The sequence below is a fragment of the Phascolarctos cinereus genome, unplaced genomic scaffold (genome assembly GCF_003287225.1).
Source record: "Phascolarctos cinereus isolate Bilbo 61053 unplaced genomic scaffold, phaCin_HiC Scaffold_726;HRSCAF=1367, whole genome shotgun sequence".
Classification (NCBI taxonomy): domain Eukaryota; kingdom Metazoa; phylum Chordata; class Mammalia; order Diprotodontia; family Phascolarctidae; genus Phascolarctos; species Phascolarctos cinereus.
This window is the reverse complement of record NW_027556098.1, coordinates 237,066,779-237,355,136: the sequence shown is the minus strand read 5'-3', so window position 1 is coordinate 237,355,136 and position 288,358 is coordinate 237,066,779. Positions and strand designations below refer to the sequence as shown.

Sequence of the window (288,358 nt, the reverse complement as noted above, 5' to 3'; positions counted from 1 at the left end):
GCCTTACTTTCTGGCTAACTTAACAATTAGATTTAAAATGTCTAGTTTTGAGTTTCTTGAAGATATAATAGAGCACCCAACTTCCCTTGATGGATTCAAGTCACTGTTACCTATATCTCATTAAACTAAAAGGCCTATAGAATGACATTGATGATTCACTGGCAATAATTTTTAAATTTTCCTTTTTTAAAAAATAATATACTTTCATGGTTCACAGTGGATAGAGGAACAACTTCGAAACATTGAAGAAGTGGGTTCATTTCCTGTCTCTCACATAACCTGGCTATTTGACAATGGGCAAGTCACTTAATCTTTCAGTACTTTAGAAAACTCTAAGAAAGCAACTTGCAGAAAAGGTGTGGACCTGCATTGATAGAGGTGTTTCCTTGCCTGGTATCTCCCTATGGCAATGAAATTGCAATTTCAGTCTCTATCTTATTATAAAACAAACATGAACATTTCCATATACAAAGAAGATTGGGGGAGGCGGGGAGAGGATTCTGTGAAATAGTAAATCTCTATTACACATAGCTTGGTATTTTTAAAGTACGTGTTATGTTTACCATGATAGAACCAACACTGTCAACTTATCAGTGTTCCTTTCTAAAATTCCTTCTGCTCTTTTCTGTGTATTTTTAAAATGTTTCATCAACTCTCTTTTTCTTCTTCTTTTGCTTTGTTATCTCCCACCCTACAACTCTCTTCCCCAAAATAAGTTTTCTGTAGTAATAAATAAGTGTGGTTTAACAAAACAAATTCATACATTAGATGCATGTGAAAATGCAAGTCTCATTTTGCATCTAAAGTCTGTTTTCTATCAGATCATAAGGTTGTTTGTAAATACTCTTCATCAAAAGTATTCAGGAGTTGTGATTGGTCATTGATCAGAAGTCTTAAATCTTTCAAAGTTGTTTCCTTTTAAAATGTGTAGTAACTGCATAAATTGTTCCCCTTATTCTGCTCACTACATCAATTTATGTCAATCTTCCTTTTTGCCTTTTGTTTTTTTTTAACAGCACAGTAATATTCATCAATTATAATTTTTCAGCTATTCCTCAACTGTTAGGTACCCATTTGGCACATTCTTTGATCTTTTTGGCCTGCTATAACCTAGACCAAATTTTCTGATGATTATTGTTTGGTACTACAGTTTGTAATCTGGTACTATTAGGCTACTCTTCATTCTCATTTTTTTCCCATTTTCCCATTGTGATTCTTCATCTTTTGTTTCTCTTATAGATGAATTTTGTTATTATTTTGTCTTGATCTATAAAGTATCCCCTTGATAATTTTGCTGATGTGAAACAATCTATAAATTAATTGACATAGTATTGTCATGTTATTATACACATTAGAACCTTTCAATAATGAGAGATTAATAGCTCTCTAATTATTTGAGTCTTACTCTTTTTGTAGAAGGTTTCATAATTGTATTCTCACAATTTTTTTGTGCCTTGGTAAGTGGATTTTCAGATATTTTATATCCATTTTGAGTGGAATTTATTTTTTTATTCTCTTCTGGGTTTTGTTATTTATATTGTGCTTCTTTAACAAAATTATTAATTATTTTAATTAATTTTTAGTTTTATGTCTAGAGTTTAAAATAATCCTGTCAACTGCAAAACATGATAATTTTATTTCTTTGCCTATGTATAATCTTTCAGTATATTTTTCTTCTGTTATTATGAAAGCTAACATTTATAGAACTGTAGCATGTGATAGTCATGATAAGGGATATCTTTGCTTTATTTCCATATTAGTCAAAGGAATTCTAGCATTACTCTAGTAAAGATAATGTTAGCTCCAATTAAGGAAAGACCCATTTATTCTTCTACTTTTTAGTGTTTTCGCTAAGCTTTTAGTGTTTTCATTCTATAAGTGGGTATTTTACTTTGTCTAACCATTTTTCTGTATCTATTAATAGAATTATGTGATTTTTATTTGTTTCTAGCATATATGATCTATTGTGTTTATTATTTTCCTAATATTAAACCAACCTTGTATTCCTCATATAAATCTGACATCATGGTGTAAAATCTTTTAAATATGATGCTATGACCTCTTTGTTAGCATTTCATTCATTATTTTTATGCTTCTATTCTCTAGAGACCTTGGTGTATAGTTTTCTTTCTTTGTCTTATATCTCCCTGTTATAGTTATCAGGATCATACTTATGTTATAGAAAAAGTCTATGATGTCTGCTTTCCAATTTTGTAAAGTATTTGTGTAATGGAATTAATTGTTCTTTAAATGTTTGATAGATTTTATGTATAAATCCATCTGATATTGAAGTTTCTTTCCCCCCCTGTCTTTTGGAGTTCCCTTTTTGTGTGTGTAAGATTGGGTTATTATATTCTCTCTTTATCGAATAATTATTTTGGTGTTTTATAATTTTTATAAATATATGTATATATAATTATACATAATACATTATTTATCATAGCACATGTTAAATATAAATATGTATTTGAGGTATATTTATTTCTATATTTATTTTATAATACATTTTATATAATATATAGTAAATATATATTTATATGGGGGTCATTTAATTTGACCCCATTTCTTCTTTTTTTATTTGTGAATCATTTTTTCCCTTTTTGATTTGGGCAATTGTTGCTGTTTTTTCAAATTGGCTAATTGTTTTTAATTTATGTTTAAAAACCAGCTCCTAGTTTCAATTCAGCTGGAAGTTTTCCAGAAAATTGGAAAGGATTCTGGTAAAAATTAGTTACAGATCAAAATGTCCTACCATATACTAAAATTATTTTCAAATGGATATGTGACCTAAATATAAAAGGTTATGTAATGTTACATCAAATTAGAGAATCAATTAAAAAAAAATTATGGAACTATGACCAGCAAGAGGGAAAAAAAAAACACTTATGAACAAGCAAGTGATATAGAGCCTTATAGAAAATAATAAAAAAATTATGTAAAAATAAAAGTCTTTATACAAAATAAACCAATGTAGTCCAAGTTAGAAGGAAAATGGAAAAGTGGTGAAAATTTTTTCTTTACAACAAATTTCTTTGATAAAGGTCTCATGTGCAAGATAGCTAAGGAAATAATTCAAACTAACAAAAACAAAAGCCATTCCCCAATTGAGACATCATCAAAGAGTGTTTTACTACTCTCTACTATTTCTACCTTTCAAAGGCAGAAATTATACTATCTACAATTATATCAAAAATGCTCCAAATGATTAATAATTAGAGAATTTCAAATTAAAGTGACTTTGAGGTCCTACCTCACACTTATTAGATTGTCAAAGATGATTAAAAAAAGGAAAATGATAATTATTGGAGGATCTATGGTAAAAAAAAAGAAAGAAAAAAAGAAAAAAGGTATATTAATGCATTGTTGGTGGACCTACACATTAGTTCAGTCATTCTGGAAAGTTACTGGAAACCATGCCCCCAAAGTCATTAAACTCTTTTGTCCAAGGTATACCACTACTAAGCCTAATGCTCATTAAATTAAAGTAGAAAAAAGACTCATATGTACAAAAAAAAAAGATTCATATGTATGATAATACACAGTTGTTTTTTGTTTACTTTTTTTTGAGGTAGCAAAGAACTGGAACTAAAGAAGTATTTATTTGGGAATGGTTGAATGACATATGGTATGTAAATGTAATGGAATGTTATTGTGTCCCAAGAAAAAGCTTCAAGGGGAAAAAAAAGCTTAAATTTCAAAGAAACCTGAAAGACATATAAATTTAGGTAGAATGAAGTGCATAGAAATAAGGAAAAAAAATTTAACTGAAACATTGTAAAGAAAAATAACTCTGTAAGACTTAAGAACTCTGATCAATGAAATGATCAACCAGTCCTCTAGAGGGTTGTTGATGAAGGAGGCTACCTACCTCCTAATAGAGAAATGATGGACTCAAGATGCAAAATAATTTTTGGATGTGGTCAATGTAGAAATTTGTATTGCCTGACTACGAATATTTGTTACTAGAATATTGTTTTTCTTTTTCAATTTGGGGACAAGAAGAATGCAGCCAAAGATAGAGATCACCCATACTCCCACCCCTTAAAAAAAAAGAGAACAGAAAGGCTGGAAGGAAACGTAGAATCACAGAAAAGAATAACATCATAGAAGTGCTTGTTTTATTTAGTTTTGTTAAGTTCAGAATAAAAATAGATTTTTAAAAGCACAACAAAAAACCAAATTCCTAATTAGGATTTGACTTCTTCTGATATGGCCTTGCCAGGGCGTAATAAAGTATTCAAAATTATACTGGTCTTTTGCTTCCTGCAAGACCACACCAACCTGGCCATTCAGCTGGTCCTATGTCCTGTGGAGGCTTCTGTGCTTCCAAGGCAGGTACTGGTAGGGTTTCTCTCTGTGAAATGACAGTTCCTCCTGCAGGATGATTCCATCTTTTGTTCTAGCTTTGACAGGAGAGGTCCTAAATCCTGTATACTTCAGGATTCATTTATTCAGAGGTCCTGATTGTTTCAGGACCTTGTGGTCAATCCTTGCTCAGAGCATGCACAGGATTCAGGACTTGTTTACTAGAGTTTTGGCTGGCTTCCCCTGCTAGTAGGACACCTAGTCTCTATATGCCTGTAAGCTTCTGACCATCATTTTGTTCACGTCAGGAGTAAATTGAGGAGCTTACTGATATATATCTTTGGTTATTGCTCCATGTCCTCTGTTCTAGACCTTTGCAGGGACATTTGTAGGAAAGCTGGACTCTTCTAGGATCTTTCACACTGCCATCCTAACTGAAAGACCACTGTAAATTATTATTATTTTTCTTTATTTTTGGTGAGGTGATTGGGGATAAGTGACTTGCCCAATGTCACCCAGCTAGTAAGTGTTAAGTGTCTGAGGCTGGATTTGAACTCAAGTCCTCCTGACTCCAAGGCCAGAGTTCTATTCACTACACCACCTAACTGCCCCATTGTAAATTATTTTGAAAGACTTTTATGAATGAGTGAGGTTTCACAATCCTAGAAAAGGGTAAGTGATTAAATTTTCCAAAAAGGGAAGAGAATAGAAGCTACAAACTATATACGAGGGGGCTTGACTTTAACACGACAAAATTCTAGAACATAGTATTAAGGAAATAGTTGATAAATACCTAGAAAATAGTTATAAGCACAGAACATCATTATGGTTTCATCAAGAAGATTTTTGCTAAATTAATCTCTTTTGATATGGTCACTAGTCAAGTAGATAAGGAAAATAGTATAGATAAAATTTACCACTTTTTTAGCTATTTTTTAGCATAATCGCTTTAAGCTATTCTGTTATACAAGTTGGAGATGCCTAGTTGAATGGCTGATATTAAGTAATAGTTTTTTAATAATTTGATGTCGACTTTGGAGGAAATCTTTAGTGTTTTGACACAGGGGCCTTTGCTTGGACCTATACTGCAAGAAAAGGGTGAGTGTGTGTGTGCCATGCATCCAGGGGAGCCTGGCACTCTGACACTGCTTCCACCTAAGTATCAGGGGTGGGAGCTCAGGCTAAGGTGCTGGCTTTCTCTCCACTGGTCTACAGTAGAATAGTCCTCTCTTTCCCCTGCCTCAGTTCCTCCTTTCCTTCCAACGAGGCCTTCCTCAGCTCTGATCTACTCTCTTTGAGGCCTCCCCTCACCTTTTTCATTGCCTCTGATCAGCTGATCCACCTTTTCCCAGAATAGCCCAGGATAGTGCCCTTCCCACCTTCCAGGACAGTCTGGGACCATCCAGGGTATAACTCCTCTACTTCTTTCTTTTATTTTATGATGCTTGCTGGGATTCTTAGTGTGCCACAGGGGAAGGATCTCAGACTCAAGAGACAGAAGGCACCTTTGAGAACACCTGTCCAATATCTTTTTTTTTTATTATAAGAGGCTTCTAACAGGTAAAATGACTTGCCATTTAACCAGTGGACAGGTGTGGTGGGTAGATTATCACTGTGAAAATGTTCTCATTCCAAGGAGAATGATACCAGTGAGAAACTTTTCCTAGATTCTTTTTGTTCTCATGGGATTATAGCTTTGGAGCAGTAACAGATTATCCAGGCCAACACGCCATCCTCTTTGGCAGAAAAGGGGTTCACCTTCTCCTTGGTTTTGGAGGGTTAAGCCAGAAGCAGTGGACAGAAACTAAAATGAGAATTTTGAGATTGATGTATGAAAGGCTTTTTAAAAATTAGAGTTATTCAAAAGTAGTCATTGCTATCTGGATAGGTAGTGCATTCCCCATGATTGATGCCTTTGAAGCAGGTTGGACTAAAGAGTCTTTTATGGTCCCTTCCAACTGCTAGTCTGTGACAGTGACCATGCTGGTATAGCATCTTATTTCCTTTAAAGAATAGAGCTAATGAAGGTTGTATTAGATCATAAATCCTGTGCCTTATTAGATGTTTTAATGAGTTTCTGTGGTTAATCATTTAATGATAAACTTCTCCAAACTTCAGTCTGGGATGGCACATGAATATTTCATTACTGAACCCTCCAGCATAGTTGATAACTTCCAACCTCTTCCGTTTTTGGAAGTGTGGATACTTGTCCTTTTTCTGGTATCATTTTGGAAATGTGGGCATTTGTTCTTTTCCAGTATCATTTCCTCACCAACCACTCAAGGCCTTTACAAAAATAATTTGTTGGAACCTTCCATTTGGTGTTCCATTGTGGTTTTTACGGCACCATTTGGTATCAAAGTAGAATTTTAATGGAAACATTCCTGTGTAACAAGTTAAAATTAGATAGAAAACTCATCACCATCAATGATTAATCTTTGTTTCCAAAACAATCCAAAGGAAATACTAATAGATATTGACTAGATCATTTTCAAATTGTGTCCTCACTTTCTACATTGTTTTTCTTTCAGCTATTTTTTAGGTTCTTTTTTGACACTTACTCCACTCTGGGGCACGGACTTACACATCATATAGTGACAGTAGAAGATTGTCAGATCAACATAACAGATTAAGATCACCCTGAAACAGTTTATTTGAGTAACAAGCATTTTCTTCTCTTAGTTTCTGGTTAAAACTGCCAGATATAAGTTTACAAATGATCATAGTAAGTGTAATTTTCAAAATTCATTGTTCTTCATCCTAGGGTGGCCTTCTTTAAGAATAAGCTCTTTGAATATCTCTCACTCAAACAGCTATGACTAAGAAGCTCCAGAGGCTTTGAATGGGGAATCCTTTAGGTTCTTTCTTGGACCAATGATTCATTCACTAAAAGGTTCACATATCCCTTTAGAAATTCTAAATTTAAATTATCTTGCCAACTGCAATCATAGATTTGGAACTGAAGAGACTTTAGGGATCATATGGTTCAGTACCCTCATTTTGCAGAAAAGGAAGCTGTGACCAAGAGATTTAAGTGATATATCCTATGTCACATAGGTAATAACGGCAGCGCTGCTGTAATCCTAACCCATGGGGGTCCTTTGATTCCAAAACCCAAACTCATCACACTCTACTATGATATTTGATATACAGAGTTTAGTGTATTGTAAGAATAACAAAAACATCAAGGTTAAGATTGGTTTTATTGACTTTCTAAAATTAAACTTCTGCAAGCCCTGAAAAGCTTAATTTTATTTCCATTTTCTCACCTATATCTGGTATGTCCTATATGCTTCTTATATAGTGAAAGGCAGAAGTAAAAAAAAAAAATGTAGGATAGAAGGACTAAGGCAAAGCAAAAAGAGCAATCCTGCACTCCTTGTTAAGTTTTCTTAATGTTTTATAGGAAATATAATTAGAAAAATTGCTAGAATTAGAACAAAAGATTGTTGGACTCAAATTTGATAGCTATTTTGGTATTGTTTTAGTTCACTTCACAACCTTCCACAAAATGCAGAGATATTGCTTTTTCTCTCCCATTTGATTAAAGTGGAAATGAAGGCATAGGAACCCGTTTGTTTGAGATGGACAACAAGCTAGATGATAGCTTTATGGAGAGAGAGAAGTGATGCAAACACTGTTGTGCAAGGTGGCAAGGTACCTTAATTCTGCACTAATCCCAGAGGAAATCCAGCAGTCAGGCCATTAAAATCAAGATATATTTTATTCATTTCATTAATTATTTTTAAATTCCATTTTTTAAATTAATATACATTTTTTAAAATTTTGGGTTCCAAATTCTGTCCTTTTCTTTAGCCCTTCCCTCATCCATTGAGAAGGCAAGCAATATGACAGTGATTATACGTGTGAAGTCACACCAAACATATTTCCACATTAGCCATATTGCAAAAGAAAACACATACATACACACATATACACACAAGACAAGAAAAATAAAGGAAATGAAAAAAAGTATGTTTCAATGATTATTCAGTGCATTTAAAGATTTATAGCTTTTGAAGTCTCTTGGGATTCTTGATTCAGAGAGAATGACAGACATTCACCATGTTACCATTGATACTTTCTGATATCCTGAGCTATGTATTTTAATTCATTTTTAAGACTTTACTCTGACAATTGCAACATATACTATGATATATATTATATAATTTGATTTTTAAAAAATAAAAGAAGAAATTCTGCTAAATATATGTTTGCCAATATTAAAGGAGAGGAAAGGAAATAATGACATTCAAATTGGAGTCTTACAAGAATCTACTGCCAGTATTTCTCATCTTAAATATTTCAGATCTCCACAACTGCCTTATTAAAGTTGTTGATGCTGCTTTTATGTAGTAAAAAGTGAGTGACTCTTTCCTACATGATCAGTAAACCATACTTTTCTCTTTAATAAACTGTTGTGTGCAATTGTGCTTTTTCATTGAGACTAGATTAATATTTTAATGACCATTCATTCATTCCACAAACTTTTACAAAGCGCCTTAACAAATCACTATGCTTGCTGTGGAGGAAGATTTAAAAGATGAAGAAGAAAACATGACTGATTCCCTGTCCTTAGTAAGCTTACACTCTAGTAAATTCAATTTGTACTTCTTTATAACTGTCAGTCACATACGATATGTAGCATACATAAATTAATGAGATCATAAAGAAATTTAAATATTAGGGAAAGAAATTCAATAAATGTTTGTTGAAAGAGTGAGAACGTCAGTTTAATATTTTCGATAGCCATTTTGAGTATAGTGAATAATGCCATATTTTGAATTATCTCTATAAAAGATATAAAAATGAAATTAGCAATGACAGCTCCAGACCTATTTTTTTGAATATCTATTTGTCATGTGGAAAAGAGAAAGAAATGAATGGAATGGATATAAATGGAAAAATAAAACCCACAAATTATCCAAAACTCTAATTTTAGTATTGTATAAAACTTTATTTTTCATATCTTTCCCTATAATTGTTAATAAGAAAGCAAAACTAATTTGAGTTTAATCTTTAATCTCTTGAAATCTTTCTAATGAAATGTTAATGAGCACTGAAATGCCCAAAGTAAACAAAAGAAGAAATAAAAGCACCCCAGGCTTAGGTAATCTATGTAAGAGATTATTCTTATAGCTTTATCCCTCAATAACTCTGCATTATAATAGGAGAAGAAGAAGGTACAACACTTCTATGAATAAATCTCAGGTAATGATACCCGTGAGTAACTGGAGGAGCAGAGATCTGCAGAATAAATGACACCTGAGTTTATCTGAAAATCCTGCTGTTTTCACAGTGGATATAGTACTGGAAAATACAAAGCAGTGGGAAAGGGAATATTTTATACCAGGAACAGATTTTGGAGCCATATTATGGACACTCACATGCCACCCAGGGGAATTTGTGTTCTTATCTTAGAGGCAATAAAAAGATTTTTGTTTGTGTGTTTTTTATAAGGGAAGAGAACCCGAAAGAGATACCTAGGAGATTTTGTTGTTCAGTTCTGTCCTACTCTTCTTGACCCCATTTGGAGTCTTTTTGGCAAAGATACTGGAATGGTTTGTCATTTCCTTCTCCAGCTTATTTTACAGATGAAGCACTGAGGCAAGCAGGGATAAGTGACTTACTCAAGGTCACACACATAGTAATTCTCTGATGTTGGGTTTGAAATCAGGAAGATGAGTCTTCCTGACTCCAGGCCCAGGACTCTATCTACTGTGCCATCCATCTGCCTCCACTTGGGAAATACCCACTCTTCTAGGATAAGAAGTAGATAATAGATAATTCTACCAAGTAGAGAAGAGACATCCGGGAAAAAATAGGTACCTCTTCAACAAGTGAAGAGTATCAAAAACTGCAGAAAGGTGGAGGAAAATAATGAAGAAAAAGTCCATCAAATGGGTAACATTCAAAAGAATTATTTCTGCAGAGTAAATTAATAGATTAACTGAAGAGGATGATGAGGTTCAGCAGTTGGGTCATTGGAAAGAATTCAAGAGACAAATTTTCTCCTAATCAAGAGGACTTTATTAATGCAAAAAGCCAGCCAGCTAGCCCTGGGGGCTAGCAGTTTGCAGGAATACAAAGGTTTGTTTTTATACACAATTTTGGGGCACTTAGCCAAGAGTGGAATATGCTCCTGCATGATTAGTTAATTGCAGGGAAAAAGGTGTCAAGAAGGGAAAGCAGATGTACTGAGTACAATTCAAGAATGTGATCACAAAACAAGGAACTTAGCTTCCAACGTTTGTTCCAGTAAGAGGGGCTAATCAAATACACAGAGTATGGGCTAAGGAAGCAAAGTTTTTGTTATCTGACAGAGCTTCCTGTTACTGGGCAGATTTAGACAAGGTTCTCATATTTACATTGTGAGGTGGAAAGTTAGCCTCAAAGGTTCCCATTGTTGCTGGGCTAAAGTCAACCTCATTAATTATCAAATTGCAAGAGGTTGAGAACTGAGTTGAGTAGTGAGGAAATATAAGCAGTATACTATCTATTGACTAACCAGGGGCTTTATGGATGCTTGGGTGCAGTTTTTTGACAAAGTCCAAGTTTTACAAAACAAATCTTTTTATTAAGGGGATTTGTTCCGTGAAGTTTGGATTCAGTCAAATGGCTGCACTTGAGGTCCTAGAGGGCCACATGTGGCCTTGGAGCCAGGATCCCCACTCCTGGACTAAACTTTACTTTCCTTGAGTAAGATTAGCACTGAACAATTCTAATAGCCTAGTTAACAACTTTCCATTTGAAGTTAAAAGAAACCAAAGACACTCCAGAACCAGGGGATGGAAAGCTCCTTTAACTATCCTAAACTTTCCAAGCAAATACTAAGAATCTTTGCACAATTCCAAAAGAAGAAGAGTTCAAAATTAGAATTTGACCTGATCTTAATGAGCTCATCTCTTTTTTCTTGTCATATACCTCATTTGAAGTTATCTTTTACGATGCTTCTTATGTAATTTTTTTGTTATTAACATGCTGGTTACTTTTACACATTATGTTTTTCTATTGCTGTTTGGGTGATTTTGCATTTTTATTCTTGAGAAATTAGGTTATTTTATGATCCAAAGCTATGTGGCAACATTGGTTCTACCTTGGGCACTCTTCTGCTTTGAATAAAGTCATCCAGTAATGGTGGAAGGAAAAAAGAATGATAGTGTTATTTAGAGACTCCCTTTAAGGGCATGCAAAAGTAGTCAGAGAATCATCTTGAACTCCAAAAACTAGTAACAAGGGGAAGGGAAGGAATGGAAGGAAGAAGGGGACAAACATTTAGAATGTGCCTTCTATGCACCAGGCACAGTGCCAACAGAGTTTAAATGACTTGCCCTGGGTCACACAGTGTCTGAGCATTAATTTGAACACAAGTTTTCCTCTCTCTAGGCACAGTTTTCTATCTACTGTGCCATTTAGCCACCTATTAGCAAATTATAAAGGCTTCATATTTCCTCCAATGATTTATAGCAAACTACTCCCACTGGCCCATATGACTAATGATTGACTGTTTTCTAAGTACCTGTGTGAAATGATTCATATTGAAAAACCCAGTAGAGACACACTTCTCTTTATCTTAAATGTTGCCTCTGCATGTTATGGATTGTAACAATATCTGGAATAAATATTTTACTAAGTAAATTATAATAATGTTGGGTTTTTTGCCACAGCAGCACAAACTGGAGAAAACCAATAATGCAATGTATGAGAGCAATTGTCTGAAAAAGAGATCCAGACAGGCTAGATTGATGGGCCAAATGTAATAAGAAATTTGCTAGGTAAAAATGGTAAGCCCTATACTTTGGTTTAAACCAAAACTGACTAAAAAAGTACAGACTGGAAGGGATAGGGCACACAACAGTTCACTTTAATTTTTTTTGGTGAATTTTAAGTAAAGGGATTTTTTCACCTTTAATAATAATTTTTTTTCCAATTAGATGTAAAGACACTTTTCAACATCCATTTTTGTAAAATTTTGAGTTTCAAATTTTTCTTCCTTCCTTCCTTTCTTTTCCCCTCCTCGAGACAGCAAGTAATCTGGTATAGGTTAAATATGTACAATCAGGTTAAATATATTTACACATTAGTCATGTTGTGAAAGAAGAACCAGAACAAAAGGAAAAAACCACAAGAAAGAAAAAACAAAACCAATGAAAAAGTAACAATAGTATGTTCGATCTGCATTCAGACTCCATAGTTCTTTCTCTGATGTGAATGGCATTTTCCATCATGAGTCTTTTGGAATTGTCTTGGATCATTGTATTGCTGAGAAGAGCTAAGTCTATCAAAGTTAGTCATTGCACAGTGTTGTTATTGCTGTGTACATTGTTCTCCTGGTTCCGCTAATTTTACTCAGCATCAGTTCATGTAAGTCTTTAAAGGTGTTTCTCAGATCTGCTTGCTCATTCATCATTTCTTATACAGCAACATTATTCCATTACGTTCATATACCACAACTTGTTCAGCCATTCCCCAATTAATGGGCATCCCCTTGATTTAAATTCTTTGCTACCACAAAAAGAGCTGTTATAAATATTTTTGTACATGTGAGTCCTTTTCCCTTTTTTATGATCTCTTGAGGATACCTAGTAATAGTATTGCTGGATCAAAATGTATGCACAATTTTATACACCTTTGGGCATAGTTCCAAATTACTCTCCAGAATGCTTGGATCAGTTTACAACTCCACCAACAGTGCATTAGTGTGTCAATTTTTTCATACCCCCTCCAGCATTTGTCATTTTCCTTTTCTATCATGCTAGCCAATCTGATAAGTGTGAGATGGTACCTCAGAATTGTTTGAATTTGCATTTCTGTAATCAATAGTGATTTGGAGAATTTTTTATATGACTATAGATAGCTTTAATTTCTTCATCTGAAAGTTGCCTTTACATATCCTTTGACCATATATCAACTGGGGAGTGACTCATATTCTTAAAAATTTGACTCTGTTCTCTATTTATTTTAGAAATGAGGCTTTTAGCAGAAATGCTGGCTGTAAAAATTGTTTCCCAGCTTTCTGCTTTCCTTCCAATCTTGGTTGCATTGACTTTCCTTGTTCAAAAAAATTTTTAATTTAATGTAATCAAAAATATCCATTTTGTGTTTCATAATATTCTGTATTTGCTTTGTCATAAATTCATACCTTCTCCATAGATTTTATAGGCACCTAAATTAATTTATTAATTGCTCTCCTAATTTGCTTATGGTATCATCCCTTATATCTAAATCATTTTTGACCTTATCTTGGTATAGGGTATAAGATATTGGTCTATGCCTAGTTTCTGTCATACTATTTTCCAATTTTCCCAGTAGTTTTTGTCAAATAGTGAGTTCTTATACCAAAAACTGAAGTCTTTGGGTTTATCAAACAATAGGTTGCTATGATTTACTGCGTTTTGTCTACCTAACCTATTCTACTGATCTACCACTCTATTTCTTAGCCAGTAGCAAATAGTTTTGCTGATTGCTGCTTTGTAATATAGTTTTAGATCCGGTATGGCTAGTTCACCTTCCTTTGCTACTTTTTTTTCCATTAATTGCCTTGATATTCTGAACCTTTTGTTTTTCCAGATGAATTTTGTTATTAATTTTTCTAGTTCTATAAAATAATGTTTTTGGTTGTTTGATTGGTATGGCACTGAATAAATAAATAAATTTAGGTAGAATTGTCATTTTGATTATATTAGCTTGGCCTACCCATGAGCAATTGATACTTTTCCAATTGTTTAGATCTGACTTTATTTGTGTGAAAAATGTCTTCTAATTACCTTCATACAGTTCCTGAGTTTGCTTCAGCAGATAGATTTCCAATATTTTATATTGTCTACAGGTATTTTAAATGGAATTTCTCTTTCTATCTCTTGCTGCTGGGCTTTGTTGCTAATATATAGAAATGCTTATGATTTATGTGGCTTTTTTTTACATCCTACAACTTTGGTATAGTCGTTAATTGTTTCAAGTAGTTTTTTAGTTGATTCTCTAGGATTCTCTAAGTATATAAGTAAAGGATTTTAATAAGTTAGCTACTAATCAACAGTGTACTATAACAATTGAAAATTCTATCTGATGCAGGTGGCACTGAGATAGGCATAGAATCAATTACTAACAATAACAACAACTAGGATTCATATACTGCTTTAAGATTTGCAAAGTTCTTTACAAATATCTCATTTTATCTTGACACCAACCATGGTGGGAAGGGGAGGTGGGGTGAGGAGATTCTATTATTATCCATTTTACAAATGAGGAAACTTAAGCTGACCTTAAATAACATGACCGTGATTATGCAGCTTATTGAATTTAAACTCAGAATTTTTATAAGAAAACCCAAGAGAGATACTTAGAAGATTTTGTTGACTCCAACTCTAATGTTCTTTATCACTATACCTATTGGCCTCAAAAAAGAAGAAGGACTATTACTTATGGTATTGATCAAAATGCTTTTTGCATGTTGTGTTTACTTTCGCACATCACTTTTTAGGAAAGACATTAACAATTTGATACATATCCAGAAGAAGGCAATTAGGATGGTGAAAGAACTAAGAACATGGTATACAATCATTGGATGAAGGATGTAGGAATGTTTAACTTGAAGAGAAGACTTATCTCAGACCAAACACTTGACACTTACTAGCTGTGTGACCCTAGGCAAAGTGACTTAACCTCAATTGCCTAAAAACAACAACAACAAAAAAAGGATCTCTGTTAGGGGCAGCTAGGTGGCACAGTGGGTAAAGCTCCAGCCTTGGAGTCAGGAGAGCCTGAGTTCAAATTCAGCTTCAGATACTTGATACTTGCTAGCTGTGTGACCCTGGGCAAGACACTTAAACCTGATTGCCTCAGTTCCTCATCTATAAAATGATCTGAAGAAAGAAATCTTTGCCAAGAAAACCTCAAATGGGGCCAAAAAGAGTACGGCATGACTGAAATGACTCAACAACAAAATGTGTGTATGTATACACACACATATTATATATACATATAGTATGTGTGTATGTGTATATATTATTTATGCATGTATATATTATATGTGTATATGTATATATACATACACTATATATACATACACCAATATATATTATCTATCTATCTATATATACATACACTAATTTCCTTACATACATACTATATGTGTATGTATGTGTATACACACATGCACTAATTCCCTTCCCACCAGACTTCAGTCCCACAATGAACATACATAGCAAATACCAAATAAGCCTGTTTATTGAAATGGATGACAAATAAACCCATTTATTCAAATAGATAGGAAACAGAAATCAAAGAAATTATACATGTAATGATATATACCAGAAAATATACAGAGATTAAATGAACACTCTCAGTGGGAGCAAGATGAGAGAGAGAGAGGGTGGGGGAGGGGGAGGGAAAGACAGACAGACAGACAGACAGAGACAGGGACAAAGAGACAGAGAGACACCCAGATTTTTCCCAAGGGGAAATTCCCTGAAGTAGCAAGCTGAGATATGACAGAGACTGCAGCTCCTCAACACATTGGCTTTTTCCCAGAGGCTTTTCCTCTTCATATATATAAAGAGAACCTGGAAAGGTCTATCTTATCTCTCAAAGTTATAAGCCAAAAGAAAACTGGATCCCTCTTTTCTCCAGATTTCACAAACTTCACTCATTCTTTATACAAACAAAGGCTAAGTAATCAATCTCTACCAAGTAGGAGAGTCCCATGCAACTGGCCCTTTGAGCCAGGGGCTAAATATAGTTATTTGCATGTTCTCTGTTCCATTTGATTGTGAGCTTCTTGAGGGTGTGCACTGTCTTTTGCCTTTCTTTGTATCCTCCATCCCTCCCATCCTTAGCACAGTGCCTGGTACAAAGCAGGTGTTTAATAAGGTTTATGTGACTAAATGACTCTAGTAGGCTGTTCAATTTTTTTCCAGTTCTTTAGGGGAAGACTGGAAGACAACTTGTGAGGGATGTCATTGGAATAGTTCTTACTCTGGTAAAAGTTGGATGAGATGAACTTTAAGGTCACTTCTAACTCTAAAATTACACAAGTCTTTGTCAGTAACAGTAGAGATGTATCAAGAGGCAGGAGTAGGATCACAATCAGAAATTTATAAGGAAGCTTGAGGTTGGAGGCTAGTGGGAGGTACTCAGCCTTCAAGAATCGAGAACTGCATAATAAAAAAGAAGTTATGCTAAACAGAGATAGCTAATTTATGGGACTCAAGATCCACATGAGAGTTTTAAGCCTTGTTGTGTGCTAGCTGGCTCTGCTCCCTAATTTGAGCTAAATCAAATCAGCTGGATAGCTCCTTTTGCCAACTTGGCCTTTATTGACCTTAACATTGAATGAAGAAAAACCTTTATTGTTGAAGTTGTTTATGAAAATATAAGGAAATGGGAAGGGAAGGGAAAACACTCTATTAACTGTCTACTACGTACAAGGCATGGTGATCATCTCACTTGATCCTCACAAAAATCACATCAGGTAGGTTTTAATAGTATCCCCATCTTACAGTTGAGGAAATTGAAATAGGTTCAGTAACATTCTAACTAACAAGTGAGTGAGGCCAGATTTGAATTTAGGTTTTCCTGACTTCTTCCGCAGCATTCTACCCACATAGGGTAGAAAATGAAGTTTACAGTACAATGCAGTAACATTTTCAGAGCTATAATTATTTTATTTTTTTTGGCAATTGGGGTTAAGTGACTTGCCCATGGTCACACAGCTAGTAAGGGTCAAGTGTTTGGTCTGAGGCCAGTTTCAATTTCAGGTCCTCTTGACTTCAGGGCCAGTGCTCTATCCACTGCACCACCTAGCTGCCCCTATTCTAATTCATTTTACAAGTGAATCAAAATGTGCAGATGATTGAAGAGAATCTTATGCTATTGTAGCATCAGCCACAAAACAGGCAATAGAATCAGTAAAAGAGTCTCAAGACAAATAGCAAAAGTTCTGTATTATCTGAAAATAGATGCTTAGATATTTATAATTGCTCTAGGTATTTTCGGCATTGTTTTATTTCCAAAATGTTTGGCAAAATAGTAATAGACAAGTACTTTAGTTTTAGGGATCATCTAAGGGAATGACTTTTTTCTTTTGCATTTTTGTTTTCTGATTTAGCCAAGATCCTATAGAATTTAGGTATGACATCAAGAGAATAGCAGTATAGATTGTACCTAATCATTTATAATAGAATATTGAGAAGGTGGGAAAATATTTAAATACTCAAAAATCTCTATGGCAACATGATTAATGAACAAAGTAAACCTGGGATATTAAAGGACTAAGATAAAATGACTTTATAGGTAGCACCAAGAAATATTACAATAGGAATTCCTATTAAAATTCAACGATGGAGCAGCACATTTTTGCCAAAATAACAGATCTGATTGAAGGAACGTGAAGGTAGGAATATATGTTTCTTGTAATATCATACGGTAGGATTCTGGCTTTTAATCCATTCTGCTATCTGCTTTTAAATTTATGAGTGAGTTCATCCTATTTATATTCACAGTTATGATTACTGTTTATTTCCATCCATCCTGCTTTCCACCCCCACCTTTTATCTGTTACTCTCTCACCTTTCACCCTGTCCCTTCTCTAAAAGGTTTTAATTCTGATCACTACTTCCCCCATCTTCCGTCCCTTCTGTGACCCACCAGCTTTCTCATCCCCTTCTCCTTCTACTTCCCTATATGGTAATATAAATTTATATACCTGAGTGTGTGTGTTATTCCCTCATTTATATAATCCTGATGAGAATAAAGTTTGAAGGCTGTATACCACCCATCTCATCTTCCCCTTCACTGTAAATGCTCTTCCTTGTGTGAGCCTTTTATGTGATCTGTTATCCCATTCTACCTCTTCTTTCCCCCTTTTCCCAGTGCATCACTTTTTTCTCACCCTTTAATTTTTTGTGTATCATGCCATCATAGTCTACTCACACCTGTGTATTCTGCATATGTACACTCCTTCTAAGTGTCCTAATAAAGAAAAAGCTCTTATGAATTATAAATAGCATCTTCCTATATAGGAATGAAAACAGTTTGACCTTTTTGAGTCCCTGATGATTTATATTTTCTATTTACTTTTTTATACTTCTCCTAAGTCTTGTGTTTGATGATCCAATTTTCTGTTTACCTCTGGTCTTTTTATCAGGAATGCTTGAAAGTCCTCAATTTCATTAAATATCCATTTCCCCCCTGAAGATTATAATCAGTTCTGTTGAGTAGGTGATTCTTTGCTCTAATCCAAATTCCTTTGCCCTCAGAAATATCACATTCCAATCCCTCTAATCCCTTAATGTAGAGGCTGCTAAATCTTGTATTATCTTGACTGTGGCTCCATGCTAATTGAATTGTTTATTTCTGGTTGCTTGCAAAATTTTTTCTTGATCTGGGAGCTCTGGGATTTGAGTATAATATTCCTAGAGGTTTTTATTTTAAGATCTCTTTCAGGAGGTAATTGGTAGATTCTTTCAATTTATATTTTACCCTGTGGTTCAAGAATATCAACACAGTTTTGCTTGATAATTTCTTGAAAGTTGGTATCTAGGTGCCTTCTTTAATCATGGCTTTTGAGTAGCCCAATAATTCTTAATTTATCTCTCCTCACTCTATTTTCCAGGTTAGTTATATTTCCAATAAGTTATTTCACATTTTATTCTATTTTTTCATTCTTTTTATTTTATTATTCCTTGATGTCTCATAGAGTCATTAGTTACCACATGCCTAATTTGAATTTTTAAGGAATTATTTTTTAGCTTTTATACCTCCTTTTCCATTTGGCAAATTCTGCTATTTAAGGAATTCTAATCTTCAGTGGATTTTTGTGCCTCTTGTAACAACTGGCCTATTCTTAAATCATTTAATATTTTATTTTTTTCTCAATTACATGTAAAAACAATTTTAATGTTTTTTTTTTTTTTGAGTTCCAAATCCTCTCCCTTTTTTTTCTTCCCCACCCCCACTCACTGAGAAGACAAGCAATTTGACATAGGTTATACATGTGTAGTCATGCAAAACATATTTCCATGAAAGTCATTCCATGAAAGAAAATAAACAGAAAATCCAACACAAAAAGCAATAAAAAAGAAAGAAAAAGTATCTTTGATCTGCATTCAGGCTCTACAAGTTCTTTTTCTGGAGATAGACAGCACCTTTCATCAAGTCCTAAAAAATTGCCTTGCATCATTGTATTGCTGAGAATAGCTAAGTTATTCATAGTACGTCATCATACAATATTCCTATTAACTCTGTACAGTGTTCTCCTAATTCTGCTTATTTCACTATGCATCAGTTCATTTAAGTCTTTCCATGTTTTTTTTCTGAGAGCATGCTGCTCATCATTTCTTAAAGCACAACAGTATTCAATTACAACCATATACAACTTCTTCAGCCATTTCCCAACTGATGTCCATCCCCTCAGTTTCCAATTCTTTGTGACCACTAAAAGAGCTGCTACAAACATTTTTTATACACATATATCCTTTTCCTTTTTGTTTTATTTTTTTTTATCTCTTTAGGATACAGACCTAGTAGTGGTATTGCTTAGTCAAAGGATATGCATTGTTTTATAGCCCTTTGGACACAGTTCCAAATTGCTCTCCAGAAAGGTTGAGTCTGTATACAATTTGATCAATAGTACATTAGTGTTTTAATTTTCTTACATCCCCTCCAATATTTGTTATTTTCCTTTCCTGTCATATTAGTCAATCTGACAGGTGTGAAGTAGTAGCTCAGAATTGTTTTAAGTTTCATTTCTCTCATCAATAGTGATTTAGAACATTTTCCCTCCCTTAGGACTATCGATAGCTTTGATTACTTTGTCTGAAAACTGCCTGTTTATATTCTTTGACCATTTATCAGTTGAGGAACAGCTCTTATTTCTATAGATTTGACTCCATTTTCTATGTTTAAGAAATGAAGCCTTTGTCAGAGAAACTCACTAATTTTTTGCACAATAGTGACTGCCAGTTATGAATTTTGCTGTATACTATTTTCCTCACTTATTTTACTCTACCTCTCCTTTCACGCTGTCCATCCTCTACAGCGTTTTGCTTCTGAATTTTACCTTCCCAAAACTGCCCTCCCTTCTATCAGCACCCCCTGCCTTCTCTTGTGCCTTTCCCTTCCAACTTCCCTATATGGTAAGATAGATTTCTACACCCAATTGAGAATGTGTATTATTCCCTCTGAGACAATTCTGATGAAAGTAATCCCCTCTCATGTGATCCCCTCTCTGATTCCCCCATTTCCCCCTCCACTGTAGAACCTCTTACAGCCCTCTTTTATAATTTATTGCATTCTTCCTCTCTTTCCTAGTGAATTCTTCTATTTCATCCTTAATTTTTTTTTAGATAATCATACCACTACATTCAACTCACACTTATTTTTTTCTATGTGTAGTCCTTTTAACTGCCCAAAAAATGAGAAAATTTTAGGAGGTATATATATCATTTTCCCATGTAGGAATAGAAACAGTTTAACCTTATCAAATCCCTTATTATTTCTCTTTGCTATTTACATTTTTATGATTGTTTTGTATCTTGTGTTTGAAAGTTAAATTTTCTATTCAGCTCTGGTCTTTTCATTAGGAATGCTTTAACATCCTCTATTTCACTGAATATCCATTTATTTTCCCCTGAAGGATTATACTCAGTTTTGCTAGGTAGGTGATTCTTGGGTGTAATTCTAGCTCCTTTGACCTCTAGAATATTATATTCGAAGCCCTCTAATCCTTTAATGTATAAGCTGCTAAATCTTGTGTTATCTCGACTGTGGCTCCACCACATTTTAATTGTTTCTTCTTGGCTGCTTATAGTATTTTCTACTTGACCTGGGAGCTCTGGAATTTGGTTATGATATTCTTGGGAGTTTCCATTTTGGGGCCTCATTCAGGAGGTGATCAGTGGATTCTTTCAATTTCTATTTTACCCTCTAGTTCTAGAATATCAGGGAAGTTTTCCTTCATAATTTCTTGAAAAATGATGTCTAGGCTCTTCTTTTGATCATGAGTTTCAGGTAGTCCAGTAATTCCTAAATTATGTCTCATGCATATATTTTCCAGGTCAGTTGTTTTTTCCAAAGAGATATTTCACAGTTTCTTCTATTTTTTCATTCTTTTGATTTTGTTTGATGGTTTCTTGATGTCTTATAAAGTCATTAGCTTCCATTTGCCCAATTCTATTTTTTAAGGAATTATTTTCTTCAGTGAGCTTTTGTACTTCCTTTTCCATTTGGCCAATTATGCTTTTTAAGGAGTTCTCTTCAGTGAATTTTTGTACATCTTTTTCCATTTGGCCAATTCTGCTTTTCAAGGCATTCTTGTCTTTATTGGATTTTTGTGCATTTTTTGCCATTTGGCCTCTTTTGTTATTTAAGGTGTTAATTTTCTTTAGTAGTTTTTGTGCCTTCTTTACCAAGCTGTTGACTCTTTTATCATAATTTTCTTGCATCACTTTCATTTATCTTCCCAATTATTCCTCTACCTCTCTTACTTGATTTTCAAAATCTTTTTTGAGGTCTTCCATGGCCTGAGACCAATTATTTTTCTTTGAGGCTTTGGATGCAGGAGATTTGACTTTGTTATCTTCTTCTGAGTGGTCCAGCAATTACCGCTACTGCCACTGATTCAGTTGTCCCAAAGCCTTGTCTGTCCTGGTATGATCTGTGTTCAACTGTGATCTTTTTTCATGCTGGCGCAACAGATCTTTCCTGCCGACCTAATATGCTGTGTTGGGCTGGAAAATTGTTTCACTCCATCTTTTCATGGATTTTGCCACTCTAAAGTTTGTTTAGAGGCATTATTTAAAGGTATTTGGAGAGATTGGGAGGAGAGCTCAGGCATGTTCCTGCCTTTATTCCACCATCTTGGTATTAGCTCCCTTATTTTTTTTTCTTTTGCTTTTTTATTAAATATTAATTTATTTTTACTTTTCAACATTCACTTCCAAAAGCTTTTGAGTTTCAAAATTTCTCCCCTTCCCTCCAGACCCCCCTCTCCAAGATGGTGTGGAATGTGATAGAAATTGTACATATGCATTCCTATTAAATATATTTTCACATTAGTCATGTTGTAAAGAAGAATTAGAACCAATAGGAAGAACCCCAAGAAAGAGGAAACAAAACAAAACAGAAGAAAAGAGCAAATAGTATGCTTCAATTTGCATTCAAACTCCATAGTTCTTTCTCTGGATGTGGATAGCATTTTTTATCATGAGACTTTTGGAGATGTCTTAGATCCTTACATTGCTGAGAAGAGCTAAGTCTATCAAAGTTAGTCATCACACAATGTGGCCGTTACTGTGTACTGTGTACAACATTCTCCTGATTCTGCTCATTTCACTCAGCATCAGTCCTTACAAGTCTTTCCAGGCTTTTCTGAAGTCTGCTTGCTCATCATTTCTTATAGCACAATAGTATTCTATTACATTCATATATCACAACTTGTTCAGCCATTCCCCCAATTGATGGGCATCCCCTCAATTTCCAATTCTTTGCCACCACAGAAAGAGTTGCTATAAATATTTTGTTGTGCATGTAGGTCCTTTTCCTATTTTTATAATCTTTTTGGGATACAGCCCTAGAAGTGCTATTGCTGGGTTAAAGGGTATGCACATTTATATAGCCCTTTAGGCATAGTTCCAAATTGCTCTCCAAAATGGTTGGATAGTTCACAACTCCACCAACAATGTATTAATGTTCCAATTTCCCCATATCTTCTTCAACATTTATCATTTTCCTGTTTTGTCATGTTAGCCAACCTGATAGGTGTGATGTGGTACCTCAAAGTTGTTTTGATTTTCATTTCTCTGATCAATAGTGATTTAGAGCATTTTTTTGTATGACTAGAGATAGCTTTAATTTCTTCATCTGAAAATTGCCTGTTCATATTCTCTGACCATTTATCGACTGGGGAATGACTTATATTCTTATAAATTTGACTTAGTTCTCTACATATTTCAGAAATGAAGCCCTTATCAGAGACACTAGTTGTAAAAATTATTTCCCAATTTTCTACTTCCCTCTTAATCTTGGTTGAACTGGCTTTGTTTGTGCAAAAACTTTTCAATTTAATGTAATCAAAATTATCCATCTTGCATTTCATAATGTACTCTCTCTCATTTGATCACAAATTCTTTTGTTCTCCATAAATCTGACAGGTGAACTATTCCTTGTTCTCCCAACTTGCTTATAGTATCAGCCTCTATATCTAAAACATGTACCCATTTTGACTTTATTTTGGTATGGTTTTTTAAGGTGTTTTTTTCTGAATATTTTTTGTGCATCCTTTACCAAGCTGTTGACTCTTTCTTGCATCTATTTAATGTCTTTTTGCCATTTTCCTTTGTCTCTATCATTTGATTTTTAAAATCCTTTCTAAGCAACTAATTCACATTTTTCTTTGAGGCTTTGAATGCACCTATTTTGATCTCTTTGACTTCTTCTGGGTTTGCATTTTAATCTTCCCTGTCACTATAGTAACTTTTTATGGTCAGATTATTTTTGTTGTTGTTTGCTCATTTCATTTTCTAGGCTATTTCTTGACTTTTAATTTCATGTTAAAGTTGAGCGCTGCTCCCAGAATGGAAGCGGCATTGTCCTAACCTTTAGGTTTTTCATGCTGCTATTTTCAGAGCTAGTTCTAGGGGTTTGTAAGTTTAAGTTCTTCCAAGGTGGTATGGTCTAAGGAGAGGTATGGTCAATGGTCTCCTGGCCTGTGCTTTGGTCTTTGAGTGGCCACGAACAGTCTTTTCTGCCCTGGAACTGTGACCAGAATCCCTGTTCCTTCTAGCCCTCATCCTCACCCTGAAATGATGACCCATAATCAAGCATGGGCAATGCAATAGTCCTGCACCCAGTGCCAGCAAAGATTCTCATGTGATTTCCTTCTGACCCATTTTGTGACCATCTTACCATCTATGGGCTGAGAATTCTAAAAGATACCACCCTGCTGTTTTAGTCCTCCCTGCCCCCAGGTCCTGTTGTTGGTTTGCTGGAGTTCACCCTATTCTTTCACAACCAGCACTGGATTGTGCTCTATTCTCACCAAAGTGAGAGAGACCTTTCTTGCTAATCTTCTAAGTTGTATTGGGATAGAAATTTGTTTCTATCCTTTTGTTGGTTCTGCTGTTCCAGAATTCATTTTGAGATATTATTTTAAAGTTGTTTGGAGGGAAATTTAGAAAAGCTCAGGAGAGTCCCTGCCTTTTTCATCATCTTGTTTCTGCCCATCAAAGGTAGGGATATATAAAAGGAGATATTCACCTGAGACCATTCACCAAGAGATTCCTTTTCTTCCCTCTTCTTCCTTCTTCCATCTCACATAAAGAGCTGGCCTTTCATATTGTCAAAGCAAACTCTCCTATATTCTTAAATAATTTCATTCCATCCTGTCTTTTCCAGAGTATTGCCTCTACTATCATACTCACTCTCTTACTTATCTTCAGTCTCTATCTATTGGTTCTTTCCTACTTTCTATAAACATGCTCATTTCTCTCCCATTCACAGAAAATCATCACCTGATCCATACATCTCCACTAAATTTCATTCTATATCTCTACCTTTTCCTGGCTGAACTGCTTGACAAGGATGCATTTAATTAGTGTCTCTACCTCCTATGCTCTTACTCTCTTAATTCTCTAATCTGTATTCCAGCATCATTCAACTGAAATTGCACTCTCCAGAGTTACTAGTAATATAACTTGCCAGATCTCATGGATTTTTCTTAAACCTAATATTTCTTGACCTCTCTGAAATTTTTGATGTTGTCAATCACTGTATGACTTATATTCTCTTATCTCTAGTTTTTGGTGACACCGATCTCCTGGTTCTCCTACTACCTTATTGAGTCATTTCTTTCTCTGTCATCTTTGCTAGATCTTCATCCAAATCATGTCTGCCAACTCTGGATATCTTGGACCTGCTTCTTCTCTTTTCTTTATATACTTATTCACTTGGTAATATTATCAGCTCCCATGGATTCAATTATCATATCTCTCCTGATAATTCTCATATCTACTTATCCTATTCTAATCTTTAATCTAAACTTAAGATGCACATCTCCAACTGCCTATTGGACATACTGAATGTCCTGACATGTCTCTGCCCTGAAACATCTTACATTAAATATGACAATTCCAGAACTGATTATCTTCCCCTTAGCAATCCCTTCCTTCTTCTTAAATTCTACATTACTTTTGAGAGTACCACCATCCCCCCAGACACCAATATTGATATCATTTTGGACTCTTCACTTTCACTCACATATTCAATCAATTGCCAAGTCTGGTTGATTTGACCTTTGTAATATCTGTCATAAATTCTAGTCTCTCTCCTTCTGCACTGTCACCATCCTGATGCAGGCCCTTGTCACCACAAACATGGACTATTAAAATAGCCTTCTTTTTTGTTTCTCTGCCTCAAGTCTCTTCCCACTCCAGTTCATCTTTCACTCAGCTATCAAACTTTACTACCAACATCCACTTTCCTAAAGATTATTAAATCTGACATACTATTCAATAAACTACTGTATGTCACTATTACCTCTGGGATAAAATATTAAAGTCTCTATTTGACTTCTGAAGCCATTTATAACCTGGTCCCTTCCTAAATTTCCACCTTACTCCCCTGCCCGTAACATGTAAGCTGTGATCCAGTGACACTCGGTTCCTTACTGTTCCTGACTCAAGATACTCCTTCAGGGCATTTTCACTGGCTGTCCCCCATACCTGCAAATCTCTCCCTCCTCATCTCTCAAGTCTCAGCTAAATTTCAACCTTCAGTGAGAAGCCATTCCCAGTCTTTCTTGAAGATAATATGAGAGATATAGCACTACCATTAAGAAGGACTGGGAAAGGCTTCTTGCTAAAGATAGATAAATATAGATATAAGTATATGAACACACACACACACATATATAGATATATAGATATATATAGATATGTATATATAATCCATATGTGTGTGTATGCACACATACACACATACACACAAATATATGCTTATCTACATATCTATTATATCTTATTTGTACATAGTTGTTTCCATGTTCTCTCCCCCACTGACTATGAGTTCCCTGAGGTGGTTGTTGTTGTTGAGTCATTTCAGTTGTGTCTGACTCTCTATGAGGTTTCCTGTGGTTTGACATTTCTTGAAAGTAGGATCTCTTCTTCTCCTCCTCCTCCTCCTCCTCCTCCTCCTCCTCCTCCTCCTTTTTCTCCTCTCCCTTCCTCCCTTTTCTCCTCCAGTGCTTGGCACAGTGTCTGGCCAAAAATAATAATTATTACTTAATAGATGTTTGTTGACTTGACAACATCTTTACTTGTTGATTTGACCTGAGGAAAAAATGGATATTTGAGAACATTTAGATAAGAATAAAAAGGGAGAAAAAACATAACTGATTGGCCTAAGGAATTATACTACTGAGTACTCAGGTAAATGAAATGGATAATGAGTTTTAGATATATATTACAGAATTAGTGTGCAGACAAAAGTGAAGAGCCAGGGAGACCTAGCTTGTGGAGTGCTGATTTTGAGAAGATGGTAAAATGGTACTATGCCTAGGGCTAGATTATTAATCATCCTGGCCCACAATCTTCAAACAGTATGCACTAGCAGAGCAAACTGCAAAAGATTCAAAAAAGGAAAGAGAACAGAACCTGAAAGCTTGATTTTGCTTCCTGATATAACTCTAGAATAAAGAGATAATTGCTTAAGCATCTAGAACAAAAAGGAATAATTACAAAGAAACAATATAGAGAAATCAAGAACAGATCATTGAAAATCTTAGGTTTGTGGAGTCACTTAGCTCAACTCATGTGCACTTGTGTCCTATCCAGAGTTCAAGTTTTGTTTGGTTTGTTGTTCTGGAGAAAACATTGACTGACCTTGTCTATTTAGAAAAAGAAAATAAGACTAACAAATTCTCATGAAATTTCAATTTTATTCAAATTAACTGAATGGAACATTTGCTTTCTTTCAGAGAATTTGCTAATGGAAATGAATTCACCAGGGAATACAATAACTACACTAAGTTTATTTCCTTACACTAACTTTATTTCCTTTTTGGACAGGGTTACTCAATCAGTTAATAAGAAGACTGCTATTGATGCAGTTTGTCTATATTTTAGTAAAGGTTTTCTTGAAGTATCTTATACTAAACAGATGGAAAAGGTAGAGATATGTGAACTAGACAATAATATAATATATGGATTCAGTATTGTTTGCATGGCCTGATTCCAAGAGTAGCAGTTAATGATTGAAAGCCAACTTGGCTGGTAGACTCTGCTTAAGTATCCTAGGGATCTGTACTTCTCCCTATGTTGTCTAATATTTTTTATGAATGACTTGAAGAAAGGGATTGATGGCATGGCCATCAAACTTTTAGATGAGACAACGATTGGAGGAAAGAGACACATTTAGGCTTGCTGTCAGGAAAAATTTACTAACAATTAGAAAAACATTGCAAAAGTTGAGTGGTCTGCCTTGAGAGTGATGTATTTGCTTTGCTGTGAAGATTAAACAGGGGAAATGAATTGTATACTTCTGAGTTCCTCCATATTTCTAATCAGAAGAGACTCTCCTGGGTAACAGGATAACTTAGGATGTGGGTATTAATGACAATAGCAAAGCTGCATGGCCTTAAAATCAGGAAGATATGAATTCAAATCCTGCCCCTAATAAATACTGGCTATGTGATCTTGGGAAATTTGTTACCTCTCACTGCTCTAGGCAACCCTTTAAGATTTTGAATTACAGAATCACAGTACTGATTTGCATTCGCAGAATGAGCTTCCTCACCCAGAAATAACCTACACCAGTAAAATCACAGGTCTAGTCCCTATCTTATTCCTCTCTTGACATAAAGTGTCTACACATACACATTCATGCACATGCACATATCCACAAACACACACACCACCACCACCACCACCACCACCACCACCACTGACACCACCACCATAAAGATGACCCTATAATTTAACTGTACAAGAATATGAGGGATTTATGTGTATCCCTATAATGAAATACTTCAGATGTGTGGTGGCTTAGGATTCTTTGCCAACTTAAATCTTAGTCACTTGTTAGAGGTGCTCATTATGTTTAAAAGCAATAGAATCTAAATAACTTCAGCAAACTAATCAATGTTAGCCATTGTTCTCTAGTGAATGAAACAAGGCACAGTTTCATGCTCTTACTCTTCACTAGTCACAGGATACATTTCTAACATGTTGCCTTTGTGACTAAGTGGAGAAAATCAAGGCACATCTTTCAGACTAAAATTATTCCCTGTTGAACTCATTTCCATTAGCGAATTCTCTGAAAGAAAGCAAATGCTCTATTCAGCTAATTTGAATAAAACTGAAATTCCTTGAGAATTTATTAGTCTCCTTTGCTTTTTCTACATAGACAAGGTCAATGTTTTCTCCAGAATAACAAAGCCAACAAACCTTGAACTCTTGATAGAGCATAAGTCCATGTGAGTGGAGCTAAGTGACTCCACAAACCAAAGATTTTCAATGTACTATTTTAGTTTCCCTAATTTGAAGCCTGAAATAAATTGCACATTCATCAACAATAATCCTTGTGTCAAACCCAAGTAAAAATTTTGACCTAAGGAGTTGTAGAGACGCTTATTAACATATGACACAAGAAGGCATTTATTTTAGAACTTATTGATGAGGGATGCAAGGACAGAAAAGGAAGTTTCCACTGGAAGGCAACAATATATTTTCAGCACCATAATTATTGTGATTTACACTGCTGTGAAGCTTTTTAATCCAGGGGAAACTCATCAGTAGAATATGACTCAATTTGGTCTGAAAGTCCTTGAAAATGGGAGAGATATTTGCAGATGGTTGATCATCTGCTCTTCATAATTACAGTATATGTTCACACACTAATAAACCTAAAAATATATGGAGACAAATACATTGATACCAATATAGCCAATCTTCTGAATAAGCAATAACTAATGAACATCTGGCAACTGCTGCAAAACTCGTAATTGAGTAGTTTTCAATTAAGTCAATAAAGCAATTACTCTTTGTTTGTAACAGATATAACCCAAGTCAACCTGTATTGTTAAAAATCACTATGTGCATTAGAACCTGTTTTTCTGCCTTAGTTGCCTCATCTGTAAAATGGGAATGATAATAGTGCCTACCTCTCAGGGTTATTGTGAAGTTGAGATAATATTTGCAGAGCACTTTGCAAACCTTAAAGCTTTCTATAAATGCTAGCAGCTGTTACTGTTATTATTATTAATAAATACTGTAGTTTAAACAACAAATGAAATATCATTCAATCAGGGAATCTTAACCTAGATTCTATGGATAATTTTAAGGGGCCCATGAAGTTTTAGTTTTTAAATATTTTTGATAACTGTATTTCAATATAGTTTGTAGTCCTTTATTTTACTCATTTAAAAACATTATTCTGAAAAGTGTTCTTTGCTTCACCAGACTTCCAAAGGGTTCACAAAAAAGGTTAAGAACCCCTGCCTTACACAGAATATCTTTAGCATACCCAGACCTAGAGAAAATTCTGAAGTAGGTACACCAGGCAATGTCTTGATGTTCATTTAAGGAAATCCATAGGGGAAAAAAAAAGAATACTGCCCATTTTAGGGCTGTGTCCTGATTTTTCTTTGGCTGTATCACAGAATCATAGAATGCTATAGTTGGAAGGAAACTCCAAGATAAATCACCCTTCCACCTGCTCTCTCCCACACATTTTGCAGATAAAGAAAACAAGGTCAAGAGAGAACTGATTTGCCCAAGATGACAGAACTAATTAATGATGGTACTGCAACTGTATTTGTAGGTTATTTTTCTATCTGATAAAAAAAGGTCTAACTCAGACTGTATGACGTTTTCTACCTCAATATTCAAAACGCCTTATTTAGTTACTGTAATTACAAAAATATTTCCTGTCAAAGTGAAGCTTCCCCAAAAATCTGAAACCCAGGTTTCAGGAAACTGGAATAGAAAACTGTAGCTGTTCATGTTCATCCAGTGCACTCACTGGGATAACTGCATATCAATTGTCATGACTCTCATTCATAGATATAAATCTGAAGGTTTTAGTAGATACTTTAGCATCTTTGCATCTTGTGGAAGTAAGAGGGATGGCTACATATACTGATTTCTATGCACAACCAAATGCATTTCATTACAATATCACTAAAAGCATGAAATGACTTTATTTTCTCTTTTTTCTTCCTTCCTTCCTTTTTTCCTCCCTCCTTCCCATCCTCTTTCTTCTTCCTTTCTTCCTCACTTCCTCTTTCTTTCTTGGGAAGACATGTAAATCAGAGCATATCTTATCAAACCTCATAGGCTAAATGATATCATCATTAAAATCTACCACAGACATTTCCTGAGTACCTACTAGATTCAATGATCGGAGGTTGCTATTTTCTAGGAATATAAAACTGACAACCATTAAAATTATATTCACTGCTTATAGTTATGAATAGCCCTTAAGTTAGGATTTAAAATTTATTTAAAATCATTTTTATTATGATTATTTTTAGTTATTAATAGCCCTTAAGCTAGGATTTAAAGTTAATTTAAAATATTTTTTAAAATTTATTTTAAAATAATATTGACCATATAACGGTATAGTGTATTGTTGTAAAAACTGAAGACTCATTAAACAAAGGAAATACTTCATCTAACTGATTTCTTTATTTAGCTAAGTCTAGGATATTCTTAGCAATTGAAGCCATGGGGTTTTCATAATGACTATCTTCAAAGACTCTGTCTGGTCTTTTAAAACTGGACAGTCAAGGATCTTGTTAGGAATAGGGACACAGGAACAGACTGATGAATAAGACTTAATTATAAGCAATAACTGGAAAAGCACTTTCCAAATTGTGTCTCCTCTCTCCCCCTCTTCCTTTTCCCTCTCCTTCTCTCCCCTCCCCCTTCTCTCTTTTTCTTCTTTCTACCTATGTATACTTCATTATGGTATATAGGTAAGTGTACTGCACTTAGACACAGGTGAATCAGTTGCTAATTCCTTCGTTTTTACTGCCTTTCTTTACAACTTTTGGTCAGTCACTTAACCTCTTGAAGACTCAGCTTACTCATCTCTATGGTCTACTAGACTAGCTCCGTGAAGGAAAGGCATCATATCTCTTCTAAGCTTTGTATCATCCCTTTGCACAGTGCCTAGCTGAGTGTAGTACTAGAAGTGAACCTTTGAAAAAATGAATTCGTCATACTTTGGATGCTGATTCCTTAATACTAAATTTGTTCTTGTTATATTCCCTGATTCCTACCCAGATAACATGTTAGAGGGAAAATCATTGACATATGGGAAAGCACTTGTAGAGTTTGTTGTTATTTTATTTTCTTTGCTGATTGGTTGTTGTCCTTTGTTCTTGAAGAGGACCAAAATGGCATCACTATGTTAGAGTGAATTTGCAGTGTATACAACTGTGGCTGATCAGACCAATATGAGCTCAGAATGCTCTACCACAAGTTGGGCATAAACAGTCCATGTGAACATTTGGGGTGGAGTCTCTAAATTTGTGCATCTCGTGTTTCTTTTGAGCTACTTCAATTCTGCTTTGTTCATAGAGCACAGAACCTTCTCTGATGAGGGCACACCATGCTGGGTGGTCCTGTGCCAGGTTTTCCTATATTGCGCAATCAATTCCAAAGTTCTTAAGAGAGATCTTGAGAGTGTCCTTTTATAACATTTTCTTACCACCATGTGAGTGCTTGCTCTGTGTGAGTTCTCCATGATATAGTCTTTTAGGCAAGCTTACATTTGGTACTCAAATGTGGCCAGCCCATCAGTGTTGTACTCTCTTTAGTAGAATTTGAATACTTGACATTTTAGTTGGAGAAAGGACCTCAGTGTCTGGTAGCTTATCCTGACAGGTGATCTTCATTATCTTCCTAAGACAATTCAAATGGAAGGGATTCTGGTTCTTGGCACTGTGCTTGTATATTGCCCATTTTTCACAGGCATACAACAATGAGATAAGCACAACAGTTCTGTAGACCCTCAGCTTGGAAGTCAGTCTAATACCTCTTCTCTCACACACTTTCCTTCAGAGACTGAGATAGCTCTGGCAATGTGTCAACCTAATTATCAGTATATACATCCCTGGAAAGTATACTGCCAAGATAAGTGAATTTATCAGTAGTATTCAAAACTTCTCCATTTGCTGTAACCAATGGTTCTATGCATGGATGGTGTGGTGCTGGCTGATGAGCACCTGTGTTTACTTGGTGTTAATTGTTAGGACAAAATTAGCACAAGCAACAGAGAACAGATCCATACTTTGTTGCATCTCAGCTTTGGAGGTTGCATTGAGTGCACAATCATCTACAAACAAAAAAATCATGCACCAACACTCCCTCCACTTTGGTCTTAGTTTGTACCCTTCACAAGCTGAAGAATTTATCATCAGTATAGCAGCCAACCTTGTTGATGTATTTGTCCTCATTGATGGCATTTGACAACATGACTAAAAACATCATTCTAAAAAGCATGGGAGCAAGCACACAGGCTTGTTTCACTCCACTGATGACTGGGAAAGCACAAGGGCATTGTTCATTATCCAGAACCCAGGCAACCACATCCTCATGAAACTGATATACAATACTGATGAACTTCTCTAGGTAACCAAATTTTGACATAATTTTCCATAAGCCCTTACAACTGACAGTATCTATGGCCTTGATCTGATCTACAAATGTTGTGTACAGACCTCTGTTGTGCTCCTGGCATTTCTCCTGAAGTTGTTGGGCTGCAAAGACCATATAGACAATTCCTTGGTCCTTTCTGAAGCCATGCTGGCTCTCAGGGAGATGGCCATCTTCCTGGTGAAGGAGCAGCCTATTAAAAAGTACTCTAGCAAAATTCTTGCCAGAAATGACTAAGAGGGAGACCTCCTGCAATTGTCACAAGACAATCTATTTCTTTTTACCTTTATAGACACATACAATGGGGTCATCCTTGAACTCCTGGGGGATAACCTTCTCTTGCCATGTAACCTGGAAAATTTTAGTCAGTTTTTGTATGAGCAATGGACTCCCCCACCCCTTGTAAATCTCAACTGGAATAGAATCAGCATCAGGTGCTTTGCCACACTAAAAGAGCCTAATGGCATTCAAAACCTCTTCTTCATTTGGAACTTCAGCTAGCGAGGGATTGACTTCAACCTGAGGTTTACAGTCAGTGGCTTAAACATTGTTTGATGATGTTCTGTTGAAAACACTATGGAAGTGTTCAGCCCATCTCTCCAGTATCATGTCCTTATCACTAATCAATGTGGCTCCTTCCTCATTGAGCGGTTGAGATTCATCATATGTCTTTGACCCATAAATAGCCTTTAGGCATTGTTAGTTACTAACTAACAATGTTAGTTACATTGTTAGTTATGGAGTGTTTCTATCACCTTAAAATTGTATTTCTTCTACCTTCTTATGGAGCCAAGAATCCTGCATCTCTCTAAGCTGCACTTGTACTTTACTTTTGATTTTTTCTTAGAGATGGATAAACTACCCTGCTGATAAACCTTGTGGAATTCTCATTATTCATTTAGCAGCTTCTGAATTTCCTCATCATTTTCATTAAAACAGTTTTGCTGTTCGTGAGAGTTCTGACCCAGAAGGGCAAATGCAGTGCTATACACAAAATCTCTGAAAGCTGTCCACTCATTTTCTGCTCAACTGTTGCCAAGTGTGTGTTAGCTCAACTTTCCCTCCAAGTTAGCAGCAAGTTATTACCTCTCAGAGAAGTGCTCCAATCTGTTGACACTAATTCTTCTGGTAGTCATTTTGCCTTGGGGTTGCTACTTTTTTTTAATGCAAAAATTTAGTATGGAGAGGATAAGTCCATGATCAGTCCAGCATTCTGTGCCACACATTGACTTTGTCACTCATCACTCTTATAGCTTGTCTGTCTCTTCCATTTACAATCAATTACATAGTCTATTAAATGGTAATGTTTGCTATGAGGATGCATTCATGAAGTTTTATTGTGTTGAGATAAATGGAAAACAGTGGTGGGGATGAGAAGGTCATGAGATGCACAACTCTTTAGTTGTAAGTGACCACTGCTGTTACTGTTTCCAACTCCATTCCTCCCAAGGACATCCTGCCATGTCTGGTACTCTAGCATTAAAGTCATCCAGAATTATAGGCTTGCCCTCTTTTGGCCTGTTGATGATAAGAGTCTCCAGGTCTTCATAAAATTTTTCTTTGACCTCATCAGGGTTCATCATGGTGGCTGCATAGGCACTGATGTTGGTGACATGGTGTTTTCCTCCAAGTCATAACCACATTTTCATGAGTATCATTCATTGCTTTTGGTAGGCATACAAGCTTGTTTTCTAGATTAGTTTTGATTGCAAAACCTATACCAGCTTTCACAGCATTCCCCTTCACTGCAGCCACCCCAGAAATCCATGTATCCAGCTCCAGCTTTTGTAAGCTGGCCTTCATTTGCCAGCCTTGTTTCATTCAGGGCTTCTATTTGGATGTGACAGCTACTGAGTTCTCTCACACCAAGAGCAGTTCATCTTTCAGGTGTACTGGATTTTGTGTTGTCTATAAGTTTGCACACATTCCATGTACCAATGGTTAGGGGAATCATCTTTGCAGAAATTTTTATACTTGTGTGTGTGTATGTTTTGACTACAGGATAGGATCCCTACATGCTGTGTTAATCAAGCCAGTGTTGGGTAAGTAGACTATTTTTAGGGCACCTTTTCTAGCCCCTTTTTCACACCAGGAGCATTGATCAATGTGATCCTTAAAAGGCTGCTCAGACACCCAAGAGGCTGCCAAATCCCACTGCTGTTTCCAGTGAGAAGACGACTTTATGGCCTGGGCCACCTCTGTGCAAGGTTATGATTATAACTCCCAGTGTATCCACACCTGCTGCTTCGTCACTTCCCTGTCACCACAGAACTTTGAGACAGGTAAAAATGGTAAAATGGTATGGGTGATGTATTCTGATTCATGCTTAAGTTAAATTTAAGTGAGACAGGGTTGCATGAAGTCATTGACCTCACTTTGTCTTCCAGAGTCATCACAGTCCAGTGGCAGGACAGTAAAGACAACTGGTGATGGCTTCTTGATGTCTTCAATGTCTGACCGAGCTCTAAGCAATCCACTGAACCTGCTTCAGCTGCTTTCATGGCCATTGGAACAAATTGTTCTCATCCACCCATTTTACCAGGGGAAGCATTCACATGCTTGGGGCAGACACACCTCAACTAACTGATGGGTTTGAGACCCCTTGGTTATTCTCAACCTGGTTTAGCCCATCTGCCAAAATGGTTTACCAGGGTGTGTTCACTGCACATGCTTCTTATAGCTTCTTGGAACCATAGGAGAGGTAGATCAGATGGACACAAAAGGTAGAAAGCAGCCTTGAAAAAGGCTCTGCAGCCCTGACACCAGAAGTACTAGTCTTCCCTGAACACACCCTACACCCCGTTTTAATTCTTGGTCAAAGAAACTGGAGAAAACTTAAAATAATTAAAATGATTGGGGTGAATCAACAAGGACTTGATCTAAAGTACACACTGGAGTCCTTAAATCACTGTATATAAATACTTGCAGATTCTTTTAAAATGTTTGTAGGGGGTGAACTAAGTGAGAATGTCATTTTATGTATCTAACAGACAATGATTCTCTGAGTCTAAGTAGCAAAAGAAATTGTTTTAAGATTCAAACCTTTCCCCCATATTTATTACTATTATGGAGGATGTCCAGCAGCATCCAAATGGAAGAGAGATAATGAGGTCTTCTAGAAGTTCTAGGTTGTGGATAATTTTGTTCTGTGTATGTATGTGAGTGGATGTGTTTATGTTTGTGTGTACATGACCAGAACTTACCTGAGTATTATTGTGCATGAGAAAATAGACAATGAACTAGAACCAGATCTGAATGGAGGACAGTGGCAGAGATCACACTTGGAAAATTGGCTACTTCTTTCAATGGCATCAGGTTTGTCCTTGAAACAAAGGTTTATTTTTTAATACCAATATTCTTATGGTGAAGCTGTATGGTTGCAAAATTAGGAAGTGCCATCATCTCTGAAAAATTGAAGTTGCGATTCAGCCAAAAAACTTTGCAGAAGTAGTACAAAAAGAATTATCAAAGGAATGTATAACTGGAAAAGGAAGTGGGCTTGTCAAATAGCAAGAATTGGGCAGTCCATACAATCTACTGGCAGCCCTGAAATACCAAGGCCCAAAGCTCATGGAATGGATCCTTTGTGGAGAATTTACAGGACATGGAGGGATAGGCTTTGCCATTGTGGGGAATACATGTTGTCAAAATCACAGATCCAAAAAACTTTAAAAGTACTTCCTGGGTTGACTTTTTTTTTTTAATAAAGAACTGGGAAATAATTATTTTCTATATCAGGGAGACAAAGTAGGTTCTTTCCCCCTTTCAACCCCACATTGACTGATAAATATAACTTCTCTCTCGTATAGTTTAGCAGGAAAAGGATAACTGTTAGTCTGAGACCAAGCACTTTTAGTTGGAGTCTCTGATAGTCTTCTGAGACTCTGTTAGAGACCATTGCAATTGCTGTCTAACTGAAATCAAGAGGTCTGCGACCAAAGCCAAAACAAGTGATTCTTCCATTAAAGAACATTCTTTTCCTCCCCCAAACCTCTCTCTGTATCTTCCATGGCTGGAATGAATTCATCTTTCAATAGTGTCATATCTCCTGTTTCACAGTTGTTGCTGATTATGAGCTTGTCAATCGGCGCAACATAACTCTGCAACAGAAAGCAGAATGCTGGAGCAAGCCATTAGCTTGGCATCGTGGGTTAGTTTGAGCATCCCAGAACAGCTCTGCTGCAGTCACACCAACTTCAGGGCAAAACAAATGATGCATCTCTAAGAATTTTACTTGGAAAAGGCAATTTACTAGATGTAGCCTGAACAAAAAAAAAAATGCATCCTTTATATGTGAACCATTTTAAAGATTAACATTTATTACTTTGAATGTTGACTGCCTCATTCTGAATTTGTTCATGTCAGAGTCTCTGGACTCTACCCACATATCAAATGTCTTATTGTATAACCACCAGTTCATGGTGGTTAACTATAATGCTGAGAAAGCAAGCACAGTAATGCCTGTCATTTTATTTTCTTTGTGTATTAGTGACAGATACCCATTTTCATGCTTGGCTCCAAGACACTTACAAGACAAGCTTGTAAGTTTTAGGAAACTCAAAGTGTGGCTATTGTGAGTCAAGGCAGGGAATTGATCTACAATGTATAATGGAATCCTTCACATTCCAAAATGATGACATATACAGGTAGGGACCATATGGTGGTATACAGCTGTCCCTAAAATTCATTATTTAGTTAGTGGCTATAATCTTTTTCTGAAAAACCAATGGCTAGTCATCACTCTGTCTTTTCAAAACAGGACTATCGCAAAATTGTGTGAAAAAGAAAATACAGGCTATCTCTCATATGTCCCAGTCTCCTTTCTTTGACTGTGTCTGTACTTCCATTGGTGTAAGGAACTACTTGTCAAGAAACTGTCTCTTATCTAAGCAGAGTTGGATCTGCTCTGTGACTTGTAGATTTTTTGCATTTTAATTTTTGTGTATCCATGTCATCTCTCCTATTATACTGCAAAGTTGCTGAAGGCAGGGACTTTTATTTGTTGTTGTATCTCACACAGCACACAGCACAGTGCTTTGCCAAGAGTCTTCATTTAGGTAACATTTTTAGAACTAGAATTTGAATCACGCAGAGAGTTTTTACATTTGGTCATTTTACAGATAAGTAAATCAAAGCCAAGTGACTTTAGATGAGATCACAGAGCAGGCAATAAAATCCAAGGGTTTTTTTTTTCTATGTCTTATTCCTGTTATAGAATTAACTGATAACTGAATTACTAGATGAGAATGGCTGTCCTAGTAATATTTGCACATTAATGTCAAATTCATAAAAACCACCAAATATTTCAAGAATTAAAGGAACAAAGCTATAGTGGTTGGATTACAGAGAACAGACAGCATGGATTCCTGCCTAGAATTTCCTCAACTCATGCTACCTAGGCAGATACTTGTTCCCAAGGCTCCTTTGTCACTTCTGCTCCCCCTCTGAACAGTTATGGTCCTTGAACTGTATTAAAATTATAAGATTTAGATCTGGAAGAGACCATGGATAATTTCTTACTATTCACATAATGTGGGCATAGCTTTAACTATTATCTGAGTCCTAGCAGGATGGGGAAGACCTAATCATAACCAATAATCTTTTTGCCACAAGAGAAGCCTGTCCTAAGCAGCTATTGTGGCTGCTTGGGTGACCTGTCCCTGTTTGCCTCAAAAGACGCATGATGCTTGTGCTCAGGAAAGCTGCCTGGGTTCTGATTGCTGCCCACCAAACGGCTGTTTCTCCTGCTGTTCTCAGCATTCCACAACAGGATTGTTTGATTGCAAAGCCCACACCTGAGATATGTCACACTGTAGAGAGAAGTGATTTCCCAGAGAAACCCATCTGACCTTTGCTCAGTGAGGCATTGTTAACTATCCCTGCGCAACTAGTGTGGATCTTTCTGCATGACAACTGATCTTCTCCTCACAGTGTCCCCGATGTCCTCCTATCACCTCAGTTTGTCACCACAGAAGAAAAACTGTGCAAAAATGGTAACTAGTGGCCCTAATCTGGATTAACCAGATAGTGTTTATCTAGCCCACATTAATATAGTACAAGCTTAAAAAGGGTCTATAGATTAAGAGTGACATTGTTGGAAAAACATTTTTATAAAGAAAAAGCAAAATTGGATTTGCTACTGGAATTCCTTACTTTAGCATATATCCAAGTCCACTGATATATTTGCAGTATGATTTTTAGTTCACGTAATCATGTCTATATTAACCATTAAGCGGAAACAGGTGCACAGTGTCGCAGGGCAAGGCAAGGCAAGCCAATAAGCATTTATTAAGTGCTTACTGTGTTTCAGGCATGTGCTAAGTACTAGGCATATAAATACAAGCAATAAGAAAAGACAGTCCCTGACACTCCTCCCCCACCCCTACCCGAGGAGTTTACATTCTAATGGAAGAAGACAACATGTAAAAGATAGCTGTCTGGGAGGGAGGAGGGGAAATACTAAGGTAAAGTCCATAGAATCAGAAGCAGAGCTGGGAGAGGAATGAAGTTTGGCTGACCTGGGTTAGTCTCCAAAATGAATGTTCCAAAAGGAACTCACCAATGGGAGACGGAGGCTAGCATTGTAAAGGAATATTCCAGGTTGAGAATGCCCCAGGCACTAAGCAAAGTTTCTGGTGAAATAAGGCATCTGGTTCATCATAGCAAAATTCATAGAGCCAGAAACATAACCTGGAAGGGAATGAAGGTATGCTTTTTTCTCCAAACATTTATTTTAAATCCCTATTGCATAAACCTTCTGCAATTTTCCCTCTCTCCAGTCTCTCTCTCCTCTAATCCAGAGTAAACACTACAAGCTAATTAATACCTATAAACTCAATTTTAATAATAATCCAAGGACCTGCATTCAAATCTTTCTCTTTAAGGCTCTTTTTATATGGAACAATTGATGATGAAAAGGGGAGAGGGAAGCACTTTTGTGTAAAAGAAGAGATTTAAATTGTCAAATTATGTAAAATATTACCCCCATTATGGATGAACAATTGATATCTAATACAAGCAGAAAAAAAAAAACTTGTTTTAATATATACTGCAAGTATGTGTGTGTGTGTGTGTGTGTGTGTGTGTGTGTGTGTGTGTTTATGAAGATACATAGCTTTCAGAGTGGATTTTGGGGATTCCCTAAAGGGGATTGTTTTAAGAGAAAACAATGTGTGGTATAAATTTCATGACTCAGATTTTTTGTTAACACTATGGAATGATGCCTCATTCCTGTGGGAATAGTTTAATGTTACAAAGAGGCAGAGAACAATCTTCGATTTATTAAAAACTACAGAAATGTCAGCATGAAGAAATATACTTTTAAGGGCACCAAAAGAGACAGACTGCCTTGCTGGAGACCTAAGAGGAGGTATGATGGGCACCTCCTCTAATTCGCATATACATACTTTATGACCTAAAAAAGTTCAGCTAAGTAAGTAAGAAATCATATAAACATGGGGAGACTGAGGTATGGTTTTTAAAAAGGACTGTTGGCTTGATAGGAGGAATTTGGGAGTTGTGGCTTTTTAAGCAAAAGATAAGTCACTGAGAGTCAGAAAACCGTCACTGAACAAAATAAGAGAGCAAGAGGCAAGATGAAAAATAGCAGTAGAGGAAAACCTTAGAAAACATGAAGACATAAGAGGGACACTGACAAACTTTTAACTTAGAACTATGGCAGTCAGAGGTACTCACCTCAGGTGAGTGATTCCTGATTGGCCCAAGTGGGAATGGATAGCACTGACCCTTCATCTAAATGTGGAGAAGGGTAGAGCTTCTAGTAATGGCTTATTGCTCTCTTTTGCCACCTCTGCCTTGAGAAGGAAAAAGAGGAATTTTGTAACTTTTCTGGTATTCTGATGAGCTGACTTCAACAGCAGACCTTACCTATGTTGTTGTGAGCTTCATTTTGATTAAACAGGACAGCTTTCATGAGTGGACAACTTCTTGGCCTTGTCCATACAGTTTAGAGATAGGCAGTATGGTGACTTTGACCATTGTGTGGCTTAAAGAGAACTGCTATTCATGTTAGGAGCTAATACATTCTAAATGTAATTTTAAGTAAAATTGTTTATTCAAAAACTATAAAAGCTATGCTGTGGTTGGGAGGAGAATAGAGAATATTCAGCTTAAGATGGATGAGGATGAACACTTGAGCAGCAAGGATGGAAGCATTTTTACATTGTATAGATATTCCTGAATAGTTCGGTAACATTGAAGCCTAATGTTATGTTACAGTAAGCACATGAGTTTTCTTTTCAACAACTCAACATGTTTTCAATAAGAAACTACAATAATGGAACAAGATAGAAGAGTAAAAGGAGCTTTTTAGCTGACTTCTCCCTATGTTTCCCTCTAAATAACTTTAAAACAATGCTTCAAATTGAATTTTGGAGTAGTATAATAGCCAACAGAAAAATCAGGATGAGCCATTTTTCCAGCCCAAGAAAACTTAAGAGATTAGAAAGAGAAGTCTGTGACATGGTATTGGGGCTGACCCAAAGCACATGCAGAAGCAACACCAGTGGTGGACCTTGGAGATAGCTGTGACAGGGGAGCAGTAGTTTTAGGAGCTCTCAGCCCAGAGATGGTGAAAAGTTTGTAAAGCTGATCAAAAAGAAATTACATGGGTTCCTTGTGCTAGCATTGGGTGCAGGATCAGATTCTATTTGCCAAGTCAATTTCCTATATCCAGTTACAGGTTCACTTCCAGGGAGGAGAGGAGCACTGTTGTGGCTGCAAAGAACCTTCCTGGGTAATGACTAGAGCACAGACTAGGAAAGCAGTGACCATCTCTCTCTCTGGATCATACCACTTTTGAAACACTAAAAACATACCACCTCCCAGAACTAGCTATGAAAACAACAGCAAAAAAAAAAAAACCCTTGAGTTTAAGACAGTCCCATCCCACCCTACCCTATCCCTGGCACATGAGCAGAGACCAACTTTAATATAAAATTAAAAGTGAAGAAATGAGCTGAAAAAAATGAGCAAACAACAACAAAAAGAAAACCTAACCATAAAAATCTGCTGTGGTGACACAAACCCAGAAGGTAAAGACATGAAAACAGATATGAGGAAAGCCTCAAAGGGAAAAAAAAATGTGAATCTGACACAAGTCCAACAAGAATTCCTAGAAAACGTAAAGAAAAAGCAAAAAAAAAAAAATCAAATCAAAGTGGTATGTTTCATTGATTCTGGAGCTAATAGGGAGCCATTAGAGTTTACTGAATGTCAGGGGTGGTGATGACAGGGTCAGAGTCATGGGAAAGAAAGGTCAGTTTCACAGGTGAATTCAAGATATATTGGAATGGAAAAAGACTAGAGGCACAGAGACTAACCAGAAGCCTACTAAAGTAGCCCAGTTTTGAAGTTATAAGGGCCTATTCCAAAGTGGTCAGTATCAGAGAGTAGAAGGAGACATATACAAAGGAGTTATCATAGTATGATGGACAGGATTTGCTAACTAATTGGATAGAGGGTGTATCCATATCAGAGGCCTATAAGTAAGTGCTCACTCTTTACCTTGGTTATTGAGTTCATTGGTAGAAGAGTATGACCTGGTTTATATTTGTATTGTGGTGATTTTGTTTATTTATATATTTACTTTATTAGTAGTATTTATGGTATTGTTTATTTTACCTTATTAAGTACATAGTTATGTTTAAGACCCAATTTTAAATGGCTGATTGTATAGATAGAAAACATATTGCATGGAGGTTTGAGAGCTAGACCATATTTCCTTTCCTTGGGTAACTCTCTAGGGTTCTTATAGAGAGTTAGAATGTAATACTATGGTTGTGATCTATAAATGGGAATATAGACTTGCTAGTGTAAGAGCAGGTTGGAGCATAAAGGCAAACCCAGAGAAAATTTGAGTGTTTCATAAATCTAGGTGAGTTGTGAGACCCAAATTCTACAAAATAAGTCTATATCTATAGTACATATATGGTGTTATATTTTGAAGACCTTGGAATAGTGTCACTACACTGTACTAATTATGTGACCTTGAGGAAGTACTAAATTTCTTTGTACCTCATTTGTTCATCAATAAAAGGAGAGAGAGAGAGAGAGAGAGAGAGAGACAGCAAGGTACATTTGAAAGAGTTCTGTACTTAGTTAAATGGGATCTGAATTTGAATGACAGCTCAGCTACTTATTGCCTTTGTAACCTTGGATAAACCCTTTAAATTTTCAGGATTTCATTTCTCCCTTTTGTAAAAGAAAGGGGACTGGACTGGATGACCCTTAATACCCCTCCAAACTGCAAAGCTACAATCCTATTATCTTATGCCTTGATGGTATCTTAGGTCCCTTCCAATTCTAAATCACATGGTCATGTAACTCACATTCTCAGTGTTTCTTCACTGACTAAAGGGTAAAATCTAAACTTTTTTTTTATCATCAAAACAGCCATGGGAGTTGGAATCTATTATTACATCCTCTTTACAGTTAAGGAAACTGAGACACAGAGCAGGTAAGTGATTTGCCCATGGTCACAGTTAGGAAATTTCTGAGGGTGAATTTCAATTCATATCTTCTCATTCAAATAAAAGACAAAAATGGTAGGGACTTAAGAGAAGTAAAAGAGATTAAGATGAGGTGGTATGGATACACAAAAGAACCATGCAAGAAAAATCTCAACATAACCAATAACCACAATTATGTGATTACTGGTCTACAGCCAGATATCCTGGAAAATGAAGTCAAGTGGGCCTTAGGAAGCATTGCTAACAACAAGGCTAGTGGTGGTGATGGAATCACAGTTGAGCTAATTAAAATCCTAAAATATGATGCTGTTAAAGTGCTGCACTCAATATACCAACTAATTTGGAAAACTCAACAGTGGCTAGTAGATTGGAAAAGATAAGTTTATATCCTCCTGAAGAAGGACAATGCCAAAGAATGTTCAAATTACCAAATAACTGTTCTCATTTCAGTAAGGTTATGCTTAATGCTTCATCAAGATTATGCTTATGATTCTGTAAGCTAGGCTTCAGCAATATGTGAACTGAGAATTAACAGAAGAGCAGGCTAGCTTTCAAAGAGGCAGAGGAACTAGAGACCAAATTGCCTAGCTTCACTGCATAATAGAGAAAGCAAGGGAGTTGCAGGGGGAAAAAAAACTACATCTACTTCATTAACTATACTAAAGCCTTTGACTGTGTGGATCACAAGAAAATATGGCAAGTGCTCAAAGAGAAGGAAGTATCAGATTACCTTTCTTGTCTTATAAGGAACCGGTATGTGGGCTAAGAAGCAATAATTAGAACTGAACATGGAACAACTGATTGGTTTAAGATTGGAAAAGGAGCATGACAAGGTTTTATATTATTACCTTATTTATTTAATTTACATGCAGAGTATATCATGTGAAACGTGAGGCTGGATGAATCAAAAGTCTGAATTAAGGTTGCCAGGAAAAAATATTAACAATCTCAGACACATAGATATGTGGTTGTGTGTGTAGTTTGTCCTTCATTCTAGTTGAGGACCATGATATCAGGAATTGACTTACAATTGAATTGGTTTTAAGTGAGGGAGGGCTGTGCAAAGTCACCAGCCTCACTTTCTCCTCAGGAGCCATCTGGTTCCAGTGGACAGAGATAGATCAGGACAACTGGAGATGGCCCAGTTATGCAGATGATACCACTGTGATGCCAGGAAGTGAAGAATTAAAAAGCCTCTTGATGAGGATGAAAGAGGAAAATGTAAAATCTGGCTTGAAAAAAATTAAAAAAAACCCAAAAAACAAAGATCTTAGCAATTGGTCCCATCACTTCATGGTAAATGGAATGAGAAGAAACGGAAGCAGTGTCAGATTTTGTATTCTTGGGCCCAAAGATCACTGCAGATGGCTTCTGCAGTCATGAAATTAAAAGATACTTGCCCCTTGGAAGGATCACTGTGGCAAATCTGGACACCATACTAAAAAGCAGAAACTTTTTCTTGCAAACAAAGATCTGTACAGTCAAAGCTATGGTTTTTCCAGTAGCAATGTATGGCTTTGAGAGTTGGACTATAAGGACAGCTGAGCACTGCAAAATGGACACTTTCAAATTGCAGTGTTAGATAAGACTTTTAAGAGTCCCTTGGACAACAAGGAGGTCAAATCAGTCAATACTTAAAGAAATTAATTCAAAGTATTCACTGGAAAGTCAAATTCTGAAGCTGAAGCTTAAGTACTTTGGCTACATAATGAGAAGATGAGACTTACTGGAAAAACTGCTGATGCTGGGAAAAACTGAAGGCAAAAGTAAAAGGGGAGGGCAGACTATGAGATAGATGGATAGTGACATGGAAGCAATGAACCTGAGTTTGAAGAGACTTCAGTGTATAGTAGAGGACAGAAGAATCTGGCATGCTATAGATCATGGGGTCATGAAAAGTCAGACATGATGGAATGACTGAACAACAATCCCACTCAAATCCAGTGTTCTATCCACTTTGCCACGTAGCCAAGTTTTCTTTGCTATCCAATCTGTCAAACTCAGAATGTAGTTTGGGGACCACATGATTTCTTAGGTTGCAATTTATTTACCACTGGTAGGTAGATACCGTTGCTTGTAGAATCAGTTCTACCTCTGGTAAATTCTGGTAATGAATAACATTTAGAAGGCATACCTTTAAGTCAAAAGACCCCTACTTCATCAGAAAAGCTGCATAAAAAAGTTCTCATTTTTGGAAGTAACATTCCCTTGCTTTACTCTTATTATAGAAAGATGTCATTAAAGATGTAGCTTTTAAACACTCCTATAATTTCATTCTTTTATTTCAGGCAAATGATGAGGCAGCAGCTTTTCTGTCATAAGACAAGAACTGAAGTATCAGTGACATTTTTATAGTAAGGTAATTCTATCTGACTTAATAGTATTTAATGTGCATTACTCTCTTTGGCAAGTTTAGTTTCAGAAGTCATAGTTTGTATTGTAGAAAGAAAGAGAAACAAGAGAACTATTTACATGATGACCACAATAAAACACCACTGAAAGATATTAGCCCTCTGATTAAGGCAGTGAACCATGATGGTGAATCAAGGACTGATGGTGAATCATACCTATCTCCTCTCCACAGGAAAAAGGTGAACCTAAAAAGGGAATGAAGGATGTATTGTCAGACATTGCCAATATATTGGTTTATTTTGCATAAACTTTTTTTTTATTACAAGAACCAGTTGAATGAATAAATGAACGAAAAAGCATTTAAGTGCTTACTATGTGCAAAGCACTGTGGTAAGATTAGGGATCCAAACAGAAAATTGGAAATAGTTCTGGCTGTCACATTGTGTCAGAGTATTCACAATGTAATGAGAGAGACAACATACAGGATATTTCAACTGTAATGAGATGGAAAAGTTCCATGGTCCTTAGGATAAAGCAGCAAAGCAAATTTATCCTTTTTAATATATTTTCCTTTTAAAAAATCCATTTTTTATATTAAATACTTGAAAGTGTTGAAGGCTTTGGTGGCAAGAACTTTCTTTTTCTGGTTTTCAGCAGTGGCTGCAGAGGAGTCAGTGACGGCAACACATGCTTGTTGATGGCAATTGGTCATTAGTGGGAGAAGATAGCTGAGGTGGTGGGCACAGTTTGACTCACCTGTCACATACTGCTTCCTTTCTTACCCTCAGAGTATCTTGCTGCTTCAATTAGGCTTGCTTGTCTGCACCATGATCTGTTTTATGTATGTATATGTATGTCTTCTGGTGGGGGGGTGGAGGGAATATCATTAGGAAGTAACAAGGATGTAAAAAAAAAGAACACCAAAAAGGCATTTACAAAAATAAAACAAGAAGGGACATTTTCAAAAAGGGCTTACTAGATCATAATCCTAAAAGATTAGAAATAGTTATTTTCATTTTTTTCCTTCTTTTTCTCCCCCTCCTCATCTCTATGTTTCAAAATCCCACATTTTGTTTATATAAATTGGCAGAATCTGTGAGTTTAAAGGGCCTTAATAGTCTCCTTGTTCAACCACTCACTACGCTTTACAACATCTCCACTAAGTAATCACCAATTTCTACTTCAATACCAACAAGAAAAGAGAATTCACAACTTCACAAAGCAGCTCACTCCACTTTTGGACAGATCTCATTCTTGGAACATTTTTTTCCTTACAACAAGCCTAAATATTTCTCCCTGCAACATCTACCACTTGTCTTGAGCTCTGTCCACTAGAACCAAGTGGAAAAAGTCTAATCCCTTTTCACCATATTAGCCTTTCAAACACTTGAATACCTCTATGAAGTTTTCCCTAAACCTTCTCTGAAGGTAAATGACCTCAATTCCTTTGGCTAATTCTTTTTTTCAATTTTTTTTAAATTTTTAACATATGTTTTTAAAACTTTGGGTTACAAATTTTCTCCCTTCCTTCCTCTCCACCCACCCTCATTGCAAAGGCAAGCATCTCTATACAGGTTACAGATGTGTAGTCATACAAAACACTTCCATAGTAATCCTTTTGTGAAAAACTAAGTATATTTCCCTTCATCTTATCCTACCCCCCTATTCTCTCTTTTGACCCAGTCCCTCCTCAGAAGTGTTTGTTTTTGATTATCCCTTCCCCCTATCTGCCCTCCCTTCTATCAACTCCCTGCTCTCTTGTCCCCTTCCACCCTTACTTTCCTGTATAGTAAGATAGATTTCCATACCCCACTGTGTATGTTATTCCCTCCTCCAGGCAAATCCAATGAGAATAAGATTCATTCATTCCCTCTCACCATCCCCCATTTCCCCTCCACTGTAAAAGCCTTTTCTTGTGTGTTTCATGTGAGATAATTTACCCCATTCTATTTCTCCCTTTCTCCTTCTCCCAGTATAATCCTCTCTCACCCCTTAATTTTATTTTCCAGATATCATCCCTTCATCTTCAGCTCACCCTTTGCCCTCTATGTATACATACATATATATATTTTTTTCCCTCCCACTACCCCAATACTGACAAAGGACTCATGACTTACAAATATCATCTTTGCATGCAGGAATATAAACAGTTCAGCCTTAATAAGTCTCTTATGATTTCTCTTTCTTGTTTACCTCTTCCATGTTTCACTTGAGTCTTGTATTTGAAAGTAAAATTTTGTATTCAGCTCTGATCTTTTCCTCAGGAATGCTTGAAAGTCCCTTATTTTATTGAATGCCCATTTTTTACCCTGAAGGATTATACTCAGTTTTGCTGGGTAGGTGATTCTTGGTTGTAGTCCTATCTTCTTTGGCCTCTGAAATATTATATTCCATGTCCTGTGATCCCTTAATGTAGAAGCTGCTAAATCTTGTGTTATGGCTAATTCTTTTATGGCATTGTCTTCAACTATCTCATCATTCTACTCTCTTCTGGATGCTTGACGACATCTTTCCCAAATTGTGTTTCCCAGAATTAGACACAGTGCAGATGTGACCTAAACAAAACAGAATGTGGTAGAATTATTATTCCTTTATTCTAGATGCCATGCCTAAAATAATATTAAGTTTAGGGCTTCCAGACATTAATATTAACTCATTTTGATCTTGAAGTCCCATAGTACCATTAGATCTTTTTTTATAGGAACTGTTACCTAGCCAAAGCCCTCCCTCTTTGCATACTATATTGAATTTTTTTAACAACATGTACATATATAACTATTACATTTTTCAATTAATCCCATTGCTATGACTTCTTGAGATATATTTGAATGTGTTTTCTGTTAACAAGTATGTTACTACACTTCATATCATGCAGAGTACCAAGGACAGATCTCTGGTATACTTCATGGAGACCACTGTCCAAATTGACATCAACCTATTTAAGAATTATATTTTTAGGTATGATGATTCAATTAGTACCAAAGTCACCTAAATATATTATCTTCTTACCAATAACTCTACTTCTCAGTCACAAGGCTAGAATGAGTAGCTTTGACAAATACTTCAATGAAATTTTTTTTGTCATGTCCATAGTACTCCTCTAATCTACCAGTCCATTTTCCTGTATGTGTGTGTGGGGGGGGCAGGGAATGGAAAAGATGACATTATACTGACATGGTTTTTTTTTTATGAAGCTATGTTGGCTTGTAATGATTATCTTTTTCTCTTTACTAAGTGTTCACAAACCCTCCCTTTAATAATGCATCCTAGAAAGTTTCTTGGAATAGAAATATGATTTGATCCTTCCCTCTTTTTAAAAAATTTTGATGATATTTGCAATTCTCCCATCAGATCATTAGAACTAATTGCTCACTAATCACATCTGTCAGTTCTTTTAATACCCTATAAAGTACTTTGGACTGGGAAGAAGAAGAAGAAGAGCAGGAGGATGAGGCTGAGGATGATGAGGAAAACGAGGAGGAGGAACAAAGAAAATACACAAGAATTATCAAAAATCATAGCAGCCTGAAGTCATTTTGTACAGGAGCAAATAGCTGTACATACTTCAAAAGCTCCTAAGGACAACATTATATTGCAGAAACAGAATGGATGTTCTTAATGACCATGCTAAATCATACAGAAAATATGAAACTTTTTTCTGTATGTCCTGTTTAAGAAGACAAGGCAGAATGTGATGCATTTAAGAAAGATTTGCACTGAAACAAGTATAATAACACAAGTACTATGGTTATTAGTATATTATTATTATTTAGAAAACTCAATTATGCAACTAATTTTCCTGATTTCAAATGAAGGATTACTTTGGTGTTTTGAAGCAGACGTGATCTTATCAAACAAGAAATCAATAAACACTGAATAAACATCCATTATGTGCCACTACTGCTAGGTACAAGGAATGCAAAGAGTACAATGGAATGGTCTATGCCCCCAAAGAGCTTCTATTCTATACGATCAGTGTACATTCTTTTTGCTAGTATAGATGGCAAGTCCTTGAAGCCTTCTTATGCTGCAGATTTTCTGTATTTTTTCATAAATCCTACTTAGAGAATATACCTAACATGCTGAAGGCCCTTTTCTGTGTTTTTTTTAAGCTAAACATTTTTCAGTTGGGTTCATTGTACCTTAATGACTTGTATATTTTATATGACTACCTGTTTTATGGCTTTTCCTTTGTTAATGTTTTTGCCTTGGAATATAATCTCCTAGAGTTAAGTGGTTCTTTTCAAAATTGTTTCTAACATAGTTTCATATTCTACAAGGAAATTCGTACCTTATTTTTAATAATGTATGTTTCCAGTTAAAGCTACAAATGTGTGTAATGTTAGAGGCTGGTATAGAACAGAGTGTTTGGAAAGGTGCTTAGGATGAGGGATCTTCCTTGTAAATGTGCTGGGAACTAGACTTTATATCTGCTTTAATGTGTTAATTATTGCAGAAAGTAACAATCCATTTAATTTGAGGCAAAGTCAAAGATCATAAATTTATATTTTATCCATTGGGAATTCATAATTGGAGTATATATGCGGATGTTCTGCATTACTTGGTCATGATCCTACCTAGATAGGCATATTTTTCTAATATTTTCTAAACAGCATTTGCACTGCAGGGAAAACTGCATTTCAATTTTTTATATAGTTTTCAACCATCATTGACCCACAAGAACTCTCATAATACAGAGAGATTCTGTCCATTCTGACTAGTATTATTCTCTTAGACTCTCAATCATGCCAATTGATCATAGCATAGAATCTTATTGGAAATAAGGAAGAACTGAGAGTCAAAATGACATCTACTAAAATTTATGACATTCTGTGACAATTTGTGATGACATTTGCAATTCTCCCATCTCTAACAAATAGGTATGCTCATACTTTTCACAAGGAAATGCAATCAAGGTACTTTAAATCAGTGCATCAATCCATGGAAATGGAAGAACTAACTACTTTATAGAAATGTAGACATCTGCCTAGAAGGCACTCATTCCTTTCCGTAGTATCAAGGCCCCAAACAATGGCTTCATCTTTTAAGGTTAATTCAGCAAACTGACCAAACTTACCTGAATAACTCTGTATGTTTAAGGGGAAAAAAATATTTTTTTCTTGGTCTAGACATCCTGGCTGTGTGAACCACACACTTAGCCTTCAGGTAACTAACATTCTAGACTCTAAGTTACAAAGAAGGTGCTGACCTGCCTTGGTACAGAAAGTTTCCTCATCTGAAAGTTCTTTGTATCAATGAACCCACACGTTTAATCTTTGTCCTTGTCCCTGTTCCAGGCCTGTGTTTTCAATTCTCATTGGAGAGTCTCCTACCAATGCAGATGTATAAGTCTTCTCCAACTTTAAGTCTTAGAGAGTTGCCTAGAAAACTGTAGGAGGTTAAATCACTTATCTAGGATCACAGAGCCAGGATTCAGAGGTAAGAACTTAAACTCAGGTCTTCTTGACTCTGAAGCCAGTTCTCTATTCACTATTCCATGCTGCCTCTTCATCTTTTATCTATTAAAAAAAAACCCAAAAAACAAAAATCAACTCTTCTTGATAAATACTACAGATGCAAAAGAGGTGTTAATTAGTACATGTTTAGCACCCCTAAATGTTACTATGAAAAATTGAGAACTTATACCTCTTCCAGGAAATTCACTAGCAATACAATTGTATATATTGGCTGTATTGCAGAGAAGATATGTTTTAATTGTATAGATTAAATTACTTCCTATGACAGTGTTGTCTTTTAGCTGTATTAGCCTCTAACAATTGGTATTCAACCTTTCACAGCTCTAGAGCTGCTTTGTCACTCACCAGTATTGTAGAGAAGCATAAATAATCATTGTGTGACATCTTGACATGAGTTTTGCATTCTGACATTGACAGAATATGTGAGGACATTTCATCAGCAGCCAACTCCTTCCTTGCAGAATGCAAGGTAATGATCCTGTCCACTGGTTGTTAGAACTGGGTTTGGACTTCTCATTTTCTCATCTATCTTTTTTTCATTTAGCTTTTCTGAGTGCTACATTCTCATTCTCTGGTTCATCATAAAGGGAACTTCTTCCTGAAAGGTATTTCTGTCCACATACACAGAAAGGTAATTCATTATTTATTTGATACTTTTATAGAAGATTTTTCAATCCTTTATATCTTTCATCTCCCTCAAAATAAAACAAAAACAAACAAGAAATTTAAAAGCTGAAAGACATCTGCTTTAGGCTAGATCTTAAACACAAAGTTAATACCCAAACAATTGCTATTAAAAGTCCTTTTGGCCCACTTGGATTTGTAACAAAGGCAGACATTCTCTCCTCTTAGTCTACTCTGACATTTCAATTGAGTTGTGCTGAGAGAACAGGATTTATAATTACTAGATGAAGAGTTACATGAGGAGAGGTTGGAAAAGGACAGGGAGACTTGGGAATTATTTCACTGTTTTAATTGTTTCTGGAGCCACATGCAGCATGTGTCTGGGGATAAAAACAGAGAGCTATAAATTTCCTATATAGTCATCATATTATATTTTACTTTCTTTTTTTTCATCTGGATGAATTTTTGAAAATATTTACTGTCTACTCACTGAAATTTGAATTGAAATGAATAAAAACTAGGTTATTGGTGCAGGTAATTGGAAGAAGGAAATATTTAAGGAATATATCTGTAGCTTAAATATCTTTCATCACATTAATAAACAAAAACAAAACAAAACAACTTAATTTTCAAATCCTGAGAGTCACATTATAGGGAGGGAACTTTGGAATCTCAAGCAATGAATATAATACATGTTTTTATTGTACTTCTACAGGGGCAAAGTTAGTGGCAGTTTTCCATGGATAGAGAATTGGGGATGGATTAATTTCTAAAATGCATATAAAATAACAGCTTACAATCCAGTTCACATTTTAGGTAGGTTTTTAAGGAATAGATCATCTCATTCAATATCACAAGGCAAGATCATCTCATTCAAATGCCCAGAATTATCAACTCACCAAATGCAACCTTTTCCTTCTCTGTCATCTCTGCCACAGGTACTTAGGTTTATGTCCACTACTGACACATATGAAATAGAAAGGCACCAATGTACACTTCTGATTTTACTACATCCAGAGTTCTGAACTTTAAAAAATATACATTTTTGTAAGTTACTATGCAGAAGTGCCTCAGAAAAGAGTGATTAAGAAGGCAGCATTTTTGTATGCACGAAACAGTTACAACATTACTAAGGAAAGTCCTTAAAACATTTATGCATTTTACAATTCAATGGCCATAGTTTTCCTTACTTAAGTTCATTTATTTATGTTCCTGTGGGTTGTTGGAATGGTTTAAACTTCCCCCATTATCTATGGCATCACTAAAAAAAAGCTTTCCCCTGAAAGAGAATGGGTAGAAGTGGTAGGAATATAATTATCAAATAGCTGTGTCTACTTACATGCAATGCTCTCGTGGGCACCAATACATTAATATTCTAGCCAATCTGTGATCTCATTGATGTGCGCATTCATTTAAGTGGTGCAAATTGCAAGCCATCCGTGCCTGCCTGTCTTGTACAGTTCTTCACGTCTTCTCATCAATCAACCATAAAAGGTCTATCTTAAATGATGGGATCACATAGGTCTGACCATGTCATTTTGTTCAAGAAGCTTCAATGTCTTTCTAGGAAAAAATACAAACTTCCCTGCTGGACTTGTAAAGCCTTTTACAATCTGTTTCTAACGTACATTTCCAGAATGATTTTTATATTACTTTCCTTCACACACAATTGTCAGCACACAAGACATACTGTGTTCCAACTTTGTACCTTTGCACAAGCCATCTTCAATCTCTAGAGGGCTCCCCCTCCTCTATTCTGCCTCTTGGAACCTTGAGTGTTTTTTTATTTTTTTTAATTTTAATTTGTTTTTATTTTTAGGCAGTTGGGGTTAAGTGACTTGCCCAGGGTCACACAGCTAGTAAGTGTTTGGTTTGAGGCTGGATTTGAACTCAGGTCCTCCTGACTTCAGGACTGGTACTGTATCCACTGCACCACCTAGCTGCCCCAAACTTGAGCTTTTTTCAAGACTCAAGTGACACATCCAAAAATGTTCTTTCTTGATATCTTCAGTTGTTTGCATTCCTACACTAGAAAAAATTACTTGGTGCTTAATTTGTATATATTTCATATTTACTTATCTGTGTACATCTTGTTTACTCCTAGTAGAATATAATTCCCTTTAAAGTTAGAGGGCAATTTCATTTTTCTCTTTGGATTTTTTTTTTAAGTGAGGCAATTGGGGTTAAGTGACTTGCCCAGAGTCACACAGCTAAGAAGTATTTATTATGTGTCTGAGGCTGGATTTGAACTCCTGTCCTCTTGACTCCAGGGCTGATGCTCTATCCACTGTGCCACATGGCTGCCCCTTCTCTTTGTACTTTTAACACACAGCTCAGCGCTTGGCACATGTTATAATTAACTATAATTAATACACAGTGGTTAAATTGCTTTAGTTTTCTTCATAAACCCCATATGCTAATGGAGCACAGCTTCACCTGCCATTGTCATACCTTGATCTTGCTATGTGATAACTGGCCCATGTTTTTATTATATCTTTTTAATGAAATTCTTTATGTTTCTTTTGCTATTTAATTCCATACTTGTAATGTGTTACAGACTGCTTATACCCACTACGGGCAGCTAGGTGGTATAGTGGGTAGAGTCCTGAGCCCAAAACTCATCTTCCTAAGAATCTGGCCTCAGACCCTTATGTTGTGTGACTCTGGGCAAGTCACTTAACCCTGTTTCCCTGAGTTTTCTCATATGTTAAATGAGCTGGAAAATGAAATGGTAAACCACTCCAGAATCTTTGCCAAGAAAATCCCAAATGGGGTCAACAAAGAATAAAACAGCACTGTACAATATGCTCATCATGTACCTTTCCACTAGCCTTTACATAGTTTTTACCTCCTTCAATCTTTTGGAGTCTAAAGTTTTTCATGAGTTGCAGTCATGGAAATATCACTGGGATAATATTGATGTTAATAAGTTAGATTATTATTTCAAGGAGATGCTTAAGTTATTAAATAACTTGCAATTTCCTAAGGGCAATACAGCCTTATCTTCTGTTAAATTTTGAGCCCAGCTCATTGTCCAAGTGTCTGTCCAAGATATATATGCTAACATGCAATAAAAGTATGGTCAATATTCAATCTTCCTATATTTTTTTTTCTGTGTGGATAGTTAGGCACATCCCTTTGAGTTACTATGTATCTCATTTCAGAGTTTCTGCAATGTTCTAGAACTTATTTAATTAGTACAACATCATCTGTAAACAGAAACATTGGGAGAACATGACCATCTATGAGTGTTCTTAAACTGAGGTACATGAACTTAAAATTTGTTTTGATAACTATATTTCATAACTATATTTATAACTATGCCCTTTGTAATCTTATGAATTTTACTGTATGCATTTAAAAACATTATTCTGAGATAAGGTCCCTAAGCTTTAGCAGACCAAATGGGTCTATGATACAAAAATGTTAAGAATCTCCAATCTCTAGAGAATTACTTTTTCACTGTGTGCTGGATCTCTTCAATGTTGACAGTTAACACCTTTGAATAAAAGGCACTATGTAAAAGAAGAGAAAAAGTAATGTGAAATATATACCCAAAATGTGGAAGTTAAAAGTCAAAAACTTTGGGGAACTTGTCAATTAGATTATCATAGTGTCCATTTGGACATTCATGTTGTCTCTGAGGTAAGGAAAGGAATGTTGATATGAAATTAGTGTTCATTTAATCTGATGAAGAATTCCATATGCTATTTTATGTCAAATTTATATTTAATATGTATTTAATACTAGAGGCCTTTACATCAGATGCAAATTATGAAATACTAGAACTTTTTAATGTTTTTAGAAGAAAAGTCTGCATCTTTAACTGGGAGAGAGAAATCTCGAGACACTTTGTTCAAATCAATTCAGCTTAGCATTTATTAAGTGACTTTCATGTGACAGGCACCATACTATGCTCTGGAGATAAAAAACAAAGATTAAAAATAATTCCTGCCCTCAAAGAGTTTTCCATTATACTCTTGTTCATTAAGGAATCCCTGACAACAAACATGACAAAACATTATTCAATATAAAAGTGACTTTCCTTTAACTAGAAGTTTAATTCTTGCTATGTATTTATGCATTTTTAAAGGAATTATCGTGCTTGGCTCTAAATCATAAAAAAGCTTTGAGGGTTTAAAATAAACAGATTATGGGTGGTGACATTTTTGCTTTTCCCTGAATCCTCTGGAAGAGCCCACAGTTTGGAGGTAAGATTAAAGATGGGATGGGATGAATTATCTGTTCTAGTAAGTCAATTTTTCTTTTTCTAAATCTGAGCAATCACATCCCAAACTGATTTTTTTTTCCCTACAGAGGAAATAACCAGTGTTCTTTTATGGGAGAGTAAAAATGGAAAACCATGCTGTTTCCCCACATTACATGTAGGAAGTTCAGAGAGTGGCCTCCTCCCAAGTGGTAAGGGACAGCCAGTGACATAGCCCAAAGAAAATGCCCCATTTTAAAAGCAATAATTAGTCCCCCATGCCTTTCTCTTCCTAACACCAAATTGCCATCTGTGTTAGAAATGGGAAGGGGGATGATGGGTATCATATAATAGAGGAGATAAAGCACATTTTCCTGTCTGGATAATGTATTAGGGCTCATACCAAATATGTGTGCTATAAGTCACTATGGCCATCCAGTGAATGGTGAAATAAGCATACAATAGAGTTTACACCATAAAATATTGAAATACTACAGTAACTGTCATTTTAAATTTTCCAATATGGTAATTTTTTAGAAGTGTGCTTCCAAAGATCAAAGACCTTTGCTTTAAAATCCACTCTGTTGGGAAATTTAAATGACCATGTGGTTGTATGAGTCTGTCAGCCTTATTTAGTATGATGCATAAATTCATAGTTCTTCAGTTTTGAAGATGCTGGTATTAATGATATTGCTATCTGTAAGCTTAGCAAAAAAGCACACAGCACCAGAAATCCTCTCCTGAATTTTGTAGGTACCCATTATTTATGGCTTGCTTTTTCACATTCTGGGCTAATCCAGGCCATGAATCAAGCTCCCCTTTCTACCCCCATCTCCCATTGTTGCACTCTAGGTAGTTTTCCAGAATTACACAGCTCTCTCTGCTGTACTGCTGCTTTGACCCTTTTTTGCTTTCAGTGCTCTACTTCAGCTCATCTGAGAGCAGCTGCTTTAGTATCCAACTGTCTGTCATTCATTTTCTACCTGTCCTGGACCATGGAGCTGAAACTGCTAAAAGCATGACTTCAATCCTGGGAAGCCAGTTGTCCTTCAGGATGTCTCTATTGTGGATGCTGACACTTTTCTATTACCTGGTCTCTTTGGTCTAACAGTACAACCCTTCAAAAAGTTGGATGAGATGTCCAAAGCAGGTCAAAGGTTCATCCATATATTAAGTATGATGTAGCCACACTCCGATAACTTCATCTGGAGCTTAATGCTATGTTGATTCTATCTTTATTTCTTATTCTTTTTCCTTTGTTCTGTGCTATTGTTCTGCATTAATTTAGTGATAGTTTTCCATTATGTTACAGCTCTGGAAAATTTTGGTGAAGACTGGTTGGAGAAGGGGTTGGGGAGGTGAGAACCCCATAAGGCAGCTTCTATAAGACCTCTGCAGCCTTTTGACTTATTTTGACTTATAGCATCAGGCTAATTCTTTAAAATGGTTTGTGATCTCTGTTGGCAAATGTAACTCCAGAGCACAGCCATTAGCTTATATACAAGCACAGTAAAAGCACAGTGCTATTATATAATCTTAGCAACAAAAACAATGGTAGGAAAGCTTTGATAGTCCAGCCATCTATCTCTTATCAAAAAGCTTACACGAACAACATATTTTATCTTATAATCCAAGTAATGAAAAGTTCCCTTTCATCTTCTCGCACCTGTCATGCTAATGTTTCAGTATATATAGATTGAATGGAAATTACAGATGAGGAGGGATAAGGAGTACCCTGAATACATACCAAACAGGTTTAATTGTAGGGTACCTTTTGGATAGGTCACTCAGTCAAATGGATGTCTTTTATATTTACATTGCTATGATACTATATTTTCCAAATAGATGCTCTATTTGTCGGCACTTCTCTTTCTAGAAGCAGGAAAAATAAAAATAAAGATTGGTACCTTCCTCAAATCCTTTTCCTCTGTATTATACCCCTCTACTTTATTATGCTAACTGAGCTGTGCCTTTACCTAGCTGTTCTTAAAGGGAATGAATCAACAGCTAGAACATTAGATTCTCACAAAGCAAAGCAAGTGTTGATAGGCGAAGTTGGAAACCTTTCCTAGAGACCCAGCACCGTTCTCCTAACGCCCCTCTTGTCGCATGCACCTTGGGGTTCTTATAGCCCTGTCTCTTGTTTTCCTATCTCCGAAGCTGGTTGTTCCCTACTTAAAGGGACCTCGGCTGTTAATGATGGAGCAACACAACTAGGCATCATTTTTGAGTTAGATCCACAGTTATTATAACCAAAGAGTGCAATACTCTTCCTTCAGACTAGCAGTACTTGCTTGCTGGGGTGGTTTCTAGCTGATGGGGCAAAGAAGGAGAGTTGGCTGGTTTTGTCAAGTATATTTTGAGACGCTGCTGATGCTAGGGGCTTGCCTTTTCTTGTGCTGCGAGACACTGCAGGCTCAACTCAGGAACGGAGGTGCAATTCAGGCTGTTGGAACACTGAGGGAAGGCTGGGACAGGCGGGGCTAGCTGAGCTCTGCAGCTGATCACACGCACCAACACCACACTCCCACAGACCCTCTGCTCCTTCCTCTCTCTCTCTCTCTCTCTCTCACTCACACACACACACACAACACACACACACACACACACACACACACACACTCAGGTGGAACAGGGTAAGGGGAAGATTGAAGAAGAGAGGTAAATCTTCTTACTATGAAGAGGAAACAGTGGAGCAGTGTTCCCCTTTGACCTCAAAGTCTGATCGCCAGCTCCCAGCTTTAACCTCCTTGCTAAGGAATCACCGCGATTTGCCAGTAAAAGGGGGTGGGGAGGGGTGGTGGAGAGAAGAGACGCGGTGAAACCAGGAGATCATCCCTGAAGTCCCGCTGTGCCCAGCGCACCAGGATTCCTTTTGGGGGGAGGGGGCTTTTTAGTACGCACTGGAGCAGGCTGGCTATGGGGGAGCTGCATTGGCACCCGACGTGGTAAACCAGGAAAAGTGGGGGCGAGGATGAAAACAACCTGGGAGTAAGAGAGGCTCTTGAGAAGGGAAGCCACTGCTGCTGCTGCTGCCTTCTCCTTCCCCCTCCTAAACACCCCCACCCCCCCACTGGCGCTCCTTCTCCCAGATCTGGGCGCTTGGTACTGCCAGTCCCGTCGTCTCTTCGCAGGGGGGGCGGCCCATGTGCCACTCTTGGGTCCAGCTGAAGAGCCCTGGCTGTCGCTAGTGAGAGCCTGGTCGGACTTCGAATTGGGGGTAGTCTCGGATTTGCCAACGAGGGGGGTACTGCTCTGCTCTCTCTGTCTTCTGAGACCGGAGGAAGGGGGGCGATTTGCGGGGTGTCGCACCATAACCGGTCAGACATGCCTTTGTATCCAATTTTGGCGGAAGGATAGGAACTGAGAGTGGAGGGGACCAGTGAGACTGACACCCGCAGCAGGGAAGAGGGTGGCTTTGGGGGGGGGGGAGGGTCCAGGGAGGCAGTTCAGCCTTTAGCTGCTCAGCTAATTTGCAGGTGGAGTGGGAGTAGTTTTTTTTCTTAATGTTTTGTTTTTATTGCAACTTGCGGGTGCAACTGAAGGGAGGGAGAAGTGAAGAAAAGAGGTAGAAGGTAAGGGGAAATGAAGAGGAAAGAAGGGAGAAAAGAGCTTTAATTGCACAAAGGTAAAACTGGGCTCTCTGTCCTTGCCTGCATCTCTCTTGCCGTTAAGTGTGGGAGAGCATTCTCCCCCCCCCTTTAGGACTCAAATCAGAAAGAAGGAATTTGTCCCAGGGGAGGTGCCAAGGCGTCGTACCTGAAGAGGAAAGGAAGAAGGGGGCTAAGACACTTTAAGATACCTGCTTGGGTGTCCTCCCTCCTCCCTTTCCTCTCCATTTCCCTCTCCTTTCATTTCCTACCCCCCCCCCGCTGGTATTGGTTTGCAGCGCTTCGCTCCTGCGCCTCCTTCCTTTTTGAATCTGGCCCGCTCCCCCGTATTATGTCTGCGCTCCGCAGGAAATTTGGGGACGATTACCAGGTAGTGACCACTTCGTCCAGCAGCGCGGGCTTGCAGAGCCAGGGCCCCAGCAGCAGCAGCAGCAGCAGCAGCAGCTGGTCCCCAGGAAAAAGCGGCAGCGGTTCGTGGACAAGAACGGGAGGTGCAATGTGCAACACGGCAACCTGGGCAGTGAGACTAGCCGCTACCTCTCCGACCTCTTCACCACCCTGGTGGACCTCAAGTGGCGCTGGAACCTGTTCATCTTCATCCTCACCTACACCGTGGCGTGGCTCTTCATGGCGTCCATGTGGTGGGTGATCGCCTACACCCGGGGAGACCTGAACAAAGCCCACGTCGGCAACTACACGCCCTGCGTGGCCAATGTCTACAACTTCCCCTCTGCTTTCCTCTTCTTCATCGAGACCGAAGCCACCATCGGCTACGGCTACCGCTACATCACCGACAAGTGCCCCGAGGGGATCATCCTCTTCCTCTTCCAGTCGATCTTGGGTTCCATAGTAGACGCCTTCCTGATCGGCTGTATGTTCATTAAGATGTCCCAGCCCAAGAAGCGGGCGGAGACCCTTATGTTCAGTGAGCACTCGGTGATCTCCATGAGGGACGGGAAGCTGACGCTCATGTTCAGAGTGGGCAACCTGCGAAACAGCCACATGGTCTCCGCTCAAATCCGCTGCAAGCTGCTCAAAGTAAGTCAGACATCCTCCCACTCCCTTGCTGAATCCTCACCCTCACCCTTATCCCCTGAAAAAGTCAGCCAGGCGGAGCTTAGATTTCCCCAACAAATCTTTCTTCGGGTTCGCAATCCCAACAGGTAAACTCACTTTCTGTCCTAGGAAAGCAAGTGAGGGCGCTCAATTCATTCCTCACTTTGCTGCCTCTCACACCTTTAGTTAAATTCATCATGTAGGGTGGATGTAGCCCTTTCTGGAATAGTAACAGTTATCAGGCGCGTCTTTTGAGTCACTTTTTCAAACCCAGAGGGAATTGTGTGCTCGGTTTTGGTTTTGATTTTTCCTTTCACCCTTTTCTTGTCTGCTGCCTTCACAACACTTTAGATTTGTTTTCTACACATTGTCCCACTAAATTTAACTTGTTAAAATGAATAGCGTTTATTTTTTAAAAACTAGTGTTAATATCACTTTCATTTGGGGCTAGCGTTTTCCCTTAAAAAAAGAACACTTTTTTATGTTGTTTTCTTGGGGGGAAAAAAAGCAAAAAACTCTCCTCCTGCCTCCCCCCCCAAAAAAAATCCAAAACCCTTGGATCTTTTACATTCAATTAACCCAGCCCAGCTCAGAAGATAGCATCAGCTTTGTGATAAATAAAAGTCACACCTGGGCCCGAGTTACCTTCCCCCCGCCCCCAACCCATGTTAAGTTTTAGAAGTTCTTGCAAAGTAAAATTGAAAGACTTTTGAAACCTTGACTATCCACTTCCCATAGGTGCTTCTGTTAAGTAGGGTTTAAATTGACTGTTTCTATGAAGCCATTGTCAATTACAGTTTGTAACTGAAGCTTTTCCTCATCGATTAAAGAAGGCTTCCTAACATCAGCAGCTTAAATCACTAAAATAAATTACATACGGAGTGATTATGACCATTCCCATCTTGTCTTTAGAGGGCACTAGAACAAACAAGAGACACAGCTGTCCTTTCATGGCAGAATCACCCAATTAGGGTCTGGAATACTAGAATTCAAAATCGATTTAGCCTGTGTGAGTGATTTTAAATTCATTGTTTCCAAAAGGATTTAGCTTTAGGTAGTTTTGAGATAGGATGAACTTGAAAAAAAAAACCAGATGAGCCTAAGTAAAATATTTAACAAAAAGATGGTCATCTGAAACCAGTTTCAGAACTAAGTGTAATATTGGGAAGTGTATTAATCACTTAAAAGCCTCTGAAGATTAAATACCCACCCTTACCTAGGGATGTATTGTTTTCCCTAAGCCTCTCTACAGTCATTAGGAAAAGCTCACTCAGAGAATCTTGGGGAAAAAAAAAGATTTTCAGAGTCACTTTAATTGTGATGTATGGAAGTTATATCACATATGTCAGTCAGTAAAATGTGCTACAGTTCAGTCTGTGCTCTAGGTCTTGTCCACATTTTTAATTGATTTGAAATTTTGTTTTATTAATTATTGCTTGAAGAAGTAAGCCATTTCCTGTGGCTTTTTGATCTTTTTTTTTTTGTTATAGAAATGCCTTCTTTGTAATGATATATTTTAAGTTGGTTTGATCTATGTATGTGGATAACTTATATTTAAAAATTTATATTAATGCATATATTTATCTCCAAACACACTCAAAAAAGGATTATAATAGTCCCTTGAGTGGCTGTCTCTTCCAATTCCTTTCCTTTACATAGAACCTGAAAAGATAATCCACAGGCAGAGGTTGGAACTCTTTTTTAAAGAATTCCAGAGAAGAGTCTAACACTTCCCACTGGATTAAAATGAATAATGTCTAACATATTTCTCTTTTAGGCATTAATTTTGTTTTATGTGCCCCCTAAGCCTCCCCTTTAGTAGTTGAAGCACAGTTCTGGCTTATTTGGGCCTCACTGAAATGAAAAATTGCTATTAAACATTTATGGACATTCCCTAGTTTTATCAAAATAATTTCATTTTAACATTTTGTGAAAACAGATTTCTATATTGAGAAAATGACTTTAGGAGAGGGATTTGGAACATCACTATAGATTTTTTTTTTTCTGCCATATATAAGTTTTTTGAAAGTAAGCTATAAACTGAAATGTGTAGAGGGTCAGTTTATTGCTTATTTCTGCTTCCTCACATAGAAATATGTTCTTTTTGAAGTACATCTGGGACCTTAGGTAATGCTGCTTAGATCACCTAGGTTTACATTCCATTAGTGGTGCCTTGCTAGAGAACCTAACATTTAAGAATTTTGAGCAACTTAAGCAGTTTGGAGAAAGGTGCTATATAAATACAAGGTCATATGAGTCAGTGGTTAAAATCTCATTTGCAAAATTCTTTTAAATCTTTTGGATTGCTGAGATGCTGGGGAATGAGGGAGATAAAACAGTTATGCAGAAGAAGAAGAAAAAATTACATAGGTAATGAGTCCTTTAGCAGAATTATGGGAAGAATGTCAATTGAAATGGTGACCTCAATGGTAGCATTTCACCCAGCCAATTATAGTAGTTCATTTGAGGTCAGTGTTTACTGTAACTGTCCTAATTTAAACACAATCTGAAAAATCTTAAATTAGTCTTAGATTTTATTAAAATGGGTAACATTTTCCCCTCAGAACCTAAAGTGGACTTGTGCTTTAATAGGTAGTTGTCAGTTATTGGGCTAATTTTCTCAAAGCTGTACTGGGAAAGTGATCTATATGAACAAACTGCATTTTAAAAATGTACCACATTAAATATTTACTTATAGTTTAGGTCAATATTTGTTTCCATGAAGATTCAAGCAGTGAATTATATAGTTTTACGTTTAATCCAAAGTTATTCGAAAGTTTATCCCTAACTTTGAATCTCTATCTTTGGAAATGTGTATTAGTTTTTACTTATAATTTGAAGAGAAAAAAATGCATCTTTTAAAGAGATGAAATCAACATAGTTATTGTGTGATAATTATATGTCCTTGATATTACCCAAACCAAAGTCCACTTTCTTCTTTGTAATCTTGTTCTCTGCTAAATTTCTAGTTCAATTTCGAGGACTGATCCTGTTGTTATGGAGGGTTTTAGAATTTAGAGAAGAAAAGCCCCAAATAGACAAAGATTTTTATCCTTTTCAGCAGGAAGTTTTTCCTGCTTCTGATACCTTTGCCTTCCCTAGGTCTTCATGGAAGCTAATTTCAAGTGTCCTTCCCTTTTTATTTGGTCTTTGTTTCCATTTTCACTTGTCCCAAAGACATTTTCATTTATCCCAAAAGTGAAAATGTATTCTCTACCGCCTTCAAATGTAGACCTTTCATTTAATTACCTGGAGCAGTCTGCCTTACTATATCTGAAAGCTTATGCTAAGAAAAGAAAAGATTTAGTCTGGTAATCCATAGTATTTTTCTGCACTTAATTGTACAGATGATGAAAAATGAAAATAATTTTTTTTTATTTCCATCCCTCTGCCATTGCCTCAGAATAACATGGTTGGTGTTTACTTCTAGCAAAGGGCAAAGTGGAAACTATGCCAACTGAATTTAACCAGTCACTGGAAGTTTTGAAAAGGGGTTATTTGTATGAAGGGACTAGAGCAAGAAAAATGCACCTATTTGGTGAAAAGTATTTAGACTAGTAGTATTTTTGTGTTGAAATTAAAGAACCTCATATGATCCTGTAGGCAAGTCTCTTAAGTGCAAGGCAACACCTTGGGCTATCAGGTCTAGTAGTTGTTGCATTATTAATGATTATCAGAAGAAGAATTTCAATGCCCTTCTTTGGTAACTTGTTTCAGTGTTTAGCAAATATACTTCTTGAAAGTCATTCATTGGATCATAAATACAGAGCTGGAATGGACTTTGGAGGTCATCTAGTTCATCTCCTGATGTTACAGATGAGAAAACTGAAAACCGTAGAGGTTAAGTGATTTGCAGAGAGCCACACAGATAGTCAGTGGCAGAGCCAAAATTCAAGCCCAGATCCTCTGACTCTACAGCCAGAGTTCTTTTTTATGGTACCAAATATAGAAATCTAAAACAGTATCAAGTCAAACAATTTCAATTTAATTAGATCAGCAGATGATTTTCTGGCACTTCTGTATCATATATCTTCTTTTATAATTCTATCATGCTAGTCTTTCAAATAATGGCTAACTCATTCAGTTTATGGTTCACAGTCCATTCCTGGATTATTATCTTAATACCCTATCCTTCATAAAAGGGCTTTTTTTTTTGGTCCTTACACAAATTCATGCTGTATTTGATAGACCATTTTCTTCAGATAATCACAAATGGAGTCTTTCTCTCTTTCTTTTAATATTCTGAGAGAATTTAACTCTACTTTAGATTGGTTGACCATATTTCAGCATCTTCATTCAAATTGTCATTAAAATATTAATATCATTTAAGTATCAAGGACCCTGAGAGAGGGAGTTACCTGATCTTGAATCCTCCAAATAAATTACATCATCTATTAAGATAGGTTGGTTCTTATTTGATCAGGATTACTTTTCATTACTCCCACATGTGTGCATGAAAAAGTCAAGATTCTATTTTTAAATTGGAAGTATTGTTTTTTTTTAACAGCAATTTTTTCAAAAGTAGGCATTAGCAAAGACTGGACCTTATACTGCTAGCATAAAGTTTGAGGTGAAAGAATGGAAATAAAGATCCCTAGTTTCACAACAAGAGCTGAGAGTGAAAGAGGAAGGAAGGAAAGAAAAGAGAAAGGCATAGGTTGAGCAGCAAGAGTGGAGGTGTATTTAGTCAGCAAGGTGATGTCGTAAGAAAGAAAGAAAACTTATCCTTCCTTATATATTATTAAAAAGATACTCATACAATCTAAGTTGTTTTTTCTGAAATTTCATGTGACCTTTGGAGAATCATAATACATGGTACATGTTTTCAAGTATATGGAGGTAAGACTATTAAATGCAGATTATTTGCTGAGATTAATATATTAAATCTTCATATTTGACTTGGGACCTGTAGTATTTTCTTCAGTGCAACATACATGTATGACATTCTTAGCATAATTAGATAAAAGACATACAGAGCCACATAACCCCTTGCATATATATGTCCCAAAGAATTAAATAATATACTTCAATTTTTTGTTTGTTTTCTTCTTGCTTCCACCTTAGTGCCATATCTGCTTTCAACCTTGTTGGGACACCATGTTTTGATTCTTATCCTGGACCTTGCCCCCTACTATGTTTTGTTTTCTATTCCTAACTCTGTTGCTTATACTTAAAATTCCAGCCCAAAGTAGCTCCTTTTCTCTCCTTACCTGAGCTTCTTTCTGTACCTTTTAAATATGTAAGGATGGGAAAGTATAATGACAAATGGAAGAGTAGGAGGTCCTCTGCCCTTCATTCTAGCTTATTGTTCTCCACTATCCCTAGGCAACCGATTCTGACAAAGCTATTGCAATGAGGAAGAATGTCCACAAAGAATAAAATAGCATGAGGTGAAGAGCTCTACTGTTCTTGACATTTTTTATGGAGGGGGAAGAACAGTCTTAACTAGATTAAAGCTACAGTATAGCAGTATAGATGAGCGATGGGGAAATGGGGTGTGGGGAGAGGATACAGCAAATTCCTAATTTACCTTAGATTACACCAAATGTTTACTTAAATTGACAAATTACATTTTAATAGCAGGTCTTTATGAATAGGAATAATGTATTTCAGATTATGTTTATTGGCAAAAGCTGAATTAACCTGACCCCCTATGTGAACAGACTATGATTGAGTATGGTTTTGCAGATCAAATATGGACTGATTCATTGTCACGTGGTCCCCAAAAGGAAGGTAGAAACAGGCAAGAGTGAGACATATCTCCCTTTAATTTTGTTGTCTCCCCCTTAGCACTTATTTGCCATCTCTGTGTTTTAGTTTCTCAAATGAAGAGTTAAACAAGGCTAACTTTAGAGTTGCCTTCAACATTCTCTCTATCTTTGATGCCCTTTTTTGCCCCTGATGGAGGCAAAGGTATGATGGCATGAATTCATGTATATATTGTTTTGTTGCCTCTTTGAAATTTCAATGTTTCGATAATTTACAGTTGTGTTCATTGCAATTTATTATTTGATTATATAAAAAGTGATGCTAAATTAATACTAGGACATGGGCCCACACATACAATAAAATGTGGATATACGTGTAAATAGGTGGCAATGCTTTCTTTGTTGGAAAATTTAAGAAATCGTAAACTAAAGATCATTTTTAAGGACTTAATGGTATATAATACCTTAAAGAATTCAATTCACTTCATCCCCTGGTGATTTGGGCAGTTGTTCCTGATGGATACAATCTAACTACCGCCATAATCAATTCTGATTTGTGAAAATAAAGTAATGAATTTAATTTTAAAAAGTTTGTATTTTCCCCTCCTATTCTTACAGTCTGTCTGCAGACATATTACTGGAAATTAACACTTGTAAACAAAATTCATTGTGGTATGTTGACGGGAGCAAGGTATAGTGGAAACAGCATTGAAGACATTTGTTGTGGTCTCAAACATAAGAATATCTAGTTAGGGGACATCACCTCTCTGGTCTTAGATTTTTAATTTATGTGAGGAGAAGACTGATTCTGATTAATTCTGATGTCTCTTCTAGACTTAACATTTCATGATTTATAATCTTATGTGAGCCAGTTACTCTATTGATTTTTAATTAATTTAATATTTTATAAAGTCTTAAAACTTGTGAAGTCACAAATGTATAGCATAAAAACCTCTCTTTCAATATCATGCTGAGTCATCATGACTTTAACTGATCAACCGAGTGAAAAATATAAAATTGGTTATATAAGATTGCAAATACTATGTTTTCTAACATTTCAACCAGTTATTTTAGTACTTTTATCACTATAGTCTTGGAGTATACAAAAATAAACATTATGGTTTCATTTTTAAAAAATCTTTTTCTTTTTCAATTGGGGAGTCAATAAAGCTACCAAAAATAAGATCATATAGCCTAGCAACAAGTCAATGGCATCTTTATGATAAAGTATAAAATAGCTCACATAAGAAAGTGGCTTTCACATTTATTCTAATTATCAGTTGATTTGGAATAGTTTTGCTTATAATAAAGTAAATGAAAGTATTCTTTGAAACTTGGCAACTGTTCGATCATTAGGAAAATTAGTGTGTGGTTGAATATTAAAACAAATAATTTCATAGTGGTAGAAATTATTTTCATGCTGATGCAAAAATTCTTTCATAAAATTATAAAAATAAAAGCACCTGATTCACCTTCACTTTACCCTTTTTTATTTGTAAAAATATTTTTATTCAATTGTTAGAAATTGGGTGAGATAAAAATGAAGTTGATAACTTGCTGGCTCAAATCAGTCTCTTTAAATGGGGGTGATATGGAAGTAGAATTAGGGTCATCTGGAATGAGTTTTATTGACATTAAAACCAATGTATATGTTTCTCACCAGATTTTACAGTGTTATGCAGGTGTGTGTATCATAAACACAGATGTGTGTTCCTTGACTTAAATTCATGATAAGTAGCACTGCATTTATTTGGCAGTTTCAGTTCATGCAACATAAGCTGAAACTAAGGGGTGAGTCTGAGCAACAGAACAGATTATTAAAAGCCCCTGTGGCAAAGCTATATACTTTACTCCTTCATTCAGAGCTTTGTTGGTCCTTCCTACCATTCTTAATGAGCTTGATTATCTTTGTATACTATTCTTAATAAGCTTAACTTCCTCTCCTGAAGTAACAAAGTAACAAGTAAGGAGAGGGTAATCTTATAACAAGCAGATTTGACAGCCTGATAACAAGACGGGAAATAGCCAAACTAAAAATAAGGTATGACTGCATAGGAAAATAATAGATGTTTAAAATGATGACTGATGAAGAAAAGGTTAAATGAGCAGGGCATTGGACTAAGTGCTTAAGATACAAGATTTTTTAAAATGACATAATCCTCACCCTTAAAGAATTTTTACTCTAATAGGAAAAATAAGGCATGCACATGAGTAAGAAACAAGGTAGAATGTGCTGAGCACTAAGGCGAAGTTTAGACACAAAAAATGAAGACAACAAAACCAATAACCAGACCACATGAAGGATTACTTTCATTTGGGGGCAATTGGAGAAGGCTTCCTGGAGGAGTTGCTACATGTGATGGGCCTTGCAAGAAAGGAGGGATTTTAGCAAGTGAGATGCGAACTGAGTTCATGCTGGGCATGCAACATGATGTACTCAAAAGCATGAAGGCAGGAGAAGTTAGAGCAAAATTGGAGAAATTTACTTTGACTGGAATATAGAATGAATGATGTAGACTCAAGCATAGGTTTCCAAAGTGGGCAAAACCCTTGGGGGCTGCTGGGGGAAGGGGGCAGTTGTAGCCTCTGTTGACACACATTCTTCCCCCCTCAAAAAAAACACAAACCATTAAAAGGTTAAAAAAAATTTAGATTTCCAGGGGGTGTTGAGTAATTTTTTTTTAAGGGAGTGGTAGGTCAAATAAATTTTGGAACCTCTGAGAGGGAAAGCCTGCTGATTCTGGAGTCGCAGGCCCTGGGTTCAAATCCTGTCATTGACATTTTGTAACCTTAACTTGTGTCATTTAACCTCCCTTGGTCTTAGTTTTCTCATCTATAAAATCAGGGGATTGTACCTGATGGTTTCTTCTTATGAACGTATAGGGTAATGTAAGATGAGGTAGAAAAGGTAGGTTGGAGGAGATTGATAGGTAAAAAAGGTGGTTTGTGGAGCTGAAGAGTTCATCTTTCATCATATAGGTAATGGAAAAACTGTTTAAGGTTTTTGAACAGATAAATAGGATTAAAGGAAATCCTCTTCCTTGTCATTTGTTTTAAAAAGATAGAGAATGACTTGATAAAAAACAACAACAACAAAACAAACAAACTAGTTAGAGGATCATAAACTTAAAGGTATGAGGAATTTGGTGTTCACCAAGCCCAACTCTTTCATTTGAATTGTTCCTTTTTTTGCAACATTTCATTTACCAATAATGCCAGATAAATGTAGTATTATCATTTTTTCCTTTTTTTTTTTAGCGTTTTGGTGAGGCAATTGGAGTTAAGTGACTTGCCCAGGGTCACACAGCTAGTAAGTGTCAAGTGTCGGAGGCCGGATTTGAACTCAGGTCCTCCTGACTCTAAGGCCAGAGCTCTATCCACTTGCTACCTAGCTGCCCCTAAATAAAGTATTATTGCAAATTTTTTTTAAAGGTTGTACATCATGGACAAGGTTTTCCACAAAGACATGGATGGAAGATTGGGAATATTCTGAGGGACGAGATAAGAGAATAAGGCTTTTCCAAGGAAAAGGGTCTTTTTGGAGCCCTATAATTTTCTATGTAATCAACCCTAGTTTCCCTAATTTAGTGTTTCTACTTATATAATAATAACCAGAGCTTGCATTTACATGGTGATTTCCTTTTCACAATATCCTTGTGAGTTAGAGGCAATGTGAGTACTATTATCTGCATTTTATCAGATGAAGAAACTGAGGCTTATAGAAATAAGGTGACTTGCCATATAATCAAACAATTAAAGCAAAAAGCTGAGAACTAACTAAGCTTTTAAGTGCTAAAGCTGAAAACTGAACCTGTGTCTTCTGGACTCTTCTTCACCCCAAATTCACTCCGTTACAGAATTGGCTTCCCTCTGTCAGACAGTATAATAAATGAAGAGTTACCTCTCCATGTCTTCAGTTGGTGGGTGTTCAGGGAATAATAGTTAATTATAACATTAGTTTGAGCAAAAATAAAATTAGAGAAATAAGTCTTCTGGGAGGAGGAGAGAGGGCTGGACATTCCAAAATAGCAAATATTTTTTGATCCTCCATGGCACCTACCTTTATCAAAGACAGTGCAGAAGTGAACGTGGGTGTCTACAATGAACTTGCATGTTACCACTAGTAATAGTAACAATGCCTTGTGTTTGTATAGCACCTGGTTTTTTTTAAGTAGGTCAGAATATTTTACAGAAAAATATTTTTGCTAATGCTAATTTTATGAAAATTGAGACATAAAGAATCGGGGAATTTCAAAAGTCATGAAATGAACAGGTTTATTTAAAAAAATGGAAGGATACTAATACTTTCATTTATACTTTTTGGACAAGCAGGTTTGTTATGGCTTTTCATACTCAATAATTTACTCTGGGTTGCTTCAGTTTAGTTCTTGACAGTCACAGATTAATTAGGTAAATCTAATTCATTTCTTTAGGACCTTTCTTTACAACTGTGTTATCTATTACCAATGCTGGCAACAGTCACACTATATTGGAGCACTGAACTTCTTTTGTGGCCCATGTTAATCCTGATGCTCTCTGCCACTGCCGGCCTCTACCAGTTTGAAGCCCTGCTATGTTTCTAGGATGAGTTTTTCTCATTTAGTCACATTTCTTAAATTGTCAAATTTGCTTTGATCATGTATGATGGAGAGGGAGTCATTTGGACATCTAGGAAGATGAATTACACCTTTAGATTCTTAACTCAAGAAAAAATATATTCTTACTACCATCCTGTCTACTACATTGTCTATGTGCCCCATTCTCTTCCTTCTACTTCCCCCCCACCAAAAAAAAAAAAAGCAAAAAGGCCTCAGAGTTAGTCGGGCCTCAAAAACTTCTAAACTTAAAATAAATTAGTGATTACCACATCATTCCTACCTCCTGGCCATCATCCCTTCTCAGTAAGTAAGCAAAAATTTCTGCCTTTTGTCAAGCTCTCTTCTTTTCCCCCTAATAATGGAAGTAAAAAATGAAATGAAAAGAGAATGGAAAGGAAGAGACAGTATCTTACACTTTGAATCTAATGACAGTTTTACGTTTACATTGATTTTTATTGGACTTGCCATTTCAAGTCTGGACATGGGATTTAACTAATTGTCATTATAAACAGTTCCTTTCACTGGAACTTATTTTATTTTGTAATGATTGTTGTGTAGAAATCTATTGTTACAGTAATATTTCATTTAACTCATTTCAGTAATATAGCACTATCAAAATCACGTTTTGGTTAAGTAGATTTCAGTTGAGTAAAGATCTTCACAACTGAATTTCCTTTCTTATCACATTTAAATAGTAAATTTAAATGCTCTGAAACAAGTTTGTAATTACTCTGAAAGCCCCTAACAAAATGCACCTGTGATTTTTTTAATATTGTATGAACCACAAAGTAAATAAAACAACTCAAAAGAAAAAGAAATAAATCTTCCCTCATTTCTTCATTACTATGTATCATTTTCATCACTTTGTTAACAATTTTCAAGTATGTTAGAACCTCCATTATGTTAATTTGGTTTCCAGCTATTTCTCCGATATTCTTTTGTGATTTTAAACTTGTGATTTATCTAATTTTACTGAATTATTGTCATAATGTAATAACTTTTCTGCTTTAAAATATTGCATGGGAGTTATATATCTAATTGTAACCCCCCAACCCAACTTTCTGACATTGCAGTGAGATGCTATGCATTTCTTTATGTTTTACATTGGTCCATGTTGGATTTTGTACTAACAACCATTTTGGGGACATACTTTTTTTTTTCATCCCAAAGTTCATGAGTCAGGGAGCTGTAATAACATTAAGTTTAATTTCATGAGAGGCAGCCATGATGTGGTGGATAGACTTGTAATCAAGAAAATGAGGGTTCCAGTCCCACTACTAATACATCCTTGCAATGTGAGCTTGGGCAAGTGACTTCTTATCCTCTTATTGCTCTAAGCAACTCTCTAAGGCTTAAAGTTTCAGAGAAGATGCCAACCTGCTTAGGTAAAGGGCCCTGTTCATTCAACCTGGAGCTCCCTATGATTTATGAAATCACTGGCTAGACTCTATCCCTATTCTATCACGTCATAAATATTGCATGTGTTTTCTACATGAACAATATGGAGCTTCTGCCTATTTACTATAATATATCCATGTAATGATTTGTTTGGATTTTGTTGCAGATGATTGATAGGGCAGAATGTTGGCAGTGATGTGAATTGCTGTTGGGCTGTCTTGAACATTGCAGTACTAGTGGTGATTTCTTCTCTTTTTCTGTGTGCTTGTCTAGTCTCGACAGACACCTGAGGGTGAGTTCCTCCCCCTTGACCAACTTGAACTGGATGTAGGTTTTAGTACAGGGGCAGATCAACTTTTTCTTGTTTCCCCCCTCACAATTTGCCACGTGATCGATGCCAAAAGCCCCTTCTATGACTTATCCCAACGAAGCATGCAAGCTGAACAGTTTGAGATTGTCGTCATCCTAGAGGGCATTGTGGAAACAACTGGTGAGTAAAAAAATAGCTATATGATAAAATATCACTGTATCCATATCAATGTTTTATTTCTTCCAATTTTTTTTTATGTACTTGACATCACTTGTCAAAAATTGGACCAAAAAACCGACTGGGTCTCAAATGGTTAGTGTAAATGAAAGTGATGATTTATTGCTTGTTTCCATTTAAATGAAACTTCCCTTGAATACTGTTTGGGAAATTAGAATGACTCAATGAAAATGGGGTGTGTGTGTGTGTGTGTGTGTGTGTGTGTGTGTGTGTGTGTGTGTTTGTGTGTTTTCAGAATATTCATATAAAATAGCTTAAAATTGATACAGTTCTTTACAAAGTGTTTCATTGTTCATTTTGAAATGTAAACCTGGAATATCCTGCAAATAAGTCTGTTCTGTATAACTCTATTCCTTTGACATAGAAAATACAAATTAATGGGTACCTGAGCTCCATATGAAAGTGCCTTTGTCCTTTATACTTGATTGTCCCTGAAAAGATATCGAATATATGAATGTACATGACCTTAATGGAAAGTTGATTTTTTTTAAACAATAGTACACATTAACAGTACATACAGATATTGCCCAAGTGTCTTCTAAAGCAATGTACTTATTCCTTGTTTAAGGTATTTTAGTGAAGACTGTGAGTAGGCACAAGGGTGAGGTATGTAAACTGAAAATATGTTTGCCAGTAACCCACACATTACATGGCTGTGGTTGAAGTGTCATGGGGGTAGAGACTGGCTTAATTTGGAGTTAGGTGGTTAAGTGAAAAAAGTTCTAGGCAATGATCCTCAATAGACTGGGTGCCATCGCATAAACAGAGATATATTAGCTACATTCACTTGATTCTTTTTCTTATGGATGAACTGTACCAGCACTGGGAAGGAGTATTGAATCTTTAAGGCATTAGGAATGTTCAGTTTAATACACACCACTGTTTTTCTTAAAGGAAACTGTTTCTTCTACCTTTTCTTATTAGACATGGTAATCTCCAAGTTTATCCACTGAACCAAAATTGATCATTTCTTCAAAACTCTATTCTGCTTAAATGGAAAGAAAGATGTCGTTTTCTGAAAGAATTGCTTCTCTTATTTATCTCTTACAAACACTAAATAGTACTGGTCATTTGATGTGAGGAGCACTGTTCAGACAGCTCTAAATTCTCACTGTCTGGATGACTTGCCACTTGCCCTCTGGCCAGTCACTTACCCTGTCCATTCCATGGAATATAGAGAGATGATGATATTGACCCCAGAGGTAGCACTCTATGGATTGTGTAAAAGTCTTAAGGAGTGATTACTTGTGAGTTTAACAGTATTAAGGAAACATAAAGAGTTGCAGGAAACCAAACAAATGTTTATTTGTGTAAAGGTTTAAGATCTTTGATAATGTATTATTTCCCATTAGATATCCATCTGGGTTGTCAGTGATTCAGGAAAGAAATAAAAACCAGGTTCAAAATAATTCATAAGTAAAGACTTCTCTATAGCATCTATAATTAGATTCTACTCTTTGGGCTGTTTGAACTCTGTAAAAGTTTTAATTAGGACTTCCTACTTGGGTTTTGTTCCTTGAAATGATGCAGTTGACAAATTAGATAACTTACTTTTTACTAGAACTAGATTGTTTTGGAGGAGGCAGTAGGAATATGCCTGGATCTATGATTTTATCGGTTTAGAGAACTCTCAGTGTGCCAACTCCCTCCACTCATGTAGATGAGCAATTTCTCTGTAACTTGTCCTTTTTGAGAATTGCGTGGGTGGAACCAAGAGGTTAAATGATTTGTCTCTGGTTACGCAGATGATAAGTGTCAGAGGTATAACAAACTCCGTTTTCCTGATTCCAAGGCTAGCCATTGATCTATCGTCCCATTCTTGATCAAATACTTTTTAGATGTGTTTTATTCATTAAAACTTTTTGAGATAGATATAAAGTTGCTTTTAGTTTATTTGTTCAACTTATATGTTATCACAGCTTAGGGACCAGATGTGAGATAAATTTTTTGCTGTTCTCTTGTGGTTATGGTTTCAAATCTCCAAAGAATGACAATTGAGAGTTGAATTCTAGGTACTGGATGTTACCAGCACACCTGTTAATAGTTTATCAAGTGTTTATTATTAATGAGTGTACTGATTTGAAATGTGAGTTAAATGTGGGATTGACAGTTTAAGAAACATTGATTAGTAATTCTGATGCTTGAATGTATATGGCCAAATTAGGGAATGATACTATACACAATATTTATATTCTGCCTATTTTTTCATTAACTGATTAATTTTCATCTCCCACATTAGAATACCTAAGGTGAGTACTTTATTGTTTTGCATGAAGCCATCAGGGAGGTTGTGATAATGAGAATCTTTTAAAATGTCAGATTAGCACTCTCTCTCCTTCTAAACTTAAATGCCAAAAAAAAGAATTTGAAAAGCCTCAATTTCTTATTTAGGGATGTGTGAGTGTGTGTGTGTGTGTGTGTGTGTGTGTGTGTGTGTGTGTGTGTATGCATGCGTGCTGTTAGTGAGAGATTTAAGCTTACTTTCTTGTTATCCTAATTGAAGATTGTTTCTTGACCTAATATAACAAGACAGACATTCAGGAATATTGTTCATCGTATATGTCATTTATTGCAAGAAGTACATCTGACTTTTTGTTTGACTACATACTCTAAAAATGAACATATATGCTATTCAAATTCTGTAAACTTGTGGATTATACCAGAGTTTAAGTATTCTAAAAAAATAGAGTGCACAAAAATTTCTAAATTCTGTTTCAGTCACTCTGTTTAGGTGAAATTTCTTGAAAGAAACTCAGTATTTTAAAGATAAATTTTAAGAATGTATCTTCATTCTTGCATTTTATAATAGTTTTAGAAACTATGCATTAATTAGAATGAGGAGAACTTTCATTGCTTTTTTTTAAGCTGTTAATGTACTGTTCATTCTGAAATCATCCTTGAGTGTTGGTCCCTTCTATGTGGTTAAATATGAGGTTCTGCTTACTTAACTTTAGTTATATATTCTTCTAGATAGTTCAATATCTTTATATTTTTCATTCCTAAGATTGAGATAATATTTACATTTTATTTTACTGGGTGAACTAGAAACTTTATAATTTGATTAAAAACCAGAGGTGTTTTATTTTCCCCTTGCTACTGGACAGCTTCCAATATCTTCCCCTGGGTATTCATATAACTCACACTTGCATATGGCATTCCACTGGGTGACTATTACCTTGGGTTCTAGGGGTCCCCAGTGTGTGGCTATTCCTATTACTGTAGTTCATAAGCCCCTACCAGTATACTTCCCATTCATAGTCAGCCTGTAGGTATAATTATCACATAGCAAAGATATTCACCCAAGATGGTGTAGTTAGAACACTAGGTACAAAAACATTCATCACTTAAGTTTGAGGCATATTTTGATGTAAATGTACACACATCTATGGGAAAAGGGGATTGAAACTTTGATTATAGTGGTAGTAAGGCAAACTTTTAGAATACGTATTTGGCAGAGTCAGTTTACAACTCCTGGTACATCAGGGCCAGAATTTCTTTTCTCTCGACATCCACACACAGTTCCCTTGGTTACAGCATCTCAGTTAGGCTCCCCAGATCTTACTCTTATGCGTAGTCCTACTGTCCTTTCTCCTTAGAGAAATCATGCCCCTTGAAGATGTTTCCAACTTGGGTTTCTGTATGCATGGTGTGTCTCTGCTCTTAGCTAGATAAATCTTTCCCATAGGTCCAGTAGCTGTGATGACATAGTGATGGGGCAGAGGGTGGAGCAATCCCTGTCTTTGGTGCCTTCTTGTAATAGGGATATATGTGCTTAAAAACTTTGTTCAACTCCTGGGAGTCCCAAGCTCCTTAGGGCTTAGCCATTTTAAAACCCTCACAGATAGAGCAAATTTGATGACTCACTCAGTTGTGTTGCTTCCTCTAATTCCATAATAGAAAAGTATTCACAGATCATACTAAGGTCAAGACATAAACTTATCTTTCATAGTTATATAAGACTTCATTAATATTTTATGATTATGGCCTAGGCCTTCTATATCTAACTGAAGTGTGTTTGGGGGGGGGATCATCTCTATATTTCCTAATGAGTAGTCTGATGATCTGAGAATTAGCAACACTCAAGACAGAGTAATGAAATTACCCTGTTCAGAAGAACTGGAATTTTTTTTTTTGCTTCTGTTCAATTAAAGAAAAAAAAATTAAACCCTGCCAGTATAAAGTAAACCTAGATTGAGCTAAGATTTCTCAAATAATTTCCATTTGTACTTCCTGCCAGACTATAGACTATTTATATGTAGGTATCCAAGAAACTGACAAATGTGATTATGATTAGCAATTGAAAGGAAACAAGCACTATTCATGTACTCTTGCTTACTTTACTAGTGAAAGAAAATTAGCAAGAAATGAACTGCAAGCTAGTTTGGTTACTTGAGAACCACACATCATTTAGATATGATAACACTGTCTGAATAATTTATTTTTCTCCAATGGTCATCATTATCTAGAGTTAATTTAACAACCTTTTGTAATTTTATAATTTGATTATGCTTACTGTAGCTCAACTCAGGTTTCAGCAAGTTATAGCATCACCTGAGAACTCAGATCTTTATATTTGCTCAGCCAATGTCCTTAAATAAGCCATTGGCTTGACTCTACATGGGCATATCTATCATCTATAATTGTACTTCCTCAAGTTGCTGTGACCTTTCAGAATAATGATCATTGGAATGGTTATCACTCTAACGCCTTTGATAGCAAGTCCAATGGATGGACTAATTTTTTTTATATATTGAAAATCTCAAAATTAACTCTTAACAAGTTACAAAGCTCTATTTATTTGACTTATGTTTCTTTCTAATTTTATAACACATCTTTTTTTATTCTTCTTTAGAGATAGCTTGACAGGTACTGTGGCTTAGAGAGCCAGGCTCAGAAGACCTCTTTCACATACTGGATATGTCATCCTACACAAATAATCTAACTTTTCAAGTGCTTGAGGCACTGGCTAAGACTATGAGTAGCACCAAAGTTGTTGAAATAATTGGTAGAGGGAGCTCCTTACCAAGAGATCTTTATAACAATAAAATCCCAGGTCCAATCTCTATCCCTGTCCCTAGAGATAGTTCAACACAAATTAGATGATGCCCATAGCGGCCAATTTAGTAATATTTGATTTCTACCTCTTCTTTCATTCTTTCTGGCATTTCCTTATGTATCCTTAAAAAGTTCATTTATTTTCCTTTCAATCCGGCTTCTTAGATCTGACGTATTATCACATTAGCTACTCTTACTCTTTTGTTGAGGCTCTTTGGACATTTTTTTTTAATTTCCCAATGACTTTATTTTAACTAATTTATTTTTAGTTTTCAACGTTCACTTTCATAATATTTTGAGTTCCAAATTTTCTCTCTGACTTTTTTTTTAAGTAAGAAAGACTTGAGCAACATTCTCTTAGGTGTTGGCTTCCTTTTCATTCTTCACATTTTATGTATTTAGGAATGATGAAACTGTTCGATTCTGATTATTAGATAATTTACAATTAACCATCTTTCAACATGGCTTTAAAATTTCATCATTAATACATTGTTTTGTGGTTGTAGAATATACATTTATTTTACTACAATTCAGATATTTAACATATTCAGCAGATATTCAATGGGCACCTCTTATCAGTAATGTACTATTCTGTATACCAAGATAAATCCCTGCCCTCAAGGAGTAAATAATTTACTAAAAAAAGAAATAATATTATTTGCTACTTGTCCAAGCTGATTAGACTCCTCTCTGTGGAGAGCTCTAACAATTCCTTGTAATAAATGAGTTCTATAAAATAATTTTCTTACCTTTTAGGTTCATAAAATTTTCATTATTCTCAAACATTTTTTTTTGCCATGGCTTTTACCCTCTAGTTCCCTATTGACTCACAGCTACCTATTATTCCATCATACTGGCTAACCCTAAGTACTTCATGCATATTTTGTCAGGTTTCTGTGAATGTTTGTTATTTGTTGTAGTTAGAGAAGAGAATAATAAAGGAGATTCTTTTCTCAAGGTGTTTCAGATCTAATTTAGAATGGTAGAAAAAAGTTAATAATAGGTTGCGAGGGAGACGGTTGATAAAGGAGACATAAAGAACCAAAAGGCAATGAGGTAAAGTGACCATGAAGGTTATGTTGGGGTGGGAAGGAAAATTATTGACATAGCTAATATAATCACATTAAAGGACAGTTCAAATACATCGTCAGACACTTAATAGCTGTATGTCCCTTGGCAAGTCACTTTAATCTCCTTCTGCTTTAGTTTCTTCAACTGTAAAATGGGGTTAATAATAACACCTATGGCAAAGGGTTGTTGTAAGAATTAAATGAGATAATATTTGTAAAAGCACAGTGCCTGGTATGTAGTAGGCACTATACAAATAATTATTCTCTCCCTCCCTGTCTTTACCTGATTGCCTTTAAAAATCTGACAGTTGTAAACATTCCTTTATTTAGTTGTCTTAAGACTTTATGCTTGATTATTATTCTTACAGCAAAATTGTGATGCTTATAAAACCAACTCAATGCCTGTTGGCTTTAAAATAACTGGAAAACTCTTAAAGGTATAGACTAAAGAGCAGAAAAATAAAAGAAAATTAGTGCAACCTTTGTGTGGAAGAAAGGCAAACAGTAAAGGACACAGGTCACTAGAATGTTCTGGTTTTAAAAAGCTCACCAACTCATAATGTGACCTTGACAGGGATCAGGAGGCAGTGAAGTTTACATTAACCCACCAATGACAGTGTGTATCCACAAAACGCATTGAAGAACTTGAAGAAAAGGTTTGTGCAAATGCAGGCTCTCCTAATCTAAGAAGCGAAATGCAAATGATCATGGGTAGAAAACCAGTATAAATCAGGAGTATGAATTAAGAAGTACTGTCATTCATCACCATAACCAAGAACAGGATGTGATAGTTATTGTGGAACATTTTGTAAAGGTGTAATATAAATACCAAACAAGGATGCTGGTGTTGCTAACTGATGGATAGACTACAGATCATTTAAATTTCTGCACATGCATTAGACTTCAGCTAGGACACTGTGTTCAATTATTTACTTTTTAATAGGAGATGATAGTATGCTCATGATAAAATTTTTAAAAAGGACAATTAAAAATTTTCAGGCTGAAATTACTGCTTGATGTTGTTAGTGATTGAGACAAACCATTTGAGTCTATTCTCTTCCAAAAAGAAAAATTTTAAAAAAAGAATTATTCTTAGAGCAATGGCCAGATTGATAGAGATTAAATAGAATGCTGTGAGGTTAGCATTAGGCAACATTAATTAGGGAAAATTTGAAAGTAGACGCAGTGAATTTATGCTGACAGACCCAGGCTTTAAATCTGGATCTGATACTACTTCACTCTGACTCTAGTTATCACTGAATTTCCTTTATGTTCCAATTTCTTTGTCTGGAAAACAAAACTAAAAACCATGATTCCACTTCAAAAGACTGTTGTAAGAGCTAACAAGCAACTTTTCCAAATAAAAAGTGCTAAATTAATAAGTACAAATTTTGTGATATTATTCTGAAAACTTTTCAAGCCAGATTTCATGAACTTAGAAATAATATTGAATCTTACTTTAAAACCCACAAGAGAATGGCAACAGGGAAAAAAAAATAAAATAGGACACTATAACTTGAATTGTTTATCTCCAAGTATAAATTCATTGGGTAAATACAAATTGGAAAATGGTGATTCTCTTCATAAAATGAAATACTGAAATTTTCATAATTCACTTGTTCTAAGGAATTGTGTCCAAATATAGAAATCGTTTTTTATTTCAGTACCAAATATTAGCAGTTTTGCAAAATAACATTTGAAGTTTTTTTCTCTCTAGCCAACCTCCCCTACTCCCAAGAGTCCTGTAACCCCCAGATTAAGAGTATTAGATCATGAAGGTGAATGATCAGATCTGCGTGATCAAAAGATGTTATATCTTTTGGACATATCTTGGTCTTCAATGTGCATATAATTCTTGCTTATTCTTAAAACACACAGGCACACAGTTAAATTAACAAAGCAAATTTGTGAAAGAAGTATAGGTACTGCAATTTTTATCAGAACCTCAGGTTATCATTGTTGTTTTTGCTGTTGTCATTATTTGAAAAAGCTGTTAAAATCCTTCGAGTTTACTTTCTAAGTTCTCCAAGGGTAATTCAGTTACTACACTTCCATGGGGAACCCTTTGGGCACAGGTCCTGAAACAATTATTTACCATTCACTTGAGTCACAGTGTTTTTCCAAACTTTTAAAAAATATCTTACCAAAACTTCCTTTCATATAGGTTTTAGGAAACTATTTTTACTTGGACATTTTGCAATAGTACTTTTAAGTAAATATATGCCTACTGTATGCTTAATGTATTTATATCTTTCCAGGTGTGTGCGCATTGTCTTTTCTTATTCGTAAAATTACCTTTTGAATTGTCCCACCCAACCTGCTCATGCCCCATACAACCCAAAACATTCACAATATGTTTTGAATAAAAAAAGTTACATTTAATTTATTTTTATTTCCTTTTCCCCCCCAGTAAATTCAAACTCTTATCTAACAAAATACAGGCTTTCTTTTTAATTTTAATTATAACATTTGTATCGCTTATACTGAGTGTATTGGGCATTTGGACAGGACTGCTACCTATGGTGTGAAGGCTTGCTGAGCCCTTTTCAGGGCTGCTCATCTATCTACCTTTGGTGTCCACCTTCATCCAGCTCTCACCCGTGGCTCCAAGCCACACCTGGTACAACCATGTCAGCAGGTGGGGCTAAACCAGATTGAAGGTAACTGACAGGCCTCATACCTGTTTGTGAGCTAGGAGGATGTCTACCCCAAGCATGTGAAGACTTCCCCCAGTGGAATGAACAGATGAGAAAAATTTGTACCAGTGCCCATGAAACAGTTGCTGTAGAGTGCTTAGAGCTTGGCTAGATATCACAGATGCCAACATCATCCACTTCATCCTAGCCTGTTTTCTCGAGTTTTGCCTTGCCACCAGACTTCAATGACTCTGGGAGAGAGGCTGCAGCTCTGCCTCACTTAAATCGAGTTCATGCCTTCGGTCAAGGTATCACCCTATGATGTCATTGGTCCTCTTCAAAATGAAAGACAACAAAAAGAAGTGGATGGAGCACTGAACTTGATGTCAGTAGAAAACTGGGTTTGAATCCTATCTCTAGCTCTGTCACCACGCACGTGTAAGACACTTAAGATCTCTGTGCACCACAATACCCAATCTACAATATAAAAAAATAAGTCATTTATTTTATGGGGTTGTTGTAACAAAAAGATGAGACAAAGTATGGATATTACTTGGTTAACCTTAAAGTGCCACATAAAAGTCACGAGTGCAGATTCATAGAAATCTCTTTTACAATATTTCAAGTCTTACTGGCTATAAAACTGAGAAAAAATGTCCTCTGTCTGAATTTTGCTATTTTACCTGACTACCATATTTTTCCCTTCGTTTATTTTTTTCAAATCCTAACTTTATTTTATGTACTACTAAAAAGCTATTTTGAACAACCATATGAATGTAGCCTAACTCTAAAATGAGAATTGAAGCCTTATGTAGCCAATTATTGTGACATCTTGTTGGACCTAATAACGTCACTATATCTTTTTGATCTGAGTTGTTGGCTGGCTCATGTGTTGGCTATATAAAAAAAAAATCATGTTGAACAAATTTAATAAAATTATTTGCAGCCTAGAAGAAGCACATTTATGTAATACCTTAAATTTACATAGTACATTGATCATAGAGACAATGAATGTGGGAGTATGAAGGAATACATCTCATTACTAATGGGTAAAAAAGACAACTCAGAATTTTTCTAGTGTAGCATTATCATCTTTGTACTGAAGAAAGCATATCTTTATTTTTCTGTCAATACAAATGTATTTTTGAGTAACGTCTTTGGAAACATCCAACTTGTTGCAAAAATTTAGGGTCAGACTAATAGTGAGAATGGCTTTGGAATTCATGCAGTTTCACTAAGCTTATCTCACTTAAGAGAAAAAAAATTAAACTACTCAAGAACATAAGTTTCTTATCATAGTGCATTGATTTCCTATTTAGGATATTGAGAACAGTCTAGGATTTTTACCTTTTTGAACACATTCAGTATGCTTATGTGCTTAGATTACTGCTTGCTTTAAGTGTTTGTTATTAGCTGAAGAAATAATGGAATGTAATTTTGGGATTTTTTTTTGGGAATGTACTGTATTAACCTTAATAATAATAAGTAAATAAACTATGTTGAATATGTGCATTCTCATGATTCTCTAAACATTCCCTGCACCCTCTACTTGTTCTGTCTGGATTTTAAGGCAGTCAGTTTGGCTACTCCTTTCTATCCAACATTATTTCTTTGTATTCCCCAATACAACCCCTTTGTTTAGGTTAGGCCTACATATATCCTTCTCATGCTAACAAAAAAAATTATCTAAAGTGTCACTTCCTCTGAAAACTTTTTTGGTGACACCAAAGAAAATTGATGTCTTTTTCTTCTAAATCCTTTTGTAGTCATTATCTGTGGTTCAATATTTAGCACTTTATTATATGTCATATAATGCTGATATTCATATAACATAAGTTCCTATCCCTATTTATTTATCTGTTTTTAAACAGTAACATATTTTCTACAATGTATGGTATGCTTAATCCCCCTAAGATTAGGCAAACTCTTTTTAGGGAGTGTTTTATAATTTCAGTTTTTATGGCTGTGTCTATATTTCTAGGTACAGAGTAAATCCTTACTAGGTCTCTGCTGTATAGGTCAGTAAAGTCTGACTATTTTCTTGGACCTTATGTTCTATAGTTGAAAAGGAAAGGTGTACAGTAACAAATATGCTCTTTAGTTAAATGTGTACTGACCTTAAGTAACCATCTTTGGTATGTTTATAAAATGTAGTGCTTGAATATACAAGTAGAAGAATATTCATTCTTGAGCTTGGACATTCATACATCATATAACATTATACTAAAAACTTTTGAATGGGTAATCCATATCGGGTAGGAATTAGACTATTGTGCCCTCAAGTTTTTAAAATCTACATCTAAATTCTTACTGGCTAACTTTTCACTGGACAATTTTTATTCATTCATTCACTTGTTTATTTGTTTGTTTATGTGTTTATTTACGCTATCATGTGAACAGGGTAGGTACCAGGTCCTTTGGAGATATAAAGACATGATCCCTGCTGTCATGAAGATTACAGTTAGTAAGGGCAGCTAGCTGGCACAGTGGATAGAGCACCAGCCCTGGAGTCAGGAGGACCTGAGTTAAGATCTGGCCTCAGACATTTGATACTTACTAGCTGTGTGAACCTGGGCAAGTCACTTAACCCGGATTGCCTCACCAAAAAAAATAAAAAAAACAACAAAAACACGCACAAAGAGTACAGTTAGTAGGGGAGATGGAGCACATTCAAAAAAGATATGAGGCACAACATGGGAAGGGAATAATAGCATCAGAAAGTGTTATGCTAATTCATAGTAGGAAAATATCACTTTTGGCTAGGAGGATCAAGGACAGATTTGTGTAATATATACATACATACATATATATGTACATATGTGTGTGTGTGTGTGTGTGTGTGTGTGTGTATCACTTGAGCTGGGCCTAGGGAAATTGTATAGGTAGAGAGTAGGGATGAGGATTGATTATTAGATAGTATTAGGCTGACCAGATTGAGCATTAAGTTAGTCAGAAACGATAATGTAAGGATAATGGAAGCATAAATAAATAAGAAGCAAGATAAATAGGAAACCATGAGATGTCTTTAAAAAATAGTAATAGTCCAGTCTGGCTACAGTGAATAAGGCTTTATGAAAGTGAGTAGTGGGGATGACAGATTAGAGCCAACTATAGAAGCTCTTGAAGGTCAACAAAGAGTCTGAACTTTATTCAGTAGATAATGGTGAGCCATTGAAAACTTTAGAGCTGTGAAATGATTTTTTGTGTTGTGAAAATTTATTCTTGCTGTTTTATAATAGGAAGGTGAGGGAAGTAAGTGACTGCGAAAAAAGCATAGAGATAAGAAACCACAAAGCATGTTGAGAAAACAGAAGTATCCCAGTGTGGCTATCGTGTTTTTTTCTTTTAATTATTTTTGATTTATGGAGTGAAAAAAACATTTCCATAACTTAGTAAGCTATTATGTTTTTAAGATCTTTTCTGGTAGGAAGCTAAAAAGTCCTGGTTTTACATTCATTAATTGGGTTACCTTGGGCCCATCATTTCCTTTCTCTTAGGTATAATTTTTCTCATTTGTAAAATGAGGCCACTGAACTCATTTACTTTCAACTGTAATATTTCTATGACTCTGAATCATCCGTGGGAAATTCCCATATGTATACATCTACAGGTATTCAAAAAGATGAAGTGCAAAGGGTCTTAAAGGTAATTTATTCTGACTCAATCATTTTATAGATGAGGAAACTAAGGTGCAGAAAGGTAAGGGAAAAGTTTCAAGAATGAGCTGGTAGACTGTATTCCTGTCAGCCACCTGTGAACTCTGAGCTAAATTCAGAAAGGCTTGTCATCTAAAGGTTGGCCATTGCAATGGTCCTGACTGTCTTTTTTCATAGCAGCTAATGTAGATAGTTTTCTAAATCTACTTCAACTTTCTAAGGTCAGTCATTTCCTTCATTTCTGTCTGAGAAAGTGTTTTACAATAATCATGTCTTTATTTTCATTAACTTCTGGTTTCCTTTGTAATTCCTGTATTTTATTTTATGCCTTTCAAAACATGATGTATATTATCTATATCTATTTATTTAGATACAAGTAATAGCAAACCAAAAGCAAACTAACCACCCACAAAATACAAAAACTAGAGTTAGAAGACTCTTTGAGGTTCTTTTCTGAAGGCTAATCTGTTAACTGACTTAAAAAGTGAGACTTTGTGCCTTCCTGACATATGACATTTGGTAAAAAATAAAAAAAAAAAGTTGGACATATGTGGTCTAAATGTGGATCCATGCTAGGAAAACAGGATTGGGAGCCATTCCTGGCATAGGGAACAACCAGTGATGAGATGCAGATAGAATTCTGAGATAGAGTTTCACATATGAGGAATGGTGAGAAGGCCAGGGGATCATAGAGCACCTAGAGAGAAGTAAAATTGAAAAATGACAAAGTACAATTTAAAAAGAGACTAGAAAGATAGGAACATGTTAGCTTATAAAGGGACTTAAAAGCCAAATCGTGCTATTGAAATAGTTAAGGTGATTAGGATATGAGGACTTGTACCAGGGTGGTGGCTGTGATAGAGCAGAGAAGGCAAATATAGGAGATGTAAAGGCAAAATCAGCAGAATGTGGCAAGAGATTGGATGGGGGGAGGTGAGAAAGAGGAGTATAGAATTACACCTAGGTAATGAAATTGGGTGACTGGAAGGATGGTGGTGCCCAATAATAGGGATGTTTGGAAAAATGGAATGTTTAAGGATAAAGGTAATGAGTTTAGTTTTAGTCATGTTGAGTTTAAGATGTTGATGATGGGCAAGCCAGTTCAATCTACCAGTTAGGTAGTTGGAGATGTAAAACTGGTGATGAAAAGAGATATTATGGCCAGATAAATAGGTCTAAGAATCAAACCAAATTCCTGTATAGCTCTATCAAAATAAAAATAAACACTTAATTTTTCAATCTTTAATTGCTAATGGGAGGTGTTTAAGTTTCTTAAATTTCTTATGTTTTTTAAGTTTGTATGTTCTTCTGTAGGCATGATTCAAAATTTTTCCTGTTACTGAAAGTTGCCCCCTTGTTTTGAACTGTAGACAGCTTGCAGAATGCTGTTTTGGGGTGCCAACTGATCTGTGCTTTTAAAAATAGTTATTTTCCAACTTTCCCTTTGCCTTCTTAAAAAAAAAGGACAATATTGTCTGTTTTGGTTGAATCTCCTTGGTATATAAACTTTTTCTTTTTTGCATGCAAGCAATTCCTTTCTTTCTTCCTTTTTTTTTATTTTTGAATTCTGAAGGTTGACAGTGCTTTTTGGTGAGTTAAACTTGAGATTTCTTTCTGTTGGTATTTTCTGACCTTTTATTTATCTGTACTTTGTTGCTTATTTCCATTATTTTTTAGAAAAATTTCCTGCGTGTTTTTTTATAGAATGGTATTCAGGTTTTCTTTTTCATGATGAAATTTTAGAACATCAAAAACCTTATCTTCAAATTCAGTATTCCTTTGTTTAATAGAGATTGTATGGGTTCTTCTAATCTTGTTTCCTGATTTTTAAAAAAAATTTCCTTTTTACCTCTGCCATTTTTAGTTACAATTCTCTCATTTTTTTTCCTCAGAGAACCTACAGTTTTGGGGAGTGGCTGATTTTATTCTAAATTTTCTACCCTGTTAATCTTAAGAGCTTTAATTTCCCCCCCTTATGGCTTTGATGTTTTCACTTAAACCTTTTATTTGATATTTTGAGCCATTCTGGAAATTTGTGGAATAGCAACATCGTTTCCTGGGGCCTTGAAAACTTTGTTATAATATCTTCACTTCCTTAGGAGATTTTGACTCAGTTTCCTTTGCTTCCAGTTACTCATTCAGAAACTTCCTAGCCTTGTGACCTTGGGTAAGTCACTTAATCTCTGTTTGCCTCTGGAGAAGGAAATTGCAAATCCCTCCAGTATCTTTGCCAAGAAAACCCCATGGGCAGAGGTCCACGGAGTCATGAAGAGTTGGACACAACTGAACCAACTGAACAACAACAACAACAATAACTTATTCAGTGAGATGGTTATCTTTATCAATCACTTGTTCTTTTTCATTTATATTTTAGCTGTCTTTATTACACATTCTGCAGGTCTTTCAAGGGTTTTATTGTTGTAAATAGTTATCTCATCATCTGCCCATTTCCTTCTATGGGTTTAGTGCTTTTGTGCCCCACTCCCAGCCTCTTCATACCTTTTCTATTTTCTCAGATTACCAATGTTGGACAAGATATGTGGCCTTCAAAGAGTAATGGTAACTCATTAGGCTGTTGCTCTAGGAAGACTGAGGACACTGTCCCTCATCCTGTTCTACACATTTTCTACCCTTACTCTTCTGGATTCTTCTAGCTTCTCTCTGACTCACTTTCTTTAGTTCTCTTGCTGAACCTGGAAGGCTTGTGGTAAATTTTAATTACAGAACCTTTGCAATTGAATCTCTTCACTTTTCTCTCATGGCTTCTTCTACAGTATATCTGCAAGTATAGTATTAAGTAGTCGTACTAGTGCCACTAGCCTCTACTGCCTCTTTAATTTGTTCTACTCCTCTACAACTCTATATTCCTCTACATATGTTCTGTTTGCTTTCTCTTGAACATGAGGGCTAATCTGATTCAGGGGTCTCCACCTAGTCAGGGAATGTGATCCTACTTGGAATATTGATGAGAGGTTGACTCTAAATATGAGTGATTCAAACTGTATCTGCCATGAACAAAGAGCTATCGTGGGCTAAAGCATCTATGGAACAGGTATGGGTGTGGTAAGGGAGTGGGGGTGTGAGGAAGAGCAGAAGTAACAATAGACTGGCTAGTTGCTCTTCATTTTTTTGGTAAGATTAGTGTGTGTGTATGTATGTGTGTGTAGGGGATGGTTCTTTCAGTTTCCCTCTTCTGCCTTTACAGATGTATTTAGGATTACTTTTTTGTTTGGGATGGTGAGGGGAGAGTTGTTTTCTAGGTTACTTCTTGCTCTGCCATGTTCCCAGAATTTCCTACTTTCTTTATTAAAGACTAATTTGAAAGTGCTTTTAAGTGGCATAGCCATTTTAGTATCTGTTCACCAATTCAACACTATGTCAGCTGATATTAATTCACAAATTTATTTAATTAATATCACTGTAACAGTATAAACAAGAAGGTATGATTAATAACCAATTAAAAACTTGTATGATTGAAAGAACATTCAACATACTGTCATGAAGTCTTTTTAACTTTAAAGCTGTGCTCAGAAACCTCTAGTTTAAGTTGTCTTTAATTTGTTTTTATCTGCAAATATAAAGTTCTTTGAGAAGGTAGAAACTTTCTTGTAAAAGTGACAAGTTGTTAAGAGATTATATTACTCATAGGACATTATAGGTTACTATCAACTTCAATTAAATGCATATAGCCAAAGGAGAGCTAGACTATTTCATTACTCTAAAGACTACAATAGAAATCTACCTCCTTCTAATTGAGAAAAAAATAGTTTTCACCAATTATATTGTTTGTATTGATGGTTTTAATGTTCTCAGCCTTGGTATGTTTCTTCTTTTCCTTTGCCCTTGTAACAGATGTTGTTGGAGGTGAAACCAGAGCAGATTTAGTTCAGGAGTAGGTTAGGAAAGGGCATAGGACCCTGGAAAGCTCATTGGACCTAGAATCAGAATATCTGGGTGCATATCTTATCTATTTTACTATCTTTATGTTCTTGGCCAACTCACTTAACCTTTCTTTGTTTTTCAGTTGTAAAATGAGGTTACTGAACTATATGGCCTCCAAGGTCCCTTCCAGCTCTAAACACAGCTTCCTATAATGCTAGTATCAGAAGAATGAATATTTAAACTGAGTTACACATAACTAGCAGTTGCAACAACTTAGACTGCCAGAACAACTTACTGGTCTTCAAGTTATTTTATAATAGCATTTATAATGAGTTACGAATAGTCTTGTTTGATTGATTGACTTAGAATGTCCTTTACCTCTATTTTAGTCTTCCATGGTACTTGCTTCCAAGTAAGTCTTATATATAGTCACTTCAGTAAATCTCTAGATAATTCAGCCCCCTACTCAGATCCTCTAGTCTGAGTCTAAATAGTATTTATATACAGTTTATGCATAGTACAAAGAGTTCAAGACTAGAATCATAAGTCCTGTGTTTGAATGCCTTCTTTGACTGTTACTGTTTGTGTGACCTTGGCAAAGTTATTTCCCCTCTTTTAAATTCATTGTCCTAATATAAAAAATGAAAGGATCAAATTATATGATCCCTAAGGTACCTTCAAGTTCTAATGGTCTACGACTCTACTCTTTTTATTGTATTTTCAACTTTTCTTTTAGACACATATACACACGTGTATGTGTATATATATGTATATCTCCTGAATATTTTTACATGTGTATGTGTGTGTATATGTGTGTACATACGTATACGCACATTGTTGTTGAGTCATTTCAGTTGTGTCCAACTCTACCTGACCCCATTTGGGGTTTTCTTTGCAAAGATACTGGAGTGATTTGCCATTTGCTTCTCCAACTCATTTTACAGATGGGGAAACTGAGGCAAACAAGGTTAAATGACTTGCTCAGGGTCACATGGCTAGTAAATGTCTGAGGCCAGATTTGAATTCAGGAAGATGAGTCTTCATGATTCCAAGCCCAGTTCTCTATCCACTTTGCCATCTAGCTGCCCATGTAAACATATATCTATACATACATATGTAAAAGTATTCATTACATGTAAATACATTACATCTTTCCAGTTAGATTCTAGGCTCTCAGAAGGCAGGTATCATATTTTCTGTTTTTTGAATAGTGTTGTCTGTTAGTGCCTAATATAGTGGCCTTTATGTGGTAGGCATTTGATAATTATAGCTTATTGGTAATCATTAGCCATAAATAGTGAAGTCTCGGTGGAAATATCTAATTAGCTTGTAATCAGCTGACAAGTATTTTTAGATAATGCCTACATATAGCACACCAGATAATCCTATGAATAAAAACTTCATTGACTACAATGAAGACAAGAATTTAATCTTTTTTTCCCCAAGATTCACACATGATTTTAATTAAAAATATATAAGAACATGGAAAGAAAAGAACAAGGGAATAATGGAGACAAATGTCAAAGAAGTAAACTTCAGGCAAAGGTGAACTCTTCTTTCATTGTCCTTTTTCCTGGTTTGTCCTGTTATTTTGAAAATTGGGCCATTTGTTTATCTTCATGCTTTTAAGTATCCTTCCTATAGTGTGGGATGCATTCCTCTGGATTAGAGACTTGGAATCAACTGAAGCTTACAACATGTTTAGTAATCAGTTAGTTGCTCCATTTTAAGCTTCAGTTTTCATTGTTCTACTCTTTCTAGTTTGGCAACCATCCTTAATAAAAGAAGATGCAAACAAAATGAGAATTAAATAGTTCCCACTCATTTCTCTCATTTGTTAACATGATGCCATCTTGCTCAAACAGTGACTTTATTATATACTGATAATAGACGTAAAATTTAGATAAGCATTGATCTTCTTAGGTTTCCTTACATTTTGTATTTCTTAGATTGAGACCACTTCGTATTTTGAGTTTCCTTCTCGTCCTTTGATTCTATAAAACCTTTGCAACAACTGCATATTGGTAACTAACATGCATGGCACAAATTATTATCTAAACGCTGCTGGTATCTATATGTTAAACTTTGGATATGTCACTTTGTTGGACCTCAGTTTGCTTGCTACATGAACTCTACGATATTCATATTCACATATAACTTTAAAATTTACTTGTAGTTTTAACATTCTAAAGATCATTTGATGATATTTAGTTCCTTTTCTTTCTTGAATTTACTTCAGTTATTATTGATGCAGATGAACAACAATGTAGGCCCCTTCTTTATACTTTTACCATTGGATTTTGAGACCATTAGCCTCAAAGCTCCTGCCAAATAGTGAGTGACAGAATTTTTAAACTTTATTTTTTGTTACTGTCAGAATGAAGATTGTGAATAGTCTTAAAGGAAAGAGCTTTTTCTTAGTATCTTCAAGTTTGCCTGTTATCACAACACACACAAAAAATGTTATTTACTTACTGTGCTAGATTGTTAATTCAAGCCCTACAGGAGACTATTCCTGCTTCCCTTGTGAAGTATGATTTAGTGAAGCAAGTCTATTTGGGAGAAAAATGGGAAACTAGAAAATGTGTTGAAAGCAATTCGGCATCTATCTTTTATCTTTCTTTTGTAGAACTAAAGGATGTATTATTGAAGATGCCCAGATATATTTCTTGGCATAAGTGTATTTTGAACACAGTGTGACAACTGTAACTTACATGGTGAATTACCACAATAAGTGGAATTAATTAAAAATCACCACTCTTTTTTTTCCCTTTGTAAAAAGTAGTCGTGTAATTTGAAGAAGAGAATCGATGGAGCTGAGTAACTTCAAAGAAATTAACACAAAATGCCTGAAATAATTTGATATTCACTTAATTGTCTATATAACTACTTTAATTATCTATTTGGAATATGTAAACAAAGCCAGAGGATATGACAACAAATATGCCAACTTTTGGCCTTGTTCCTAACCATCATCTTGGGGATAGATGAAATAATCTATTTAAGACATATCCATAGTTCTTTAAGAAGGAACATATCCATGGTTTAATGTATTTCCTCCATTAAAAAAAAAATAGAATTTTGAAAGCATTAACTGGGGAACCAGTGAAATAATAAAGGCAGGGTTTTTTTTTTTTTTTTTTGCATCTGGCTTGAATTTCATGCTCATATACATCTTTTTTTTTATTGTTATAGGCTCCCAGGACAGTTTGGATTCTGTGAAAAATATATTGTTTCCGAATTAGAGTGAACATTTGTGAGATTCTCTGCTCTCCCTATTTCTCACTTCCCTTCTCTGTGGGTAATGGATAATTTTCTGTGCCACTAAAATTTGGATTGATTTTTAGAAGGAAAAAGAAAAAAGAAAACAGAAAACAGACCTCGATTGGCTCTTTGGAAATATAAAAACAGTCTAGATACAGGACTGTGTTTTGGCACAAGTATCCAAAGACTGAGGAACAAAAAACCTAAATCTCTCAGGTTCTCTTTACACAAAATGTGTAGTTGGAACTTTCATAATACCTAGCATTACATTTTAGTTGATAATTAATTTATGAAATAGAGCAGGCGTGCCTGGTTCTTTGGGTACTTGCCAGGAAAGATCACAATGATAATGGGAAGTGAAACAATAATCACATTTTAATAAGGAAGAGAGGGTATTGGGGCAAACAACATAGAGATAAGTGGTAAAAGGGGTATGGAGACAGATGGTGTGAGGAGAGAAGATGGGATGGGGTCGGGGTGAGTCACTTACTTAACTGGAGACTGGAGTTGGGAACATGGACCCTTAGGAGATAGAAGAGTGCCTGGGGTGCACGAGTTGGAGGTCTCATTTTTTAGGGATTTTTGAGGGGAACAGACCAGCTCTTGTCTATGTGCCACCTTGGGGTTAATTCATTAAAGGATGCAAATCATTTCAGAGTTGTCAGCAACACTTTAAAGTTAGCATGTCCACATCATCACAAAATTATCAATACCTTTTGGTGATCTGCTGGTCTTACTGCTGGTATCTGAAACTTGTCTGAGATTTACATACCATAGGACCAAAAGGCCCTGACAACAAATCCTAGATGACTTTGCCAGTTTCAGTATATATTACTAGGATGTGATTTTTTTGGTAAATATGATGCAATTTGTAAGTTATGTTTTTTAATCTTTGTGATGATTTGTACATGACTTCTAGGTTCCCCCTTGAAATCTTACTTCCTACTACTGCTGCTTCATACTGGATAGTCATAACTTTATTTATTATATACTGATTAGAATGGTGAGGAGGATAGTCAGGGCAACCAGAACAAGATGCAATTTTAACACAAAATTTCTTATAGAGTTTATTCCAAGTCAGCATCACAAGCATCTCATTAGTTGGTCATTTTTGCTTTCTTTACATTGATTCACCAACTGCCTATCAAAATAAAACGTGCCTTTAGAGATGCCAAAGTCAATTGGGCAAAATATTTATCAGGGCAATGATTGTTTCCAAATCGCTTGTAAAAATACTAAGGATTTTACACTGAAGAGAAATAGGGCACAAAAAATGAATTTAGTTTTTGAAATAGTGATTTTTTTAAACCAGTATAGGATGACAGATATTTAGAATGTTTGTTGGACTAAATGTATGCAATTCAAAGTAGACATCTGGTAATTCTCCACTAATTTGGGACTTTGTGCTCAGCCAGCTAAGAAAATTAATAAGAAATGGTAAAAAAAAAAAACAAAATAAAACAATGTAAACTTTTTAAAAAGTATTCTATGTTTACTGTAAAGATTACCTAATTTGTTCCCCTGTGGTAAGCATTTTAATGGATTGTAGAATTCAGTCTGTATGTATATTATAGTACTTGCTTGTTCTTTTAGTGTTTATTAACATGAAATATGCTTTTGTTTTGAAATATTTTGAATTTGCTATTTCCATAGGCAAAATACATTGGGTAACTTTCCACTTGACATTGTGAAATACAGTTCTAGTCTAATTGAATGAGGGTTTGTTGTTGTTATTGTTGCACTTTAAAAATATCTGTATCAATTATTGAACATATGAGAATAAGATTGGACTTGAATAAAAACAACAACAACAACAACGACCACCTTAAAAGCTCACCCTATGCCATAGGCTCCATTGATATTTCAGTCATCTTATTAAATGATCAGTTCTGTTCTTCCCTCAGCATAAGAAAACCAAAAGCTATATATGCTTGTCTAGGTAAAGAGACAGAAGGAAAATGTCGAGGCACATGGGTAAATTGTAGAACAAGAATAATAATAGCACCTGCTTCACAGATCTTTGTTGTGAGGATCAAATGCTTAGCACTTGCCTGGCACATTGTAAGCATTTAATACTTGCTTACTATCCTGAGGGGGAAGGGGGAGTGCACAATACCTGCCTGCAAGTGTTTTCAAAAGGGCAGTTGATTAGAGTTGTTCTGCTTATTCTCAGAGAACAGAACCAGAACAGTGGATAAAAGTTACAGAGAAATAAGTTTAGCTTAATGTAAGAGAAAAAAAATTGGTAATAATTAGGGCTTTCAAAAAGTGGAATAAAATGCCTTGAGAGGTCATAAAGTTCTGGAGTCATATGTCTAGAGCTGGAAGGGACATTAGAGGCAGTACCAAAGCTTCCCTCAAAATGGATATGGAATTTCCTTAGGTCTACCTGGGTTTTACTCTCATCTGGTATATAATGTTATGCATCCTTCGAGGATACAGTAAGATAATGAAGTAGTAGAAATTCTACAAAATAAAGCCCTGGGGGAAGAGAGAATATTGCTTTCCTCTCAAGGGACAATGTCTCACATTGAGGGTGACAATAATTGGCCTACTAGGAAGCTAAGCTGTTGAATTAGAGCATTGAGAAGTGATGGAAAAGCCAATATAAAAGGAAACAGTGGGAGATGTGTTTGCCTAGTCTCTAAAAGGATTGTTTAAAAAAAATCCTACCCAAATTATCTATCTCTAATAATAATGTTGATTTCCCTATACAATATGTAACACATAGAAAATCTGAAATGCATAGTTTAGTGAAATTAATAGGTGCTATCTCAGTCTGTTCTATGACTTTTAGAAATTATTCTGCTCTATTCAGAAAATACCTAGTAAGTGCCTCTTCTATGCAGTAAACTGGGCTAGGTGCTTGGACTACAAAGGTGAAAGGGCATTTTCTGCCTTAAAGTAAATTATAATGTGATAGGAGAAATGAGCTATTTACATATAACTGCAGGGATAGTGAAAATATGCAAACAAGGTTCAAATCATGGTTTGAGAGATTAAAAAAGGGAGAGAAACAGTTTGACCTGGGACTATAAGGAAAAGCATCATGGAGGCCTTGGTAGTAGAGACAGGCATTAAGGAAAAGAAGCATTTTTGTAGACAGAGGAGTTCATTTCAGGTCAGGTGAACAATGTGTACAACAAATAGAAACTGGGGAACTGTAGTTTAGTAGTGGCAACAAGGTAAACCTTGAAATAAGGTTGAACCAGTAGGTTGGAGAAACATGGCAAAAAGCCATGAATGACAGGCTAAGGAATTTATATTTTCTTTAGTAGTCATTTATTGTACAGTACCTTGTTTATTAAATTCTGGGATTTGAGAGCAAGCTGAAAATGTTTTTACGGTGTAAAAGGAGGAGTTTCTATTATATGACTAAGATGATCCAAGGTGTTCATTTAGCTCATTTTGTAATGGTTTACCTTTATCCTTACATTGAGCTTTGGAAAATTTTGAAGTACCATAATTGTAATATTAGAGAATAATAGCTACCTCACAGAGTAGATGTAATAATCAAATGTGATGTATATAAAGTGTTTCACAAGCCTTAAAGTGATATTTCAGTGTCAGCTATTATATAAATTAATATTGAATCATATAATTATAAGGTAGTGTAAGTATAATTATCATTATTACTTGAGTTATATGATAACTGTGAGGGAGTGAAAATATCATTATTATTTTCACTTGGATCAGACAAGAACTATAAGATAGTTTACATATTATTATTCCCATTGTATATCTAAGGAAAGTGAAATTCAGAGACATAAGTGACTTGTCCAAGATCACACAGTTAAGTGGCAGAGAAAGCACTGCAACTCAGGTCTTACCTAAGCCAACTGCACTATTATTTCTCCTATTACTGTATTGCCTCTTGAATGCATTGTACCATTGACATACTTGTGCTTTGGCAGCAGATCTGTTACTACTTGTAATATCAGTTAACTCCTAATGTGTTTTGCAACAGCGTATTGTAACTTAAATTGAGCATATTTGATGTTTCTTAACTATAAATAGAAGTGGAAAGCAATGTGGTATGAGGTAATGAAAAGCTAGCTGAAGGGGCAAGATCTTATTACCAATCTTTATTACCTTTTCCTTAACAGATAAAAATTCATGATCCCCTTAAACAATTTGCCTTAGAATAAAATAAAATAAAAACAAAATGGATAACAAGGCCTTCCTGGCATGAAGTGAAAACAGAAGCTGATGAAGAGCTCATGGATTTTGGGCCTTTGTTAATTATTCCTTCTGGTGACTCAGAATATTCAAAAAAATTCAATTATAGTCTCTTTTAGGAAAGTGATTTTGCCCTTAGGGGGAGAGAGAGAGAGAGAGAGAGAGAGAGAGAGAGAGAGAGAGAGAGAGAGAGAGACACACACACACACACACACAGAGACTATTTCTGGAGCAGTGATAAGAAATTATTATGGATTTTTTTACTGTATCATTGCTGTTTTACTGTAACAGGTTTAGAGAAGTTAATTTATTCTTATGTTGTCTTTTCAAAAGAAATAATTAGAAGCCTCTCTTCCTCCTGATTATCTTGAAGGATCTTGCTTTGCTTCAGTTTTTATCAGGGCTTGAATAATATCCTAAGACAGTTGTACAATATGATCTTTCCACAATGACCATTGGTTCTCTTCGGTGAGAATCTAATTGGAGGAATTATTTTTGTTAAAGGAAAACTCATAAACCAAGGATATATTGGATGACTGCATGGAAATGTATGATTAAAATGTTCTCCAGAAGGAGAATAAAGAGAGTAGGCAATGAATATTCTTGGGGTAATTATTGTCAAGCTGAAAATGCAGATTGTGAAAATATCTTCTCTATTCAAAAATTTAACTCTGTTTTTAATTGCATTTAATTTTTGCAGTTTAAAGTTCTTAGAAATTGGTATAGGTAGCCGGGCCTGTAATTTCATAGGGAGAACCTGCTGAAGAACTTCCCATCAAAACAGGTCACCACCTTCTCTGCATGTTGGGGTTTTGTAAGTTGCCTTAAGCACTGAGAGGCTAATTTATTTGTCTAGGGTAAGCTCTACTTAAAGAAAGCTAAACTTTGTACTTATTTTTGTTGTTGTTGCTTATCCATTTTAGTTGTTCATTTATTTTTTTATTTGATTAGGCTTATGATTTTTTTTTTGATGTGGGGAACTTCTGGTGTGAAAATTTCCTCTTTTAATGCAGGTCAGCAACTCATCTGCAATTTATAATTTTGGAGAATTGCTTGGGACACTGACAGTTTATTTAGCTTATGGTCATCATAAACTAGCATGTGTCAGAGGCAGAACTTAAGCCTAGGTCTTCCAGACATAAGGCTAGCCTCCCTTTCACTACAATACCACTTATCACCCAAAATGCAGATACTTTTACACCCCTGCCACCATAAAGTTCAGCTGGACCACATGGAAAGAGAGACCCTTTTCAGTACCCACAATCAGCAAATCCACCCCTCCTTCAACATGCCTGAAATCACACTCTGAAATCCCAAAAGGATGACTATCTCCTGTGTCAAAAATGAAATCCAAAAGGTGACTAAATTCTTTTAAATAGTGAATAATGTGTTAGAGTTGCTCAGTACATTCTAATGATTGTGATATTTTTGTGTTTTTTTTTCATAAATTGTACACATGGAGGTTTTGAATATCATAAAGTCTGCTTTTACATTTTATGTATTCCTATTTTTTCCCTAGAAATCTGGTTTTCCTCAAATAAGACTTTTCCTTTCCCCCAACATAGTTTGAAGTCAGATGGAGGGGGTTAACTTACAGATTAATTATATGTTAACCCTTTCAGTCACTGAAAACTATTCTCAACAAAAACAAAACATTATATAAATAGAAACAAAAACTTTAATTTATTTATACCTTCCTCCCCCACCTCCACCATCCTAGGTAATTTTGCTAGGCATTTTTGGTAGTTGCTTTAACTCCTCTCTTAGAAATCCCTAGGGTCAGTTGTTTGTTTTCTCTCTGCATTTTCACATTACTGAAAATCATGCAGAATTACTAGTGTTAATTTTCATTTATAGAACTTTAGTGAGCTACTCCTGGTAATGAAGGAGGGAAAATATCCTTAGAGAAAGTGTTGATTCTTCCTGAGATCTCCTCGTTCCAACGTAGAGACTGCTGCTTTTTGGATAGCAATTATAAAGCCCCAATGTTGAGCCCTGGATGAGACCCTTCCAAATTCAGCATCTGTCTCTTTGGCAGAGGTATTCAGTGGTTGATTGGATAGGAAAGTACCCTTGGGTTTTGTGTAGTTCTCCTGTTGCAGATGGTAGGCCTTTCTCTCTTTAGCACCATCACCCTTTAAAATCCCCTGTTTCTGTTTCCCCTTGAAAAATGTATCACTAGTCAACAGCAATGTCTCTGTAAGATCCATGTACAAAGCAATTTAATGGTGATGACACATGGTATGCTTCCACACCCATATATTGTGCATTTGCATGATTTATCTTTCCTGACTTTGTATTTGCTTTGCCAGTGTTATAACAATATCATTCATAAAAAGAGACCAGTTGGTCATATTTTCTTATGTTTTTGTTCTTGCTATTGACAGGTGGATTTTGACCACCAAAATTTTAATTTTCTATAGAATCCTTTAGCCTGAAAGGATCATAAGAGGGCATCTGGGCTGTTGCTTTGTTTTTGGATAACACTGATTTCAGACTAAGTCCCAAACATAGATATTTCTTGAAAAGGCAGCAGGTAGTCTTAAGAAAGGAGCTTTGAATTTGGAGTCGGAAGATAATCCCAGTCTAAACTCCAGCTTTGTTATTTAACTGTCTGTGTTAGAGGCAGCTAGATGGCTCAACAGATAGAACACTGGACCTGGAGTTAGTTAGGAAGACCTGAGTTCAAGTGAGGCCTCAGACACTTATTAGCTATGTGACCCTGGGCAAGTCACTTAACCTTTGCCTTAATCCACTGGAGAGGAAATGACAAACCACTCTGGTATCTTTGCCGAGAAAACCCTGTACTGGGTCATGAAGAGTTGGATATGATTGAACAGCTGAACAACAAAAACAAAACAAAAAAAATCTGTGTGATCTTGGGGAAGTTAAAAAAAACAAACAAACCTATAAGTGCCTTAGTTTCCTTTTCTGTCAGATGGATGAGTTGAATTAGATGACTGACCTTTAAATTCCCTACAGCACTGAACCTATGGTCCTAGAATTCCTAACTCTATTCTTTCTCTGGATTAATGCTGAATCAAAATTATTTTATACTTACTTTTTTTTAGGCTTGTAGTATTCTTTGTTCTTTATCTTTAATGGAATAGATCCATTAGTATTCCCTAAGTCTCTTTAAGTAGATGCAACATTCCTTTTAATGGAAATAATGAACTGAGGCACTATCTTTCTTATATTCTTAGTGGTGGTGTCACTACATAAGTAATAGCTTTAAATTTTTATTTTTTCCCTGACATAACGCAGTGAAATTTTATGATACGTATAGGCTCAAATCTGCTTTGGAAAGTATATTTGATAATGTCAAGAAGATTTGCTACAGAAATCCCTGAGGCACATAATATACTTTTGCATGACTGAAACATTTAACAAGGTTAAAATTTTATGCAGAGATTTGGATGCTTTTCTATAACTATCTAAAGGATCACAGAATCTCAGAATTGAAGAGAATCTGAGTCTGACCTTTATGTGAACAAGAGTTCCTTCTACTATATACCCAGCAAATCAAACAGATTAGGAAATTCTGTCTTATTTTCATTGGCTTCTTATAACCTTTTGGAGTGTTTTTGAATACTGAATCCGTTACCCAGCATCTTAGCTGTACCTCTCAGCTTCATATCATCTATAAGTAAGTATTCTGTTTATGTCCTAATTCAAATAACAGATAAACATTGAATGGTATAGGACCACAAGGAGAGGTGGTTGGGCATACTGTACTAAAGTCAGCCTCCTCATTGATAGCAATTCTGTATCCTGTCATTAAGTTGTCTTTAATTTTACGTATTTGTGCTAACTTCTTGCCCACATGTCTCTGTCTCATCCACAAGAATCACATGAAAGACATTGCTAAATGCTTCATTAACATCCAAACATAGTGCCTCTAATGTACTAGTCGAGTAAACCTTTCAAAAAAGGAAACAGGGTTAGTTTAGCATCATGTGATTTTAAGGCATCATTAGCTTTTAGTGATCATCGTGCCGTAAGAAAAAAAAAATCCTTAGTCATTCATTTTCAAATTTTGCTGAGCATTGACATCAAGCTTTCTGGAATAGAGTCTGAAAAGTCCACCTGCTTTTTTTTTTTTTTTAATGGGAACATTTTCCCATTGTCAATCTTGCAGGATCTTCTCTCATTCTCTATTATAGAAATAACTGACAAAAGCTTAAAAATATTATCTCTTGTTTTTACTACTTTAATATTAGCTCGTTTGAGGCCTAGGACATTCAAATCACTGACTGAGGGCAGGTAGCCCTCTTCTTAATATATATTTTATTTCAATTCCTTGTTGGCCAATTTTGTTCTCTTTTTGTAATCCAACACCATTCACCTTAAAGGGAAAAATACATTTTTTAAAAGTAGTTCGGCCTCTCATCACCCATCTACTTCCCCATAAAACCTTGCCAGAGGTTTTATGCCTAATTTGATACTCCTAATGACCCCAGCATGGTTAAAAAAGCTTCTCTTTCCTTTCCTCATTAATTTTCAGTTTCAGGTTTCTTAGACCTTTAGTAGTTCTGATACAAAAATGCCATTCTTTTGTCTGAATTCAACCTCTCTTCAGTCCGCAAGTGTATTTTTTAGATCTTACAATGGTCATCTACTCCCTGTATTTCTTGTATGTACCTAGCTATTTGCATGTTCTATATCCAGTTAAAGTGCATACCTCTTGAGGGCAGGAATAATTTTCGCATCTCTTTGTCTTCCCAGTGCTTGGCATAGTGCCTTTAGCACATGGAATTTAATAAATGTGTTGTTTGTTTTTTTGACTGACTGACTAGATATCTGGTGCTTCCACATTGCTGTCTTTAGGGAGATCTCCCCCTTTTTCTTCTTCATCGTAGAATTTTTGTTCTTTTGTGCTTATAATTTAATAATCTAAATCATCCATTACTCTCTGGATGCAACTTTTTCACTATGAGATCCTGTTGGTCTTTTATTCCCCTTGAATTCTTTAACAATAACTCTTCTAAATACTAGGATTTGTTGCAGACTATGCCCTCGTTTCTTTTGTATCATGAATTCCAAGATGACATGGATAGTACCTCTTAAGGTTCCAATCATTTCTGCTTTAGTAACCAATTCTTTTTTTATTGATCAGGATCCATTCCAAAATAACATTTTCTCTCATTGTTTCTCCTACATTTTGAAAAAAATATCTCATTGATAATTTCAGTCTTCAAAATCTTTAAAGAAGAATGTATAGGGTCATTCAACCTCTCCTTTATCTCGCATTCTGGTCTCTGTATTTCTAAATGCACCTAGATCACCTGATCTCAATTCCTGAGGTATGAAAATTTAATTTTCATCTTCCATATATTATTCCTTGTCTCTGATTGATCTAGTCATGGTGATTGGTATCAGGAAAGTCCTAGAGTACTTACCCCAAAATACTTTTAAATCTGTTAAACTTTTCTATTCCATAGTTCTTCATAAAATTTATACAATATGCTTCCCTCATTGACTTCAAGAAATGCTTTGCTTTTCTTAGAAAAAATACAATTAATTTTTCAAAAAAAAGATAAGTTGTTACTTCATTCATAATACATCAAATAGTTAAAGCATTTGAATTTGTCATTTTGAAAAAAGAAGAATTATAGTGAGCATCTTGGAAAATTTCAAAAGACTTTTAAAATAAAGCTACTAAAGCAATTTGTAAGTAGCATTTTGCTGCTTGAATACTCTCCTGGTATTAATTTTTTTTAGAAAATAAATTTTATAATATGTAACTTAAATCACAGCAAAGTAATCCTATGTAAATATTTTTAGAAATTGCATGAATAGTAACTTTTTGGAAGTTAGTAATAAAAACTAGTTTTAATAATTTAGAACAGTTATAAAAGTTTCTTTGGGAAAAATACATCTTTTTTAAAAAATTGTATGTAAAGAATACATACTTCATTGAGAAAATGAAATCCCGCTTCTTTTAATAGCAGGACCAGAAGTAATCTGGTATTTTCTTATGGCATAAGCCATTTTAGAGTTGAGCTTCACAGTTTAATAAGGAATGAATTAGAAATAATAATTTTCTAGAGAAGACAAGTGTGTACTTGTCAGAAATCACACATATTAGTTGATATAACAATTATTCCTGGTATTCATTTATCAATGTGATTAAGGCTATACTTTCTGTGCACTTCTTTGTATAATTTATTTCTAGTGTGTAGGAAAGTTTAGATACTTAAAACAAAGGAAATATGAAAGAAACTTACTAATATGTCATTTCATATTCTACTTTGCTCTCTAACATCTTTTATAAAACTGATGTATACCAACTGTTTCATTCAGTTCTTAGAAAATCTTATTTCTAGCAATTAAAAAGATTCAGTTTCTCCCTTTATAGTTTCTCCCCTAGACTTGTTGGATATTGAACCCCCACGTTTAGACAAGTTAACATGCATTGATCGTTTAAGAACTTGGTGATTTTTAGCATCTCTGATTCCCTTTTAGTTGTTCTACTTCTGTCTCTGGAGAAGTAGAAGGGGACCACACTGGACTAAAGACCACTTTGTATTTTCTTCAATTTATGGGTTGTCATAGCCAAAGAATCTCATCACCTACTGGCCAGCTCACTGGTGTGAGATTGTCCATACTTTCCTAGGCTCAATCTGAAAAGCAGACACAGTTTTTTCTGTGCCCCATATTCAAAATCTTTCAAGCATGATAGCTAGCACTTATATTTCACTGACTCTGGCTTTTAGAGCTAAAGGGTTTATTCATACCACGATGGGGACAAAGTAGGAATTTGTAGAGGAAAAACATTAACATCCTCAATATTAGTGGATCCAGGAGAAAGAATGACTTTGTAGCTAAATGAAAGGACAAGTCACTTCACTCCCTGGAGAGACAAATAAAGGAATTATAAGTTGATATTATGTTTCCAAAGACGATAAGGAATTTAATATTGTGCAGTATTTGGGTATTATGTCATAAAGTGATAATGAGAAAAAGACCAACCCAAAGATAGTAGCAGTTTACACAGCGACATTCACTGTAGTAGATGAATAGAGAAATTCTCCAAAAAACTTGATAGGATCTTTCAAATTAAATTAACATCACATTAATACTTGATATCAGTTAAAATGGTATAGGAGAAAATGATAAAAATAATATTGGAAAGTATTGTTTAGGATTAAGAAGCAAGAGACCAAAGTGTTAGACAGTAGATAGAAGCCTGTTATTCATAATAAATACTTTTGTGAAAAATCTAGTCTCATATTCAAAATGAAATTTACTTTATTTTGATTGATTATTAGATTCATAGGATCTTAGATTTAAGGCTGTTATTGACATCAGAGACAATCTAGTCCAACTTCCTCCTTTTATAAATGAGAAAACTAAGGTTCTTAAAGGCTAAATGACTTGCTCATGGTCAAAGAAGTTGACTTGTAAGCATCAGAACGGGGATGTAAGCCTAACTCTTCTGACTCTGGACCCAGTGCTCTTCAGTGATTTGTGACTGGTACCAGAAGAATTTCTTAAGCTGCTGTCTGTATAGTGAGACTATTGATGTTTTGGAGCAAAGATCAAAATCAGTACTGAGTTAGAAGGTTAGTGGTGAAAAGAAGCTGTTGTGTACGTTTAAAACAGTTCAGACTAATCCTATTTAAATAAAGTATTGATGTGAAAAGTAGGAAATGGAAAAAAAAAGACTGGATAATTGTAAAGCAGTAGTTGAAACATGGAGGCCAGACTAGCCTGGGAATCACATCAGTTTGCAAACACTTTTCTTTCTACTTGGGAAAGAGATCATGAAAGCTACAGACAACAATAGTTTAGAATATGAACTCATTTGCAAAATCTGTTGAAAGATTATGAGTAATATAAACTTATACAACAGGAAAAATACAGTAGAAAGATACATTTTAAAAAAATTAGAATAAGACTCAGTTAATATAGGTCATTCCAATAGCATTTAAAGAAGAACCTGGAAGGAAACATTATAATAAACAGGTACAAAAAATGTAAAATTTTTGTCAATATTTCTTCAGCATCCTATTTTCTATATTGATACTAGTGTAGTCAAGGCAGTGAGGTGGCACATTGAATAGAGTGCTGGGCCTGAGTTCAGAAAGAGTCATCTTTGTGAGTTAGACACTTACTTAACTGTATGACCCTGGGCAAATCACTTAATCCTATTTGCCTCAGTTTCCTCAACTGTAAAATGAGCTGGAGAAGGAAATAGCAAACCACTTCAGTATCTTTGCTGAGAAAACCCCAAATTGGGTCACAAAGTTGGATGTGACTGAAATGACTGAACAACAGCTAGTGTAGTCATCACATATGTATTCTAAAATCACAGTCTCTGATATACCAAAGGAGGAAGGGGAAATGTCAACAAAGAAAGCAGACACAAAACAGCAGTTCCAGAGGAGATCTGTGGATGATGTAATACAATGTTGATGGTGCTGCAAGATTTGTTGTTAAGGTAGCTGAAAAAAGAGAAGATAGTAAAAAAAATTTAGAAAAAAAATATAAGCAAAATTTACTAATAAAGAAAAGGTATTGGAGAGGACGTGCCAGTAACTACTTAGATTTACTTAAAAATAAAAAAAAAGTAAGAGAACAATATAATGCATAAATGGATTACATTTGTGAAATTGTAATACTTTCAATGGACTCAAGCTTCACCCTAAATATCTATGTTTATTTATAGCTATATCTATAGATATACATGCATGCACATTTTTATGTCTATATATTTATGTATTGCATATAGTGTTGATGAAAATATGAGTAAGAATCTTAGCACTTTAACAGTAAAATTGTAACCACTTTACTAAGTACTGAAAAATTAAAAAAAATTAGAAGTTACTCAGGAGGTTTTCAGAAATTATATAATATAGCAGACCATATCTTTACAATCTCATAGTTGATTAAAAGGTGTAGAGAATAAAGTATATCACTGTGTTTATTGCTTATTTGGGTTTTATAAAAATGCATAATTCAGTAGGACAAAACACAGCTTTTAAAGTTGTCCTCCATTTATGCATTTCTTATGCATATGCAAGAATCATATAAGATTGCATGTAGATGCAACAACAAAGATAACTGACTTTGATCCTCTGAGTATGACTATCAGTCAAGGGATAAAACAGGATGGGCCTATTTGGCAGATGTTTTCCACTGTCATGGGGGATGTCCAGTACAGTATCCAAATCATAGAATTCCCTAAATATGGTGAAGTGTTGCAGATGTTCTTATTAGTGGATGACATTGTGCTGATTGTATCAATCCCTGGACGATTGCCAAGTCTCCTAAATGAGATTAACAAATATTCACAAGAGTTTGGCTTAACAAGTGAATGTAGGAGCCTGCTGTCTAGACTATAATTACAGCTGGATGAACAGCACATTGACATGCTCCATAAGTGTATATATTTTGGACAGACGGAGCAGATGGGTAGTGAACTGGGCCCAAAATGAACATTTATGAAATTGTGTAATACTTTCAAGGGACTCAAGCTTTGCCCTAAATTATTTCTTTTAAATATCAATCCTCTTCTTGTGATGCTCTATTATATTGGCAAATAATGGTAGACCGTAATCTTGGAGTGGGAGGGAACAAATTATAGGCTACTCCAAAGGAAATGTAGAGACTTCTAATAGTAGTGTGATGTGGTTAGCATTTCTGGGCTAATAGCCAGGAAGACCTATGTTCACACCCTGCTTCTGTTACTTATTGGCTACATAATAAATGGGCAAATTAGTTAAATTTTCTGAGCTTCAGTTTTCTTGTTAATATCAGCTTAAAACCCCATGGTGGACTCAAAGAAAATAATTTGTGTAAAGCATTTTGTGATTTCTAACGCGCTTTGTAAATGTTACTGGTGATGGTTGTCATTTAGGCTCCAACATTTTATCAATGATAAACCCATGATATCTTTTCAACTACAGTGAGACAAGTAATGACAAAAGTTAGCTGGTTAGTTGTATAGTGAGACTGAGAGCTAATAGATGCATAGCCTGAAAAATAAATACATTGCTACCCATATAATGATAAGAAACCTAGAGGAATGTCCCAAGCATGTTTATTAGATATCTTGTGGAGGATTTAGTTGAGGACATGATAAAGTGTTGCCTGGGGTAAGAAATGTAAAAATGGATAGGTTGTGAATCAGTATCATTAGAGGAAAAAGCCACATCAATGAGATCACAGTCTATGAAAACACAAGTATATAGATTGGGAATGTTTTTCGGTCTAGGTCCATTTAATAAATTCAAATTGAATCTAGTTATTGCGTCAAAATATTTTAATTTGAAGGGTATGAAAGATCATTCAGAATATCCTTTTTGCAGAATTGTAAAACACAGAAATGTGTGCATGAGTATCTTGGTATCTTCCTTTAAAAAGGGTAGTTTTCCCTCCTTCAAGTTATTATAGAGTGCTATATTATTACTGTGCAAGAAGAAAGAAAACATAGTGTCAAACTCGCAAATTGCTGGTGACACTGAATTTGTCTAGCTGTTGTGCAAGACCAAACCATTTGGAATTATGTGAGAAAACTAATTTATATGTTCTGCAGTGACCTCAAGTCATATACCTCACAAAGGAAATCATATCTATGAACCTAACATATGGAAAAAGAGTAGAAAACACATATTGAGAAGCATATTCTGTGTTTATTAATCTCAGAAAATTAGGCACTTGCTAAAAGTTGGGGACAGAAGTAAAATATATTAAATACATCTGTTCAGTATATCACATAATTCTTTCCTAGCATTAATGAATAAAAGCCAGTTAATTGCAAAACAGAGCCCCAGTTGACTAGTAAGTATCACTGACATTTAATTAATGAGTTCGTTTTCTTTTTTCCTAAGCAGGAATTCTATCTAGTTTTATTTTAGTATGATCTTAGTACCTTGATGCTATTCAGATAGAATTTGAAGTGTTTTAAATTGTTTCCTGAGGGTAAGTTTTGCTTTTGGGGAAACTACATCAACTTTTTTCAAATAGATACAGTGTCATTTAGCAGTTGGGATCTTATACATTAATACATATGAATATAAGAGACCTCAAATTCTGAAATAGTCAATTTGCCTGTCTTTCGGAAGGAACAAAAGCCAAACATTCTGGTTCAGTGCATTAGAAGATAACTTCCTCAAGGACTTAAGTTACACTCAGACTGTCTGATGCTGAGAGATACAGCTGTGACCAAAAGACTCACTGATTGATTTTTCATTATTTGTAAAGCTGAATCATAAGCTCTAGGGACTGGTACTCTTGAATTTCCTAGCACTGACAGTCATATAGATGGGCCATAGAGAATTGAAACAACAAAACTTTCAGTCATATCCAATTGTGCTGCACTTGTATACATCCAGCCTTAGGGAATAGTTTACATGGTGGGAGAGTGCTGCCAATTTTCACGTAGAAGTTGATTTTTCATTTAGCATTTGAATATAGTAACAACATAAAAATTCATAAGTTTTTTAATCTTGTGTGAATATTCAGTGAGAGAGGACCTATAAAATAGGAACACAGTATCTATATTCCTTTAAAAATTAAAACTCTCCAGAATTCCATTCATTTGACTCTTTGACTGACAGTTGTTGGCACAGTGCAATCACACAAACCCGGGGATTAGAGAGTATCCAAAAAAGAGGGAGTGGTAAATAGTATGAAACACTTAAGGGAATTTAAAAAAAATGGATAAGGGCTAAGAAATGGCCATTGGAGTTCACTATAATAAGATCATTGGTAACCTTGAAGGGAACAGTTTTTAACTGCTCATATTTCACTTCATCCTATATCACTCATTAAAAGCATAGATAACCTGGTACATATGAATGGAAGCCATATTGCAAGAGGGTAAGAGATGAGTGGCAGATGAAAAAGTCTCCCCATTAGATTGTGAGCTCCTTGAGGAAAATGACTTTTTTTTCTTTTTGCATTCTTTGTATCGCTAGCACTTAGCACTGTGCCTGCCACATGATAGAGGCTTAATAAAGTCATTGACTTTACTTTATTTGAATCTCCTCTATTAAATTCCAAGATATTTGAGGGGAGAGATTGTCTTTGTATTCCATTTAGAATTTAGTAGAGATTCACATTGTTAGGAATTAAATGTTTGCTAAATTGAGTTATGGTCCTACTACCCTGATATACAGGCTCCAATCATATTTGTAGTTGACTGAGACTAATATGATATTTTGCCCATTCATTTTGAAAGAAAAAAAAAGTAATGCATTTGAATTAATCATGTTATTAAACTATCTATATTCTGTCTGTCTGTCTTTCTATCTATGTATCCATCTGTCCATCTACAAAAACTTTGAAATTATTTATCCTGTGGTCAGCAACAGAGGTTCCAAGTTTCTGTTGACTGGGTTCAATATTAGAAACACGCTCTTCCTTTCCTCTCTAATGATCCCCCTCCTCAGGTTTATTGCATTATTCTTTCTCAAATTTGCCTCATGGAAATCTCCAAATATGCATCCAAACATAGGTCTACACAGATGTGATACAAGGGCCAGCATTTCATTTATATACCCTCAAGGAATCATTGCATATAATACATTGTTGTTGTTATTCAGTCGAGTCCAACTCTTCATGACCCCATTTGGGGTTTTCTTGGCAAAGGTACTGGAGTGAATTGACATTTCTTTCTCCAGCTCATTTTACAGATAAGGGAACTGAGGCAAATATGTTTAAGTGCCTTGCTCAGGGTCACACATCTACTGTCTGAGGCCAGATTTGAACTCAGAGCACATAATAGATACAGGAGAGCTTTTATTTCATCTCACAGAAAATGTAGAAGCATATAAAGTACTCATAGTAGCCCCTTAATGCAGTCAGTATAATTTTCTTCCCCCTTTAGTGAGTTCTGCCTTTCCCCAAGAACTTAATGTAATCTCCCAGACTTGTAGCATCATCATCTTGCTTGGACTTTCCTTAGAAAGGGATGTATAAATGTTAAAAAGGCAAACTCTGACAATTAATTGAATCATTTATATCCTAGATATAATCTATATAGATATCTAGCCTTTTGATAAAACCTTGAGGGCATGGAATATGTTTGGAAGGGACACATTTGAGGATAGCTAGAGAGACAGCCTTTTTCCTTTTGAAACTTAGGAGATGGAAAGGATGGTAGAGGTTACCAAAAGCATCTTCCTCATTTTACAGATGAGGAAAATGAGTCCCAGAGAGGACTTAGATAAGATTATTCAGGTAGCTGGCAGTGTCAGCATTTGAACCTAGTTTGTTTGACTTCAAATCCACCATCCTTTCCATTGTACCATGCTATTCTGCTCAAATAATTAATGGTAACAGTAGAGGCCAATATCCAGGTCTTTGCTTCCCCATAGTGTGGCTTCGTTTCTTATTGCTCTTCTAGTTCTAGGGACTGGGTGCATAATTATCTTTTTCCCCTAAGAATTGAGTGCATCCCAGGAAGTTCCCTTATTCTGTCACTAGGAGACTGGGTCTTCAGATGGTCGAGCTTGGGTTTGCTAGAAAGGTAACAAGGAGACTGCCATTATCTGGCCACTTCCCTTCTCTCTAGAAGACTGGATCCTCCTATGTCATTCATTCGCTCATTCATTCATTCACTGTCATTCATTCATCATCCTTTCAACAAGTATTAAGCATTTATTAAGTTCCAAGAATTGTGCTGGGTTCTGGGAAAACAAAGACAAAAATAAAGAGGGTTCATGTCCTCAATGAGCTTATTTTTTTGTGGCAGACATGCATATACATAGTTAAGTAAATACAAAATGTACACAAAGTAAGTACAGAATAATTTAATGGAGTAGAAAATTCTGGTAACTGAAGGGATCAGGAAGTCATTTAGGAAATGGCATTGTGCTACATCTTAGAGGAATTTAGGAATGGGGTGATGTATCACAGACTGGGAAGCAAGAGGTTGAATGTTGTGTATAGAAAATAGCCAACTTGGCTTGAACATACAGTGTATGCAATGGATTAAGGTGAAATAAATTTAATAAGTCTGTTGGAGTCATATTATGAAGGGCTTTAATGACAAAGGAGTGATATGGTTAGGTCTATAACTGAGGATAATCAATTTGTCAGCTATGTAGAGGATTAATTGCAGTATGGAGAAGCCTGAAGGGGAGGGGTAAATTAGCAACTAAAATAGGGTGGTGAGGTGCCTTGCCCAAGGTTGTATAGGTAGTGGCCCCTGACGCTCTCTGGAGCAAGCCTTCTTTCCAAAGTATTACACAGTCTGAATTCCTAAAGTGTGAGATATAATCGAGGTTTCAAACTCTCTCCTAAAACTTAAGTTTTTTATAGAAATTTTCTTAACTGTTTTTTACTCACAGATACATAATGCAAGCATTTTTTTAAAAGTAGGAAAAAGTTTATAACTTTCTCACTATAACTTAACCAAGCAACTATAGCTTATTTTTATTGTTGTTGTTCAGTCGTTTCAGTGGTATCTGACTCTTCAGGACCCCATTTGGAGTGTTCTTAGCAAAGTTACTGGAATGATTTGCTGTTTCCTTCTCCAGCTCATGTTACTGATGAGCAATCTATGCAGGCTGGGTTGGGTTACTTGCCCAAGATCACACAGCTAGTAAGTGTTGAAGCCAGATTTGAACTCAGGAAGACTCATGGCACTCTATCCACTGTACCACCTTGCTGCCACTTTTGTTTACACGTGTGTTTAAGAAAGCAGCATGATGAGGTGGATTCATAACTGGCTTCAAAGCCAAAGAGATCTGGGCTCAAGTCCTGCCTTGTGTCACATACTGGCTTTGTGACCCTGATTGAGTCATTAGAGTGCTCTAGACAACTCTCAAACTCTCTAAGTTGTTGAAAGGGAGCCAACCGACCTTGAGAGAAGGAGTTTAATCACCAGGAGTTTCCCTATATTAATAAAATACAGATCTGGTCTTTATCCTTACCTTATTTTCTTCTTTCTAATTTACTTTACATGTGTGTCTTGGAATCACATCCTTTCCTGAGACAGCATTAGAAGACTGAGGCAATGTTTCCAGTGGGAAGTACATTTCCTTTAAAGACAGAAGAGCTGGGTTGAAACTGTGCCTCTTTGTCTATGTGTATGACCTTGGAAAGGTCACTCTTTGGGCCTTAGATTCTTCGTCTGTAAAATAAGGGTGTTGGACCAGTGGGCCTCTCCATTCCCTTCCAGCTCTGATTTATGATCCAAAGAGCTCAATTTAACTTCAGATGCTCCTGTAGTGAATCTTTTTCAATCTTCAGCTGCTCATAGTTTTCATCCAATGCAGGCAGAGGCTAGACTAATAGAGCTAATTTAAATAGATATTAATGATTTGCTTTTCTTACTTTCTTATCAAAGAGAAAGCCCTTAGTATTCGGTTTTAACCCTTCTTGATTCTGTCTTCTATTCTACATACATGTAATGATGATATAATAACAATAACTAGAATTAGAATGGAGTCACAAAATCTAAAGAACAATGATTTAAAATAGTTCACACTTTTTAAGTTATATGAAATCAAAAGCTTTAAGATATGTGGAATCAAAGAGACCTGAGCAGGGAGATGAAATTGTTATGGAAATAGCATAAGGTATGTACATACATACATACATACATACATACATACATACATACGTACACATACGTGTGTGTGTATACATATACATATACACATACACATCATCCTTGATGTCCTGCCTTCTAATAGAGTTGTACTAAAAATGCTTTTACTAACTCTACAGAGGCTGTATTATGTTTGCTCAACTAAACATACCAGTTTTTTATTCACCTTTGCGCAATCCACAGAATATTGAATATATAGAAAGAATAACAGCATAACAAGTTGGCCTAGGACTGTTTATAGGAACACCATTGAAAAACATGAGAATGGGATAATACTAAAACTCATAATCTCTAAACTTTGTGGAACAAAATGCTTTCAAAATGTAAAAACCTAGGGAAAGAAATAAAAGTCATGTAGAAATAAAATGTCATTTTCTTTCTTGTCATCCTGTCTACTGCTACAGTTTTACTGATGATACTTTGTTGACTTTACATAAAAATGACCTTATATCCAATACTTTTGAATTTGGCAGAGGAGAAGTGGGCGTGGTATGGAGCAGGGAAATAATTACTTTGATAATCTGCACATCTTTAAACTTAAGAGAAGAATGAATCCTTTCTAACTGAATATCACTGAAAAGAGAACAAGAAGGAAATAATGAGAGTAGGAGTAATAATGATAGTTGATGCCCAGTGCTTTATGTAGATTATATAATTTGATCTTCATAGGTCATTATAGAATGATATTCTAATAATACACATACACACATATATGTATATGTTATGCATAGGGTACACATATACATATATATGTATATGTATACACGTATTTCTTGAATCCTTGTTGCTGTACTTTTTCCAAAATAAATTAGCTAATATTTCATTCTTAAATAGCATATAGCTTCAATTTCCTAAGATTTTTTTTTTATTTTCCTTAGCTAGGTCTTGTCTGAGTTGAAGTTGCATATGATGGCCCCCTTAGCAACCACAGCCACTTCTACAAGTAACTTTCTAATCCCAGGCTTTAACCAGAGTTTTATCCATATTCTAGTTATAAATATGATCGTGTAAAAATTAAAATGGAATTTAAGCAAGTAAGAAAATATTTTAATGCAGATATATAGTAGTTTCATCACAGTGCACAATACTGCGCAAAATAATCCTATGTAAATAAAATCACAATGCTGAATGTGGTATTTTTTTCTGAACCATCATAGATTTAGAAGGGATGAGAGAGCTCATTCCATTTTTTTGCATAGTTCTAAATGTTAAGAAGTTTTTCCTTAGGTTGAATACAAATCTATCACCCTATAATATTTAATTTCTTATTTCATACTGAATAATTGGTGGTCTGATTGATTTTAGGCCATTTATAAATAGTCTGCTATATTGGCTTGATAAACCAGGGTTAACACTTAACATTAGGTGAGACAGTTCATTTTTTTTAATAACTTGTATTCCAGTTCCAGCTTGTAAGAAAGGAACTTGCTAGTACAGATTGTTCCAGATTTTAGCATTAATGCATAAATATCTTGTCCTTCACTGAAGTTTCACTGCAGAAAGCATCTGTGTGAATTAGTTTTTCCCACATTTATTGTGATTTAGCATGTTACCATGTATCAGTGACCAACTAATAACCTAATGTGAGTTCTATAAATATTAACGCCAGGCAGCTACAAAGAAAATGTGACATTAAATCCTACTAATATCATCAATGATTTTGCAATCAAAGGTGACACTTGGGCAATATTTCTTTTATTTTCAGTGAAATTATTAATATAACAATGTAGTCAGCAAAAGGCTATGGGGAATTATTTAATGTAATTAAATATTATTGACTGTAACTAAAAAATTATTAATCATTGGATCATGAATTTTAAGTTGGAAGGAACTTAGAGGCCATTGAATCCAACTTTCTTATTTTACAGATGAGGAAAATAAGACAAAGAGGTTAAGTAACTTGCTTACTTAATTGAACAGTATCCTAGGTAAAATTTGAACCCAGAGCTTCCTGCCTCCAAGTCAGATGCTCTATCAGTTAGTTACATCATTCTGCTTCTTTATGTTACACAGATGGACATACATGAAAATATATGTTAGTGATTTTCTATTGAAAAGATAACTTTTCAAATACTTAATTCAATCCTTAATGCTTAATGCTTGAATTCAAGATAGTTTTTGATGACTGAACAGGTGCCAAAATCAATTGAATAGAAATTTATATTTTTAAGAAAAGTAAGCTGCCTTTATCAGAAACCAAGGTATAACGAAAGGATCATTGACCAGAGTTAGGTGACCTGTGTTCTAGACCCATATCTGCCAGAAACAGCTTGGCAAATTATGCCATGTATCCAACCAATTCAAGGAATTTCTTAGAGATTCTTGTTTGACTAAATCATTTTCATGTCATAGACACAGGTGGCAGTTTGGTGAAGCTCTTGGCAGAATAACATTTTTAAATGTATAAAATAAAATGTGTAAAATTACATAGGAACCCTATTATGTTGAAAAATAGTTATCAAAATGTTTAATACAAACAAGTCCATCAACCTCAGGTTATAAACCCTTTGACTACCTGAAGTTTAAGAAGTCTTTGGCTTTAATGTTCTGGAAACTTTGAAAGTACCTTATTTTCTGGATAGGATATACTTGTAGATTTATATAATTTGAATTAGGATGAACCTCAGAAGCAATAGACTATACAAATCCTATTTACAACATTCCTAATAAGTGGCTTTTACTTGAAGCTCTCAGGTGAGTAAGAAACCTATTGCATTCTAAGGCAGCTCAACATGTACTATGTACCATATGTAGTATATAGGTGCATTTTTGTGCATATAATATAGTACCTATGTACTATAATCATAAGGAATATCTTTTTTTTTTCTTGCATCTAGCTTGAATGTGTCTCTTTGCCACTCTCCCTATGGCTTCTGGTTCTGCCATATGAGGCCGAGTGGTACAATTCTGTTATCTTTTTTCATGTGATAATCCTCTGTTCTTGAGAAGAAGTGACATTTTCACTTCAAACTTAAGGTCAGGATGATAGAATTTATAGCAGAAAAGGATCTTAGAGATTGTGTATAATGACTCATTCAGGTTATAGGGGAGGAAACTATCAAGTCCTCCCTAAGGCTGCTCTTCAGGCTAACTTTCTTACTGTCTGTAACCAGTCCTTATATAAAATGGCTTCTAGGCCTCTCATCATTCTTGTCATGTTCCTAAGAGGGGGTGTATTGATAAATGTTTAACAATTGGCTCTCTTTAAAAAAATATGTACAATATACTTTTATTTTTAATCTACATTATTAATATTTTCCCTATCACTTTCTTAAAACTAGACAACCAACAAAACAATAAATCAAGCCATGATTTTTAGTGTTTGCTAATTTCTGAGATACACTGAAAATTTAACAGTTGACTCTCCTGAGCTGTGACAACATGATTCCAGCTCACTATTTGCTCCCTTATTCACTCTTTAGTAGGTGAACATCCTTCCTAAAATGTGGTACATATAATTGAACAGAGTAGTACCTAGTCTAACCAGGTATCACTTTCTGTATTCTTAACCTTTTACTTCTGTTAATATAGTCAAACTTTGCATTAACGTATTTGGCTGTCATGTCAGAATAAAAAATTACTAAATCTGAGTTGGAAGGGAATTGAGATGCCATGAAGTCCAAACTGTAGTAAGCATCTCCTTTAAAAATATTCAGCAGTCTTTTTAAGACATCGGATGAATAAAAACACTATTTCTTAAGGCAGATCATTCTACTTTTGAATAGTTTTAATTTTTAGGAAGTTTTGCCTCACACTGAAGTAAGTCAATTTCTCTATAACTTCCATCCATTGTCCCTAGTTCTGTCCTCTGGAAACAGGTTGAATAAGTCTAATTATTTTCTCTTTGAAATGCTTTAAGACAGATATATTTTTCAATTCAAGTCTGTTTTTTCTCCAGGCTTACCACCCCTAGTTCCTTCAACTGATCATCATAGAGCACAATCTCCTGCCCTTTCCTCACTCTGGTCAATTCACGCTGGTCTACTCTTCTGGACATGAAAGAGTTTATCAATATCCATTCTCATATATGGTGCTCAGAACTTAACACAGTGCTCTAGATATGTTTTGACTGAGTAGACTTTAGAAGAATTTCCACTTCTATAGCAGTGGATGCCTTTTGTAATATGGACTAAGGTTATAATAATGATCAGATGTCCATATAATTATTGACTCATTGAGTTTTCATGCCACTTAAAATCCTAGCCCTTTTCAGATTTACTGTGGAATAATTGTACTGTGCCCATCTTTGATCTGTTATTTTAAACCAAAGTTTTAAATATATCTTTACTAAATTTCATCTTTTCAGATTTTGCCAGTGTTCTGGCATGTTGAAGTATATATATATATATATATATATATATATATATATATATATATATATATATGTACTTAGACACTTTTAGCCAGTGTGTTAACTGTTCCTCCCAACTTTTTGCCATTTATTCAGCTAAAAACACCAGAGTTTTCATGTTTCATGTTTGAAAATTCTTTTTTTTTGCAATTGTTACTTTTTTTTTGCAAATGGTATGTGAGTGTGTGTGTGTGTGTGTGTGTGTGTGTGTGTGTGTGTGTGTGTTTGAATGTGACTTAGCTAATCCTATAATTATTGCTGGGAATGGCATCTTTAAGTATGGAAAAATGAGTCTGGTAGCCCTCTGATGTCCACTGAGCTGAGCCATTTTCATACTAGGTAGTTTTCATTTTTTTTTCAAATTGCATAGGAATTAAAAGTGACAGAAACAATTTCTTCTGTTCTAACTTAGAAGTTTATCCCTGCCTTATGCATTTGTCACCTTTTGGTGCCTGGTCTTAAATAAAATTAAAAGTGGTAGCTTTATTCAGCATCTTCTCAAATCTAGCTTATTCAGCCCCTTTGGAATAGATGAACACCATTCTATCATGGCAGCTTCTTGGCAAGTTTAGTAAGAAATCTTTAATTCAGACAGGAACTGCAGAATTGGAAGTTGGTGATGATTCAGACTAGGTCTCTTTTCACAGATAGATTCCTCTTGCTGCCCCTTAGATAATTCCGGCAGTGATGATAGTGCCTTCAGACATAAGTATGCATAATATTTTATTGCTTTGTTTTGATTTACATTCAAAATTTACTGTATTAAAGCTTCATCTAAAAAAAATCAACTTTTTTTTTCAGACTAACTTCATTCATTTGTACTATTCTCTTCCATGACACTAAACTCTATCTTATATGTACTTTGTATCTTTCTGGAATACTTACAATGCTTTACGTTCAATAAACGTTTGAGTTTAAGTATATTCATATGTAGAAGACATATATACTGTACATTATTGATGGCTTCATACTGGAACTCCTAGGAGTTCTATCATATCCATGACCTGCTTTTGTGCCTTTTTTGCCTGAAGCATGTTTACAAATCACTTTCTTATTCATGTGATTATTCTCTTGAGATTAAATGTGAATTGTACATCTGAACCTTAAGGTCACAATGATAGGATTTTTAGCTAAACATGGAGAAAATCCAGAATAGGATTGTTTTTGCCTTTTGATGTCATAGACCCCATGGGTAGTCGGGTGAAACTATGGACCCCTTGTAAAATGATGGTTTAAAATGAATAAAATATAGAGGATTACAACAGAAACTATATTAAAATGGAAATGTAATGTCTTCCCATACAAGTTCAGGGACCCATTGGGTATTTGTAAACCTCAGGTTAAGAACTCCCGTAACTAGCTCAACCCCCTTTGGGTGACGTGCAGAAGCTAAGACTGTAAGAGGTATTGATTTGTCTAATATTGCACAAAAGGAGTATAAAGTAATGGATAGGGTAATGGATTAAGATTCAGGAAGACCTGGTTTGAAATCACACTCTGCTGGATGACATGGAGAAAGTCACTTAACTGCCTTGTGCCACAGGTTCCTGACCTATTACCTTAGAAAATGTAGTCAGTGGCCTCTAAGGTCTAAATCTGTGATGGTGTGCTACTAAATAGCAGAGCCAGGATTCAAATTTAAGTTATCTGACTTCAAATGTAGTACTGTTTTCCCTTTGCTGATGTGTTCAACAAATGAACTTGAAAAATTTCTTCCTAAATCTCTTCCCTCTTTCTTTAGTCACATTACCATTCTCTCAATAATCCAGGCTAAAAATTTTATGTCACCTTTGTCTCCTTCCTCTCCTTCATCTTCCATATCCAGTCAATTGCTTGAGAATTCTCCTGCCTCAGCACTTCTGAAATCCTTGTCTTTTGCAGTGTTCCTATAGCTGCTCTCCTAGATCTCATCACATCTCATCATCATTATCTTCATCTTCATCATCGTCGTCATTGTCATAGTCATCATTATCATCATCACATACATTGATTATTGATATATTCTTGAAAGTGATATCCCTGCCTCCACTTTTTTCCTGCCTTAACCTTATCAGACACACTGCTGCCAAAGTAATCTAGATAATGTACTGTTCTGATCATGTCACTCCTTGACTCAAAAATCTTTAATGTCTTTTTCCTAAAGGATAAAGTCCAATTCACTTAGTCTGGAATTAAAAACTTCTGCAACCTGCCTTCAGATTTGTTTGAAACAGGTCTTCTTAACATGGAATCTATGATCTTAAAAATTAAAAAAAAAATAAAATGTTAAAATAAAAATAAAAAATAAAAAGATAGCTATATTTAATTATAATTGGGATCCTTTGTAATCCTATAAACTTTATGTATTTAAGAATATTATTCTGAGACTATAAGAGTCCATGCCATAAAACAAACAAAAAGATGAGGATGCCTACTTTAAAGTCTCATCATATTTATTCCTTCTGTTCAGATACTCTGCAGTATGCTCAATTTGGCTTCTTAACATTCTCCAAATTTATTTTCTTTTTTTCCTGTCTCTGTGCTTTTTTTCTGTATTAGTCTCTGCTAGGAATGCCCTATTAAAATTATATTAATTAGAAATAAAGCAGGAATTTGCTTATTAAAATATTCCCTTTATATCAAAGTACAGCTTCAATGTCACTTTCCTAATACCGTCCCCCATTCCCACTCCGACCGCGCTAGATGATTGTCTTTTATACCTCTCCTCCACATGTACAGATGCCACTTTTTTTTATTTTGGTATTTGTGAACATTTCTTATTTCTATTCTAAGGCTGTAAATTACTCTTAGGACAGGGACTATGTTTTAGCAATCTCCATATAGCCAGTGCCCTGTACATAATAAACGCTTTGTATGTATTTATCAGATGAAGGATACTAAATTTCCTGGCTGTTCTTAGAAGCCCTTCCCACTTTTCCTCATAATCTTTGATGACTTGTCAAAATGACACCTCATAGGGAAGTGAGTTTTCCAAAATCTTCTTTACTACTTTGAAAGATCATTGATTATCAGTATGACCTCTCCTTCCTCACTGTACTCAAAACCCCTCCACATGTTGGCAGATAGTTTCCCAAATTTCTGTGGTCACAAAAATATTCAACTACTAGTCAAGTTTGTGGTTATGAGCCTCTGAAATTAAGCATAGTAGTCCTGAGATAATTGACCGTCAGTGCATTACACACAGTTCAACCCTAGTTCTGTGCTCAGAATCTTTCCAGAGTATGCCACAATTTCAATAACTCTTATGTAGTCTTCAAATACCTACTGGAGACATGAGGCAGTGTCAGAGTAAAGATTTAATGGTGGTTTCATAATCTCATCACTACAGTTTTGAAATGTCAAAAATTACTTTAGCGTATAGTAGTCAGAATGGACAGCAGTAAGTGAAGGGCCATTCTGGTAGATGGTTGATAAAATAAAACATTTTGTTTGCAGTCCAATTTTTAAAACCTACATTTGAGATATAAACATTTCTTGGATTAAAAAAAATCTAATAACTGTAACACTGTTACAAAATAAATTCTTTCCAGCCTGGAATAAGACATAACTGATTTGTAAATAAAGTGGTCACTGAGCAGGACTAATCTAGACATATTTGAATGTCACAGAAAATCTGTGAGGTTTCCTCCCTTCCATTTTTGGCTCATTTTGAGAACAGCAACTAAGCAAAGCTGCTGATTCTGTATTTGTGAGCAGCAGAGTGGTATAATAAGTGAAATGAGTCTTTTTGGAAGAAGATATAGCATTGAGACAGCTGGCTGAGACTATTCCCTTATCAGAAATAGTGCTGCAAGTTTATGGAATGTGGGAAGAACAGCTTAAAATGCATTTTTTTCCCCATAAAAGTATATTATTCTCCCTGCTTCCATTCCATTCCTTTCCCCCTGAGCCTCTCACACATGCACATGAGGCTTTCATCTTCCATAGAGGATAAAGAATTGGTTAAGGAGAGGCAAGACCAACTACTTCAATGTATTTTGGAAGCTTAGTTTCATTCTCTGCTATTCTGATGTCATTGCTGCAAAATGTTATGCTTAGCTTGGCAGAAATACTTAGTATCACAGATTCATTAAGGCAGCTGTATGTTGAATAATTCTAAGGTTCCTTAGTTTCAGACATTTTATAAGTTGGAGCTTGGGGATTTTGATTTTCTTTCTTCCCCTTTAAGCAGAGTACAATGCTTGTAGGTATTTTTGTCATTAATTCAGCTAAGCTCTTTCAATTTTATACAGGGCTTAGAGAGTTGGGCATCTCAGAATCTCAAAACTGCTAATTTTTTTGGCAGGGTGCGGTGTGACATTTAGGCGGAATATCTGTGAGTAACATAATTGATAATCTCCATCTCATAAAGTACAATTGTGGGCACTTCCAAGGAAATATAAGATAAGCATTTGTAGTCATTTATGGAAATAGGAATAAATGCATATATAAATGCATAATAGCATAGAAGACAGCAATATTTAAAAATGTAGATAATCTCTTCTAGTAATCTTTAAGTACTAGAAGTAGCTGAAGGGATTAAAGTGACCAGTATTCAGAAGCGTGAATTTGGGGAGCATCTTTTGCTGACACTAGGAGGGATGAGAATTAGTCACTGCCCTCTTTAAACTGACCATTTAAATTCTTTTACTTAGGAGGATAGTCTGACCAGCTTAGAAGTAGTTCTAAGTAAATGAGTGCTTCTCATGTAATAGCTCTCACAACTATCATCCATTATTTCTTTAAGTCATTATGACTTATGATTTAAAATTCATATTCTACGTTCTTCATCTTGATTCTGCTGTTTAGTTTTGCCCCAGGGGCCTTTCACAACAACAATAGCAGCAAACACAACAGCTAAAAAACATCTTTCATAATATAAGCAAATAAAATAGTTGATCTCAAATTCTCTGACTTGCTGACTCAGGAACAGATGGTGTGTCCCTTTCTTTTTTATTAAATGTCCTATTTAGAATGTTCATGCTTGCATCCAACCCAATTGGTATTTCAACTGATGAGAGCTCACTGTAACTCTAAGAGAGTCCTATCAAAATGTTTCTTTAACCAGTAAGTTATTGTTTGTCTCCTGATACAAGGGTAAAATGACCAAAGCAGTAGGATTGGTTTTCTTTTTTATTAGGAAGCTATATTCAATAACAGCATTGTAAAATCTGTGATTTTGTGATGCTTTAGAGCAGACTATCTAGTCTGGGACTCTTCATGTAAATGCTGATTCCCCTTGGAGCTAACCTTATATGTCAGAGTATCCCAGAAGTTCTTTGGGCTGAGAACGACCCTCAGCTGTCCCAGAAGAGAACTAAGCCCTAAGTTCTAAAGTTTGATTTAGATGCTTTTTTGTTCTGGTGGACTGCCTCATCTATACTACCTATTGCTGATCTTGCCCCCAGATGAATCTGACTTGTGTTGTTTGGTCATAGTGTGATGGGAACGTGAATGAATAAATCATCATGGTATAAGAATCTTTTGAATAGTAAGCCTCGTTACACAGAGGAGTAGGCAATGTTCTAGTCTTCTCAGGAATAGGTTAGTGGTGGCACCTGAAGTAACAGTTATGCTTTATCCAGTAAAACCTTCTTGAGGATGAGCCAGGACCTACTTCCAATGAAGAAAAGGCAGTTTTCCTAGGAAGTATAGGGCATTGTCATCTCAGAGGAGGGGATTCGTTGTGTAGGTCATAGCAATATTGGGCCTGCTCAGTGCGATGTGGGGGCACACCAAATGGATTAGAAAGCTATAGCCAATACCACCTGGACAAGACAAAGGGGGAAGGATGGACTACCCTGATGAGTTCATTGGGAAGTAAATCCATATTCTAGAGGGAATACTTATGTTTCCTATGTGATTATCCCCCTGGTAGCAAAATCCCCAACAACTGACATGTCTGAATTAATGGAAATGTTAGTGTTACTGATTGGTGGTGGATTCTTTTCTGGTCATCATGCATAACAAACATTCAAGAGCAGCCTTGAAATGAAACTGACTCCATGCTAAGAATTAAAGGTTGACTTAGAAATGGTCTCAGCCAAGACATGACTAGAAACATTCTTTTCCTTGCTTCATGTGTAGGTCACTATTTGGGGTACTGTTTTTCCTTGGTTATGGTGTTTTCTGAGGGCTAGGCTAGTTGAGATCAGTGATTACTTTTACTTCAGGATGTGTGTGTGTGTGTGTGTGTGTGTGTGTGTGTGTGTTTTAAGTATAGTTGTTTCCCATTACTAACTTTCTATTCCTTGGGTAAGAGGAACCTGAGAAAATGGTGCTCGGATACTGATGGTTATGTTGGATAGCTGTCAGGATATCTCTATCTCTTACCTTCCTGATCACCTGCTTTCTTTGTGTGGAGGAAAGAGGGATTTTATTACATCCCCTTCCCCCTTTCCAGGTTAGATGATGTCACTGTTGTTGTAGTAACATTTTGCTAATATGTCATTTCTCTATGAACACTTTTGAGTCAGAAGGGGCAAAGTGATCTGAGCTGAAAACAGGCCTCTGAACAGTTTAAATAGTTAAGATTGGTAGCAGTTTATCAGTTCCGGAGATTCTAGCCCTTGGGGCTATCCCTTGAGTAAGAAGTGGTCTCTGAGAGAGAATTGTTTTTGGGATTAGAAGTAAAATATTTTTCCTCCTCAAAGCCAAGATGGAGAGGAGCTGACTCTGGTAACTCATTTAAGCAATCTGCCCAGCAGAAACATTTTACCCAGTGGGGCACTTTGTAAAAACTTTATGAAGAAAAAAAGGTGTTGAAGTACTACAGCTGTGAGTTGCATCAGCCACATATATTCTGTACTACCGTCGTGTGCTAAATATTTTGGTGCGCTTCCTACAAAATCTGTCTGTATTTGTGGAAGAGTGTGCCCCAGGTTTGCATTGGGTAGAAGATTTTCTAGTTTTCTTATTATGCCGTATTTAAAAAAAAGTCTTTGCTAAGAGTCTGTTCTATTTGTTGGCTGATTATTAGAGGAGTCACACTAGTGGGGTTTCATGAGCTGTACTTTAAAACAGGCCTGCATAACCTGCGGCCCATGGGCAGCTTGCAGTGCACCAAAGGATTTCCTCTGCAGACAACATGTGTTTTATTTTCCTTTACATTTTTCTCCGAAATCCTTTGGTGGGCCACAGGTTGTGTGGGCCTGCTTTGGAAGTTGATACCTACACAGCCCCCATAAAAAGAGAAATATCAACTTTCCAGAGAACCAGTCTATAAATGAAAGTACAAATTTAGTGAGTTATCCCAGAGGAGCTATTATATTTGCAAATCATGAAATATATTTGCTAAAAGTAGAGATTTTTCATGTTCAACCATCTTTTTTATTATGTTATGTAAATGCTTGTTTTATTCCATGAATTAAAAATGAACAAAAATTTTTTAAAAAGTTGACAGACTCTTTTTAAACAGAACCAGGAACTTATATTTGGAGCTTCTAGTAACCACAAAAAAAAATACTAAGGGAAGCAATTATGAAAGAACATGGTCAGGAAGAAACCCAATAACTATTTCTTTTTCTTTTTATTCTTTAAGGAAAAAATATATGTTTGTGTGTATATGCACATGTGCATATGTATGTGTATATGTGTGTATGTGTGTGTATCTCAACATGATGCACTGACAAGAGCCCTGAACTTCTGGTTTCAGGTCTTGTGTTCAAACTTTAGCTCTGCTATGTCCTTACTACCTATGTAACCTTGAACAAACCTGAAACTCTGAGCCTTAGTATCTTCATTGAGAAAATGAAAGGGTAGGACAATAAAATCTCCAAGGGCACTTCCAGCTATAGATCTATAATCTTGCATTCCTAAAACTTGATAGGAACTCCAAAGTATAAGATATTTTTGCCACTATCAGATAAGATTATACAATAATTGATAGTTGTACCTCCAATAAAATCATAGACAGTCAAAGCTGGAAAGACCATTGGGGGTCATCTGGTTCAACTTCTGCATTTCCTAGAGGAGAAAGTTGAGGCCCAAAACAAGGAAATGGATTAAGGTCACCTAGCTCTTTATTGTTAGGTTAGGACAAGAACCCAGTTCTCGTCATTCAAAGTCTACTGCTTTTTCCATTATATCCTAAAAACGTCCTGTCTGAAGTTAGTATCCAGATGGTACAATGAGCTTTTCATGCTTTTGCTTAAACCAGAGTTGTAGAAGCTCATCTTTATTTTCAATTTATCCCTTCATGTGAAATAGCTTTAGCATGAATTGTATTATTTCAATTGTTTTTAATTCTAGGCTCTAACGAAATATTTTTGTTGAAAGAATGTAGAACTCAGAGTGTTGGGAGAAGGAAAGATTTTCTAAAATGCCCCATCTTTTCTTCTTTATTTTCCTGGGTCAGTAATTGATGTGCTTGAGCAACTTGGAGGCTCAGCTACTCAGGAACCAAGAAAAGACATTCAATTGTCATTTAATGAGTAGCTCTGAGCAGGCCATTATGCTTTGTGTTGAAGGGAAGTTTACATAGCAGAAGAAGAGAATAGGTCTATACCTGAATAATTCTTGCAGAAGCCCTTTAAAATCTTTGTCATGAGACAAAAGCATATAGTTGTACCAGTAAATGCTGACTCAACCCATACTCTTGTTTAGGTTTTAAGTTTGAGCTACTGAAGGAACCCCCACTCAAGAGCTGCTCTATGGTAAGGTTATTTATTTTCAGATCTACTCAGCAATACCATGTGTATTTGCTGCCACATCTTCTCTGGTTCCTGGATATTCTGAATATTCAGAATGAATATTTTTATTCAGGGGTTTACTCTTAATTGGAGCTAGAGGAAGTGGAAAAAAATTCTTTTGAGTGTGTAAGAGACAGGGTTCTTGGTATTTTAATGTTCATCTGCAGTCCCCCAGCTTTGTGATTTTTCTCTTTGCATTGATTCAATTCGGGTACCCATTGTTCAAGGTGAGTGAGATGAGGCAGTAGACTGCTGTATTAGGCAGACTTTTAGAGAGTTTTAAATTTCTCTACACATTTTCCCTTCCTAAAATACATATATATACATACATATACATATGTATTTATGTATGTATGTATGTTTGTATGTTTGTATACATAATATAAAGCTATAATTTCTCTCTCGATCTCTAGTTCTCACTAACAACTGCCTGCTAGATATTGCCACTTGGAGGTTCTATGGACATCTCAAACTCAACTTATTGAGGCACCTAGGTGGTGCAGTGGGTAGAATTCTGGGCCTGGAGTGAGGAAGACCTGAGTTCAAACCCTGCCTCAGAGACATACTAACTATGTGACCTTGGAAAAATTGCTTAACTACTGTTTGTTTCAGTTTCCTCAGCTACAAAATAGGGCTAGTAACAGCACCTGTCTTGCAGGACCAAACGAGATAATATTTGTAAAAGGCCTAACACAGTGCCTAGCCTGTAGTAGATGCTATATAAATACTTCCCCTTCCCCTTTTCCAAAGCAGAAACATAGTATTCTTCTCAAAAATCCATCCATCCTCCAAACTTGCCTGTTTCTGTTGAGGGTACAACTGTTCTTCTGGTTACACATGAGTAATCCGTATTACAATCAGTTGCCAAAACATTATGAGATTGCTTTGATAACATCTCTCACATCTATTCCTTTCTCTCCCCTCACACAACCTGTACTCTAATTACAGGACAGTCAGTCAACAATTATGGAGACAGTAAATAAGTATGTATTGAGCAAAGAAAGCTAAAAGTCAGTTCTTGCTCTTGGAGCTCACAATCTAATGAGAGAGACAATGTGCAAACAACTATGTAAAAACAAGAAATATAGACATATAGAAAATAATCAACAGTGGGAAGGCATTAGATTAATGGTTATTTAGTACTGTGTGTCAGGAGTCATGTGTCAACTGTCATTGACCTTGTCATCTTTTTTCATTCCCTTAGACTTTGAAGTTCTTGAAAGCAAAGACCTTTTACCTTTCTTTGTATCCTCAAAGTATATGACAGAATGTGGTGCTTAATAAATGCTAGTTAATAAATGCTATACTATTGTAATGCTTTCTTCATTGGTTTCTCTCCTGATCTCTCTGCTGTCCAATTCATTCTCTCCATTACTAAAAAATTAATATTTGTAAAATACATATCTGGCCATTTCATTATTACGTAGTGGTTTCTTTGTTGCCTCTTGGAGGAAATATAAAGTCCTTAGCTGGGTTTGTAAAGCCTTCCACAATTTGGGACCTGTTGGCCTTTCCAGCCTTATTTTATGTTGCTTCTCTTTACGATTCAGTTAAACTGACTGACTTGTTATTATAAACTGACTTACTGTTATATAAAATGACATACAGTTCATCTCTGTGGGGAGTGTCCTCTCTGTTTTCCATGTTCTTACATGTGAAATTGGTTCCCCCTGTCCTGAATGTATTTCTTCCTTACCTATTGACATCATTTTGTATAACTGTATATCCTTTTGTATTTCTCTCTGTAATATTGTATTTTTCTGGTGTCATATAAGCTCCTTTCAGATAAGGACTGTTTGCTTAGTTTTTGTCTTTGTAATCTCAGTGCCTGACATAGCCTTACCATTAGTGTGGGCCCTTAACAATTGCAGCTGAATGGACCACCTCAGCAACAGTTAATCCTAAACCAATCAGTCTTTAACATTGCATAGTAAAGAAAAGCATTTTGGAGTATTCTAATCATAGGCAAGTATTATAGAACCTCTAATGGATCTCCTAAAGAGGGGATGTTCTTCTAATTATGTTACAAGTAAGTCAATTATGGTATGAAGTTATAAGTCAATTAGGCCATAGAATTATAGGCTCTCTCACTTCAGTCAGGGTAGTCACTGTTTTAGGCATCAGCTGTCTTTGGGTGATGATTTTATCTGTACTAGGTAGAGAATGCAAGCATAGGAAAGAAGGAGTTCCAAGGAGTGACAAGAAAGGTGTCTATGAATGTGGATATGCTAAGTCATGGGAACATAGAGTGTTGAAAATAAGCTTTGTGGTTCCTACTTAACTATAATGTCCATGTCTCTGAACTGCTACAGTACTTGAATTCCCTCAGAAGTTAAGGTTATATAGAACTGGTTTTTGTTTCATCTGTAAAATTAAGGTTTTTAAAGTAATGGTGCTTAGCCTTCACTACTTGCAGTATCCTAATGCTGAATTTTATGAAGTCTTTCCCTTTCCTGCATGATTATTCTTGCCATTTAGCCAAATGAATCTCTTTCCATTCTGAGCCATTTCCTTTTATAGATACTGTTTTCACATCCCTTATTCAGGCAGTAATGTGTTTTAATAGTTCCTCCTGTAATATGCTTTCCAACTTAATAAATTACTGTTTCATAATAGAATATCGTATAAAAATAAAACTAAATTTGAGTGGTAATTTACCTACAGGAATGATGTTTAGGTTAAATGTTACTTCAGAAAACAATGGAACTGTTTTAAGGGATGTTTGAGGTCATCCCACAAAAAATAAGAAGGGAATCTCAGTTGAAATAGATGTAAATAATTTTTTAAATTTTGTGAAGGTCATTCTCTGAATTCTTGAAGACTGACTGGGAAAGTGCAGAGTAAAAGATGTGAAAAAATTTACTAAGCTGGAAAGGCCTCAAGTAGGGCCCCAGTGATAGGAAGGCATCTTAAGATCAATTTTGCTAAATTTGGAAAGTCTCATCATAAGAAAGTTGGCTATTAAATAATGAGTTAACTTTTTTGGCCATATCGAACACATGAAATTTTCTAAAAGATTTGGATGGGATCTGATCTTGATTGGTGGAAGAAAGGACCCACATAGATGATATCAGCAATCATCTTAAAGTAATTAATGTCATAGATACGAATTTCAGTGCTATTATCCTCTCTTACAATGCAGCCTGTTCAACCACTAAGATGACATTTTATCATCTTAAGTATATGTAAAATCTTATCATAGCTTTTCCTAAAACATTGCTGGAGTGCTTATTCATGAATTTGCAATACCTTGATTCTACAAAGATAATTCTTTCATAAGAATCTATTTTGAATGAGTTTAAAGTTATCTATAATATCTCAGCTACTCTTTTTAACTTAAATTTAAAAAAAATCTCCATCACTTAACTTCTTTTCAGTGGCTTTCAAAGAGCTTTAGAGTATATTTAATAAATTCCATTAAGATAAAGTAGATTAAATTCATTTTAACTCAAAATACCTGTTTTACCATGTCATCATTACAATGATTTTTATTGTTGTTGTAACAAAGTTTATTTTTCTTATAATTAGGCATACTCAGTTATGTAACAAAAAATACGATTTTTCTGTACTTTGTCTTAGCTTTTATAGAACTGCAGGAAAGCTCTATAGCTTGAATCAACTGTTGTATGCAACATTTTGCTACTTGGATAAATCATGATTTCATTGTTCTTAGTACTCCCACCACTGATAATAGATTATAAAATTTCTATACTTAACCCTTATGTATCTTGCCACAGATCTTCCTTAGAAGATTCACCCAGTGTGAATTTCTTGGGTATAACAAAGTACCATTTGTACCATCCAACTGAGATATCTCATTTTCATTACATGATAGATCCACATCGTTTTCTGATCATACATTACTTAATCAATATGCATTTGTTTTCTTTTTGTTTTTGTTTTTGTTTTGTTTTGTTTTGATGAGGCAATTGGGGTTAAGTGACTTGCCCAGGATCACACAGCTAGTAATCAGTATGCATTTATTAAGCCTGAACTACATATCAGGAAAGTCCTCTGTCTCATTATTGGTAATATTTTGAAGTCTATTGTCTTTTTCATTAATTTTATTTCTAATTCCTCTGAGTTCATTGCTCTATGTAATTTTGCTTTACAATATTAGTATTAAGTATTAATGTCAAGAAGCTGAGTTTTATATCATTGAGTGTTTGGGATCCATGAAAATATGTACATAATTTCTTAAAAGCAATCTAGTCTGATCTTACCCTACACAATTCTGGTCTTACCTCTTTTCCAGTTGTGTTGTTGTTTAGTCATTTCGATCATGTTCAATTCTTCATGACCCTATTTTGGGGTTTTCTTGCAAAGATACTGGCATGGTTTGCCATTTCCTTTTCCAGCTCATTTTACAGAAGAGGAAACTGAGGCCAACAGGGTTAAGTGTCTTGCCCAGGGTCACACAGCTAGTAAGTATCTGAGGCTGGATTTGAACTCAGGAAGATGAGTGTTTCTTATTACTCCAGGCCTAGAACTCTACCTACTGTACCACTGTCTGAGATATCTATATCCATAGCTACATCTACACCTCTATCTATGCCTCTATTTATATCTAAATAGACATATAAATATTTGCATTTATCTTTATGTAGATATGTATGCATGTGTATATAGGTACAGACCTTTTAACTGGATGGTGAAATTTTTAGAAATTAATACTAGTATTAGAGCACAATTATAATGATACATTACAGGACAAATTATATTCTAACCTGTAAATTAAAACAATTAAAATGTTATTTTAAGGCTTTTTTCCATCTTTAATACCTACCATTGACTAAGTCTTTTATCAAGGACATAAAATTATCACTCTTCATCTCATTCTCTTTCCTTAGCTCAGTTTTAATTTTAAATTCAGAGGTCTACTTCTTATCACAAATATTTCTCTTTAAAAAAATTGAATAGAAAATCATGTTGATGTACTTAGGCAGATCTCCATTCCAAAACTGCCCCCTGGGAAATACCATACTTAATTGCATGTATTGATTTATGAAAAAAACAAAAACAAAAACTTTTTTTTCTTTCCCTTTTTGCAGTATTTGTAAAGATACATTATTTTGTGTGTGTGTGTTTTGAATGTCTTGCTCTGTTTTGATGATTGACTGTACTGTTAGATCTGTTTCTGAGCTTTTTTCTATTGATTTTGATGTTTTCTGGTAATGTTTGTTTCTAGAGCATTAGGAGATAAGTAAAGTATAGACTAAGCAGTGAAAACAATTTTGAACCTGGGAATCGTGAGACTTGAATTCTAATTCCAAAACTGCTTCTAATTTTCTGAGTGACCTTAGGCAAGTCATTTCAATTCTAAGCCTGTTTCTGTATATGTAAAATTAAGAGTTTGGATTTAAGATCTCTTCTAGGTTTGAAAATAAGTATAAGTATGTGGCAAAGCATATCATTGAAAACCTACTTTAAATTAGACATTTCATTAGCAACTGTAGTCCTTAGGTGGCAACTTTTATGAAGTAAAGTTTTACATTTCCTTCTTTTTTTCTCTTTAATTTTCAGACTTTAAAGGGTTTTAGAAATTATTATTAACTCATCAAAGTTATTTGCTGTACATCTGTGGAGTTGCAGGTGTGGTACAAATGTATTTGCAGGATGCAGAAATAAGTAAAATTCTATCACTGACTTCAAGGATCTCATAGTATTGTAAGGGAGAAGCCAAGCACTGGAATAACTCTGTTAGAAAGCAGAAAGTGACTTACACAGTAAGGAGGTATAAAATAAATCCAAAAATACATTCAACATCTTTCCCTCAAAACTGGAGACACTTCTTCTTTGGTTCTCTTGATAACATCACTGTTCTTCCTGTTATTGAGTTCAAAATTTTGAAGGCATAATTTCACTATTATCTCTCCCTCTTCTACTATATCCAATCAGCTCTCAAGCCATCATAATTCTATTTTTATAATGTTTCTCCCATTTCTTCCCGCCTTTCCATTCCAATTCTGAAAACTTTTATTCAGATCTTCATCATCTCTCACCTTGGTTATTGTAAAAACCTCCTGTTATCCTGTTTACTTTCCCTCTGAAATATATTTTTACTTTAAACTACTTTCATCAACTCTTTGTTACAGACAAAATAGACTATTAGTTGTGTCCTATACTCATCTTGTCCTCTCCTACCTCCATAAATTTGCAAAACTTGGCAAAAATATTCTCCTGGTATTTTTGTTGAACTATTACCCTTCCATTTTTATCACAACAACAACAAAAACTGACAAAGGGACAGTTTCAGAGAAATCTAGGAAGAATTATATGAATTGTTGAAGAGTAAAGTGACCTGAATCAGAAGAATAATATATAAAATAACAACTATGTAAGAAGAAAAGCAATTTGAAAGATTTAATAACTTGATCAGTATATTGTCAACCATGAGTCCAGAGTACTGATGATTAAACATGTTACACACTGAGAGAGAAGAAAAGGGGGGGGGAGAGATAGAGAGGTGATGGACTCAAGATGTATAATTAGTCATATATTTATGGGTATGATCAATGAAGTGTTTTGTTTTGATTGACTACAAATTTGTTGCACAAGTAACAAATCTTCTCCTCTACTATATTGTCCTCTCTTCTCTTTTCCTCCTCTCTCTCTCTCTCTCTCTCTCTCTCTCTCTCTCTCTCTCTCTCTCTCTCTCTCTCTCTCTCTCTCTCTCTCTCTCTCCTCTCTCTCTCTCTCTCTCTCTCTCTCTCTCTCTCTCTCTCTCTCTCTCTCTCTCTCTTTTTCTAATCTTTCAGTGGGAAGAAGGTGGCTAGTGATAGGGTTTGCAAAGAAGGAAACAAATATGAGAAGAGAACAGAAGCCCAGAAGAATCACTGATGAGCAGGATAGCTTTGAAAGTTACATGTTAAATTTATTATATTTTTAAAAAGAAAAAATATCCAAATGAATGAACAAATAAATATGTAATAATAACACTGCACCTTTTAAGTCTTCTATCTGCTCAAAAAAACACTCTCCTCATAATAGATTCAGAGTTTTATATTTTATACACAATTTCCTCTTTCTGTTCTACAATGTGTATGTAAATACTCATTTTCTTTGGCATTCCTTAAGTTTTGAATTTTTAAAAAGAAAAAAAAAAGAAATCATTCCATTTCCTTACAATTCAGCTCTGATACCAGTATTTACATTAAGCTTTCTATAATACCCAATTAGAGATGACTTGCTTCTCTCCTCATATTTCTTAAATGTTCCTATTTGATTTTTACTACGGATTTAGCATTTTAATTTGTATTACTGTTATTTTTGTACATTTCTTATATAGCTAACAGACTGCAAACTCCTTGAATACAGTGACTATTAATTTAAATTTTTGTAACCCCAGTGCTATCTTAGTACCTGACACATAAGAAATGATAAATATTCATTGAATTAAATTAAACATAGCTGGGAAAATCAAGGAAATCTTTATGGAAAAAAAGTAGCTTTTTAAGCTGGTTCTTGAAGGATAGGTAGGATTTTGAGAAATACGTGGAAGAGGTAGAAGGGGTGATATTCTAGGTAAAGAGTACTGGAGCAGGGGAAGTTCACAATACATTTGAGGAACAAAAAGATAGTCCATTTTGGCTAGTGTGAGAAAGTAATGTGAGATTAAAGTGGAATGGCATGTTGGGGTCATGATATGGAGCAATGACATCAAATTCAAATAGAAATGGCATTTTAAATTAATACATAAGTATCCCTGCATTGTGATTTAGAAAACTACACATTAACATTATTTTATTGTATTGTATTTTCATTTATTTTGTTAAATATTTCCAACTTATATTTTAATCTGTTTTGGGCTGCCCAAGAGTGTTGTGGACTGTGTCTTTGACACCACTGTGACTTAAATACCAGTTTAAGAAGTTCTAGCCATTGAAGATTTTTTAATCAGTGAAGTTACTTGCCTAGACTTTTGCTAGAAGATTAACTTGATGTAATTGCTTGAAGAAAAGAGAAGTTGGGGATTGGATGATCAACTAAGAGGTTATTATAGTATTCCAGGTGAGGATTAAAAGGGACTAGGTTTAATGTAGTAGCTGAGGAACCTGAAAGGGCCTAATTCAAATTTCCTGGACATGGTAATTGAATGAATTGATAGGAGAGAAAGGAGGCAAGAAAGGAATCAAAGATAACTATTTTCAACCAGTGTTAGTTTTAGAATAGAGACATCTGTAAGGTCCTAATAGGGAGTTAAGGGATAGAAGATATGTAGCAATTCTTTTCTCTGTATATTCACCCAGTCGAATTACATGAAATATACCAATGGCTTTTAAGCTGTGGTGTCAAATTTAAATAGTGACAGGTGCCACTAAATCCTACATAGGTTTCAGGCACATGTTGTCTTAGAAAACCACATATTAATATTGTTTTAATGTATTTTTGTTTAATTTTGTTAAACATTTCCCAGTTATATCTTAATCTGGTTTGAGCTGCACTCATATATTTGACATCTCAGCTGAATTACTTTAAGTTAAATTGCTTAATCATTACATGGGATCTGAACTTTACAAGGAATCTAGAGTTCAAATCCGTAGTAAAAATCAAATAGGAACATTTAAGAAATATGAGGAGAGAAGCAAGTCATCTCTAATTGGGTATTATGGAAGGCTTAATGTAGATACTGGTAACAGAGCTGAATCGTAAGGAAATGGAATGATTTCTTTTTTTTTTTTTTTAAAAATTCAAAACTTAAATGCCAAAGAAAATGAGTATTTACATACACATTGTAGAACAGAAAGTCAAGAAGTAGAAGACATGGAGCTTGAAGATCTTGGGAAATCTAAACTGATTATTAATCAAAATGGGTAATTATGAAGAATAATGCATAACTGACAATTCTATCCTAGGCATATCTTGGAATAGATTTAACTAGTCATGTTCAAACAACTGCTTAGTGTTTTATTCTCTGTAATTGCTTTTGAAAGGTAAGGGCAAGTGTGTGTATAGCTGAGGAGGTACCACTAAATTAAAAGGCTGAAGTAATTCTTCTCAATAAGAAAGGTTAGAAAGCTGATTGCAATAGCAATGTACTCTTCTTGGATGGCAGGATTCACAGGCCACCTTTGTCAACTGTGTGCTACTAAAATTGTAATGTGACTTGTGGTCAATGCATGTTTATAATTCAAAAAAATCTGGAGAAATTAAGAGAAGAAATCAAAACTTCCAAATTACATTTATTAGTTTTCACAAAACATATGGTAACGTAAGTATATCTTAATTATAAAAACTATTTAACAAAATTGACTAGGGAAATATGCTATGATCATGGTATAACGGTTGATTGTGACTTGCTTTGCCTTTTTGTCATTAGCAGCTGGAAGAAAGAGGATTTTGATTCATTGGAGACAGATAAAAAGATGGAGTTGTAGTAGGGCAGACCTGAATTCTGATCCTGCCTTAGACAGGATTTAACTTTAAGAAGTTAAATTGAACTCTATAACCCTGGAAAAGTCTCTTAACTTTTTACAACTCAGTTTCTTCATTTGTGAAAATGAAGACATTTGAACTCATGGATAAAAGATCAAACCTCCAAGGTTCTTTCTATCTCTATATCTATGATCATAGGATCATATAAGTCATAAGTTAGCATTACATAATAAATCAGGATTACCACCAAGTTGGTCTTAAAATGGCAGATTAATTATATTCTAAAAGTCTGCGATAGTGTTTGGACAGTAGTGGATGAAATATTATAGTAATTTGTAAATATGCAAACCACTGACTTTATGTGGCATCAATGAGATATACAAGGAACAGTTCAGAAATGAAGAATTAAAGGAAAGATGAGAGAGAGTAGAAGAAGTGAAAGAATGGTGTCTCCTTAAATTCACAGTTATTTGGCTAGGATGCGGTATTAAAGAATCTGTATTTGAAGTAAGGAGATAATTTTATATAATCAAAATTCTGGGTCCTCTAATAGTATGGAGCTGATATATGATATAGGCTGCATCTTACAAATATTAAGTAATTATGTATGAGAAGTAGCATAGAAAATATCACCAATTAATAGTATGACCAGAAATGAAAGTAGGTTAATTAGGTAATAAGAAGAATTAACCCAAATTTTTTAATTGGTACCAGTGTAATGTTAAAAAAAACTAAATAAAGCCCCCATCACCTTGTCTGGGGAACCTACAAAAGATATATGTATAGACTAGGGCAAGAGTTGTACAAGATAAGAAGGTATGGATTGGATGCAGTCTGTACTGTTGGGACAGAGCACTCACATGAATGAGATCACAGATGAATTTTGATGAGTTTTATTGAGGGGGGTAGCTTATTACCTTATTGTGCCCACTATATTATACTCATCCCTCCAACTTTATAATGTGAGTATGTCTGGGACTTTTTTGACTGTCCCATTTGGACCCCTTAAATACTATTTCTATCTCTTATTTATTCCTAGGATAGGAGAGCAGGTCACAGGTTCTTTTTTCCTTAAGTATTCCATAAGCCTTGCCGAATTCTTAAAAACTTGACTTCCACTACCTACACACTCAATTCCCTGGTAGCCAGCTGAGGGTAAGGTTGGATTTCCCCTTGTTTTGATTCCAGGTTCTCAATAAGTATTGATACTGTTAGAGATAAATTGTTAGGTATTAGTTATCTAGAGTCCTTCAATAAGCTATCACTTTAGTCAGTATTCCTTCTTTGTTGTGTGAACAGTTCTTTGAAAATTCCAAAGAGCAATTTATTTGTCTTCTGGCTTTCTAACAGTTAGACAAAATGTTTAGCTCTCAGTGGATCTGTTAGCCTCATTCCTGTTCTATATTTTGTCTTTAGGATGGGTAGCAACAAAACACAGAGGTAGGAGAAAACAAACAAAAAGAATGATTGTATCCCAGAGGATATTTTCTACCTCAATTAATTCTTGATTTGTCAGAATTTTTCGATGCTACTGGTATTACTTGAATTCTTCCAAAATGGGCAGTTTGTGAATATTAAAATACTACATCATGAACCTTGCAATAGGAGGTTCTATTTAGTGTTGGAAACTTGCATTAGCAGTACCCTCACCCCTTTAAGAATCTCTCTGTTGGTAGCCAAATTCTGCATGGTGAATGTAACTACTGGTTATGCCTGTTCTTTCTAAACTTTTGTTATGAGAGACATAATTTTAGCCAAAAAGACCTGTGTCTAAAAGCTAAATTTGTTGTGAACATGAAATCTCTATTTCAGATAATTATAGTTATCAGGATTAAGGATCATATGCTAAAACTTCTTTATATAGACTTAAAATGTGGAGTAAATATCTCTTACATGACACTGGTGATCTTTTCTAGCATTATGATATTTCTTTATCTCGGTTTTCAAGCTTCAAAATCCTTTACTCATGATCATCTTAGAGGTTCAGTATATGGTTGGTTAACCAAAAGATATTGGCAACATTTATTCTCAGCAAAACATAGAGCAAATTTGAAGGGGACAGTTATTCTAGAGGTAATAATGCTTCTCTAATCCTACAGTTATTCATCCAGTTAATAATGTTAGGTTTCTGGGTAAATAATGCCCCAAAGAAAAGTTTTCTTGATTTGTGTTCCACTAAACATTCTAGAAACTCTAGTGCTTTGTGGGTAAAAGTAGTGTTGAGTTTGTTAATTTTTTTCTTACAGAGGGGTAATTAAATTAAGGAAATATGTACAGAAATGACTTTGATATAAAATCAATGGCATCACTAAAACTTTTTTTTTAATTTCTTAAATTTCTCAGAATAGAGTAATGACTAGATTCAGGATCTCCAACCTCTTCTAATTTAGGGATGAAGTTATTGAATGCTGTTCTGATGAACTGGAGGAAAGAAAGGAGGATGGGCTGCCTTCTCTTAGCTAGTGAACATTCATTAAGCAATCTCTTTAAGACATCAGTCACAATAACAAATCTTCCTTCTGCTCTTTGTTCCAATTCTGGGCCTACCTGTGTGACCTTAGAAAAGTCACTTTAGCCTTCTTCATCTACAAAAAAGATAAGTTAAATTAGATGTTCTCTAAGGTCCCTTAAAACTAAATCTGTATTCATTGATCCTATGAATTAGTTTCTTTTGAATGTGAGCATTTGTCTGAGATTTCCCTGCTGGTGCATGCAGTGATGGCGGTAGACGCTAAAGCATTTTGGAAAATGGGCAGTTTGAGGGAAAGAATAATTAGCTGAAGCACTAAATAGGGAATTTTAGACAATGTGGAGGCACTTTGGTACTTTGGAAAAAGATGTAGAGAGGTAATAATAGTAAATGGAATAAGGGTAGAGGAGTGCCAGTGAAAAACTTGTCCTTTGCAGTTTTCTGTGACCCCCTTTGGTACATATGTCAGATATATCTATTGGTGTTTCATGCTTCAGTGGTTTCCTTGGTTTCTGTTTTTTTAGGCAAATACTCTTTTACTTCAGATAATATTTGTCTTTACTCAAGGGTCAAATAGCTAGTTTTGGTTGTAACTTGGGCATCTTCAGCCTTGTGTGTTCTAGTGATCTTTTAATGGTTTGACCTTTTCCCATTTCAAGTTTCACTTTTCTCACTTATTCAGTTGTAGAGGCTTTGCAAAGATAATATATTAATTGAAAGTATAATATTTATATTTGATGGCCTGCCTCAGTATGTAAATCATATCTATTAAAATGTTCCTGTGGTCATTATAACCAATAATATTTCTTCCATACTTTGGAAGAAAAGGGGATATATTTCTTTTTTCTTATAAATGCATCAGCCCACAAAGTATTAAAGAGTTACAATTCGGCTGTAGAGTTGGCTAGAAAAAAAATCTCAACATTGACCTTTTGTTACTTAGTCCAGGTTGTCCATTTGGGATGAGGCATACAAAAACCCCCTAATCAATATGTGAAAAGGAGTTAAAGTAACAAAGAAGGTTAAGCTGATTGAAGATGGAAATTAGTGGAAGATGACTTCTTATACCCAGGTCCATTGGTGAAGGTGTTCTGTCAGTAATCTTTTTTTTTTAAAGAAAACATTTTCATGTAGTATAGCTGTGGCTTGCTAAATATAAATGCAAAATTATTTTATTCCCATGGAAACCTACACTTAATATGATGGAATATTGATCTGAAATAATTTGCTTTTTAATGAGATGAATATTTTAATGGAATTTTTATGGGTCTGTGTTCTCATTAAGGAACTAGAGCCTCTGCCAATTAGCACTAGGCTACACTTTCTGAAGTCAAATATTGGTTGTTGGTTTTTTTTTATCAATTTGCATATCACATCACGTAAATCTTGGGATTGGAAAGAACTTCAGATGTCAAATAAACCCATCCCCTCACTAACATGCCCTATAAGGAATTATTCAGCTTTCGCTTAAAAGACCTCCAGTTAGAGGGAATATACTATATCCTGAGGTATCCAATTCTACTTTTTTTTTTTGATAGCACTAATTGCTAGGAAGTACTCTCCTGTATTTGTCTTTATACCTTCCATTCATTATTTATAGGGCCAAGCGGAAAAAGTCTAACTCTTCTCTATTTTAATTCTTCAATTACTTGAATATAGCTGTCATGGCCCTTCTCTGTATTCCTTTCTCCAGGCTAAGCTTTCCCATTTTCTTCATTTCTTAAATGGCATCATCTGGAGACCAATCCAGTTGTCCTTCTCTTGGTGATCTTTAACTTATCTGTAGATTTATCTGGTATTTCTGAAAATGATTGCCATAAATTGAACATAGTATGTCAGATAACATCACACTAGGAAGATTTCAGGGAAAGATCACAGTGGCCCTTTCCTCAGATACTATGGTTCTCAATGCAACTCTGTCTTTTTGTAGAAGGATATGGGTGGAGGAGCTGTTGGGGTCCTGCTATATAACACTGACTCATAGTGAACTTTCGGTCCAGAGGAAGTGATACCCTGCCCATGTCTTGTACTTGTGAAGTAGATTGCTTAAATCTAATCACATGACTTTATATTTATTCTTATTTAGTTTCATCTTATATAAAGATTTGAAGAAGAATGTCCACATTTAGCATATGACATTAAATGTGTTCATTAAAATACTTCATATTTTGTAAGGAGCTTTACATTCTCCAAAATAATTTCTTCACAACAACACTGTAAGGCAGGTAGTGTAAGGGTATTGTTATTCCAACACAGAGAAACTGAGGCTTAGAGACGTTAAGTGATTTGTGCAAGGTCGCTTAATTAGTAACAGGCAGAGCTAGGATTCAAACCCAGTTTTTTCTGATTGCAAATGGAAAAAACTCTCTCCAATGCAGCAAGTTGTTTGAGAATGTTTGATACAGCAATTTATAGTTGTATATATGAATCAGCAAATTCAGCACTGCACTTCAAATAATTGGGAAGCCATTGCTAAATAAATATCTTCATTATATTCAATCATACAAATAGAGTTATGAGAGTAACAGATCCATTTAGTCTTCTGTGTCCAGAGGCTGCTGTTGTTGCTTCCTCCAAGGGCTCTGACTAACTAAATTTTTCCAGAGAGTTCATTAAACTTACTACTGTGACACACTTCAGTATAGCTCTTAAAAGTGTAACATATTATCATTGGTTCAAAGACTAATGACAATGTTGAGGCAAAAAAAAAAAGTATTTTGATGAGATAGCTAAATCAGTTGGAAACACTATAATTAACAGTTGATGGAAGCCAACAACACTACTTACAGTTAACAGTTTTAATTAAGCAATGTGTGGAAGCAATTCCCCCAATATAAGGAAAGGATTTAGCATTCCTAGCATGATTAAGGCTGCTAGGGAGAAAGCACACACAGAATCCTTACTTAATCTTTGGATTTTAATATATAGGCCACATCTTTCCAGCCCCTGTAATAATGATAATTACCAATTCTATGTCAACTGACTCAAAAGACAAATAGTATATAAACTCCTCCATGTAATCCTTCCTTCCTTCTTTCCTTCCTGTGCTTAATAAACATCGCTTAAGTTGCCTAGGTCTGGGGTGGGGAACCTGCTGCTTAGAGGCCCACGTGTGGCTTCCAGGCCTTAGGCTTCCCACCCCGGCCTAGTACTTTTCTTACTACCATTGTACTCTTGGCCTTTTTGTTTGGTTATATGGATATTACCATTTGGAATAGAATAAAATTAAATTGCCCTGGTGGGGATCAAACCAGATCCTTTTAGCATAAAATATGAAATAATATATTATTATAAACAACAATATATCATAAATATTATTAATAATGATAATGATAGCATTTATATAATGCTTTCAGATGTGCAAGGCAGTATACATATATTATCTCATTTGATTCTCACAACCCTGTGAAGTAGTAGTTGTTATAAGATTAAATGGCTTACTCAGGGTCACAAGACTAGTTAGAGTCTGAGGCTAGATTCCAACAGGTTGAACTGGATGCTAATTAACCAGTTGTATTATTGGGAGCGCTTATTTTATTAAAATCTGACATGTAAATGCATGAATATAAAATACTAAATTCTTTGTTGATTGTTTGTATTACAAATGGGTTCTTCATGTTCAGAGTGACTCACAGGGCTCTTTTAAGTTGGCAATTCGCTCCAGTACTTATAATATTTGTTTATAGATCATTAGCTACCTCCGAGCAGGAAAAAGAGGGGAAAAAGCAGAAAGATATCAAGCTTTTAGTAACAGAAGTCTTTGGTTATTTGAGATTAAACAGAAGTAATAATACTGCTGTCATATTTCTATAAGATAGTCACTTTTGTTTCCTCATTAGAATCCCATCAGGTAGAAAATGCAAATATTAGTGTCATTATTTTATAGTTGAGGAAACTGAGGTTCAGAGGTTATGAGCTCTTTCAGGCCACAGGGTTAACAAATAGCAAAGGTGGAAATAAGACTTCGTTATTTTTATGGCCACTCTAGTGGTTTTTCCCTTCTCACTTTGTGAAGATAAACATTTTTCAAATTATAAGGATAGGAAATGGACCTGTGATTTCATTGGTACCAGAATTTCCCAGATGAGTAAGCTGCATCTCATTTCAGATTTTACTGCAAATAAATGGAAATATGACTAATTTTGAGGAAATCAGCTTATGCGAATTTCCCTAGGAACATACCTGTAGTTGACAAACACAATTTAAACAATGAATTGAGATTTTAGAAATAAGTGGCAAGTTTCTATTACCTTATACTTCTATTTCAATTTGCAGTGACATTCATATATAAGATTGATTGAAAATCAGATTTAATTGAAAAAGAAATTATCTTCACTGGAAAATCCTATTTAAAATTGTTTTTTGGAGGTAAATCTGGGTGCTGATTTTAATCTCAGGTTTTATGCTATAAAGCTGAGTAAGTTATTCTATGGAAATGAAATAAATAAAGAATATTCCTAGGATAACATGTATTATTTATTTTACTTTTACTTAAGTGCTAAAATTTGCCACTTTCAAAAAAAAAGTGTAGCAAGGGACCTAAATACTAGCTATATTCAAATCAATATATACTGAATATTATGTGTATAACACTTTGCTAGATGTTGAGGAGTGATTCAAAGGATAATTCATTGCCTGTATCCCTACTTTAAAGAGCTCATCATTTTATTGGGGACACAGATAAATGCAAATAATGATATGTACATATAGTGTATATATCTAAGCTCCATAGGAAATGAGTGCTCAGAGTTCAGAAAGCATACATACATACATACATACATACATATATATGTACATACATACAGGCTAGAGTGGTCAAGGAACATGCCATATTATTGCATTACTTTATTAAGATAGAATTCAGTTACATGGAACTGGGGCAGGAGGCATTCTAGAGGAGAAAACATTACAGTAGGGGTCTGGAAAAAAAGGGTTTCTTCTTTATTAGGTACTTGTTTAATTTGAAGCTAACAAGTTATCTTTAAAATTAATTGTTTTTTAATCAATGAAAATCCATCTTTTTTCTTCCCACCACCTAACCTCTCCTCTCCCACAACTGAGAAAGAAAGACAATCAGACCCCCAGGAAACTAACAGAATATCAAGAGGTCCTTTCTGCTATGCTTGTTTGGAAGCTCATATTTTAAATTTGCTTATTTATTTATTTATTAGAGGATTCTAGTTCTGAAGCATAATGTGACAATACAGCTTGGAATATTTGTTGAAGTTAGAGGGAAGGTTATCTGTCTGGATTTGGTGGAGGAGGAGAAGGATGATGATGAATACAATAACTTATTTATAAAACATGCTAATATTTTGCAACACTTTTTACAAATTTTGTTATTTTATCCTTATGACAACCAGGGAGGTAGGTGCTGTTAGCTGTTATTTCCTCATTTAATAAATAAGAGTACTGAGGCTGACAGATGTTAAGTGACTTGCTCAGGATCACACAGCTAATATCTGAGGCAAGATTTGAGGGAAACTTACTGCCAATACTGCCATAGTTGCATTCACCTGTAACTAAATAGAATCTTAGATTGTTAGATTTAGAAGAGATCTTAGAAATCATCTAGTTAAAATTATTAAGTGTTCTTCTTTCTCTAGTGTATTAAAGTCTTCAAACTATTTCTCCATAACAACTTTATGAGATTCATAGTGCCAGTATTTTTCACCCCACTCTACCTACAGCTTAGAATGGGGAAATGACTTGCCTCTTTAGAGTCTTCATCATTTTCCTAAAGAGGTGATGCAGGAGTGTGATGTCTGATATGACCATGACATCACCTCTTAATTTCTACTTTTCACCCTACCTATACCTCTCATCCCATGCCACTCAGGCACTGCTACCATTTCATTCCTGTCTGGGCAGCACAATAAATATGTTTGGGCTGGGAACACCTTAATAATTCCATCTAGCTCCCTCATTTTCCAGATAAGCAAATTGAAACCCAGCAATATTAATTGATAGTATCAGAATTAAAAACCAGGGTTCCTTACTTTTTGGCCAGTGCTCTTTCCAATTCAGTTCGATGCAGCTGAACAAACATTTATTATCTGTCTGCTATCTCAAGGATCTGAACTGGCATTGGAAACACAATGGCAGCCCCTTCTCTCAAAGATATCACATTGTAAAAACCAATCTTACCTCTGGTACCTATTTTAAGGTACAGAAAAGGTGGGGGGAGTATATAGGTAAACATGGATGAAGAAGTAATTTACATATCCTTAAATTACATTTGAATCATGTGTCAGTATCAAGTGCCCGAATTTCTTATTATATTCATTTTAATTGTCAAAAATCTCTAGAGAAAGAACATCTTTACATTTCTGAAGTTGTATTATACTTTATGTAACAAAAGGTACTTGAAGTATCTGATTGGTTTTGAACCTGGCAGACAGTTCTGTAAGGAAATGAATAGGCATTTTATGTTAATTCTTATTATCATATTGAATTAATCTCCCAGCCCAATAGAAGAGAGAGAATTATAAACTGAATATAAAAAATGCTACAGTTAAATGAGAATGCTACTATAAATTAGTTTTTTAAAATGTACTATTGTGATTTAGGGTGCTGGGAACCCCAAAATGCAAGGGTGCAGGGGGGTCTGCCTTGAAAGAATTTGACCATTCAAGCCTTCTTTCTGTCAGAGTGGTGAGGCTTTATTATGACACCGATGTGGTGGGCAAGATTCCTAGTAAATCTGCGAATATTGTGACACCAGTAGGAGTGGGTGAGATTCCTAGGGAATCTGCACAATTTAATGGGGGATAACATTGCTACTAATATACAAGAAAAGTCAGTGAAATCTGTACGCGAATAAGGATTGGTAAATTGCCTGTGGTGGTCCAGGTGCAGACAATGAAAGGAGTTAAGTGGTCTTGACTGAGTCAGAGTTCCACAGTGACTAGGTAGATTGGGATGGGCCAGATGCCTCAGGCGAACGCCAGGGATCTGGGTTGCCGAAATGTAAGGGAAAGGTCAGGGGCTGGGTTGTGTACAAGGACATGGTCTTTCCCATTTAAGGGTCCCATTGCCCCATCAGTACCACTGGGAGATGAGTGTAAATCCTATTCTCATTAGTACTTACTTGCAGTTTTAGAGCTACCTCAACATTTTATCACCAACATAGACCTCCCCTCCCAACCAAAAAAAAAATTATGAATTGTCAAGGATTAAAAAGAATAGTATCTTAAGGTTTTATGTTTAAATGGCAATGTAAATAACCAGTTATCCAATCTCTAAATATTTCCCAGAAGTTTTTGTGCTATACAACTCTTCCAGAAATCTATCACTCAATTTTCAAACACAGGTGCATGAAAAATTTCAAGTCTAAATTGAAACATTTCAGTAAAGAAATGAACTAAATTTGACTGTTGGTTCAGAACAGTATAACCCTAGTACACATAAACCCCATCATACTTGTGTGTGTATATCACCAATATGTGTGCATGTGAAGAGGTCTAGGGGTTCTGGGACCCCAAGATCATGGTACCGGGCCCTGCTGAATGAATTCAACTCAAAATCTTCTTCAGCCAGAGAAAAAGTTTATTAGTGATAAATCACAAAGGCCAGGTGACACCCATAAGGACAGGCAGGCATGAGAAAGGCTCAGCCTCTGGGACAGGAGAGATTCTCAGCTAGGTAGACTAGCAGGCAAGAGAGGTTCTCAGCCTTTTGAGCATGAGATTCTCAGCATCTGAATGAGGGCCAAGGTGGATCTTAAATACTGAAGTTAACATTGGGTGGCCAGAGAAGGGGGTTGGGGAAAGGGTCTAGGTAAGAATTCTAATTGAGGAGGTCAGAGAGATTGAATAGACAATGGGAATAGATAATGGAGGGAACAGGAAGGCAGAAGTTTGAAAGGCATCTGCACAAAATCAAGGTGCCGCTAGGACTTTCAAAAGGAGATAAAGGAAGGCCTTTCTGGGCCTATAGACAAGAGGGAGCCTAAGGCTTTGAAAGGGAGACGAAGGGAGTCGAATAGGAAATTTGAAGGTTTAAGGGTTTTCCGGGTCCTATAGATAAACAGGAGCCAGATTCTATTGAGGGCAAGAGTTGAAGGTACATATGAATAAGATCTAAAGGTAAGCTAGGGCTTTCAAGGGAGATGAGGGTCTGGGGCCTGTGAGTCAGATTCCCTTTTGGGGCAAAGGGCGAAGATCTTGGCTTGGGCCCTGCCCCCATCACATGTATGCATATATGTAAGAAATATCTTATGTTATTAGTGCTTTTAAAATATTAATTTTCATTTATCAAGATACATTATTTACCAATTTTAGCCGTGCTGGAATCAGTAATTACAGTATTTTGCTTATGCTTTTTAAAGAAGTTTACAATTACACTGTGTAGTACACTGGTCATATGTCAAAGTATATATTGGGTATAAGTAAACTTTTTTCAGAATTTCTGTTTGTAGGAAACAGTGTGAATTTCTTTTTCTTTGCCCAGACTGTCTGAAGCTAATAATTTATAAGGCCCAGGGCAAGCTATAAAAAAATTGCCTTTCTATGAAACTCATAACTTAGCTAATACTTATTACATTGATAACTCCTTGTCTTTTGTTTTTGTGTATCTCTCTGTGCTAGTCTCTCTCACCCTTTGCAAATGCGATATTAGAGACAGTTGCCAGAGCAACTGCATTTTAGGACATCCTTCTGCCACCTGCATTTGGAATGGGCTCTTTTGCCCGTATTGCCATTCCCTGAATCCTAGTAAGAAACTTTCAAAGTCAGTTGGTTTGGGGATGTATTTGCTGCATGTCATATGAAGTAAAAATACATTGCTTTTCTCTTTCTTCTCTGATTTCTTCTATTTGCCTCTGTCCAAGAAGTGAAAAATTATCCAGCTTCTAAAAGAAAGATATTAAACCTGACGTACAGGGACCCTATTTATTGCCAGAGGTATATGAATATTAAATAAAACTCATGATGTCTTTCAGAGAGAATTTCTATGTTCATTCACCATTCTCCTTTCAGCCACTTAGGCCCTGGCTAATAGCATTCTGATGAGATTCATAGTATAGATTTATGTGGAGAAATTATACTCAGAGAAATTAAATGTATTATAAGCCATCTAATAACTTCAGTAACTGAGGGAGTTTTCTATTGCACCTTTAAATTTATGTAAATTCTAGATGTATATTATTTAGTGTACATTTAACTAATGGAAACAATTTTCAACATACTTGTGTCCATACAAAGGGGAGCTTTAGATTTTCCCGTTATATTTGGTTGTTGGGTATTTATTGTATTTTAGTCTGTTCCAAATTTATGATGCTATCATTGAAGGGAAACTATTCTTATTGCAGTTATGCAGTTTTCCTGCTTTTCTTGCATATGACAAAGAAAACTACATTTCTACCTTGCTGTTAGGATTTAAACATGACTAGCATAGGGGAAAGTCAAGTGGCACAAGGGCAGTTAGGTGGCATAATGGATGGAGTGGTAGGCCTGAAGTCAGGAAGATTCATTTTCCTGAGTTCAAATCTGGCCTCAGACACTAGCTGGGGCTCTCTGGGCAACTCACTTAACTCTGTTTGCATTGGTTTCTTCATCTATAAAATAAGCTGGAGAAGGCAATGGCAAACCACTCCGTATATTTGCCAAGAAAATGCCATATGGGGTCATGAGCATCAGACACAACTGAAAATGACTGAACAACAACAAGAAGTCATCCCTCCCTTCCTTTTTCCCTCCCTACTTCACTTCTTCCTTCCCTCCTTCCTTCCATTCCTCTCTTTTTGATAAATTGCAAGGGACCTTGGGGACTCTGAGCCTGAGGCATTGCAATCTGGGCACTCCTATATTTGCTCTTCCCAGTCACTTACAAGGTCTGTGGGAGTTATGTGCTTTTGTTGCCTCTGGACACAAAGACTTGCAGGCTACAAGTTACTTAGGCCATCTGTGGGCATTCTGGGAGATTTCCACCTTATTTTCTTGCAGTGATGCTAGCTTTTCTTGCAGACCTCTTTTTTTTTATATATCTGAGGGCTTTTAGCTGACTTTGTATGCAATTGTAGGGTGTATGAAATCATTTAGTATATTTGCTCATACTATTTCTTTATCATTAATTGGCATTAGCAAATCCTTTTTCTTTTCCTTCTTCATTTCTTTCTTTCTTTCTTTAGTTGGTGAGTAGGAACTAGGCTTTCTTCATCTCAACATCTTAACCAGAAATCCAAGTTAGTATTTGTAATCCAAAGTGGAAGTTTGTTATCTTTGAACTTGATTTTTCTAACCCTTCAAAGAAGTGTCATATTTTTATGTTTTTAGTGATGGTGATGTGGATACAGCATGTGGTGTCCTAGGGGTTAAGGAGAATATTAAGAGTTGCTTTTCCAGTACTTTCTGAGGCCTCTCCTGAGCAGGGGTGGGGAGGGATAGGGGAAGGCTCATTCTGTAGCTCACCCTGTAACTTGAGAGTGTCCTAAAATCTTTTCCCCATTATTTTGAAATACCATGAAACTTCTCCTTATCTTGTACCATAAAATTACCAAAAAGAATTCCTTTTGTCTCCCTCATCCTGTGTCCCCCCTCCCCAGTCTTCCTTATCCTGTCATCTTTAACTGCCATAAAAACTCTAGAACTGCATCATCGTGCTGAACATCCCTATATAAGCTTAGCTCCCCCAAATACCAGTACCTTAATTGTAGTTCTGCTGCTATGGTAAAGTTCCTTGTGTTTTCACATAAATAATTGAATTTTTTTCACATGTGAAACACTCTCCCAAATCTGACCTCAACAATGGGAGCAAACTTTAATTGCACTTGATGATTCTTTCTATTCCCTTATTTACTTCTGTTTGGGGGAGGAGGATATTTAATTAGATAAGCATTATAGATCATGTAGTTACAAAAAACAATCCTGTAGTCATATGGTTTCTGGCTTGGCCTAGGGATCATACAATTTTAGAGTGGATTGATGACGTTGGTCTAGAGAGCTCATTGATGTACCCAGCATTATTCTCCACTTTGAAATTTCTGATTTTAGATGAGAACTGAAATACCACTGAAGATTGTTGCACATTCCTTTCACTTACGAGGTTTCTCTCCAATACATATTTCTGATTTTGAGTAAGAGTAGGGTTGTTGCCAGTTTTTCTAAATTTCTTAAATATATAGGGTTTCTCTTTAGTGTGACTTTTCTGACATCAAAAAAGGCTTTTGTCCTGACTAAAGATGTTTTTGTTTTTCTGTATTCATTCAGTTATAAAGTTTCTTTTTTTTTCCACCAGAATTAATTTTTAGATGCTCACTCAATAAGGGATTAATTCTGGCTGAAGGCTTTTCCAGTGAATTACTTGATGATAAGTAAGGCATCTATTTGACTAAACACTTGCCACATTGGTTTCATTTATAATGTTGCTTTCAGCATATATTCTCAAGTGTTTAATAAGTTTTTGTGCTCTGGCTGAAGATCTTCCCACAAACATTAAATTGGGAAGGGTTCTCTCCAGTGTAAAAGTGCTCATGTTTAGTAAGGTGCCCCTTATTGCTAAAGGCTTTCTCTAATTCATTACATTTGTAAGGCTTCTTTCCAGTATAAATTATTTTTTGTTCAGAAAGATAACCCTAGTAACTGAAGTCTTTCCCTCTTTCACTGCATTTGTAGAATTCCCGTCTCGTAAGGTACTCAGGAATACTAAATAATATATGAGTGGAAATAGAAGGCTTGACTGAATTAACTATATAAAATTTCTTCCATGAAATGTTATTATGCTTAATTATCTGGATACTGTTAGGAATGATTCCATTGCCATTATTTTCTCCAGCCATACTCTGGGGTTAACTCCCTGACAGCTTGTGTAACTCCCAAGACACAGTCAATATTTTTGAACTCTCTGTACTACCCTCTGATTACACCCTTTTCCCTAATTGTTTCTGAAGCAGGGTACAGTCACAAATAGAAACCTGACCTGGGATCAAGTAGGTGTCCACAGTAATAAATGAGATAATAGTACAGAGTATCCCAAAAGGTTTAGTGTAATTTTAAAGAATTAAAACTTAAAATTTGAAGCTATTAAAGCATAAAATTGTACTGAGACTTTTGGGACACCTTCTACATGTACTATGCTTAATAAGCTTTAAAACATTATACAAATATCTGTTTGTGTGGGTGTTTTGCAGATATTTGTAATTTTATTGGCATGAGGAACTTTTGGTGTCAAATCCCCCACCCCCATACCCTAGCTACTATACCTTACTACTGGCATCACTCTTACTACTGTTACTATTATGATATTTTTGACCAGCTGTACTACAGAAAAGAAACATTAGAAAATTCTTTACAACTCAAAACACTAGTTTAAAAAAATATATACAATTTTTAATAGATCTGGTCCTTGTCAAATTGTCTTTCATTTCCTATGTATGTTACCTGCTTGTGCCCTTTTTTTTGCTCTTTTTAAATACTATTTCCCCCAATTATATACTAAAACAATTCTTAACATTTTTTTTTTAAGTTTTGAGATCCAAACTCTGTCCCTTCCCTCTTTGTTTCCTCCTTCCTCCAAGAGATGGCAAGTGTGGACTTAGTGTTGAGGAAATCCTGAGTTTGAATTTGGCCTCAGGCACTTATTATTAGCCTTTTTACCTTGGGCAAATCCTTTAGATTTTCTGAATCTCAGCTTCCTCTTGGTAAAATGAAAGGGCTGGACTTGATAATATATCAGGTTCCTTCCAGATCTAAATCTAGGGTCTGAAGATCCATACATATAGATACATTTTGCGACTTAAGAGTCTTAGTAAGTTATTTGGGGCACTGAGAAGGGAAGTGAATGTCATACATTCAGTTTGTGTCACAGGTGGGACTTGATTCCAGGTCTTCTGGATTTTGAGGAGAGTGACCTCATGGTGTATCCAATACACCATGCTACTTGTCTTTTGTTAATTGCTAATTCATGACTTAGATGTCATTAAATTCAAGGAAAAATTAGATGGTAAAAGACTGCTCAACAATTTGAGACAAAAAGCCGGAAGATTTTTTTGTCTGTAATAAATGACATTATATTGTTAGAAGATTCTTCTCTACTTTCTCCTTGACCCCTTTTTATAAAAATAGACAAATGCTGAGAAACCGTAGATCATTTTACAAAGACACTTCTTTCCTTAAAGCATTCATCTCTTAAGGTAGGCCTAAGTTGGGTAATCAGTAGGATCACAGATCTATACCTGAAAGGTACTAAGGATCCTTGCTGCTCAATATTGACTTAAACAATCTCAAATTAACATTATCTGTGTGGTATTATATTTTTAGGTATTTTATTAAACATTTCCCAGTCATACTTTCATCTCTGTTTGTGCTTGGAATTTTGACTGGGGGGGAGGAGGATGAAGGGGCAGGTTTCACATCTCTAAACCACAGCATCTGGTCCAATCCATTCATTTTACAGATGAAGAGACTGCGGGCCCAGGAAATAAAGTGACTTTTTTGAAGTCACAGAAGTAGTAAGAATCAGAGAAAGGATTTCAAATCTGGACTCTGGAGCTAGTGATCTTTTGAATGTACCACATTGAATGGCAAGGAGAATCGGCTTGTTTAAAGATTTTTAGTTGTATAAGCAAGACTTTTGTTTTTTCCTTATATGCTAAATTCCATTATATTTGGTGAATTCTCATGTGGCTTAATTAGAAATGGCACTTGGATGCTCCAACAACATATGGTCAGATATCCTTAGAAAATCTGGAATCTGAAACCTTTGACAAACCAAGACAGAAAACTCACAGGCATGTACATTTGGAAACTGCATATGATATGATGTTGTTTTGAGTCTGGTACATGAATTCTGGGTTCTCTTCACTTTAAGTTGAGAAAATGGGGACACTTAAAGGTTTTAAGTGTGAAAATCTTTTTTGTTGTATTATATGTTCATCTGTATGAATAGACCAGTGATTTAATGAGAACCTCTCAAAAAAAAAAGAATGAAATGAATACATAATAAAATAGTCTACCTTTTACCACTGACTGTTTCCTTAATAATCTTATTACTGTAGCTGTATTTTGGAAGGTAATTTTCTTCCTTCTATCTTGGAAATATTGACATGTTTAGATATCATAATAAGAGTGTGTTGACAGAATTGCCAGTGAGTTTTGTTTAGCGAATGCTTTATCAAGCTTCTGAGTAAGCTTTTCAGTCTTGCTAGGCAGAATAGTCAACAACACGAAATAAGGGAGGGAAATGTCCTTATTTGAGTGCGCAAATAATTCTTTATTTGTTCAGCTGCTAGCTTTTTTTGTTATGCCTTTCAGGTGTAATATAGTCAGGTTTTTAATAAAATAATCAGGCCTTTTTCACATTTAAAAAATTATATCTTTTGACTATTTTCCCCATCAATCATTACAAATATAATCCAAAATGTAATATTGTAAGGTTATTACTATTAACATAAATGAAACAAACAAATTTAAAATGCAGGGGGGAACTTTCCCCATATTACAACAGCATTTTATAGATTAGGAAATAGATGAACAGTGAAATCAGATTACGTGATGAGGTCATAGGATGAGTCAGTGTTAAAATGAATAACTAGTAATAAAACCTATGTCCCCAGACTGCAAGTCTGGTGCCATAAACAAGAAGCTAATAGAGGCTTCTTTGACTAGAGAGTTATTGCAATGAAATGAGTTGTAAGAAAAGTATGACTTGTACAGAATATCCCTTGAAGTATTGTTCTTGTTCCTCTTAAATTATCTGAAAAAGTGTGAAAATACAGCTAGAATATAAGAGATAAAACTGTTTTTCCTAATTAGTAACCTAACAGTGAATGTACTGATATGAAATCCTAACATTTTTCTTCCCCCTCCTTTTTTTCTTCTGATAATCTGTCTCTAAATTTTGAAAGGTGCTTTAAGTACATGAGATATTGTGTTGTGTTATTACATCAGACACATTGATTATGGCAACTTCAGGTGAGACATGGGAGGAATGTGATATTGTGTGAAGGAGTCAGTATATTAGCTTTAGTGTAATCATGACATTAATGATTTTGAAGTATTATCTGTGTTTCTCAGCAAATTTTATAAGTTGCTTTTTAACCAATTTAGGCATGTATGTGTGGGTGTGTGCATGTGTATGTAGTGGAATAGGGAACTCAGAATGGTGTATTCCAGGAAAGAACAAAAAAGGGGAACTCAGACTTGTTTTTTACTTTCAACCATTAAAATCCTGGATTAATTATGACATTCTAAACTGACACTGATCCCAATAGTCTACATCCTTTCTTAAGGCTATGCCATTTTCCAGAAATCCTCAAACTTCAATAAAATTCAGCATTCCCATTGTAACAACAGACTGACTTCTCCATTAGTTGACCTGTAATAATACTCAATTACATCAGTAAGATCAGGGATTTCCCCTGACAATGAAGATTTTAATTCATTCATTCCTGCTCATTTTATTTGGGCATCTATGCTCTGAAAAGTTTATCATTGAGTTTCTACCTAATGTAACTCTAGTTCTTCGGTTGTCATGAGAATACCCATGAACGCTGGAGCTCTCCATGACCTATCCCTCATTCTCACCTTGTGATCAAACCATTTTTATTGGTAATACTAGCTTGCATTAATAATAAAAGTAGAGAGTTAGAATGATAGATGATAGATGTTTACAAAATACTTTACATCTTTTTTTCAAATCTTCAATCTCTGAAATATGAAGAAAGGTATTTTCATTCCATTTTTACAGATAAGGAAACTTAAACTCATAGAGATCAAGGATACCAAAAACCGTATTTGATATTAGAGGATCTATGATCATGGCCCTGCCACTTGACGCCAATATGACCTTGGGCAAAACCTTTTTAAGCTCTTCTTTTACTCTCTTCTTTCTGAAATAGGTATTGGGCTAGCTGAAATAATTACATAATTATATAAATATATATGTAAATGCATAATAAATACAAAATAAATCACTCCCTAAATTCCTTCCCAACTTTTAAGCCTATGATCCTTTGACCATATGACTTGCTCGTGATTACACAGTTAGTAAATTGTAGAACTAAGATTCTACAATCATTTCTGATGCCACGTCCTTTGATCTTTTCCCTATGCAGCAGGGACTTGCTCTGTGGCTTCTGTGATCTCTGAATTATAACAGACTGAAGAGCAAGAGGCAATAGAAGACATTTACTGATGGGTACTATATTCTCAGACATGTGAATGTGTGTGTGTGTGTGTGTGTGTGTGTGTGTTGGTGGGGGTCTGAACTAGAGGACTGTGTTCTGAGAAAGAACAAAAAGAGGGAACTCATACTTGTTGATTTCAGTTTTTAATCGTTAAAGAATCTTAAACTTACGCTGGGCTCAACAGAAAATCAATCAGATATTATGAGCCTCAGTTTGGCAAATGTACAGAAGGACCTGGTAACTTGGAAATAGGAAGGAGCCAAGTGCTTGTTAAATAACTAACTTCTGGATATACCTCATTCTCCAGTGTCCTAGAATAAGGGTAAAAACCTGGAACCAAGACTGAATTTTCTTTGTCCTGGAGAACTGTTTGCCAGGGATTTATTAAACCAGATGCATAGCAAGAATTTTTTGTCCCCTACACCTAACCAGTATATCTCGTTTTCCAGTATCTGGTGTGATTAGCCCTGGAGGTTGATGCCACTAGATGTACACAGATGTTTTTCTCAGTAATCACAGGGACCTTGGAGGATGGAGACTGAGATTAACTGGTTGATCCCATACTTGGCAAGCTCCTACTTCCACCTCTACTTACCTTTGTGATTCAGATTTTTTTTCAGCTGAAACAAAAAGACTTCTCCTTTTTTTAACCTACTTGTACTGTCTCCCTATCCACAGCAGTTATATTCATCTGTAGTTCCTCCTTTGCTCTCCTGTTCTGTCCTGAACTCTAGGATACCCACTCTATTGTTATTGAACTCTCTTTTACCCTATGTTTCTTTGTTTCACACTATTTGTATCATACCAATCTGGTTCTCTGCAGAGTACACACCACCCTCATTGCTTTTTCTTCCTTCTCTCATCACTACTTTCCCTTTTTCTCTACTCTCCCACCTCCATTACACTCACTGGGACAGAAGTGAGTGCTTGGTCATTGTTATTTAGCATAATTTCCAGATCTTTTTTTATTATAGCCATCATTCTGCAGCTTTTATTTAGTTTTTTCTTTAATTTTCAAAGATTTATTACATACCTATGAATCAGATACTCAATAAACATTTATTAAGTGCCTATTATGTGCCAGTCAGTGTACTAAATTCTGGGTATACCCTCCCCCCCAAAAAAATATGAAAGTCTTGAGGGTAGACCCTCAAGGTCTACACTTAACACTGTACTGAAGCACAGGAGGGCAGTCATAAAACTAGATGTAAAATTGACATCTATAAAAAATGAACAATCATTTATTAAATAGCTCCTATATGTTAGGCACCAGCTAAAGTGTTGAGGATAACACGACTAAAATGAAAAAGTTCTTCCGTCAAGGTGCTTCCCTTCTAAATGGCGAGCCACTCTAGTATCTTTGTCAAGAAACCTTAAATGCAGTCAGGAAGGGTTGGACACAACTGAACATGACAGAACCCAACAACTCTGCCTCTCAAGGGCAATTAATAATAATAATAATAATAATAATGATAATAAACAATAATAATAGATAGCATTCATATCATGCTTTGATGTTTGCCAGTTTCTTTAAATATGTTATTTCATTTGATCCTCACAACAACCTTGGAAAGTGGAGGGTATTACCCTTTTCTCCATTTTGAAAGTGAGGAAACTGAGGCAGAGTTTAAGTGACATTCCTTGGGTCACACAGCTAATGTCTGAGGTAGTATTTGAACTCAGATCTTCCTCTCTTTAAAGTCCAACATTTTTTTTCACTGTGTCATCTAGGTTCCTCAGGATGAATATTCCATCTGATATCTGGGTAAAAAGTTGGTACGACAAACAGACGGGAGGGACACAGGGACTCACAGAATTCTGGACCCACATCATGTCCAATCCTTGCCTCAGGTCCCTTCCATCTACTTTGTAAGGTTGTTATGAAGATCAAATCAATCATCAATAAATATTTATTAAGCATTGTGCCTGGCACATAGTAGGAGCATAATGCATACTATATAAATGCTGCTTCTCATCTCTTCACTTTTCCTCCTCCAACAGAATTCATGATTACTTAAATTATATTACTTGCCACTGCCTTAAAAAATTTATAGTTTATTTTTAAAAAATTATTAAAATTAAAAAATAAAGAGATGCTTCCCCTCTAATAATAGTCTTTTGTATCAGCTAATGGAATCTGCTTATTATAAGAAATAAAGAAAAGCCATTTTTCATAGTTTTTTAAATAGATTCTGGGTAGATGTTTCTTGAAGTTAAGCACAGTAATAGCTTGATTAGCAAATCCTCTGGAAACATTGCAAAAAAAAAAAAGCTCCAAAACAAAACTTTGTCTTAAAAAAAAAAGATAACTAATTCCATATTCAGCATTCTTTCATTGTACCATGCTGTACCATCAGAATACAAATATATCAGATTAAAATATTTTAAAGCTATTTAAAATCTGTAAGCCTTTCTTCAGTGAAAAATTGAGGTAAATTAAAGTGCTGAAAGTTTCCATTGGAATTTAAAATTATTATAAGGCTTTGATTCTGAAATTTATTTTTATGGCCATGGCTCACAAATTAAAGTAAATTTGGCTCAGTGTTGATGTTTGAAGCTAGATCTAAGCAATGCTGCTCTAAAATTCACATTGACAAAGTCTTCATCCTAGAGAAAAATAAAGAGCTCAGGGTGTTAGCAAACAGATTCATCTTTGAATAATTCTCATTATTAATGCATAACGGTGGTGTGAGGAAAAATTAGCTTTGACACAGAATAGCTTGCCACAGATAATTTTAGAGTAGAATGTAATTTTAGCTCCTCATGGCAGTAGATCTAACTACATCTTTTCTCTTGCTTTCTAAGAAACATTTTCCTATGTTCTGTACTTCACTTGAAGTTGTAGATATATTTATGTATTGTGTGTGAGTCAATAGGTGTACCTTCATGCTTTTTAAGGGAAGTGAATAATCATTTATATAGCACCTACTATGTACCAGGCCCTACGCTAAGCACCTTATATACATCTCATTTTATCCTCACAACAACCCTGAGAGGTAGTTGTTATTTACTATTTTTATCCCCATTTTACAGTTGAGGAAATTGAGGCAAACAGGTTAAGTGATTTGAAAGGTCATGTGGCTAGTAAAAGTCTGAGGCTGAATTTGAACTCCTGTCTTTCTGACTCCAGGGCTAGCTCTCAATCCAATTACTACAGCCTTTAAAAAACAATTTAATTGGGGCAGCTAGGTGGCACAGTGGACAGAGCACTGGCCCTGGAGTCAGGAGGACCTGAGTTCAAATGTGGCTTCAGACCAAACACTTGACACTTACTAGCTGTGTGACCCTGGGCAAGTCACTTAATTCCAATTGCCAAAACCAAAACAAAACAAAAAAAACCCCAATACAATTCCTTTTGTAAATACCTTTTGTAACAAGTAGGCTTTGAGTTAGTATTCTAGGTGTTGAAATTTAGATGGTAGGCATTCTGGGTCCCCAAAGTCATAACACGGAGGTGCTGCCCAAATGATTTCAGGTTTATTAAAGAGGAACAATACAGACCAGACTCTTAAGGAATCTGAGCATTTGTGATGCTCGTAAAGATGAGTGGGCATAAGGAAGTCTCAGCACCTAAATGGCCACCAGGATGGATCTTATATACAGAAAGACTATGGGAGGGATCTGTGAATGGTCAAGTAGTTTTGGGGTGACTGGGGGGGTTGGGAGAAGGGGTGTCTTAATGGAACTGGCCAGTATTGCAAGGGGAGTATAGGGAGGATCTTGAAGCTGGGGTGAGATCTGGGAGAATCCTGAATCCTGATGGGAGTGTCTAGGACGTTGAATGGGGTCATCCTGGAGTAGACAATGGAAGGCTAGGCTTAATTAGGATAATAAAGAATTGGGAGGTTGGGCCTAGATACCTAAGGAAAAGCCAGTTCAGTGGATTATAGTCTCTAGCAACTACCTGAGACTTCTTTGACGAAGTAAGTTCAAGGAAGTTTTAAGGGTTTTCTGGGGCCCATAAACAAATGGGACCCAAATTCTTTTTGGGGTAAGGGGTAAAGGTCTCAGCTTGGGCCCATACCCCATCATTGGAATATTTTTAATTTTTGAAAGAGCTATACTTTTTATGTTGTACTTTTTAGGTGCTTATGTAAGGAAGTTAACATAGGTTCATCTGTGCTTCCTAAATATTTCAGGTGTGGTTTGTAGGGGGGAAAAATGTGGCAGAAAGATCTCTTCCAAGAAAATAAGGGGATAGACAGTTCTGGTTCTGCTTTTATAGTTTAAACTTTTTTTTTCCTACAACTGTGCTGACCTGACCATGATGAACTGCTTTAAGAAAATACTACATTTTTCATTTGATTACCAAACAGTTGCTGCTGAACATAATTGTTATCCTATAACAGAAGTAACAGTGTAGTGGATAGAATGTTGGCATGAAAGTGATGCTGTTTAAAACTTGTTGTTTTCTAAAAAGATTAAAGGCAGCCACCCCTTTCATCATGCCTCTGAAGTATTCTTTATCTTTTATTTGTGCTGGGTTTCTGGCATCATTGATGTTTTCTTTTTATATGAAGCTTCCAAGCTAAATTGGGGGGGGAAATTTTATTTTTTTTCCTGTTAGTAAAGGAAAAAAAAGGTATCCGGATATTTTAAATTCAAATAATATTTCCTTTGTGGTATAATTTTGGGTTTTAGATCACTTATAACTTCCCACTTCACTACCTGAAAGCCAGCTTTTTTCCTTAATCATCTGTCTTTGTTATCAAAGAACTTCCTCTTAGTATGATCCCCCCACGCAGGTATCAGACTTAATAATACCATTGCCACTGTTACTTAGTTGTTCAATGCCACTCCCCTAAGCAACTCTTGCAGGTTTTATGAAATAAAGATCAGGTGTTACTGTTCATATTTGTATAAAATTTTTCAATGGTAGTTTCCTTTGCAAAATGAAGCTCATTTGAGCTTATTAATTAAATGTTTACTTATTGCTCAAATGCTTAAGAATCAATTAATTTCCTTCATTTTAAAGAAGAGAGTTTTTTTTTCAAATCAGAAGCAAAACAGTAATGTTTAAGGTACATTTGTATTATGTAACAACTATTCCCTGCCTATTACCAGACCTATGTTAGCAAAGTGAAAGAGAAAAATGAAGCAATTATTTGGATAACCACCACTTTAGACATTTCTTAAAATCATTCACATAGTTTTAAAATAGTTTGATGTGCTGATATATGGAATAGTGGGAAACTCCTTTCAGACTTTGGCCTTATATGAATATGAAAGAGCAGGCATATTGTTAGATAGGTAAAAGAGACAATTGTTACTATCAGCATTTTTAAAAAAGACAATTTTATGGAGACACAGGGCAAGTGTTCACGTGGTGATCAGAAGAAGCAATAAAAGGACATTCTAGAGGTCTCTGTTGAGAACTTTGGAATTGATTTTGTGACATGGGAGACACTGGCACAGTGTTCTATGAACAAAGCAGAATTGAAATAGCTCAAAAGAAATGCAAGATACACAAATTTAAAGAATCCACCCCGAATGTTCACATGGACTATTTATGCCTGACCTGTGTCAGTGTTGCAGTTTAGGGTTCAGGGGTGCTGGGACCCCAAAATCAGAACACGCAGGTCTTGTCCAATAGAATTCAACCCAAGCCTTCTTTCATCCAAAGACAAGGTTTAGTAGAACATAGTCATATTGGGCAGACTCTTAAGGAGTCTGAACATGAGGGAGCAGTGGCTAGAATATAAGAGTCTCAGCAGTGGCTAGATTTTAAGTATCTGAACAGTGGCTAGATTATAAGAATCTAAACAGTGGCTAGATTTTAAGAATCTAATCATCTTAATGGAGACAGGGTGGACCTTATAATCAGAAAGACTCTGGGAGGAGTGGCCAGTAAGCTGGGGTGAACACAGCTCCTGGGACCTGGACCTCATGGTCAAGGGGGAAGGGAGGCTAGCTAGGATTAAGGGTGGGAAATGGCTGGGGGGGCCATAGGGAGGTTAGACAATGGAGGGGAGATTGCATGTAGCCACAATGAAAGGCCAGTTGATGGGATTATAGCCTCAGGGAAACACCAGAGATTTGGCCATGTGAGAAAGTCCAGGGTTTTTCCTTTCTGGGGCCCAGATCCCAACCCCATCAGTAGAACATTCCAAGCTCGTATGTGTCTGATCAGCTGCAGTTGGACAAACTGAAACTTGACTCTAGCCTAGTGATGTCATTTTGGTCCTCTTTAAAAACAAAGGACAACAACATACATACAAAAGAACAGTGACTTCAGTTGAGCCTTGGGTTTAGCTGTCTCTGTGCCTGTTTCCCAATCTACCCATCTACATGTAAGAAAGGAGGAGACTTTGAGCCTGAAATATGGGGAACTCTGAATCCCAAAGATGGGAAAAGTAGTTCCAACCCCCCCAACCCCCACCAACACTAAACTATAAACTGTTTGAAAGGAGAAACCATGTCTTAGCTAAGGTATACAGTCTCCCCAGTGCCTAGCACAGTGCTCTGCTCACAATAGAGGGTAGGATTTTAGCAGGGACTTCAGGGAAGCCAGAGAAGTCAGGAGGCAGAAGTGAGGAGGGAGAGAGACAAGTGCCGGTATGGGGGACAGTGGCAAAAATGTCCAGAATCAGAAGAAGGAATGAGGAACAGAAAGTGTGTGAGGAACAGCAAGGAGTTCAGAGTACACATGAATCACAAAGTATATAATATAGTATATAGTTTAAGAAGGATGGAAAGGTTAGAGCAAACTAAGTTATAAAAGGTTTTGAATGCTAATATGGGATATTTTCACTTTACAATGGAAACGATAATGAGCCACTCAGATTTTTCAAATGTGGATTGTGGGAAGATGATGATAAGGTCAGACTTAGAGTTTAGGAAAATTCTTTGACAGCTGAGTGGAGGATGAACTAGAATTGGCAGAGACTTGAGGCAGGGAGACTAACTAGAAGGATATTGCAGTAGCCCAGGTGGGAGATTACAAGGGCCTGAAGCAGGGTGGTCTCAGTGTCAAAGGAGATAAAGGGATGTGCAAGGGAGATGTTGAAAAGGTAGAATCAGGAAAACATTGTGACACTTGATATTGGGAGTGAGAGAGATTGAGGAGTTAGGGATGACACACTCCTTGGTTGCAAGCCTAGGTGACTGAGAGGATAGTGGTGCCCTCAACATTAATAGAGAAGTTTGGGAAGGGAAAAGGTTTGAGAAAAAGATAATGAGTTCAGTTTTAGATATATTGATTTAAGGTGTCCATAGGAAATCCAATTCAAGATGTCCAACGGGAACTTGGAGATGAGAGACCAGGGGTCAGCAGAGATATTAGAGCTATATGACTAGATTTGAGAATAATCATAATAAAATTGATAGTTGAATTCATGGGATCTGAGGAGATCACCAACTGAAATAATGTAGAGAAAGAAGAGAAAATGGACCAGGACAGTACCCCAGAAGACACCCAGGATTAAAAGGCATGCCCTGAATGCATGAAGAACTAGTAAAAGAGATTGAGAAACAAAGATCAGGCAGGTAGAAGGAGAACCAGGTTAGAGGAAGGTCACCTAGTGACAACAGAATATTAAGGAAATGATTCTGATCAACAAAATCAGAAGCTGCAAAGAGGTCAATAAGGTGAAATTTGATGAAAAACCATTAGTTTTGGTAATTATGAAGTCATTTGTAGCTTTGAAGAGAGCAGTTTCAGTTGAATGATGAGATTGGAAATTAGTCTATAGACAACAAGAGGAAAGTAGAGGCACTGATTGAAGGTGACCTTCACAAGGAGTTCAGCTACAAAAAGAAGAGATATGGAATGATAGATAGTGGGGAGGGACAAATCAAGTTAGGGGTTTTTTTTTGTTTGTGTTTTTGTCTTTTTGTTTTTTAATGGATGAGTGAGACATGGACATGTTTGCAGATAGTAGAGAAGAAATAGACAGAGATAGAAGATAAGTGAAAGAGTGGGGATGATAGAGGAGGCAATTTCCTGGTAAAGTTAGAATAGAATAAGATCACTTGTGCACGTAGAGGGGTTTACCTTGGAATGGTGAAGGGCTACCTTTTCATGTCATGTAGAGAAAATAGTTGCAGAAGGTATCTGACAAATGAGGCAAATGGCCTTAATTATTTTTTTTTCTTCAGTGCAATATTAGGCATGATCTCTCAGCAAAGAGGGAGAGAGTGGTAGGGCTGGGAATATTTTAAAAAACTACTATAGTAAGTGGGATAATGAGTCGATTAGAAAGGTGTAAAAAGTTCTCTTTGCAGTTGTGAGGGCCTAATTAAGGTTACATAGCATAAATTTATAGTGGACCCAGCCAGGATAGTTTTGTGATTTTTCTGGCTCCGTTCTGCTGCTGTACTCTGGACTTTCACATAGGATGAGGGAAATATATAGTTTGAATCAACCTTACATATGAGCAGCAAAGTTCTAATATTTTAAAGTTTTAGATGAAGGTATTTCATGAAAAACAAGATGGTTTCATTTCTTTTGATGGGTAGATAAAATGTCAATCTCTTCTGTTTGGAGATAGACTAGATTTAGTTCCTAAACTTGTCTACAAAAAACAAATTTGGAATATAGACTCAGAAAAGATGCTCCTGTTTTTAAGTTTCAAACTTAAAACTTTCATGTTGAGAAAACAAAATTCTGACTCTGTCTATTAGAACCACCTAGTTGTCTAATGACCAGTGAAATATCCCAATCAAAAGATGTTCCGAAGAAGAAAAAAAGAAAAGTTAAGAATTGGGCCTATTCATTGTAGGTTTTCATATTTTGTTTCCACTGCTAACTCTAGTCTAATTATTTTCCAGTCAGCAAACAATTTCACATAGATTTATTTGTGTAAAAATCACAAAATGCTGTTTCTTTATAATAACAGCTAATATTTATATAGTTCTTCAAGGTTTACTAAGTGCTTTACATGAATTATTCTCATTTTATCCTTACAAACATTCTGGGAGATGGGTGGATGCTGGTATTATTCCCACTTTATAGATGAAGAAACTAAGATGCAAGTTAACTGACTTTTCCATGATCACACAGCTACTAAGTGGCTGAAGTAGGATTTGAAGTGTCTTCCTTGTCCTAAGTTAGTGCTCTCTTCACAGCATCATTTAGTTGCTTCCTTTATTCAGAGTAAAGAATTTCTAACATTAAATGCAATTTATCTGAGACATAATATCTTTAGTGTTATATTTTAAAATTTCATTACCTTTCTGGGACTCAGTTTCTATGTCTCTAAAATGCATAAGTTGGATTTTGATTGTAGTAGAATCATAGATTTGGAGTTAGAAATGGTCTTAAGTGGTTTCTTAAAGCAAACTCTTCATTGAATGACAAAATTAAGTTTGAAAGGTTAAATGATTTATCCAAGGTCACCCAGATATTAAGGAGGCCAACTAGCATCCAAATTTGATTCTTTAAACTTCCAAATCCAACTTAAATTTTACCATTTTTTCCCTTTCATTTAAGAAGTCCTATGATGTCATGAATTTTCAGCGAAAGTAATCTCGTTTATAGGCTTGATACAGTGAAAATGCCCCTAGAGAGCACATTGGCAAGAACTCCAGCCATGATAACTGCATTCAACTTTCACCAAGCCAGTTAAACATTTTATTTTTTAATAGGCTTAGGTCTAAGCCTACTGTCTTTCATGATACATGAATATTCATTGTTATGAGAGTTAAATTAGGTTTTTCCTATTGAATCCTGTGGGTATAAAAGTTCTCTTTTCTTTTTTTTTCTTTTTCTTTTTTTCATTTTTAAAGATTGGATATCTCTGTCTTTCCCAGGGTTAAAATCCACAAAAGTCTTTAAAAGTTATTTGTCTTGACAGTATTGTTATTCTAGTAAAAAATGTTGTTTTAGTTATGCTCATTTTATTCTCTCTGTTTATGAAAGTCTTCCCAGGCCTGACCTGTGATTTCATAACTCCTGGGAAGGAACTTTCTTTAAAAATGTATATCCCCACCTTCTCTGCCATTTATTATCTTTTGTATTTTGAAATTTTGTTATTGATTTATTTTTAGCATTCTTTTTAAAAATATGTTGTCCCAAATATGCTACCTCTGTTGAACCCCTCCGTTATCCTTGAGGAGGTAAGCAATATGGTATCAATCATGCATGTAAAATCATGTAAGACATATGTACATATTAGCCATGTTATTAAAAAAAGTAAGAAAAATAATGTGAGAGATTATACTTCAGTTTTGTCAAAAGCATTTTTGGCATCTATTGAGAATTTAATTTTTGTCATTTTTGTCATTGGTATAGTCACTTATGCTGGTAGTTTCCTTAATATTGAACCAGTTCTGCATTATCGGCATAAATCCCAACTGGTCGTGGTATATCTTTGGTATATGGTATATTTTTCTCATATATGCAATTTATTACCTTAAAAAGTGTGCCTTGCCCAGGATGACATAGTTTGTTTTAGAGGCAGGATTGTAAAACTATATGTAGTCACGAACAGATTCTGCTTCTGATATTAAAATTCTTATTTAAAAAAACCAAATATATTAATCTAATTAATGAAAGGAAAATTCAAGCACACATGCTAGAAAAAATTCTGGATTCCAATGTTAAATTAAAAATATTGGAAAGTTCCAGATTTTAATTAAACCTGCTGAATTAAAATTCTTCAGCATTAGAATGCTGGACACCAGGTAATGATTTTTTGAAACACTGTAGTTCATAAAAGCTGTTCACTAAGATATAGAAGTGTCTTAACCTGCAGAGGTAGAAGTACTCCCATTGTGCTACTTCTATTTATTACCCATTTTCAGTTGTTTTTAATTTAAATTAAAGTGGTACAGAGCACTTGCTCTTAAGTCAGAGGACCTAGGTTCAAGTCCTAACTCTGATGATTTTTTTCTTGTTTCTTTTTCTTTTTTTTTTTTTTAGGCAATTGGGGTTAAGTGACTTGCCCAGGGTCACACAGCTAGTAAGTGTCAAGTGTTTGGTCTGAGGCCGAATTTGAACTTAGGTCCTCCTGACTCCAGGGCCAGTTCTCTATCCACTGAGCCACCTAGCTGCTCCTTCTGATGATTTTTTTCAAGTGGTGTGATCTTGAACAAATCACTCAACCTCTCTACAACTCATTTTCCTCATCTATAAAATAAGGAGGTTGGACTAGATGGGCACTGATGTTCTTGGTGACTGTATGTCTGCCATCCTGTGAAATTGGCCTTTGTGAGACTACTGGGGAATATATTTTAATAGCTAATGAAAATATTGGTTATTTGGAGACTGGAATGCATTTAATTTAGAGACTGGAATGCATTACTTAATGCATTCCTGTCTCCAAATAACCAATATTTTCATTAGCTTTTAAAACCATATATTTGTATTTTAGAACTTCCCTTCATTTTAAAGTACATCAAAGGACAGTGATAACATCATGCAATTATAAAGTAGTAATGATATAATATTTACCCTGTATTAATATTGATATATTAATGGATCCGTGATCTCATCAAATCAAGTATTCCTTCTAAGAGTACAGTTAACATTTGAGTGGTTATAAATTTCATTTAGGAGTCTCTGTAGTATGTTATGGCTTGCTGCAGTCAGCCCAGTGTCATCAGCAAACAGGAACATCAGAAAGACCTTATCATCTATAGGAGATATTTCTTCAATTTGGACTTTACATTGGATATCAACAATTACAGTGGTGTAATATTCCACAGAGAACAAGAAGTTTATAATCTCAAACCTGGTGAAAAGCTAGAGGTTATAAGTTCTCACTGATCTTATTATTTATTGGTTATACAGAAGCATTTTATTCAGTAAGACAACATATGCAGGAGTGTGCTGGAGCTAGTATTAATTGACTTGAGAGACCTAATTGTTAAATTTTCTGTGTGAGCATTTACACTTCAGAAATTATCAAATAGTAAAAACCATGGCTAGGTTTCTTGATTATCTAGACTTAAGAAAGTTATGGAAAAAATGTAATTATGCAGATTAAGTTTAAAAGATGAAGATATAGGTATATACACATGCATATATATGCAATGAAATATATGAGTCAGTTATTAAACATTTACCAGCACACCCATAAACATATATTACAGTTATAAAATTTTGTAGAAATATCTAAGAGGAACAAATAACTTTGCTTTACAGCTTTCAGATTATTAATATGAAGCAAAGTATGAAATAGGGACCTATGTTCAATTAATATACTTACCCATGATTGCTATCTTCAAAAAATTATAGGGAAGTAAAAACCCCAGTTATATACATCAGTGCAGCAGTATTTCAGAACTGCATGACATATTCATAACTCCCAAAGACTTACATATTACATATAGCTAATAATCATCCTTTTTAAAACAAAATAATATATTCCCAATCTAATGGTGGACTATTAAAGTATATTTTTGCTGATGAAATTTTAAACAAAGTGATGTTATAAAATTATTTTTTTAAAAAGTTATATACAAAACACAGCAGAAAGAGAGAAATAGCATTTAAAATAACTATAGAGAATATAAAATACTTTGGGAGTCAACTGTCAGGTCAAACTGAGGAACTGCTTGAATACAATTGCAAAACACTTCACTCGAAGTTACATATTTTAAACAAAGTACAGGTGAACTTTGTAACTTTTTAAAAAAATCTGAACTCATCAGAGACAGCAGAAATGGTAATCCACTTTTTAGAAGCAATAACTTCTTTTTAATTTTTTAAATATCATACATTTTTCTTCTTTCTAACTTCCCTCTTACTACCAGAAAAACAAATACAAAACCCTTATATCATAAAATCATGATGAAAGAAAACAAATTCCAATGTGGCCAAATCTATGTGGGCAGCATCCTTCATCATCAATCTTTTGTAATCTTTCATACTTGATCTTTACATTGAGAATCTGTTAAGTATTTTATAATTTCTCATTTTTATAATATTGATATTACAGTCTGAATTGTTCTTGTTAGGTTCACTTCACTCTGAGTCACATCATATAAGTCTTCCCTGGTTTTATCAAAACTATCTCTTCATTTCTTATAGCACGATTCTATGCCATTTCATAAACCAAAATTTATTCAGCTACTCTCCAATTGATGGATAACTTTCTAGTTCTTTGCTACTATAACTATTTTTGTATGTATAGGACCTTTTCTTCTTTGTTCATTCTCCTTGAGATATATTCCTATTAGTGGTATTCCTGGATAATAGGGCATGCAGTGTTTAGTAATATTTTGTATATAATTCCAAATTGCTTTCCAGAATGGCTAAATCAAATTCACAGCTCAACCAGTAGTGTAGCAACGTACTGATTTTCCCTCCATGCCTCCAACATTTGTTATTTTTTATCACAAGAAGTAGAGAATTTAAATGATCTAGTCTTGGGGGAAAAAGAAATTGAACAAGTGATAAACGAACTACAAACATGGGGGAGGGGAAGATCCAGGACCAAATGGATCTAAAAATAATTTCTAGCAAACATTAAAAGAAAAATTAATTTCAATATTACTCAAACTGTAAAAATAGAAACAAAAGGGATCCTATAAAATTCATTTTGTGATACAGATATGGCCTTAGTACCTAAACCAAGAAGATTCAAAACCAAGAAAGAAATATGTAGACCAGTATAGCTAATGATCATGAAGGCAAAAACATGAAATAAACCATAAGAAAAGAGGCTACAGTAATATTCTACAAAGAATAGGGATGGGCAGTCTGCTTCCTTGAGGTCATACATGACCCTCCAGGTCCTCAAGTGCAGCTATTTGACTGAATCCAAACTTCACAGAACAAACCCCCATTATAAAAGGTTTTGTTTTGTAAAACTTGTACTCAGTCAAAAGGCCGCACCCAACGACCTAGAAGGCCACAGGTTCCCTATCCCTGGATTACACACTGGGTTGGATTTATACCAGGAGTTCGGGTTTAATTTCATATTAATATTAATAATAAATACAATTGACTTTATAACAAGAACAATGAAAATCACATAATTATTTATAAATTTAAAACAAGGTTTTGATGCAATCCAATAATTTGTATTAAAATTACAAGAAAATATGGGAATAAATGGACCTTTCCTTAATATGATAAAAAGCATATATCTAAAATCAAGAGCTAGCATTATATGACATGGAGATAATCTAACTTCCAGTTAGTTCAGGGGTAAAGTAATGATGTCCACTGTCATCATTTCTGTTTGATGTAGTGCCATAAATGCTAGCTATAGCAATAAGACAAGAAAAAGTAATTGAGAATATGCACAGGCAAAGAAGAAATTAAATAATTGTTTTGTGCAGAGAATATAGTATACTTAAAGAACCTTAGAAAGTCAACTAAAAATTAATTGAAGAAATAATTTCAGCAATATTGCAAGGTATAAATCCACACAAATCATCAGCTTTTCTCTATGATGCCAATAAAATGCAATAGGAACAGACAGAGAGAGGAATTATATTTAAAATAACTAGAGAATGTATAAAATACTTGGAAGTCTCCCTACTGAGATACGCTTTTGAATTATGTGATACTTCAAAACATTTTTTATGGAAATAAAGACCCAAATAAATGGAGAAATATTGATTGTTCATATGTAAGCTGAGCCAATATAGTGGGGGGGGGAGAAGCCAGGATTCACTTATTCAGTAAATACTCCATCAATTCAGTTATCAAAGGAGTACTTTATAGAACTAGAAAAAAATAATAACAAAATTCATCTGGAAGAACAAAAAGTCAAATATCTCAAGGGAAATAGTGGGAGCGAGGAAGTCAGAATGAAAGGGGGTTTTGCAGTGCTGAATCTCCAATTATACTAACAAAGCAATAATTATAAAAAAAGTTACTTGTTAAAAAAGGAGAAATCAACTATTTGAAAAGATTAGTAGAAAATGCAGAAGCAAAAAGCAAAAGAAAATACTTCTAGTAGCGTGGTATTGCACAAACCCAAAGGTCCCAGTTGCTGAGGTAAGGAATCATTATTTGAAAGAAACCATTTCAAATTCATAGAGTTCTGTTTCTTTGAAATACATAATCTAGTCAAAAGTAGCAAATTATTTGGCAAATGAAAAGAGCTAAATATCTCAACTTTCTTTTCAAGTGTGTGAGTAAACAAGAAAAAGAAGTTGAAGACTGCTAGTTAGGTAATTTGATATTTTAATTTACACCTGTTAACATGGCTGAAATACTCATTTAATTTTTAAATTAACATTATAAAGAATTTCATGCTTATAACTAAAAGAGTAAAAGTTTAAAATAAAGTTATTTTAGCATTTATTAAGCCCTTATTGTATGCCAGGCACTATGTTATTGCTGGTTATACAATGAAAGGCAAAAAACTAACCAAACAAAATGTACACATGTACACAAAGAAAATGTAATCTAACGAGGAAGACAGCATGTAAATAACTAAGTACATAGAAGACATATGCAGACTAGGTAAAGGTAATTTTTAGGGGAAGGACATTAGAAATTGGGGAAAATAGGAACAGCCTCTTTCAAAAAATAAGATTTTAGCTGAAACTTTAAGCAAAGTAGGAAAACTTAGAGTAAGAGGTGAGGGGCCAAAGCATTCCAGGAATGGGGGACAGCCAAGCACAGAGATGGGGGGAAGGGTGTCTTGTTTGAGAAACTGAATGTAGCGAGTATTTCTGGGTAATAGAGTGTGTACAGTGTGAAGAGAAGGTAGGAGGAAGTGGTCAGATTATGAAGAGCTTTAAATGACAGACTCAATAATTTTTTGTTTGAACCAGGAAGTGTTAGAAGGCCAGTGGACCTTTTTGAACAGTGGGGTTGACATGGTCAGGCCTACCCTATAAAAAAATCACCCTGATAGCTGAGTAGAGGATGGAATAGAGTACAAAGACACATGTGACCACCAGTTAGGCTTTTGCTATAGTTTAGGTGAGAGGTAACAACTGCCTGAACTCGAATGATGGCTATTTGAGTGGAGAAAAGGGGATACATATGAAAAATATTGTGAAGATAGAAGTGACAAATATGGCATTGGATTTTATTCAAGGAATTATTTATCATATACCTGTGATTATATAATATTGAGTAAAATTATCTAGGATACTTAATATTTTCTAAATGTTTTTATTATTTGGGGAAATCATTATTATGATTTAGCATGGCAAAAATATTCCCTAAATATTCATAATAAATAAAATTTCGAGAGGGTTCAATTCCCAGTCAATTCACAATCATCTACATCACATAGTTCTGATAAATAAAGTAACCTAATCATCATTTGTTTTTTACATTATATTTGTAAAATTTTTCTGGAAAATATCAAGATAAAACACTGCTTTAAAATTTATGGTCTGAAACCTTTGAAACTGTACTTTATTTCTAAGTCTATTAAAGTCATGTCAAACAAGAATATAATCTTGATGAAAAGGAACTAGTTAAATGTACTCTTTTAGAATGATTTAAATAAATTTAAATAGAGATTTTAAATGGGTTTAATTTAATTATCAGAATGGATGTGTCATAGACGTCTTAAACTCAGTGTATTAAAATCTAAACTCATTCACTCTCCCTGCAAAACCTTCCTTTCTTTCTAATTTTTCTATTACTGTTGAAACTACCACTGTTATTTCAATCACCCAAGCTAGTATCCTCAGTATCATCCTTGACTCTTCACTCTCTCTCATCACCCATATCCGATTAGTTGCCACATCCTGCTGTTTCTAACATTTTAACATCCTTTATATATATATACATATATATATATATACATATATATATACGTATATATATATATATATATATATATATACATATATATATATACATATATATACGTATATATATATATATACACATATACACACACACACATACATATATACACACACACACACACACACACACACCCTTCTCTCCTCTGACAACGTCACCACTTTATTGCAGGCTTTCATCAACTAACAATGTGGGACTAGAGTAGTGGCCTTCCTGTAGGGTCTCCATGTTGAAGATCACTCCTCACCCTAGTCCATCCTCTGCTAAATTGTCATATTCATCTTCCTAAAAGATATCTGATTATGTCATACTCTATTCAGTGACCTCCAGTGATTCTCTGTTCTGTCCAGGATCAAATATAAAAATCTTCTTTTTGGCTTCTAAAGCCCTTCATATCCTGACCCTTCCTACCATTCCAGTCTTTTTATACTTGACTACTTTCCACATACTTTGCAGTTCAATGACACTAACATCCTTGTTCTTCCTTGCACTAGATACTCATCTCTTGACTCCAAGCATTTTCAGTGGATATCCTCCATGCCTAAAATTCTCTCTGCCTCCTGGTTTTCTTTGAATCTAGATAAAGTCTTATCTTTTTGTAAGAAGCTTAGTTCTTGATAAGCTTAGTCTCTGAGATTTTATTCAATTTATCCTATGTATAACTTGTTTGTTCATAGTTATTTGCATGCTGGCTCCCCCATTAGATTTGAGCTTCTTGAAAACTTAAGGCTCTTTGGTCTTTCTTTGTATCCTCAGTTCCTGTAATAATGCCTGGAACAAAGTAAATTCTTGTTGACTTAAATGTATTTGTTCTTGCATCTTTGCTTAAAGAGAGCAATATTCTCTACCTCAGATTTTATTGTCCTCTATTGGCTGTTCCAGTATACTTCCATCACCTTTATCTTCCTAATATACTTTGAAAAATTTGAAGTATAAATTTAGATTACCGAATAAAAAAGTGAAAAATCATTAGAAAATTATTTAATGTAAATCAGCTGCCCCATCAGGGTTTTCTGTTTGCCTTTAAAACAGAAAAAGAAGTTTCCATGGAATTAATAGTATTAGCACCAATAAAAAAAAAAACAAACAAACCCAGAGTAAAGCAGTTCCATTACTTAATGCTTATGTAAAGATTTTAAATTTTTCAAAGCCCTTTAAATAGAATAAATAATTAATCAACATGGCATTCTAAGGCACATAAAAATCTTTATTATCCTCTTTCAAGGGGTAAAAAACCACATATGACATATGATGCCTAAAAGATGAAAGCTTCTCTTTTTTTAGAGTCATGGAAGTTTTCCCAGAAGATTTTGACTATTAATTATAACTATTCTTCACAATTTACATACATTGGTTTCCACTGATATGTGCTATCCTGAGTAGGGTGCCATGCTTCATTCCTTCTCCTAGTCCTCAATGAAGAAAGATTACTTTTATTGTGTCTTTTAGAGACAGCATGGTGCACTTTAAAGAGCAAAACTTTGGAATCAGAAGGCCTAGGTTCAATCCTAGATTTGATACATGTGATAGTAATGAACCCACAGTCATATAATTTCATTTTCCTGAGCCTCAACTTCATAATTTGTAAATTTGAAATTATAAGCTTTTTATTGCCTTAATTGTATGGTTGTTAGAAAGAAATCATCTTGTTTACAGTAAAGTGTGAGATAAATGGAGGTAGTTGTCATTATTCCTAGGCCTGCTTTGTCTCTTTCTATAAATACAGAAATAAAACAATAGCCTGCTTGCTTTTAATCTCTAGTATTTCTAAAATGAAAAATTACTACACAGAGAGCAGTACTTGCCTCCTTTTCCAAGGTTTCCAACAAATCATCTATGATAGTGTTGGTTTATAGACAATGAGGAAAAAAATCAATGCATTCACATTACCTGAGAAGAGAGAGAGAGTGACTTGCAGTCACAAGTACAGTCAAGATTTTGGGATGCTAACCTTTACTCTTGATTAGGATCCTCCTGGAACTTTCTAAATGAATAAAATAGATCACTTGAATTCACTTATCTCTTTCTTTATGTGCTAACAAAAGAAAATGTCTAGTATCTTGCTGCTGCTGTAAAGGCAGCTACATGTCACAATGAACATAGTCTGAACCCAAATCAGAAAAAGCTGAATTCAAATCCAGCCCCACATACATACTGACTGTGTGACCCTAAGCAAGTCATTTAAATACTCTCTGCTTCAGTTTCCTCAATTGCAAAACACGGGTAACAATAACACATATCTTCCACGGTTGTTGTGAAGACCAAATGAGAATATTTGTAAAGTACTTGGTACAGTATTAGGAAACTGGATGTTTAATAAATGCTTGTTCCTTTCTCCCATTCCCCTGTGATTTTTCCTGTTATTTCTTATGTAGTTCTATGTATATAATGAAGAAAAATATATAGGAGATGATAGAAAGGAAAAGATACATGGGAACCCTGAAGGAAAAAAAAGAATGGGTTGGGATTAAGAGTATCTTTGTTTCTTTCTCCTGCTGTTCTGTCTCTGTAGTTTTATACATGTAACAAAACAAAATGAATAATAGAGACTTGGGGGCAGCTGTGTGACAGAGTGGGAAGAGTATTGGACCTGGAGTCAGGAGGACTCATCTTCCTGAATGCAAATCCAGCCTGAGATACTTTCTAGCTCTGTAACCCTGGGCAAGGCACTTAACTCTGTTTGGTTCAGTTTCTTCATCTGTTAAAACTGAGTTGGAGAAAGAAATGACAAACCACTCTAGTGTCTTTGCCAAGAAATGCCTAAATGGGGTCACTAAGTCAGACATGACTGAAAATGATTCAACAACAACAGCAAATAATGGATTCAGAAAAGGAAGGTATTTTCATATGTGGTACTTTAAAAAAAAACAGATGACATAATTTGGAAATGAGATTGAAATTTATTTTAAGCCTCAATTGTTTTAGAATTTTTTTTAGTAATTATACTTTATTTATTTTAACATGCATTTAAAAAAAGTTCCCCATTTTCTTCCTCCTTCCAGCCCCTCCCCTACTCATTGAGAAGGCAAGCAATATGACATCAATTATACATGTGAAGTTATGAAAAAAATTTCCATATTAGCCATGTTGCAAAATAAAAAGGAAGAAAAATAAAGTGAAAAAAGTATGCTTTAATTGGTACTCTGAGTTCATAGATTCTCTCTCTGTAGGTGAATAGTATTTTTCATCATGGGAATTTTGGACTTGTCTTAGATCATTGTACTGATTACAGTAGCTAAGTCTTTTGCAGTTGATAATTGTACAATATTGCTGTTACTGTGTACACTGACCATCTGGTTCTGATCACTTTGTTTCATATCAGTTCATATAGGTCTTCCCAGGTTCTTCTGAAATGATCTCCTCTGTCATGTCTTATAGAACAGTAGTATTCCATCACAATCACCTACCACAACTTGTTCAGCCATTTCCCAATTGATGGATATCCCCTCAATTTCCAATTCTTTGCCAATGCAAAAATAACTACTATAAATATTTTTGTACATGTAGGTTCTCTTCCCTTTTCTTTGATTTCTTTCGGATACAGACCTAGTGGTAGTATTGCTGGGTCAAAGTTCATGCTCAGTTTTATAGCCCTTTGGGTATAGTTCCAAATTGTTCTCCAGAATGGGCAGAGCAATTCACCACTTCACCAACAGTACATTAATATACCTATTTTTCCTTCTCCCCTCCAGCCTTTGTCATTATCCTTTTCTGTAATGTAAGGCAATCTGATAAGTGTGACGTAGTATGTCTGAGGAATTGTAATTCACATTACAATAATTAGTAGTGATTTAGAGCATTTTTCCATATGACTATTAATCATTTCTTTTTTTTAAATTTTTTTTTTAGGCAGTTGGGGTTAAGTGACTTGCCCCGGGTCACACAGGTAGTAAGTGTTAAAGTGTTTCGTCTGAGGCCAGATTTGAACTCAGGTTCTCCTGACTTCAGGGACTGTGCTCCATCCACTAGGCCACCTAGCTGCCCCTCCATATGACTATTGATAGCTTTGATTTCTTCTTCTGAAAACTGCCTGTTCATATCATTTGGCCACTTATCAGTTGGTGGATATTAAGCCTCAAATTTTTTTGGAATCCTTTTCTTTGATTTCTTGAACGGTCTACCAAATCCATCTATATTTCCTCAAAAGAGCCCAATTAGTTCTGTCCATGGAGAATTAACTGTATATTTCTACTATTGCATTCTTTCCATTGTCCTTTTGTCATCTCTGTGCAATTACATATGCTCAAGAATTTTGGTCGTATAAAATTGATAGTTAACTTAGTGGCTGAGCATGTCCATGTTTGATTCCAGTACAAGGAGAAAATTTTGGCATATATAAAGCCAAAGGCATATATATATATTTTAATTTTTTTGTTTAGTATTTTATTTTCCCCAGTTACATGTAAAAACAATTTTTAACATTCTTTTTTTATAAACTTTGGAATTCCAAATTCTCTCCCTTCCACCTTCCCCTCCCCATTAAGAAGGCAAGCAATTTGAAATAGGTTATACTTGTGTAGTCCTGCAAAACATTTCCTTAATAGCCATGTTGTAAAAGAAGCACCAAAGGAAAAAAAAAACCTCAAGAAAAATAAATTAAGTAAAAAAAAATGTATATTTCAATCTGTACTCAGACACTATCAGTTCTTTCACTATGGATGCATAGCATTTTTCATCCAAGTCTTCAGAGTTGTCTTGGATCATTGTATTGCTGAGAATAGCTAAGTCTTTCACAGCTGGTTGTTGCACAATATTGCTGTTACTTTTGTACAGTACATTTCACTTTGCATCAGCTCATGTAATTCTTTCAAGGGTTTTCTGAGAGCATGCTGCTCCTTATTTCTTATAGCATCATAGTACTCCATCATAATCACATACAACAATTTGTTTAACCATTTTCCAGTTGATGGGCATCCCCTCAATTTCCAATTCTTTGCCACCAGAAAAGAGCTGCTATCAATATTTTTGTACATATAGGACCTTTTCCTTTTTTTTTTTATCTCTTTTGAGATATAGACGTAGTAGTAACATTTCTAGGTCAAAGGGTATGCATGGTTTTGCCATATTATGCCCTTTGGGCATAGTTCCAAATTGCTCTACAGAATGGTTGAATCAGTTCACAACTCCACCAACAATGCATTAATGTCTCATTTTTCCCACATCCCCCCAACGTTTGTCATTTACCTTTTCTGTCCTATTACCCAACCTAATAGGTATAAGGTAGTACCTCAAAATTGTTTTAATTTGCATTTCTCCAAGCAATAGTGAGTTAGAACATCTTTTTCCTATGATTGTAGATAGCTTTGATTACTTCATTTGAAAACTTTTTGTCTTTTAATCATTTATCATTTTGGGAATGGCTCTTATTTTTTTATAAATTTGACTCAGTTCTCTATATGTTTGAGAAGTGAGACCTTTATTGGAAAAACTTCCTTCCAAATTTTTTCACAGTTACTATTGCTAACTGTTTTTCCCTCCATCCTATCCTCCCCTTGTTTATTTGATTCACTCTCTCCTTTCACCCTATCCTTCCTCAGAAGTGTTTTGCTTCTGACTACCCCCTCTGCTAGTCTGCCTTCCTTCTATCATCCTCCCATCCCCTTCCCCTCCTACTTTCTTATAGGATAACATAGATTTCTATACACAATTGAGTATATATATATTATTCCCTCTTTGATTCAAATCTGATGAGAGTAAGATACACTCATTCCCTCACACCTTCCCCCTCTTCCCCTCCACTGTAAAAGTTGTTTCTTGCCTCTTTTGTGTGAGTTAATTTACCTCATTCTACCTCTTCCTTTCCCTTTCTCTCAATACATTCCTCTCTCACCTCTTAATTTTATTTTTAGGTATCATCCTTTCATACTGAATTCACACTTATGTCCTCTGTCTATATATACACACTCCTTCTATGTGCTGTAATAATGGCAGAGTTCTTATGAGTTACAAGTGTCATCTTCTTATGTAGGAATGTAAACAATTTAAGCTTATTGAGTCCCTTGTGGTGTCCCTTTCCTGTTTCCCTTTTTATGCTTCTTTTGACTCTTGTATTTGAAAGTCAGATTTTCTGTTCAGCTCTGTTCTTTTCGTTAAAAATATTTGACAGTCCTATATTTCATAGAATGTCCATTTTTTTTCCCCTGAAGAATTATACTCAGTTTTGCTGGGTAGGTGATTCTTGGAATCACCTCTGGATTAGGTGCCCTCTGGAATGTCATATTCTAATCTGATACTTTAATGTAGAAGCTAATAAATCTTATGTTATCCTGACATACTTGAATTGTTTCTTTCTGGCTGCTTGCAATATTTTCTCCTTTACCTGGGAACTTTGGGATTTGGCTATAATATTCCTGAAAGTGTTTGTTTAGGGAATCTCTTTCAGGAGGTGATCAGTGGCTTCTTTCAATTTCTATCTTACCCTCTTGTTATAGAATAACAACACAATTTTCTTTGATAATTTCTTGAAAAATTATGTCTAGGCTCTTTTTTTGATCATAGCTTTCAGGTAGTCTAATAATTTTTAAATTCTTTCTCGTAGATCTATTATTCAAGTTTTTCTAATGAACTATTTCACATTGTCTTCTATTTTTTTTCATTCTTTTGGTTTTATTTTATTGTTTCTAGATTTCTCATATAGCCATTAGCTGCTGTTTGCTCCATTTTAATTTTTAAGGAATTATTTTCTTCAATGAGGTTTGTACCTCTTTTTCCATTTGGTCAGTTCTACTTTTTAAGGGGTTTTTTGTTTTTATTTTTTATTTTATTTTATTTTTAATTCAATGAATTTTTGTGCCTCGTTTTCCATTTGGCCAATGCTGTTTTTTAAGGCTTTCTTCTCCTCATTAGCTTTTTGGCCTGTTACCATTTGGCCTAGTGTGTTTTTTTAAGGTGTTATTTTCTTCAGTATTTTTGTGTCTCCCTAACCAAGCTGCTGACTATTTTTTCACCATTTACTTACTTCACTCTCATTTCTCTTCCCAATTTTTCCTCTACCTCCTTTATTTGATTTTCAAAATCCTTTTGGTGCTATTCCATAGCCTGAGACCAATTCATATTTTTCTTGGAGGCTTTGGATGTAGGAGCTTTGACTTTGTTATCTTCTTCTGAGAGTGTATTTTGATCTTCCTTGTCACCATAGTAATGGTCAAATTTTTTTTCTGTTCTTTGTTCATTTTCCCCAGCCTTTTACTTGACTTTTAACTCTTTGTTAGAGTAGGACTCTCTTTCCAGGGTGGAGGGCGCACTGTCTCAAACTTCAGGGGATTTGTGCAGTTGTTTTCATAAACACTTATAGGGATCTGTAATTTTTCAATTCTTCCAAGGTGGTGTGATATAAGGAGAGGTGAGTTTATTGCTCTTCTGGCCTGTGCTCTGGTTTGTGAGCTACCAGAAGCACTCTCAGTGGCATATATTTTTGGTGGATTAAAGTTGTCCTTTTAAAAAAGCAATTAAAACAAAGAAAAATCTATTCCAGAAGACTTTTAAAAAATATTGTAAAAAATTTTTCTTGTCACTTATTTAAAATTATAGCCATTCTACATCATGCTGAAAAAGAAAGCAGATTCCCTCTTATGGGTTGTGAATTTTTCGTTTATTTTTTTGCCTTCTTGCCTCTAAAGAAGTACAAAAGCAGTCTGTTTTTAATTAGTACAGATGCTTGCCTAATTCAGTTCTAATACCATGACTCACTAAACCCATATTGAATTATTTGTTAGATAATATGAGACTATGCAAAAAAACTTGCTCAATCATACACAGGTTCCTTTTCTCCTTCCTGAATGACATGGCCACTGCCACATTTAGGTGTGTAAAGAAATTGGATGATCATGTTGATTTTATTGGTTTATATTGTACATCCGCAGGATCACCAAGAGTTTATTCCAACCACATAACAAGCCTGAATAATTTTGAAAATTACCGAGTTATAATGCATCACATTAGAGAGAATTCTGCATATCCTATTCTATAGTCTTCTTTTACTCATTATTCTAACGGATGAATTATGTCATGTGACATTATTCTTCGGGAATTCAGTGATGGTAATGGATTTATTGTTAGATCCAATGAAGCCCAATTTCAAGTTTCATGAATGACCACATTTTACTGTTGTTTTCTTTTTTAAAGAAGTTCTGCTGAGGTCATTCCCCTCCCCAACCCCAACAATAAAGCTTTTACAATGTTACCTCGATAAATTTGCCATGCAAATTACTTTTCAGTTTTTTTCCCCTAACAAAGCAGTATGTTTAGCACAATCTTGGATAAAACATTTAATAAATGGTTATTATCTCAAAAGGTGAGAAAGAAAAGAGACCAAGTACTGAGATGTAACTAAACTTTTGCAGACTTTAGATTTCCAACAAATAGGGGAAGCAGGAGACAGGTACTGATTGGTCATATTGCTTTGATAAGGAAAGGTAATAGCTATACTTCATATGAAAACCCATTTAATCTGTTAATAACTAATCAGTTTATTTGGAGGATGCAGGTATGACTTGAAGTGAACTAATATGGGTTCTTGACATGTTTTGAAAGCAATTTAGGGTTAGGAGTATTAACTTCCATCATTAACTGGAATCTTATTTTAGGAATTCACATCTCTTTACTCCAATTTCATATCTACAAATTGGGGAGAACAGCTAATCCTTATCTTCCTGCTTTAGAGACTGTGGTGCCATAGTGGCTCCAAAGAAATTTTAGAAATCCAATATTGCTTCCTAGGAATAGGAAGTTTAATGTACAAATTTTGAGTCTAACCTGCATTTACTGCCCAGGATTATAACACCATTCATTCATATGATACTTTGAAATTTTGAAGCAATTTCATATCCATTATCTCCTTTGAATATCACAAAAACCTATTTAGTAGGTAGGATTATTAATCCTCAGGAATATTAATACTCATATTTACAGAAAGGAAACTAAAGGCCAGAAAAGCGTCATAAAAGGTAGAGCTCTTCTAAAACCAAAGTCTCATAGTCTAGGACTCTTTTCTACTTTCATATGGTAAGGGCATCTTGGGACCTCTTCCCAGTAGCCTCTGAGGTCTCCTCTAATCACATGTAGCAGCTACTACGTTTCACTGGCCGTGGTTGCTAAAGTCCAAGTACGTCCCCTTACCTATCATTATGAAAGAGTGTATAATACTTTTTCTTTTTCGCCCTCCAAAAATCCTTGGTAAATACAGGGTAACTTTTATCTTACAAACTAATAAAGTAAGATTTTTTTTTAATAGACTCTTCATTCTGTTTTAAATGCCTTTAGTCATTTAGGATTTTCCTTGCTAATTTTTACTGCCTTTGTAAAGTGTATTCAAAATTGTTGCCGCAAAAAGAAACCTTCAGAACTGACTTGAATTCAGTGACTAGAAATATCCATTAGCTATGATGCATAGAACAATATTGAGCTTTGTTATGCCTTTAATAGGGTTTTTATTTTAATTTATTCCAGAACTGTGACTTCATTGAGGTAGAGAACTTCTGGATTATAAACTCTCTCCACCTCTAGGCAAACTCTGAGTAATTTAGAGCTTTAGAGAGATATCTGAGGTACTGAAAGCTTAAATTATGTGTCTGTGGTCAAATATCCAGTGTATGTCAGACTTAAACAGGACCTGAACCGGAGTCTACTATGGTAAATTACTATGGCAACATATGATAAAGTTAATGTCCCCAACACCACCCCAAAAACAGTAAACCCTAAATTTTGAAATCTAAATATTAATGCTAGTAATAATGTCATCTTATTTAGATTTGTTTATTTCTACAAGACTTCAAAGACTGCTTGATTCAGTCAGTAATTTGGCATATTCAGTTGGTGGTATGGGCCGGAGTTTAACTGAGTGCTCATCATCATTAAAAAAAAAAATTGTTTTTCCTGACAAAACAATCAGAAATTTTAATTAGGCTTGCCATCTGCCCCAGAATGGAAAATTACCACCTTCTTAAATATACATATATTCCCTGCCTTAAAGGCTATTTGCATTAAGCCATTCTGGTTGGTAGAGATTGATTGTTCAGTGTTCTGTGCCTGCATGTTGGGTGGAATTGGAGAGAGCTTGGGAGAATGATCTTCATCTTCTGAGTTTCAGCTTTGAGAGAGAAAGCACATGGTTAATATTCTGTTAACTGTCCCAAGGGAGAGAAAGACTCTGGGAAGAAGCCTAGAGATGGCCCTTTGATCATATCTCTACCTTTAGTTTACAATACTGAGACTAGGGGAATTTTCCCTTGGGTGAGATCTGGTTTTCTGTCTTTGTTATATCTCACTCCTAAAGTGAGAGTTCACTTAATCTGTATGTTTTCTGGTACATTTTCTTATTGATATGTATATCTTCTTGTCTGTAGACCTTCTCTGATTTCTATTTGCTATCTTCTTGGATAAATTAACTTATTTGCTGCATTATGTGTTTTGTTTTGTGGAACTGATATTTGGTGGAAAAAGTTAAGTCTTGGATATGTAGCTTGAGGCTCTCCTTATCCATTAAAGGATAGAGATCAGGAGCACAATTTAAAACTAAAAAAAATTTTCCCTAGACTAATAATATTTAAAGAAATGGGGTATGTGTGTGTGTGTGTGTGTGTGTGTGTGTGTGTGTGTGTGTGTGTGTGTGTGTGTGCACGTGGTGTGGGGAGAGGCAGATATAATTCTTGTCTGGTACTCGTTCTCTGAGGAGACAATTTGATCCTTACAAGGAAGGGAAGCAGGAGGTTGAGACCAGACACCGGGTTTCAGTTATTTCCACATATTAATTGATCCTTTTCACCATTAATCACTTTTCTTCTTGGAACGTAGAGGGTAAAAATTGGTTGATTTCACTGGTATAAGAAATTGCCAGTGGGAGGGGGTGAGACAACAAACTCCTAATAATGAAAGTTGGCCTCTTCTCTAAGACTTGGAGTCTTAGAGAGGTTGCCTATAGCTTCTTAAACTGCGGGTCTTGACCCATATAAGAAGTGCTGAGTCCTAAGCTGAAAAAGCTTAAGAAACCCTGCTAAAACAGAGGTGTCAGATTTTCAGCTGCAAAACTCTGGAATCTGGTGTAACCAGATTAAAATGTAACTGGGAATTATTTAACAAAACAAGTAAAAATACTGAAAGGTTAAGGGGACTTGTCCAAGTCACACAGCCACTAAGTGTCAGAGGAAGAACTGAAACCAAGGTCTTCCTGACTTGAGACTGGTTCTTTATTCCATGCTGCCTCTCATTTCCCAAGTATAATCTGCCTTCTAATTCTGATTGCTGTTTTCTTAAGAATACAGACATTTGACAATTCTTTTATTTTTCCTTCAAATAAAACAAACTTTAAAAAGTTACGAAGATGCACATGTCCCTCCTTTCAATGTACTGTTATAAGATTCAAACAAACAAACAGTATTACATTTGTCATGTTGTGGAAAAGAATAATACAATTTTATATCCTGGGGAAATTTTGGATCAGATGAGAGTATTTTTAAAGCAGCCCCTAAAGCTACCCTAAAGGGGCACCTGGGCAGTGCAGTGGATAGAGCTCCAACCTTGGAGTCAGGAGGACCTGAGTTTAAATGTGGCTTCAGATACTTGACACTTACAAGCTGTGTGACCCTGGGCAAGTCACTTAACCCTGATTGCCTCACAAAAAAAGGAAAACAAAAAAAAGCTACTCTTTTAAGAGCCTCATTCCTGGATATTTGTTTTATACTTGGTTGCAGCCTTATCTCACTTTTTTGCTTTGTCCTTTCCCAATTGGGATAATTTTAAATATTGAATTTTCCCTGCTTCCTTACTTAGAGGTTTACACTAATTTGATTTAAATAAGAAACTAAAGGTGATACAAAATGTAGCTGTATGCAAATTAGGACAAAGTAAAATTTTTAAATGTCTTGGCTTGTACAATAACCCTCACAACCTTTTATATCTTAAAAAATATATTTTTAATGTTCATATGTCCTCCTTTTTTATACAATCAACTTACCTAATATGGGATTTAGTTCACAAGATTTTGACATAATTATTTAATTCCTCATCATTAAACCAGCCTTTTATCATTTTGGATATTATGTAACTTTGATAAATAGTCCATTTTTTCCCCAAATCTAGCTCTGATTATATGGCATAAGTTTTGAATGGAGTTTACGTTGGACATGTTACCAGAATCTTGATGGACACTGATCTCCAATTCATGGATAAATTTCTTAACTTTTAGTTACACAGTAGCATAGTATAAGGTCCCTTTGTAGTATTCTATCTCCTTTAGGGAATTTCTGTAACTTACAAAGAATTCTGCTGTTCAGTATGTCAGTTTTTATTATTCTCTCCAAAAGTAGAAGAAACTTCAAGACCTACTTGGGAGTAAAAAACAAATACTCTAATCATTTTTCTGAGAAGATAGTTTATAGTCTAATTAAAATGCCCATCTATATCTTGTTGACTCATCTGAACTTCTGACAAAAATTTTGGTATACCCTTGGATGGAAAAGTGAATTTCATCAGAAAAAAATTACCCTTACTAATTTTTTTTTACTGCTCTTCTCATTGTTCTTGCAGCTTCAAAAAGCTTAGCTATATTCTAAAGGAATCAATAATATTGACTTCAAAAACTAGGTTCCCTCTGAATATCTTTGCTTGTTTATGTGAGAATCCATAAGGCTGTTGGCAGCAACACTTTGTTATTTCTGGACATTGTTTTTCATTTTGATCAAGCTTTCTTTTTTCTTCACCATGACTGACCCTGATTCTTTATGAGTTTCAATGATCCTTGAAACTTGTGACTTCCCCAAACCTACGTTCACTGCATGTCTCATCTATTTTCCTCTTCTCCACTCTGACACAGACACCACCCTGGTACAGGCCTGCATCACTTCACACTTAGATAGTGGTGGTGGTGGAGATGATGATGATGATGATGACAGTGATGACAGCTGGGTGGCACAGCGGATAGAACAACTGGATATTCAGGAAAACCTGAGTTAATATCTGAACTCAGACACTTACTTGCTATATGAACTTGAACAACTCACTTAATTTGTTTGCTTAAGTTTCTTAATTTGTAAAATGGGAATGATAATAGCACCTACCCCTCAGGGTTGTTGTAAGGATCAAATAAGATAAATTGCAAAGCATTTAGTACAGTGCCTGACATATGATAGGTGCTATATAAATTTAACAACAAAAGAAAGAAATGAGATACTTGTTCATGGGGCAAAATACAGCCCTCTGACTAATAACTAACTAGACTTGGTAAGGCAGCACTATTTGATTTCTTTTGGTCAAGATCAGGCATTCTGAATCAGTTCAATATGAAAACACACATGAATATACCACTTCTGTACAAAATGGTCACATCAGAATTATTACATGTCCCAAGTAATTTGCACATCACTGTATAATGCAAAGAAAATAAAATCAATATAAAGAGGAAGCACAGGACATTTTATTACTTTGAAGAAAGAGAAAGAAATGGAGTAAGCATTTATATAGAACCTACTAAGTACAACTCTGACAAGCTGGCCATGTTGCTTCAATGCCAAATGTACACTTACCAAAAAGACTATTTTATGGAGAACTCACACAGGACAAGCACTCACATGGTGGTCACAAAAAGCAATGCAAGTGCACTGTCAATGTCTCTCTTAAGAACTTTGGAATTGATTTTGTGGCATAGGAGATGCTGGCACAGAACCACCCAGCATGGCTTGCCCTCATCAGAGAAGGTGCTGTGCTCTATGAGTGAAGCAGAATTGAATTAGCTCAAGAGAAACATGAAAAGTGCAAATTTAGACAACACACCCCAAATGTTCATGTGAACTATATGTGCCCGACCTGTGCTAGAGCATTCCAAGCTTGTATTAGTTTGATCAGCCACAGTCAGACACATTGTGACTTGACTCTAACATAGTCATGTCATTTTGGTCCTTTTTGAGAACAAAGGACAACAGCCAATCAGGTGACTACTAAGTACAAGCCATTATGCTAAGCACTTTTTACAAATTTTATTTCATTTGATTGGGAAAAGTTTGACTTTTCAAATATTAAAAATATGAACTTGAGTTTCTTTGAAAAATATTTCTCTAAACATGTATTTTCTTAGTTCCATATTGCTTTAACAATTAGAATGTTTCAAATACAAGGAAAACCGGGGTTCACAACAAGTCAGTAGAGCAAGCTAGACTCATTGAGGAGAATATACTCACAAAGCAAAAATAAGTAAATAAATAAATAAAAAGATGGTCTGGGAGGATGGATCCACAGAAGTCTGCTGAGATCCTGGGTGGGGTTAGGCTCCATGATTAAGCCCTGGAGGGAATAGTGCACCCTTACTCCAAACAAGTAAAGTCTGATAGGGCTTTAATGGGACTAGAAGGCCCAGATAATGTGGAAGTAAGGATCTTCGATTACTACTAGTGCTAATTCATGCTACTGAGATGAAGGGAAGAATTTTGGGAAATGGGGAACAAATTGATATTCAGACTTTCTGCTCCATCAGGAAAAGTGCCTTTTCTACTATCTTACTCAGACAGGGTAGCTTAGCTTTCCAGTCAAGGGTCTTCGATCTTGATGGGGGCTTCTTCTCTCTGTTACTGTAGAGTGTTGTTTTTGAGGTCTTCACACTTATCTAGAGAGTGAATCAGTTTGCTTAAGTATAAACTACTGAATTATCACTTATACAACCTGAGTAATATATTATTAATCCTTTGAAACCAGAAAAAGATTCCATTTGTAAAATTAAACAGTTCATTAAACTCATGGTGAAAAAGATGTATGTCCCAGAGTATTCTACAATCCAGAATTTCTGGTAACCTTACCAAAAGCTTAATTTCTTATTATTTCATTAGAATTTAATAATTGTCTACAGGAAAAAAAAATAGCATCATCATGGTTATACTTAATTAACATTGTTATACATAAGCTTATGAAGTCTGGGATTATTTAAACATTTTGTCACTAAATGAAGGAAAAGATCACAGAAGTAAAATATCTAATAGCCAATTTGATACCAAATATCCTCCTTGTTCTCCAACATTTTCCTTTTTCATCTTTTTAAAAATTCTGTACACTGTCAGTGAACAATTAAAAAAAAAGAAAAAGGAAAAAACCCTCATAACAAATATGCATTGTCCAACAAAACATTCCCACATTGTTCATGTCCAAAGATATGTCTCATTTTGCTTTTTATATCTGTCGCTTCTGATAGGAGGTAGGTTGTATGCTTCATCTTCCATCCTCTGCAATATTGATTTGTCATTACATTGATTAGCATGGCTTTTCATTATGATGTTATTGCATAACTTCTGATTCTGCTCACTCCATTCTATAGCAGTTTATAGACTTCTTCATAGTTTCTTTTCAAACTTCATTTCATTACTTCTTATGCCTCAGCAATATTCCATTACATTCATATACTATTATGTATTTAGCTATTTCCCCAATAGATGGACATTACCTTAGTTTATAGTTTTTGGCTACTACAAAAACAGCTGCTATCAATATTTTTGTACCTTCTAGTCTTTTTCTTATTTTGATTTTTTGAGGACATATGCCTTACAGTGATGATTTTGGCTAACTCCTTAACTTCTAAACAGTAAGGATTGAAGAGTAAATTTCTCAAGCAAGCTTCATCCTTCTATACCCATCTAGGCCCTAAGAGTCCACAAATTCCTGCCTTGACCACCACGTTCTCTTTGTCTGCCCTACTACTGGCCAAGTTACCTTCACCCCCATCCTGTTTCTACCATTCCTTCAGGGAACGATAGTCAAATCAACATTATCATTGCTTCTTTAATATGGTGTAACTTGTTTACAACCACTGTATGTTTTTCCTTTGCACTTTAGGTTGCTGCAGTTTTTATTCTCCTGAGAATCAAAAAGCTGATGTTACCTGGTTTTCATGATTGGGAATGTATTGATGTTTGAAGGAAAAATAAAGTTTGAATCTTGTAAGCAGGATAAATTATGCATATTTTAAAATGCCATCTAATTTATTAGATGTGGGCTAGACCTCTTCTTCAATTCAGGGCCCAGCTCACTGGCCACCTGCATTATTTGTTCAAGTTGGATTAACTCAATTCACTGTCCTTTGTATCTACATGTCATCATTTTGGTAATAGGCATCATTCATTTACTTTATTTTTTTCTCTTGGATTGTTTGGCCAGTCAAAAATATCAGCCTTTTGTATATCACTGAGAACGACCTATTACATTGTGGGCCTTCATACAATCAGCACAATGCCCTTTGAAGATAGAAACATCCAAGAGATTTCTCCTTTCATCAGTAATCCCTCTTCAATTTAAACTTAATGTACAACATTCTCCATGACAGTAGCAAAATGTTCGATCATGTCTCCTTGCTTTATGCCTTTCTTGATATTGATTTACCTAAAAATAAAAAAACTTTGACTTAAAAGAGTATATATTTTTTTTTCTGTCAGAAATGCTTTAAAGAATGCAGCATAGCAGATCTGAAGAATGGGGAAAAAATATGTCCAAAGAGGAAGTTATATCAAGATTCAATCCTCTCTAAGGAGACATACACATCAAAGAGAAATAACAGTGAAATATATTTGATTCTCAGTCAGAGAAAAAGAAATGTAACTGAACCAGTAGAAGAAACATTTGACTAACCTAACAAAGAAAGCTTAATGAGAAGTAATCACAGTTCAGATTCAGTAATCCAGGGCATAACACTATGATATAGCCAAATGAGAAGGTATGGAGGGATTATGATTTTCATTGGTATAGAGGATCCATACTGATTCATCCAAGTGTATCTGAAGCCCAACTAGAATGTCAGATTTGACGTGTCATTTGCAGTTTACCAGAAGTAAGACTTCTCAAAATATGGGCTTCAAGTACTCTTCAATGCTGGTGTCAATTTCTGGAAGTGAATATCAGTGATCTCCTGAAATTAAAAAAAAAAGATGTTGCTTCAAAGAAAAGTAGTTTCCATGTCTTGGATTTCCAATACCTGCTATTGGTCTAGATTTGTTAAGAATTGTAAATAATAATTCATTCTTGTGAATATGGCACTGAAGCATCATATGGCATCAGTTTCTTAATGTATACAATAAGGAATTAAATGATACAATAATAATATTAGGTGAACTTGTCCAGTGCTTTAAAGGTTGCAGAGTCCTTCATATATGTGATATGACCTCAAATCCTTTGAGATAGGAATTATAATTATTATCTGCATTTTTCCAAATGAGGAAACAGATTGTAAGAAAGGTTGTCCATTCCATAGTCACAAAACTAGGAAGTGATATAGGTCAGATCTGAATACAAGTCTTTCCTGATTCCAAGTCCCAGATTCTTTTTACTATGTTATTTACCTCATAGATGATATCTAAGTCCCCTTCCATCTCTGAAATTTTGTGTTTCTTGATGTTTAACTTAAAATATCTTTAGGGGTAGTTATTTTTGAGTCTTATTTATGGCTTTTCTGGAGAAATTAACAAGATCTTTATATTACCTCATATATGGAAGTGATTTAATCAACATCCAGATATCTCTTCTTTATGATAATTCTGCTAAGCTTTCTGTGTAAGTTTTAGTTTCCAAATCTGTAATCTTTTTTGTTGTTCTTTGAATTATCTACCAGTATATCCATTTCTCCTTGAAAATGTGTTTTCTTAAAATAGATGCAATATTTCATTAAGTCTCAGACCTATGATTCTTCCCTCTTGAATGGCACTCTTCTTACTTTTCAGTGCAAAATTAAACTTAAAAAAAACACAATGTATAAAAATATTCATTTTATGGTCTTTTCTGTTCCCCATTGTCTTTCAGTTCTATCTAATTAGTCACACTACTATGTATCTTTGCAGTTTGGATTTTGTTTCAAAGACTTTGGGATGGAGGGGTGTATGTGTACATGATAAAAAGGTAAAAGTAAATAAATTTATTTCAACGTTATTAAAATGACACTGTGCTAATAAATATCAGTGTTCTTAAAAGAAAATAGTTATTAAATTAGGAGGTAACAAACTTTAAATATATTCTTATATAATAAGCCAGAACCTTACTACCCACAAAGTTACTCTAATTTCTTTTTTTCTTTTTCTTTTTTTTTTTTCAGTGAAGCAATTGGGGTTAAGTAAGTTGCCCAGAGTCAACTGAGCCAGGTAACAAAATAGTAAGGATCTTCCATTAACCTGAGGCATGCTTTCTCACAAATATACCATCAGTGGAAAGATTGGAAATATCTGGCCATAGATAGAAAGGGAAACACATGTAGGAAATTTTTGTGGTGTAGGCACATGAATGGAGAATTTGATAGGCAAAATGTATATTGAGGCTATATATGGAGAGGAACAAAGCCACTAAAGTTTTTATATTGCTCTTGCTTACTTGCTGAATGGTAGTCTGTGTTGGGTGTTACCCCATTAGTTTCAGGATTGCTGCTGGACAGTACTCTGAGGAGCTTATAATAGATCTTAAATAGTTCTCTTTTAAGGACACATGGTTATAGAATTTCTTCTTCCTCTCCCCATCTGAGGACACCTCTCTAAGAGAAAGAGTGGGCTTCAATATCTGTCTTTTATCTTTAGGACCCCAGAGGTGTTGGTAAGTTTCAGCTGTCTTAGGGCAAAATGCCATTCATGCAACTAGTATCACCTGGGAAAATCCCTCAGTAGCTCTTATCTTTATGAGGAAAGGGAGATTTGTCATTTCCTAAAGTTTTAGCTGTGGGCATTTTCCCCATTTCCACAAGGAGAGTTTTTATCTCCAGAGTAAACACAGAATAGATAGCCATTTATACAGAGCTGACAGCCATTTAATCTGTCCTTGAATTTATTTTCTTCTGCTGGAAGAGCTACCTTACCCCAAATCTCTATTTGATTTATTCCTAAAGGGATACTGTGTCCTTAAACTCATTTATGGAGGAGAAGTTTCATCAAAGAAACCCTGCAGATCCTGTGGTTCTTTGCAACCCTCCAAGATCTTTTCATCTCCATTGGAATTAAAGGGAGGGCAGAAATGCAAAAACAAAAGTCCCAGGTGTACTCGAAAGGAGACAACACACTCCAACCATGTAGCTAGTGGCTAGATAGAGTGCTGTTCCTGGAGTCAGGAAGTCCCGTGTTCAAATCTAGCCTCAGATATTTTCTAGCTATGTTTCCTCGGGAAAGTCTCTTAACCTGTTTGCCTCAGTTTCCTCAACCATAAAATGGGGATAGTAATAACACCTACCTCACAAAGTTGTTGGGAGGATCAAATGTGATCATTTGTACAAAATGCTTGGCACATAGTAGGTGCTCTTTCTGTATACTTGAAGTACAGGGGGAAAGTATATAACATTGATTAAATTGTGCATACATTGAGAGCAGGAGCTGTTTTTGCCTTTATATCCCCAGTACTTAACACAGTGTATGACACACAGAAAATACTCAATAAATGCTTGTTGACTTGAATTGACTTGAATGATTAGATGTTTCAGAATTTATCTTGATATTCTGATTTAAGGCTGGTGAGAAAACAGTGACTGAATAGTCCCACCCCCTTTTGCTGATGTCTTTAATGTCAAAGATAAGCAGCTTGAGTACTTTGAGCTGTCAGGTTAGCCTAGTAGAAGTTAGTTTCCTGGAAGCAATGAAATGTTATATGATATCAGTGTTTTAGGTTTGCATATGGTAAATTGTAGTTGTATGGAAAGATTTAACAAATATTATTTGATGAGAAAAAAAACTAGTCACTAATAGTTTAGGTTATCTACAGTGTTAAACTTAGAATGAAGAAATGAGTATCCTACAGTGATATGTGCTTAATAAAGGTTTATTGATTGATTAAGTTATCATTTATATGGAAACTAATTATTTTTCTATTTATTAATAAAAATGTGAAGGGGTAATATTTCATATCTGTTCTATATACAGCCCCAGTTTTATAGATTTCTATTTGATATATACCTCAGTGGTCATCTGGGTGAAGTATTATTTAAACAGTTAGGACACTAGGGCCTAGAGAAGTTAAGTGATTGCTAAAGCTCACTCAGTTTAAAACTATGAGGTATGAGGTGACATTTAAGGAAGAGGGAAAAAAACCTCCTCTGCTCAATTAAGAATACATACTTTAATCATTGATATTCTAGACTTGGGATCTAAAAACTCTTCTTGCAGCCTTCCCATTCATGTTACGCAGCTCTTTGTTGTCTTTTGTAGTGCATATGGTTTTGTAAACAAATGATCAATTTTTGTGAAGGAAAACAAAATTTAAAAGAATAATAAAGTAGATTAAAATAGTATAAAGATTAAAGCAACATAAAATTAATACAAATTTCCCATCATTGCTTTCAAAGTAGGTTGCTGAATTCTATTTCTCTGTCTCTCTCTCTCTCCCCAGAAAGATATAGCTAGGTAGATAGATGGATAGATAGATAGATAGATAAACTGTCCTCCTTTTCTTCTCTTACCATTTCCCCATTGTTCTTCCTCCCTCTACTCATTTTTCCTGCTTCTCCATACTCTTGTCTTTACTAAATGTTTTTAAATATTTTTTGTCATTTGCTGAGGAAAGTTTCATGTTTCCTGTTTATAATGTTGAAATCAGAGGAGTTGAACCTTTATTTCTCTTTTTCATTACATCAAACTAAGATTAAGATTTTTTTTTAAATTAAGATTAAGTTTTATTTTGTTTGTTTCTTTTTTTGTTTTATATATGGCCCATAGTAGGATAAGATTTTGCTGACAGGATCATAACGATGAACCTGCTATTTTAGAGGGAAACATAATTTACAAATTCTCTTTGTTTAACATAATCGTGGATTCTGGCTATCAGAAAAGTGGCTCAAAACTTAGCTGCCCCAGTTTGTTCATCTGTAAAGAAGAGGTAATAATGAATGTTGTTCTCTTGCCTTGATAGGATCTTTTGAAGACAAATTAGACCTTAGAAATCACTAAAGTACTTAGAATTCCTCCAGGATAAACACTAAAGACCAAGAATTGTGTTATGCTAACTTTTTTGAGACTACTCTGACAGTACTTGTACTGTCTGCTACATCTGGGAGTAGTTAGGTTATCATTCTACTAATATAAATAGACTGTAATAACCTACATGAATCACCTAGACCTGGCTCCACCAAATAACACCACCTCTCTGGCCATCTTTTCCAATACTGGCTGCACCCTTTCTGCTTGGCTAAGTGGTTGAGGCAGGGGAATTGGAATACTTTTTGATCCACATTGCCACATTCAGATTCTTCCCCTCCTTTCATCACTCACCAATACCTCTTCCTTTAAGGTTCATACAATACATATCTACCACACAATCAAAATCCTAGCAATTTATTTATAGATCTCCAGGTCACTCCGTTTTCTTCTTCAGTGAGTCTAATACCTGGCTGACAGTTTTTCTCTCCTTTCCAACTCCTGCTCTTATCATAGGGAGCTTCAACATATATATTGACTCTACTTTAAACACATTAACTACTCAGTTCCTTAACTTACCGGCTTCCCATAACTTACTCCTCTACCTCTCCATGGTGAAACACAAAGATAGTCATAACCTTGATCTTGCCATCACTCATAAATGTTGAAGAATTCTAAAATCCCCTTATACTATTATACAATAGACCACACTCTATTGGCTTTGTACCTCTCCCTCTGTCTTCCCTTACAAAACTTACTCTTTGGCTCATATTATGACCTTCAATACCTCAATCCTTAGTTCTCTCCCAGGCCTCCATCCTGCACTAGCTACTCTTTCCCTCATTTTGACCCCTTGGTGTAACAGCTCCACTCTATATTGACCTCTTCTCTTGAATCTCTGTCCCCTTATCATGTTGTCCATTGTGCCCTGGCAAACATCAGCCACATATTATTCCTACTGTCTGCTATCTTCACTCCTACACATATGCTGCTGAACCAAGTTGCAAGAATCATTCCACTCTCCTGAATACATCCACTTCAAAATGATGTACACAACCTCAGTTTTGTCCTCATAGTTGCTAGAAAATCCTTCAACACCTCCCTTATCAACTTATATTACAGTCCCCATGGCTTATTTTCAAAATCTTTTCATCCCTCAAATCTCCCATGGCTCCCTGCCCACCATTCTCTCAGATGAAAACAGCACCTCATTTTTTTTCAATCAGTCAATAAGTATTTATATATAGTAATATTTTCCCCAATTACATGTTAAAGCAATTTTTTAATATTTGTTTTATTTTTAAAGTTTTGAAATCCAAATTCTGTCTCTCCCTCCCCTCCCCCATCCCTGAGAAGGTAAGCAATCAGATAGAGGTTATACATGTGCGTAAAACATTTCCATATTGGTCATTTTGTGCAAGAAGACTTGAATGGAAGAAAAAGAAAAAAAGAAGGTGAAAAACAGCACGCTTCAGTCCACGTTTAAACATATTTTACAGAAAAATTATAGAGGGCATTTGCCATGAGCTGCCTCTTCTCTCCTCTTATTTCATATCACTCTGATGGCTTCCCCTTTGTCTCACACAAAAATGTAGCCCTACTCCTTAACCAAGGCAAATCCCTCTACCTGCAGAAGTGATCTCATTCCACCATTCTCCAACAGATAGTCCCCTCTTTCATCCCCATTCTGTCACTTATCTTTAACCTCTCCCTGTCTACTGGCCATTTCCTTGCTTCCTGAAAATACTCCCATGTCTCCTTCATCCTCAAAAAGCCTTCTTTTGATCTCTGCCAACTATTATCCTATAAGTCTTCTGTCCTTAGTGGCAGTCTTTGAAAAAACTGTGTCAATAGGTGTCTCTACTTTCTCTCCATTTACTGTCATCTTTTACCCCTACAATCTGTCTTCTGACCTTATTGTTCTACTGAAACTGCTTGCTCTTCACTAATAAATTATCTTTTAGTTGCTAAATCCAGTGGCGTAGTCTGAGTCTTCATTCTTCTTCACCTTTCTGCAGCCTTTGACACTGTTGACACCACTCCTCAATATTCTCCTCTCTCTAGGGTTTCAGAATACTTTTCTCTCCTGATTCTTCTCCTATCTATTAAACTATTCATTCTCAGTCTTATTTGCTGGACCCTCACCCAGGTTGTGCCCTCTAACTGTAGGTGTTCCACAGGGGTCTATCCTGTGCCCTCATATCTTCTCCCTCTGTACTGCTACTTGGTGGTCTCATTAGTTTCAATGGATTTAATTTATCATCTCTGTGCTGATGATTCTTAGATCCACCCTCTGACCTACCCTCTTTAATGACCTCTAGTCATTCTCACATCTCCAGCTGCCTTTCAGACATCTTGAACTGGAAGTTAGTAGACCTCTTAAACTCAACATGTCCAAAGCTGAGCACAGTGTCTTTCCCCCTATATTCTCCTGTATTTCTATTCCCCTGCCTATCAAGGACACTACCATCCTCCCACTCCTGCAAATTTGGTGTCAACCTGGACTCTTCACTGTGTCTCAACCCCCTCCCCATATACAACCTGTTGTCAAGTACTGTTGATTTCACTTTTTGACATATTTCGAATGTATCCCCTTTCTTCAAAATTTCAAATTTAAAGTGTCTGACTTCATACTATTTCAAAACTTGTGGAAGTTTTAACCAAATGGGAAATGACCAAAATCAGTTATAAAATTATCTTTGTAGTTATATGCTTATAGGAGTTATGCAACCAAATAAATTTTTTCTCAATATTTAGCAGAGACCAGTTTCTGTAGTCAAATTGTTTTCTTAAAAAAAAAATTAAAAGGAGCATATCATGGAATACTTAAAGTGTTCTAAACCGAATACTCACTATACAAACAATAAGTAAAGAAAACTTACTCCATGTCAAGATCATCCAAAATATTATTCTAGTTAACTTCTCAAGTTCGTAGTTAAAATGAAAAAGTGACATCGAAGAGTAAGAAAGTTTATTTTAGATTCCTTTGATCTATAACATAAGCTCATTGTGTTTATGAGATATTTGATGTATATATTCAGATAACCAAATAGAGGTAATTAGTTAATGACCTAAAAGGCTAAAAAAAGGTTGAATCAATAGATTATTGTTCAGTTCTGTTTTGTTCAAAGATCTTTGTCTTAGAAGTGTTTCACTAGGTCCTAACAAAAGTTACTAAAGAACTTATTTGGGGAAAATATCACAGTAGCAAAGTGCTTTAATATCATACTGGTTTGTACCAGGTGTGAATTTACACACACACACACACACACACACACACACACACACACACACACATATACACAATGTATATACACACTATATATGTATACACACACACACAAACAAAAGTGTTTAATAGTGAATATCAATGGGTAACTGCAGACAAGAACTTTACATTTTATAAATTGCATAGAAAGACTAACTCAGAGAAATATACTAGTATATTAGAGCAATATTTTTGTACAAAAACAAAATTCAGGATAGAAAAGTGGAATGTAGAATGTATTATGTTGTGTGGTAAAATCTTTACTGTTCTAATTTTTCCATCATTGGCAAGTGGCATGTGAAATGCTATTTATTTATACTGAGTGCTGGATTTGTAATATCAGTGACATCTGTCTATAGTAGTCCCCTTTTATCTGTGGAGGATATATTCTAGGACAACCCCTATTCCTGTGGATACCCAAAATCTCAGAGAGTACTGAACCCTATGCTGATTACTTGCTTTATATACCTTTTCATCATGAAAATTTAGTTTAGTGTAAAGAATTCCAAAATAAATCTACATTCCAAAATGATACTGATGTTAACTTTTCTGTACAGTAGTATGATCTTTCTCTTTCCACCCTTGTCTCCTGCTCTGCTCTTGAGGCCTTTGACTCCCATCACCACCAAAAAAAAAAAAAAAACCAAAAAACAAAAAAAACCCCAAAACTGTCCAAGTGCAAGTAGAAGAACTGAAGCCAGGAGAGACCATTAATTGAGAGCTAGGGCACCAAGAAGGAAATCTCTGCCCTGCTCCATCTATTCTGCCTTGCATATCTCACCACCACCTTCTATCTTCAGTCACTCTTCGCTTTAGTACTGCGTATCTGTCTCTAGTCCCCACACTCTCCACTTGCATGTGGCCTCCTTCCTGTCTCCCTCATTCCCCTGAAAATTGAGGTTAATGGGTTTAAAAAAAAAAGGAAACTGCAGATAAAGGGGAGATTATGCTATATCTACATCTATATGTATATTTGTATGTATTTTATTCATATACATATATGTGCATATACACAAATATATTCATGCATATATATAATACATTATATATACATATACATATATACATATATACATATATACATATATATATGTATATATATACATATATATGTATATATATGGGGGAAGATGGAGACTGAGAAGGGGGGGAAGAAGAGACAGGTGGGGGGATAGGTGGGGACTCACAAAGGAAGGAAGAATGTACATACAACCCCATAAAGGGATTTGTATTAGCTTATTTGTAAAAATGATATCATGACAAATACAAATCCCTTTGTGGGCTGTGTTGTAAATATATGTTTCATGATTTCTTCAGTTACTACTGGGAAGTTGGTGGTTGTCCTTCCTTTTCAAAGAGTACCAATATGATCACTATGTTACAATCAAGTTACAGTGTGTTAGACTGTAGCTGATCAGATCAATACTAGCTTGAAATGCTTTACCATAGGTCAGGCATAAATAGTCCATGTGAACCTTTAACGTAGATTCTTTAGATTTTCACTTCTCGTGTTTCTTTTCAGCTACTTCACCTCTGATTTGCTCATAGAGCACAGCACCTTCTCTGATGAGGCCACACCTGCCAGGTGGTCTTGTGCTAGTGTCTCCCATGTCGTGCAATCACTTCCAAAGTTCTTAAGAAAAGACCTGGAGAGTATCCTTATATTGCTTTTTCTGACTACCATGTGAGTGCTTTGCCCTGTATGAGTTCTCCATAAAATAGTCCTTTAGACAACTGTGTGTTTGGCATTCGAACAACATGGCCAAGCCCATCAGAGTTGTGTTCTCTGCAGTAGTTTGAATGCTTAACAGATTACTTCAAGAAAGGACCTCAGTGTCTGGTATCTTATCCTGCCAAGTGATCTTCAGAATCTTACTAAGACAATTCAAATGGAAGCCATTCAGTTTCCTGGCATGAGGTTGCACAGGCATACAACAATGAGATTAGCACAGCGGCTCTGTAGACCTTCAGCTTTGTAGTCAGTCTAATACCTCTTCTCTCCCATACTTTCCTTCGGAGCCTCCCAAACACTGAACTAGCTCTGGCAATACATGACATGGTCAACCTTATTATCAGTGTGTACATCCCTGGAAAGTATAATGCCAAGGTAAGTGAATGTATCTACAGTATTGAAAACTTCTCCTTTTGCTGTAACTGATGGTTCTACCTATGGATGGTGTGGTACTGGCTGATGAGCACCTGTGTTTTCTTGGTATTGATTGTTAGGCCAAACTTAGCCTAAGCAGTAGAGAATCGATCCGTACTTTGATGCATCTCCGCTTCAGAGGCTTAAGTGCGTGATCATCTGCAAACAGAAGATCATGCACTGACACTCCCTCTACTTTAATCTTGGCTTGCAGCCTTTTCAAGTTGAAGAATTTATCATCAGTGTGGTATCTGACCTTGTGCTGTGTTTGTCCTCATTGACGGCATTTGACAACATGGCTGAAAACATCACGCTAAAAAGCATGGGGGCAAGCACACAGCCTTGTTTCACTCCATTGGTGACTGGGAAAACATGAGAGCATTGTCCCTTATCCAGGACCTGGGCAAGCATGCCTTCATGAAACTGATGTGCAATGCTGATGAACTTCTCTGGGTAACGAAATTTTGTCATAATTTTCCATAATCCCTCCCAACTGACACTATCAAAAGTGTTGATCAGATCTACAAATGTGTACAAACCTCTGTTCTGCTCTTGGCATTTTTCCTGCAGCTTTCAGCCAGTAAACACCATATTGACTGTTCCTTTTGGAAGCCATACTGGCTCTCAGGTAGATGACCATCTTCAATGTGAAGGATCGGCCTGTTAAGGAAGATGTGGCAAGAATCTTGCCAGCAATGACTGAGAGACCCCTGCTGTGATTGTCACAGGGCAATCTATTTCCTTTGCCTTTATAGAGATGGACAACGGAGTCATCCTAGAACTTTTGGAGGATAACCTTGTCTTGCTAGATAACCTGGAAAATTTCAGTCAGCTTTTGTATGAGCAGTGGACCCCCTCCGCCTTGTAAATCTCAGCAGGAATAGAATCAGCACTAGGTGCTTTGCCACACAAAAGGAGTCTAATGATGTTCAAAACTTCTCCTTCAGTTGGAACTTCAGCTAGGGAGGAATTGTCTTCAACCTGAGGTAAATAGTTAATGGCTTCAGCATTGATTGATGATGGTCTGTTGAGAACACTGTGGAAGTGTTCAGCTCATCTCTCCAGGATCACTTCTTATCACTAATCAATGCAGCTCCATCAGCACTGAATGCTGAGATGTGCTATATGTCTTCGGCCCATAAATAGCCTTCAGGGCATCAAAAAAAGCACTTTGGATTGTTACTGTCAGCATAAAACTGAATTTCATCTGTTTTCTTACTGAACCAAGAATCCTGCATCTCTCTAAGCTTCACTTGTATTTTACTTTTTGATGGAAATAAATGCTCATTTCTTAGAGATGAATGATCTGCACTGCTGGTAAACCTTGTGGAGTTCTTGTTTTTCCTTTAGCAGCTTCTGATTTCTGCCATCATTTTCATCAAACCAGTGCTGATGTTTGAGAGTGTTCTGATCTGGATGAGCAATTGCAGTGCTATATAAAAATCTCTGAAAGCTGCCCACTCCTTTTATGTTCCACTGTTGCCAACTATGTGTTGGCTCAACTTTTCCTCCAAATTAGTAACAAATTGTTCCCCGAGAAGCACTCTAATCTGTTGACTTTGATTCTTATGATAGACGTTTTGCCTTAGGGCTGCCACTTTTGTTGAATGCAAATATGTAGCTTAGAGAGGTTAAGTCTGTGATTGGTCCAGCACTCTGTACCTTACATTGCCTTTGTGACTTTCACATCCTGTCTGTCCCTTTTCCTTACAATCACATAGTCTATCAAATACCAGTGTTTGCTGTGAGGGTATATCCAGGAAGTTTTATTACATTTAGTAAATGGAAAAGTGTTGATGATGAGAAGGTCATGAAATGCACAAGTCTTCAGTAGTAAGTGACCATTGATATTGTTGTTTCCAACTCTGTTCCTCCCAAGGACTCTCTGCCATGTCTGGTAGTCTGAGACTACTCTAGCATTAATGTTACCCAGAATTATAACCTTGTCCTTTTTGCACATAAATAGAAAGAGTCTCCAGGTCTTCATAAAATTTTTCTTTGACCTCATCAAGGTTCTTCATGGTGGGAGCATAATCACTGATGATAGTGGTGTGACATTTTCCTGCAAGTGGCAATCACATTGTCATGAGCCTGTCATTAACTCCTTTTGGAAGGCATACAAGCTTGTTGTCTAAATTAGTTTTGATTGCAAAACCTTCTCCAGCTTCATGGCACTCTCCTTCATTGTGGCCACTCCAGAAAGACATGTGTCCTGCTATAACTTCATTAAGCTGGACTTCATTCACTCGGGCTGCTATTTGAATGTGATACCTATCCCTCAACAGCTGTTCTTCTTTCAGGTCTATTGGATTTTGTGTTGTCTATAAATATGCACACATTCCATGTACTGATGGTGAGTGGACTAATCTTTACAGATGTTTTTGTATATATTTTTTGTTTGTTTTGACTGCAGGGTGGGATCCCCACCTATTGTGGTAATCAGCCTAGGTTTGGGTAAGCAGACAATTTTTAGGGCACTTTTTGTAGCCCCTTCCTCATACCAGAAGCAATAGCAAGGTGATCCTTAAAAGGCTGCCCAGCCACCCAGGGGACTGCTAAATCCTACTGCTGCTTCCAGTGAAAAAATGACCCTATGGCCTGGGCCATCTGCATGCAGGGTTGTGATTACAGCTCCCAGTATATCTGTACCTTCTGCTTCATCAGTTGCTTGTTGCCATGGGACTTTGAGATAGGTAAAAATAGTAAAAATGCTATGATGAAGTCTTTTTATTTATGCATAAATTTAAGTGAGGCATAATGCACAAAGTTGTTGGCTTTACTCTCTTTTCAAGAGTCATCTCTGTTCAGTGGCAGGACAGGGTCAAGATGACTTGGTATAGCTCAATTGGTAGTGATACCTTGATATCTTCAGTGTCTAACCAAGCTGTAAGCACTCCACTGTTGCCTGCTTCAGCTGCCTTCATAGCCATTGGAAAAAATTATTCTTATCCACCGATTTCACCAGGGGAAGTCTTCATATGCTTAGGGTAGACACCCCCCTAACTCATCTACAGGTTTGAGACAATTGGTTACTCAATCTGGCTTAGCCCATCTGCTGAAATGGTTTACCATGATGTGGACATTGCACATGCTATAACTTCTTGGAGCCATAAGTGAGAGGTGGATGAAGTAGACACCAGAGGGGGAATGCAGCCCTGAAAGGGCTTGGCAGCTCTCACTTCTAAGCAACTACTCTTCCCTGAAGACACCCTACTCCCCATTGTAGAAGCAGAAAGTGCTAATATCTGAGGACTTCGAGAAAGGCCTTTTGAATAAAGCAACACTTGAACAGAAGCCTGAAAGTATCTAGGGTCTCCAAGACATGGAGGTGAGAAGGTAGAGCATTCCTGGAATGGTAGATACAGCCTATGCAAAGGTATTGAAGTGGGAAATGAAATGACATGCATAATGTAGTCCAGTTCATCTGTAGCATTAATTTCACATGTGTGTAAATAGTCTGGATAGAGAGTAAGAGTCATGTTGTGAATATCTTTATATACTGAACAGAGGAATTCACATTTTATTTTACTGGTAAAAGGGAAGCACTGAAGTTTCTTGAGTAGGAGAGTAATATGGTTCAGACTACTCTTTAGGACTTCAATTTAACATCTAATTCTAGATCCAGTCTCTTCCTGTCTATGAATGTAACAGACTTCCTGGGAGATTTTTTGGAAGAGACCAGTGAGTTCAAGTTTAAGGAAGGAAAGAGAAAGGAATGAAGGAAGAAAGGAAAGAAAGAACTTATACAAATAGTTAAAACTGTATCCTGCTCCATTATTAAAACAACAACAAAAACCACCAAAGATATTTGGTTGGTGCATTTGCAATGAAAATGTTATCTGTGATGGATGGGGCAGGTGATTAATCATGTTGAGATTCTAGTGTAGTTTTAAACCTTGATAATATATGTGTTTTTAGTTTATATATGTATGTATACACACACACACATACTTTTTTTTGTGAAGTGACATTTGGTCCTTTTGGGGTGCTGTATTGAAGGAAAGATTCTTTTTCTATTCTGATTGAATTATTTGTGTTTGAAATTTGATCTGGCGTTTTGTTGCACTGTGGATTTTTGACAAAGCATGCATTTTCAATACTTAAGTGATATAAAAAATGCCTTATTATTATGTTTTAAAATAAACGTAGCACCTCTATGATTGAATTTTCCGTATTTGTCAGAATTCTGTAGATATGTACTTTCTGAATAAGCACATTTGTGGTTTCAGACAGCTTGTGTTTTCCTAGAATTGCTTACTTTGTAGTTTACTTTGTCTTGGCTGTGGATACATGCTTCTTCATTTTGGACTAGGGCTCTAAGGCTTAACTGATTTTCCATCTGAGAATCTCCTAGTCTGATAACTCTTGTTATTTCTTGTTTTTTTCTATGAATTCACTCTATTCATTGTTTTATTTTGGTGATTTAATTTTGCTTTACCTTATGAGTTTAATTTGGTTTGTCAATCTTTTTAGATTTTATGTTGAAGCTCTTATTTTGTTTTTGTTCTTTTATCAGTGTTGCATCTTCTACTCTTTTTTATTAATTTATTTATTTTTAGTTTTCAACATTCATTTCCACAAGATGGATCCCCCCGAGGATGGGATGCATTCTGAATATTCCTACTCCTAATCTGCCCTCCCTTCTATCTCCTCCCCCTGTCCCTTTCCCCTTCAAATTTCTTGTAGGGCAGGATAGATTTCTATACTCATTGCCTGTATATCTTATTTCCCAGTTACATGTGAAAACAATTTTTAACATTTGTTTTAAAAACTTTGGGTACCAAATTTTTCTGCCTTTCTCCCTCCCCACCCACCCTCACTGAGAAGGCAAGCAACTCAATAGACATTACACATGTGTAGTCATGCAAAACACTTCAACAGTAGTCATGTGAAAAAGTAAGTGCATTTCCCTTAAATCTATCCTTCCCATATTTTTTCTCTTCTCTCTTTTGACCCTGTCCCTCCTTAGAAGTGTTTGCTTCTGATTACCCTCTCCCCCATTCTGCCCTCCCTTTATCATCCCCTTCCTCTCTTGTCCCTTTAACCCCCCCCCCCGTTTTCCTGTAGGGTAAGATAAATTTCCATACCTAATTGAATGTTATTCCTCCTTAAGCCAAATCCAATGAGAATAAGATTCACTGATTTACTCTCACCTTCCCTCACTTCCCCTCTACTGTAAAAGCCTTTTTCTTGTCTGTTTTATGTGAGATAATTTACCCCATTCTCCCTCTCCTTTTTCTCCTTCTCCAAGTATAATCCTTTCTCACCCCTTAATTTCATTCCCCAGATATCACCCCTTCATCTTCAATTCACCCTGCGCCTTGTCTGTCTGCCTATCTATCTATCTATCTATCTAACTATCTGTCTGTCTATCTATGTTTCTACCTATATCTGTATCTATTTATATCTATCTATCTATATACACATACATATAATTTTTCCCTGCAACTACCATAATACTGACAAAGGTCTCGTGAGTTACAAATAATCATCTTTCCATGCATAAATGTAAACAGTTCAACCTCAATAAGCCCCTTATGATATGTCTTTCCTGTTTGCCTCTTCATGTTTCTCTTGAATCTTGTATTTGAAATTCAAATTTGCTATCCAGCTCTGGTCTTTTCATCAAGAATGCTTGAAAGTCCTCTATTTCACTAAATGTCTGTTTTTTTCCCCTGAAGGATTATACTCAGTTTTTCTGGATAGGTGATTCTTGGCTGTAATCCTATCTCTTTTGCCCTTGAGTCCCTTAATGTAGAAGCTGCTAAATCTTGTGTTATCCTGATTATGTTTCCACAGTACTTGAATTGTGTCTTTCTGACACTTACAATATTTTCTCCTTGACCAGGGAACTCTGGAATTTGGCTACAATATTCCTAGGAATTTTCCTTTGGGGATCTCTTTCGGGAGGTGATTGGTGGATTCTTTCAATTTCTATTTTACCTTCTGGGTCTAGAATATCAGGGCAGTTTTCCTGGATAATTTATTGAAAAATGATATCTAGGCTCTTTTTTTGATCATGGCTTTCAGATAGTCCAATAATTTTTAAATGATCTCTCCTGGATCTATTCTCCAGGTCAGTTGTATTTCCAACAAGATATTTCACATTATTTTTTATTTTTTCATTCCTTTGGTTTTGTTTTATATGTCTTGATTTCTCTTAAAGTCACTAGCTTCCATTTGCTCCATTCTAAATTTTAAGGAAGTATTTTCTTCAGTGAGTTTTTGGACTTCCTTTTCCATCTGGCCAGTTTTGCTTTTTAAGGCATTCTTCTCCTCATTGGCTTTTTGGACCTCCTTTGCCATTTGGGTTGGGCTATTTTTTAAGGTGTTATTTTCTTCAGTATTTTTTTAGGTTTCCCTTAGCAAGCTGTTGACAAATTTTTCATGTTTTTCTTGCATCACTCTCATTTCTTTTCCCAGTTTTTTCTCTACTTCTCTTACTTGCTTCTCAAAATCCTTTTTGAGCTCTTCCGTGGCCTGGGACCAATTCAAATTTTTCTTGGAGGTTTTGGATGTAGGAGCTTTGACTTTGTTGTCTTCTGGTTGTATGTTTTGATCTTCTTTGTTACCAAAGAAGGATTCTTGGGTCTTACTTTTTTTTTGTGCAGTTTGCTCATGATCCCAACCAATTACTTGAGTTTTAAACCTTTTGTTAAGGTAGGATCTGCTTCCAATGTAGAGAATGTACTCTCCCAAGCTTCAGGGGTTTTGTGTAGCTGTTTTCAGAGATACTTCTAGGGACCTGTAAGTTTTCAGTTCTTCCAAGGCAGTATGATCAAGGGCAAGATGTTTACTCCTTTCCTGGCCTGTCCTCTGGTCTATGAGTGACCACAAGCACTCTTTTCTGCCTTGGAACTGTGAGGAGGATGTACTCTACACTGCCACTACAAGCTCCACCATGCCAGATTCCTCATTGCCCCAGGCTCGCCACCCACAACAGTGATCCAGATTCAAGCATAGGCAAAACAAGAGAATCCTGCCTCAGCACCAGCAAAGGGATTCCTGCCATCCCCCTCTGAGCAGCCACTGGATTCCCCCTCATTCTGGGGGTCGAGTTCAGGAAGCAGCAGCTGATCCGGGGCTCTACCAGGCTTGGGGCTGGCACCAAGCTTCTCTCTCATTGCTGTCACAAACTTTTCCTACTGACCTTCTAAGTTGTCTTTGGTGTTTGTGGGTTGAGAAGTCTGGAAACCACCACAGCTGCCTGTGATTCAGTCCCCTGAGGCCTGCTCTAGGTTCTCTGAGGTCTATTGTGCCTGCACACCCACACTGAACTGTGTTCCTCTCCCAGCCTTGCAATACCTGTCCAATCAACCATCCAGATTGTCTTGAGCTGGAAGTTTGTTTTACTCTATCCTTTTGTGGGTTCTGCTGCTGTAGTATTTGTTTAGAGCCATTTTTTACCCCATAGGGAGGGGTTTGTGGGAGAGCTCAAGCGAGTTACTGCTTTTACTCCACCATCTTGGCACTGCCCTGTGCATCTTCTTCTCTTGAGAAACATAGTCATCTTTTTTCTTTGTCATTTTTATTCAAATGGTCTTGTTTCATTATATTTTAGATTTAAACCTCAAAGAATGATATTTTGGAAATAATGCATTGGAAATCAAATACATGTCTTTATTTTTTAAAATATAATTGGTAATTACTAGATATCTATTAGTACATCTTCATGTCCAATATGTGATACATTGGTTGATTAGAGGGGAGCTTGAATTCAGCAGCCTGATTTGTTTTTAGCTTATAGTTCCATGGCAGAAAGTTGAGATCTGAATTAAAAACTAAACATATTTTTTAAAAACCCTTTAGGATGGACATATATTTTTTAAAGAATTAGCAAATAGAGATGATACATAGATAGAGAGCTAGATAATGAATAGATAGATATTTTAGACATATTTTAAATATTTTCATAATTCAGTTTTTAAATCAGTACATTGGATTGCTGTTTGCTTGCTTATTTTTTTTATCATTCCCAACAAATATTTATTCACTACCCCCAAAACATTTATTTACTCTCTGAATCAGTACTAGACATAGCAAATGAGCCATTTAAAACCCAGTTTATTAATCTGGCTTTTGTGTTCAAGTATTTGTCCATTCTAATTCCACTTCTAATGACCAATAATAAGTAATGAAAATGAAGACATGGACTTGCAAAGGAAGTAAAATTATTTTATAATCCCTACATATACAAAAAAAAGTAAGATTCATAATTTGTGGTCAAAAGGAATGATTTTTAGCCTTGCAGTTGATTCATATGGAAAACTTAGAAGTCTTTTAAGATTTTCCTTTGTCAGGTGCAGGTTAATGAAATAAGAGGGAATTAAGTTGAAGAAATATGAAATACAACATTTAAGATGGTAGAGTTTCTTCTATCCAAAATTCCTCATATTCAGTGTGTTTGGTGTTGAAAAGACGATAGGGCTGGGGTGGGGAACCTGCAACCTTGACGTCATATGTGGCCCCCTGCAGGTTCCCCATCCCTGCTTTAGGGTTTGTAGAGCCAAGGTTGTCCAATCCTGCACATTGCTGATTTGAATTCAGAGCAGATGAGCCAGAACCCATTGTTCTTTTCCCTATGCATTTATAAAGTATGGTAAAAAGAAGAATGCAAACTTCATATTCTTTCTTTGTTAATAGCTATATTGAATTTCTTTAGCTTCATAAAGGTAAAATCAGTTGGCTATAGTGAATAATAGAAATGACAAGTTAGATCAGCAGTATCCTTTTAGTACACAATCAATAATCACTTATAGGAAAAGTTTATTGCTTCTGAGACACAAATGAAAGTACTTAGTTATACTAAACAAAATAGTAACATAAGAGTTTCTGTAGACTACAAATCATTGGAGGAAAAACCCTCTGATTGACATTCATATTTAAGTGTTATTAATTGTTATGTAACAATTTATTGAAATATAAGTGGGAACTTCAGCATGACATTGCTTGATTTTTCCTGACCTTTGCGTTAGGCATTAATAAGCATCCATTTGTATCAAAAAGATAAAACTGTGCTGCTAGCTTTCAAATAACTTGGGGCTCCCATATTCTTTCCTGTACCAAGCTGTTTGTCCCTTAGCTCTTATATCAGCTCTCAGCCACATACAGAAAACTGATTTCATGTGAGGAAACAAAAGTAAACCATTCCCATTTGAGTGTATTTGTTGTATTTCACATAAAGATCTACCCCTTCCCCTCCCAGTAACCAGGGTTTCTCTAACTTCAGCATTCAGAGTTTTATCAGGTTCTTCAGTACATTTCTTATTCCTTTTATACTCTAATAAAAATAGGCCTCAATCATTATGAGAGGTCTCAAAACTATCTTAATGCATTTTTTTCGGTAAACATGTTTGATTTAAATTTCAATAATTCTACATTGGCACTAGCTAAATGAGCCTTAGATGTCTACTAGAAATCTTACCTAGGGAGTACTATGTAATTATTGGTTTCATTGAGGTTTATGTTAGAGCTGTATTAAGTTTACTGCCAGAAATTTCAACCCTGGAGAGAAAGCTAGTCCAAGCTTTCGAGATTACTGCCATTCACCTATTAGATAAGGCATAAAAAGTAAAATTAAAGGCTCTCTGCTGAGCCATCAACCTTCTGGCAATCCTCCTAGATTTCTAAAATCATGAAAATATAAAGATAGGAAGATCTATTGGGTTATCTAATCCAACCCCCCAGCTCTGGAGTGAATGTTCCCTTTAAGATTGTTTTGTCTAGTCAGCTTGAAATGACTTTGGCAATAAGGCTTTGACTGCTTCCCCTAGGAAAACTTTTTCTGGTCTAATAGATAACATTGTGTAGAAATGCTTCCTAATTGCTAACCCACATTTTCCTTTGTTTAATTGCCTACCAGATCCTTTGTGACATAAGCTGTACCCCCCCTACCACCACCACCACCCCATGCATATGTTGGCTGTGCCCTCATCTTCTAAGGTTTTCATCTCAGAACCTGCCATGCAACACAAGAACATCAAAGAGACTAGTTTTCAAATTACATTGTTGTGTGGAACACTTAGAAGTGGGCTGATCATTTTCAGTGAGTCAGTCATTAAGAATTTACTAAGCACCTGCTATATGCCAGGAGCAATTTATAGCCTTTAACGTTTGAAATTAATTATACTTTGATTTCTTTGGTAGGAAAATCTCTTCTATAATGCCCCAGAACCAACTGTAGGTCATATACTTAGTTGCAAACTGAGTAGATTCCTTGGTCCCTTTGAAAATAGGTTGTGGTCTTTTCTTATGGGGGCACTGTTAGCAAACTGAACAGGAGATTTGATGGACTTTATTACTGCATAACTTCTACTTGGCTTCAGGTTTTCACAGAAATACACTTTCCCAGACTCAAAATGCAGTTCAGCTTTGATATATTGGGATGATCTGGGAGGGATGTACACTCCCAGAATTGTGGTTTGTACTAATCCAGAAAAAAAAAAGCTGCATCCCTAGGGAAGACTTTAAAGTTGGAAACTAAATTCAGGGTTCATTGATGCACATAGAAAAGCTATAGATTCCAAATGCCTTTTTTATTTTCCTAGCAAAGCCTGTGTCAGTATATCCAAATTACCCTACTTTCTCCCAAAATAGCAGAAGAATATGATGCAAGCTGGCTTTCTTTCCATGAATCCTTTCCTTTATTTTGTGGTTAATCATAGTTTGGAGTCTTTTTTTTTTTAAAGATTTCTTCCTGTTACCTCTCTACTTTAAAATATCGAGGACATTTTAAGAAGAGCTTGAGTCTCAGAGCCAGCAAATATATTTGGCATTTTTTCCCTTCTTATCAGAACTCAGCTGAAATTCCACATTAAAAAAAGAAAGAAGTCCCATAGCCTTTTGTCTTAAGCTGCAAAAAACATTCTTTTTGGTCTTGCCAAGTTCTTCTGCATACCATCACAGAGGATATAGAGATTATTCAGGGAAGAAAAAGTGCCAGTCAGCTATTTAGTTGGGCAAATCATGAATTGCAGGGAAACCAAAAATATGGCCAGGACTTTGTATAGATCCATTGGTGAACAAGGCTCATATTAAAAATAAATTAATTGTGTGTATGTATATCCATAAAGTGACTTACCTAAGGACTAGACGTCTTTGAGAAACAAACAGAAAAGCAACATATTATATTGGTGAACTCTGCTTTAGAGATAAATTACAGGGTTGGGTACCTGTAGCCTCATATTTTCTCATTCTCTATTTGTCCTCTTTTAATAGCTTATGCATTCCCAGGTCATGATCTGTGTTAGAGTTTAAGTGAGTTTTCATTAACTATTCTTCATGTCTTGCTCAGGATAGTTTTCTTTTCTGAAGAAAGCAAAGTAAACTCCCCTCGGAGTCCTACAGTGATGATTGAAAATGCTAAAACGTAAACCTTTCCAAGAAGAAGGAAAAAAACACTTGCTAATTTTATAAAGTGCATCTGTCTGACAGCAGAGAGGCATTAAAAAAAGGTTTTGTCGTGCAAGCTTCATAGTTCTGGAGTCAGAGCATCGTAACATGCCACTGTAGCCCTTCACTACCTGCAGAGCAAATTGTCAACTTTAATGATGCTGCAAACCAGAAAACATGGTGCTTGTGATAAAATAGATTTCTGATTCTAGCTCTTAAGTGTAGATTTGTGGCATTTTCAGATGCTTGCAAATGGGCCTGAGCAGTTGTTCAAACATTAAAGGTGCTATGAGTCATCACAGAATGCTCAATTTTATTTAAAATTTATTTTTTCTAAAATAGTAATATGTTAAATGAAGACATACAGAAAAAAGCTACCATGGTGCTTTGAATCCCAGTTCTTGGTGCTGCATATGGATTATAACAACTTTATGACTTCTAACATAAAGTTTAACTCTGATTTAAGCTATTTCTGTGGGGATGATGTGAAGTCAAGAATGGTACAGTTCCCCAAAAATCACAAATTGAGTCCAGATCCTTTGCCAATTCTCCATAGTTTGTGTTTTCCTCAAATGTTTGGAAATGTCATCAACTTTGTCTCCATAGTCCAGTGGTATTTTTCTTACGCTAAAAGAAAAATATAACCAACTAGACAGTGTAGCTATCTTCCCCTACTTAATAAGAAGGGCAATAGATGAATATTTTGCTTTAATGGAGAATGTTTTTTTTTAGTTACGTAACTACTATGTCAGAAGAATACAATTACAGTATCCACCAGTTCATCATATGAAATCCCTGTTAACCTGGAGTCAATATTTTTAAACAAAATGAGATTTATACCTTAATAGATATATAATTAAAGGTTATTGGGGCCATCTCCAGTCATCCTGATCTTTATCTTGCCACTGGAGGGCTGTGGAGGAGAAAGTGAGCCTGATGACCTAACACAGCCCTCCCCCACTTAAATCCAATTCACTTGCAAGTCATGGCATAATTTTCCTGATGTAATTGTCCTCTTCAAGAATGAAGGATAAACAGCCACAGCAATTAAAGGTTATACTTAAGGCTCTCAGTAGACCTATATGACTAAAATGTCAAGCAAAATAGTCAGTTAATGCATCATATAAGGATGTATTTGGTGCATCTAATTAATTAATTAATTGATTAAAATTAATTGCTTGAAAATAATTAATCTAATTAATTGAAACCATAACTTAGTCTTTGAACTGTGATATTAGTAGTGTTTTTCAATAAGTTATTTGAACGTTACGTACTTTTTGTTTTCTACTTAAAAGTGCATGGATCCATGAACTTTAAAGAAGCCCAATTTCTGATCTTAAAAAAGATGGTATTTGAAGTTAATAAGGCATACAGTCATAGAGAAGAGTATTACGTTAAATTTATAAAGTAGATTATTTTTGTTTTTATATGTAATTAAGTCATTAAGGTGATCAGTGGAAGAGGAGTGCAACAGAAAAGGAATAGGAGTAGTAGAACTTCACTAACAATAATCATATGTTTAGAAATTACTCTGCTGCATTTTGGGTGATTTTAAATTCCCCCCAAGAGAAACCTGGAAGTTTACGGACAAAAAAAGAAAACCTTTGATTCAGACTTTTATGGAGAGTGTTTTAGAGACCTTTCTATCCAAATCGTCTCCAAATAGCCAAAATCCCATTAATTGTATATTTAACATAGTCACCTTATAAACATAGGACAAATTTATGATACAGTTAACTTACATTCTTATATGTGCCACATATATACTTTATAATACTTTGGGATCCATATGCCCACTGTATGATAATAGTTTATATAAATATATAGTGCTTAAGTTTACCTAGTCCTTTTTTCACAGCAACCATGTGAGATGAGGTATCACTGTCATTTTACAAGTAAAGAAAATGAGGCTTAGAACATTTAAATTACTTTTCCAAGATTGCACAGAAACTTGTCAATCCAGGATTTGAAACCAGATCTTTTTATTCCAAGCCCATACTCTTCCTACTATGCCTTGCTCCCACTGTAAAAGTTAATTTTTTTTCATCTTTTTGCTTTAATGACATTTTTAGTCATATCTGTGATTTATTTGGTGCTGGTCAAGACTGAATTCCCCAATTGTAAAATTATTCTTGTAAGAAAATATGACTAAATTGTTGGAAGAAGTTTCTAGGAATGCATTGTGTCCTGCTTATTTGAACATGGATATATAGGAAAAAGGCAGTCAGGATCATAAAGAAATTTATAGCTAAGCCTTCTTAAGTACTGGTTGCTAAAGGGAATGTTCTGTGATAATTTAAAGCAAATAGCTATCTGGAGAGGATTTTCAGCCAGGTAATTTCAAAAAAAAGAAAAAAAATAGTAAAGTAATCCAAAGACCTTTATATTTAAAAAATATGATTATTACAGTTCTCTAATGATATAGAAATGGACTTTGCAAAAAACAACTTTTCTAGGCACTTCCATTTGAAAAGGGAGATGAAATAAGATATGAAGAGAAGGGGCTAAATTTTTTCAGAAAATTACTTCCAATGCAGTTTATGGAAGATGAAAGGCATAGTAATAGTTATTTTAGCCACAGCTAGAGTTACAAAGCATTCTGGTACTAACCTGACCTCCAGTCTCAGTCACATGTATATATAAGACTAAATAAGGGCCTTTGATCATTAAAGAAAATTGCTTAAATTCAGAGTAAATACTCTAATCAGATCTGTGAATGTAAATAATGTGAAATATCAATAATTTAGTTAAGAGTTAATGAGTAAGGTACCTAATAGTACCCTACGATTGGTTTTTCTTTATAAGATTGTTTTCTATTTCTGTTTTAGTGATATGATTATCCACAGTGCAATTTTTGTTTAAAGAACCATGTAATTAAAGGGAAAAGGATTTTCATTTCCAACTTCATTAATTATACCCACAGTGAAAGCCTAGGCCATAAGCCACAACTGCCCAGATGGTAGTGACATACTTTAATTTCAGGCAAATTACCTGAAATACCAAGAGCCTACACATAAAACTTTAAAGACAATGATAACTTGTGACAGCAGTGTTTGTCAATTTTGTGCTCTTGAAAATATCTAGTCTGTTTCTACTGCTACATCAGCTTTCCTTTCTAAGCCCGGTTAAGAGTGAAGTTCATAAGATTCCCAAGATCCTTCACCCCTCTGCATCTCTATTTTAACAATAGTAGCATCTCAGGGCAGCTAGGTGGTGCAGTGGATACAGCAGTGGCCCTTGATTCATGAGGACCTGAGTTCAAATCCGGCCTCAGACATATAAGGCTTCGTAGGTGTGTGACCCTGGGCAAGTCACTTAACCCCCATTGCCCAACCCCCCCCCCCAAAAGTAATAATAGTAGCATCTGCATAGCACTTTATAAATGTTATCCAGTTTTATTCTCACAACAGCCCTGGAATATAGTTGCTATTATTATTCCCATTTTACATATGAGGAAAGTGAGCTAAACAGCAATATTTATAAAAGTGATCAACTATGAAAGATTTTAGCTACTCTCATCAATACAATCATCCAAGACAGTATGAACTCTGAGTGTAGATTGAAGCATACCTTTTTCACTTTATTTATGTTTCTTGCTTTTCATTTTTTGTTTGTTTTTTGGACCATGGCCAATATGGAAATATGTTTTACATAGTTTCACATGCATAATTGACATACATTGCCTTCTCAATGGGTGTAGGAGAGGTGAGAAAGAAAATTTGAAACTCAAATTTTTAAGAAATGAAAGTTGAAAATAAACAGATGACTGAGAGAAGGAAAAACAATGAGTTATAGAGTGGTTAAGTGACTGGCCCAGGGTCACACAGCTGATAGATAAATTAAAAAAGGGGGAAAAGTTAGTTACAGAATAGTTAAGTGACTTGCCCAGGATCACAAAGCTATGTGTTTACTTTTCTTAAATTTCTTTTCTTTGTTGCATTTTCAAAAATGTCTATTGGGCTCTTGTGACATTCTCTCATCATTTTATAAACATTTATCTGTTTTATGTTTTAATTTGTAATTAGGACATCATGGACAAATTTATCTCTGTGGTTGTTCCTATCTAGAACATTTCAAAAACTTAACAACATATGGAAGCCACTTTGTATCTTTATGAGTAGTTGTTAAGGATATCTCAGAAACTATGAGAAAATAAAGAAAAGATTGGAATAATTAAAAAGAATTGTTGTCTTCTTCTGAAGATTCAATTTGAGATATTCTTATCCCATAGTATTTCTTCATTGTGTGTAAGCATTTTTGTTTGCTTGGTCATTTCCTGTTTTTATCATAAGACAACCCCCTTTAGACTCAAATTCCTTTTGGTGGTGGAGAATTAATTGTGGTTAAATCAGTGCTGGTAAGAAAATTGACTTGATGAAGGCAAGTTTCTAATCCACCTCTAGTTATCTTCCACCTTTTTTTTCCCCACTCAGTAGCTTCTAATACATAGTAGACATATAATAAATGCATGTAATAATAAACATATAGTAGGAACTGAAATATTTACTGACTGACTAAACTGTTTTAGCCTTGTAACTGATCTCCCTTCTTAAGTTTGTCATTCATGTAGCTCTCTATGAGATAAAGTAAAAGCTATTTGTCTGAAAACTCAGAACAAGGTGAGTTTTCTTCATTTAAAAAAGAATTTAGTTGTTGCCAGAATTAGCTGGATAGTTACCCTAATTCTGCAACTCACTCTGCCTGACTTGACATAGCTTTTGTTACACCTTTAAATTTATTCCTGAAGTGTATTGGATATTGCTGTGCTTGTATGTATGTGAAATTTAGTGAAGTAGGATGCTAGGAAACTCCTATTTATATCACAGTTGCAAAGTACTTTCACAAATACTGTCTATTTGATCCTAACAAAAACCTATAAAGAAAGGAGTAGTATCCCCGTTTTTGGAGAGGGATTGAGGAATTACATGAGGAACCTGAGGGCCAAGTTTCCTACATAAGCTAACACAATCAAGAGTCAAAATCAAATCTTCTGTGTCTTTATTCAATCTACTGAATCCTCTGTTCCCTCATCTTATAAAATCAGAGGGCTAGATTGTGTCTGATAATCTTGGTTTTAAGCTCTAAAAATTATTCTGACTCCACAATTCTTCCCTGTCTGTGTGTCTGTCTGTGTGTGTGTGTCTGTTTGTCTGTCTGTCTCTCTCTCTCTCTCTCTTTCCTTCTTCCTTCCTTCTTTCCTTCCTTCCTTCCTTCCTTCCTTCCTTCCTTCCTTCCTTCCTTCCTTCCTTCCTTCCTTCCTTCCTTCCTTCCTTCCTTCCTTCCTTCCGTACATTATATTATAGTATCTTTGGACATGAGGAAGCTAGTGAAATCACTTCTGCATCTCATTTCCATTGATTAGGCAAAGATAATGCTTCCAGTAAACCTGCATTTCAGTATCATCAAATCACCATGACACTACTCTGATACCCTTTTAGCTAGAAAAGATCCTTGAAAGGCAGTTGCTCCTATATGTGCTCCATGTATTTCAATCTAAATTTATTTAATCTGATTAGTTGGCTGAAACAAAGCCAGTGCTCTGTCAGCAGCTAGGTAGTAAAACAAAAAGTCTATAATTAATGAAATTAATGCCAGGAATAGAAACTTGAGATTTGAGGTGACATTTCGGTCATAACATTTCCTTTGAGGTTGACAGACTGGAAAGACAGTTTGGTTGGAAGTAATTGTTCTTAGCTTAATGGCACATGATTAGATGAGGATGGTTATGTTTCCTAATGTTACAGACTGCTAGGAAGAATACAGATCATCTGACATAAAGTGTAAAAGGCTATCTGAAAAATCTGAGAGAGCTGAAAAAGGAAGAAGAGCTGTGTTTTCTTTTTTGTCATCTCCTGCTTCCTATTTTTTCTTAGAGTAAGACCCTTGAGTATCATGAGCCCAGTCAATTTGGCAATTCTAACATTCATCTAATTGGAATCAGTTATGTCTTTTTATATATTTCTATGGTATGCTTTGTAGTGTAATTTTAATGCCTATTGGTACTGATTATTCTCTACTTGGTGGAAATTTCATTGTTGACATAGCTATTATTTTATTGGTAACCGCAGACAGTATATCATACAGTGATTTACACTTAGTAGTGGGTTATCAATCAGTATCAATGTTTATTAATTTGTTTGTATGTTCTTGACTATATGAAAAATAATTACCAGAATCAATTTTCCTTAACCTAGGCTCTAGGAAGAGAAATCTCCTATTACCAATAACAAGAAGTCAGAAGAAAAAAAAAACCTCTTTCCACTCAACACAACAAAAGTTTAATTTAGATGATAGATGCCAACAATTGTTACTGTTATGTATATCAATCTTAAGAATTAATATCCCATTTAAATCAGTAGTGGAAAAGACCTTATCTAAGAATTAAATGAATATGAATTTAGAAGTCCATAAATGAACCAATTTTTTAGGTCCTAACTAATCAAATATTTCTTCCTTGCATACTCTGATGGATCCGTGATCTCTATTGATTTAAATATTCCCTCAAATAGTGCAGATCACAACTTATTAGTGACTTTCTCTCCAATACAACTTTTATCCATATACTCTCATAAGTTTTATTTACTATAACCATGTCCATTGCGATGCGGGTATATCTCACTTTCTCTTGACATCACAAACATTCAGATAGATTGCCAGATAGATGAGCTGTCCATCAATTATCTCTTGCACTTGCCACCTAACCAATAGATCTTTTTCAACATAAGTTTCTTTAATGTCATCTTTACATCACTTCCCTTTCCTAATCCCTTGTTTGTAATGTTTTGTAGCCTAAATTTATTGTATTTTCCACTTTACTTTGATCCATTCTTACTTTTAACACAGTGTTCTGGGACTAGCAGCCATACAATAACACTAGATAAATATTAAATATGATGGGCTCTTGTTTCGTAAAGAAGTTATCAGTCATTAAAAGAACATTGTGATTGTCCAGAGGCCATCAGCTAGGCCTTCTCATTCCATTCAGTTGACCCCTAATCTGTACATTATAGTCAAGAAAATAGGCATTCATCATCTACTTTTTTTTCCAAGTGTGGATACTTAAAGTCTTTCAAGTGATTACAAACCTCATTTAGGATGCGATGCAACATTCCAGAACTCAGTGCAATAAAAGGATAATGTTAGCAGCAAATAGGAGTATCTGAATAATTCACCATCTTTAGTGAATCCCTCACTTTGTACTCTGTGTTTGGTCTACTCCCTGACAATGACATACATCTTTGTTAAGCAAACATTTCCCTGTTTTATGCTTCTTGACATTAATGATCAACCAGTCATTCAATAACCTTTTCTTAAGCACTTGCATTTACCTGGCAATGTTGTAAAAGCTGGAGATACAAAGAAAGATGAAAACCTAAAAACAGTCCCTACCCCCAAGAAGCTTATGTTCTAATGCAGGAAACTACATTCGAATAACTAGGTACATACAAGATACTATAATAAGTTTGAAGGAGGGATTCCCAATATATGGTGAGGTAATCTAGATATTCCTGCTTACAGATATATTGTGTTGATTGAATTGAGACCTACACCATTGCAGAATATACTAAATAAAATCCATAACCTCTCAAAAGAGCTTAACATAAATGACTCCAAAAAAAAATGACAAAGAATGCCTATTGTATTTTAATATGTGTGTTTACAAACCATAGAGCTAATCCATCAGTGTATCTACTATATGAATGTTTATACAGTCACTGTGAGTGCACGATAATTTAGGTCCAGAATTAAATAACCCAGAGTGGGCTGGGTTGTCCTTGGGAAACTGAAGTTATGGTTTCTAACATAAGGAGGCAAAGAGAAAAGACATTCCAAGTGTGAGGTATGTGTGCTGTGGACAAGCACAGAGATACAGGACAATGGAAATCCAATATAAGGAACATCAAGAAGGCTGGTTTTGCCATAACACTGAGTGATTGGGGAAACAATCTGTAATCAAAGATAAAGTAATGCCAAATTGTTAAGGGCTTTATATGCTAAACAGAGGTGTTTTTTATTTTATCTTAGAATCAAATTAGATATTTATAAAAGTTTCTTAAACAGGGGAGTGGCATGATCAGATCTGTGCTTTAGGAATATCAGTTTGGCAACTGGAAAATGGATGGGAAGGTGGAAAGGCTGGAAACAAAAAGAAAAAAAAAGCAAGAGGGAAGCTCTCAAAATAGTGCAGGGGAGAGATGTTAGAGGGGTGATCTAGGGTAGCTGTGGTGTGAGAGCTGTGAGGAGAGATAAGGGGACATATAAAAGAAAAGCTATGAAAGTGCTAACAAAATAGAAAACATTTAATTAAAAAACTAATTTGGACTTGATGGAAGTGATCAAAATCTGTGTACGTCTATATGTGGGTCGAAGTAGTATCTATGATGCAACAGAGATCTTTAATTTAAGCATAGGCTAATTTCAATTTGTATGAAATGAAAGTAGATGTTTATAAAATAGTCATTTGTATCAGAATGAGGCAAAAAGAAGCAAAGAAAATTCAAACTGCTGGAAGTGGATGTTTCTTTTTAGTTTGTTATTATTTGGGGTGGTTATTTTCTGTTTTGTTATGACACACTCCAGGAACTAGAAGATAGGCATTGACTTTATAGTTACTATGGGCAAGATGCCCTGTTATATAAATCAAAATCGATATGTTGCAGTTGAATATTTGCATAATCTAACATGCTTGTTTGTTAATTGGAGCCTGGGGAAATAAAATGTTGCATCTCAATGATGTTAGTCTTCCATGAAATTTTAACTAGCTAAGCAAGAACATAAAAGCTCAGGCAGTTCCATTGCCTAGTAAGATCGCAGTAATTAGATCAGGATTTTCAATCATGACTAAAAGCTTTGATCTTCTGTTTTAAGGCTAAAGTTCTGCCTCATTAGATATAATAATATGTAGTTAGTCTTTCATAATTTGGCAAATAGACATATTTTTTACAGTGTCACTATTACAAATAAAGTATCAATTCATGATAATAAAAACTTTAACCACTTATAGGGATATATTTGCAAAACATTAATCATTAACTGAAATATCATCTAGGAAGAAGGAACACAATTCCTAAAGGATGCTTTTAAAAGGTAATTCATCATTTAAAATTGTTATCCCATTTATTTCAACAAACCTTTTAAGCAACAACTATGTGAAAGGCACAATGATTTCAAAGAGGAAAAATGATATGGTTTCTGCTCTTAATTGTGGTCATCACAATCATCATTAGAGTAGCATAATAAAGATACTGTTGGTGGTAGTAGTACCAGCTAGTAGTAAATGCAGTAGTAGTAGCAGAAGCAACAGCATTAGTTGCAATAGTAGCAGCAGGAAGAGGAGGAGGAGAAAGGATAGTAGTAGTAGCAGTAGTAGTAGTAGTAGTAGTAGTAGTAGTAATAGTAGTAGTAGTAGTAGTAGTAGTAGTAGTAGTAGTAGTAGTAGCAGCAGCAGCAGCAGCAGCAGCAGTAGCAATAGCAACAGGAACAGCAACAGCAGCTGATTTTCATGTAGAGGCAGCAGTAGGAAAGGAGAAGGAGGAATAAGATTACATTTTAAGCTCCTTGAGGGCAGAGACTGTCTTGCCTAGCCCTTAGCAAAATGTCTGGCACAGGGGTTTAATTAACTTTATTGTTTGATTGATAGTAGCATCAGCAAGTAGTGATAGTAGTGGGAGCAGCAGTAAGATGAGATTGTAAATTCTGTGAGGGCAAGAACTCTCTTTTGCCTCTTAGCACATAGGTGCTTAATCAGGGCTGATTGACTAATTGGTGGTGGTGGTGGTAGTGGTAGTAGTTCAGCAGCCACTGATTCTGATAAAGCACATCAGAGGAAAATAATTGAACAGCTAGTAGCCCTTATCTGAAGATCTCTAACAAAGAGACAGCCACTAGATCCTGAGGTAGCCCATTCCACATCTTACTATCTCTGATTATCAGGATCATTATCACTACACCAAATCTAATTGTGTTTCTCTGTAACTTCCAACAATAGTTCTTAGTTCTGCCTTCTGACTCCAGTATTGGTAGAGAACCAAAGGCAGTTTTCTTAAATCCTTTTCTTTTAACATGTAAAGCCATTTTGATTAGATTTGTAAGACTTCAGGCAAATAAGTTTTGAAAGATGTATTTCATAACTGACCAAGACCCTTTCCTCCTTACATCTATTTAAGTGCCAGAAAATATGTTAAGCACTGGGGATAGAAGAAGATAAAAAACAGTTCAGGTCATCAAGGAGCTCACAGTATAATGGGGGAGACAATGTGCAAACATATATATAAACAACTTATATACAAGATAAATAGGAAATAACGAAGAAGACACTAGAATTGGGAGGATTTGGGAAATGCTTCCTGTAAAAGATGGAATTTTAGTTGAAACTTGAAGGAAGCCAGAGAAATCTGTAGGTAGAATTAAGGAGGCAGAAGATTCCAGGCATGGGGGATAGCCAGAGAAAATACCAACAACTAAGAGATGGGGTGTCTTGTTTATGGAATATCCAGAAGGCCAGTGCCACTGGATCGAAGAATGTGGTGGAGGGGGATAAAATATAAGGAGACAGGAAAGGTAGGATGCGGCTAGGTTATGAAGGACTGAATACCAAATGGTATTTCATATTTGTTTCTGGAGAATGTAAGTAGCCATCGGAATTTATTGAATAGGGAAATGACATCATCAGACCTGTGCTTTAAGAAGATCACTTGAGTGGCGAAATGGTGGGTGGAATGGAGTCAAGAAAATCAGGGAAACCCACCAGCAGGCTTTTTCGGTAATCTAAATATGAGGTGATGAGACACCGCGACAGAGGAGGTAGAGTATTTGAGAGTTATTACAAAGGTGAAATCAAGCGGCCTTAGCAACAGATGGGGCATGAGAGAGAGTGAAGAGTTAAGAATGACTCTTAGGCCGGGAGCCTGAGGCACTGTAGAATAGTGTTCACCTCTAAAGTAATATGAAATGTAGGAATGGTGTAGAATTTGGGAGGAAAGATACGGAGTTTCCTTCTGAACATGTTGACTTCTAAGATGTCTACCTGAAGCTGTAGGAAATGTGACTTTGGATGCAGGCAGAGTGAGTTAATAGGGCAGGTGTAGAAGGATCACCCAGTAGCAGTGAGGGCCTGTTTGAGGTTGTGTAACATAAATGTGTAATGGACCCAGTTTGAATGGTTCCATAATTTTCAACCTTTTTTTTAACCTTCAGTAGCACATGCGTAGGAGTGAAGGTGGCAAATGGTAGACATTTTCCAAGGCTAAAGAGTTGAATTGATTTGCCAAAGGGGCAAGGTGAAGAAAAATGGAGACAGTGGCTAGGGTAAGAGAGATGGCCTGGGAAAGAATTGAGTGTTCAAGTGATTGTGGGCCACAGTGTAGATAAAGAGTAGGTTTTTTAAGGGACAACAGAGATAAGAAGTGATAATTATGTTCAGATAAAGAGATTTTGGAATTCTTGAACATGGAGGGTGTACATTTGTGTGTGATGACGAGATAAAGTTTATGACCTTCTTTGTAACTGGCTGAAGTGGCTTGGAGGAGAAGGTAATGGGAAGTGGGTAGGTTAAGGAACTAAGTGGTTAGGGGGCTCAAGGGAAAATCAAAATGTATGTTGAAGCCCCCCTAATTTAAAACAGGAGTTGAGGAGAAAAGAAAAAAAGTGAGCCATGTTCCAAACTCATTGAGGAAGGAAAGAGAGTGACTTGGAGGTGTGAATTTTGATTGGGTGGTAGATATGAAAAACAATCCAAATCCAATTCTCAGAGACCATTTTATTTTTTCATTTTTTTTTGAGGAAATTGGGGTTAAATGACTTGCCCAGGGTCACACAGCTAGGTCAAGTGTCTTGAGGCAGGATTTGAACTCAAGTACTCCTGACTCCAGGGCCAGTGCTCTATCCACTGAGCCACCTAGCTGCCTTCAGAGACCATTTTCTTAAGAACCTTTTTGATTCTCAAATCTGCCTTTCTCTTTCAGTGCCTACCATTGATGCCAATGACACCTGTATTCCTAAAAGCTTAAGTGTTCTGCCTGAGACTTTCTAATCCGTAAGGATTGTTATCTGGCTCCTTCTATCCTAGCATATGTGCCATTGTAAATTACCAGGTATATGGTAATCCAGTTGGATATATGCTATAGAAGGTTCTCTTGGTGTATCTTAGATATGTGCCCCAAAAAGACAGCAGTTCTCTCAATTGTTGTGGCCACAGGAACAGACAGTTGCCTCGGTGACCTTTAGCAGGGATTCACCAACCACACCACATATCTTCTTCCTCTGCATCTTAGTGGAAGATCTCTCACATGAAAGGAGGTCATCGTATCTTGGAGGACAAGCTACTGTGTTCTCCTCAGAGGTTGAACTCTCTAACCTTTTGAACGTCTCATTTCTCTTCTAAGTTTTCAGCATTCATTTTTCTTCCTTTTCTTCGTGACAGTATTCCAAATTCCAACCTCTTTATTCATGTCATGTTTCCCTCTATCCTGTACATTTACATTAGACAGCTAGATGGCCACAGTGAATACAGAGGTAGATCTGGAGTCTTGAAAAATCTGGGGGCAGCTAGGTGGCCCAGTGGACACAGCACCGGCCCTGAAGTCCGGAGGACCTGAATTCAAATATGCTCTCAGACCAAACACTTGGCACTTACTAGCTGTGAGACCCTGGGTAAGGCACTTAACCCAATTGCCTAAAAAAAAAAGTCTGAATTCAGATTTGTCCTCAGATGTTTGATAGCTGTGTGACTGTATAATTCACTCACCCTCTCTCCAGCTTCATTTCCTCATCTCTAAAATAGAGATAATATAGCCAGATCCCAATTGGTGCAAAGAGGTCTTGTCATATATTCCAATTTGTACCGTTTGACGTTATAATTATGTAAAATATGGTAATTAGTTCCAGCCCAATGGAAATATGCAGTAGCAAATTCGAGTAATGTGAACATTTCATAGGAATTCATCATTCATACTAATCAGTACCTAGCAGAGTGATTACTTGCCAAGGTTGTTATGAGGATAAAATGATATATTTGTAAAGTGCTTTGCAAACCTTAAAGCACTATATAAATGCTGGCTATTATTATTAGTAGTATTATTGGTCTTCACACTAAAGCCCTTTTTTTTAAAAATAATACTTCAACACCAAATTCAGCAAGATTGTTATTTTGGCTAACTTATTTTCCTAAATTTTCCCTTCCTTTCATCAGTGAAGTTAGATGAATTCAGAGGTTATTGGTTGTACCACAGAAATATGGACTAGATCCTTGGGGATATAGTTCCCTGTCCGTGATGTGACTGCACCCAGTTGCAGTAATTTGTCTTTCATGCAAAGACATCTATGAAGCAATGAAGATGAAAGCTAATGTATGCTGAGATGGAATTCTAAGGACTTGCCATACCCCTGATAAGCATTGTCTGTCCCAGCCTTACCCTACTCACTACTTCAGTAATGACCTCTCCAGTATTGTTTTCCCATAGTCTTTTTATCCATAGAGAACACCTAGAGTCTCTATATTTTCCCCCAACATGATGATGTTCCAGTGTCAGTCCCCTCATGTGATTTTATGACCAAGATCTGAAGGTGAATTTGTCTTTAAGGTGAATTTGTCACAGGCATCAGAATTCTTAATTATGGCACTGAGGCTTTTCCAAGAAAACCATTTTTCTATCCACAAAAAGCATATGTAGTCTTAAATGTAAAAATGAACTTTATTTCAAAAATTTACATGTTTTTTTTTTTATTATTTAGAACTTGGGAAATTTGTTGTTGTTCAGTTGTTTTTAGGCATATATGACTCTTTATGACCTCTTTTTGGAGTTTTCTTGGCAAAGATACTAGAGTGGTTTGCCATTTCCTTTTCCAGCTCATTTTACAGATGAAGAAACTGAAGCAAACAGGGTTAAATGATTTCTCCAGGCTCACACAGCTAATAAGTGTCTGAGGCCAGGTTTGAACTTGAGTCTTCAGGCCTGGCTATCTATCCACTGGTTCTCTGGGCTGACCCTTTGAGAAATATATCCACATATAAATCATGTTGAAACTGGTATATGAAACTGGTAATATATGTTCTCAAATTAGACTGTGAAAGCATATTCATTCCATAATGTTGATGGAATACTGCATCATTATGAAAGGCAGTTTAAATAAAACTATCCTAATTCTAGGCATTAAAACAAAAACAATAAAAATTGAACAAATGAGTTTCTGGCTTTTTTTAATTAATTTTGAAAATGTGCTTTAGAAGGGGCAGCTATGTGGTGCAATGTATAGAGCTCTGGCCTTGGAGTCAGGAGGACCTGAGTTCAAATCCAGCCTCAGACACATAACACTTACTAGTTGTGTGACTCTAGGCAAGTCACTTAACCCCAAGTGCCTCACAAAAATTAAAAAAAAAATTTTTTAAATGTGCTTCAGAAAAATGTAGGTTTAATTAGAGGAGAATAAGAAAGTATTTGGAGAGTTTTTTTATCTGGACTTTCATGGACTTTAGGTGTTAATAGCAGTACATTTTTATTTCATTTTATACACATGCATCCATATGTGAATATCTAGGTGTCTCTATGATGTATATGTATATGTGTATGTATACATACATATTCTGTTTGTGTATATGTGTGTAAAACATATACATATATAGTCAGGTGATATAATAATGTTTTAGTTCTTAAACACAACTAAGAAGATATGGAATAAGATTTTTCTGAGGGATGCGGAATGACTTGGGAAACAAATAATTGAGTTATAAAGAACATAACATATTTGAAAAACATTAGCTGGAAGAGCATTATAAATAGTAAGAAGTGACAAACAGGAAAGGAGAGAGCATGGTGACATGTACATATTCTTCCTTGCAAGGAAGAAAGGTGGTAATGGTGAGGAAATGTTGTTATACATATCAGTGGGCCCAGCATGTTTGCTATCTGAAGTGAAGGGAAGCATTTTGAAAAGTGGTCAAAGGATGTTTTAATTTGATTGTTTAAAATAACACATATATACATTTAAAACAGGATAAGTTTATATTATGTCTTTTTAGTTTTCTTCATTTCTTAAAATGTATTATTAGGGCCAGTTAGTAGTAGTTGCTGTTCTCGTGGGTCTATGCTTTCATTATACTGCTGTTTAGAACATTATTCCTTCATCTTACTTTCAGATCCTCTTAAGGATTTTTTGCATGTTTGTCTATGGAGTACTAGGTTGAAAACTGTTCTCTATCAATATCTGAGATTTTTGAATATCCATATTTAAGAAGTTCAGACTAAATGCTGATATATGATCATTCCTGAATCAGGGTATGACTTCCTTTCCTAAAATATATTAGATTATATAAATATTTTAGAAGTTGATTCTAAAAGAAAAGATTAGGAAAACTGAATATATGTAGCTTTGGGGTAGAAGCAGATTAAGAGGTATCATGATGACAGTCTAAAAATATCAGAATACTGTTAGATCCAAGAAGCAAAAAGGTCTTGGAGATGGTATAACTAAGAGTTATGGTTAAAAGTTATATAGGGAAAATTAGAGACTTGCAATTAAAAAATCATGTTTTATTTTAGCAGTTTTTTTAACAGAAATTATTCACAAAAGCATGTCATTAAACTAAGTATTTTTAAAAATCAGTATAAAGATAACAATCTCTTTGTCATAAGAGATTAGGACAAATGTTTTAGAGAGTTCTCAAAGCTCCTTTGTCCATAAAGCCTTTTCATAATGTGAACGCATGAGAAAAAGTTAGATTGTTAATCAGTAAATTAATGAAAAGTTTATTAAACACCTATTTTATGCCAAGCATTGTTCGAAGCCACAGGCCTTGCCCTGAAGAATCTCACAGTATAATGGAGTAAATAGGGTTATCCATACAATTTTACGTAATTAAGCATTAGAATAAATTTCCATATTAAACATGTCATATATTTTATTATGTATTGGGTATCCCAAAAGCCTTGGTGTAGTTTTAATGTATTTAAAACTGCACCAAGACTTTTGGGGCACCTTATAGTGTAATGGATAGTGATTGGACTTGTGATTTCTTCAGTGTAAGGAACTTCTGGATTAGGAAACACCTTGTACTGATGAAGGTCAGCAGCTTCTCTGTAAGATATTGTCTTAGAACACTAGTGGGGAACCTGAAGCCACATGTGATCTTCTAGGTCCTTGGGTGTGGCCTTTTGACTGAGTCCAAGTTTTATAGGACAAATCCTTTTCTTAAGGGGATTTGTTCTGTGAAATTTGGATTCAGTCAAAGGGCCCCACTTGTGGGCCTAGAGGGCCACATGTGGCCTCGAGGCCGCAGGTTCCCCACCCCGTCTTAGAGCTTTTCCTAGCTCACTTAGAGGTAAAATGACTTGTCCAGGATCACACAGCTATGTTGTGTTGCAAGTGGTATCTGAACCCCTTGTAATCTGGGCACTGAGGCTAGTATTCTGTGGACTAAACAATGCTTCCTATCATTATCTAAGGAATAGACTTTAATATATGCATGTATGTGTGCATATATAATATTATGGAGTTATATAGCAGTTTCAGGTTTACAAAGCACTTTCCACATAGAAATTGTGTAAAGTAGGTAGTGTGAGTAGTTTTGTCCATATGTTAAATTTTAAGAAACTGCTTTTCAAGAGATGTGTAGTGGGTTGCATAAGGCTGCATAGCTGGTAAATGTTTTGGTCTTCAGACTTTGTAACCATTTCTCTTACACTAAGCATGTTGCCTCCATTTTTCTTCAGAATAATTAGAATATAAACAAGCATCTGACTTTCCTTATATTTTCTTTTAAAATATTTTTTCAGAGTTTAATTAACCTACTAATTCATGCTGACTTTCTGTCTCTGAAATATTTTACATCACAGAACATAAAAACCATTTTGGGTAGAAACTGTCTGTGTCTCTTGTATCTGTCATGTGTTTGCTATAAGTAGAATATTAGCACCAAAGTAGCTGTTAAATTATATGATGTGTATTTCCGTCAGATACAAAAGTCTGTAAAAACTCTCATTTCATACTTATTTTTCTGTGAAATCTTCCCTCAGAGTCAGAGTTTTGGTTTAAATGAATCCATAGAATAGAGATTTGAAATTAACCTACTTCATTTTGGCTCCTGACATATCTCTTCTCCTAGAATGTAAGCTTTTTTAAAAGAGGGTCTATATTTTGTTCATCTCTGTATCAGTCTTACACTGTCTTCATAAAATAAATGCTCCATAAATGTTCATTGAATTTCTTGATTCTTTTGCCTCTACAACTTGGGGATTGTCGAACAGTTAAGTAAAAGTGAAACAAGTGGTCTTGCCTGTTGTTAAAATATAGCCCATGACATGAAATGGGCAGAACATTTTAGTTACTAGTCCACTGATTGTTAGGATGCATTTCAATTTGGTGAACATTAATTAAGCACTTTCTACACACACTCAGCAGTGGGTTAGGTGTTATGAATGCAGAATTGAGAACTCATACCATCCTTGCCTTCAAGTATTTTATAGATTTATACTATTTAAATAGATGAGGCATTACATATACACATAAATATCCAGTGTCTCCAAAGTCTCAGTGTAATTTTTGCCTTTAATAGCTTAAAACTTTGGATTTCTCCCTTGTCAGACTCTATTTTTTATATTATATGTAGGTTGTCTCAAAAGTAAATAGTGCTAAATTTTTTAGGAAATCCCTATATATGTAGAATGAAAAATAGAGTGTGACAAGGAAAAAATCTAAATTCTCAAAATATTTGAGGAGACAGAAAACATTTTCAGCTTTGGGTAGGGAGAATTTGAGCTGGGTGTTGAAAATAGAGCTGCATTTCAACAGAAAGTGAGAGGGTTATAGCTAAGGGGGTCAGTATGGGAAAATGCTTAGATAAAGAATGTAATGTGAGCATAGGATCAAAGGCTTAGTACTAGGAGGCGACTCTACCAACTATCTAGTCTAAGCACTTTATTTTGCAGATAAGGAAGTTGTGGGCTAGATAAATTAGGTGATTTGCCCTTGACAAGTGGTTACTTCAAAGGTAGTGTTATTTTTGTGGTACCAAGGACATCTAGCAATGGTTTGACTGTGTACTTGCTCTTTTCGTCCAGTAGAATGTAATAAACTCTGAGAAAAGGAATGGCTTTCATTTTTTCTTTGCATACCTAGTACCTATCATAGGGCCTGATACATAATAGGTACCCGATTTAAAATTTAAAAATGTTAATTGGAAAAGTTAAAGGTAGTATAGGGTTTATGAAGGATAGTAATGTAAAATGAGCCTGCCAAATTATTTTGGAGCAGATTATTAAGGGCTCCTTAAATACTAGGATAAAAAGCCCTTCATGTATCTTTACCCAGCCCCCAAACTACTAGCTCTCTCAACTATATTCTTTCAATCATCAGAAGTCATCTCAAACTTTACTTCACTCATTCCCTGTTCCACGTCAGTCACCAAACTTGGTCAATATCATTTATAACTCTCCTTTACTTTCTCTTCCAGTTGCCATTACTATAATAAAAAGACTTGTTATTTCAAAACCTGGATTCTTCCAAAAGTCCTCTAACTCACCTGAATCCAGTGTTTTGCTTTTCCAGTCCATTCTGCATATTACTGAAACATTTATCTTTCTAAAATATTTACTGTACATCATTCCCCTGTTCAAAATCCTTCAATAATGATTATAATAATATTATATATATATATATGTAATATATAATATATATATATATATATATATATATATATAATAAATGATAAGTAGTAGTTGTTGTAGTTATAGTTGTTGTAGTAGTCACTGCTGTTGTTGTAATAGAGGTAGTGTCTGTAGAATAAAGTGCAAACTCCTCAGCCTGATATTAAAGAACTTCCTCATCATGAATCCAGCCGATCTTTCTGAACATGTAGCCTGGACAACATACTCATCTCTGCTTCAACCATATTAATTCCCACCATTATGTATGTTGTTTTCATTCCTACCTTTAAACCTTTCATCTAGTCAGCCAATTTCGCCTGCAATACCCTCCCTACGTTTTCCCCTACTCAATCCCTATATTCCCAGTTTTTAGAAATTCAACTTAATTCCTATTTCTTTCATGAAGGCTGAGGAGTCCTACAAAAATAAACTGGAAAGAAAATTTGTTTATTAACCCAGAGACCTAAGATCCCAGTGCTGACTCCACCAGAACAACCATTCGACCTTGGGCATATCAGTTAAGTTCTTTGGGCCTCAGGTTCACCATGGGCTAAAATGATGAAGTTAGTTTACATGACCCCTTAAAATTCCTGCTAGCTCTAAAGTCCATTAACTATCATTATGCAGAATTGGTATTTAGGTTTTTTTTTTTAACATGTGTATGTCTTGTTACTTCAACCATGTTGTATTGTCTCCTAAAATAAATTGTAAACTTCATCATGGCAGAGGACCTGTGTTTCCCCTTGTACGCATCATAGTGCTTTGCACAAACTAGTTACTTGGTAAATGGCTGGATTGTAATTCAATACATTTTAAAAATAATGAAAAAAATAAACTGATTTTGAGAAGTCAGACTGAGTGATTATTCTTAATAATGGTTTTATTAGCTTATAATTTTATCCTCCTCTATAACAATCGCTTGATTGTTGATTGATGGATTCTGCAGTGATTTTGAACATATTATGAATATCCTGCACATGGGTTTATACAGGGATTTGGAAGCAATATTGCAGTCTAACCTATAGTAAGACCTTAACTCTCTAGAGCCAACTGATGGTGTCACAGGCAGCTGAGCCTGAAGTCAGGAAGACCTCAGCTTAAATTTGACCTCAGACATTTATTAGCTGTGTGACCCTAGGCAAGTCATTTATTTAACTTGCCTCAGTTCCTTCCACTATAAAAGGGGATAATAGTATTTACCTAGCAGGCTATTGTGAGGATTAAATGGCTCAGTATTTGTAAAAGCGCTCAGCACGATGCCTGGCACATAGTAGGCACTCTATAAATGCATATTTATTTCCCTTTCCCCTCAGGAATGAAATCTCCAATTTTTCTGCATATTCAAATGCTATCCCCTTTAAGCACTGGAATTTTTTTTCATATTCTAAACATTTTAATTCAGTATGATTTCTCTGTCTTCTTACATAGAGTAAAATGTTCAATTAACTCAAAGATTCACAGCCATCATTAAATTATGACCAACTCCTTTTTAACTTTCATGACACTACAATCACCTGAATATTTTTTTTTCACTTTTAATTGAGCATCTCTGTTAAGTCTTTTTCTCACTCACTAAGTTCCATGGCTCCACATGCCTAATGCTTGAGAAAGAAGATAAGTTTCAAACTCTACCTCTCATGTTTGCCATTTGTGTTACCTAACCTCAATTTCTTCATCTCTAAAATTAGGGGAGACTTATTGTACCAAATGACTTCCGAGGTTCTTTCTAGCTATAGATTATGATATTATAATCCTCTGATATCCAACTAGATATCCTTCCAGCACCTTAAAATCAAAGTGGGTAAAACTAACCTTATCTCCCTCCTAAAGTTCCAGTCCTGTCACCTACCCTTCTGTTTGTCCCTTTTATTCCATCTTTTACCTAAGTCCCCTCTGCTCCAAGACCTCATTTACTTACTCATTATTCTCTCTCTTCCCTGTTCCCTTTTTCTTTTTTTTTTTTTTTGGTTCTCTGCCAAGAAATATCATCTCCAGGATGTCCTCAGCCTCAAAAAAATAAAATAAAAACATGAAATCTTGTCATCCTCTTAGACTGTTACCCTACATCTATTCTCTGTTTCACAACCATATTCCAAGAAAGAGTAATCTGTACTCCTTGCCTGTACTTTTTTTATCTTCCACTTGTTTCTTTAACCTTTTGGCTTGGCTTTGGATTCTAAACTGAAATTGATCTTTTGATGGTCATTAACTGGAGAGAAGTCTAAAAGCCTTTTTTTTCAGCTATCATACTCCTTGATTTTTCTGAAGCTTTTTTTACCACCACATTCTAGATACTCACCTTCCCTTGGCTTCCATGTATATGGTAAACATTCAAGGTTTTGTATGATGAATGAAGAAACCTTAAAATGATTACATATTTTGCAGTGACAGTGTTGATATAAAACTTTGCATTTTTGTAAGGAACTATGCATGCATTTTTATGATGATATTATCTAACTCATTGTTAACAGGAATAATCATTGAACAAAATAAGTGATTGCTTGACATGAAATGTTTAACTTCATTCTATAATTTAATATACTTTCAAAAAGGATACAACATTTTTAGACAGAAGTAGGATAAAATCCTACTAGCTAGAAGCTAGTAGGTGGTTGAAGTAAAAAGGATTTACTACTGTAGAGAAATAGAATTTGGAATGGAGAAAATATAACATCAAAGAAATTAGGCCTTACAGCTTACAGGACATAATACAGAAAGGTGGGTGAAAATGCTGATCTTGCCTCCTTAGTTTACTTTTGTTCTGAATCAAATTCATTTGCATAGTAAATCAGAGAGAATCTTGGGAGTATCTAACACTAAGTTATAAACTTATCTATAACAGAATCCTTTGATCTCTGTTGTTTGTTGTTGTTGAGTAATTTCAGTCATGTATGACTCTGCATGACTTCATTTGGGATTTTCTTGGCAAAGATATTGGAGTGGTTTGCCCTTTTCTTCTCCAGCTCATTTTACAGATGAGGAACTGAAGCAAACAGCGTTAAGTGACTTACTCAGGGTCACATAGCTAGTAAATGCCTGAGATTGGATTTGAACTCAGGTCCTCTAGACTCTAGCATTAGTGCTCTATCCACTGTGCCACCTAGAACTCAGCCGAAACATAAAGGTCAAAAAGGAAACACTTCAAGCTACATTTGGGAACACTCTGCTTCCGTTTTATTAGCTGTGATACTTTGAACCTATGAGCACCTTGTGCCCATTGCAAAAACTCAGAATTACTGAAGAGGAAATCCCCAAAGTTGGAAATATTCATTTCTCAGGAGTACTAGTCGATGACCAATGTGCAGTAAAGGAAACAGGCTGAAAGTGGCAACAAGTTGATAGTAGAACTAGGAATTGTAGTCTCCAGTATGTCTCTCTCTGCCTATTTTTCTGTTATAAGTTATTGTTTCTGCTGTGTGCAGGGGGTCAGGAGAAAAATGCTCTGTCTCATCTCTTTTTTCTGGAAGTTCAAGGGAGAAAAGGTGTTCAAAAAGAGATAAGAGCTCAAAAGGGTGAATACTTTACCAAATTTCAGACTTAAAGACTGCACAGAGGAGAGGTAACTTCAGCAACTATGTTCATCCTTAAGCTTTTCACCAGTCATCCTCATTGCAACCCCAGTCACTAGAATCCAATCAGAGAAGCTCCCCCTGTCCCCTCAATGAGGGGCTAGTGCACATGTCTAGCTCCATGGGAAGTTACCCAGTCCAGAGCTCCTCTGGAGGAAATAAAAATCAGTCATATAAAAAAATAAAAATTAAACTCATCATAGGACACATTCAAATTGTATGCAAGAAGGAGTTGTATTAAAAATTAAAATTTCAGTGAAATGTATTGCTAGTTTCATATAGCCTTTACCTTTTTATTTTCTTGGTCAATTAATTTTCTCTTATAAGGCTTACACGGTCAAGTAGACTAGATTCCACTGATCAAAGTAGACATTTCTCTTCTCTTCCGAAATTTCCCATTCTTCCTTACTCATAAGATTTTGCTGTACAGATAGCCCTTTAGAGCAATAGATATGTTTGCCTTGGTGCTTTTCCTTAATATACTTTATATTATATGAAAATTGTATTCAGGAGTATAAAAATTATCTTCAAAAGTTTAAAAGATAAACTTCCTCCTTGAGGTCACTGGGCCTGTTAGGTATTTTGCTTCTGGACCCTGTTTTACTACATTAACAAAATTATTTTAGACAGATCTTTTGTCACTTTGAAAGCCCCAGGAGAAAATCCAGGCTACATCATGACTTGAATGTGTTTTAGCATAATTTTTCAGATGATATATATTATTTCCCTTCTGAATAAAGCAGTTATAGATAGTCACCATTTGTAACCCATAGATACAGTCTGTCATCACATTCTTGATGTTTTCTGGTTCTTTTCTTAAGTTATTTATCTTTTTGGTTGTGAACAAACAAGATTATAATACTTCCTAAAAAAGATAAGAACTTATCTATAGTTTGGAATGATTTTTCACCTTTCAGTGGTTGGTTTTTATTATATTACATAAGAAAAATTTATTTCCTTTTTAAGACTTGTTTAAATATATCCACACTTGTCTAATTTTTAGGCATTTTTCATTCCTCCTCTAAAAATATTTAGAATATTGGAAATTTAAATTAGGGAGGGACCTTCAGGATCATTATGTATGCTAACACGCAGCATATATTGTATTTGTTAATATACCATGGTGTTTTCACACCAAAACTGAAAGACTATTCAAAACTTAGTGCCATAGAATGATAAAAATTTTATTTGTGATATATGTTCTATAGATAACAGAACTGCAAAATGAAGGGATCTGGATGGATGTAAGAGTCCATGACGTTTTTACTATAAAAAGATGAAGTAGGAAAAAATGTTAGGTGCAGTTATTTATTCAAGCTCTCTTCCAAGCTGGCTAATGTGTGTATATACACACATGCACACACACACTCACATGCGCACACAATTTGAATGACTGCCAAAAGGAGATGTAAAAAGTTTAAAAAAGCAAACTTTGCTCTTGCCTTTGATTTGAAACAATGTGAAAGTTCATTTAAACATAAATAGAGGAAATATAAGGATACAAGCAAGTTTTAAATTGTCCAAAAAAATGGATACTTGGGATGAACAATGCTTTTCAGAAATAATGAAAACTTAATGAACTTTAGAGCATAATAAGAGTTGCAAAACAGAGTACATACCCTCATGCATTTTTTCTTTCCTTGCCAGATAAGGATTTAAATAAATTTCACAAATATCAGGGTATCTGCTCAGTTTGATTTTTTTTTTGAAAATAGTTTTTTTTCCCTTAGATAAACAACTTCAGTGATTTTGTCCAGATAAACTTCAGCATCTAAAATGATATTACTATAAAAGGTTAAGAGTAAATTATATTGTCATAGAGCTTTCTAAAATGGATGCCAGAGCTCACCAAAGTTACATTGATGAGGTAATCATGGAACATAATTGAACAATAAATAAATTGTTTCATCTCTGGAATATTAGTGCTTTGTTTAAGAGACCTTTATCACTTCCCCTACTGTTTGTTTCTATTCTTTCACTCTCTGAACTGAGACTCATTTTGAACTGAAATTTTGGGTGCTGAAGGCTCTGATGTTTCTAGGGCATCTCTGTGTTCACTCCTTCAGCTGATGGAGTTTTTGCCTTTAAAGCAGAGAGAATGATGCAGTTTGACATGTTTCAAATATCCATTTCATCATTGCCTATAACCCATAAATATTTCTTTAGTGACCTTCCTCACTAGTGGTTAAACGAACTGCTGACAGGCATGAGATGATCTGTTTCAGTCTGCGTGTTGAGTTCTCACCCTCTGCTGTTTCAGTGAACTTCTTCTCATCCGATCTTTATCTGAACGTGGGCAGAGTATTAGCTGATGTGAAATTTGTACCTTAAAATAAAGTGGATGTGAATGTCCTTAAAAGATACCAACACAACCTATGGTGCTTGCAATAGTAAATGGCCATAAAATCAGATCATTGAACAGTACAGACTTCTCCACTCTAAAGTAATGAGTGAACATGATCTTCTAAGTCCCTAAGAGAGAAATTTGAAAAATGAGTGGTATATTTAGAGTTAGGAAACCTGGGGTTAAATTCCAACTGTTTTGCTTACTAGTGATATGATAATGTATGATAATGATGATTATGATATAACAACAACAATAAAAGAGCTAACATTTATACAGGGCAGCTAGGTAGTGCAGTGGATAGAGTGCTGGACCTGGAGTCAGGAAGATGAGTCTTCTTGAGTCTGAATCCAGCCTTAGACACGTTACGACCCTGGACAAGTCACTTTACCCTGTTTCCTCATGTAAAATGAGCTGGAGAAGGAAGTGGCAAACCACTCCAGTATCTTTGCCAAGAAAACACCAAATGGAGTCAAAAAGGGCTGAAAATGGCTCAAGAACAACAAAACATTTATATAACACTGTGTACCAGGCACTGTGCTGAGCATTTTACAATTATTTCATTTGATCTTTATAACAACCCTCAGAGGTAGTTGCTTTTATCATCTTCATTTTACAGTAGAAGAAATTGAGAAAAACAGTTTAAGTGACTTGCCCAGGGCCACACAGCTAGAAAGTATTTGAGGCCAGATTTGTACTCAGATCTTACTGACTCCAGGCCCAGTGCTCTATCTGATGTGCTACTGTTTAGCTTCCCCATATCATAGGACAGCCTCTGTCTCAGTTTCCTGATCTGTAAAACAAAAATAATAATACTTGTGTCATTTAATACTCAACACCTTTTTGTAAAGAAAATACTTTGTAAAATAGAAAGCACTATGTAAATGTATACATGGATATGCAAGTAAATCTTATGCATATACTTGGACATGATGGGATAACAGAAAATGATTGCTTTACATTTGAAAAGAGATTTGAAATTTCAGATACATATTTTCTGCTGTGAGAATCTCCTGTGAGTTACCAACTTTCATTATCATCATCATTATCTTGCTCTATTGAAAAGAAAAAAGTATGGGTGGAAGACAAAATATAAAGGGATTTTCTATTAGAGTTCCAGTTAATATACTGAAGGAGTAAATAATTTATAAGCACAGTATAACTCACACACTGTAAAATAGTCTTTAGTCCATTTTTAGATGTTCAGGAAATTTCTTACAGTACAGTATTTTCCAAATGAAAAACCTTTAAAACAAATCATTATAATAAAATGTCACATGTATGTGTATATCCATATGTTCAAACATATATATCACAAATAGCATGTTAAAATTGAGCGAAGTGATGGCATAACATCTTTATCACATTTTAAAGATGAGTTATCATTTGAGTTGGAACAACTGAACACATACCATTGTCCTTTAATCTTTAACAGCTTAAACAGGTTTGTCTGTACTATCAATATGTTAAATAGTGAAGGCATATGAGGTGAGGATATTTCAGATCCAAATCAATATTCGATTAAATTCAACAAACATTGATCAAATACCTACCAAAGGTCTGGAGGTGAAAAGCCAAAAATGAAACAGCCTCAACCATCAAGGAACTCATATTTTACCTATGGATATGTTTATCTTAAGCCATTTCCAACTCAAAATACCATTCATTTAGAACTAGAAAATGACATAAATCTAATATCAAAAGCATGTTGCCTTTTGGGCATTAAAATTTCAGATTTGGAACATTTCTGTAGAGTACCCTTAGGAAACAAAAGATCATCATTAAATTTACTTGGCTTTGAAGCATTTTCACAAGAAGCTATTAACATAAAAGATTGTTTTTTTCTGTATAAAGTTACATTTCTTCTTTGGGGGCCTTATAATAATGTAGCATAAATGTGTCAAGATGTAGACAGTCAGCGAAGACCTCCTAATTTTAACTAGCAGCTCTCAATTGCAGTTCCTTGTGACATAGGGAGATGCTAGAGAGAACCTATCATTTACTTCTTGAAAAATAGACCCTTTCTCAATATAAATTCTGCTACTGCAGATAAAGAGATTTTTGAAGACGTCAAATCTATGTATTTACATTTTTTATGGTATTGATCCATAACATGTTAAATTGTCCATTCATTGCTTTGTAAGTTTGATTTTGCACACACGTTCACAGACACACACACACACACACACACACACACACACACACACACACACAGGTATGTGGAAGAAGGGAGAGAAAAAGAGCACCTAAGAAATAATGTATAATTATGTGTGTTTACATACATTTGTATCTCTTTAGCACTTCCATAAGATATATGTGTGTAAATAAAATTAAACTTAAATTATACACATACACATGCACACACAGAGGTTTAAATAAAACCTGTTGTGTATGTGAAATACACATTTATTTGCAAGAAGTAGATATTTATTTTAAAAGATCTAGTGACATATGTAAAGTTCATATACATATACACATACATAGATACATACATACATACACACACATACTCCCATATTTATGCACACATACATATTTGCAATTGGGCCATTAAAACCAAATGTATTTGGGTATATGGGCACACCTGCATTCAGTACTGTGTTCCACATATATGTGGTTTTGTTGGTTATGCAAAATCATAACTCATTGAAAACTTTGCAATCTTAAAAAGTTACTTTTCATCATCTTCTGGCCACGCTGCTCCTGATCTTATCTGTAACCGGTCTAGTTCACAGATGACATAAATACAGTTCATCACCAGACCTTCACTCAGAGTTTTTCAAATTTGTTAAGACCTGCCAGTTCCTGAGTTCCACTATTACACAGGGTGTCCCAAAAGTCTTAGTGCAGTTTAAAACTTAACTTAAAACTTCACTAAGATTTTTGATACACTATGGTTTCTAGAGACCTCTATGATCATAAGCATAGAATTTTGAGGGGAGAGTACATTGGCATTTTGTCTGTTTTTCAAGTTTGGTGTTCTTTTTATTTAGCACTAAAATATTTACTTTTTTTGTTTTTGTTTTTTGTTACTGATACTGCAGCTGCAAAAGTGGAAGTTATGGTGCCTCTAAAAATAACCTCTATTTTAAGTTTTAACAATCATTATATAATTCTAGCCTGAAAACATGTATTCAAAAGCCATTCATAAGTTGATTTAAATAATGCTGAAATGAGTGAATAAGAAGGTTTTTGTTCTTTATCTAAATGGCTTAAGGACCATTGTTAAAAAAATCAATAAAATAAAAATAAAACTATAGTTAGGTGATTAGAACCAATTCTGTTGAAAATCAAAAGATGAAGTTGTCATTCTGAAATGGAGGAGGAAGCCTTTTGGCAGATATGGTAGGAAAGACAAATGACATAAGATATGTGATTACTATTCGATTTTTATCTTCTCCATTTGTTCCCAGCTTTGTAAGAAGTTCATAGGATCCAAATGATTGCCCAGGTAAGGATAAATAAAGTTTGGCTGAACACATGTAAAGGATTTTTTCATGGAGAAAATTGTAGCCTTACTTTAAAAAAATCAAATCAAAAGTTTGTTTGGCTCTGCCCAAGATTAAGGCACAACAAAATGGCATGATGTATATTTTTAGCAATTGCTTCATCAGTCTTCTCCCTACCTGAATGTTCAGTTCTCATATTTGTTAATACTTTCACTAGCAGTTGCCGTGAGAGCAGGGAGTTATGCTCAGGCTCAAAGGTGAAACACAAGGAAGCAAAAACCTAGAACATTTTCATTCTCCCCTTATTTTTCTCTCTGTTTCATTTCCCCACTCTCATCTTATTTAATAGGAAGTTGCTTATGATGGCACTGCAAAATTGAAATTTTAGAAATCTTTACCAAACACAGATTAGGCTAAAGTGTTTGTTTAAATTTATTTTGTAATACTTGGGAAAAGTTGACAATTGTGGTTTGCTTGGGGCAGGGTTTTTAAAAGCTTTTCTTTTCAATGACTAGGGATAATGTTCTCAGATCTAATTAAATTCCAGCCTATGCTGAAAGAGGTTCTGTTTTTACAAGCTAGGAGTTCATTATTATGTTTTCAACATGTGAAAAAAAATCTGTCCTGATGTAAGCTTGATAGAATAGATCTAGTCCTCAAAACTTATTGACTTGTGTTATCACTGTAACCATTGTGATGCTTCAGTATCTATAAATCAAGTCTTAGGAAAGAAAAAAAAAAGCCAATTGCTATCTTAAGGAAATATTCTCTGGGAGTATGATGTAGTATTGTGATGTTGTTGTGAGACTGATGGAATAAAAGAATAAATAAAGGCACAATGATTAGAGATATTGAAATGACAGTTTGTTCAAATTAAATTTCTTTGCAACTTTTGGTGAAATGAAAACTTCAGTAATTTTTTTTTTTTGCTTTTAGGCAGTTGGGGTTAAGTGACTTGCCTAGGGTCACACAGCTAGTAAGTATCGAGTGTTTGGTCTGAGGCCGGATTTGAACTCAGGTCCTCCTGACTTCAGGGCCAGTGCTCCATCCACTGTGCCACCTAGCTGCCCCTCAGTAATTTTTAGAAGAAGCCACAATGCCTTTTTTATTTTGCGTTTCACACTTCGCTGATCTTTCATTTGCTTGGTGTGGAAACATTTCAGCCAATGCAGATCATAATTCACTAATAACTTAGTAGAAAAGTCTTACAGAGTTGCTTAGGCCTCTAGGCGGCACAGTACATATCACACTAGGTCTTGAAGTCAAGATCTGGGTTCAAATCTAGCCACAGACATTTCCTACCTTTGTGACCTTGGGCAAATCACTTAGTCTCTGATTGTCTGACAGAATAGATCCCCTGAATTGATTGAGGAAGAAAATGGCAAACCATTCCAATATCTTTGCCAAGAAAACCCCATGAATAGTTGGTCCACAGAAGAATAGGACTTGGCTGATTCACTGAACAACAACATGAGTAAAGTATTCTGTTAAGTGCTAGGGATACAATTAGAAATGCATAACTGTCTCTTCTTTTAAGAGACAACACATGGTTTCTGCCTTCTCTTATACCACTCTGTCATCACGGCAGATGTATATGGCATTGTGTGTTTTGTTTTCATTAATTTCATGGCCAGTAGTCTGCCCAATTGATGATGAAATTCATTCATCATAATTACTTAAAAAAAAAACCCCAAAACACACTTTTTTGTTCTGTTTGTAAGTGATGAGGTCATTCTGGGTAGCTAGGTGGCACAGTAGATAAAATGCTGTCTCTTGAGTCAAGAGGCCTCAAATCTGGCCTCAGCTGCTTAGTACCCATGTGAGCCTGGGGAAGTCACTTAACATCTATTTGCCTCAGTTTCTTCATTTGTAAAAATGAAGATAATAATAATAATTACATCCTTCCTGGGTTGTTATGAGATCAAATGAGATAAAAAATGTGAAGCACTTAACACAGTGCCTGGCACATAGTAAGCACTATATAAATGTTACTGTTGTTGCTATTATTCATGATTATGACTATTATTACTGGAATCTCAAAAAGATTAAGGAACTTACCTAAAATCACATAGCTATTAAAATGTCAGATGAAGTATTCAGACTTATCTGCCTGACTCCAAGTACAGCATTCCATCCAGTATGCCAAGTATTCCCTCAACATTCTGCAAAACAGGGGCAATAATATTTATATATTTATGTCCTCCACTAAAGTCCTACTTGTTTTTTTCATGGTATAGATATGACCTTGAGGGCTATTCCAGTGTATTGCTAAGCTCTGGCATACTCTGCCAAGCTGTGAAGCTTCAGGTAGAGGTCCACATATTAACTCTGTAGTTACTTTCCAAGGATGTGGCCTGCCAAGTTTGGAGAGATTCGTTGTCAGGTTAGTCACAAGACAATCCATTTTTCATCTGCAGCAGTCCTCAAAGATTGTCTACTAATTCATTGAGGGATGGTAATTTGCATAGGTATATGGAGGCATATGGAGACCAACAAAAATAACAAATCCTTTAAGTTCAAAAAAACACGTAGCTATAAGGATGTTGGGTTTTATTTTTTATCGTTTTAAAACAAGATTGCAAGAATGTTGCTTAGAAAGTCAATTGAGCAATAAATATCGATTAAGCATCTACTTTGTTAAGTGCTTCAGCAGGCTGCTTTGCTAAGCCCTGGGCACCATACTAAGTGCCGGAAGTTGACACTTAAAATGTGAATCCATATGATGCAACATGGTGAAAACAAAAAGCAGCACATTATATAGTCATTTGAACTACCTGCGTCATCGAGGAGAGATGAAATTTAGGAAATGTTTTATGGATAGAAAATACAGGTGAATATTATGCTGGGGAAAAACAGGTAGAATGATGAGCTAAAAAAATGCGCATCTTCTTATAGTTCAGTTGGCCTATGTATAAGTACCTAGTTGCTATCGTAATTTCTTAGTTGCCAAGTCCAGTGGCTTTTTCTCAGTCTTCATTCTCCTTGACCTCTCTGCAGTCTTTGACATTTTTGATTACGCTCTTTTCCTTGATACTTTCTTCTCTAGATTTTTGAGATACATTTCTGTTCTGGTTCTCATGCTATCTAACAGGTCCTTCTCTATCTCTTTTTCTGGATCCTCTTCCAGATCACATACATACAACCATTGGTGTCAATGGGCTCTCTTCTTTTCTCCCTCTATGCTACTTTATTTGGTAATCTCATCTGCTCCAGTAGATTTAATTATTATCTCTAAACTGAATATTCCCAAATCTAATTATTCTGTCCTAACCTCTCTGCTGACCTCCAATCTCCCATCTCTAAATGCCATTCAGATGGCTTAAATTGGGTGTCCAGTAGAAATTTGAAACTCAATATATCCCAAACAGAACTCATTATCTTACCCCCTAAACTTCTCCCTCCTATCCTCTCTATTCCCATAGAGAGCAACACCTCCCCTCAGTCCCTCAGTCTCACAACTTAAGAGTCATTCTGGACTCCTCACTACCCCACACCCCCCCAAATCCAATTTGTTGCTAAGGCCTAAATCTCAAATATCTCCCCTTTTCTCCTCTGAAACTGCCACTACTCTGGTACAGGACATCATCACCTCACACCTAGATCATTGTAATAGCCTGCAGATGGATGTGCCTGCCTCCAGTCTCACCCCACTCCAATTCATTCTCCATTCAGCTGCCAAAATGATTTTCCTAAAGCGCCAATCCAGTCATGTCATCCCCCCAGCCCCACCTCAGTAAACTACAGTGTTTTCCTATTGCCTGCAGAATTAAATATAAATGCTGCTTGGTATTTAAAACCCCTTATAGCCTAGCCCCTTTCCGGGTTTCCAATCTTCTTACACCTTACATCCCTACATGTATTCTGTCATTTAGTGACAGTGAGCTTCTAGATGTTCCACAGGCAAGACCCTCCATCTCTCAACTCCCTCATTTTCTCTAGCTGTCCCCCATGCTGGTAATGTTCCTCCCTCTACTTCACCTACTGAGTGCCTTGGCTTCCTCTAAATCCCAGCAAAAATCCCAACTTTTTTGGTTTTGTTTTTGTTTTGCTATGCAGTGGGGTTAAGTGACTTGCCCACGGTCACAACAGCTAGTGAGTATTATGTGTCTGAGGCTGAATTTGAACTCAGGTCCTCCTGACTCCAGGGTGGGTGCTCTATCCACTGCACCACCTAGATGCCCCTAAAATACCATCTTTTACTGGAGGGCTTCCCAAACCCTTCTGAACTTTGGTGCCTTTCCTTTGTTAATTATTTCATATTTAACATGTGTGTATGTGTGTATGTGTATGTATGTAATTTGCTTTGTATATGTTTGCTTGTTTGTTGTCTTCCCCATTAGATTGTAAGCTCCTTGAGGGCAGAGAATATATTTACCTCTTTTTGTATTCCCAGTGCTTAGCACTGTGCCTGGCACGTGGTAGACACTTAATAAGTGTGTATGATTATGGATTACCACCCAAGTTTTAGGAAAACTGGCTATATTGAATTACTAAAAACAGAATATGGTGAAAAAAAAGCTTCATTTGCTTTGAGTTGACTCGAGGAATGAAGTTAGAATTGACAGTGATGTAAAGAAAGACACTTTAGTTTTTCAGTCAAATAAATAATGAAGCTAGAATTTTCCAATATGGCCCCTCTTAATTCTTCCCTTTGCACCTGCCTCACTGGACAGACTTACTTTTCTTCTTCTGGCCATTGTTCATTGAGGTCTTTTGAGTTCCAAGTCTTAACTTTTTGCATGATACATATCTGTAGACACTTCTGCTAAAAATTCTAATACAAAAGATTTTCAGCTAAAGGTTTTTTCTTAAGTTAAAAAAATATATAATTCAAATATAAATATGTATATTAAGTTGTTTTATGTCTTTCTTACAAAAAATGGAAAGCTCACTGTGTGCTTGATGAGAAATAACAGAGAGCTTATATCTGAGTATAAATTGGAAGATTAATTGTATATAAATAATAGGGCATATACATTTGGTTTGAATATGTCCCCAAATTTTTGACTATTAAAATCACTGACTAAACCAGAATATTCCAAAGTTCAATAAAAATCTCTACTAAATAGGTAAAATATCACTACTTCTAGGAGTGATGCATTCACTCCCCATTGCACCAGCATTCTAAATGGAATCTTGCTAGAAGCTTTAAGTTATTTAAATATTGCATATGCATGTTTTAGGTTTTTTATTTAGTTTAGTTGGGGAAGAGGATCAAAGCCACAATATGATTATTCTTTAGAGAATAGACATATTAAAAATTAGTTCAGCTAAGTGGAAGATGGTAAAGGACAAATCTAGAGTAGCAATTAGATTTTATACTAGTTACATCTCAAGACTAGGTGAGATTTTTAAATTTAAAAAAAATAATTTTTTTAGGGAGGAAAGCTCTGCACATCTTGCTCCATATATTGTCACAGAACGATAAGAAGATTGAGGTGACTGACATGTATTAGAGGAAGTCTTTCTTTTGAAAAGATGCTGTACAAATCATGTAATAAGATGAACTGCCTGACTAATAGCTTGGATCCCACAGGACCATAAGTAGTCAATTAAGAATTCACAGCATCAGTACAACAAGCCAAAGATCCTATTATTTGGACAAGGATAGAACGGGTGAGTGAGGATTGTCTATTCTTGTGTTCAGTAGATCTTCACACATGTCATAATGATTGAAAATAGAACGTAATACAGAATATAAATCAATTCGAAGGACAGACTTAATGACTTGAGATTGAACTGATAGCATTCTAAACAACTGGTCTTTTTTTTTTTTAATTACTGGTAGAAAACAGCTAAACAGAGTGGCATGATATAGGCAAAAAATGGATTAAAAACTAGATTTGTATTGCTCTACATTTTCCTATAAACAGAAGTACACTGATAATGTAGCAGTGTACAGCTTTTTCAAAGAGTAATATTTACTTCAAAAGAGAATCACAAATACATAGATACACTCCCTCCCTCCTCATGTGGAAGTCATAATCCCCTTCCCCCTTCCTATGTCACTTCAGTCTCTGGGAAAGGGAAGGGGATTAGGTTCATGGCTTAGCTCAGTTCCCTTAAAGCACAGTTCCAAGTCCAAAACTTGTAGAGTTCAAGCTCCAAGCACTCTGGCTTCTCAGTGCTTCCATAATAGGGTAGCTGACTGGATTGTACTGTCAACAATCCGGGCTCCAAAGTCTCCAGAATTCAAGCTCCTGGACCTTTGATGATCACCTCCAGAAAGTGAAACTGTGGACACACAACACTGAAAAAAACCAAACATTCCAGGCTCTTCATGGTGTCAAAGTCTACACTGAGCACAGAAGCTAGAAACACAGAAGAAATGATGGTGGAAAGAGAGATTAAAAGCAGCATGATCTCAATACTTTTAAAGAAACAGACAGCCAGTCAAGGCGATTACCTCACCCATGTGGAAGGGGACACAAGGAGCTCTATGTTAGACAAAGTAGACATATTTAAAGTATGGGTTACATATTCATAATTAATTATAGAGGAAACTTTATAATAACTAGGTTGAAGGATATCTTGAAAGTGAAAGGAAGAAATGTCAGTGTTGTCTCCATTTCTTCAAATTAAATCCCTTTGATTTGGTCACTTGAAAATGAAGAAAGATTTAAGGGAAAGAGATGAACTAAAAGCTTAGTAGAGCAATCTTCAGTGATGTAGGCAGTAAATACGGAGAGAAAAATGGAGGATAATATACATCCTTTGAAACACAGTAATAGTAAAATATTTTAATGCAATCAATATTTTATGTTTTAAGTCCATGGATCAATGAATTACAGGTATTAGCAAAATAAAATATTTCTCAATTTGGAGATAAAAATAAAGTGCTGTTTCTAGTGGCAACATCTCTTGCTTTAATGGTTTTCACTAAACTGTGGTAGTATTTTTTGTGTTGTCCATTTGGACAAGTTTTTATATGGTTGCTTGGATAAAAGAATCCAAATGCATTTATTCAAAATTTAGGTGATATTTAGGAATTTAAACATGAATTCTTTTACAGGAAATGAGTCACACTTGTATATGTAATTTTGAAATCTGTATCCCTAAAGAAAACTCATCATGTACTATATCTAACTTTGTAGCTTCCTCATATAAATAACCCTATTCATGTTTTTGAGAATATTTTTGGTGTAGGTTTTTTTAATAACAAGAAACTCAGTTCTATTCTTTAAAAGAACATTTTAAAATATTTGTTACCAAAGTACAGTTTGGCAGCCCTAGACAGCTTAGCCTTATTTAATTTCCAAAGCTGCTGTATTCATTAGTTATATATTGATTACAAACACTCATTTACTAATGAGATCCCTAGGTGAAATCAGATCTCAAAAATCTGATGTTGATGGGCCCTGGTTGGAAATATTTGGTGTCTGTGTATCTACATCTAATGAGCAGCTGTGAAGAACAAGGTTGGGGAAAGTGCTTGGTATAATTACCATGATACCATAATTGATTTTAGCAAGATCTACATTTCATATAATTATTTTATGTATTATGTTAAATCATATTTTAAAGTGTTTAGAGAAAAAGGAACAGACACTAAGAAAAAGGGCTGTTAACTTCTAGGACCCCAGTGTCACAGAGGTTTTCAGTTTTTTAACCCCTTTTTTTATTCTTTTACAAATTTTGATTGTTGGTTATTTCCTTATATATTATAACCATCAATAACCACTTTTATCCCCCAAAACATTAGGCTAGTAACTGACCATTTCACAGTTAGTAAAACCTAGCAATCAACAGCCTTAACTTACACTGACCTTGTCCACATATCATTAGTTTAGGCATTTGACCTTTCCATCAGGCAGAAGCAGTTGAGCTCCAACATTACTTCTGTCCCCCCAACTGCTCTCCTTTACCCCCACCTGAACTAGTTTTCAAAAGCTAAGTGACCCTACATCGTTGTCCCCTTCCCAGAAACACTTGCAGTTTAATTGGTGTGGGTCTGCCCTACACCTGTATAAATATAACCTCTCTTTAGCAGATGGTGTTTAAGAGATACTGTGGCTAAAATTTGATCACTCAATTATCACTTTTTTTTGGTCTATATTTACTTATTTAGTCATTCTTTCATTTATAAAACAAACAGGCATTTATTAAGTGTCTTTTATGTGCTAGTTATACTCTGAGGACACAAACACAAGTTAACAATGCTCTCTTACAAAGTCATCAGCCAGAGGCCAAATCTTTGATGAGCCTCCATGAATCTAGCTAAGTCTGGCTTTTGGGCTACAGGCTATACTTTTCTTTACTTGAGCCATTTCCAGCTTGTGAGAACCTGCCAGAGCTTACTCTGGTATAGCCTTTGAAGTCATGGGTCTCTTCTGTGTAAAATATAAGGCATTAGAACAGAATTTACATATAATTAAAAATAAAGTATCCTATCCAGATCCAATATTTAATAAGTTCCAAAGTTGAGAAAGGCATAGTGTTAATTACTGTGGACACAAGCCCAAATTAAATAGTCTCAGTCTCAAGGAGTTTACCCTTTATTCTTGGAGTGGGTTGATAGGGGAAAGAACTACAGAAAGGTAAAGAAAGTTTGATACTGATAAGGGAATCAGCATCTTTGCAAGACTAGTTTTATAGCAAATGAATCTTCACTTCCCCCATCTCTCTCTTAACCTTAAAACAGGAAATTCCTAACATGTTTTGATTCATGGACCTCTTTGGCAGTCTGGTGAATCCTATGGACTCCTCAGAATAAAGTTTTGTTTTGTTTCTAATAATTAAAGTAAATGCTAAATTATATTTAAAAGTAAAAGAAAATGTAATTTCTTTTCTCAAAAAGAGCAAAATGGCCTCCTGAAGTCTATCTATAAGCTCTTCCAGGTCCGTGTACAAGTTAAGAAGCCCTGCCTTAATAGAATCATGATATCATAGTCTAGCTGAGAAAGATAATTGATACATTTGGAAACTTGAAATTCATCTTCCCATGGTGCCCTGTTCTATACAAAATTTTAAAATGAGGACTGCATTGTAGCCATGTGTCCCCAGTGAAGATAACTGTGCTATATTTGATAAAGAAAATTCGCAGTGGTCTGGAAATATAACACATTTGGCTTCATCTTCATAATAACCACTATTTAAGTCAGCGTTTGTTTCTAAATCTAAAAATAGTTTTTTGTTCAGGCTTTTTGTAAAGCTCTACCAGTTGCTCTAATTCCTTTCTCTCTCACCTGATTTTTCAGATGAATATATACCCACTGTCCAGTTTTCCAGTAATTCCTTTGATGTATAGACTTGCATGTGCCAGAAGTATGTTCATGCACAAGTAGAGATTTACAAATTGTTTATATATGTATATATGTAAATATAGATATGTATGCATTCATGCACATTTTTATTCCATGGAATTATTCTAAATGAATTTAATCCACCCACTATCTGATACAAAAATTATTCCTTTCTCTTGGTCAATATATGCCCATTCTTCCTTTAAATTTTAATTCAGGACTGTTTATCCAAGGAGCCCTCTTCAGATGAAACCTATTGATTCCATCTTTGAGAATATTTCCTGTCTTTCATCCATCCAAATATCTTTCAAAAACCAGAATTACTAAAAGTAAATGTCTTCAAATAATATTCAGAGATTCAATTTGATATCATTGATACAGGTTTTCTCTCCAGTGGTGCAGATGACAACACATCTATGCCTGCACATCCTATGTGTTTCCTTTCCAACTCTTTCCATAAATTTGTCATGGAGGTTCCACTCAGTTTACTGAGATCTTCACTGTTTTTTCCTTATATCACAATAATATCATTAGAGCACACAGACTTTCCATCAACTAATTTATCCATGCTCTGGTCATACAATTTACCAATATTTTTTTTTTCCCTCAATCATATATTTCCCTCATGATATCATTTACTTAAGTTTAAGATTTCTTCAAAATTTCTTGTTTGTTTTATATTACAACTTGCTCATTTCTACCATTTGCTTCTCCATTGCTGTCTCATTGAACCTCATTTTTAATTCTTTGGAAACAGTAGTGTTTCCAGCCTTGCAGCTGAATAATTTGAATAGGATGTTAGTATTTAAAAGATGGGTTTTTGTTTCTGGAAGATACTAGCAGTCATCCAAAGAGCTTTACAATTTTCTAAAACCAATCTAGTCTGGCATGTTCTTCCTGATTTATTCTGATCCCAATTCATTCGTTTGTACCATCTACCCAAGAAGTAGGTAGGTAGATAGGGTAGATAGGCACCTCCTGCATAGCACTCCTCTATATATACTTGATCTAATTGAGCCACTTTTCCCTTTCTTTGTTGTTGTTTTGTTTTTAGAGCCATTTCTATATCTTCTTATAAGCACAGCTGGGTCTGTTAAAGTATTTAAATATGGTTCTTGATGGACAAAAGGCTTTCTTATAAAAGTGTTTGCAGAGAGGTGGTATGGCCTAATGGATAGACCTAGATTAAATAAAACTTGGGTACAGTTTCTAATGTGATACAAAGTAGTTATATGACCTTGGGCATATCATTATCTTTAATATCCAAGAAAATTCTTTTATATTATAAATTGAAGATAGGATTCCTCATTCAAGATTTCTTACTTTGATGAAGTCACAGTTCTGATTACCACCAAAATAAAAATAAATAAATTTAGATCCTCCCTACCTCCATTTTCCTTCTGTGGTCTGCTTTGCAATTTCATCTTTAAATGACTTTGGGATAACTTTATTGGATTTTCTCATTAACCTTTTTTTTTAATCTGATTTTACTCTTTACTTCTCTCTATTAAGTGATGTTTCTCATAAGCTTCTATGATTGCCATAGGATTTTACATACTATTTTACATTCTAACTATTGTTGCCTTTGGCGAACACTCTTCTAAATATCTCACTTCCATCACCCATCCTTGTTTACTTCTTTTTCAGTCTTAAAAGGAAAAATGTTTTTCCCTTACTAAACCTAAAACCTACACCTACACCCTTAGTCCTATCTCTGCCTATATTCTCCATAACCTTGCTCTATCAGTCATACCCCTTCTTTACTCATTCCTTTCTTGCTGCCTACAAACACTAATAAAAGCAATTTCTTTTGGCTTTGCCCTCTCCTCAAACTATGATCCTATCTTTCTCCTTCACTGCCCCCCCCCAAAAAAGAGAGCAGTCTACACTCACAGCTTTTCATTCTCACCTCGTCAGGGATTGGTAGGCCCCTTTCAACTCTAGCTCTTTTGAACACTCACAGTCTGACATTGTCACCACCACTCTCCTAAAAACTGTCTCCTAAACTGCTAATGACTTTCTTAGCACCAAATCTAGCTACCTTTTTTTCTTTCCTTGGCCTCATCCTCCTTAACCTCTTTGTGCCATTGAATGCTATGGATCATTCATTCCTTCTTAATACTCATTCTTTCCTTGTTTATATGATGCTTTATATGCTGAGTCCTCCCACTAAGTCTCTGACCTGTCCCCTTTGTTAGCCTGTTGCAACTTATAAAATTCAAGTGTCTATAAGTATCTGTGACCACCTTCTGGTTCCTCTTTACACTCTCTCTCATGACGATCTCACCTACTTCTTTGCTTTCAATTATTATGCCCATGCATATTCTTTCCATTTATTTATCTTCTTTTAACTCTAGTATTGTTGGGTTGGGTTTACTGTATGAATGTTTATATGGCACCTCAAACTCAATATGTTCATTTGCACTAAATCTGCCTATCACTAATGAAGTTGGTGGTACCACTTTTCATCCAGTCATCCAAGTTTATAACCTGCCCTATAGATGGGGGCAGCTAAGTGGCTTAGTGGATAGAACAATGTTCCTAGAGTAAGGAAGACCTGAGTTTAAAATCTGGTCTCAGATTTCTCTGACCCTGGGCAAGTCACTTTACCAATCTAATGCCTCAGTTTTCTCATTCGTAAAATGGGGAAATAATAGCACCTACCTCCCAGAGTTGTTGTTAGGAACAAATGAATTTTTTGTAAATTTTAAAGAACTATGTAAATTCTAGTTGTCATAATCATTATCATTATTATTACTATATTTATTGATTGTGAAAGGACCTTATGCAGTCATTTTAGTCAAATGAGCCTTTCAATCCATAATTTGCACACATATTGCCACAGTGGTGTTGTGTGTTTAGTGTCACATTTCTTTTTAGTAGCTGTGGTGATAGAATTCATAGTTATTTCTTCTTATTGTCTTTACATGCAGACATTACCTTCATCTGCCTTTGGAAGGAGTTGATGACTATAGAGGGCGATGTATTAATGACTACTTATGTTAATTCTCGTGCTAACATATACCGGAATGTAGTAACTGGCTCATACCCACTACCTTTCCTTTGCTGGGGATGCTAAGCAAGAGATATGCTGTCTTTAAAAGACTCTAAGACAATGATTTGGTTTTAGTAACAACAGCAGCAATAATGTCTAACATTTCTGTAGCACTTACTATGTGCCAGGCACTATGCTAAACACTTTAAAATTATTATCTCATTTGATCCTCACAACAACCCTGGAAGTCAAGTGCTATTATTCTCCCCAATTTACAGATGTGAAAACTGAGGTAAAAAGAGGTTAAGTGATTTGGCCAGGATTATATAGCTAGTAAGTGTCAGAAGTCAGATTTAAACTCAGATATTCGTCACTCCACATAGCTGCCCAAGTGATGGCTCTTACTTGAAAAAACACAGTCTTCCATAGCAGGTGGATCTTGACTGGGAAATGTTTTGGTTTCCTCAATATATGTCACCTCTCTGAAAAAGACTCTCTTCCTCCCAGTATATCCTCTTGTTCAGAAAATTCTGTCAGTACCCCAGCACTCTCCTAGACACTAATGAAGCTACGTGTTGTATATTCACAAGTAAAGGGCCATTTCTGAGATGCTTGAAATATATATATATATTTAATTTAAGTTAAAAATAAAGTCCCAAAGCAAATAAAGAAATTACACTCAGAAAATGATATAAAATATGTATAAAAGAGACAAACAAATTGACTTGTAGTCCCGTTTATTTAATTAAAAGGGGAAAAGAGGCAGCTGTATAGTTAGAAAGACCTAGGTTTCTAGTGTCTCCTCTGTAAAATATTGGCTGCGTGACTCTTGGCTAGTCACTTTAACCTCTCTATGCCCCAGGAAATTTTCTAAGACCAGAAGTTGCAAGGGAGGTGCTGACTAGCTTTAGTAAAAGGACCTTCCTGGCCTAAAAAAAACTTATTTAAGATCATAAAAAATAAGCAAAAAAGCTCTTCTCCTTTGCTTTCCCAGAGCTCAGAGTTTCTGCAGTCTTGCAGAAGCAAGAGAGGAATACTTGAAGGAATGTGGAATAAAGGTAGAGAATTAATTATGAAATGGAATAATGTAGAATTTTAATGTGTGCCTGGAGAAGCCTCTCCATTAAACATGATTTGTTTGAAGAGAGCATCTTCTGTTAGTTTGCCCAAATAAAATGATATTTAAAATTCTGTAAGACACTGAAGATAGTTGTGAAATTATTTGAAAATAAAATGTCCAAAGATAGACAGGAAAGAAATAATACAAATTCCTTTGGGTTATTCTTGTAAAAACTAATTTTGATGAGTTTACATGATTTTTTAAGTTGATATCTTCCCTCTCCTCTCTGATTACTTTTTTTCAAGTAGTTATGACGTGGATTACATTCATGAAGAAGAGGTTCAGGCATAGTGAGTTGGTGGGAAAGGAAGAGTATCAAGGTTCAGAATTTTGAAGATGCATTAGTTTCAGGTATTGGATGAGTTCTAAAGTGCAACTATTTGTCTAGGTGACTGAAGTAGAATTGGAAATTTAGGTCATATGATTTCAACATCTTAATGCATTAAGGGACCATGTTACATGTTAGAAAATCATCAATATGTGATAAATGGCCAAATGATATGAACGACAATTCTCAGATGAAGAAATTAAGGCCATCTATAGTCATATGAAAAAATTCTCTAAATCACTATTGATTACAGAAACGCAAATCAAAACAACTCTGAGGTACCACATCACACGTATCAGACTGGCCAAGATGACAAAACAAGAAAATGATCTATGTTGGAGAAGATGTGGGAAAATTGGAATACTAATGCATTGTTGGTGGAGTTGTGAAATGATCCAACCATTTTGGAGAGCAATTTGGAACTATGCCCAAAGGGCTATAAAAATGTGCAAACCCTTTGACCCAGCAACAGCACTTCTAGGACTATATCCCAAAGAGATCATATAAATGGGAAAAGGACCCACATGTACAAAAATATCCACAGCAGCTCTTTTTGTGGTGGCAAAGAAATGGAAATTGAGAGGATGCCCATCAGCTGTGGAATGGCTGAGCAAGTTGTGGTATATGAATGTAATGGAATACTGGTGTGCTATAAGAAATGATGAACAGGCTGACTTCAGAAAAATCTGGAAAGACTTGTATGGTCTGATAGTGCGTGAAGTGAGCAGAATCAAGAGAACGTTGTGCACAATAACAGCCACATTGTGCGATGACTAATATTGATAAACTCAACCCTTCCCAGCAATATAAGGATCTAAGACATCTCCAAAGGCCTCGTGTTGGAAAATACTATTCACATCCAAAGAAAGAACTATGAAATTTGAATGCAGATCAAAGCATACTATTTGCTATTTTTTTCTCTTCTGTTGAGTTTTCTTTTCTCTTTCTTGTGGTTCCTCCTATTGGTTCTAATTTTTACTTACAACATCACTAATCTGAAAATATGTTTGATAAGAATGTGTATATATATGTACATATATACACATGTATATATACATATATATATATGTGTGTGTGTATATATATATATATATATATAGCCTATATCAGATTGGGCACCATCTTGGGGTGGGTGGAGGGGAAGAAGGGAGGGGAAATTTGAAACTCAAAAGCATGTAGAAGTGATTGTTGATGAATCAAAATAAATTAATTAATAAAAACACAAAAGAAAAGAAAAAAATCATCAATATGACTACTGAAGTTACCAAGAAAGAGAGAGTAGGGAAGAAAACAGGTCAGTATCTGCACATTATTTTCAAAAATGGCTCTGGTTCCATGTTTAGGGCTGAAGCCGACTGCTACAGTCATTGAGGAAAGTGGAAGAGTAATAAATGAAAATGACATGGTGCTGGACAAGGTGACAAAATCAAGTGGCTTAAAATTGTAAAGAAGAGGATTTGTGGAATAATGATTGTAAATTGAGGATTTTAAAATGGAAATGGTGTGCAATAATTTTGCTACATCTTCATACTGACTATGAGTTGGTGATGGAGGGGAGAGGGGAAGCAGACAATAAGAAAAATAGCAGCCAACAAGGGAAATGGTGGAGAGAGTCAGGTTCCAGTTAATGCCAAGAGATGTAAGGAGTTCAGAGTTAAGAGATATAGATTGACAAAGATGCTGCTGATAATAGGACGTGGCTTTTTAAGAGGACCCATTGTTGGCAGAGGAGAATAGGAACCTGGGAAAGGTAGAGCTGTGGCCAAATGAAAACAGGACTGGGAAGAGAGCAAAAGAAAACCAGAGTTTTGTTTTGTTTTGTTTTTTTGTTTTCTGTTGTTTTGTTTTTTGGGGGTGGTTTTTTGTTTAGTTTTGGTTTTTGCTCAGACACCTGTAAAAAAAGCAAGATTACAGTAATGGGATTTTGTATATTGCTAGCCATGGTATATGGCATACAAAAGTTTATGTTATAAATCAACAGAGTATTGGTGTAATGGACCCTAAATGATCTTATTTCCTAAATGGATCACCCCTTCACGCAGTCGAAGAAGGTTAAGGCTACAGGTCATAACAATCCAGATATTGTTGGAGGCTTTTGCTGATTCTCTCTCCCAGGTTGAACTTCTGCTTCAGTGATTGTAGGGGTAGAGAGCCAAAGGTCAAAGAGGCCAAGAGAGCAGTGGAAGTGACAACATCTCACAATAGACACAATAGAACTTTGGGACATTAGATGAAAGGTAAATTTTCATTCATTGAGAATATCAAATCATACCTCTTGGGAGACATAAAAACAGCCAGTCAGATGAGCTATGAATGCATCAAGTGGTGAGGAATTCCAGGGTCAGAGGGAATTGCTCTGAGGAACAAGGAAGGAGAGAATCAAAACTCTCTCTGAATGTTAGGAATTTTCTTGAACTGAGGCTTTGAGCTATTGTTGTATTAATAACTTTCTGTCTTACATAAGCTTCATAAAATAACAGAGAGAGATTTCATAGATCAGAAGGCAATTGTATTGACATTATACCAAAGTCAAGCTAATTGCTATAACAGGTTGTGGTTGATTAAATATCTAATCCCTGTATCATAAGAGAAAGGGAGCAAGCAGAGTAGAAACAAGGTAAAGCCTCTGAGATTCGTCTCTGCCCCTTCCAGAAGGAAGGAAGAAATAGAAATTGTCAAGTGTTGTCCACCAGTGTTACAAGTCTGTTTTGTAGTTGTTGTAGTTGCTTTGTAGTAGAGAAGGTAAAATCTCTTGATGTGAAATTTAGACATTACCTTTAAATATCATTAATCCATGCTTTCCCTGTCTCTGGTGTCATGGACAGTCAAGAATACAATAGTTCATGATAATAGGAATGAACACAGTTCCCTTTAGACAGAAGAGGATATTTGATGAATCAACATAGTATATGCAAGATTATGTCTATAACTGCAAGTTCCATTTTCTCTTTTGTACTAAAATATTGTGTAGACTCCTAGAGAATGAATGTTGGCTTCCTTTGGTTGAATTTCATGGCTTGTGTTGTCCTGTAGACGGAATTTATCATCTTATGTATTAATTTTTGGATTGAGATTAGACTTCTAAAAGTTAAATATATATATATATATATACATATACACACACACACATATATGTATATGTACATATACATGTATATGTACATATACATATACATTATATGTACATGTATGTATATATACACACATGTGTATATATACATATATACACATACACACCTATATTTATATTTATATATATACACATACATATATATACATATATATATATTTATATTTTTATATACATATTTTTTTACTTTCCTTTTTCCATAGGTAATTATAAGGTTAATGCTAAACCGTCACAGTTTTTGTTTCTTTTATTGTGATAATCTTTATATATTCTAAAATGTTTGGTATTTCTATTTTGTGGGCCACAATTTTATATTGTTAATGGAGCCTAGTATTCTCAAATGTGAATTTTCTCCAGAAAGATGTAAGCTGGGTACCCTGGATTCCCAAATCTAATCATCTTCTCTCTTAAAATCAGGATTAGTTGGATCTGACAACTAAGTATGCAGTAGGTATCGTTCAAAGGTAGAAAATAACTGCTTTTTTATTAGATTATATATTACATGATATAATACAGATATATATATATATATGCATAGATGTAATATGTTATAACTATGATTTTGCTTGCAATGAGGTTAAGATAATAGCAAAAATCCATACAGTCAAACTTCTAATATACTCTATCATTCAGCCTTAAAAATCACATTCTGGAAACAAGCATTTGCAGTAATAATGTAAATTGAAATTACTGAGTCATGCTGGTTTGACATGTGCTTTTAGTTGCCTATCATTTATCAAGTTATTTGTTTTTTATCTTCTTGTAGGGATGACCTGTCAAGCTCGGACTTCATACACTGAAGATGAAGTTCTTTGGGGTCACCGCTTTTTCCCTGTTATTTCGTTAGAGGAAGGTTTCTTTAAAGTTGATTATTCCCAGTTCCATGCAACCTTTGAAGTGCCCACCCCACCTTACAGTGTGAAAGAACAGGAGGAAATGCTTCTCATGTCCTCGCCTTTAATAGCACCAGCCATAACTAACACTAAAGAAAGGAATAATTCTGTTGAATGTCTAGATGGAATAGATGACATTAGTACCAAACTCCCATCGAAGTTACAAAAAATTACTGGAAGAGAAGACTTTCCCAAAAAACTCCTAAGAATGAGTTCTACAACTTCAGAAAAGGCCTACAGTTTGGGAGATTTACCCATGAAACTTCAACGAATAAGCTCAGTTCCTGGCAATTCAGAAGAAAAACTGGTATCTAAAACCACAAAGATGTTGTCTGATCCCATGAGCCAGTCAGTGGCTGATTTGCCACCAAAGCTTCAAAAGATGTCAGGAGGTGCAGCCAGAATGGAAGGGAACCTTCCAGCTAAATTAAGAAAAATGAACTCTGATCGGTTCACATAACAAAACCAGACTTTTAGGAATTATTTAAAGTTGAAATTAGTAGTAGTCCAAATTTTGTCTGATAAAGTAAGCCTCTCCATAGGACAGATTGTGAGAAAGGTGACATTTCCCTGTGTATTCCATGTACCCATGGCAACATTGCTCCTCAAGTAATGCTGACTGTGTAGAAAATGGAAATTGTAATGGGGGAAAGTCAAAGAAGACCTATTATTAACTGGCATGTAGTATCACACCAAGCATGCAATAATGTGCAAATTTCATATTTAGTTTTATGGCATGATTCTTACTATATTTATATTGTATATTCTGAAAAATATTTAAGGAGGTATTACCCTCCCCTATATTTCTAAAGTGTATAGTAGACAAATGAGTGGATAGCTTTCAGGGCACACTACGATTTTAAGTTAACATATATACATATATGTATGTGTACCTATACACATATATACATGTACATATATATTTCTGATAGAGATTGTATTGTTCTGTTAAATATAATAGTCCTGCTGCATGTTTACTTTCTTAGAATGCTAAGGTTATTGGCATTACAAAATTATTAGCCAGTTACTTGAGCCTTAAATTATTTGTCATTTTAAAATTTGATTTAATGTTTGTTTCAGTTTATCTGTCATGGGAGTCTTTTGCTTACACTTTCAAAGAAGCATTCACAAAGTTTGTACTATTTTGGGGCTGTGCAAATGATAACCCTTATAGATTTAACTTTTTAAATACAAGTTGCAAAAATGCAGTGATATCACTATATAAAGTGTCTTTATGATTTTTTTTTTTTTACGAATGATGTGAAAATGATAAAAATGAGGAAATGTTGCTTGATTTGAGATCTGCAGAATTTGGCCTCTTTCCTGGAAAGGTTAATCTTGTTTCTTAAAATGTTGTAAAATTTTAAATAATTATATTTGCTAAAAATATCAAAAGGCTTACATTCTCAAACAGCTTCATACAGGATGCAGCACATGAACAAATGCTGAATCATTATGGTAATAATTAGGAGTCAAGTTACTTTGAATATATCAGAATCTGATTGCAAATTCAGTGATGAATGCTTTCTATTGCAGCCTGAATCAATTGGACCCATATAAACATTATGGCGTGAAATTTTTCTCATTTTTTAAATGAAGCAATTATCTCAAGCAAGGTGACCATTTAATGATGAATTATGATACATATTTATCCATAACAAATGTTTAGGTCTTATTTGATTTCAATTTTTATTCTTTTCCTCTGCTAAGTAGTTTTATTGTTTATTGCCCTCATTTTTTCTCTCACTTCAGCAATTTCTCCAAATCATTTGATCCCATTGAGTTGGAAGGAAACTTTTTGTACAGAAGATATATATGGGGTTATGGAAAAAAAAATTAAAATCTAATGTAATAAGAATACTTTCAGAACACAGTAAAAGCAAAATTTTGGCTCCATTAGGCTCCCTGCTGTAAACTAGTCCAATCCAGCGTGTATTTCCTTGAAGTACCTAACATATACAAAGACTATGGTTGGCACTGTAAGTACAAAGATAAAACAAGAGACATTCTCTGACCTTCAGGAGCTTACATACTATAGCAGATAATGTAAACATTTAAACAAGTAAGGGTATACATGTTTATTTGAAGAGGAGGAAGGAGAAAGTACTAATTGCTATTAGGATCATGAAATAGTATGAGTTGGCATGTGAACTGACACTTGGCCAATAGTATTTTCCTAACCCCAACTTCTGAAACTTTTTAATAGTTGGCATAAAGTTGTAGTTACCAATTAGTGCAATACCTGAGACAATGATTTGCAATGTATGAGTGAGTCAGCAGTTTGAGGAGGTAACCATAGTATACATTCACTGCATCTTTGTGGCCCTGTTCATAGGAGCAATCAGTGATAAAAAACATGTTAAAGAGCAATGATGTACCTTACTTCTGGTTTTCTTTATTATAAAAGGATTGTGTACATATACTCTGACTCAGTGACTTCCTAAGGATCAAAGATTTAGAGCTGGGAGGGACCGTAGAAAACATTATCAGATCCAGCCCCCTCATTTTACAAAAGATGAGGAGACTAAAGGTGAGAGTGGCTAAGAAACTTGCCAAGGATCACACATTGGATTCAAACTAAGGTCATCTTGACATCTGGTGCTGCTCTCTATCATTATGCCACATATTATTGCTTGGTAATTCTTTGGAACTGGTTTGTGTTCCCTCTAGCACTCGTGTAGTTATTTGGATTGTAGTTACAAAGGTAAATCATATTTTGTTTTGTAGAAAAGCTGTATAACTTAGTGCAATGGTTCTCCAAGTGTGGAGGCCCTAGATCCCTTATCAGGAGGGCCTATAGGTCAGAACTATTTTCATAATAATAGTAAAACTTTAGTTTTAATTTCTAATATGGTAAATATCTATAACAAGAACCCAAATAAGAGTATCTTTGGGGAAGGAATTCCTCAGTAAGTTTTAAGAACATAAAGGGGGTCCTGAGACCAAAAAGTTTGAGAACCAAATAATAAATAGAGGCCCAGCTGTGTGATAAGTCACTTGATCTCTTAAAGCCCCCTGGCAACTCTTTAAAGATTACATATTGAACAGGTCTTGCTCATCGTGTATCAGTAGACGAATTTTCAAGCTCTGATGAAATATAATGCACACACATACACACAGAGCTGATGGTGGTGATAACCATAATATTAAAATGGAAAGATCAGCAAAGGCAAATTTCCCACTGAATTAACCATCATCATTAATTCTCTTTCTCGCAGTGTCACCTCCCCTTACACAAGTATCTGAGTATCCAAAATGGGGTTTATTTATATAAGAATAAAGATACAACAGGACATTATGAATCTGTTGGGGTCAGGTGATTAAAAGTTGTCATCAAGCATTCATTAGCCACTTAATATGAGTCAGTCACTGAGCTAAACACTGGACATACAAAAAAAGGTGAAAATTCATTGCTTGGTCTCAGGAGTTCAAATTCTAACGGGAGAGATAACATGCAAAGAAATGTGCATACAAGATATGTGCAATGTAAATGGAAGGTAATATTAGAGGAAAGGTATGCTTTAGTAGTTACTCAACATTGACTGTCCATTGTATACAAACCCATTCCAGTCCTTCTATTTTAACTCACTTGCTGCAGGAAATGAATAGAGTTATGTGTGTGTTGCAGGTAGAGTTGATTTTTTCCTTATTGGTGAATGTTGCCTTGTATGAATGACAGATGTCATTTCCAGAAAGGCACTCTCAGAAGTACATTTTACATTTGACTTATTTCTAAGGTCTCTCTATTTCAAATGGATTCGTCTGAGTGAATCTTGTTTGTTCTTGTTGTCGTTTTTTGTGATATAGCACTTTGCTTTCTAGGATTGGGGGTGAGAGACGCCCAGGGAAGCTATGTCATTCTCAATTAATTCATTACTGTGAAACAGAACTATGTTCACAGCTATACTGAGTACAGTTAACAGAGAAATGGTGCCCTTTTCTCTCACGTCACCAGTTGTTGGCTCTCTCTGACCTCTAGTCCAACCAAATTATCTTATTTCCAAATTGTTCAACCTAGACGCCTCTTGTCAAAGTGATTTCTCGGGACTTGTGTTTAGTCTGTGTATGGCACCCTTCCTTAGCACAGAGGCCTTATGTGTTTTTATGGACTGAATAAAATAGAAATCTCTGGGCACTGTCACTTGACAGATTTTGTGAGACTTAGGCCTTGGGAAAGAGTCTGTGATAAAAGCAAACCTGCATCAAGATGATCTTTGGCCCAGTGATGTTATGGTCAGTATTATAATACACACTGGAGAGAAACCCTCTAACACTACAAAATGATGAATTGAATAATCTAACTTAAGTTAGCTACTTCAAAATGCTCCCTATTCGTAGAGTTCTCATGTTGCAGAACCCATCAAAATGAACATGTTCCAATCTGATTCATCCAAATGCTGTAAATAAATAAATGAAATAAAATAATTTTGATAATTTGTGTCTTCAACTTAAAATCATGTGAGAATTCATATCTTAGCCATCTGGTATGACATGAAAATACGTTCTTTGATGAGTGTACTGAAAGTAACAAACAGAAAGTGATTCTGTTTGAATTTTTAACTTACAGAAGGTTCTTAGTTAACTAGTATAATGTACTTCATTGTCTCAATACATAAGCCACTCACTTCCCGGTAGTAAGATAAGCAGTTAGGCAAATTGTCTCTTTTAGAGCAAACAAGGGCCACTTAATGCATGCTTGCTACTAAGGAATAATTTAGGAAGTGTCCAAAAGCTGGCTCATGATCTATTTGTAAGACTACTACTGTTTCGTCTCTTACAGTTTTGCCCAGCCTGAGGGGCTTAACATTATAAAAGCGGTTCAGATTAACTGCACAGCAGGTCTGTGTTCTCTACTGTGGAATCTGTGCTTGAATTATACTGTAAATTGTACATATTTAAATTAAAATCAAAATAATTGCATTTGCTGGCATGCAATCTCTAATTACATAAATGTACAAGTTCATTTGGGTTATACAGAATATAAACTCTTGTACTCAATACTGCAAGCTCAGTTTTATCAAAGCTTTATTAAACTTTCAAAACATTATTGGGTTTAATTTTTACAGTGTGCTTGTCATTTTTGCACTTTCCATCAGCTAATTATTCTAAAATTCTCTGGGGTAAGTTTCATTGTGGTAAGGTTTAATCCCCCTGAGATATAGTGATCTGATCAAAGTTGTTCCCTGTAAGAAAATGGGGGAGGGGAAAAGCTTTTTTTTCCCTCTTGCCTTTGTTTCCTACAGCATTAGAAAGTCATAGAATATTGTGATAGTCTAATATTCTAATTGTACTTTATTCAATAATCCAGTAAAAAGACCAGTGAGAGAAAAAAGGTTAAAAGGGCATAGGTTTATTTAATCTCAAGGAGAGAGATAAGACATGAATAACTTTAAGGAAATTGGATTTACATACTGTTTCATTCATACCAAGGATTCTTAACCTTTTTTTTTCCTGTCATACATTGCTCTGGCAATCTGATGAAGCCTGTACATTCCTTCTCAGGATAAGTTTTTAAATGAATAAAATAAAATACGTAGGATTACAAAGGAAACCAAAGGTTAATGAAAATGAAGATGTATTTTTCCCCCATCCAGATTTGTGGACTGCCATACCCACTGGTATATACAGAAAGCTCAAAAGAAGTAATTATTTAAAATTCCTTTAAGATTGACCTATCTAGAAGATGAATAAGTTTAAAGCATATGACTAAGGGGAATTATAGACTCTCAGGCCCTGCAGATCTTTTATGGTATTATTGTTGAACTTTAAGCCCTTTTAGAAGAATCCCATGTCTCTGTACTGTCCTGAAAATTGAAATGATCTAAAGGACTAATTCAGTGATACTGAAGTCTTATCTTGGTATTTCAGTGTCCTTGGATTCTTGAGAGCTAACCTTAAATATTTTATCTCCACTATTTGACTGCCAGTAGATAAACTTAATTAAGCTTTCTTCCTTTACATAAAAAGGTATCTAAGGGGGAAAAGACTAATGCACTTTGTGGAAATGACTGCAATTTTAACATAATTTCCCCAAACATTTTCCTTCTGTATGGTAGTACAGAGGAAGTAAAGGGAATTTAGAAGATAGATTGAATCCTGTAGCATGTTTATGAAGTAGCTAGGTGATGCAGTGGACAGATCACTAGACCTAGAAACAAGAAGACGTAAGTTCAACTCCTGCTCAGACATTTTGTAGGGCAGACCATTTAACCTTTGACTGCCTCAAGTTCATCATCTGTAACAAGGGGATCATAAAAGCACCCGCCACCCAGCATTGTTGTAAGGCCAAAATGCGATAATTTTGTAAAGCTCTTAACAAACCTTAAAGTGCTGGATAAATGCTAGCTAGGTGGTACAGTGAATACAGTGTCATGCCTGGAATCTGGAAGACATCTTTCTGAGTTCAAATCTGGCCTCAGACAATTACTAGCTTTGTGATCCTGAGCAACTCATTTAACCCTGTTTGCCTCAGGTTTCTCATCTGTAAAATGAGCTGGAGAAGGAAATGGCAAACCATTCTAGCATCTTTGCCAAGCGAATCCCAAAGAAGGTCATGAAGAGTAGGACAGGACAAAAAAACATGGCTGAACAATATTGTAATTGCTATTATTCACCTGTACAGGATTGTAACTTATTTCAAAAAGGGGTTTTGTCTACTTCTGGCAACCCTACTCTCCATTCACAGACAGAACAATACTATAATGCATTGTCTTATTCAATGTATAGCACCAAGCTGGCCATAATGCCTTTAGTCAAAAGACACCATATTGTATAACAACTGACCCTGATTATTTGGGAGTCTTTTATTAATTGTTTTAACTAGAAAATAGGTCTTTTGCATGCATGAGCAGAGACTTGCTTAAATACTTAAACTGTGCTTTTAAAATTATCTATCCATTTCCTAATGGTTTCACGTGCATTCTTATATATTTGTGAAAGTTTGGTGAAGAAAGGACTTAGAATGGGTGCATGGCTGCAATCAGGATCTGTCATTAGTCTGAAAAACCAGGGAAGACAGAAGGGGAGAAAGTTGTATCTAAACAAGGAGATAAAAGGTGAAAGGATGAAAAGACCAAGGTGAAGAAATTCCATCCCTGAAGTTTTCTGTCCCATTACACCTGCTATCTTCTTCTACTTCCCTGTTTCTCCAGCCTCAGGGAATTTTTAAGGACTAACTGCCAATTAAACAGACTTCTCCACTCACTATGGTGGGCCCAGTCTTAAAGTGTCCTTGGAATGAAGCAAAATTGTTACAATCACCATCTTTCTAGCTGACAGATTGGGGAAGTTGTAGCCTACTCAGATGGAGATTTTGCACGTTGTTTTCAGGTACTCTGAACTAAGTATTTTAGTGAATGTTTGTTTCCCATGGTATTTATATACCTGAGGGCAGAGCCTTACACTAGAAATAATTTTAACAAATACCATCAATCTGTTCTTCCCTGTCTCCCAAATCAAATTTGCTTGTCAAATTGGTACAAATTAGACAGACAGACAGACAGATAGATAGATAGATAGATAGATAGATAGATAGTTGTGCATGTTTGTGCATGTGTGTGTGTTTATATGTAGAACACTTAGTAAATTTTAAAATTATATATAAATGCTAGTTGTTGCTATAATTAATGTCATCTTTCCACCCAATTTCTAATCCTCTTCTTTCTCCCCCTTAATACTAGGAAAGTAGAGCTCTCATAAACCATCTTCTGCATCATAGATTAGGCATTTCCTCCTCAAATACATATCCATAAAAACCAAACCAAAACTGCAAAGAATGAAAAGACAGAATACATTCAGTTTTAATCAGACCCATCCTGAATTCTTTTCAATTCTGGGCCTACGGCCCAATGCTTATTTGCCTGGCTGAGTTAGTTTTTCCTTTAGAGAATAACTCACACCTCATGGTTCTCAAGTGCTTTGCAGTTTACAAAAAATTTTCCTCACAGTAATTCTATGAGATGGATAATGCAAGTATTATCCTCATTTTTTAGATGGAGCCACTGAGGCTCAGACAGGTGTAATCAACTTCTCCATGCTCATATAGGTAGTGATTTGAATCCAAGTTTCCTGATCCCAAGCTTAATCCTCTTTCAACTACCCCTCACTGCCTCTCATTTAAGTTGTAAATAACTGATTTTAGGTGTTAGGGTCCATTTTTTTTGGGCCCCTGGGCACCTTCTAGTACTGTTTTTCCTACTTGCAATATCAGTGACTAAAGGGAGAAAAAGACTTTAGACTAATGAGTATTAATTAGGAGCACTGCTGGTATGAATGACTGAAAACAAGTTACTTCAAAAAATACAGGACCTCAAGATCCATGATTTAATGACCATTGGTATTCCTTCTGAGGGACTGGGGGTGTGGAATCCACATAGACAGTCCACTCCTCTATACCTTGGAAGATTCTCTTCATGAAATTCTATGGCTAAATACAATTACCTTTTGAGTTGTCCGTTCTGAAATAATCTTCTCCAGACTTGACTTGGCTACTAGTACTCAGATGACCAATATGTAGTTGGCTCCTGGACCTTTTCACAAAGCTTTTCCATCTTGGTGGTACCTTCTAAAGGTTGTTCATAGCCTCTAAAAATCAAGATTCCCATGCATGTTTTGTTAAGACCTAGGAGTATCTTAGTTAAAGACAAAATAAGTATAATTTTATATTTAAGGATCAATATCTTATGAGTATAAACCACAATGTAAGTTCCTTTCCTTCAACTCTGCTCTTAAAAAGAAAAAAAAGAAAAAAATCCTCAAAACAAGAATGCTGGTATTTGTTTGCAGTATGCTAGTCTGAAAGCATTTTCATATATTTCGTGAAGCATGCCATTACCATACAGTAAAGTCATTTGGAATATGTGAATGCCAATGTCTTAGAACTTAATTCTCAAAATAAAATCCAGGTTATTATCCAAGTGGATGATTCCTGAACAGTGTTCTAAAATGTTGGAAGGGGCTGTAGGAGGGCTCACTGTTAAGTTAGATTAAACTGGAGTTTCAGTGACTGTGAAAATAGAAGTGATAAATCAAAAAAAATATATATATATATCATTTAGACACAAGTTGATTCATTAAGCCAAAGGTTTCACCCAGTATACCATTGCATTAAACATGGAATGTGAAATCCAATGAGAATTCTTGTATGCCTCTTTCAGTGAAAATAAAAGGATTTCTTGTAATAAGAAGTGGCTCTATGGGAAGATGGAGAGGAGTGAGGTAACAAGGAAAATTAAATGATATAAAAATAAAAGATCAATAAATATTTTCAAAATAAATCTTGCATTCCAGTTGTCTTCCTGAACAAAGTGCCTTTTAGTGTGCATATATATATGTGTGTGTGTGTGTGTGTGTATATATATATATATATATATATAATACACACACATACATATACATATATATCATATATATGTCTGTGTGTATTTATGTATGTATGAATGTATTTTTTTTTTACCAGATCTGTGATGGGGGGGCAGGGCACTTGGGAAAACTTACTCTACTAAATCAGTTCCACAATTGGTTGGTAACTTAGAATATGAAAGAGATGGCCATGACACTGAGAGAGAAAGTGACTTGCCCTAGTACATTTTAAGATAGCACTTAATAAATATTAATTGAATTAACATTTCTTTGAAGTTCTTAGGAATGTTAAACATATGAAAGTAATATTTTGTCTAATCTTTAATTTCAGAAGAATAAAGATTCATTTTCTTTAGTGCTCACAACAGTAATGTTTTTCTTGTATATAATTGCATACTAAATTTTCATAGTGGAGTCAGAAAGACCTGAGTTCAAATCTGTCCTCAAACATTTACTAGCTGTGTAACCCTGGGTAAGTCACTTAAGGTCTCTAAGTTAAGTTGCTTAACCCATTAGAGAAGGAAATGGCAAACCACTCCAGCATCTTTGCCAAGAAACCCTATGGACAGTATGGTCCATGTGGTCACAAATAGACACAACTGAATGACTAAACAACAGTGAAGATAAGAAGTAGCAGACCTTCGGTATGTTGAATTATACTTTGATGGTAAGTACATAATGTCACAAAGCCATTAAGAAGAATGAACAAAATACTTGCATTAGCTATTCCCAATACTTGGTATGTTTTCCCTCTTTACCTCTGCCTCTTTTCCTGGCTTACTTCAAAACTCATTGCAAATCTAGCCTAATGCAGGAGGCCACTCCCAGTTGTTCCTGCCCACCCAAACAACACACATGGCTTGTATTTATTAGAAATGCACTACATACATGCATGCAGAGTGTACCACATGTATTCATACACGTGCAAGTGTGCATTCATGTGTATGGTATCTACATAATTATGTGCATGTTATCTTTCTCATTGGAATGTGAGGTCCTTGCCCAACACATAGTAAGTGCTTTAATAAATACTTATTAAATTACTGGCAGAACATTTGGTCCTGCTTTGAGAAATGGATATTCACTCAATGGCAAAGCTAGAAAAAGAATGAAAACTATCATTAAAGAGGAAGAACATAAAATTACTTAGAACTTCAGTCACTGGGTATTTTTGTTTTTCCAGGTACTGGTGGAAAGTTTTGCTTACACTCACTTCCTGCTTTCCTAGAAGCTAGCCCAAGTCTGAGAGTCTCAGAATTAGCCCCATAATGGTGAGAAGGCTAAGAGAAGATTTTTGAGCCAGTACCTGAGCAGAAAAAAAAATGTGGGTAAGGAAGAAGAAACTTCCTTCTCTTTGAGACAATGCCCAGAGCTGCACCACCTATGTGTCATTGGGGAAATCTCTTAAATCACTTACAACTAAAAAGCATTTAAATTTTCATTACTTTGGCAACTGGGGTTTGCAAATATCCTTGAAAAAAATTACACTAACTTTCCAGCTGACCTCAGGTAAATGATTTCCCCCAAACCTCACTGGAAATAATAATTTCATCTCTACCGTCTTTGTATTGTCTATCCTTTTTTCCCTTGCACTTCTTCCCTATGGCAACCCCAACAGCCACACCAAATATAAGAGAGTAGCTTGCCTTTCCTCTTTTTCTTTTCCATGTATTTGTTATAATGTTCAGTAGTATCTCCCGTTACCCCAGAGAAAAGAATAATTTCCATCATGATGGTGACCTAGTATAGTCACCTGCAGACACATTTTAAACATCCTAGAGATAGCTCAATATTTTAAAAGATTAATACTACTTTAATCATTGACTTTAAATTGCATTTTTGAAAGGAAATTTTCTCAAAGACTGAGCATACACAAATAAGAATGGCATTCAGTATTAGAAAGCATCCCCTCCAAGTATTTGCTGTCTGTGCCTCAACGATTACACCTTGCCCCCCAGTCCAGCCTCTTGTTGTAACTAATGAATCTGTAATGAACATGGCATAATGTTTGCATACTTACTAGGGATCATTGATGGACTGTACGCATTATATTCTGATTGTATCCCTGGAACAAAACCTCAGCAGCCTTTAATATAAACTATAAATCAGTTCCTAGCTTTTAGTCTCATAGAGATAGCCATTCCATCACAAGTAGTAGGGAAAAAAAGAAAGTATTACCTATAAGGAGTTTCTACTATACAATATTTCAAAATCTACAAATTGTTTTGATATGCCATACAGACATTTTATATCTTCACAAATCTGCATATTAACCTCCCACATAAAACTGTGGCATGACTTGAATCTCTTCACCTGGCTGTTTTAAAGATATTTAGTTTTAACATCTTTTTCATTTTCAGTAAAATTTACAAATGGAGTTTTCACCTTATGACCTTAATCCCATTCTTCTACTAGGAGCATTCAGCAGCTATCCAATTTTAAACTTTTCATTTGGATAAAATAGATATTTTGGAATTACCTGTGATGTCAGAAAGACCATAAATGGTGAATAATTTTATCAAAGCTGCAGGGGAGGCCCCAAAGCAAAAACAAAACCAGAAAACGGAAAAGGAAGGTGCTGCTGGAGGGATGCTATGTAAAATATCTGTGAATAGCAAATACATTTATTATGTTTGTTGCCAAGCCAACCCAATCAAACAATGATTAAATTAATATTGAGTAATTCCTAAAATGCATTTTAAAGAACAAAATCATAGCTTCAAAAATTTGACTATGGATTCATTGAATTGTAGTGTATGTGAAAAGCTACATTTCCCCAGAAACTCATGATATGTAAGCAGAGGGATACAGTAGGAAGGAAGGAAAGGAATACAGAATTGATATCTTAGATAGGCATAATTCCTTATTTAAGATTTGGGAGTTAGTAGAGGTGTATGTCTTTGTGTGTGTGTGTGTGTGTGTGTGTGTGTGTGTGTGTGTGTGTGTGTGTGTGTGTAATGGGATGTGGAAGGATAGAATACACAGAAACACACAAAACAGATAAGCCTGTGTTTACCAAGACACAAACATGCGCACAACGAGCTCTTCAGTTGATTAGCCCGTGGGAAAATGATGGATTATGGATTAATAATCCTTTAAATTGAGTTTACACAAGGAAACCAGCAAAAATTTTAAAAACATAGTTTATCTCATTTACCACCATGACCTGCATTTTTTATTCATTAATGCTCTATAATACACTTACTCATTTGCTGAGGAGGAGATACTGCTATGATGACAAACACAAGAGAATCAATCCCAAGTCATGCCCCCATTCACAAACACATTCCATCTTTCACTGGATTGTCTAGAACCATGCCACAGTGAAAATGCCTTTTGTATATAGCTAGGACCAGTGGATACTATGCACAATAGAAATATATCTATAGCCTCATAGATTTAGAAAGGACCTCAAAAACTATAGTTGGTTCAGCATAATCATAACAACACAGATCTTGGTCAATGAAGTTGACCAAGACATATACCATGTTCCTGCCACTTCCAACATAGGTACAAGTCAAGCCATGCCTATTTGTGACTACCCAGTATCAGTTTACTATAAAAGAAACCAAGTTGTAAAATGTGATTGCTTGTGTTTTTCACTTTTGAGTGGAAAATTATATAGGGATGTTTATCTTTGAACAAGAATTGAAGTACATTTCTGTAGGAATCATATTCCTTAGAAGTGCAGAGATCCTGCTACAAAACACTTACAATCCTGTGAAAATTAAGCCATCTTCTTATGCTTCTGCTGCTTCTTACTGATATAGCAATTGAAAAGAAATATGTGTAAATTACCCTTAACTAAGGGGAATGCTAATTCTATTTATTGGATAAAACTAATGTATTTAGAGCATGTGAGCATTCTGCATCAGGTGTAACCAAATCAGCTATTTAATGAGGCAGAGGTGCAACTGCATCTGTTTTAAACTGAGAATATAGGCAAATATATTCCTATATTGACCTGAATTTTTCTCCATGCATGAGAAATCACGAAACTTACATACACAGAGTGCCCATTATGTGTAAGGCACTATATTTGGAGATGGTTATGTAGAAAAGGTTTATCACAACTGTAGCAGAAATGGGGAATCAGGAAAGATGGGTCAAACTCCAGGCTATTCTTTTCACTTACTGTGTGATTTCGAGCAAGTGTTCTAAACTCCCAGAGTCTCAGTTTCCTCAGAAAATTGGCCTGGGTGACTGTTAATGTCCCTGCTGACTTCCAATCTATGAATCTATGATTCTAAAACAAAATTAGCCAAATAAAGTAAAACATGCATCAATTTTGTCATAGGCTAATTGTGTAGGGAAATAGAAGAAAAAAGGTGGAAAAAAATAATGAAAGTGATTAAACTACATATACAAGAAAAGGATTTTTCCCTCCCTTGAGTACATGCCACAAAAAATACTTGATTGTTTTTAGTAGGGCTTACTGCTTTCACAATTCCAAGTGAACAAATCCCCATGGTATGGTGCTATTCAGCATAGTTAACAAGAGCATGCTCCCTTTTGTTTCTTTTTTGCTTTCTAAAAGGAGCCAGAAGTGTAATATGTCCCACAGATGATCCAGAAGATATGCCATTGCCCTCTGAATCAGTTCAGTCTTTTTCAACTTCAAAAATTATTTTCAGAGAAATGATGTATGTCTAAATCTCGGCAGAATTTTTCTTGAAATTGTAACTGGAACTTAGTGGGATACTGTTGATGATGATGATGATGATGATGATGATGATAACCACAATAATAAAACAATGACCAGTATTTATATAGCAACTATTATGTGTCAGGCACTATAGGTAGAGGAAATAATTTCTTGGGTGATATTGTTGAAAGTTGCTGATAAAACAATTCTATTTTGTCATGGAGAGGATACCAAAGACTTATTCCAAAGGATAATTTAAAACATTTTCCCTAGCATATATAGTTTGATAAGACCAAGTGCTGTATAATGGACCAAGAGTCTGAAAAACCTGATTTTTTTTTTAATTTAGCCTCTGACAAGAGCAAGTGACTTAATTTCTTGGTGCCTCAAGCAACTAAGTCTAAGTCTAAGACAAATTGTCATTGTGTAGGTGGAGGGAATTTTCATGCCAGAAGTTACCTATATGAAGGCAGCTAGGTGGCGCAGCGGATAGAGCTCTGAACTTGGAGTCAGGAGGACCTGAGTTCAAATCCAACCTCAGACACATAACACTCACTTGCTGTGTGGCCCTGGGCAAGTCACTTAACCCCATTGCCCCATTTAAAAAAAAATACAACAGAAGTTATCTACATGAGTGAAATCACAGGTTCAAACCAAAACATCACATGCATGTATACATGAATATGTGTGTATATATAAAATACATCTATTGTGTGTGTGTGTACGATAGATATATGCACGTATAAAATGTTAAATACTTGAGTGATAACCATTGGCATGGTCTGTACCTGTGATTTCATAGATATAGGAAACTATTGGCAGGGAAATTATCTTCAATGATGCAGATCTAGCCATGTGTCTGTAACTTAGAGTCCTAGACTGTTGTCAGGGATACTGAGAAGTGAAACGATTTGCCCACAGTACTACAACTTGGAGGTATCAGCAGTCTAAGATTTGAACCTCTGTTTCCCTAATTCTAAGACCTACCCTCCAAACTGCCTCACAAAAGTCTCCATGCATATGCATGTAGCCAGTCTTATGATAAACTATACAGCGTATTTAGGAATAAGAATGAACTGATTGTAAAACCATCTTTTGGGGATTAATTAATACCTAAAATCATGCACAAAAATAAAATCCCCATCCCTAGAAACAGTAATGGAATTATATCAATTTTTATAAAAATTCATAAAACAGCTATGTACCAATTTCTATAAAAATAACACTTTTGTCACTTTTTTTCTGCTTCTAATTCTTCATCTGTGTAGGAATTAGGAACAGATTTTGTATGCTTATTAAATTGAAATATTTCCATTAATAAATTATTCTTTTGCATATTCACCAGCTTTCCATTTTCAAGTTGCTGTTTCTTTTTTTTTTTCTTCTCTATAGAATACTCCCAGCACTATAGGTAGTACATGGTCCCACCCAGGGTAATGGATTGAACTATTGATTTTTTTAATCGTTCTCACCCTGGAAGCAGTTTTACAACTGGCTTGCTGATTATTTCCCTGCTATTTTGGAAGAGTGCAGTCCAGTAAAAAATTGTATCCAGGGTGTATTTCACTCAGTCGAGAAATCACAAATTGCTGCTTTTATTTCTCATCCTTCTCTCCTGACTAAAGAAAATAATGCAAACCTTTTATAGATCCAAGTTGTTCTCAAGTGTAAATGTTTAATAAATAGCTCAGACTCTGGGCTTAGTTTTTCTATCAGACCCTAAAGATGATCACTTTAATAGTAGGAAGAATGGCAAGGGTTGATTATTGAGTTTTGTGTTTAATTACATATCATTTGGAAAGTGGCTTAAAATCCATTTTCTGTAGTGTGTAGTGTTGTTTGTAGAATACTAAAAATTACTTAATTATGTTGACTTGCTAGTGTTTACATCTAAATGGCAAAGCAAGAGATGCATTATTACATGTGGGCTTCCCTAAGACAGAAGTTTTAATGCAGGTGTTCCTAAGTCCCTAAAGGAAGAGGGATTTACACAGTACAGCAGAAAATATAAAGCAGAAAACTAGATATGGCAAAAATAAGACAGCAGGTAGAGATAGAAGTGGTTCAAAAATGTATAGGGGAAAATGTTTGTTATTCAGCTCAAACAGAAGAAAATGTAATAACAATGGAAATACAGAGTAAGATAGCATTATATTAAAAAAGCAAGCATGTAATAATGATGGGAAGGGCCTAGTGATGGTTGAGAGAATGCAAGGCTTGAAAAGGGGGCAGAAGTTTTCCTATAAGTATTGATCTGGAGTGCTTGGTTGATGAGATCCCTGTGACAGGTAAAGTCCTTTGTTCCAATATAGATGGTTCATTGATATCAGATGTAGAGGAGGGAGGATATGTGATAATCAGCAATGTAAAGTCAGGAGATAGAGGAAGAAATGAAAACTTTAGATTAAAATGCTGCTGTGGGGAGCAAAGGCACTCAGAGGATTAATAATGAATTTCCAAGTTAATGAGTCTGTTTCAGATTAAGAGTTCTCTGTTATCTAAACCTCAAAGGTCTTGGGAGGAGGTTTTTTTTTTTTTAAAGCTATATTTCCGAATCAGATCAAACTGAATTTTCTCTTCTTCACAACATATCTCTCTTCCAAGGCAGAGATGTTTATATGTAAGTGTTAGAGATGTCACATCTCACCCAAATGCTACCTGAAGCATGATTTTCCTCTACAATCTCCCTGACAAGTGTTATCCAGATAATAGTGATGGAAAATTCACTGTCTTGTAAAGCAACTCTTTCTATTTTCATAAAGTTCTAATTGTTCCAGTACAATAATATGTGGCAAGGCCCACATGTATTAAGGTCTGCCCCCATATGTGTCATGGGAGTGTCATTGTGTGGCTCAAAGAGAGACAGATAGACATAGCCATTTTTTTCTCCCTTTACCCTTATCCAAGGGAGATTTTAATTCCCACCAGGAAGGGAAGCAGGAAGTTGGGCCCAATGGCCACCTTGCTGTCTTCGGAGAGAAGGGATGCCAGGCTAGAATTATACATACATACATATGTATGTATATGTATATGTACATATACTACACACACACACACACACACACACATATGTATATATATTTGCTTCCTTAAATAATGGTTGGTCTAGGGATGTGATCAGGTTCAAGTTAATTTCTGATTGCTCTTTCACTGTTGTAGTTGGGGGGTAATGAGGACTCCAAGCCCTATATCCAAATCTTGACCCCTTTCCCACCAAACACCAGTTCTACAATGAATGCACAAAGCATTTATCCAAGAAAATCTGTTTATCCAAATTGCAGAAAAACAGGGATGAGAGAAAGCATGTATAGGACAATATATACTGTACTGTTTAGAATGCAGGAGTTCTTCAATTGGGAGCAAGGTAACTTAGTTCAGTCAAGAGAGAGTCCTAAATGTGAGCCAATGGGAAGTTCTCTGAAATCTCTAGAGTTGTAAGTTGGGGATAGGGACTACCAGTTCCTCTCATGTCTTTCCAGAATCTTTTCCTTCAGCAACCTAAAGTGGGATTGCCTTTGTCCATTTTCCCTCTCGAAACTGGAAGCCAGAAATGTGAAGAGTGACTTGAAGCTTGAAGAACACTTGAAGTGATTTGATGAGAATTGAAGAACTCTCCTCTCTCCAACTTTGCCAACTCCACCACATTTCAGACACAGGCATGTGACTTTGATCTCCACCAATAAAGAGAAAGTCCCATAGAAATGGACTTTGGGACTGGGGTTAAAAATACAAAAATCCCATGAAGTTATTGTCTATTACTAAATGACTACAACTTATACTGGATGGGTTTTGGAGATATAAAGCTTAGATAAAATATGATCTTGGCCATCAAGGGATCATGTTCCCCTATACTATAGTTGGGGGATAAGATCACAACAAATATGGTTATTATACATAGCGTTTTTCATGATAAAAAAAGAAAATAAGATAAAGTTCTACTTGAAATCTAAGTGAGAAGATTGAGATCAAGAGAGAAGGTGATTTGTAAGGAAGGGTTTCTGGAGGAAGCCATATTTGAAATAGGATGTAAGGATGAGAAGAAGTTCGAAAAGCTAAAATGGGGAGCAAGAACACTCTAGGTTTAGGGAAATAGCCACAGCAAAGTTGTGGAGGCAGAAGAGAACTGAGCCTGCTTGGGTGACATAGAGGTGCCCTATTGTCTGGGGCACAGAATAACTGAAGCTGAGTAATGGGAGATAATACTGGAAAGCTCAAGCAGTGCCAGGTGGTAGAGGACCTAAAAAGTCATGCAGCAGGTTTTGAATTTTATCTGAAAATCAATAGAAAGCCACTAAAGATAGAATTTTGGGCAAATGAGTAACATGACCAATTATATCTAAGAAATATTATTCTGACAGATATAATATGTGGATGAGATGCTAGAAACAGTAGAGGTGGAAAGATCCAGAAGACCTATAAAGAAGGCTATTGCAATCATTCATGTGAACAATGATGGGGGCCTCTACTGTGGTACAGAGAGTGAGGATCAATTAGAGGGGAGATTTTGCAGAGATGAAGTCAGTGGGACTTGCAATTGATTGGATGATGAGAGGTGAAATAGTTCTATAATAATCCATATATGCTCTGCTATGGGCAGGAATATCAAGTCCAGTGCTTTCAATGCTATTGAGATTGTACTAGAACAGTTTTTAATTATTAAAACTTTAAAGAGCAGCAAGATTTTGGAACTAATTGTATCTCTAATAATTCAGCCTAAAACCATATTGACCTTTTTTGGTTGCTATACCATGTTATTGAGAAGAACCTGATATAACAGCAATCTATTGGACTTGGCGTCAGGAAAGCCTGGTTCAAATCTTGCCTCTGATACTTATTATCTGTGTGGCCATGAACAAATCACTTAACTTCACTATGCCTCAGTTTCTTCACTTATATAATGAGATGGTCGTACACAATGAACTCTAAGGTCTTTTTTGATTCTAAATCTATGATTTTATGAGCCTTTGAATCATTCAGGTCAATCCACTATTTTCAAAAAGTTTATAATCTAATGGATGACAGACATTTCCTCAAGTTCATATGAAATACGGAAGACTAAAGTAAAGGTAAAGAACAGGTATGAGCAAAGTGCTATGAGAATTGTGAAGAGAGAGAGATCATTTTTACCTGGGAAAGGAAGGAGAAGTAGGGGCATTCAAGTTCAAGGAAGGAATCATGGGAGAAGTGGCAAATAAGTTGAGCCTTGAAGTCAGGAAGCCATTTTATAGAAATAAGTGGGGAAAGGGGAGTCTGTTCTAAGCATGGGAATGTCATGAGCAAAGAGGGAGTAGATAAGATAATATAGAAGACAGAGTCATCTAATTTAGCTGAAACACAGATTGCATGAAGAACAATGTTAAGAAATAAGGCTGGAAAGGTAGATTTGGAGGTAGATTTTGGAGACCATTAAATGTCAGAATCAGGCATCTGTACTTTATTTGACAGACAGTAGGGAGCCCTACAAGTCTTTTGCTACTTGTGTGACCTTGGGTAAGTCACATAGCTCTCTGGAGCTAAGTTTTCTCATCTCTAAAATGGTTTCTGAGGTCCCTTCACACTCTGCATCTATAATCCTATGATACTATGACCTCTAAATCCCCTTCCATCTCTTTACATGATCCAGAAAGTAATAGTGCAGGTGGCCCTCATATTCTGAAAAAAAAAAGTTACTAACTTTAGTTTGAAGATTCTATAGGAAGCAAGCATTTCATATGACAAATACCAACCCTTAATCCATAGATCTCAGCCCTGGACAAACTTCATATAATATTTCTAAGTATATATTTAACAGAGAACTCAAGTTCTCCAAATAGTTCATTTTTTACATCCTGCAAACTTCAGATTCAAAATCCTTTTCAAGATATGCCAGTGTCATTATAATGCACTTACTTACAAATGAACAGAACAGTAGCATGCTTAGTAATAAAAAAAAAAGTGAGAGGCTAACTTAAAAGACTCAAACAACATAAATTTTGAGAGAAATATGTGATGGCTCAGGAAGGAAAAAAAATGACAGTTGGGACTGCAGGTATTTCCAGACACATCATTTTTCAAAGGATGTCATTTTTTTTCTTAGGTGAGCTAAATCAAAACTCTATTATTCCTGCTCTTCCATCTTCTGCACGTCTACAAGAAAAACTGCAGGGAAATTGCACAGTAATGTGGCAACTAGAATTGTAAAATGAAGCAATTAAATTCCAAAATGAGGTGTTATAAAAAGCTGTGGTGAACAATACATTATATCTCCTTAGAAAGGGTATTGTCCCATACTTTGGCATATTCTCTTCATCCATACTAGAGTCTTGCAATGGCAAGTCCAATATTTTCATGGTGATTAGGACAATAAATTGAAAGGGAAATTGAGGTAACTATGGGTATTGTTATCTGTACTGTACAGTCAGATTACTGCCTCTGTCCCTTCATTTACAAAAGCATTTTTGCCCCCCAAATATAATCATATTGCTTCATAAAGTAATCTCCAAATGCTGGCTTTTTCATTCAGCAAAGATCCTGGAGGCAGAAAAAATGGTGTTTGGAAGAAAGACTGCATAATACAATACATAAAGAGCTGACTTTGGAATTAGAAAGACTGGGGTGCAAGTTCAGAGCTTTACACTTACTTTCTTTGTGACCCTGGGTGAGTCACTTAACCTCTTACTGCCCCCAGGAAATTCTTTAAGTTTTAGAGAATTTGCAGATTCTCACTGTTAAAGAAAATTCCTCTCCAAGAACCCTCTACACTGATGAAATTATAAATACTGTCATGTTTTCCACATCACTCACCCAATCCACCATCTACAAAAAACAAAACAAACAAACAAACAAACAAAAAATGTAATAAACAAAGAAACAAAAACTGGCCTATGGATAAGCTTCGTAGCTAGAGTATATCAAGTTATGTAACATTTATAGAAAAATTATGGTAAATGTTCAATGGATCTTGTCATTTTAATGGTTGGGCAGGGAATGGAATAGTAAGATTTTATTTTTGGATGATCTAGTCTTACTGAAAGAGTGAAAGATTGAAATAAAATGTCAATTGGAACTTAATATGCCAGAGAGATCAAGATATTTGGCCTGTTTCTCTTTGACTCTGCCTTCCAGAAAAATGATAGAGAAATAGAAAGTTTGATTGCTTCTGAGTTGACAAAGATGCATGTGTATTGTATACTGTGGCTACCACAACACATCTACCTCAGTGGTAATCTAGACTCTGAATTCCTAGAATAGAATTATTTTAGTTTGAAATGCTTCTCATTTGCTTTTGTGAAACATTGGCTGTATAATAAAAGTAGACACCTAAACAAGAATGCAGATGCTACTAAATTCTGTTGGTAGTCACTGGACTGAATTGGGAGATGATATATCAAGTTTGTCTTTGATCTACATTTCTCCTTGCTGTTGTAATTCCCTCCTTATTTCTTCTACCTCTCCAGGCTTCCTCGTTACACAGTGCCCTGATTGTTCCATCCTTTCCTCCCACTAATTTCTTGGGCCCACCATTGGGAGGTTCAGATCCAGTCCTCTTCCTCCTGTTTGAAATTGATTCCTGCTCTTCCCTGAAGGCCTTGTTTTGTGTTCAGCAGCTCATGAAGTAGTACAAGATGATAGTGATTTAATGTATTACTTCTCTCAGCTAATATTATATTCTAATAGTCACCTTCAAAGTGAAAACTCTAGGAAGGTTTCATCAGCACCAGTGAAACCAGTTAAGAGAGATAATGATAGACTGGTAAAGAAACCTTTCCTGGAACTCCTTCAGCCCATGACAAAGGCTTTATCTATGCTTAAGACTGGCTCCATTGACAAAAGGAAAAGAAAAGCAATTCAATTTTCATTTTAAAATAAATAGGTAAATGGGTGGGTAAAATAAATAGGTAGTGCTATAGATGACACCCACATTGTTTCTAATTTATTGGCATACTATAGGTTTAAAAAAAAAGACTCATTCTTTAATATTTTGTTAACATACTGATATTTGTATACTCTTAGCATCAGTCTTAATGGAAAGAGAGTTAGACTTAAAGTCAGGAGAACCTGTATTCAAGTCCTCCCTATGACACTCTCCCCCAGTTAATTATCTTAGCCTGTCATTGCCCTGGGAAATCATCTAAGACAGTAATCGCGAAAGAGTTGCTTATATGGTGGAATGAGTTTGCTCACATAGAATTCCCTATATTGATGACATCACAGATCTTGACCAAAAATAATGATGAGGATGATAGTGATAACAATTCCCAAGCACCAAGACTCCATGATTTTCTTCAGTTTAGGGAAGATAGGTCAAAATGATATCGATAGGGATGAGATCTGGACCCCCAAAAAGGAAAAGCCCTGGACTTCCTCACAAGGCCAAATCTCTGGCTTTCACCAGAAGCTATAATTGTATCTACTGGCGTTTCATTATTGCCTATGCCCAATCTCCCAATTCTCTGTTCCTAGCCTAGCCCTCCATTGTCTATTACCCACACCACTTCCCACCCTTAATCCTATCTAGGCTCCATTCTCCCTTGGCCATGTGGTCCAGGTCCCTGGCTTTCCAATCACCCCAGACTACTTGGCCACTCCTGGATCCCTCCCACAGTCTTTCTGAATGTAAGATCCATCTGACCCTTATTAAGGTGATGAGATTCTTAAAAGCTAGCCACTGCTTAGATTCCTATAATTTAGCCAAAGTTCAGATTTTTAAGATCTGACCCACTTGCATTAGTGATACAAATGCTTAGATTCTTTAAGAGTCTGGCCAATATAATGGATTCTTCAAATCTCACCCACCCCTGATTGATGTTCTAATAAATCTTGTCTTTCACTGAAAAGAGGCTTGGGTAGAATTCATGCAGGCAGGATCCATGTATTGTGCTTTTCGGGTCCCAGCACCCCTAAATCTCTAAGCCTCAACAGTATTGAGTTGCAGAAGGAAGCCAGTCATTGAATAAGGTAGCACAAGAAATTTGCTCAGTCATCACTAGTTAGTTATAGAGATGGAGGTAGAATCTATGCCTTGTGATTCCCACTCTAGTGCTATTGTAGTTCATTTTTTCCCAGCTAAAAGTGAGCAATATTTGAGTTCATATTTAGCACTTACTAATGTGGGAAACTTTTAGAATAATCCATCTCTGAAGTAGGAAGTATGAGTATTACATATGTATATAACAGATCTAGGTTTTCTTTATTTAGGGGAAAGGACAGATTCTCTCTACTCACCACTTAGAAAAACACCTTAAGAAGTTGCCCGAGTTATCTTAGAGGATCAGAGGGTCATAGATGTGGAGATGGAAGGGAACTTAGAGGTCATGGAGTCTAGACCTCTCATTTCCCAGATGAGAAAACTGAGGTTTAGGGAAATTTAGTGACACATACAGTAAGTGGCAGAACCAGGATTCAGAATAAGTTGAACTGATTCCAAATGGGACCTTCCCACTGCTTCTTACAAGTTAATGGCTTTCCTAGGGTCATTCAGTTACCAAGTATCAAAGGTGAATTATGAACCCATGTCTTCTTGATTATACGCCCAACACTCTGTATGTTCATACCACACTGCCTCTTGGTAAAATAAAGTAAGATAAAAATAAAATAAAATAAAAGTTCTTATTTTAATAATGAGTAAATTGAGGCTCATAAAGATGTAGCATTTGCTTCATGGTCTATTATACAGCTAAAAAGCACTAGAGCTAAAATTTAAGCTCGACCCACCAGGCCACAAGTCTCATTCCACTGCATAGGGCTGCCTCTGGTCCTACTCCTTATCTTCAGCCTTGTCTGTGCTGGACTTCAAATATTGTCACCTTTAACTTGCTCTCTGATCCTTAGAAATGCTCACAACTTTTTATAGCAGGGACTTTGGTTTCAGCGTTTTCTAAAACCTTTGCTTCCTTTAATGCTTCTGACTCATCTATTTTCTTTCATACCATGCCCAGCTCTCTACTATTCTCTACCACCTTGCAGTTTTGTTTTGTTTTCACGCACAAGCTTTGGGGCATACATTACAATTCTCTACAGGAGTGTAAAGTTATATGGAACAAGCCCATGAAATAAATCAGGAATTAATGATATCTCTCATTTGGCATCATGTGTAGAGATAGAAGTTGTTCTGATTCTTCGTTAATATGAAAACAGAGGACCAGGGCCCAAAAGAATTTGGGCATATACAATTCTAGCTACATTTACATGTTGCTTTCAGGTTTACAAAGGTCTTTACAAATATTATCTCATTGTATCCTCACAACCACCCCGGGGAGGGGGGGAGATAGGTGCTATTAATATCCTCATTTTACAGATGAGGTCAACAGAGGTTAAATGATTTGCCCAGAGTCATACAGCTAGGCAGTATCTTAGGCTGGATTTGAATTTAGATCTTCCTGACTCTAGGTCTAGTGGAAGACCTAGAGGCTTCTCTATACCTAGCTGCATCAACAATTCCAGAGAAAGTCTGTAATGTTGTAGTGTCATTTATGTTGAGGTTTGTGTTCATACAACCTGTGATGTTATTTACAATATTCAATCATGCTGGTGCCAGTAATTTCAGGAAAAAAAAATCCTTGAGATCTTTGGAAGCAGATGGTCTATTGCTGACCAGTATGAATTTCAATGGTATTCTTCATTATTAGTTACTGCTGTGAGAAGGGAAGAAGTGTTTATTTACTGCTCACAAGATGGCCACACACTTAAATGATTCTGTGCTAACACATGTTCTAGTAAAAGTGATTTGATTCAAGCAAGTAAGATATGTTCTTTTTGTCTCTATGCCTTTCTCCCCCAAAATCACTCTAGGTGCTGGCATTTTAGAGTGGCATGTTCTACAATGTGATATCCATTGACCTTAACTAGTTGTATTTTGTTTTTTTCCCCTTAGGTCATGAAGGTTAATTGGAGTTCTGCCTACTGAGCGATAAACAATGTCTGCTGTGGAGAGGATTCTTTCCATGTTAAATCAGAGAGTCTTTCATGCTGTGATGCCCATCGATCATGATGATATTGCCAGGAAGCAGTGAAGGTGGAAAGAGCAGGGTGATTTTCCTATAGCAATAGAAAGTATATTGGCTAACCTAGTTACTTTTTAAAAAAGGAGGAAAAGAATATGAGAAATTCAGAACACTGGTTTCTCATAACCCCAAAATGAAATAGAAATAACTTAGAAAGAGAAAGATTTTGAGAAGAAAATCACAATTACCTATTTAACTTTAGTTTCAGGAAATTTTCTTTGAAAACAAAGTAGTAGCAGCTCCTTTATAAAATGTAAATGTATTTCTTTGGTAATATCCCAATGAGTTAGGCCCTACTGGTTTGCTACTACTAACAATCAGCTAGAATTAATTAGCTTTATTAGTTTAAGGAACTTATGTAACTAGATATAGTAATAATAGAAACGTTAAAAGAAATTCCCCCAAAAGTCTGTGGCACACAGTAGTATACTAGTAAATGTTTCACAACTGACTCTCCAAAAAATAATGTACAATATAATTTTTAGTTTGTTCTACATAATTAACATTTTCTTCATCAATTTCTTAATGTTGGACAGTCAACAAAGTAATACATCAAACCCTGATTTGTAACATTTGCCAATTTCTAAGATGTAAATTCATGTAAATTCTCACACTGAAAAATTAACATTCAGCTATTTTGAGCCTGTGCAAACTGAATCCAGCACCTTCCGAGTGGTACACTCTCCAAAATACACATAGAATCTGTGGGTAGTATACACAAACTTTAAGTATAAAGAAAGTTAATGAAGCATATGTGTAGGGATCACCTGTAGCAAAATAGTAGCTCATGTGCCAATTTGCCAGAAGTTCTTTTCTCCCTTTGTAGAATTCTTATGAGTTTTTCCTTTTTTATAGCTTTCTTCTGGGCTCTAAGAATTGGTACTTTTGTGGAGTCCATTTCTGGCACTTCTATAAAGATCCTACTGTAGCTATCAATCCTCAAATGACTATCATTCTTATACTGGTACTATCAGTTTGATGCCAGATGGATGTGAGGTTTATCTGCCTGGCACCAGGAGTGTTTTCTACCTGTATGGTCCCAACCAGCACCAGCTGAGCATTCAACATATTATGAATCCATGAAGCTGAAGGATATGGAGATGTTCTTTTAATTGTGAGCAGTTTGATGTATTTACCATGTAATTTCCTTCAGTAAGACTAAAGAAACTTGTATCCCTTTTGTGTAAGCTAGTCCTTCATAATTCAAGTTTGCCTAGTACTAGTAAGGATGTCTGATAACATGGTCAATGGGGGTGAGGGAAGTGAGAAGTGACCCCTCCCCCACTTCTTTCCAAGAACAACTTCCTCTGAGGAGCTTGGCTCTAACTCTCAAACTAGAATCCTCTAAACTGGAAACCTTTACCTTTTGCTTCACTGCTATTTTGAAACATGATTCTAGAGTTGTGTCTAATTCTTTCAGCCAGACACAATATACTTCCTGTGTGGTGTCATCTTCCTTTCATACACTGACAAAAATCCTATAATCCTCTCAAATTAGTTAAGAACTTAGTGGCTCCTAGATTATCCTTTTAATTGATTGACAAAAAAAAATCTCCATTACAGAACAACAATTACAGCTAGGGTCATATGTCAAGGAGGTATGATTTTCATGGTATTTTAACTCTATCTACCAAGGAATATCTGAGCCTGCCTAGGCTTAAATAGCTGTCTGAGGCTCAGAGAGACTATGCAATTTTTCCATGGTTACACAACTTAAGTATCTAAGACCTTTTGAGCTCATGTCTTCTTCATGACTCCAAGGATCTCATTCTGTCCAGTAAGGTTGGCAGTCTCTTATACATTTAAAGATACAGATAGGGGTTGGTTTTATTTCATTGATATGGAGACCTCTCAGATGAGAAAGCTCCCTCTCATGACATAGGTTGGTACTTTCTCTTCAAATATTGTTTTTTAGAAAGTTGCTTAGAATAATGAGAGTTTAAGTGACTTTCCAAGGGGGCACACAGCCAGTATGTGTCAGAGGCAGTATTTAAACCAAGGTCTTCCTGGATCCATTTACTATATAATTCTGTCTTTCATATTAGGGACCTTAAAAGTGTTTGTTGAATTGAATTTACATTGAAAAAATTATTAAAGAGCTGTTAATGACCTAATGTGATACTTTAGGTTCAATCCAAAGCTTTAAACTGAAAGAAAATTCCATAGAGGAGAGATTTCTGTTTGCATTTTTTTTAATTTAAAAATGGGTGGGAATTTCATTACTGTTTTTAAAAAAAGAAAAAAAAACTAATCCTGAGTAGAATTATGATGAGGATAATTGAGTAGAGAGCTGATCTATTTCTATACCCAGACAAGAGTCATCAGAATTTCCTAAGGATTAAAAACTCTAATGATAGGTGTTATACACACCATTGCATCTCAAGGAATAATATTCACTATCACAATACAGTAATTTAACATTAAACCTGCAGTTGCCACATGCAGTTTCTAAATGAAAATGGTAAGAGATGGCTGTTTCCATTTTTTCTTTCCAGTGATATTTCAATACTAATGGGTACATGGGTTTAGTTGGTGGGAGGAATCCAGAGCTGAGGAAGTGGTGCCTCTTAATAGGAAATCCAGATTGTATATTTTCCTAAGAAACTTCTTAACTTTTATTTCTGTAATAGGTCAGCCCACGCATAAGTACAGTTGGCAGAGTAAGAGGAGGGAGAAAGGAAGGAGAAAGGAAAAAAAACATTTCATAAGTGCTTATTATGAGCAAAGCACTGTGTTATGGGCAGGATTACAAAAAGAAAATCAGACAATTGTTCTTAAGGAGTTTACAATCTAACAAGGGAGACAACACAACTATAAATGTAGATATAAATAACTATAGATATATGCATGTACCCATATATGTTTCCATCTGCAGGTCAAAAAGAAAGATCCCATGTATTTTAGGGGGCAACAGCGAAATTAATGTCTATGCATATCTTTAATGTCATAAGCACCTATAAAATCATATCCCTCTCTAATGCTGAACCATTTGACAATATCAAGAATTTTGGTAGTATAACAGGCAAGCCTCACAGATCAATACCTTTTTCATTTTTAGGTCCTCTGTTATAATGAAATGAGATACTTGCAGATTACTCAAAAGTTAACAACAACAACAAAAGTTTGTCTGGCTATAGCATAGAAAGAATATTCAACAAGGGTACTACAGAACTTAACTAGGGTAGAATCTGCCCTCTTGCCTCTATATGGAAAACAGTGCCTTGTCTACTCTTGAGACATCTGCCAAGTCTGAAGGGCCCTGATTCCACTTGAGTTCAGGTGGTAAGGAAGCCACAATTATATGGATAGAAGTTACCTTGAAGCTGTTGAGGGGGGCAAAGTTGAAACCTTAGCCCCTTGGGCCAATCAAATGAATAGCTTGGTCACCTTTCAAGTTATAACTAGCATTAAATATATGGCAGAGGGAAATCTAGTAGGCAATGGTCTTAGTTGCTAGAACACTTTGTTGGATTAGCAAAAATATTTGGGCTTTTGGAGTGAGTTTGTTGATTTGATGTAACATTACTGAGTCATAGGAGATTGGTTGAGTATATGAATAAAGAATATGTGTTTCCCCAGGGTGTTACTCCCTGGAAGTGGTGAATGTATAAGCAAGACTAAAAAGAAATTATGTTTAGGCTAATCTTAGTTTCCTTTCCCTGAGTAGAAAGATGAAACCATCACAGAGATAATTTTGATGATGAAGAACTGTAATACACATTAGCTATAGAAAATGTGATATAAATGTCAGGTATTATTTTTACGTATTGGTTAGATTGATTTCATAGCAAAAATACATTAAAATATACTGAACCAAAGCCATATTTCCTACTTTCCTACTATTTCTGTTTTCTACTATGCTTACTTTTACTGTGGCTTAGAGATGACCCCAGGTTCTCGGATAATATGCTTAGCAGAGCACAAGCTCTGAATATTCTCCCAAGCTGTAATAAAAAAAAATCAAGTAAAAACCTGAGGACAGAAACAGTCCAATAATCTGTTGACTGAAGATCAGTATGAGTACATTCGAAGAGGCACGTAAACAGAAAGCTGACTACAACACCTCATGACATCATATACAAAAATGTGCAGGTAGCTATGATCTGTTTCAAGGAAGAGCCTACCCACACTGCTGAAGTCATTAATTCTTGAAATATCAATATATGTATCCACATCAGTGGAACACAGGATAGAAGTTTTATAACCCAGATAAAATCCCAGCTCACATTCTACAAAAAGCAGTTAGACTTCGGTATCAAAAAATTGCTTATTAGGATGTATTCTGAATAACTTTCAGGAACAGTCTGAAGAAACTTTTCCTTATATCAAGCTGCTTGAAGCAAAAGCCTACTTTTTTTTTTCATTTAACTTGATACAAGGAAAGGTCTCTACAAACTTTTTTTTTTTCATTCTAGAAGTATATGATTATCATTTGGTACTCAGTGTTTAATTATACATCATAACTAATATATTTTAAAATTCTATGAATTGTAGGTCATTTGTCTTTAGCTTTTATGGAATTTTTGTATACCTATTTATCTCTGTCACTTTTGTAGTATGAAAACTCCTCTCATAGAATTATAAACTGCGAGTTGGAAAGAACCTCAAAGGTCATCTAGTCTGATCTCTAGTTGAGTGGGAATCTCTTCTCTAATCCTCTGTTTTACTATTCTTTCACTAACAGAAGATTGAAGACTCCTTCATGAATGGAAAGCTATCTCAGTTCTTTGTGGGTCAGAATTCTTTCCATGGAGTCCCCACCATTGTCAATACTTTTACTAGTCAGAAGATGCATTTCATTCAAACAAAGGCATTTAATAATATAAATAACAAGAAAATATTTTCCCTTTCCCCTACCGCATAAACATGAAGCACCTTCTCTCACAAATATACTCTTTTCTTTGGGAAAAATCACTCATGCAGTATGATCATATGATCATATGATCAAGGCAGATGAATGTAGGAACAACTATTTCCTCCAAAAGTGTAGAGTTACCAATATCTTCTATTGATGTCACTGAATTACTTTTTGTTTCGACTATTTCCTGCCAGCACACACTCAGCACCCCTTGCAAGGCATGGTTTTTCAACTGCTCTTCCTTGGATGTCATCACTCTGATGCTCCTTGTTAGATTTTGCTCCCATTAGTTACCAATTATCCAGTTATTTTCAGAGAAACTTAATACACTATCTATTAGAGATACTATGATTAAGCCTCTTCATTGAAGGGGAAGGCAAAGATCTGTCAAATGCTCCCGTTGGTGACCTTTATTTTACATTGTGGGATACTGGTGCTAGAAAACCTTTCCCCCTTATAGCTTTTATAAGTCAACTTTGTCAGTCAGTGGCTACTAGGGACTTCCTCTAAGCTAGATTGCCAACAGAAAGATAGTCAATGCCCAGGCTAAGATTAGGTCTTCTTTTCAACACCATTTGGAATGACTCTCTCCACTATTTTGTCCTGTGAATTCCTCAATTCAACTATTCTCTAACATACAGTGAGAAATCCATGTTAGTTTTTAGTTTTTAGCAAATATTTCAAAAATTTTATTTCATCAAATAGAAAAAGAACTGAGAAAATTATAGCAAGTAGTTTGCTCTATATAAATAACAAGAGACAAGTTGGTTGGGAGATAACTAAAAAGGTAGGTGGCCTATATTCTTCTTCCCCAAGCAATAAAACAGCCTTTTCTCTCTAGATGTATATCTATCTCTCCAGTGGCACAAAATAGTTATTTCATTGAGGGCAGGGGAGGATACATGAAATGAGGAAGAAAAGAACCCCTAGGTTTAGGCTGACTTCAAAGCACAGGATAGTAAGAAAAAAAATCATTTGATGATTACGGCTTTTGTGCATAGTATCTGAATATTTTGAGAATAAAAGTTAATTTATACCTCACAGGCTGGTGACTCACACATAGTAAGTTTCAATAAATATTGATTGAATGAATGAGTGAGAGAATAGGTATATGGATTAATAGATTAATAGCTCCTTGAAGTCAGGGACTGTTGCACATTTGTTTTTTTATGCCCAGTGCTGAGCATAGTACCTGGTACATCATAAGCACTTAATGAGTGCTAAATGATAAATTGATTATACATAATTTTTACCACACCACTTTGCAGTTGTGTCAGCAGACCTTGTCACATAAGTAATTCCTCAAGTAATTCAAGTTCTTGGGTTTATTATATACTATGTTGTTGAATTCAATTGTTTCTGATATATTTTTTTAAAAAGAATTCTTTTGATATGTTTCATTTTTACATTATAAACAATTACGGATTATTCCTCTTTGGGGGAGAGGATTTTTATAACAAAGTAAAAAAGTTAATTATAACTAATAATACAGTAACCTATCTGAAAGTACATGCAACATTGCACGCATAAACCACCCACTGCTTTTTCTTTAAAAAAATAGTAATAACAGAAATCACTTTTTGTTCTCCACATACCCCATGTCACATTGGGGAGGGGGGAAGGGAAAGGAAAGAAAAATTATTTTTTTTGTAATGAATATATGTAGTCAAGCAAAACAAATTCCTTCCATGGATATATACAAAAATATTTATGCTCAAACACTTCTTGGTAATAGATAGCATGTTTCATCATGGTTGAAATAGAATTTCTTTCATACCACTTGTCATTTTCTATCAGTTTTTGTCAAATAAGGAGACCTTATCCCAGTATCTCAGTCTTTGCATTTATCTAATACTAGATACATTTGCTTCCATATATTGTGCAGCCAATCTGTTTCACTCATCAGACTATTTTTCAAACCAGCATCATTATTTTTTAAATAATTGCATTTTGTTTTATAGTTTGAGATCTGACACTGCTGAGGCCTCTTCCTTTTTACTTTTTTCCACCATTTCTCTTGAGATTTTTGACCTCTTCTCCTCCTATAAATGATTTTTACTCTTGTTTTTATAGTACTACAGATCAATCCATATGAATCCAGAACTGAGTCACAAGATGGAGTCAGTGTGGTTCACTCAATTACCAAAATTAACCATTTGTTGCTCCACTTCCCTCAATTTCTCCTTTTGATTTATGGAGGAGTGGACAACCCACTGCCTCCATATATCACTTACCTATAAGCAACACCTGTAAGATTTTTTTTATATATTCACAATCAGAATTACACAAATCAAGTTATGGATCAAACTACTTAAAGGGCTCACAATGGACTAATTTTGATTAGGGAGATTCACATGTCACCAAGGTAACCAAGAAAACTTTAAACACAATGAACATCAAGTATCCTTGTATCCTAGTAATCTCTTCCCAATGTAAATTTGATAATCATGTTTTGAGTCCCAGATGTACTTGTCTGGTCCCTGGATATCTTCTTTTGGACATTTTGGAATAATCTCTCAGGGAGGTTCTGAAGGGAGCTCTGTTTCCCTGGTTCCAAATCGCTTGTAAATGTTCCTAGATAAATCTGCTAAAATCTGCTAATGATGAGGCAATACAATTTGATACAGTCTCTTAAATTTGGTTCCCCAATCCTGAAACTTCAAGGAATTTCAGTTTTTATATGCTACTTACTGTTTTTATCTTTACCTAAGCCCTGTACCTGATGTGAGAATCTTAGAAATAATCATGAGGGAGTGACTTGTAAAATGAATTCTTCTGTCTTTTAATATTACCAGATAGATACTTTAAAAGTGAGGAAATAATTTCACTTTCTTTACAATTATCAATGCAATTTTACATGTAAATCCTTAATCTAATTTTGAGAACTTATTACTAAGACATATTCAAAGCCTGAATTTCTGTACTAGATACATTTGAAAGCCAGTTAATATATGTGTCTAGTTCTTAGAGCAAAATATCTAATTCTGTGCTTTCTCAAAATTCACTATTCCATTTAATTATAAAACTTTTGCATTACATCTTTGTCTTGTTAATTTAATTCTCTCGTTTTGAGGATATCATTGCTATATTATAATTTGACCAAAAATGCAGGTTAAAATTGTGCAAATTTTCATACTCGGATTCTGTTATGGTAATTTAGAGATGTTCCAGCATCAATCTGTTACTTTTAGTATCATACTTAGAAAACTTCTATTGCTCAAGTACCATGATTATAGAGATTTTCTGTCATAGGAAAAGAAGGAACATTGTTATAACAATGTGGAGACGTGTTCCCTGAAGGGCATAGACTGACCTAATAGATATCATAACAGGGTGAGAATTCCCTTAGTTGTTTTTCATTTGTTTGTTTGTTTTACATTTGTTTGTTTGATTGTTTTTAAATCCAGCATGACTCATATCTGACAGCCAATCATATAGTCATGGAATATCACAAACAAGGCTCAGGATTAACTAGGGAGAAAAATTTCCTATTCAGAAAGGAAATACCCAATGGAGAAACTGAATCAAAACGATTCAATCTTAGGCCATGCCAAGGTCTTCCCCAAATTTTTTTTCCCAGGTACAGCTATCTATCTTTAGCACTTCTCAAACTGCAGCATATGCCATTTTCTATTATTGACTTTATGACAACTCAGATAACCATTCCTGTAATCAAAACTCAAAACAATAATAAGTTGTATTCCCAAGAGTTTTTACCTCAAATGGCAAAATTTCTCATGTTTCCATAACAGTTACATTTCATTTGTTCTTTACTTATAAATTAAAACTAACTACATTCTAGGCTTTCAGACATACAACAAATACCTGGTAGGTGACTCATATTGATGTACTGAAGTTATCTCTTTAAACTACTTTATACATTTTCATGATTTTTATGTGATAGCCAAAAAATTTCAAATGGAATCTCACTCTTTTTTATAGTAAACTTATTATTGTTGTTATTACTATGTTTTTAAAACAAAATATACCTCATTAAATATTTAGCAGCTTTCAATATCTATTTCAGTATCTTTCAATTTCTTTCAAAAGTTAAATGCCTAATCTAACAGCATCTCAATAAAAAAGCAGCTTTTGTCTAATCACATTTCTGATACAATGATTTCTCAAATTTCACAATATGAAAGCATTTAGAAATGCAATAATAATATACACAAGACCATGTATTTAAAACACAAAACAAAACTTACAACAATTCAGATGACATCAATTCAGCTGAATACATTTCCAAATTATCCTTCATAGAAATCATTAATCTTATTACCTATTTTATTTATGATAATCACATCTAAAATCTAGTGTGGAGTTATGTATTATGGAGTAATTACATTTAAATAAAGAAATGATGTTAATAACAGCAGTCAACATTTATATAGTGCTTACTATATGTCAGTCACTGTGCTAAACATTTCACAATCATTACATCATTTTGATCCTCAAAACAATCCTGGGAGTTGGGCATCATTATTATTTTCCTCTTTACAGATCAAGAAACTGTGGTAAATAAATAAGATAAGTTGTTTAAGATCATAGAGCTAATGATTTTCTGAGACCAGAATATAACTTGTTTCCCTGCATTTTTATAATATCTTTTTTGGGTCCAATATCTTTATTTGGGAACCTGATCTGAGATGAGAGGAATTAACAGGTTCAGAGGGGTTGGGTCTCTGGGCTGGGGGAATCACAGGGGGCCACTGAACTGGGGTGAGAGTCAATTGAGCTGGGATAAGGGGCATCTCTGACCTGGGATAGGGGTCAGATGAGTCTCTAAGATGGAATGAAGGTCAGAGAGGAATCTCTGAATTGCAGTAAGGGGCTTAGGGGGACCTTAATCTCTGATAAGGATCAGCTGAGTAGGGATGGGGGGGGCTCAGGGAGACCCTGATTTAAAAATCTTCTCTCTTTTCATGGCCAATGAAAAGTTAAGTTTTAGGCAAATTTAAACTGCAAACCACATGCCTATTTTTTTTTCCTTCACTGTAGGATAGCTTTCAAACTAGCTACCTCCATTACACTAAAACAATGAGTCTATCAATCTTCAGAGAGGAAAAAATGTATTTCTATGTTATTTGCCCCTGAAAATTTTACAGAATTTAATAATTTTTTCCTCAAAACAAATCCTACAGAGTATTACCCCAAAACTTACTAAGATA

General features: G+C 35.5%; 1 protein-coding gene across 1 annotated transcript; it reads left to right on the top strand.

The window, feature by feature from the left end:
- The first annotated feature begins 60,038 nt into the window (after nucleotides 1–60,038).
- KCNJ3 (potassium inwardly rectifying channel subfamily J member 3) lies at nucleotides 60,039–262,617 on the top strand. The gene is given in 4 exon segments (XM_021004936.2): nucleotides 60,039–60,142; nucleotides 60,145–60,756; nucleotides 72,752–72,968; nucleotides 253,216–262,617. Coding segments are annotated over 4 exon segments (1,509 nt in total). The 5' UTR covers nucleotides 60,039–60,049; the 3' UTR covers nucleotides 253,803–262,617.
- Nucleotides 262,618–288,358: the final 25,741 nt, after the last annotated feature.